The following is a 288,358-nucleotide window of genomic DNA, read 5'->3' on the forward strand; positions in this document are numbered from 1 at the left end:
TCAAAATCAATAAATCAATTTAGGACAATGTCAATATTATCAGTTGGGACAGAATGAAACAATTCATTTTACAGGGGAGAATCAATGAAGACAATGTACCCAGAGACAACCTTCAGCATCAACATCCCACCAAGCTCTCTGTAAACTTGTCTGGGTAGACAGAGGGATCATCCCAAATGGTTTCCTATCCTATTCCCTATTTAGTGTACTACTTTTGTCCAGGGCCCTCGTAAAAAGTAGTGCACTAAATAGGGAACAGGGTGCCATTTGGGACTTCCAGCGTTTGGACTGCCGAGCCGGAGCACTGAGTAAAGACAGACTGGCCCCTAGTGGAGAGAAAGCCTTAAGAAATTATTTATTGACTTAGTTTGCGGTGGCAACATTTGTTAAGGTCATTCAAATTTTCTACTGGTCTTAAAATGCTGTTCTTCATGCTGTGGAGATCAAGCATGCGTTACATCAGAAACAGGAGTCGGTTTCCCGGGTGCAAATCAAGTCTAATCCTGGACTAGAAAGATAGCTCAATAGAAATTCTCCATTGACATAGATTTTTAGTCCAAGACTAGGCTTAATCTGTGTCCAGGAAACTAACAGACTCTGGGAGTTGTTGATATAGCCAGTGTTACAAGTTAGAACAGTTTAGAACAGCCTGTGTAATACTTGAACTTGAATGGAAAAAAAACAACATTGAAACGTGAGATAGTGTGAATCTCTGAAACAACAAAAAGAGCCAACTCGAGCACTGGGTTTTTCATTTTATTTAAGGTTTGTTTTTCCAGACGGGCAGTGGACAGTTCAATTCCTTTAAGCTCCTCAATGTGTTTTATATCTCAGCATCATGTTAAAAACCACAGTAGTATGACTGATTGTTGGTTTCACCTGGATCAGTTCATGTTGCTAGTGAATACTGTTTTAATAGGGGATAGCAGGAGAGAAAGAGAGCGAGTCAGAAAGAGAGAGATAAAGATGTAGATATTATTAAGTTTTAAGTTAAGAGTTAAGACTTCAAAATAAAAGGTTGTGAAGGGAGGTTATTCATTCTCAAGGCCCAGAGAAAGGCAGAGCGCTCCTTGGATTAAATTGCTAGCCGTTGTTTGTGTCGTCTTCTAGCACCTTCCTTTCACACAATCTCCGATATCGCATTGCGTTATTTAAATTCTCACTCTTTTTCCACAGGTGCATATCAGGACATCTAGGAAGCCTTTTCATCAACCCTTTTCATCATTTATCTGTTGGGCCTTCTTGTGACTTTCCTGATAAGGGTTTAGCTACTGTAGTTGCCACACAGTGGCACTGTGTATCAGACCAAACCTTACATCTTAGGATGTCCCATTATTAGACTACATCTTCCCTCCAACAGTCTTTAAAGTAAAATTCCACCCCAAAACATTCAGTCCATTGCTGATATAGTCCCAAACTTTCAAAATACAGAAAAACAGCCGGAATGATGCATTTTGCTTCATATGACGACGCAAAACGTAGCATCTTATGATAAAAAGAGCATCATAACAGCTGTATTTCTGTATTTTGAAAGTTAAACACCTTAACTTGATTGCTGCCATGCAAAACATTTTGGGACTTCAACAATCAACTAATGAAATGATATCAAAATATAATTTTGGGGTGTTCTCCTTTAAATATTGTTCTTCATTTTTTGCCTCCACTCCAGCCATTCTTAGTTTCCCCAGAACTAGCATGTAACGTGCTGAGGTCTGGTATCTTGACACTTGGCCTATTCTTCTTCCAATCTGAGAATAGTCGTGAGACTAATTATTATTCTTCCAACCCCGGCGGTCAGTCCCCCAGTTAGGCAGTGCTCCATCCTCTGATACAGAGGTTGAACTGAATCTTGCCTCTACTACAGGATGGGGCACCATGACCCCTGACCCCAAAGGGAATGTGGGTTTTAATGACCTGTACAAGACAGGCCATTGGGGTACATTCCAGGCAGACTACATTGCATTTGCATGCCAGATCTCACAATGCCTATATCTCACAAGGTGTTGTATCAGCTAACTAGTTAATCAGGTATAGCAAATCAGTTATCCGCATATGATATAGCATACTGACACCGGTCAGCAAAGTCGATGACCATTGGCTGCTGCGAGTGCACCGTGACTGCAATATTGTCAGCCTGGAACGTGACCATTGTGACCCTGCCTAACAGGGAACCCGAAGCAGATTGGCTTGGCTGTGCCTTAAAATCCCACATCCTAACATTATATCCATCTGTCTGCATCATTTTCTGTCATCTGAACCAATTAAAACAAGCCTGAAGTCATTTTTAACCATGGTTTTCTCTAAAGATTTTCAATCCCACCTCTTAATCAGTTAAACTAAGGCATTTGGTATCATTGCCTTAAAGTTACAGTTCGCCTTAAAGCTTCTCTGCACTGAGTGTTAACCGTTTCATTCAGTCTCCTGTTTTATTCAAAGTGGGGAGGATGAGGGCCCTTGGGGCAAAGCTTTAAGAGCAGATTCACTATTCAGTTTGTTGCTTCATTCTCAAAGAGTAATCGTGACTTCACTTTTTTCACACCGATTTACCTATAGGTTTCATATTTAATCATAAATGTACTTCTTAAAAATGACTCAAGCTAGCTAATCTTGATTCCTGTACATTTGGAGTTATCGTCTTGGGTGTCACAAAATGTATCACTGCGCCTATTCTCTGTGCTCATCTAGATCATACGGACAGACTCCACGTGAAGCTCAGAGTAGTCAGCACCGGTCTGATCCCAAACAATTCACCTGGGTCGTGTTCATTATGCACCAAACAAAAGAAAACAGAAAACCGTGAGGGACTTACATGGACTTATCTGCCCAATAAGAAACGCTCCATTTCATTTTCCGTTTGAAAACGTTTGATTACGGTGCATCCTACTGAAGACGACCCTGACTACTGGAGCTCAGTGGGGTCAGTCAGTAGCAGACAAAAAGGGTTAACAGGTCATTCATGTCATGTGCCATGAAAACCGAAACAAACAAATAGGCCTTTAGAATAGAAAAAAAGGAGGAAGGAGAAAGAAAAAGAAAGCCTTGTTATTTTGTTAATCATTTTCATAATCTGATAATCTGCAGATTAGTGTGTGTACTGTATCTGTATTGCATTGGGGATCGGGATTACGACATGGGTTGGGGGTAGTCTGCTGTAATCTGTCTTTAGTTTAGTGGCGGTCCCCGGCGGCGGCGCTCTGTAGCAACTCTGTGGCGCTTTGGCCTGGGGGTCTGAAGGCTGTCTGGAAGCCTGGGGGAGGGCTGTGGAATTGGCTGGGGTTGGGGTGTGTGGGCTGGGTCAGGCCGGGCAGGTAGGGGGCCCAACCAGAGCCTGCTCTGTGGTGGAGGTGTGGGTGTGAGGCAGCCTGGTCTAGGAGGCCATGGTGGTGGCTGTGGTGGAGGGACTGGTGCTGCTGGTTCTGGGGCTGCTGGGGGAGTGATGGCAGTGCAGGGCCGTCCATCTCTGTCAGGGCCTGGAGGGATTTGAGCCAGTGGGGAGGGTTCTGGTCTTCCTGGAGGCAGTCTAAACTGCTGCCTGCTGAGGCTGGGATGCCTGAGGTGAGGAGAGAAAGAAAGAGGTGAATGGAGAGAGTAGATGATCTCACTCCCAACCAGAATCTACAGACAATTTGAATCAGCTGTGCAGTGCTAGGGCAAAAAACTAAACGTGCAACCCTTGGGATCACTAGGATAGAGTTTGGGAAACAGTGCAGTACAATACAGATACATTTGTTTATAATAAACACATTTAAAGTTACTCACTACCTGTGATGATAGCTGGGTCCATCCAGCTGGCCGTACCGTCCCAGCTGAGACTGTGTGAGAGTCCCCCTGGCCCGTTTAGCCCCCCAGGACCCCCCATGTGGTTCATACTGGAGGAAGAGGAGGAAGAGGAAGAGGAGGAGGAGTTGGGGAGACCCCCGAAGTTGATGTTGATGTTGGGGAGGAGAGCTCTCAAACCGTCCTGCCATTCTTTCACATTGAGGCCGTCTATAGAACTGCTGTTTTCTGCAGAGAAAAAATACATTTCATTAGAGATAAGTGAGAACATACAGAGTGCTGCTTTGCTTCTGTAAAAAGATAAACGGTAGATAAGACATTTAATATAGATTTGTAAGTCTTCACAGGCCAAAACACAGAAATGTATCTGCATGTAATGTTTCTCGCAAGGTCAATATGAAATGATCAAAACGATTACATATGTTTTGACATTCAATGCTTGTACGTTCATACTGAACAGATGTGCTAAACCCGACTCAACCAGGGTTAGGGTCAATTCCATTTGACACAGGTCATAACTGACCCCGACACTCCCAGAAAACAGACCCAGGGTATCCTACCTGACATGGGGATCCCTCCCAGCCCTGTATTGTGACTGTGGTGCTGAGGAGGCATGCTCAAGTCCAGGAAGTTGCTATGTCCTCCTCCAGCATTGACCGAGTGGTTCAAGTGTGAGAGGAGGTGGTTATTGCTGCGTGCCGAGGGAGGCATGCCCATCCAGGTATGCCGAGCTGCAGCGGCCTGGGCAGCCTGACTTCCACCATGATGACTGCTCTGACTCTGGGAACCAGGGAAACTAAAGGAGCTAGAAATGTGCCTGTGGTGAAGCTGAGAGAGGCGGGGTGGAGGTCCAATGCTGCTGGGGAAATGGTTGGGGTTGGAGAGGGGCATGTGGAGGCCGTGGTGGGACCCGGGGTGGTGGAGGCCGAAGGGGCTGGGGGACCCCAGAGGACTGTGCTGGTCCTGGACTGACAGCTCCTTCTCAATGAGGTCAGCCAGGGCCTTCCGTGTCACGTCAAAGGGGTCGAAGCCCAGGTCGTCGTCCTGCTGCTGTTTAGTAGAGGAGCCGAAGCCGAAGGCTGCCTGCCAGTCTGTGGAGGAGGAGACCGGTATTGTGTCTGAGGAGAGCAGGATGGAAGAGTTAGCAAGTGGTTATTGGTTTGAAACCTGATGAAGACTCTTTAGCTGAAACGTTAGTCAAATAAATCCACAGCAAGGAGAGACAAGTGTGTAACTTTTGTTTTCATTGGCACACGGTTCAAACAGTGGAGCAGAAACTGCATTGTTAATGGAAGCATTGTCTCTTAACCGTGACGGAGTGTGTGCGCTCGTGCATCTCCGTGATTCTGCCCCACACAACCCACCTGATGCGAAGAGGCTCTGTGGTTCGGGGGTCATGGGCCAGTCGGATCCCCCTCTAGGCGAGCTGGCGAAGGGGGGCAGGCCGGACGGGATGGGGTTGGGGTGTCTGAAGTTACTGTTGTCTGAGAACAGGGACTGGGACTCTGCAGCAGCCCCCTCGAAGGGCGAGCGGGCGGTGAGGTCTGCTACAGTGATGGGAACCACCAGACTGCTGGGGGGCTTAGTCAGCCCCGGGGGAGGGGAAGGGGACTCACGGTTAGGCATCTGGGAGGGGGAAAGAGGAGTAAGGGGACGAAATTAGTGGGGGGGGATACCGTTAATGTCTAACATTTGTAAACAATAATAATTCATAATGAAAACAAATCTTTTAAAGGTCCAACCAATGCAGCTGTTTTTATGTCAATATCAAATAATTTCTTGGTAACAATTAAGTACCTTACTGTGATTGTTTTCAATAAAAATGGTCCAAAATAAATTTTAAAAATGCTTCTTAGCAAAGAGCAATTTCCCAATCACTAATTTTGCTAGGACTGTCTGGGAGTGGTCTGATTGAGGAGCAGAAAACTAGCTGTTATTGGCAGAGGGGTTTGGAACTCTTATTGGTCTATAACTAATTTACCGCCTGGTGATGTCACCAGGCAGGCCAAACCTCCATCCCACCAAAACATGCTGAAATTTCAGCCGGTGTTTTCAAACAGCTCTTACACTAAAATGGCATTATCATAATTTTCACTGTATTATTCCAACCTCGGTGTGGAAATATATATAAAAAGCAGGAAAATCCTATTTTGGACTACACTGGGCCTTTAAAAATGGCTCAGGGAAGAAACAGTCTAGTCTGGATAGATATGAAAATTATTTCTCTAATACCATCCTATGTACTACATGTAATAAAGTCATTATCTATACATTTATAAGAATCTTGAAAAGACATTCAAATGATTAAAACATACTTTACTTCATGTCAAATTACCTAAAGGTAGCAAAAGTCTTCTTACCTGTTGTAAAGTCTCTCCATTCACCATACCTATTGATTCCGGAGGTTTGTCGCTGGGACTAGAGGGAAACAGAAACAGACCAACATCAGACTACGCAGCTGTGTAGTTCATGGCCTGACAAAAGGGACCAAAAAAGGTGGCCAGTTTGGCCTGTGAGTTATACCCTTTTCAGTTCACTCTATTGTTCACATTTCCCTTTTCAGCAACTATAGTGAATGTGTAACCTTGTCTTCTCAGTACAGCTTGGTTTAGCTCGACTCCAGCCAGCCTTTATGTCTGTCGCGGTAATAACGGGATCACTGTCACAATTGGAGTAGAAGGGGGACAGAGCCCATCCCTGTGTCCAGCCCCAAGCCCAGCCTCACTAATATAAGACTAATAGCCTGGCGGGTAGGAGCGTTGGGCCAGTAACCGAAAGGTTGCTAGATCCAATCCCCGAGCTGACAAGGAAAAAAATCTGTCGTTCTGCCCCTGAGCAAGGCATTTAACCCACTGAAGACGTGGACGTCGATTAAGGCAGCCCTCCGCACCGCTCTGATTCAGAAGGGTTGGGTTAAATGCGGAAGACATTTCAGTTGTACAACTGACTAGGTATCCCCATTTCCCACTAATGTACTACTATATATTACCCGTTGCTGTCACAATTAGAAGAGAAGGGGGACAGGGCAGCCCCCTGGCCAGACCCCATCCCTGTGTCCGGCCCCAGGCCAAGTCCTAACCCGTCTGAGGTCATGACCTCTGGGTCCAGACAGCAGTCTAGCAGCGGAGGAGATTTCCTGTCCTCTGACAGCCCATTGGCCAGTTTGCCACCATACCCCGATAGTGTTGGCCACCCTTCCTTGCCGTTGCTGGGTCTGTGTTGAGAAATTGACAAAAACAAGAGGTCAGCATGGAAGAGAGAGATGTTGTGCGGAAGACTTGGAGAGAGAACTGTGGCCTGCGGTGTTCTAGCTGTTAGTGCCACAGCCTTCAGTGCAAATATTTGCTTTTTTGGGTTTGCGCGAGAAGTTTCACTTTTCTTTTGAATATATTTTTTTATTTCACCAGGTAGGCTAGTTGAGAACAAGTTCTCATTTACAAATTGCCACCTGGCCAAGATAAAGCAAAGCAGTTCGACACATAAAACAACAGAGTTACACATGGAGTAAAAACAAACATACAGTCAATAATACAGTAGAAAAATAAGTCTATATACAATGTGAGCAAATGAGGTGAGATAAGGGAGGTAAAGGCAAATCATATCAGGTTTATTTGCCATTCAAATAATGTATTTATTACATGTATCAATGGATCTTACTCACCCAAGGTCTCACAATAAAAGCACACAATAGAAACTGCAAGAAGGAAATATGCAAATACATTGTGTATACCAGGGTTTCCCAACCACGGTCCATGTTTTGTTTTTTTCCCTAGCACTTCACAGCTGATTCAGAGCAGCAACGCTTGATGAGTCGGTTTATTGAATCAGCTGTGTAGTGTGGTAGGTCAAAAACCAAAACGTGCACCCGGGGGGGGGGGACCCAGGACAGAGGTTGGGAAACCCTGGTCCACACAACAACCAGCAATTAAATTAGAAACCTGATCTACCTGACAAATAAGGTCAATGTCGTCAAATCAAGGGATGCTGCGTGGAAGAAAAAGAGAGAGTGGAGAACCAAAACACCAAAATGTACCTTTGTGTAGAATTTGAAGATTTGCTTTTTGACTTCTCCCCTGAACACGTTGGTGTTTGTAGAAAGCTGGGGTTCATTTTGTAGAGGTCCTGGAGTAGTTTCTGCTCGTATTCTTGGTGTTTCCCGGCCTGCGGACACAAACATTACATGAAGTCATTTTAGCAGAGAATAATAACAATGCTCCCGCTGTGCAACCAACTCAATTCAACTGTATGGCAGCGACTATAGGAGTTGGCTATACAACGACTATAGGAGTTGGCTATACAACAAACAGATCTGGGACCAGGCTAGATTCAAGAAACAGTAATGCGGACGTCTGAAGTAAGAATACGAAATTGTGGCAGATACAAAAAAAATCTCTAAAGGGAAGAATATATAAAACAGTCAGGCCTATCCCTTACATCTGAAGGAATTAACTTTATTGATCCAAGAGAAGAAACTGGATTGGTCACCATCATAGGACACATATGCCCTGGCCTACTGACACCCAGGCCAAGTACAATACACGACGTCAAGTTATCTGCCATCTCTATTCGCCCACCAACAAACACACAGACAGGAAGAATAAATGTTTTGTTTACCTGCATCTCCTCTTTCGTAAAGCTAGCCGCCTCATCCCCCAGCTCATGTAGATACATACAGTCTGGTTTGGGACACTGCATGCTTTTGAGGAAGTAACTGCAGTATTTTGTTGTGCCTAAAGAAGCCTGCAATACAAAAACATACAGAAAGCTCAGTGAAAATGTACTTGTGATGACATTCTGTTGAATGTTCTCTTCAGCTGAGGTTCCCTCTAATCTATTGCGTAATATTCTTATCCAAGTCAGCAGTCATATAGTATTTGATAGCATTCCTTACAAAAAGTCAACAAATACTTCTAGGACCAGTTTCCCCAGACACAGATTTAGCCTAGTCCTGGACTAAAATGCACCTTCAGTAGAATTTCTCCATTGAGAATTTTTATCCAGGACCTGGTTTAATCTGTGTCTGGGGAAACTGGCCCTGAATGTCTGTTCCTGTATGTTAAGTCTCACACCTTGAGTGTTCTACCGTCCACCACCACATTGTTCACACATTGTATTGCTCTGAGGGCGTCTTCAGAGCGGATGTAAGTGACATAAGCACTGGCACTGGGACCCTGTTGGATCAGAAAACAGTGAAAATGTAAAATAGGTAGTTCATGTCACATTCTCCATATTTACATTTGACAGGAAATCACCTGCTGTTGAATTCAATCCCACATAGTGTTGTCGCGATAACATCATTTGGACTTCGATACTAGGTTTAGTGTCGCGATAGTCAATACCGAAACGAAACCACGGCATAAAGGTATATTAGCCAAAGCCACAGGATGGCATTTGAACCAGACAGATCGTTTGAGTTCAATATCATTAGAAACGTGGTGGATTTTTCAGAGACAGCCGCGTGTGCATTAACGAATCAATTACACAATCATACGATCAATTTGACTTTGGTAAAAACAAACTACATAACATAATGCTAATCCTTTATTTGAATGGTAAATCTCTATTGATAAACTGGGTAAATAAGAATAGGCCAATGCCTAGGCCTATTCACAATACAGGTGAATACATATTCAATAGGAGTGTGTGTGTGTGTGTGTGTTGCATTTTATTATTATTGTTATTGAGCATGTTTTGGGTGATATCATGGGGCTAAAGATTCCCTTCCATTTGGGAATTATTTTATTGTAGTGATCAACTGCATAGAAGAAACCAATCTCTTTTATAAAAGTGAGTACTAAGATCTAATGACATCATTTACACACAGTGAGAGAGACTGGAGAGATGTGATGCTGAGGAAACAACGAGTTTTGGGCAATGACTATGGTTTTTGGTGAGAATTAGCCTTGAAATCAGCATATTTTGCATTATGTTTATATAATATCTCAAACAAAGTACTAGGGTAGTGAACTGATGTTACCTTCAGCTGTAAGCTAGCAAGGAAAGCTAGCCTACAAAGTTGGAAGCTACCGGTATCTTCATGTATTGTAAAGTGTTCTAGCCTATAATGGACCACGTTTTGTGAACAGTTATTTGCAGTTGCAACATTTCTACATGCCGTGTTGCATTATTCAAATGGGTTCACTTCTGTGCAGCATGAGTGGGGAGCGAACATGATGCAGCCCAGCATCGTGTTAGCTCCCCTCTCTCAATCAGTAGACGACGTGAGACATTTGACAGAAATATCAGAAGTAACAAATTCTAACACCGAACCGTTTTTTCATGTTCCGGTATCGAAAGAGTACCAACGTTTCGGGAAACCGTGTCACAATAATCCCACATCTTATGATGTGCCACTTAGCAGGCACTTTAATCCAAAGCGATTTACAGTAGACAGTGTAAATATTTTTGGTTTGGGATCTCTGCTGGAATTTAACCCACAACCGTGCCTTTAACTCAACTGAGCCACATAGAACCAGCTCTAACCTGTGAACCTGCATATGATGTGCTGTTGTTGATGACCACCTTGTGTATTTTCCCAAACTTCCCAAAATACTCTGGCCTCTTTAGAACCTGTGGAGAAACAGAGACAAATAGAGGGATGATTGTACTATGCTCTAGCATTATGGGAAATTGTTCACAAACAAATTTGTATAAATACAGTTTGGAGGGAAAACAAATATAGCTAGGTCAGTAGACCAGAAATATGATCAAGTAAGAGAATAGTGAGATGAAATGCTATATCGCTCACATTAACTAGGTTATGGTTGAAGCACAGTGGAGGGCTGGGGACTTAGATTTAGCGTGTGTGTGTGTGTGTGTGTGTGTGTGTGTGTGTTAGAACAATGTTCTAAATTATTTTGATCTTCACCCACATCTGTGGACGTCAAGTAATCTACGATAAAACTATGTACTCTATGTGCAACAGCTCATTTAAGCAGCAAAAAAACATTGCCCAGGCAAACAAGCATGCATGGGTTAACTGTAAAGGGAATGGGATAGTAGATCACATGGAATGTATTTCATATAGAACAAGAAACCTATGGCATTTAGCTTAAAACAACACCCAAGTAACACTCAGGTTTTCCAGAAATCCTAGTTGGAGGATTCCCAATTTCTGGAAAACCTGAGAATTTTGGCAAATGTTCTTGGAATTTTGCCACCTTAACTATATATATATATATATATATATTTAAAAAAAAGTATAATAATACATGCCATTTGAGAGACGCTTTTATCAAGAGACTTAAAGTCATGCAATGCATTCACTTCACGTACGGGTGATCCCTGGAATCTAAACCACTATCCTGGCGTTACAAGTGCCATGCTCTACCAAATGAGCTACAGAGGACCACATATTTACCCCTAGGCAAAGAGCCGTGTTTCTCATATCCAGCCGTGGGATAGCCACACAGTCAGCCCATAGCATAGACATAAAATGTATGCCTATGTAAGTGGCAGCAGTCTTGACATTTTAGGTAGGAAATTCACTAAATATCTTCATTTTCGGTATGCCAGCGTTTCCTTTGGGTGTGAGGGGGCCTCAAGATTTGCATAAAAGAAAAACTACAAACCGGTTAGTCATTTTATAAAAGAGAGGGTTAAAAAACAACAACCCCCAATTCACACACACACACGTCTATATTTATGTAGGAGGCTTATATCGTGGAATCGAACACCAGGTTTCTCTGCACCACCCTGACCCTGTGTGTGTGTGTGTGTGTGTGTGTGTGTGTGTGTGTGTGTGTGTGTGTGTGTGTGTGTGTGTGTGTGTGTGTACGCGTCCTGTCTCACCTCTGGGTCTGCGAGCCTTTGAGAGAGCCCGACCACAAACACCAGGTTTCTCTGCACCACCCTGACACTGGCCAGGTGTTTCCGATTCTCTGTCACCTTCTGCTTCTTCTCGTTCTGCTTCTGCTTCTTCTCGTTCTTTATCCTCTGAATCTCCTCCTGTGACAGTGGCTTGTACACCGCAGGGTCCTCCGGGTACGGCTGGATAGTAGGGGGAAGAGATAGAAAGATAGGTAAGCTCACCTGTACGTAGGTACAGTGTATTCGTAAAATTTGCCAACCCATATAATTTCTCACCATTTTCTTTTACAGCCTTACTCTAAAATGTATTCAATTGCTCCCCCCATCAATCTACACACAACACCCCATAATGACAAAGCAAAGACATGTTTAGAAATTTTTACAAATGTATTAAATAAAATGGAAATATCCCATTTATCGAAGTATTCAGACCCTTCACTCAGTACTTTGTTGAAGCACCTTTGGCAGCGATTACAGCGAAGAGTCTCCTTGGGTATGACGCTACAAGCTCGTCACACCTGTATTTGGGGAGTGTCTCCCATTCTTCTCTGCATATCCTCTCAAGCTCTGTCAGGTTGGATGGGGAGAGTCGCTACACAGCCATTTTCAGGTCTCTCCAAAGATGTTAAATCAGGTTCAAGTCTGAGCTCCTGGCTAAGCCACTCAAGGACATTCAGAGACTTGTCCTGAAGCCACTCCTGCGTTGTCTTGGCTGTGTGCTTAGGGTCGTTGTCCTGTTGGAAGTTGAACAGTCGCCCCAGTTTGAGGTCCTGAACACTCTGGAGCAGGTTTTCATCAAGGATCTCTCTATACTTTGTTCTGTTCATCTTTCCCTCGATCCTGACTTGTTTCCCAGTCCCTGAAAAACATCCCCACCACATGATGCTGCCACCACCATGCTTCACCATAGGGATGGTGCCAGCATTCCTCCAGACGTGACACTTGGCATTCAGGTCAAATAGTTCAATCTTGGTTTCATCAGAGCATAAAATCTTGTTTCTCATGGTCCGAGAGTCCTTTAGGTGCCTTTAGGAAAACTCCAAGTGAGATGTCATGTGCCATTTATGGAGGAGTGGATTCCGTCTGGCTACTCTACCGTAAAGGCCTGATTGGTGGTCTAGGACAATTCCTTTGACTTCATGTCTTGGTTTTTTCTCTGACATGCACTGTCAACTTTGGGACCTTACATAGACAGGTGTGTGCCTTTCCAAATCATGCCTAATCAATTGAATTTACCATAGATGGACTCCAATCAAGTTGTAGAAACATCTCAAGGATGACCAACGGAAACAGGATGCACCTGAGCTCAATTTTGAGTCTCATAGCAAAGGGTCTGAATACTTATGTAAATAAGGTGTCGGTTTTTTATTTTTAATATTTGTAAAAAATTCAAAAAAACAGTTTTGCTTTTTCACGATGGGGTATTTTGTGTGTAGATTGATGAGGGGAAAACATATTTGATCAATTTTAGAATAAGGCTGTAAAGTAACAAAATGTGGAAAAAGTCAAGGGTTCTGAATACTTTCCAAATGCACTGTATATCCTTCTGGGGAGAGTTGAGAGCAGAGCAGAATAATAATATTCTACTATATTGTATGTAACATTTGCATAACACCTATGTTTATTGACAGCACCACCCGCCAGCCAGCCTCACTTTTCTGCAGGATGGGCAGAGGCTGTTTTTGTCTGTGTGGAGGCAGTGCCAGCGGAAGGGTAAGGTAAGGGCCAGGGTTAGGGGTAAGATAGGTTATATACCTTTCTGCAGGCAGGGCAGAGGCCATTCTCATCTGTGCGGATGCGGTGCCAACAGAAGCGGCAGATCTGGTAGCCGCAGGTGCAGGGGAAGAAGTTTACGTCGTCAATCTCCAGTGGCTCCATGCACAGAGGGCACTCCATGGAGTCGTCCTTTATCTCGGGGCTGTGGGACATCCTATGGCACGGCGAGGGGGAGCAGTTGTCACGGCTGGTCACGGGCTGGGAGGGAGGAGCGTAGTAAGGGATGAGAGGATAGAAAGTTGAGATGGACACAATTGCTACTCAGAAACTCTATTTGGAGTATTTCTGAAGTATATAAAATTGTGAATAATGGAGAACATGAAGAGTACACACTACTGTCAATGCAAAATGTAGGCCTAAACCGGACCTGCTCACTTAAGTTAGTAGCACTGGTAAAGCGAGATGTCCTATTATCATGTAGCCTAAGCTAAATGGTATGAGGCTCATCAATATCTTCTGCCTGTGTTAGCAGTTGTTACAAAGTAGTGGCTTGTGGAAGTCACAAACAAATGAGGTGGTGTTTTGACAGTAGGAGGGCGTTCTATCTTGTAGCTGTCAACTGTTTTACATCACAGGTTGATCAAATAAACAGGCCTATCGAATCTTGGGGTTTGTTGAGGATGAGTTTGCGCTTGTCTGGGATGTAAATTGCAAATTGGATGTTACTGAAACAGAGCTAGTTATTGATGGCAAGTAGGCTAAATATGTCGTCAAACTAGCTAGCTACATGCCAGCTAACGTTAGTTACATGCCAGCTAACGTTAGCTACAAGGGTAATACGTGTTGGTTGAATTGCAATTCAAAATCCGTTGCTAAACTACAGCCTAAATACGAAGGGCTTCGCGCCCCTATCCGCTCTCTGATGCAGCTGTACAAGCAAGCAGCAAACGTCAGCTGACTGATAGTTACTAGCTATGCCAACCAGCTTGATAGCTAACTAACGTTAGCATGTTGCTAATGGTTTGCAATGATTCTCTAATGTTAGTTCGCGGCATGACATTATGTATTAGCTAGCCAAAGCCGTTCAGGTGCTAAAACAAAATATAAGACTCAAGTCGACGAGTAAAAGGACATGCACTTAATGTTGGGTTGAATAAATAGTTAACCAAAGTTCACAAGACATGAAGTCTTGTGAATACAAAGTGACAGCTTGCTAACCAACGAAAGTGCTCATAGGCTAACATTAGCCTACAAGCTAACTTCAGAATCTAGGCTGGCATTCGCAGTTAGCTAACCTGGCTAGCTAGCCGCTGCGGCCTACTAACGTTAGTTTACTAGCTAACAGACGCCGACACAGTAAACCATTGACAGTTCATTAAATCCACAAATAGACAACGATGCAAAGGATGGCATTGACACAGAAAATGTATCAATTCGTTTATGCAACCATGGAGCTAATGCTGTTTTGCCACGAAATCAGTAGCAGACAGTTACAATAATAGTTTGGGCTAGCTTGCTAGCCACTTACCCTGTCCGTATTACAGGGATTCCACTCCAAATGGACAGTCACACAAAATTGGGCGGGGATTGCTAATGTCTCTGAACTGTCCAGATTTGTATAGATAGACACTTTAGATTATGTTAGGTTTATTATTTCGCTATAATTCAAAAGGCTTGATAGATGTTTTGCCCTTTTCTTTCTTATCTGTAGAGACACTTTACGCTCTAACCACCATCTTAACTAGCGTTAAAATAGGGAGGAGGGAATGGGGCAAGCGCTCAGTACGCACTGAGGCTGCGTGGGAGGCTATCAACAATGCATTGTGTGAAATGTAGTTAATTATACTTTCAGTCTGGATACTTATGACGGGCAAATTTCAAATTGGGTGGTTGGTAAACAAAATCCCGGCAAAAACAAAATCCCGGCTCTCCTGGGAATGGGCCTGGTGGTGTGTTTGAAGTAGAGGGAGTACTTTATTTATTATTTTATTTAACCCTTACTTTACCAGGTAATTTGACTGAGAACACTCATTTACAGAAACAACCTGGCAAATAGTTACATGGGAGAGGAAGCGGGATGAATGAGTCAATTGTAATCTGGGGATGTTTAGGTGGCCATGATGGTATGAGGGCCAGATTGGGAATTTAGCCAGGACATGGGGGTTAACACCCCTACTCCTAGTGACCCGTCTGCAAGACAGGGCTTAGCATGTCTCTCGAGGAGAACAAAAATACATTTTGGCTTGGAAAAGTTGAATATTTTCAGAAGGGGTCGGGTAATTTGTTAAGGGAGGAGGATTGGATGGAAAGAGAGAGGAGGTTGAAAAAACGGAGGGAGGCAGAAGATTGGTTTGAATCTGTTGAAGATTGGTGTCGTTGCATTGATGGACATAGTTATGATAAAGATACATTCGGTCCAGTGGGAGTGAGATTTTTGAAGAGGATGGAACCAGGCCTTTTTGCTGATCCCATGGATGGTTTCAGGTTGGGGGGAAAAGATGGTGGGTGCTGTTGAGTCAAGGAACATAACCCGAAGTGGACTTTCTTCAAATCAGAGGGAGCAAGCGCCTCGTGCAACGCAACTTGGGTGAAGATCAGTTTCTTGCTTTGCTCTTAGGAATAGGGCACCATTGAAAGGAGTGCTTTCTGGGGTAGCTATAAGTATGAAGGGGGAGTAATTGAAGTTTAAGATTCACGGTGTTTGTGACGCCCACCGTTTAGTGCGACGCAGACCCGGTAGTGAGTGTGGTGAAACAGAAGAGTCACTGTCAGTCCTTTTGAGTTTTCAGTCAGAGTCTTTACTCAACAAGGTCAGGTTAGGATATATCAGTTATCCTGTTAGAGCGTTTGTGGCGAATCCACTGCACTGTTTCAGGTGCAACGTTTATGCTCATGTCACAGCAGTGTGTAGGAGGGAGATTCCAAGATATGGGAAGTGTGCAGGAGTGCATGGGGTAGAGGATTGTGTAGATTCGGTGGATAAAGTTTTGTGTGTCAACTGTAGGGGTGCCCATGTTGGTGGGGGTCGGAAGTGTCGGGTGCGAGAGAGGCAGGTTGAGGTGGCCAGAGTCAAAGTAGTGCAGAAGGTATGCTGAGGCAGTGAAGAAAGTAGAGGAGGATGGGTCGAGGGTGAAGGATTCTGAGAGGAACCCTGTGAATACTAGATTGGTGCCAGCACAGAGGGATAGGCCAATGAGTGATTTATGCTTCAGTAAGGTTGGCTTCTTAGCGTTCATAGCAATGGTTATCAACTGTACCGCAGAAATTGAATGTAAATCACAGAAAATAGACGTTGTGGTGAAAGCGTCAGAGAGGTACATTGGGGTACGTGATTTGACTTCAGTAGAGTTACAGGGTATGTTGAGTTGTAGTGTCCCATCTTCTCAGGTCATTGGCATAGGGTAGGATCAGATAGGGTCAAAGTAGTGGAATAAGATGATGGGATTTAATGGGTATAGGGTTAGTTGGTAGGGTAATTATTATAATATTTAAAAATATTATTAAACAAAACAAAAAATATATACAGTTGAAGTCGGAAGTTTACATACACGTTAGCCAAATACATTTAAACTCAGTTTTTCACAATTCCTGACATTTAATCCTAGTAAAAGTTCCCTGTCTTAGGTCAGTTAGGATCACCACTTTATTTTAAGAATGTGAAATGTCAGAATAATAGTAGAGATCATGATTTATTTCAGATTTTATTTCTTTCATCGCATTCCCAGTGGGTCAGAAGTTTACATACACTCAATTAGTATTTGGTAGCATTGCCTTTAAATTGTTTAACTTGTATCAAACGTTTTGGGTAGCCTTCCACAAGCTTCCCACAATAAGTTGGGTGAATTTTGGCCCATTCCTCCTGACAGAGCAGGTGTAACTGAGTCAGGTTTGTAGGCCTCCTTGCTCGCACACGCTTTTTCAGTTCTGCCCACACATTTTCTATGGGATTGAGGTTAGGGCTTTGTGATGGCCACTCCAATACCTTGACTTTGTTGTCCTTAAGCCATTTTGACACAACTTTGGAAGTATACTTGGGGTCATTGTCCATTTGGAAGACCCATTTGCGACCAAGCTTTAACTTCCTGACTGATGTCTTGAGATGTTGCTTCAATATAACCACAGAATTTTCCTTTCTCATGAAGCTATCTATTTTGTGAAGTGCAGCAGTCCCTCCTGCAGCAAAGCACCCCCACAACATGATGCTGCCACCCCCGTCACGATTGGGATGGTGTTCTTCGGCTTGCAAGTCTCCCCCTTGTTCCTCCAAACATAATGATGGTCATTATGGCCAAACAGTTCTATTTTTGTTTCACCAGACCAGAGGACATTTCCCCAAAAAGTACGATCTTTGTCTCCATGTGCAGTTGCAAACCGTAGTCTGGCTTTTTTATGGCGGTTTTGGAGCAGTGGTTTCTTCCTTGCTGAGTGGCCTTTCAGGTTATGTCGATATAGGACTCGTTTTACTGTGGATACAGACACTTTTGAACCTGTTTCCTCCAGCATCTTCACAAGGTCCTTTGCTGTTGTTCTGGGATTGATTAGCACTTTTCGCTCCAAAGTACGTTCATCTCTAGGAGACAGGACGTGTCTCCTTCCTGAGCGGTATGACGGCTGCGTGGGTCCATGGTGTTTATATTTGCGTACTATTGTTTGTACAAATGAACGTGGTACCTTCAGGCATTTGGAAATTGCTCCCAAGGATAAACCAGACTTGTGGAGGTCTACAATTTTTTTTTCTGAGGTCTTGGCTGATTTCTTTTGATTTTCCCATGATGTCAAGCAAAGAGGGACTGAGTTTCAAGGTAGGCCTTGAAATACATCCCCAGGTACACCTCCAATTGACTCAGATTATGTTAATAAGCCTATCAGAAGCTTCTAAAGCCATGGCATCATTTCTGGAATTTTCCAAGCTGTTTAAAGGCACAGTCAACTTAGTGTATGTAAACTTCTGACCCACTGGAATTGTGATACAGTGAATTATATGTGAAATAATCTGTCTGTAAACAATTGTTGCAAAAATTACTTGTGTCATGCAGAAAGTAGATGTCCTAACCGACTTGCCAAAACTATAGTTTGTTAGTAAGTAATTTGTGGAGTGGTTGAAAAACAAGTTTTAATGACTCCAACCTAAGTGTATGTAAACTTCCGACTTCAACTGTATATACAGTACAAGTCAAAAGTTTGGACACACTTACTTATTCTAGGGTTATTCTTTATTTTTTTTAACTATTTTCTATTTTCTACATTGTGGAATAATAGTGAAGACATCAAAACTATGAAATTACACATTAGTAACCAAGAAACTCCCTTGGTCCCCCAGGGTTACCACCACACAGCAGCACTGACATGGCCCCCAGGGTCACCACCACACAGCAGCACTCACATGGCCCCCAGGGTCACCACCACACAGCAGCACTCCCATGGCCCCCAGGGTCACCACCACACAGTAGCACTCCCATGGCCCCAGGGTCACCACCACACAGCAGCACTGCCATGGCCCCCAGGGTCACCACCACACAGCAGCACTGCCATGGCCCCCAGGGTCACCACCACACAGTGCAGGTGGTCCAATAGGGGGCATGTGAGAACCATGGCACAGCTCAGAACCTCCTCCACAGAGCTAGTCAGCACTGCCGCCATAAGACAAGGCCACAATCTCATTCATCATATGCTTATCATATACACACACACACTTAAATGATCTGTATTTCTCAACCCAATCCATGGGGACCCCCAGCCTTTCCACATCTTTGTTAAATTCCAACACTAGAAGACCTGATTCAAATGATCAAGGGCTTGATGATTAGTTGACTGGCTAATAAATCAGATAGTGTTGGAATAGTTGAAATATGTGAAGGGGTTGGTTGTCCCTGAGGATGGTGATGAAAAATATACAGGCATTAGAAATGATCCAAGTACAGCATTTGCTGAAGTGTTGCAACTACCTGAAGGTTTTGGAAGGCCTAATGTCTTATTCATGGTATACAGCTCAGCCAGGTGGCGGGAGGTATAGGCCAGGCCCTTCCAGCTTTCTGACAGGAGATGATTGTATGCCTTGTCAGAATTAGTTGGCTCATACCACACTGCAACACAAGTTTATCAGATCAGGGTCCGTATGTATAAAGCGACTCAGAGATGGAGTGCTGTTGATATAGGATCAGTTTAGCCTTTTAAATCATAGTGAATAAGATAATATGGAGAGGGGGGGACCTGATCCTAGATCAGCACTCCTACTCAGATTTTTTGTGAATGGACCCTGATTAAACAGACATGCACTGATTATCACGGCTCCGGCTAAGACCCAGATGCAGACACAGGAGGCAGATAGTACGAGTCTCAGCGTTTATTATAGTACAAGGGGCAGGCAAAGGGTTGTAATCCAAATCAGAGTCAGGCAGGTACAGGACAGCGGGCAGGATCAGGACAGGCAGAAAGGACAGGGAACACGCTGGTAGGACTTGACGGGACAAGCTAAAGTGGCAACAGACAAACAGAATACGCAGGTATTAATACACAGGGGATAATGAGGGGAGATAGGAGACACCTGGTGGGGGAGACCAGCACAAAGACAGGTGAAACAGATCAGGGTGTGACACTGATGGTGAAAAAAATGGTGATCGATCACTATTGATGAGTGTCGATTGTGGTTGCCATACAGACACACGAGATAAAACCCATGAAAGGTTTTCCTCAAACTGGGACACCTGTTTGTAGAAATATTTAGACATTCCCTCCAATTTGGTCCGGGGCAAAGTTGTTATTATTTCAGTGCTATTCTCAACAACAACAACAGAAAATATATCAACAACAACAACAACAAGGTGATATGTGTAGACTTTGATGTCTCTCGTACCTGCTTCAGAAATACTCACATACTGTTCTGTGATTCGCTGGCGGTTGAGCATGTCGCCCAATCCGAGACTCAGGTCACCGTTCTCAGTCATCACAGCACAATAAGTTGCGTTCCTCTGCTCGTGAAGCCTGGCGACGTCACTGGTGCTCTTAGGTAAAACAAGAAGAAGCAGCAATTTAATGTCACGCCGGAATACTATGGGAGAGGGATTCATTCTGCTTTGCATTTGGTCATAACAAACAGTTGTTACCACTCATTAAGGGTCCGATTTAGAGTTGAAATAAGAGAACACAACACCACTCTTAAACTTCTTTGCATATGTACCATGTGCTGAGAGTAGTTCAGTACAGCATCACTGTGAGAGTCAGTTCCAATGGCTGAGATGAACAGAGGTCTTTGTCCCATTCTGTTCAGAGAGTCTGTTGGGAAAAACATCCCAAGAGAACTCAACATTAAAACTTCCTTAACTCAATGTAATATTTGTACACCATATCCTCATAAACAGTTGAAGTTTTGCAGATCATGAAATTAGAACGAACCAGCAAGGTTCCTTCCTACTCCACCAAAGGCCAACAATTCCAGTATTCGTCTGTCCAAATGTGAAATATAAAAGTAGTTATGTCTGCAATCAAATAAACCCATTACATGAACATAATCTGAATGTTACAGACATAAGCCTACAGTATACAGTACAGTGTGTTTGATGTAAGCCTATGTGAAGCTTGTGTGAGTTTCTGTTTTCCCCACTGCAATAAAATCCACGTTCACACCACCTATGATTAAAAAAAAAAAACTAGTGCTCACAATTTTTTGATAGTCAGAATCTTTCTCTTCCTCTTTCACGTGAAGACCAGTAATAGTCCTCTTCTTCTGCATTCGTTCAGACAGTGCACAGGCTATCTGGCAAAATTATGTATGAGAGCGATATCTTTGGGAATATGAGGTTAAGGGACCTCAATGTAATGATGACACAAAAGTTCAGACGTATAAAGTTAGATGTAGAAATATATATATATCTTTTTTAAGAACAACAATATGTCAGATCATTACCTTTTTTCACAATTTCTAACCTTACACTGAGACTGACTCTTTGATATGATCTCTCTACCTCTCTACCTCTACCACAGTTTCCTGTGTCACGGTATTGATCTGAGAAGGTTACTAGCTAGGACGGACTTTCCTCTGGTCAATTCGTTGACCATTTGAAGGATGAAGGGGGCGTCACATCTTTTCTTCTAATACCTTTAGCACCAGAGGGGAAATTAGAAGGAAACAGAGACATAATCGTGTCACTAAGGTGAAATACTGAAACTTCAATTTTTGTCCTCGTGTTAGTGCAACCACAAAGAGACTCTGATAAAGAGACTTCCTGTGACGTCAGCCATGCAAGCAGCTATCTAGAGATCAGGAAATAACCGTTCAGAAAAACAACATGAGCACAGACAGACCATGAGAACCAAAAGACTAAGTGCTCAGTGAATGGGGCTCTATAGCGATACTGACAAAACACAATATCACTATCAATTACCTAAGTAAGCAAAATACATATCCAAAAACATGGGGATTCAGCTATAGGCAACATGAAAAATCATTTTATGTTCTATTTTGAGTGGAACATCCTTTTAAGCCTAATGCATTCCTTACTTGGCCTCTGCCAGTGCAGTCGGTATAGCGTCCTCAATCTGTTGGCCGGCTGCTGCATGCTCCTCAGGGATGGGCACAGCTAATAGCAGGTCGCTCTGTAGACCCAAGGACAGAGTACCTGCTGTAGGTCAGGAGAAAGAGACAGGTATGATACATTACGAAGCAGTTGCAATACATTGTACAATTGATGACAATGTAAGATTTAAGACTCCTTATAGTGTCTTATTATCAGTTTATAATGATCCTGACTAAATAACAGCCATTTTGAGTCAGTTGACAAAGACAGGGATGCCAGCTCTGTATGCTGCTATTATGGTTCCTGATACAGTGGTGACACCACAGAGACCTTGGAGAACACACACACATGCACACACGCACCAGTGCGGCAAGCAAGGTATTCAAAGTGAAAAATACTAAATTGACTGACTTTTCAGTTGTTTGTCCAAACCTTGACAGGTGGACAGGTGTATCACCTTACTGATGGCATAGGGCAGGTCTCGTCGGGACACTTTCAGCGACGTCTTACTCTGGGCTAGGCAGTCAAGTTCTTCTGAGGACAATCCTACATGTACGCTCCCCCCTTACTATGGCCTCCAACTCTTTGGCTGTGCTGAATGAGGCAAAACTGTGATACTTAGCAACTGCCAATACTAACTATGAATAAACAAAGGATACCAGTAGAAATAACCTCAATGAAATAGTATATAAAATACTGAAAGTGCATTTTTTTTGTGACATAAACAACATGCACAACACGTTTACATCAGGAACTTTGTTAAACAAAATGGTTCTCTTTTGGACATGTTTGTTTGTGTGGCCTCTTGTACTGTACCTCACGCTGTGTGGGTAGGGAATGCCATGGGTAATATTGGTGCTCTCTAGCGCCACCACCGGCCTGTATTCTGCCAACGCCTGGAATACTGACAGGTGGACTCTGAAGAGACCATCTAGGGAAAATAATAAGCATGCATTTTTTCAGAAATCTAGATAATATAAACGTACAACAGCAAATTATGACAATTAAAACAAATTCAATATTTAATTGCAACATGATGCATTAGATGCATAATCTACTATGAAATGTTGAGATGCCATGTCTCAGGAATTGAGCAGAAACTCTCCTCAGCAATCTCAACTCAGAATCTCTTAGGGAAACACTGACAGCAGAATAAAGAAATCAGAATCCAGAATCGGAAAGTATTCAGACCCCTGGACTTTTTTTCTGATTTTCTTGCGTTACAGCCTTATTCTAAGATGTATTAAATAAATGTTTTTCAATTTATACAAAATACCCCATAATGATCAAGCGAAAGCAGGTTTTTAATGGTAGAGTGGCCAAATAGAAGCCACTACTCAGTAAATGGCACGACAGCTTGCTTAGAGTTTGCCAAAAGGCACCTAAAGGACTCTCAGACCATGAGAAGCAAGATTCTCTGGTCTGATGAAATCAAGATTGAACTCTTTGGCCTGAATGCCAAGCGTCATGTCTGGAAAAAACTTGGCACCATCCCTACGGTGAAGCATGTTTGTAGCAGCATCATGCTATGGGGATGTTTTTCAATGGCAGGGACTGGGAGACTAGTCAGGATCGAGGGAAAGATGAATGGAGCAAAGTACAGAGAAACGCTTGATGAAAACCTGCTGCTCCAGAACTCTCAGGACCTCAGATTGAGGCAAAGGTTCACCTTCCAACAAGACAACAACCCTAAGCACACAGCCAAGACAACGCAGGAGTGGCTTCGGGACAAGTCTCTGAATGTCCTTGAGTGGCCCAGCCAGAGCCCGGACTTGAACCCGATCGAACATCTCTGGAGAGACCTAAAAATAGCTCTGCAGCGACGCTCCCCATCCAACCTGACAGAGCTTGAGAGGATCTGCAGAGAAGAATGGGATAAACTCCCCAAATAAAGGTGTGCCAAGCTTGTAGTGTCATACCCAAGAAGAATCAAGGCTGTAATCGCTGCCAAAGCTCCTTCAACAAACCACAGAGTAAAGGGTCTGAATATGTATGTAAGTACAGGCATACTTGTAAAGTACAGGAAGTTGCCTTAATTTCATGTTGCAGAAAACAGATTTGTCAGTCTTGGATTTCCAGCATCAAAAGCAGCAGTGAGTTGCCTACCCCGTCACTGCAAGGCACACATCCAGTTCAACCATTCAGGAGATTTTCCATGCTCCAGTTAGTTGGAACAAATTAACTCCCACCTATTGGGGCACACTCAGCAAGCAACCTACACCCCAATATCAGTGCTGTTTGCAACATTGTGAAATGTGTGGAGTGGTCTATGTTCTTATCGCTTTCTTATCCCACTCTATACAATAACTGATCAAAGACCCTTCTCAATAAGGTATATGTAAAGTTAATGATTTAATTGTTCATGCTTATCGATATAAAGTCACAGTCAACAGTGTAACTTAATGGAACAACTCCTTGAAAAGAAGTGAGGAAAGGGCTCTGTCAAAGATATGATCGCATACTGTATAAAGTTCACACAAAAAAAGGCCTTAGACAATAACAATAACAACAGCAATGATTCAATACCAAGTAACTCACAATGACAACATGCTGCTATGTAACAGACATGATAATGTCTTTCAGGAATGTCTTTCAGGATCTGATTCAATAGTTGACATAACAATTCCTTAAGATTTAAGGCATACTCGTTCATTCATCACTAACATATTAGAAAAATGACACCAGGCATTCCACTTCCCATAATTCACATCAGCTCATTATGAAATAAACCTGGACTCCAAATCCTTACCTTCCCCAGCATGTGAGAAATTAGAAACTGAGGAATGACAGCCGTTTTGCCCAGAAGAGTGAGTGAACTTTGGCCCAGCCATGCTTTTTGTTGACACAGCTTGCCTGACTTTACCATAGAACTCTCTGGCCTCGATCTTTGATGGATTCACCCAGTCTCACTGAGTTTGCACAAGTGGGAATTAACATTTTCATATAAGAATAAGACCAGAAAACTGTACTGTATGTAGAAATATAGATCCATCATTATCAATGCAAAGAGTTGTACAATTCAACTAAGGGCAGAACTTTTCATACCATAAAATTCAATATATGATGACATGGACAGATGAGTAATGAAATACAAAAACAGGAAAAAAGGGTAATGTAATCAAAGTTGAATATGTCTTACATACAGTATAGTTTAGTTCAGGGGTCACCAACCTTTTCTGAGTCAAGTCAAAAAGCAAGCCGAGATCTGCTGCTCAGATTCTTTTTAAACATGACTTAAAAAAATGTAACATTAACCTAAAAAAAAAGTGATGTAAGATTGAGCTTTGTGCAGTAGGCCAAATACATTATCACAGCATATTGGCTATATGCCTGGCCTGCCAATATTGTTCTTCTCAGACAATATTATATTTCAAAACTCGAGCTTTGATTACAAAATAGATCAGTTGGTGTAGCACTTTTAAGGCACAACTGAGCATAAATTAAACTTTATATAACTAGACAAGTCAGTTAAGAACAAATTCTTATTTACAATGACGGCCTAGTTCAGTGTGTAAAATCGGAGGGCCTGTTGTCTGGACCTCTGGCAGTCTCTATGGGGGTACCACAGAGTTCAATTCTCGGGCCGACTCTTTTCTCTGTATATATCAACGATGTCGCTCTTGCTGCGGGTGATTCCCTGATCCACCTCTACGCAGACGACACCATTCTGTATACATCTGGCCCTTCTTTGGACACTGTGTTAACTAACCTCCAAACGAGCTTCAATGCCATACAATACTCCTTCCGTGGCCTCCAACTGCTCTTAAACGCTAGCAAAACGTTCGCTGCCCGCACCCGCCCGCCCAACTAGCATCACTACTCTGGACGGTTCTGACCTATAATACGTGGACAACTACAAATACCTAGGTGTCTGGCTAGACTGTAAACTCTCCTTCCAGACTCATATCAAACATCTCCAATCCAAAATCAAATCTAGAATAGGCTTTTTATTTCGCAACAAAGCCTCCTTCACTCACGCAGCCAAACTTACCCTAGTAAAATTGACTATCCTACCAATCCTTGACTTCGGTGATGTCATCTACAAAATAGCTTCCAATACTCAACTCAGCAAATTGGATGCAGTCTATCACAGTGCCATTGTTACCAAAGCGCCTTATACCACCCACCACTGCGACCTGTATGCTCTAGTTGGCTGGCCCTCGCTACATATTCGTCGCCAGACCCACTGGCTCCAGGTCATCTACAAGTCTATGCTAGGTAAAGCTCTGCCTTGTTTCAGCTCACTGGTCACGATAACAACACCCACCCGTAGCACGCGCTCCAGTAGGTATATCTCACTGGTCATCCCCAAAGCCAACACCCCCTTTGGCCGCCTTTCCTTCCACTTCTCTGCTGCTAGTGACTGGAACGAATTGCAAAAATCGCTGAAGCTGGAGACTTACATTTCCCTCACTAACTTTAAACATCAGCTATCTGAGCAGCTAACCGATCACTGCAGCTGTACATAGTCCATCTGTAAATAGCCCACCCAATCTACCTACCTCATCCCCATATTGTTTTTATTTACTTTGCTGCTCTTTTGCACACCAGTATCACTACTTACACACCATCATCTGCTCATCTATCACTCCAGTGTTAATCTGCTAAATTGTAATTATTTTGCTACTATGGCCTATTTATTGCCATACCTCCTCATACCATTTGCACACACTGTATATAGACTTTCTGTTTTTTCTATTGTGTTGACTGTACGCTTGTATATTCCATGTAACTCTGTGTTGTTGTTTCTGTTGCACTGCTTTGCTTTATCTTGGCCAGGTCGCAGTTGTAAATGAGAACTTGTTCTCAACTAGCTTACCTGGTTAAATAAAGGTGAAATAAAAAAATATAAAAAGTCATTGCCTCTAAAACTTCAAGCTGCATACTGGACCCTATTCCAACTAAACTACTGAAAGAGCCCATTCCTGTGCTTGGCCCTCCTATGTTGAACACAATAAACGGCTCCCTATCCACCGGATGTGTACCAAACTCACTAGAAGTGGCAGTAATAAAGCCTCAATTGAAAAAGCCAACCTTGAGACAGAAAATATAAAAACTATCGGCTATATCGAATCTCCCATTCCTCTCAAAAACTTTTGAAAAAGCTGTTGTGCAGAAACTCACTGCCTCTCTGAAGACAAACAATCTATACGAAACGCTTCAGTCTGGTTTTAGACCCCACTGAGACTGCACTTGTGAAAGTGGTAAATTACCTTTTAATGGCGTCAGATCGAGGCTCTGCATCTGTCCTCGTGCCCCTAGACCTTAGTGCTGCTTTTGGTACCATCAATCGCCACATTCTTTTGGAGAGATTGGAAGCCCAAATTGGTCTACATGGACACGTTCTGGCCTGGTTTAGATCTTATCTGTCGGAAAGATATCGGTTTGTCTCTGTAGATGGTTTGTCCTCTGACAAATCAACTGTAAATTTCAGTGTTCCTCAAGGCTCTGTTTTAGGACTACTATTGTTTTCACTATATATTTTACCTCTTGGTGATGTCATTCGGAAACATAACATTGGGCATATACCACACCCCCTCGTGCCTAATTGCTTAAATATACCACACCTCCTCGGGCCTTATTGCTTAATTAAGTGCGTGTAACATAGTGTACCCTAGATGGTCTTGTCAGGGGGTGCGAGCATCTAGACTGGTCTCATAGACTAGACGTAACATAGTAAATGTAAATCCGGGGACTCTCAAATTAGTATGATATATTACTTTTGGTACGATTACATAAGTTAGAAGGTTACTAAGTCATAAATGAAAGGAGAGTGGATGGGTGAATGTATAACACAAATGTCTAGCAACCCAAACGTTTCGTGTTCAAATCTGGGTTAGGGTTAGGGGTTAGGGTTAACTTAAGGTTTAGGGTTAGGGTTAACTTAAGGGTTAGGGTTAACTTAAGCATTTTAGCAACTTTGCAACAACTTACTACTTTTTAGCTTCTTTGCAACTATACTGAACACAAATATAAACACAACATGTAAAGTGTTGGTCCCATGTTTCATGAGCTTAAATAAAAGATCCCAGAAATGTTCCTTACGCTCCAAAACCTTATTTCTCTCAAATTTTGGCCACAAATTTGTTTACATCCCTGTTAGTGAGCATTTCTCTTTTGCCATGACAATAAAAGGCCACACAACACAATGTCACAGATGTCTAAAGTTTTGAGGGATCGTGCAATTGGCATGTTGACTGCAGGAATGTCCACCAGAGCTGTTGCCAGAGAATTTAATGTTAATTTCTCTACCATAAACCAACATCGTTTTAGAGAATTTGGCAGTATGTCCAACCTGTCTCACAACCGCAGACCACGAGCCAGCCTGACTGAAGTTCGGCGTCGTAACCGACTTCAGTGGGCAAATGCTCACCTTCAATGGCCACTAGCATGCTGGAGAAGTGTGCTCTTCATGGATGAATCCCGGCAGATGGCAGACCGCGTGTATGGCGTCATGTGGGTGAGTGGTTTGCTGATGTCAACGTTGTGAACAGAGTGCCCCATGGTGGTAGTGGGGTTATGGTATGGGTAGGTTTAAACCACGGACAACAAACACAATTGTATTTTATTGATGGCAATTTGAATGCACAGAGATATCGCGAAGAGATCCTGAGGCCCATTGTCGTGCCATTCATCACCTCATGTTTCAGCATGATAATGCACGGCCCCATGTCGCAAGGATCTGTACACAATTCCTGGAAGCTGAATGTCCCAGTTCTTCCAAGGTCTGCATACTCACCAGACATGTCACCCATTGAGCATGTACTACAGTGTGTTTCAGTTCCCACCAATATCCAGCAACTTCACACAGCCATTGAAGAGGTGTGGGACAGCATTTCACAGGCCACAATCAACAGTCTGATCAACTCTATGCGAAGGAGCTGTGCCGCGCTACATGAGGCAAATGGTGGTAACACCAGATACTGACTGGTTTTCTGATCCACACTCCTGCATTTTCTTAGACCAACAGACGCATATCTCTATTCCCAGTCATGTGAAATCCATTGATTAAGGCCTTATTTATTTAAATTGACTGATTTACTTATTTGAAATTGTTGCATGTTGTTTATATTTTGGTTCAGAGTACTTAGTGTGTTAGCTAACCCTATCCCTAATCTTAACCCTTTTAGCTAACCCTAACCTTTACCCTTTTAGCTAACTCCTAACCTTAACCCTAACCATAACCCCTAACCCATAGAGCTAGCGCTATCCACCTAGCCACCTAGCTAGCGTTGCTAGCGTTGAAATTCTTAACATATAAGTTTAGCAAATTCGTAACACATCATACAAATTGTAATTCGTAATATATCATACGAAATGGACATCCACAAATGAACACACACCATACGAAATGTAACATATCACACTAAACGGAGTGTCTTGGATTTACGTACATAATAATATGAAATGCTCTGAGACCTCATTGGAGCATCAGGAGTCAGATGGAATCATGCTGCTATTTATTTACAGGAGCAGAAGGTCAGCTGGATCCATGGATACTGACAAGATGTTGACGAACACTGGCATACAAACACAGAATTTAAAAAGTACAAACAAAATGGCCAATTCACTGAAGCTACAACTGGCTTCTAAGGCAGAGCGCCTATATCTTTGACAGAGTATCCCTAATTCCTCACACAGTTGAGTTTTAGAGAGAGCCCTGGGACATGTCACTCCAGTCTAAGCTCACATGAAATGAGCAACCTGAACAGGGGTGTACTCATTAGTCGGATTCCGTTGCAAAACGTGTTGTCTGTTGCAAAACGTTTCGCAACACACCCTATGTAAAAAGCCCAACCCCTACCACTGAACTTTAACAGGTAGGCTATTTCTCCAATTGCATTATCTTCTTCTATAATCAGTACTCTCAATACATTATACATTTCAACATGTCAAGACATCATATCACAAACATTTAATGAATAAAAATATTAGGAAAACCCTCAGCGGCTGTGAGAATAGAACATTGAAATTACTGAGCACTTGCACAGTGCTGGATAGAAAGGTGACGTGACCGGAGCCCACTCTCCTCCTCATCAGTCCACAAACAATCTGTGGTGGAGAGTAAGCCGACACAGGATGGCTATACAATGTAACGCAACATGAACAAACATAGGAAACATTAGCTCTGTGTTTGGAGCCAAATGAGGGAAATGTGCATTCCACAATCTAAGTGATATATGTCATTCATTTCCTTGATAAACATTTACATTTACATTTACATTTAAACAACTGTTATGTGAATAACACATCGGCCTACCTGTTCTGTGCGGTTCAGGGGTAGCCATTCAAGAATCATGAGAGTTGATGGCAGAGTAAATCCAGAGATAATCAACCGAATACGATAAACACCATTCTTGTAGACTAAGTGCACAGTTAGGATAAAAGACCTGTCGGGAAATGTGTTGAGTGATACACAGCTAAAATCACTCAGCTGAATAAGACAGAAGTTACAGGACGTGCAGGCATGAACAAGGAAATGCCTTCAGGTACAAGTAAAGTCATTTTCTGGTGAATATGTTATAAAACAGTAGCATTAGCAGGAAATGACAAATAAGAGGGTTTCTATTATCAGATTTGTGATCAGGCTTGTAATTATCAGTCACTAGAGGGCAGCAGTAGCTAAACTTCTTTGCCCTAGTCTAGTGAGTATCCTTTACCCACTATTCTATTTTGGTATAGGTAAGTAGGCCTACAGTAAATTGCAATTGCTTACATTTTCTTTCAACTATTTGAAGGGTTTTGTATATTTACATTTTTATTTGGACCATTTGGAAAGTAGCCAACCAATGCCATTCTGATTGTATATAGTCCAATTATTAAACTATATAGACTGCATAAAAACGCATCCATTAACTAAAATTAAAACATGTAAATGTTGATTACTGTACGTATATTAAACTGCAGTCTAGCCCTACTACTCCTATCTAGAGAATATGCCCTTACTCATCAAAGCCAGGTGGGAATGTGTTATAGGAATGTGTTGGAAAATCCCCTAGCCATAACCCTAAAGGATCTGTGTACATTCTCAACCTCATTCAAAGGCTCAGACTGATCCATCAACAAGTTGCACAGGCTTATGACCAATGTTCCGTCAAACTTTTGGGGCACTGAGGAAATTTGAGGTCCTGTGAGCGTAAACTTGAACTTGTGCAACTTCCAGCACGCGTTTACAGTTAACGCTGAGGCTGTACCCTGACGCTGTAGCCAAAAGGCTACTGTGGCTATTTGAGCATAATATAGGCCTACCAACAAAACCATTGGAGCAAATCCCACAGCATTTTTACATGGAAATAGCTTTTGATTTCTATGAATTAGCCTATATGCAGGCCTACATTGCATGAGACTTTTAAAAACGTTTTTACCTTATGAAGGGCTTGATATTCATTAATTGTTTTTTACTTGGTCTGTAACACCATGGGCCAAATAGGTGACTGTAAATTGCATTGTATTGTGTATGATGCAAGAAACCACTTAACAAAATAAAAAGGGTTATTACCATACAGAGAATTAGACAATGGATTATGTGCATATTCATATCTCAAAATACAAAAATTAAGATGTAAACTTTTTACCGGTCTGGCTTTTCAAAGACAGCTTGAAATGCAGCCTACACTTTTATACACGAACATCAACAAATGTGCACAAGCGTGGCTCGGTGCTCAAGAAGCCCCTGACTGCAGTGTGCAGTTTGGGGCCGGGCTCAATGTGTGGCGGAGTCAAGCGCGTTTAACCCGAACCCTTCAAGGTCAGCCGAGTTGACGTAAACATCGAAGGTATCAACGTCAACGAAAGTGAATCTTCATCGAACCTAACCTACATGGATAAAAAATATAAACCATGGAAGTAAGTGAGACTGTCATTATGCATAATGTACTTTGTAATACTGGCTACGTCCCTTCCGTCTTCAAGAGAGCGAGAGTTGCACCCCTTCTGAAAAAACCTACACTCGATCCCTCCGATGTCAACAACTACAGACCAGTATCCCTTCTTTCTTTTCTCTCCAAAACTCTTGAACGTGCCGTCCTTGGCCAGCTCTCCTGCTATCTCTCTCAGAATGACCTTCTTGATCCTAATCAGTCAGGTTTCAAGACTGGGCATTCAACTGAGACTGCTCTTCTCTGTGTCACGGAGGCTCTCCGCACTGCTAAAGCTAACTCTCTCTCCTCTGCTCTCATCCTTCTAGACCTATCTGCTGCCTTTGATACTGTGAACCATCAGATCCTCCTCTCCACCCTCTCCGAGTTGGGCATCTCCGGCGCGGCCCACGCTTGGATTGCGTCCTACCTGACAGGTCGCTCCTACCAGGTGGCGTGGCGAGAATCTGTCTCCGCACCATGCGCTCTCACCACTGGTGTCCCCCAGGGCTCTGTTCTAGGCCCTCTCCTATTCTCGCTATACACCAAGTCACTTGGCTCTGTCATATCCTCACATGGTCTCTCCTATCATTGCTATGCAGACGACACACAATTAATCTTCTCCTTTCCCCCTTCTGATAACCAGGCGGCGAATCGCATCTCTGCATGTCTGTCAGACATATCAGTGTGGATGACGGATCACCAGCTCAAGCTGAACCTCGGCAAGACGGAGCTGCTCTTCCTCCCGGGGAAGGACTGCCCGTTCCATGATCTCGCCATCACGGTTGACAACTCCCTTGTGTCCTCCTCCCAGAGTGCTAAGAACCTTGGCGTGATCCTGGACAACACCCTGTCGTTCTCCACTAACATCAAGGCGGTGACCCGATCCTGTAGGTTCATGCTCTACAACATTCGCAGAGTACGACCCTGCCTCACACAGGAAGCGGCGCAGGTCCTAATCCAGGCACTTGTCATCTCCCGTCTGGATTACTGCAACTCGCTGTTGGCTGGGCTCCCTGCCTGTGCCATTAAACCCCTACAACTCATCCAGAACGCCGCAGCCCGTCTGGTGTTCAACCTTCCCAAGTTCTCTCACGTCACCCCGCTCCTCCGCTCTCTCCACTGGCTTCCAGTTGAAGCTCGCATCCGCTACAAGACCATGGTGATTGCCTACGGAGCTGTGAAGGGAACGGCACCTCCATACCTTCAGGCTCTGATCAGGCCCTACACCCAAACAAGGGCACTGCGTTCATCCACCTCCGGCCTGCTGGCCCCCCTACCTCTGAGGAAGCACAGTTCCCGCTCAGCCCAGTCAAAACTGTTCGCTGCTCTGGCACCCCAATGGTGGAACAAGCTCCCTCACGACGCCAGGACAGCGGAGTCAATCACCACCTTCCGGAGACACCTGAAACCCCACCTCTTTAAGGAATACCTAGGATAGGATAAAGTAATCCTTCTAACACCCCCCCCCCCCCTTAAAAGATTTAGATGCACTATTGTAAAGTGGTTGTTCCACTGGATATCATAAGGTGAATGCACCAATTTGTAAGTCGCTCTGGATAAGAGCGTCTGCTAAATGACTTAAATGTAAATGTAATGTAATGTAATATTCATGTTATTCCAGTGCAGTGGTATATTTTTATATGACCAACTACCTCGCCGATGTTAGCATAGCGTTAATTAGCACACATTTGCACGTGAGCTAGCTAATTGCTCACAATGAGGGAATCTTATTTGGACAAATTTGCCTACTTGAGCAGTAAGCCTAGGTTTACATGTACTGTTATGTAATTTGATTGTTGATTTTCTGTATTTCTTCAATGTATGCCTTGTTGTGTTTTGACTGGCTCTAAATGTGTATTGTTGATGCCATTCCCTTAGTTACACATAGCAAGTCTACACAGTAACGTATACAATAATGAAATCACCTGGTCCCATCATACATGGCAAGTCAAGAAAAGTAATTGTAACTTGCCCACACTGCAAACTGAAGTTAAATAAGAAGAACTTCAACACACATTTACGGAGAAAGCATACACATTGCTTTGAAACAGTGTCCAAGGAAAGATTGGACACTGATGTTCTTCTAAGAGACACCCTAGAGGCAGCAAGGTGGTGCGAACGTCAAACATTTAAAGGCCCCGTTTCCCTCCCTAGTGTAATTGGGATGGACGGGGAAGACCGCATTACAACCCTTAAAGAACTATGGTGGCCTGGATGAAGAGGAAAATATTATCCTCAAGGAACCATTCATGTTCCTGTTACAGAGAGATTATGAGATGTTCTATGTGGAGCCAGTTGACAACAAGAAAATTACTGTCTTTGCCTTTTCTGAGGAGCAGGAGTGAAGCCATTTTTTGAGGAGTGGTCAAACCTTGTTTTTGTCTGTCTTGTTAATTGTTTCAATTATTAATTGTGTTATGTTGTTTAGTAAAGATGACATAGAAGTCACCCGAGTCTGATCTCTTTACTGGAGCTGGTATAATTGAATGTACAAAGCACATTCAGCTTGTCAGTATGTCTTTATGGTATAGTATATGTCTCCATTCTCATGAGGAAAGTAAATAGCATTATAAATCAGAATAGGTAGTGTGTGTGTGTGTGTGTGTGTGTATATATATATATATGCTCAATGAAATCATATAATTACAAAGTTATAACATTTGTCAACACAATTTTAACAGTACATGACATACATAGCAAGTTGGTTGTTCACTGCAACAATATCAGTAGCTTGTCTCAAATATAGCATGAAGCAAAAAGTGTTACAACACATCCGCTGGTACTTTATATCATATTTTTTTCTTGCGATCTTCAAAAATGAAATACGTTTGTATTCAACGTGTGCCTTGAGCAAACGTGTGCGTTTGTGTTCAGTGTGTGACTGTCAAACCTTGGGCCCAAAAAAGGTGGGCGGGGTCAAACATGGGTGGAGTCAAACGTTTGACTCCGCCCACATTGACCCCGGGCTGAATTACACACTGCAGTCAGGGGTACTTGCAGCGCTCTGAACTGATCTGAAAACCTCATTCACTCTGCAGGGCTACCCCCAACACAATCTTGCAAAGTTAGATTTGGTTTGGTTTGTTGCATGGAAAAGAGTCTGATATAATGTTGATTCGATCACAGAAAAACGTTGATCTATATAGTGCTAATGGGGCGAACTCATTGAAGTTCCATCCTTTGCATCTCTGCGCTGCATGGAATTTCTTCTGCGCGGCAGTCCTGGAGGAGGCTCACGCGTGCAGTTTACAGGGAACATTGCTTCTGCGTTTTTCAGCATCGTTATCGGAGCTTAAGTCTTAAAGATGAATCTGTGACCAGGGATTGTGTGTTAATTCTTATGTCTTGTGGGTTTCATAACCACTTCTGTATAACAATTCAATAGAGGGCTTGCGGTTTAGGCACAAATCACCTACCAACCACATCAGGGGCCATGTTGGAAGACCAGTTGAAGTCCTCCATTTGTCCACATGGTTGGCTGTGTTTTGCTACCACCAGAAACTTTGAAGATAACCTATCTTTAAGTTTTTCTAAGGACCCAGAAAACGAAGGCAGTGGGAGAACCTATTCAATGAAGTAAATATGATTTGAAAAATTATCATTATAGATAACTATAGGAACTTATAATGTTCAGGCTAACTCAAATGAGCTGCTAATGTAATGTTCGCTAGCTAGCTAACTTAGCGTTATATACTGTATAGCTAGCTTAGTGAATTAAATATCACCAGCTAGGTAACTTCAAATAGATATTTAGCTAGCAATCTCGATGTATCGTTGTAGCTCGAAAATGCATGTGTAGCTAGGTAGTTAGCTAATAGCCATGGAAGAGGGTGGATTAGCTAGCAGTTCCAGCTGTCAAAGAAGGCAGAGAGCTATGAAACTCTGTCTGCAGATTAATATGTCCCAATGAATGTCGCAAGAGAATAAGGGTACGTCCTTGTATACCATGGGTTCTACATAGTGTATACAAAACACATTTTGCTACACTCACATTAACATCTGCTAACCATGTGTATGTGACAAATACATTTGATTTGAAAACATTAAGGACACCTGCTCTTTCCATGACGTAGACTGACCTGGTGAATCCAGGTGATTGCTATGATCCCTTATTGATGTCACTTGTTAAATCCACTTCAATCTGTGTAGATAAAGGGGAGGAAACAGGTTAAAGAAGGATTTGGTAGTAGGTACCAGGCGCACTGGTTTGTGTCAAGCACTGCAGTGCTGCTGTGTTTTTCACGCTCAACAGTTTTCTGTGTTAATCAAGAATGGTCCACAACCCTAGGAACATCCAGCCAACTTGACACAGCTGTGGGAAGCATTGGAGGGGGGTGCAACTCAATATTAGGAAGTTGTACATAATGTTTGGTATACTCAGTGTATGTGTACTTATGTTAGCAAATTGTGTAAGCAAAGCTACAGTAACACGCAATGTGTAAACCTATTATGACTGGAGCAGACCAGCCCTGCTGGCTTCGTGTGCAGGCTTCGGTTCCAGCCCAGCACTAACACACCTTATTCAATTTATCAAACCTAATTAGTTGATCATTTAAGTGTGCTATTGCTGGGCTGGAATATAAGTCTGCTCACCCAGTAGATCAGTGGAGCAAGGTTGGCCACCGTTGGTATGGACTTTTTTTTTCTTCACCTGAAATGATGCTTTAGTAATAATAGCTAACTTGTTACAAAGATTTCTAACCTTTACATATGAGTTAGCTTACTTGTACACTTTGAAATGATATGAAATGGTGTTGATTCTTTGAAGTGAAGGGTTTAAACTTGTTTTAATTTGTTAACTTAACTATCATGAATCAACATTGACACTAGTTCATCTCCCCATTCAACCTGACAGAGCTTGAGAGGATCTGCGGAAAAGAGTGGGAGAAACACAGATGTACCAAGCTTGTAGCATCATACCCAAGAAGACTCGATGTTGTAATCGCTGCCAAAGGTGCTTTAACAAAGTACTGAGGAAAAGGTCTAAATACTTATTTAAACTTGATATTTCAGTTTTACATTTAATAAATTTGCAAAAAAATCTAAACCTGTTTTGCTCTGTCATTATTGGGCATTGTGTGTAGATTGAGGAGGTGAAAAAAACGATTTAATACTTTTTAGAATCAGGCTGTAACGTCACAATGTTTCCGAAGGCACTGTAAAATGCATTTTTTTGTTTGTTGATAAAACCATCAATAGAGTTGAAATTGCAATGGCGCTTGCATTTTTATTTGGTACATGGGAATTTAACTGCAAAACACATTTTTATGTGCACTACATCATCACTCACAGACTTTTATCCACACAATTTGATGGAAAAGCATCTGGTGCGTATATATTGTTTTTATGCAGCAGGTGCCTCAGATTTCAGTAGTGTTTCCTTGGTTTTCATGAATGCTTCCTCACATTGTTCTGTCCATTTCCGTGTTTGGTCCTGACAAAGCAACTGATGCAGCAGCTTCGGGATAAAGCATCCTTAGTAATTCTTGGCTCACGTTCTGAGGTGATGGGGTGTCCTAGATAGCTTTGACCTTGGACGGAGCCTTGTGACGGTCCATATCGTTGATGACGTGTCCACGGTTTTCAACCGATGATGGGAAGAATGCATATTTGTCCTTACAAACTCGCAGTCCATAGTACTTCAATCTCTGTAAGGTTGCATCCATGTTCCCGGAGACGGTCCTCTTTACCAGTAACGAGAATGTCATCCAGGCAGCATTGTACTCCTGGCAATCCACTTAAGATCTGGTCTATCGCCCTCTGGAACAGAGCTGGCGTGCTTGTAATTCGAAACAGTAGACGACAGTACCTGAAGGTCCCCTTATGTGTCACGACCAGCAGCAGCTCCTCTGACATTTCATCCACCCCCAGCTAAGCCCGCAAAAAGTTTGTCGATCTGTGGTACCAGATACTGGTTAGCGGACAACACAGGGTTAACTGTGACTTTAAAGTCTCCACATATTGTGATTCAACCATCCTTAAGGACTAGTACGATAGGTGTTTGCCCATTCACTCACCCTGACCGACTCCAGTACTTTGTTCTTGACTAAAGTGTCCAAGTCAGCCTCAACTTTTAGACTGATAGCATAAGCTACGAGTCATGCTTTCAGAATCTTTGGTTTCTGGCTTAATGCCAAGCTTCAATGTAATGCCTTTCATGCTACCCAGCTCTCTAATAAAGACTTCTCCATGTTTCTTGAAGATGGCGGATAGGCCTGTGTTTCCATGTGTCATTGTACAAACTGATAGCCAGTCCAGTGTGATTTTCTCCAGACACGAACTTTACAGTAGTGATGGATAGACTCCTTTCCTGAAGTAGAGTGGTAGCTTTTTAGTTGTCTGTTTAACTGAACTGTGACATCAGTGATGCCTCTCACGGCGAAATATTCACCTTTAAGTCTTTAACATGTGTGCTGACAAGTGGAAAGTGTTTCTGTCTTTTTTTTCTTTTTTTTCGGGGTGGATCAGCATAATATTGCGGAAAGATTCTTGCTTTCATCAATGTAATTGTCCGCATCATTTCCAATCCCCTATATCTTTTTTTGGTAAATATATATATCCATATACATACACGTACATACCCATACATATACATATGCATACATAAACATTCATACATATACACATATATACATACACATACCTATATACATAAACATACTTTTTTAAGAATATACCTTTATTATTCCCTGCAAACCCTACCACCCTTCCCCCAATTGGAGTAAACTAATAAACAATAACCCTTAGCCTTCTACCTTCAGTTTATACATCTTATACACATTTTACAGACACAATCTATTTTACAATAGTTATATTTTGTTTGTTTTTAGTCCTTCCTCTATTTCTGATGTCCATCCGGTTTGATTTCTATTTGTAACTGTGCTATTTCACAACATTTCTGAACCTACAGTACTTAAGTATCAAATGTAAAAGTAAAAACCATTTCAAATTCCTTATATGAAGCAAACCAGAAATCATAATTTTTTAGTTTTTTTTTATTGATAGCCAGAGGCATGCTCCAACACTCACATAATTTATAAACAAAGCATTTGTGTTTAGTGAGTCCGCTAGATCAGAGGCCGTAGGGATGACCAGGGATTTCTCGGGGTGATGGACCCGCTAAGAAGGAGTACGGGGGGGAGTGTCATTTTCTTTAGGAATGTAATTAAGTAAAAGTTGGCAAAACTATAAATAGTAAAGTAAAATACAGATACCGCAAAAAACTACTTAAGTACTTTTGCTCTTTTGTATAGCTTCATTCTGTAGCCCACTAGTCTGTCTCTAATGGAGTCATTTAGAACATTGTTAAACTCACAGTGCACTGGTAGTTTGTTTAATGCAGCAGCAAACATTGTCACTGATGTCACTGAACTTTTTAGCAATAACTAGTGTCCATTCAGTATTTCCACAATATCCCCATACATTTTATTACCTGGCCTGTCTGTCTTTAGCATGCTGTGTAGTAAATGAAATGTATTTGGCCATATATACAAAAAAATTTAGCCACAATTTTATCCTCGTCAATGTCATTTGCAAGAACAAAATATTCCAACCATTCTGTATATGAGCTCCGCTGCTCAACACTTTCATCAAACTATCCATTGCTTCCAACAATTTTTCATTTCTCAATAGGCTCCTGATTGTCACTAACTTCAATATTGTCCTCAACCCAGGCAATATTTTCCTCAGTGATGTGATCTTCTTTCACTTCACTCACTGACGTTTCATCCTCAAGTTCGCTCATTTAGCAGTTTTGAATTCCAAAGTTCGTCTTCACAGTTGAATAAATGTCCTTTCCTTTACTCACTCCTCCCTTTTCAATCACGTTGTTTTCCCACTCCGACATCCGTCTCGAATCCTTTTCTGCCATCCATGACAATTCTAACTTTCTCTCTTAGCTAGCTCTACTATGCACTTGCTCCTTCTAGCAATACACTGTGCTAACATTAGCCCAGACCAGGGGTCCCCAATTACATTCAGCCGAGGGCCGATTATTTTTCTTTGACGGATGGTCAGGACTACGGAAAAAAGTTATAAATAATTAGTACACTGTAAATTGACCACAAGAATCCCAAACAGATACTTAGTATTTGACAAAAACAGAAACATTTCAAACCTTGATTATATTGGGAGACGATCACATATGGCTCTCTATTTATGTGCGGGAATACTTGGGAACAGATATCCTAAATTAAAATCACTTTGAGAGGATTTCCTGTAGATTTGTGTAACGCCCTGGCCATAGAGAGGGGTTTTTGTTCTTTATTTTGGTTAGGCCAGGGTGTTACATTGGGTGGGTGTTCTATGTTCATTTTTCTATGTTTTTGTATTTCTTTGTTTTGGGCCGTGTGTGGCTCCCAATCAGGCACAGCTGTAGTTCGTTGTTGCTGATTGGGAGTCACACATAAGTAGCCTGGTTTTCCTTTGGGTTTTTGTGGGTGATTGTTTTCTGTTTAGTGTGTAACCGGACAGAACTGTTGCTGGTCGTTTTGTTTATTTTGTAGTGTTCATGCGTTCCATTAAATATCTTGAAAGATGAACACATCCTCCACTGCACCTTGGTCTCATTTTAACGACGGCCGTTACAATTTGACAGTATTTTATGTCCAACAACTAAAATGTATCACACATGGGATGAATTTTCAGGAACCCTGGCTTAGACTGTACTACGGAAAATAACAGCTTTAAACATGTAAAAACTGACTTATTCCAGACAGCATAGATACTCTAGGTTCAGACTTACTCGTCGACACACTTTTGTTATGTCTCGTGGGTTTCATAACCACGTCTGTATAACAATTAAATACTGATGAGACGAGAATCAGTTCTACCATTTGTATGTGTTGTAGATGAGCACGTTCATATAAATGGTTGAACTGTTCCCCGTCTCATCAGTATTTAGGCGGCACAACCCCAATACACAGCATTATTTCCTGGCTCTTACAGGTGTTTCTGTACTGTTCACTGACAGTGAGCTAAGGAGTATGTCCCACATGGCACCCTATTCCCTACACAGTACACTATTTTTGACCGGGACCCATAGTGACCTATGTAGGGAAGAGAGTTCTACTTGGGACACAGCAAGAGTTGCCAGACTAGTTTGCATAACAATATGCCAGATTGACTAGTCTGGTCCCAGATCTGTTTGTGCAGTCTTGTTACAGTGTGCGTGGCAATGACCATGCGAGTTGACAAGGCATCACATAAAGATCTGGGACCAGGCTACATATTGACTCCTTCCACCTGGCTGCTATTTGAAACCATGACATAGATGAAAGTGTATTTGGTCTCAGTGCCAACAATGTACCAGTGCGTGAGCACGGAGCATTGTGTCAAATCAAATGCACGCTCCAATCCGGTTCAGACAGACAGACACCTTCATGGGGCTTGTTGTTTTTGATCCAAAATCGTTCATGTAAAAAATACACGTTACAGATGTGTTTTGTTACAGCTAGGAACAGTGATGGGGGCGATCTTCATAGCAGAGTGTTTGGACATGAAATACTGTAAAATCACCAGGAAATAAGCTCAAAGTGATTTCAATTTAGGTCATCTGTTCCCAAGTATTCCCACGCATAATAGAGAGTGATATGTGATCATATCTCAAATCGAATCATTATTTGAAATGATTCTGTTTTTGTCAAATAAAACATCTGTTGGGGATTCTTGTGATCAATTTGTGGTCTACAAATTATTAATAACTGTGTTCCGGCCCCCCGACCATCTGCTCAAGGAAAAATCGTCCCACAGCTGAATATAATTGGGGACCTCTGCTCTATGTACTGGTATTTGACAGAACGATTACCTGTGCTGAAAGACATTGCCGTTTGTATATTATTATATTACATTGCATCTCGATTTAACAGTATGATCCAAGCAGTGATTCCTCACCATGTGCCTTAAAATCTATTTTGCTAGAGAAACTGGTATCAAATGATGGTTCCTTGTTTATGGTCTTAGATCAGGTGTTCTTAGATATCAGACCGTTCTGCCAGTTTGTCCAAAGTCAATTAAAAAAAAAAAAGAATCAAAGTATTTTTCAGAAGTAGTTTCATAGCACGGGTGTGTGTGTTTATGCATACGTACTGTGAGTGATTGCGTAACTGTATGCAACGTGCGTAAGTGTGTTGGTAGGTGTGTATGCTAACGCGTGACCTGTGTACACCTTTACCATCTGCATAATCTGGGAATGGGATCCATATAAAATGGATGTGTCACACTGTGGGCTGAGAACAAAGAATGTTGGGATGCATTCTATGAACTGTCAGAAGTAGGAGAGGTGTTGCAGGGGTCTATTCTAGTGAGCCATTTACATGTTTTCAAGACATAAATCTTTCCTTGAAAAATCATTAAATGCTTTTTCCTCTCCCTCTTCGGACACTCCTCTCACTCTCTCTGATTGTCATCACCTTGAAGGTACGTTTGAAACATGAATCAAGTTGTAATGAAGTTATGCAAACATCACTATACTGAGGAATTATCAATTGGAATGAATCAGAAGTTACATTGAGCTGGGTGAATGGAATATGGAATGACAGTCATCCAATATGCTGTAATAGAAATAAGGCCATGCTCATGAAAAAAAAGAATGGTCCTCCCACATCTTAAACGGCACCAACCGCCACTGCTCTCTACCTCTGTTAGCCTTCGGCAGGTGGACTGACAGCCTGTGTTTTGATGCAGGGATTAGTGAAGATTGCATATCAGTGCCATTTAATGAGGAAGGATTATTCTTTTTTTTTTTTATGAGCATGGCCTTATTTCTATTACAACATATTGGATGACTGTCATTCATATTCCATTCACCCAGTTCAATGTAACATCAATAGGTTTAGGCTACTACATGATACAACAATTTCCCCTGTACCCATCATGAGGTTGCTACAATCTAGTCTATGAATGAAAGTTTACAACGTAGGTGCAATGATCAAGAGAATTGAGTAATCAAGGTGACAGACAGTGACACATTCAATATCGCCTTGCACACTCTTGCCTGCATTTAGTTGATCTAGGGTGCAATAATTAGTCCAACAGTTACAAATGTGAGTTTCTATTGGACAAATTCAGGTATGTTTATCTCTGTTTCGTTGTGTTTGCTTCCGTTTAAGAAACGTTTTTCAACAGAATATTCGGAATGAATACATCCCTGATCACACGCAAACACAATTCACTTTCATAGCAGCCACATAGAAACAGCATGATCACTTTTCTCATTGTATATAATTCCTTCTCGCAACTATCTATGCGCTCTCCTCCTCTCACCTTTTCCCTTCGCTTGTGGACTTCAGTGCACAACAAATCAGCTGTCTGTGACTTGGCGAAAAAAAAAACGTTCCAAGCCAAACCTTTCCTATCATGACCGCTAATCGCTAACGCACAGCCTACATCGTTGTCATGTCATACCCCCTGTATATAGCCCCACTATTGTTATTTTACTGCTGCTCTTTAATAATTTGTTATTCTTATCTCTTACTTTTTTAACTCCATTGTTGGTTAAGGGCTTGTAAGTAAGCATTTCACTGTAAGGTCTACACCTGTTGTATTCGGCACATGTGACAAATCCAATTTGATTTGATAGTCAGCATAGCTACTATAACTAATGCTTTAGTAATCCCCCTACAATCATGCAGTACAGTGAACAATCAGAAAGCAGTTCATCAGAACCCTGGTGGGCCCGGTGGCAGTAAACTAATAAAACCAAAAGCCTTACCTTGACTTGGAAGAGCTCCAGTTTTGGATAGCCATAGCCAGCTAACTAACATAGCATCCCTCTCTGTTTGAGTCAGGCGTTTGAGTAGGCTAAACTAGCTAGCTGCATTCGCTAGCTAAGTGAAAGTCTCTCTCTCGCTCTTGCTTCTCCTTAATTTTGGAAGAAATTAATTTGTTCAAAACTGTTCAACTATTGTCTCTCTCTCTCTTTGAGTCAACTACTCACCCAATTCTGTGCACTGCAATGCTATCTAGCTGTAGCTTATGCTTTCAGTACTAGATTAATTCTCTGATTTTTTTGATTGGGTGGACAACATGTCAGTTCATGCTGCAAGAGCTCTGATAGGTTAGAGGACGTCCTACAGAAGTTGTCATAATTACTGTGTAAGTCTATGGAAGGGGGTGAAAACCATTAGCCTCCTAGGTTTTGTATTGAAGTCAATGTACCCAGAAGAGGATAGAAGCTAGCTGTCCTCCGGCTACACCATGGTGCTACCCTACAGCATGCTGCTGAGACTACTAAAGACCATCATTGCAAAACAGTATGTTTTAATCAATTATTTGGGATGTGAATATATTTCGTTTGGATTTATCTATGCATATTAATGTGAAGGACTGTGACATGGATACCACTGCGGCTGCTCTTATTTACATCAGGGAATCTGTGTTACGCAATTGCTTTTGCTGTGTGCGTGTGTGTGTTTCTTAGTCAGAGCAACTGTCCGAATGTGGTCAACAATGCTGTGACTTATTCTGACCCCTCTGGGCCACACAACCTGATCTCATGACTCCAGAACATGGCACTTCAGAAAGGGCAAAATGTAATCTGAAGCTTTTTACACCCACCGTCTGCCAAACATCCAATGGCAGGTAACAACTTGAAAGTAAAGGAGAGCCGCACACTCTAGGAGCTCAGATGCAATAATTTAATAACCTAATAACCAACGTTTCGACAGTCAAGCTGTCTTCATCAGGGTTTCTTTCGCCTCCAGGTAACAACTTGACATATGACCACTTGACCCCTCTTTAGTGGCCAAGAACCTGGGCTCAAACAGGTTGAAGAGTGAGGGGTGAGGAGTGTAAACTAGCAGCCATATGAAGAGAATGGCATCTCTACTACAGGCCATTCCTCATCTGGAATCCTCTTCTTTTACTAGTTCACTAGCTTACACTGTCATTGACAGGTTAAGCTTGAGCTGGACATGTCACATTAAGACAATGCCGTAGGCTGCATTTTGTGCATTCATGTTTCATTAAACATTCATGCAAAGTTACACTTCTTCGGTTGTCTGTCCCCATAGAAAAGTTATCCTATGAGGACAGCCGAAGAACCTTTAAGGTTCTAGATAGCACCTTTTTTCTAAGAGTGTATGGTGCAGAACTTGTGAATCTCATGTGACATTTTAAGATAAGGAAAAATATCAGATGTATGTATATTTCCATCCAAAGCAATGATATTTCGACAACCCCATTTGTCACTGCATCAGCCATGCACTGAAAGGTTCACCTTGCGATATTACAAACACATGCTGCTTAGTGTTGCAGGAAGGCAAATAAAATAGCGTCATAAAATCTATTTCCTATCAGAGGGAAAAGGTTTTGGCAGAACATACACTTTAGAGAGAGAAAGAGAGAGAGATGGATAGATCATCCTGAGTGTTCTGCCAAAACCTTTTTCCTGCCCAGCCTTCTATTCATGGGCCTTTGACTCTTATCATCAAGGCCACAGCTGCTATCTGGCTTCTATCTGGGCCATAGGAAAGCATGGGAGCAATGTTGCCAGACAGGAGCTCCCACACAATCAAAGCCCTTCATAACAAAGGGAATTATTATCCCATGGTGTAAGTAGGACTATTGCGGCAGTCAAATTCCACGTGACCGTTTAGTCACAGTAACTAGGCTTCTTCAAGCTCTGATGCTGCTGATAATAATTAGAAGCCCACCAAACTTGTTAACTGCCTATACTCAGCACTCTATTGTCACTCTAATCACTCTGACATCAATGAAAATGTAATTGAACAATGTAATCAAACACTTCATGAGAGCCCATGAGCTCATGTTGCGCAACATTTCTGTAGGCTATGCAATTAAGCGAGAAAACAGAGTGATGACCTCGACTAAAAAGAGGAGGATCCCATCAGCTTTCTATAGACTAGGGCTACTATATTTATTTCTCACTTTCCTGGCTAACATGAAAATGAACCACAGGAAAAGAGTCCTCCATTCGCTATTTAAGTGCATAGATTACATTTTTTCCTGCTGCCCCTGTTTCGAGACAGGTGCATGATAATGGTCCATTCTAAATCAAAACAAATTTCACACATATTTAGTATATGTAAAGACAAGCTTAAATCAATAATAGTTTGATGGGTGACAATATTAGATTTATATATTATCATAATAAAGCAATAGGGCCCAATGTGGGTGTGATATATGGCCAAATAAAATTTGATTGGTCACATACACATATTTAGCAGATGTTATTGCGGGTGTAGCGAAATGCTTGTGTTCCTAGCTCCAACAGTGCGGTAATGTCTAATAATTCACAACAATACACATAAATCTAAAAGTTAAATATTTCCTTGGTATATTGCCTTGGTATATTGGCCATATACCACAAACCCCTGAGGTGCCTTATTACTATTATAAACTGTTAACCAACCTAATTAGAGCAGTAAAAATACATGTTTTGTCATAGCCATGACATATGGTCTGATATACTACTGTACCATAGCTGTCAGCATTCAGGCTCAAACCACCCTGAATGCTGATTGGCTGACAGCCGTGGTATATCAGACCATATACCACAGGTATGACAAAAAATGTACTTTTACTGCTCTAATTATGTTGGTAACCAGTTTATAATAGCAACAAGGCACCTCAGGGGTTTGTCGTATATTGCCAATACACGGCAAACGGCTGTATCCACTCCGCATTGCGTCTTGCCTAAGAACAGCCTTTAGCCGTGGTATATTGGCCATATACCACACCCCCTTGGGCCTTATTGCTTAAATATATCATCCATATTATGAGTTGGTCATAGAGGCAGAGAATCATCTATAAATATATATTATTTAACAAATTGGCCAATATAGAATTTATAGAATTCTCTATACTTCCTGTTGAACACGGAACGAGCAAGAGCTCGGTTTTATTGTTTTGTTCTTAGTAGCTAGCTAACTTTTAGTTTGGATTCTGTGACGCAGTTGGCATCAGTTACTGAGATTGCTAGTCTCTGTCCAGTGATCCTGCCTACAAAGGACGGGTCTGAGGAGCTATTTGGCATTGCAGCTATTTACATATCAAGCTAGTGGGGTTTTCTTGAGGGCTTGAATGCAGCCCGCGACGCGGTTACCATTTGTGGCTGTGACCGCAGATTGTCCCGGGTTTGTGGCTGTCCAGATCCCTGCTGTTTGTTGTTGTCAATCTCCCTGTGACCTGCCCTGTCTGGAACTGCGAGGAGTAACCTACTTTGCTTGCTATCATGACAAAGACCAAAGCCGGGGGGAGTACCGTTGAGGACAGTGCTGGTGTCTCTCTATTACACGTGAAGAATCTTTTAAACAAACAAAAACAGTTCTACAAGCAGTTGTTACAACAACAAGAAAATAGATTAAAGTTTTTTGTCCAAATACTGGTGGATTCAACTAATAAAATAATGGACAACCTGGCCAGAGAGGTACAGGACCTGAAGAACAGTTTGCAGTTCTCCCAGGGTCAACTCGATGAGTTGAAACAGGAGAACAGCAAGATGACAGTAATCTGTAAGTCATTGAGAGAGCACATCAGTGCTGTGTGTGAATCCATGAGGGACAATCAAGGTGGAACAACATGGTTGTAGATGGAATTGCACATGAGACCTGTACGGAGTCTGAGGACAAAGTGAGGGAATGATCTCTGAGAAATTGTAGATGGACCACAGGAAGATTGAGGTGGAGCACGCCCACAGGACTAGAAAACACACCGCAGGCCCAGGTGACACGTCCAGGCCGATAGTGGTCAAGTTCCTGAGATTCAAGGACAAGATAGCTGTTCTGGAAAGAGCCCAGATCTTGAGAGGAACGTATATCTTCCTCAATGAGGACTATCCAGAAGCTGTGTGCCAGAAGAGGAAAGATACTGATCCCAGCCATGAAAGCTGTCCTTGTTTGCTCTTTTCAGTATTGTAACCAGTGCCTGTAATCTGGTTCAGGTTATTAATCAACCTACCAGGCTGTTTACAAACACTACAGGAGCAATAACATCCACATGCATCGATCACATTTTTACTAATACTGTAGAACTTTGTTCTAAAACTGTATCAATACCCATTGGATGCAGTGATCACAATATAGTGGCTGTATCCAGGAAAGTCAAAGTTCCAACAGCTGGGCCTAAAATAGTATATAAGAGATCATACTAAAGATTTTGCTGTGACTCTTATGTGGATGATGTAAAAAAAAATTGGTCTGATGTGATTAATGAGGAGGATCCAGATGCTGCACTGATGAATTTATGAAATTGCTTATTCCAGGTATTGATAAACAAGGCTCCATGGATTGATGAGGAACTGAAAAACTGTATGGTTAAAAGAGATGGGTTAAAAGGAGTGGCTAATAAATCTGGCTGCACATCTAACTGTCTGACTTACTGCAAATTGAGAAATTATGTGACTAAACTCAACAAAAATAAGAAACTATATTATGAAGCCAAGATCAATGATATAAAGAATGATGTCCTTTCAATGAAATTATGGGCAGAAAGACAAATTCAACTCCATATTTCATCGAATCAGATGGCTTATTCATCACAAAAGCATTTGATATTGCCAATTATTTTTATGATTACTTCATTGGCAAAGTGGGCAAACTTAGGCAGGAAATGCCAACAACGAACAGTGAGCCATCGTATTCATGCATACAAAATGAATAATAAAAGAAAAGCATTCCAAGTTAGAATTTTGTAAAGTTAGTGTTGGAGAGGTGGATAATGTATTGTTATCGATCAATAATGACAAACCTCCTGGCATTGACAACTTAGATGGAAAGCTACTGAGGATGGTGGCTGACTCTATAGCCACTCCTATCTGTCATATCTGAGCCTAGAGGAAAGTCTTTGTCCTCAGGCCTGGAGGGAAGCCAAAGTAATTCCGCTACCCAAGAGTGGTAAAGCAGTCTTTACTGGTTCTAAAAGCAGACATATAAGCTTACTGCCAGCTCTTAGCAAACGGTTGGAAAAAATTGTGTTTGACTAAATACAATGCTATTTCTCTGTAAACAAATTAACAACAGACTTTCAGCATGCTTATATAAAAGGGCACTCAACATGTACTGCACTGACACAAATGACTGATGATTGGTTGAAAGAGATTGATGATAAAAGATTGTGGGAGCTGTACTGTTAGATTTCAGTGCAGCCTTTGATATTATTGACCATAACCTGTTGTTGAAAAAACATACAGTATACAACCTCTGCCATATCGTGGATTCAGAGTTATCTATCTAATAGATCTCAAAGCGTTTTCTTTAATGGAAGTTTCTCTAATGTCAAACATATAAAGTGTGGTGTACCACAGGGAAGCTCTCTAGGCCCTCTACTCTTTTATATTTTTACCAATGACCTGTCACTGGCATTAAACAAAGCATACAGTGGGGGAAAAAAGTATTTGATCCCCTGCTGATTTTGTACGTTTGCCCACTGATAAAGAAAGGATCAGTCTATAATTTTAATGGTAGGTTTATTTGAACAGTAAGAGACAGAATAACAACAAAAATATTTAAAAAAACGCATGTCAAAAATGTTATCAATTGATTTGCATTTTAATGAGGGAAATAAGTATTTGACCCCCTCTCAATCAGAAAGATTTCTGGCTCCCAGGTGTCTTTTATACAGGTAACGAGCTGAGATTAGGAGCACACTGTTAAAGGGAGTGCTCCTAACCACAGCTTGTTACCTGTAAAAAAGGCACCTGTCCACAGAAGCAATCAATCAATCAGATTCCAAACTCTCCACCATGGCCAAGACCAAAGAGCCCTCCAAGGATGTCAGGGACAAGATTGTAGACCTATACAAGGCTGGAATGGGCTACAAGACCATCGCCAAGCAGCTTGGTGAGAAGGTGACAACATTTGGTGCGATTATTCACAAATGGAAGAAACACAAAAGACCTATCAATATCCCTCGGCCTGGGGCTCCATGCAAGATCTCACCTCGTGGGGTTGCAATGATCATGAGAATGGTAAGGAATCAGCCCAGAACTACACGGGAGGATCTTGTCAATGATATCAAGGCAGCTGGGACCATAGTCACCAAGAAAACAATTGGTAACACACTACGCCGTGAAGGACTGAAATCCTGTAGTGCCCGCAAGGCCCCCCTGCTCAAGAATACATATACATGCCCGTCTGAAGTTTGCCAATGAACATCTGAATGATTCAGAGGACAACTGGTGAAAGTGTTGTGGTCAGATGAGACCAAAATGGAGCTCTTTGGCATCAACTCAACTCGCGCTGTTTGGTGGAGGAGGAATGCTGCCTATGACCCCAAGAACACCATCTCCACCGTCAAACATGGAGGTGGAAACATTATGCTTTGGGGGTGTTTTTCTGCTAAGGGGACAGGACAACTTCACCGCATCAAAGGGACGATGGACGGGGCCATGTACCATCAAATCTTGGGTGAGAACATCCTTCCCTCAGCCAGGGCATTGAAAATGGGTCTTGGATGGGTATTCCATCATGACAATGACCCAAAACACACGGCCAAGGCAACAAAGGAGTGGCTCAAGAAGAAGCACATTATGGTCCTGGAGTGGCCTAGCCAGTCTCCAGACCTTAATCACATAGAAAATCTGTGGAGGGAGCTGAAGGTTCGAGTTGCCAAACGTCAGCCTCGAAACCTTAATGACTTGGAGAAGATCTGCAAAGAGGAGTGGGACAAAATCCCTCCTGAGATGTGTGCAAACCTGGTGGCTAACTACAAGAAACATCTGACCTCTGTGATTGCCAACAAGGGTTTTGCCACCAAGTACTAAGTCATGTTTTGCAGAGGGGTCAAATACTTATTTCCCTCATTAAAATGCAAATCATTTTATAACATTTTTGACATGCGTTTTTCTGGATTTTTTTGTTGTTATTCTGTCTCTCACTGTTCAAGTAAACCTACTATTAAAATTATAGACTGATCATTTCTTGTAAGTGGGCAAACGTACAAAATCAGCAGGGGATCAAATACTTTTTTCCCCCACAGTATGTGTCCATGTATGCTGATGAGTTAACTATATATGCATCAGCAACCACAGCTAATGAAGTCACTGAAACCCTTAACAAAGAGTTGCAGTCTGTTTTGGAATGGGTGGCCTTTCCAAAACATTCTGAACATCTCTAAAACTAAGGGCATTGTATTTGGTGCAAATCATTCCCTAAGTTCTAGACCTCAGCTGAATTTGGTAATGAATGGTGTGGCTGTTGAACAAGTTGAGGCGTTACCTTATATTGTAAACTGTCATGGTCAAAACATATAGATTCAATGGTTGTAAAGATAGGGAGAGGTCTGTCTGTAATAAATAGATGCTCTGCTTTTTTGACACCACACTCCAAAAAGAAAGTTCTGCAGTCTCTAGTTTTGTCCAATCTTGATTATTGTCCAGTCGTGTGGTCCAGTGCTGCAAGGAAAGACCTAGTTAAGCTGCAGCTGGCCCAGAACAGAGTGTCACGTCTTGCTCTTCATTGAGAATCAGAGAGCTGATATAAATACTATGCATGCCAGTCTCTCTTGGCTAAGAGTTGAGGAGAGACTGACTGCATCACTTCTTCTTTTTATAAGAAACATTAATGTGTTGAAAATCCCAAATTGTTTGCATAGTCAATTTACACACAGCTCTGACACACACACACACACTTAGACAACCAGACATGCCACTAGGGGTCTTTTCACAGTCCCCAAATCCCCAAATCCAGAACAAATTCAAGAAAGTGTACAGTATTTTATAAAGCCATTATTACATGGAACTTCCATCTCATATTGCTCAAATAAACAGCAAGCCTGGTTTCAAAAAACAGATAAAGCAACACCTCACAGCACAACTCTCCCCTATTTGACCTAGACAGTTTGTGTGTATGCATTGATATGTAGGCTACGTGTGCCTTTAAAACACTTTTTGTATGTAGTTCTGTCCTTGAGCTGTTCTTGTCTATTAATGTTCTGTATTATGTCATGTTTCAGGTTTTGTGTGGACCCCAGGAAGAGTAGCTGCTGCTTTTGCAACAGCTAATGGGGATCCTAATAAAATACCAAATACTCTAGAGAAGTCATTATTTTTGCAATATATAAATGTTTTTAAATAATCTGCTATTTCAACAATACCGTTATCTGTAATTAATGTGTTGTTGGTTCTCCATGTAAAAAAAAGTATGATTGTGTTTTCTACATGATATCATATTCTTGCAGGACCCTTGCAAAGACCAACACCAAAAGATTGGTATTGTAGATGATGAACGATACAACATTGAAATCAAAGTGGGGAAAAACAATATAGAGGTATGCTATGTTATAGTATTCCTTATGTTCACATCACCCAACCACAAACCTGTCCACAATCCTGACAAACCCTACATCATCTATTTTACAGTCATTTTTTATGGTAACATTCCTAGCTCCAGGGCTTTCAGGAAATATTCAGACCCCTTGACTTTTTCCACATTTTGTTATGCTACAGCCTTATTCTAAAATGGATTAAAATATATATATATATATACTCAGCAATCAACACACAAATATCCCATAGTGACAAAGCGAAAAAAGTTTTAGACATTTTTGCAAATGTCTTCTCCATTTTAGGACATCCCTATGACAAAACTCCATACTCTGTACAAAGTTCTAAAGGTTTAGGTATGATACTGGTCCAGAGAAAGGGTTTAGAGGTGATTGTAGCAATAAATGCTACATGTCAACTTGCCACCAACGGGTGGAGTCAGAACCATGAGACAGACTGACAGTGTACCGCCCCAAACGTCCAAGTCCATAAAAGTATTTTATTACAGCACTTACCTGCCTGAATAACATTTAGATGCTATGTGCAACAGTAAACGTCAATGTCAGTGGAAGAGTGACTCGGACAGAGAGCAGTCTATTTTAGTGAGCCATTCACACAGGGGTTATAAACTATAAATCTGAATGATTTTTCCCCTGTCCGCTCTCAGCTACTCTCCCATCCTAAACTCCCTCACTCTCTCCCTCAGCCTTTTCTACACCTTAAAGGTAGGGTATGTCTCAATGGCTACTTTGGCTTAATATTAATAAACGTACGTTTTTAAAATGTAATCTTCTGTGTGGATGAAATGTATTACATTTTAGTTTTGAAATGAATGCAGTGGGAGTTTTGCTGGTTGAGGAGAGCGGTGGAAAACAGTTTGGGAATGTGTAACTTTTCAGCATAGGTCAATTGTATTTATTTCTGGAGGGCTGCTTGAATTCAGAATGGAAATGTATGGTATAAGACGAAGACACATTGGATTAACATTTTGCTGAAGACTGACAGTGAATAGTTAGCGTTAATTAGTTCACATGCCTTCGAATAAGTGGGTTATGGAGTCTTATTGACACCTATGCAGAGACTCTGGTCAGTTATAGAGATGAATGTTAACACCACACATTGTAAAGCTTAGATATTCAACAAGTGTTCCAATGTTTAAATTTCACAATAATTATTTAAATATAACATTTTGGCAAACCTTTGTTTGTTCTCAAATAAACCAGAGCTGCATTTGAAATTGTTAATAACATGTAAATGTGTTGTTTATTTTGTGTGTTAAAAAAACCTCTTAATAAGGATCTGACCTTTTTTTCAATTTTCGTCTAAAATGGCATACCCAAATATAACTGCCTGTAGCTCAGGACCTGAAGCAAGGATATGCATATTCTCGAGACCATTTTTATTTATTATTATTTATTTTTTTAACCTTTATTTAACCATGTAGGCTAGTTGAGAACAAGTTCTCATTTACAACTGCGACCTGGCCAAGATAAAGCAAAGCAGTTCGACGCATACAACAACACAGAGTTACACATGGAATAAACAAACATACAGTCAATAATACAGTAGAAAATGTACAGTGTGTGCAAATGAGGTAGGATAAGGGAGGTAAGGCAATAAATAGGCCAGAGTGACAAAGTAATTACAATATAGCAATTAAACACTGGAATGGTAGATGTGCAGAAGATGACTGTGCAAGTAGAGATACTGGAGTGCAAAGGAGCAAGATAAATAAATAAATACACTATGGGGATGGGGTAATTGGATGGGCTATTTACAGATGGGCTATGTACAGGTGCAGTGATCTGTGAGCTGCTCTGACAGCTGGTGCTTAAAGCTAGTGAGGGAGATATGAGTCTCCCGCTTCAGTGATTTTTGCAGTTCGTTCTAGTCATTGGCAGCAGAGAACTGGAAGGAAAGGCGGCCAAAGGAAGAATTGGCTTTGGGGGTGACCAGTGAGATATACCTGCTGGAGCGCGTTCTACGGGTGGGTGCTGCTATGGTGACCAGTGAGCTGAGATAAGGCGGGGCTTTACCTAGCAGAGACTTGTAGATGGAGCCCGTGGGTTTGGCGACAAGTATGAAGCAAGGGCCAGCCAACGAGAGCATACAGGTCGCAGTGGTGGGTAGTATATGGGGCTTTGGTGACAAAACGGATGGCACTGTGATAGACTGCATTCAATTTGTTGAGTAGCGTGTTGGAGGCTATTTTGTAAATTACATCGCCGAAGTCGAGGATGGGTAGGATGGTCAGTTTTACGAGGGTATGTTTGGCAGCATGAGTGAAGGATGTTTTGTTGCGAAATAGGAAGCCAATTCTAGATTTAATTTTGGATTGGAGATGCTTAATGTGAGTCTGGAAGGAGAGTTTACAGTCTAACCAGACACCTAGGTATTTGTAGTTGTCCACATATTCTAAGTCAGAACCGTCCAGAGTAGTGATGCTGGACGGGCGGGCAGGTGCGGGCAGCAATCGGTTGAAGAGCATGCATTTAGTTTTTCTTGCATTTAAGAGCAGTTGGAGGCCACGGAAGGAGAGTTGCATGGCATTGAAGCTCGTCTGGAGGTTAGTTAACACAGTGTCCAAAGAAGGGCCAGAGGTATACAGAATGGTGTCGTCTGCGTAGAGGTGGATCAGAGAATCACCAGCAGCAAGAGCAACATCATTGATGTATACAGAGAAGAGATTCGGGCCGAGAATTTAACCCTGTGGCACCCCCATAGAGACTGCCAGAGGTCCGGACAACAGGCCTTCCGATTTGACACACTGAACTGTATTAGAGAAGTAGTTGTTGAACCAGGCGAGGCAATAATTTGAGAAACCAAGGCTGTTGACTCTGCCAATAAGAATGTGGTGATTGACAGAGTCAAAAGCCTTGGCCAGGTCAATGAATACGGCTGCACAGTAATGTCTCTTATCGATGGCGGTTATGATATTGTTTAGGACCTTGAGCGTGGCTGAGGTGCACCCATGACCAGCTTCTTTTTTTTGTTGTTGAAAGGAAACACTTTGACATTTGTGGAATTGTGAAATTAATGTAGAAGAATATAAAACATTAGATCTGGTAAAAGATAATATAAAGAAAAAACGTGTTTAAATAAAATAAAATACAAATCCATCTTTGAAATGCAAGAGAAAGACCATTATCTGACTTTGGACACTAGGCGCAATTTAGATTTTGGTCAGATGGCTGCAGTGTATGTGCAAAGTTTTAGACTGATCCGTTGAACTATTATATTTCTGTTCAAAATGTTGCATCAAGTCTGCCCAAATGTGCTTAATTGGTCAATATATACATTTTCAAGTACATAACTGTGCACTCTCCTCAAACAATAGCATGGTATGTTTTTACTGTAATAGCTACTGTAAATTGGGCAGTGCAGTTAGATTAACAATAATTTCTAAGCTTTCTGCCCATATAAGATATGTCTATCTCCTGGGAAATGTTCTTGTTACTTACAACATCATGCTAATCACATTATCGCACATTAGCTCAACTGTCCCGAGGGTGGGACATCAATCTGTAGAGATTAAAGTGCATACCCTCACATTTTCCCCAAAATATGTGTATGTGACACAGTTTAATCGGAAAGTATTCAGACCCCTTGACTTTTTCCACATTGTTTGCGTTACAGCCTTAATCTAAAATGGTTAAATAAAAAAAGGCCTCATCAATCAACACACAATACCCCATAATGAAAGCGAAAACAGGTTTAGATATTTTTGCAAATGTATACATAAAAGAAATGAAATACCTCGAAATTGAGCTCAGATGTACCCTGTTTCCATTGATCATTCTTGAGATGGGCCTTGGTCAGGCAGGTGACCAAGAACCTGTTGGTCACATTGAGAGAGCTGGGAGAACCTTCCAGAAGGACAACCATCTCTGTAGCACTCCACTAATCAGGCCTTTATGGCAGAGTGGCCAGACGGAAGCCACAACTCAGTAAAAGGCACATGATAGCCCGCTTGGAGTTTGTCAAAAGGCACCTAAAGGACTCTCAGACCATGAGAAACAAGATTCTCTGGTCTGATGAATCCAAGATTGAACTCTTTGGCCTGAAAACCAAGCATCACATGTAGAGGAAACCTGGCACCATCCCTACGGTGAAGCATGGTGGTGGCAGCATCATGCTGTGGGGATGTTTTTCAGCGCCAGGGACTAGGAGACTAGTCAGGATCAAGGGAAAGATGAACGGAGCAAAGAGATGCAGGACAACAGGACAATGACCCTAAGTACACAGCCAAGGCAACGCAGGAGTGGCTTCTGGATAAGTCTCTGAATGTCCTTGAGTGGCCACGCTAGAGCCCAGACTTGAACCCAATCGAACATCTCTGGAGAGACCTGAAAATAGCTATACAGCGACGCTCCCCACCAACCTAACAGAGCTTGAGAGGATCTGCAGAGAAGAATGGGAGAAACTCCCCAAGTACAGGAGGTGTGCCAGAGGTGCATCAACAAAGTACTGAGTAAAGTGTCTGGATACTTATGTAAATGTGATATTTTATTTTGTTATTTTTAATACATTTAGTATTTTTTTAAATAAACTGTTTTTGCTTTGTCATTATGGGGTATTGTGTATACATTGATGAGGGGAAAAAACAATTGAATCAATTTTAGAATAAGTCTGTAACGTAACAAAATTTGGAAAAAGTCAAGGGGTCTGAATACTTTCCGAATGCTCTGTAAATACAGTGCATTTGGCAGGGGTTTGGTCGGGGTAGGCCGTCAATGTAAATAAGAATTTGTTCTTAACTGACTTGCCTAGTTGAATAAAGGTTAAATATACAGTATATATAGGAATGACTTCCTAATATTGAGTCCCCCCCCTTTTGCCCTCAGAACAGCCTCAATTCTCAGAACAGCACCAATCACCTGCCACATATGTTTGTTGTTGAACGCTGTCGAACGCCAAAATTGAAAGCTGTTGAATGCTGAAACCTGAACTAAAGACCTAGTTTTTAAAGCTGACATTGTTTTTATATACTTTTATTTTATTTTGAATCCTGCCGCTCTGTTGGGCTAAATTGCTGTGAGAGCTGCTATCTGTCCCGGGATCCTGCCAGATTCCGTAGGGGGAGAGACGCAAAAGCCCAGCTAGCCTAGCTGCCTTGGCTGTAACGGCTGTCGTAGGAGAGAGGCGGGTAAAGGCGGGTTGCATGTTCATCATATTATTTATTGTGAACACGAGAAAAACAAGAAAACAGAGAACGACAAACCAACAGTTTCACAGGCTAAATAATAACAGCAGTGCGAAATACAACTACCCACAAATCCCCAGGTGAAAACAAGCATCTAATATATGACTCCCAATCAGGAACAACGATGTACAGCTGTTCCTGATTGGGAGCCACACAAACCACACAGAAATAGACAGACTAGAAAACCATAGAGAACCAACACTAGAACAATTACTCAAACCCCAGACTACATAAACCAAACACCCCTTAAATAACACACACAACCCGAACCATATGAAACAAATACCCCTCTGCCACGTCCTGACCAAATATAATACAATTACTCCCTCTGCTGGTCAGGACGTGACATTGGCGGTCTCAAATGAAGGCCGCTATTGAACGCTTCCAACATTGCAGGAGTTGCGCTTACTTTGCTTTGTTCCGGGACAATGTGGACCGCGTTGACTTTCAATGTAGTAACTGCTTGCTTGTGGAGGACTACAGGAGCGAAGTAGCAACTCTTAGCAAGCAAGTAGCAAACCTACATAAGCTACTGGGGAAGCCACGCCCACCTACTTTTTATTTTTCTTCCACCCAAGTACCGGGACGCCGCTCTGGTCTGGCGGATGTTTCGCCGCCGTGTCGGCTCTCCACAGCCGACTGGCCAGTGCTAGGCAGGGTTGCATCCCCGAAGGGGTCTCGCCCTTCCCTGGAGAACGGAGCTGATCTCGACCCAATCAACCAGCCATGGAGATACGTCACTCGCCGTGGAAGTTGAAGAAGGCGTCCTCTGGCAACGGGGGTCTCCATGGAGATGTTGAGCCCGGAACTGACACAGACCAGAAACAGCTTTGCCGCCCTGGATCCAGAGGTTCCGGCGCCTTCGTCCGTGGTGGCTTCCCAATCAAGATCGGATCCGGAGGTACCTGCGTCTTCGTCTTCGTCCTCGGCTCTGTCTCCCTCTCCGGTGGCTTCTACATCGGGTTCAGATCCTCGGAGCTATGGTGAGAAACATCTCGGTCCCCAAGGCAAAAACCCTGTGCTACCAAGGAGCACGAGTACAGGACATCACAAGGCTGCTTCCGACTGTTCTACCACAGATGCCGGGAGCTGACACTGTCGTAGTCCATGTGGGGTCAAACAACATCAGGAGGGCTAGCTCAGAACATTTGAAAATTGATTTTAAAGAACTGATTTTAGCATTAAAAGACTCCAAAAAACAGCCAATAATTTCAGGTCCAGAACCATCGTTGGGCCGTGGGTGTGAAAGATTCAGCAGACTGCTGTCATTACTCATCTGACTAAAAGACTACTGTAGCTCTGCTTGAATCACTTTTATTGATAACTTGAATCCATCCAAATTGTTTTGGCTCCTGGACTCCGTTCACGCATTTCAAGCCTGTGATGAAACAATGACTGGTGAATGATCCCAGACCAGCTCAGTTAATCCCTACCATTGTGACAATGAGTTGTCATAATGCTGCATCAAATGTACATGATCTTAGCGGCATTGGCAAACACAATGTAAGTAATTTAATTTATGTACCCCTAATTGCACCGAATACATCTGTTTATCCTACAGCTATTGTAAGCAGTAATCATGAGACTATAAACCAGAGTTACACTGTTAACACTGAGGCTGTGTGCAATAGTAGGAAGACCACTTTATGCAGCTCACCCTGCACTATCAGCTCTAATGTAAATAACATGAGTAAGTCTACCTATGATAAGCTTCCCAGTAAAGCATTAAAAACAATCAAGCAACCCAGAAAAGTGCTACGAAACAAGGTCCACGAAGTCAATAACTTGCTTGTAACGGATGACATTCATATTCTGACTCTGAAACTCAATTAAATAATACCTTTGATGATACTGTGGTAGCAATACATGGTTATAACATCTACCGAAAAGACAGAAATGCTGTGGTCTATAATCAGAAGCACATTCCTGTAAAGCTTAGAGATAATCTAATGTTACATACTGTTGAAGTAATATGGCTACAGGTTCATCTGCCTCACATAAAGCCCATTCTTGTGGGAAGCTGCTAACAGTCAGAATCTGGATAATATGTGTGAAATGCTTGATAATGTATGTGATATCAACAAAGAAGTATATTTTCTGGTTGATTTAAATATTGACTGGCTATCATCAAGCTGCCCACTCAGGAAAAAACATCAAACTGTAACCAGTGCCTGCAACCTGAATCTGTCATGACTTCTGCCGAAGTCGGTTCCTCTCCTTGTTCGGGCGGTCTTCTAGCCATCGCCAATCCATTTTTCATGTTCCATTTGTTTTGTCTTGTTTTCACACTCACCTGGTTTCAATTCCCTAATTACATGTTGTATTTGTTCCCTATGTTTCCCCTATGTCCTTGTCGGGAATTGTTTATTGTAAGTACGTGTGCATTGTGTGACTGGTGCGATACGGGTTTTGTGTCCATGTGTTTGTTGTTTTTTGTATACCGGTAGTTATGTTTATTAAACGGCTCCGGCTATTTACCAAGTTCTGCTCTCCTGCGTTTGACTTCATTGCCACCAGTTACGCATCCCTTACAGAATCAGTTTGTCAGTCAACCTACCAGGGTAGTTACAAACAGCACAGGAATTAAATCATTAACATGTATTGATCACATTTTTACTAACGCTGCAAATATTTGCTTTAAAGCAGTATCCAAATCCATAGGATGTAGTGATCACAATATAATAGCCATATCTAGGAAAACCAAAGTTCCAAAGGCTGGGCCTAATATAGTGTATAAGAGGTCATACAATAAGTTTTGTAGTGATTCATATGTTGATGATGTAAATAATATTTGCTGGTCTGTGGTGTGTAATGAGGAGCAACCAGACGCTGTACTTGATGCATTTCTGAAACTACTTATTCCAGTTACTAATAAGCACTCACCCATTAAGAAAATGACTAAAAACTGTTAAATCCCCTTGGATTGATGAGGAATTGAAAAATGTTATGGTTGAGAGGAATGAGGCAAAAGGTATGGAAATTATGTCTGGCAGCCCAACTGATTGGCAAACGTATTGCAAATTAAGAAATCATGTGATTAAACTAAATAAAAATAAACTACACTATGAAACAAAGATAAATTATATAAAGAATGATAGTAAAACTGCTCTCATCCTTCTAGACCTATCTGCTGCCTTTGATACTGTGAACCATCAGATCCTCCTCTCCACCCTCTCCGAGTTGGGCATCTCCGGCGCGGCCCACGCTTGGATTGCGTCCTACCTGACAGGTCGCTCCTACCAGGTGGCGTGGCGAGAATCTGTCTCCGCACCATGCGCTCTCACCACTGGTGTCCCCCAGGGCTCTGTTCTAGGCCCTCTCCTATTTTCGCTATACACCAAGTCACTTGGCTCTGTCATATCCTCACATGGTCTCTCCTATCATTGCTATGCAGACGACACACAATTCATCTTCTCCTTTCCCCCTTCTGATAACCAGGCGGCGAATCGCATCTCTGCATGTCTGTCAGACATATCAGTGTGGATGACGGATCACCAGCTCAAGCTGAACCTCGGCAAGACGGAGCTGCTCTTCCTCCCGGGGAAGGACTGCCCCTTCCATGATCTCGCCATCACGGTTGACAACTCCCTTGTGTCCTCCTCCCAGAGTGCTAAGAACCTTGGCGTGATCCTGGACAACACCCTGTCGTTCTCCACTAACATCAAGGCGGTGACCCGATCCTGTAGGTTCATGCTCTACAACATTCGCAGAGTACGACCCTGCCTCACACAGGAAGCGGCGCAGGTCCTAATCCAGGCACTTGTCATCTCCCGTCTGGATTACTGCAACTCGCTGTTGGCTGGGCTCCCTGCCTGTGCCATTAAACCCCTACAACTCATCCAGAACGCCGCAGCCCGTCTGGTGTTCAACCTTCCCAAGTTCTCTCACGTCACCCCGCTCCTCCGCTCTCTCCACTGGCTTCCAGTTGAAGCTCGCATCCGCTACAAGACCATGGTGATTGCCTACGGAGCTGTGAAGGGAACGGCACCTCCATACCTTCAGGCTCTGATCAGGCCCTACACCCAAACAAGGGCACTGCGTTCATCCACCTCAGGCCTGCTGGCCCCCCTACCTCTGAGGAAGCACAGTTCCCGCTCAGCCCAGTCAAAACTGTTCGCTGCTCTGGCACCCCAATGGTGGAACAAGCTCCCTCACGACGCCAGGACAGCGGAGTCAATCACCACCTTCCGGAGACACCTGAAACCCCACCTCTTTAAGGAATACCTAGGATAGGATAAAGTAATCCTTCTAACCCCCCCCCCCCCCTTAAAAGATTTAGATGCACTATTGTAAAGTGGTTGTTCCACTGGATATCATAAGGTGAATGCACCAATTTGTAAGTCGCTCTGGATAAGAGCATCTGCTAAATGACTTAAATGTAAATGTAAATGTAATGTAAAATGGTTTGGGGCACCTTAAATGAAATTTTCTGAAAAAAAACCCCAACTCTGCTCCTTCACTTATTGAATCAGATGGCTCATTCATCACAAAGCCCGCAGATATTGCAATCTACTTTAATTACTTTTTCATTGGCAATATAAGCAAACTTAGGGATGACGTGCCAGCAGCAAACGCTGACACTACACATCCAAGTATATCGGACCAAATTATGAAAGCCAAGAATTGTACTTTTGAATTCCGTAAAGTCAGTGTGGAAGACGTGAAAAGATTATTGTTGTCTATCATCAATGACAAGCCACCAGGGTCTGACAATCTAGATGGAAAATTACTGAGGATAATAGCAGATGATATTGCCACTCCTATTTCCCACATTTTCAATTTAAGCCTACTAGAGAGCATGTTAGACTTCATTGCAGCTTTTGACATTATTGATCATAGCCTGCTGCTGGAAAAACATATGTTATGGATTTACACCCCCTGCTATAATGTGGATAAAGAGTTATTTGTCTAACAGAACACAAAGGGTGTTCTTTAATGGAAGCCTATCAAATATAATCCAGTTAGAATCAGGAATTCCCCAGGGTAGCTGTTTAGGCCCCTTTTACTAACGACATGCCACTGACTTTGAGTAAAGCCAGAGTTTCTATGTATGTGGAAGACTCAACAATATACACATCAGCTACTACAGCGACTGAAATGACTGCAACAATCAACAAAGAGCAGTTAGTTTCAGAGTGGGTGGCAAGGAATAGGTTAGCCCTAAATATTCTAAAACTAAAAGTATTGTATTTGGAACAAAACACTCACTAAACCCTAAACCTCAACTAAATCTTGTAATAAATAATGTGGAAATTGAGCAATTCGAGATGACTAAACTGCTTGGAGTAACACTAGATTGTAACCTGTCATGGTCAAAACATATTGATGCAGTAGTAGCTAAGATGGGGAGAAGTCTGTCTATAGTAAAGCATACACATGGATTTAGTACTGTAGATATGTGGTAGTGGTGGAGTAGGGGCCTGAGGGTACACAGTGTGTTGTGAAATCTGTGAATATATTGTAATGTTTTAAAATTTTATAAACTTCCTTAATTTTGCTGGACCCCAGGAAGAGTAGCTGCTGCTTTGGCAGCAGCTAATGGGGATCCATAATAAATACAAATACAAATTCGTCGGGGCATGGACTCTACAAGGTGTCGAAAGTGCTCCACAGGGATGCTGGCCCGTGTTGACTCCAATGCTTTCCACAGTTGTGTCAAGTTGGCTGGATGTCTTTTGGGTGGTGGACTATTCTTGATTCAGACGGGAAACTGTTGAGCCTGAAAAACCCAGTAGCGTTGCAGTTCTTGACACAAACCACTGCACCTGGCACCTACTGTACTACCGTACCCCTTTCAAAGGCACTTACATTTTTTGTCTTACTCATTCACCCTCACATCTGGTGAGCTTCAAATAACAAGAGCCCTCTTCGGCCTTACATACTGAACACATTTCAAATACTTTACAATAAATACCTCCCTTCCTCAAGTATGGACACAGGCCTCTATTGGACTTGGACACAGGCTTAACCAGCAGTGCACATTAAATTATCTAAAAGAGGTTCAATGACGCAACATGTGCACTGGGTGTGTGACATAGCTGATGCAAATGAGGGTTTGAACCAAATACATAAAAAAAATAAGATTATTACAAAATGTATATATATTTTTTAGCACCAATTGATAAAAAGGCCAACTTGGATGCTCATGAACGGTATATAAGCCTGAATGTTCTGTTAAGTTCTTTTGTTTGTGTGGAGGGTGAAAATGCTAACTTCTTCTACCTCCAAATTTCAGGTCTAAGACAATAAGGGAAACATGGCGGACGCGTAAGTATTGATGTTTACGTGTGCATTGGAAAGGTTAACCACATCATATAACAGAACAGCACATCTCTATGTTCTCTATTTCTCCCCCTCTGTCATTTAATGCTGACACAGACCCAAACCAAAAGAAAAGTCCAAGATCTCCTCAGCCCGACGATTGGGGTTGAAGGTGAGCGTTGGCATCCATGGTCAACACAAGAAAAAAACATGTAGTCTTACAATGTCGGAGCTAGAAGCACAAGCATTTCGCTACACACGCAATAACATCTGCTAATCACGTGTATGTGACCAATAAGATTTGATTTGACTTGAGATATGAACAGTATATAAACCAGTGGAGACTGCTGAGGGGTGACCGACTCATAATAATGGCTGGAATGGAGTAAATGGAATGGCATCAACCATATGGAAACCACATGTTTAATGTGTTTGATACCATTCCATTGACTCCATTCCAGCCATTATTATGAGCCGTCATCCCCTCAGCAGTCTCCACTGATATAAAGAGAACGCATGTCATAACGCGTAGCTCATGAACCCTGACCTCTTGTGACCTTTTGAACCTACGTTTACATTCCTTTGGATGTTTGTGCTCCTATAGATCAGATTGCTGACTGCAGCTTTATGCTTCCTATAGATCAGATTGCTGACTGTAGCTTTATGCTTCCTATAGATCAGATTGCTGACTGTAGCTTTATGCTTCCTATAGATCAGATTGCTGACTGTAGCTTTATGCTTCCTATAGATCAGATTGCTGACTGTAGCTTTATGCTTCCTATAGATTAGATTGCTGACTGTAGCTTTATGCTTCCTATAGATCAGATTGCTGACTGTAGCTGTATACTTCCTACAGATTGATCACTGCAGTTTTCAGTGGAAACTGCTGAGGGGAGGACAGATCATAATAAATGGCTGGAATGAGCGAATGGAATCGCATCAAACACGTTTGATACAATTCCACTCATTCCGCTCCAGCCATTATCACGAGCCGTCCTCTCCAATTAAGGTGCCACCAACCTCATGTGGTAGCTTTATGCTTCCTTCCTATAGATCAGATTGCTGACTGCAGCTTTATGTTTCCTTCCTATAGATCAGATTGCTGACTGCAGCTTTATGTTTCCTTCCTATAGATCAGATTGCTGACTGCAGCTTTATGTTTCCTTCCTATAGATCAGATTGCTGACTGCAGCTTTATGTTTCCTTCCTATAGATCAGATTGCTCACAGTAGCTGGCCAGATGCTAGAGGTTGAGACGGAGGAGAAGAAGAGAGAAAGAGAAGAAGCTCTGGCTGAGAGAGTCCCTCCTCTCAAGCTTTCTGGCTTGTCTGTGGATGAGCTCATGGTATTATTTATTTAAACTTCAGTCTGCCAGCAGCATACCACCCTGCATCCCACTACTGGCTTTCCTCTGAATTTAAGCAGGGTTGGTCCTGGTCTGTCCCTGGATGGGAGACCAGATACTGCTAAATGTGGTCTTGGAGGGCCAGTAGGAGGCACTTTTCTCTGGTCTAAAAAAAATATCTGCCCTATGTAGGGTGCTGCCTTTCAGTTGGGATGTTAAAATAGGTATCCTGTGGTCATTAAAGATCCCATGGCACTTATTGTAAGAGTAGGGGTGTTAACCCTGGTGTCCTGGCTAAATTCCCAATATGATCACCCCCAGCTTCCAATTAGCTCATTCCTGTAACTATTGCTGTAGATGAAAACATTTTCTCAGTAAAATAAGGGATGAAAATATATGAAGTTTGTTTAACTAGGTGGGTTTCGTTGAGATAAAAATCTATTTTTCGAGAGAGACTTGGATATAGACCTAGGTATACACACTGATACTCACATTGACATTGTATACAATACTGTTATGAGTGCATTTATGTCACCATGTGCTGGTGTGCATAATGCATTATAATACACGACAGTTGAAATTATTTACAGAAAGTGTAACAAAAGAAAATAGGATAAACTAGCTGTCTTTTGTTCTCTTGCCAGGATTTGTGCAAAGATCTGCACCGTAAGATTGACGTGGTAGATGAGGAGCGATACGACGTGGGACTGAAAGTTACCAAAAATGACAAGGAGGTAGGATACTCAAAAATAATTTGGAGAAAACAAATAATTGCAGAGGGAAATAACAAAAGATTAGGGGTGTAAAGTATTAAGTAAAAATAATTTTAAGTACTACATTGTTGTTTTTTGGGGTTTCTTTTATTTTTACTTCACTACATTCCTAAAGAAAATGTACTTTTTACTCCATACATTTTCCCTGTCACCCAAAAGTATTTGTTACATTTTGAATACTTAGTAGGACAAGAAATTGGTACAATTCACACACTTATCAAGATAACATCCCTGGTCATCCCTACTGCCTCTGATCTGGCGGACTGACTAAACAAAAATGCTTCATTTGTAAATGATGTCTGAGTGTTGGAGAGTGCCCCTGGCTATCTGTAGATAAAGAAAACGTAATGTAAGCAATTTGAAATGATTTATACTTTTACTTTAACTTTTGATACTTAAGTATATTTTGGAAGTTACATTTACTTTTGACACTTAAAAATATTTAAAACCAAATACTTAATTATTTTTTGTAAAAAAAAGAAAAACATTTTAAAAAGGCCGGGGTTTGGGGTTTGAGAAGTCAATGAGAAGTGAAAAATTCTTCCTCAGTTCTTAATTTTCTCGAAATCTAAAGGCACAACATAGATTCAAGCCAATGTCTTACGTAGCTGAACATGTCATTACTCCAACCTCATGAAAGTGACAAACAGCTTCATATCAAAGGAGTGCCTTTGATTTGACGGCCTGCACATGTGCAGTTCAGCGAGAGTTGACCGTTAGACCCGATGACGTGTTTCTGTGTATGAACTTAGCTATTCAACATCGCCATGACATCGCTACAAGCGTGATCAGGGATTTCTATTTCCGTCTTCATTCTGTACAGTCTTTGATATTACAAAACACTGCCTCTCAGCGGCTATGAGTTCACGACATGAATTAAGAGGGAACGTCAGCCACACTACATACTAGTTGCTGTACAACTGGGAGGACTACGCAGCTGTCCCAAATAGCACTCCATTCCCTATATAATGCACTACTTTTAACCAAAGCCCTATAGGGCCTGGTCAAAATTAGTGCACTATAAAGGGAATAGGGTGCCATTTGGGACATTGACAATTGTCACAGTAAATGTGAAAGCCTGTATTGTGACTGAAAGTTATTATGTCCTCTGTGCTCTGCCAGTGCCATGAGTTGGGGCTGAAGATCATTGAGCTGCAGAGCAAGTTCAAGAAGCCAAGCCTGAAGAGGGTGAAGATCTCAGCGGAGATGATGCTCAGTGTTCTGCTGGGCTCCAAGCACAAAGAGACAATCGACTTCAAGTCCAACCTCAAGACAGTCAAGAAAGCAGAGGAGAAGGTAAGACTGGTCCATGCTCAGTCCGTTGTACTTTGTCAAGATGTCTACTTGCTTTTACTTATTATATTGAGGTATTATCACAGACAGTAGAAATCTAAGAAGCTCTTCATCTCAAATCCAAATTATGAACTTGTTGTTTATTCTCACGCTAGTTTGTTTGTCAATGACTGATTGAGTGTCAATGATACATTTCTGGTCCCCACAGAAAGAGGAGGTTACCGACTGGCGTCAAAATGTGGATGCCATGTCAGGCATGGAGGGCAGAAAGAAGATGTTTGATGCTTGATAAGGTACACAAAGCATCGCATGTACTGAGAAGATCAATTCCTGTAGTCAACATATTGCTACACCACAGAACTATAATTACATCTGTTTACTTTGGTATATGAAATGTTTTGCAGATTAGTGATGATTATCAAGGAAGGCTTTTCTGATTGGAGATAAAAGAAGATGCAAAAGAAAAGGAGAGGACAACTGAAGGTATCAATAATAACTGTAAGAGATAACTGAGTGAACACATGGAGAAGAAAGAAAAAGTTATTACATATATTTGTTATTTTTTGTACATGAAGTCAAATTTTTTATTTAAATGACTATATGAGACTGAAGCAAATATAAATAGTTAAAATACGTTTTTATTAAGTATTAATACAATATGTATTGTATTTGAGCAAATGCATTTCTTTATTTGCAACACCTGTATGCAGAAGTTACAAGACAATAAAAAAATGGTTTGAGTATTTCAAGTGCAGTTTCTTGTTTAATGTACAATCCTCCACTACCGCCTGATATCGGTGTTACATTTAGGTCAGAGAAAATTGTCTTGGTTCTCTTGGCTAGGTTGGATGGGGAGCGTCTCTGCACTGCTATTTTCAGGTCACTCCAGAGATGTTCGATTGGGTTCAAGTCTGGGGTCTGGCTGGGCCACTCAATGACATTCAGAGACTTGTCCCAAAGCCACTCCTGCGTTGTTTTGGCTGTGTAGGGTCATTGTCCTGCTGGAAGGTAAACCTTCGCCCTAGTCTGAGGTCCTGAGTGCTCTGGATCAGGTTTTCATCAAGGATCTCTCTGTACTTTGCTCTATTCATCTTTCCCTCTATCCTGACTAGTCTCCCAGTCCCTGCCGCATGCCACCACCATGCTTCACCGTAGGGATGGTGCCAGGTTTCCTCCAGATGTGACGCTTGGTATTCAGGCCAAAGAGTTCAATCTTGGTTTCATCAGACCAGGGAATCTTGTTTCTCAAGGTCTGAGAGTCTTTAGGTGACTTTTGGCAAACTCCAAGCAGGCTGTCATGTTCCTTTTATTGAGGAGTGGCCTCCGTCTGGCCACTCTACCATAAAGGCCTGATTGGAGGAGTTCTGCAGATATGGCTGGAAGGTTCTCCCATCTCGACAGAGGAACTCTCGAGTTCTTGGTCCCCTCCCTGACCAAGGCCCTTCTCTCCCGATTGCTCAGTTTGTCCAGTCAGCCAGCTCTAGGAAGAGTTTTGGTAGTTCCAAACTTCTTCCATTTAAGAATGATGGAGGTCACTGTGTTCTTGGGGACCTTCAATGCTGCATAAATGTTTTGGTACCCTTCCCCAGATCTGTGCCTCGACACAATCCTCTCTCGGAGCTCTACGGACAATTCCTTGGACCTCATGGTTTGGTTTTTGCTCTGACATGCACTGTCAACTGTGGGACCTTATATAGACAGGTGTGTGCCTTTTCAAATCATGTCCAATCATTTAAATTTACCACAGGTGGACTCCAATCAAGTTGTAGAAACATCTCAAGGATGATCAATGGAAACAGGATGCACCTGAGCTCAATTCCGAGTCGCTTAGCTATGGGTCTGAATACTTATGTAAATAAGGTATTTCTATTTTTTATTTTGTCTAAATTTGCAAAAAATATTTTTTACCCTGTTTTCACTTTGTCGTTATGGGGTACTGTGTGTAGATTGATGAGGGGAAAAAGTATCTAATCCACTTTGGAATAAGGCTGTAATGTAACAAAATGTAGAAAAAGTCAAGGGGTCTGAATACTTTACGAATGCACTGCATACTAATGTAATTCTGCATCTGCATATCCCCCATCAAGAGTTGCAAGTGTTTCAACATGTACAGTATGACCTATTAATTAATAAATCAATACACTTTTGAACTCAAGTGCAAATTTAACTGCTTGTCAAATGATTATGGGGGCCTTATGGATTGCTGTGGTCGAGATTCAAGAAATGTTCATTTTGTGGACAACAGAATAATACTTTTAATACACTCAATATACAGGATAGAAATACGTCCAGAATCCCTTACTTACTAAAACATGTTCAAACATTTTTTTTCTAATTTGTACAATTTAGAATATTGTTGACAGAGGTACACATGACTTATTTTAGTGCCAGTCACTGCCAGGTATACAAAACAAAAAATTAAAGTCCTTGGGAACATTCAACTATTATAATACAGATAAGGTTAACTACAATCTGTGTGGTCATTATTATTTTTCAAATTACATGGCTTTGTACAGTTATGTGACATAGACCAAATTCTCTGAAATGCTCTTAGTTGTGTACACCACATATAATGTATCACTTAAATAAACTTTATTACACTCTCACATGTACTACAACCACTTAAACTGAAATCAAGTCGCTTCATCAAGTTTGTCCCCCTTCGGTCACTGTGTATGAACAGACAACCAGACAGGCGAAAAAAAACACACAAAATTAACATCCACAGACCAGAGATTGGGATCTGCAGCATTTTACAGCAAGAATGGTGAGGACAGTGAGTCTATTTTAATGAACACCTCACATGTGTTCGAGAATCTATATATCTACTCGCTTTCCATCCCTCCAGTCTCACATAGACAACTAGTAACGTTACAGTAGGTTTTCTTCAAATGAAAGGTACGTTTCCAGTATTAATGTTTTGAAAGTGGCTTGCTGTCAGTATGAGTAGTCACCCCAACAAAGAGAGGTCAAGTTGAAGTAGTTAATAGGAAGTTTGTCCACTTGATTTACTTGAGGATTGTTTTAGTTTGCCAACTATTTCTATTGCAATCAGTTTTTTTTTTACAATTGGATATTTTATGAATTATCGAAATACCAGAAAATGGTTATGTTATTTGTGTTACCTATCCTATTTTTGTGAGATGTTACAAAAGATAGCTAACCAATTAAGCTATTTCTAAGTACAATTTATGCAATCTAAAGTCTACAATAATTAAAAGGAGATGTCTTGGGAGAATACCTTCATAAACGAAATGATAAACCTACATAAAAGCATTATTTAATCAATGCCCCAAATACTAAATTCTAGTGAGATATGTTTCTAAATACTAATAATATTGAATAAAAACTACATTAAATAAAGACTAAATACTAGGCAGACAGATTCATTGTGTTAACAGTACTGACTTTAATTTATTATTTAATGGTTCCTAGATCATCTCATTTTCTGTAGTTGTATCATATGTTTTATAACAGTCAATTGTTGTAGTTCTGAACGGCAGGTAGCCTAGTGGTTAGAGTGTTGGGCCCTTAACCAAAAGGTTGCAAGATCAAATACCTGAGCTGACAAGGTAAAAATCTGTCATTCTGCTCCTGAACAAGGCAGTTAACCCACTGTTCCTAGGCTGTCATTGTAAATACAAATGTGTTCTTAACTGACTTGCCTAGTTAAATAAAGATTAAAAAAACAAGCCAAAATGTAAATTGATAACCAGGCAGAATTAATAATCTAATCTAATCTTTTTAGAAAGATGAAATACATTTTTGCATGCTCATCACTTGTATTGTCCATAATATAGTGACATAGTTGAGAAAAACAACATTTTAGTCCATTTTAGTCTTTTTCATTGACAGGGGACACAGAACCGCAGCCATGTCTGAAGCGTAAGAATCCATGTCTTACCACATTTTCTTACATTGCTGTCAACATAGTAGCTATAATAACAATATAAATATGATCATCTTCCTCTTTGTCTATTTTTCATCTTTATCTCAAATGTACTGTCTGTCCAGGCCGGTATGTTCATTTTCATATTCAAACCAGAACAAATGAACTCTGCTCCTGTAGTTGACTATTGTGACAGGTCTAATGTCACTCACGATCATTTATGCCTCATTGCCCTAGGCTAGAAGTAGCTGGTGGAACAGAACACAAATCATGTCATGTCAGGATCTTATGCTGTGGATTTGTTTGGGACTATACAGACAACTAATTTGAGGCAGCGATAAAAAATGTAATGTATACTGTCCTGAAAACATAATTAATACTTAAATGAGAACATATTGATCATTTATATTATTGTTTATTCCATGTTCAACAATGTGCTCAAGACACCTTTTCTGCCCTGATTTCAGCCAAAACCAAAGTCAAAGATCTCTCTGCATATCACAGACTCTTGTTGAAGGTAGCTTTTGTGTGTTATTTAACTGGCAGCTGTACAAGAAGCTTATCCATAATGTGTGTGTGTTGTAATTGTGGTTAATATGTTGTACCGGTACATGGATATACTGTATATAAAACATAATGCAAGTTATGCTACTATTATACTCAGGGTTGGACAGATTACTTGAAAAATGTAATCAGTTATTGTAGTTAGTAAGGCAATCAATTGGTTTACTCGAAATTACATTACATTACTAATTACTTTTGGATTCCTTCCTTGGTTACCCAGCATCTGCCTCGTCAGTTTATGCTGCAGACCGATCAGTTCCCTTTTTTACTGTACCCACCCAACCCCCAAGAATCCTTGGTCAAGTGATGGCTCAACTTCCTGCTGCGTCTCTGGATGAAATGACCTCACTGGTCAGCTTCACTGTCAAGTTTCAGGGAAAGCTTTCCCAACCCTCGTTTTTTAATTGTGAAATTATAGGCCTATAGACAAATCAAATCAAAGTGTATTGGTTGCGTACACAGTTTAGCAGACGTTATAGTGGGTGTTACTAGCCCCAAACAATGCAGTAAAATGTCAAACAAGCACACACAAAAAAAAAAAATACAACAAGAAATCAAGAAATGTTGGAACGAATCCAATTAACAACTCAAATAGCACTGCAACAGTAATCCAAATGCAATCTATAGGTACAGTGCATTTGGAAATTATTCAGACCCCTTCACTTTTTCCACATTGTTACGTTACAGCCTTGTTCTAAAATGTATTATTAAAAAAAAATCTTCATCAATCTATACACAATACCCCATAATAACAAAACAGCAATACCTTTAAAAATAAAAAACAGCAATACCTGATTTACATAAGTATTCAGACCCTTCGCTATGCGACTCGAAATTGAGCTCAGGTGCATCCCGCCCCCATTCTCATCGACGGGGCTGTAGTGGAGCAGGTTGAGAGCTTCAAGTTCCTCGGTGTCCACATCAACAACAAACTAGAATGGTCCAAACACACCAAGACAGTCGTGAAGAGGGCACGACAAAGCCTATTTCCCCTCAGGAAACTAAAAAGATTTGGCATCGGTCCTGAGATCCTCAAAAGGTTCTACAGCTGCAACATCGAGAGCATACTGACTGGTTGCATCACTGCCTGGTACGGCAATTGCTCGGCCTCTGACCGCAAGGCACTACAGAGGGTAGTGTGTACGGCCCAGTACATCACTGGGGCTAAGCTTCCTGCCATCCAGGACCTCTACACCTGGCGGTGTCAGAGGAAGGCCCTAAAAATTGTCAAAGACCCCAGCCACCCCAGTCATAGACTGTTCTCTCTACTACTGCATGGCAAGCGGTACCGTAGTGCCAAGTCTAGGACAAAAAAGCTTCTCAACAGTTTTTACCCCCAAGCCATAAGACTCCTGAACAGGTAATCAAATGGCTACCCCGACTATTTGCATTGTGTGCCCCCCCCCCCCCCCAAGCACCCCCAAACCCTCTTTTTAAGCTGCTGCTACTCTCTGTTTATCATATATGCATAGTCACTTTAACTATACATTAATGTACATACTACCTCAATTGGGCCGATGTCACGAGAATCTTTATTAAAGAATACAATGCCCTAGTTATAATTCTAACCAAGCTACACACATCATCAGATTATATTCTTATGATTCTAACACATTTCACACAGTTATACAGTTTCAGGGTGGAATACTTTAGTCATTATCTTAAACATACAAATTATTCTATCAGCCAACCAACCAGTGCTCCCGCACATTGGCTAACCGGGCTATCTGCATTGTGTCCCGCCACCCACCACCCGCCGACCCCTCTTTTACGCTACTGCTACTCTCTGTTCATCATATATGCATAGCCACTTTAACCATATCTACATGTACATACTACCTCAATCAGCCTGACTAACCGGTGTCTGTATGTAGCCTCACTACTTTTATAGCTTGTCTTTTTACTGTTGTTTTATTTCTTTACTTACCTATTGTTCACCTAACACATTTTTTTTGCACTATTGGTAAGAGCCTGTAAGTAAGCATTTCACTGTAAGGTCTACACCTGTTGTATTCGGCGCACGTGACAAATAAACTTTGATTTGATCATCCTTGAGATGTTTCTACAACTTGGAGTCCACCTGTGGTAAATTCAATTGATTGGCCATTATTTGGAAAGGCACACACCTGTCTATATAAGGTCCCACAGTTGACAGTGTATGTCAGAGCAAAAACCAAGCCATGCAGTCCAAGGAATTGTCCGTAGAGCTCCGAGACAGGATTGTGTCGAGGCACAGAACTGGGCAAGAGTACCAAAACATTTCTGCAGCATTGAAGGTCCCCAAGAACAAAGTGTCCTCCATTGCTGTTAAATGGAAGAAGTTTGGAACCACCAAGACTCTTCCTAGAGCTGGCCGCCTGGCCAAACTGAGCAATTGGGTGAGAAGGGCCTTGGTCAGGGAGGTGACCAAGAACCCGATGGTCACTCTGACAGAGCTCCAGAGTTCATCTGTGGAGATGGGAGAACCTTCCAGAAGATAAAAAAAAACATGAGCTGGTGCACACCCAGAATAATAGCTTGTGTGGAGGTGCTGATTAACGGTGAATAAACTATAAACTATCAAAACAAAGAAAGTCGCACACTCCATGTATAATCTCGCAGAAATGTAATGGGTATTTACCAACGTTTCGGCATCACTGTGCCTTCTTCAGGATGCTGCACAGTGATGCCAAAACGTTGGTAAATAGGTAAATTAAATTGCTGGGAGATTACACATGGAGTGTGCGACTTTCTTTATTTTGATAGTTTATAGAACCTTCCAGAAGGACAACATCTCTGCAGCACTCCACCAATCAGGGCTTTATGGTAGAGTGGCCAGACGGAAGCTATTCCTCAGTAAAGGCACATGACAGCCCGCTTGGAGATTGCTAAAAGGCACCTAAAGGACTCTCAGACCATGAGAAACAAGATTATCTGGTCTGATGAAACCAATATTGAACTCTTTGGCCTGAATGCCAAGCATCACGTCTGGAGGAAACCTGGCACCATCCTTACGGTGAAGCATGGTGGTGGCAGCATCGTGCTGTGGGGATGTTTTTCAGCTGCAGGGACTGGGAGACTAGTCAGGACCGCAGGAAAGATGAACGGAGCAAAGTATAGAGAGATCCTTGATGAAAACCTGCTCCAAAGCGCTCAGGACCTGAGACTGGGGTGAAGGTTCACCTTCCAACAGGACAAGGACCCTAAGCACACAGCTGTCACGTCCTGGCCAGTATAAGGTTAATTGTTTTTGTAGTTTGGTCAGGACGTGGCAGAGGACATTTGTTTTATGTGGTTCGGGGTGGTGTGTTTGTGTAAAGGGTGTTTGATTTAGTATTTCCGGGTTTTTGGTTGATGGTCTATGTGTTTGTATTCTATGGTTAGTCTGGTGTGTGTGTTTCTATGTTTGGTTAATTTCGGTTGGGACTCTCAGTTGAAGGCAGGTGTTGTCTATCTGCCTTTGATTGAGAGTCCCATATATTAGGGTGTGTTTGTGTGATTTGTGGGTGATTGTTCTGTGTGTAGCCTTGGGCCTTACCAGACTGTTTTTGTCGATCATAATTATGTTTGTTATTTTGGGTGTTCATTTTGATAGTTAATAAAAGTCAAGATGAGCCTGCACATACCTGCTGCGTTTTGGTCCTCATTCACCGACGACAACTGTGATAGAATCACCCACCACTCAAGGACCAAGCAGCAGAAGAAGGAGCAGAGGGAATTCGAGTTGGACTGGCGGGAGAAGTGGACCTGGGAGGAAGTTCTGGACGGGGCCGGACCTTGGCAACAGGCTGAGGATTATCGCCGCCCGCAGTGGGAAATTGAGGCAGCCAAGGCAGAGAGGCGGAGGTACGAGGCCAAGTACGCGCTGAGGGAGAAGCACGAGAGGCACCCCCAATATTTTTTTTTTGGGGGGGGCACACGGGTAGGTTGGCTAGGCGTAAGAAGAGCCGGAAGCCAGCTACTCGTGGTTATATGGAGGAGCGTATGGGGTGGAGAGCGCTATGTTTCGCTGAGGAGCGCACTATTTCACCCATACGCACGCACAGTCCGGTGCGCGTTATTCCAGCCCCTCGCAGGTGCCGTGCTAGAGCGGGCATCCAGCCTGGTAGGAGGATGCCTGCGCAGCGCATCTGGTCGCCGGTACGCCTCCGAGGACCAGGCTACCCAACTCCCGCTCTACGCACGGCTACCATCAGGCCCCTGCACAGCCCAGTCTGCCCTGTACGAGCACCCCGCTCGTACAGGGCTACTAGTTCCATCCAGCCAAGACGGGTTGTGCAGGAGGTAAGATCGAGACCGACTGTGCGCCTCCATAGCCCTGGGTTTCCAGCTCCTGTCTCTCGTGCGGACCCGGAAGTGCGTCAACCCAGTCCGACTCGTCCTGTTCCCGCTCCCCGCATTAGCCTGGAGGTGCGTGTACATAATCTGGTAAGCCCAGTACCAGCACCACGCACCAGGCTACAAGTGCGTCAACCCAGCCACGCCAGTCAACAGTCACCAGAGCTGCCCGCCAGTCAACAGTCGTCCCCAGAGCTGTGCGCCAGTCAACAGTCGTCACCAGAGCTGCCCGCCAGTCAACAGTCGTCACCAGAGCTGCCCGCCAGTCAACAGTCGTCACCAGAGCTGCCCGCCAGTCAACAGTCGTCACCAGAGCTGCCCGCCAGTCAACAGTCGTCACCAGAGCTGCCCGCCAGTCAACAGTCGTCAGAGCTGCCCGCCAGTCAACAGTCGCCAGAGAGGTCAGACTGCGCTGAACTGCCGGAGTGGCCAGACTGCGCTGAACTGCCGGAGTGGCCAGACTGCGCTGAACTGCCGGAGTGGCCAGACTGCCCTGAACTGCCGGAGTGGCCAGACTGCCCAGACTGCCCGAGTGGCCAGACTGCCCTGAACTGCCGGAGTGGCCAGACTGCCCAGACTGTCCCGAGTTGCCAGACTGTCCCGAGTTGCCAGACTGCCCAGACTGTCCCGAGTTGCCAGACTGCCCAGACTGTCCCGAGTTGCCAGACTGCCCAGACTGCCCCGAGTTGCCAGACTGCCCCGAGTTGCCAGACTGCCCCGAGTTGCCAGACTGCCCCGAGCTGCCAGACTGCCCAGACTGTCCCGAGCTGCCAGACTGCCCCGACAGCCTGGAACGGCCTGAGCCGGAGCCACCTCCAGAAATGGGTGGGTTGGGGAGGGGGGGTGTAGCACAGTGCCGTCGTTGACGGCAGCCACCCTCCCTTCCCTCCCTTTAGAAAAGGGGAATTTTTTTTGGTGTTGCTTGGGGTTATTTTTTGTTAAGGTGCTTCTGGGGTAGCACCTTTAAGGGGGGGGTACTGTCACGTCCTGGCCAGTATAAGGTTAATTGTTTTTGTAGTTTGGTCAGGACGTGGCAGAGGGTATTTGTTTTATGTGGTTCGGGGTGGTGTGTTTGTGTAAAGGGTGTTTGATTTAGTATTTCCGGGTTTTTGGTTGATGGTCTATGTGTTTGTATTCTATGGTTAGTCTGGGTGTGTGTTTCTATGTTTGGTTAATTGGGGTTCGGACTCTCAGTTGAAGGCAGGTGTTGTCTATCTGCCTTTGATTGAGAGTCCCATATATTAGGGTGTGTTTGTGTGATTTGTGTGTGATTGTTCTGTGTGTAGCCTTGGGCCTTACCAGACTGTTTTTGTCGATCATAATTATGTTTGTTATTTTGGGTGTTCATTTTGATAGTTAATAAAAGTCAAGATGAGCCTGCACATACCTGCTGCGTTTTGGTCCTCCATTCTCCGACGACAAGCGTGACAACAGCCAAGACAACGCAGGAGTGGCTTTGGGGTAAGTCTCTGAATGTCCTTGAGTGGGCCGGCCAGAACCCGGACTTGAACCCGATCGAACATCTCTGGAGAGACCTGAAAATAGCTGTGCAGTGACGCTCCCTGTCCAACCTGATAGAGCTTGAGAGGATCTGCAGAGAAGAATGGGAGAAACTCCCCAAATACAGGTATGCCCAGCTTGCCAAAGGTGCTACAACAAAGTACTGAGTAAAGGGCCTGAATATTTACAGTATGTAAATGTGATATTTCAGCTGTTGTTTTTTTATACATTTGCTACAATATCTAAAAAACAGTTTTTTCTTTCTCATTATGAGGTATTGTGTGTAGATTGGTGAGGGGTAAAAACAATTTAATCAATTTTATAATAAGGCTGTAATGTAGCAAAATGTGGACAAAGTCAAGGGGTCTGAATACTTTCCAAACGCACTGTACATACACTGGATGAAAGATATACTATGAATGACATGTACAGTAGTACATATATTACAGTGAGCTATATCAAGAATCCAGTATATAAATAAATATATGGTGTGTATAAATAGTGTAACTAAAATGCAATGTACAATAGTAGAAACATTAGAATGAGCTATTGTCACGTCCTGACCAGTAATAGGGGTTATTTGTTATTGCAGTTTGGTCAGGACGTGGCAGGGGGTATTTGTTTTATGTGGTTCGGGGGTTATGTGTATGTAGAGGGGTGTTTTATTTATGTGTTTTGGTGTATGTTCTTGTTTTGGTATTCTAGGTTTTTCTAGTTTGTATATTTCTTTGTTGGTCTGTGTGGCTCTCGATCAGGAACAGCTGTACATCGTTGTTCCTGATTGAGAGTCATATATAGGGAGCTTGTTTTCACCTGGTTGATTGTGGGTAGTTGTATTTTGCCCTGCTGTTATTATTAGCCTGTGAAACTGTCGGTCTGGCGTTCTTTGTTTATTGTTTTCGTGTTCACTTTAATTCAATAAATTAAAGTATGAGTATTCACGTACCCGCTGCGCCTTGGTCCCCTTCTCTCTTCAACGACGACCGTTACAGCTATGTTGAGAATATATTTAAATACACAGTACATGGCAAAATGGATAGAATTGCAGGAACTTAGCTTCAAGACCAAAGTTTGGAATATAAATATATATGCAGGTTAATGGTGTTTATAGACAGTATGCTAATAGAAAAGGTGTGTTTAGCTGTAGTTATATAGGATGAGCCATGACTAGAATACAGTATGTACATATAAAGTCTGTAAAACAGTATAGAAACATTAAAGTGACCAGTGTTCAATGACTATGTACATGGGGCAGCAGTCTCAAAGGTAGAGCACAGAGTGGTAGCTTGCTAGAGACAGTGTCTACAGATTCTGGCCAGTAGAAGAGGAAATGGTCATTTGAATGTCTGACTCAACTTTAACATAACAGTCAGGTATAATGAACTTTTTAATAGACAGATGTAACAGATCCAAGTGAAATAAGATCATTTCCTGAGTTGGATGATTAATTGTGCAAATACTCTGAATGTAGATCGGTTTTCAAAGACAGACAGGTAGATTTTAGTGTACTCGTTTGCACTTAAATTAAAGATTTAGCTGACTAAGCAGCTGATTTGTCATGTGTGTCATCCCGGTGCGTGAACAGGATGGGGATGTGTTGACTAATTAAAAATGTCCTTTTGACACAGGGATCCTGATTAAATGTGGGATGATTTAGTTCTCAGTAAGTGGGGGTCTGACTTTTTTGGTTAAAAAAGTTTCTGTGGAAAGCAACCAAGGAGAGGAAATTCTGAAGTTTTTGAGATTTTAAATAGATTACAACAGAAGGAAAATCCTAAATCCCCACTGAAAGGTGACTTCCGAGCTGTGTGGCTCAGCACATCTTTCAAAAATGTTTTAAAGTAATCTGGTCTGATTACAGTTACTTCATTTTTCGAATCTGATTACATAATCCTTGTTACATGTCTTCTGTTACTACCCAACCCTGATTATACTACTAATACATAATAATAGTATTATACTACTAAGTAATTAATAATAGTAGTATAATAGTATTCTAATTGTAGTGTATGTTGTATCTATAATATTGTATCCCAGGCCAAACTGGTGAAGAAGGCCACATCTCTGCTGGTGGCTGAAAAAGAGCAGAAGGTGGTTGACAGAGATACCACACTGAGTGAATGAGTCCCATCACTCAAACTCTCTGGGCTGTCTGTACAGGACCTGCAGGTACTATAAGTATGAGTATATTCAGACATATTACGATGCATTCAGGAACAGTACTATGAGTATGAGTATATTCAGGTATATTTAGGTACTTTGATTACGAGTACGGTATATTCAGGTATGAATTTGCTTTCTTTTCACAGAATATTTGTAAAGTACTGCAAATTGAGGTCGTTGTTGAAGAGCGGTACAATGTCGCAAATTCAAGTTTCCAAAAGTGACATAGAGGAACCAGACCAACAGATTCTCAAATTAAAATATTACAAACCGTTAACTTCACAGTGTGATCTTTCAATGCACACTCTATCCAAGTATGGGATATATTATTATGCGAATGTATAGCTACAAGCTCTCTGAAGATAATAAACCTTTGTTCTGGTCGATATTCTAAAAAAGAATGTGCTACCATAAAAGCAACACAGATTTTTTTTGACAATAACATTTGAATCAAATCAATGTTCAGACAGTACATATTCGTGTTGGTATATGAGACTTTATTTTGAAACCTTGCTATGTGGCAATATAGATTGGAAATCTGACCATGAAGATCATTGAGCTGAAAGGCAAAAAGTGACCTCAGTTGAAGAGGGTAAGAGTATCAGCTGAAGCAATGTTGGGGGCTCTGCTGGGAGCCAAGGTCAAAGTCTGTTGACTTCAAGGCCAACCTCAAGACTGTCAAAAAGGAGGAGAAGGAAAGGGAAGTAGTAGTTTTACATAGTAAGAGTCTCTTGCATTGTTATATGTTTTCTATGGATGAAAATCAAATTTACGTCATACGATAGATAATTCTAGTCATTCAATAGAAAATGATGTCTTATTTTTAATGGAAAGTAATGTATTATTTTCATGTAATTTATTATGAAATGTTATTTATATGACGTAGTATGTACACAAACAATGTTGGATAGTTAGAAGTTATTCATAAAATTGTGTTACTGTCAATAAAGCACTTATTAACATTGCATTATCATTGTCACTTGTATGGTCAACAGTCAGCTGCACAGTTCATCCCACAAAGTTAATACTGCGTTTGCGTGTGTGAGTGCGCGCGTGTGTGAGCGCGTGCGAGCTTGCGCATGTTCTTTGCATTGTGTATCAATCATAGTATATACTGTCGTTTTTTTAACAAAAAAACTACAGTATTTCCCACCTTGCAGGCAAAACATTGACATAGCAGATACTTAATAATGTCCACATTCAGTGACTTTTAAAATGTAGCCGTCTAAATATGTCATGCCACGCCTTCTTCCTCCATGACGACGGCTCCAGACAGCGCGAGCCGTTCCTTTCATCCGTCCATATATGGGCAGCACACGTTACACAAATCCCGCCCAAATGTGAGACTCACTGCTTCGATTGGACCACAAGCTGTCAGTCGTGGACTTCTTTTGAACGCTCTCGATGGCGTTACAAAATATCTGTCATCAGTCACGACTGCACGACAATTGGTCTAAACTTGTAACTCACGCAGGGTAAGGTGGTATCCATGCTATTATTGTAATACATTTTCAGTTTTAATTGTTATTGACCCGCATTTTGTTGCTTGCCGTCTTACACTCGTAAAAACGCATGCACGTTATCTGGATTCTGGACAGAGTAGGCTACCAATGTATGAGATGACAAGTGCAAGGCATCCCAGCTAACGTTAGCTGCTTTTATTGTCTGTTGATATGATGTAATAATATGGTATTCCGTATTCATTACGACACAGGGAATGTGTCATAGCCACATTTCGTTGTTTAGATTCAGCGTTACCCTGTTCAATTATGTTTAACTCGGGTTAACATAACCGTGTGTTGGTTTGTAGTATGCCACTTGAAATTATTGACCTACCAGACCCACCCCTTAAACCTCTCAGCCATGTTGATGATGGCTACTGCTTCTGCTTCTGATATGACTCTCATTAACAATAGAGTTGCATAGTAACACAAGTAACATATTAGGCATTAGCAAGCGGAGTTGTGTACATGTAACTAATAACAGTGCTTAATTAATTGTGTGTGCCGTGACAAAACGTCTGCGCGGGTGGAGGGTGACCTCAGTGGATCTGGAAGGGGAAAAAACACCTTTTATAATAAAGCATTGCATGCATATCATCGCAATTGCTAGTGCCCTAGAGCAGTAGAGTAGAAGCACTTACAGAAGTTGCAAACATGGGGAACATTTTTAGTAGTTTATGGTCCTGGAAAAATGGGGCCTTTTATGAACGCATTTCATGCATTTCTAAAATGACTGGAGATGGCAGATGCCACACAAATGATCGAAATGACAGTTTACTTTGACACAGACAAACTGAGAATCTGAGATCAATAAAAACAACCTTGTCTTGAATCCATCAATGGCCTAGGCCTCAACCTGGTCTCAGAGCATTTTGTATTATTCTGTACGTGTATCTGATATGCTCCATTTAGTGTGATAAGTTATGTTTGGTATGGTTACGTAAGACCGATGGTTACTTAAGTGGGGTGTTTGATTGGGGTGGATGGGTGGGTGTATAACCCAAAGGTTGCGAGTTCAAATATCATCACAGACAATTCTAGACTCAGCAAAAAAAGAAACTTCCTCTCACTATCAACTGCGTTTATTTTGAGCAAACTTAACATGTGTAAATATTTGTATGAACATAAGATTCAACAACTGAAACATAAACTGAACAAGTTCCACAGACATGTGACTAACAGAAATTGAATAATGTGTCCCTGAAAAAGGTATGTCAAAATCAAAGGTAACAGTCAGTATCTGGTGTGGCCACTAGCTGCATTAAGTACTGCAGTGCATCTCTTCATGGACTGCACCAGATTGGCAGTTCTTGCTGTGAGATGTTACCCTGCTCTTCCACCAAAGCACCTGCAAGTTCCTGGGCATTTCTGGGGGGAATGGCCCTAGCCCTCCATCCCCGATCCAACAGGTCCCAGACGTGCTCAATGGGATTGAGATCTGGGCTCTTCGCTAGCCATGGCAGAACACTGACATTCCTGTCTTGCAGGAAATCACGCACAGAACGAGCAGTATGGTTGGTGGCATTGTCATGCTGGAGGGTCATGTCAGGATGAGCCTGCAGGAAGGGTACCACATGAGGGTGGAAGATGTCTTCCCTGTAACGTACAGCATTGAGATTGCCTGCAATGACAACAAGCTCAGTCCGATGATGCTGTGACACACCACCCCAGACCATGACGGACCCTCCACCTCCAAATCGATCCCGCTCCAGAGTACAGGCCTCGGTGTAACGCTCATTCCTTCAACGATAAACATGAATCCGACCATCACCCCTGGTGAGACAAAACTGCGACTCGTCAGTGAAGAGCGCTTTTTGCCAGTCCTGTCTGGTCCAGCGACAGTGGGTTTGTGCCCATAGGCGAAGTTGTTGCCGGTGAGGTCCTGCCTTACAGCAGCACAACAAGCGCTCAGTCCAGCCTCTCTCAGCCTATTGCGGACAGTCTGAGCACTGATGGAGAGATTGTGCGTTCCTGGTGTAACTCGGGCAGTTGTTGCCATCCTGTACCTGTCCCGCTGGTGTGATGTTCGGATGTACCGATCCTGTGCAGGTGTTGTTACATGTGGTTTGCCACTGCGAGGATGATCAGCTGTCAGTCCTGTCTCCCTGTAGCACTGTCTTAGGCGTGTCACAGTACGGACATTGCAATTTATTGCCCTGGCCACATCTGTAGTCCTCATGCCTCCTTGCAGCATGCCTAAGGCATGTTCAAGCAGATGAGCAGGGACCCTGCTCAAATGTCTAGCAACCCAAGGTTGCAAGTTCGAATCTCATCACAGACCTTAGCATTTTAGCTAATTATCAACTTTTCAACTACTTACTACTTTTTAGTTGCTTTGCAATTACTAAGCCTAACCTTTTTAGCTAACCCTTCCCATAACCTTTACCCTTTTAGCTAACCCTAACCTTAAACCTTTAATCTAACTTCTAAACTTAACCCTAACCTATATCCCTTAGCCTAGCTAACGTTAGCAAGCTAGAATTTGTAACATTTGTTTTGCAAATTTGTAACATATTGTACGTTTTGCAAATTCATAACATATAAGACATTTTTGCGAATTCGTAACATAATGTACGTTTTGCAAATTTGTGACCTATAATCAGAATTGTAATTTTTAACATATCATACGAAATGGGTGATGGACATCCACAAATGAATACATACTATACGAAACGTAACATATCATACTGAATTCATTGTTCACATATTTACGTACAGAATAATACGAAATGCTCTTGAGGCCAGGTTGTAGGCCTAGGTGTGTGGAGACACATTGTAGGCTACAATATGAGGAAATTATAGTCCGAAAAATGCTTTCCAATTTCACTGAATCACCCAATGATGCGCAGCTCAGACGTTGCTCATGGCCAACTCGTTTCTGCCAAAAGCCTATCTCTCTCTTGTTTAACTTCCCAATATTGTTTTACAAAGTAAATCAAGTATTTTTTTTTTGCCTAAAGCAGACAGCTTTGAGTCTTCTCTTTTCATCAGGAGCCATTTGCTTTCTAACCTGTGTTTTCCCGCGACAGCAGAACTTCTATAACTTTGGCAAATCTATTTCAATTGGCATGGCTATGATTCTGTAAGGAAATACATGATGGTGCAACACTGGAGAGATGAGAGTTTTCATGTCTATCAGAGTAGCGGGAGAGAGATCATGTCAAGTTGATCTCATTCTAGTTCTGTGAGAGATATAGGCGTGCTTCTCATACAGCCATGGCCACGCGTTGGTTTCAAACAGAGGTTACTATGTTGGGCAAACCGTAAGCCCAGGCCGGCACAACTCGAATCATAAGCCCGGGCTGGCCCAACCTGCGGGGGTTGAACTTTCACCGCTTTTATTATAATTTTTACATTGCAAAAGGTGAAAATAATTTTTCATGCCACGAAAGGTACCGGATTCAATCAAATAGGTTCTGGAACAAAGCAGTCCAAAACTGAGAGGTTCCGGCTCAAATTAAGCACTGGTAATAATACAAAGCACCTGCTGCTGTACATTTAGGTTGTTGAAACTCATCAAGTAGCCTATTTGAGACTTGTTGAATAATTCTTATTTAAGTTGTGTGCTAAGTGACTGATGATGTTAGCTGGCCACAGTAACAGTCCAGTGCATTATGTAACTGAACCTGCACCCTTAGCTTCTATAATTCCACATTGTTTGTTTGTGTACAGTACAGGCTCCTGCTGCCAGCCAGTCTTTCCGGATGTCCAAGTACAAAGTCTTTGTGATGAGGCATGGAGAAGGGGCCTGGACCAAAGAGAACCGCTTCTGCAGCTGGGTGGACCAGAGGCTGAGTGAGGATGGGGTCAAGGAGGCTCTAGCGTGCGGTCACCTCCTAAGAGAGGCAGGCTACCACCTGGATGTGGTCTTCACATCCCTGCTCAGTCGCTCCATCCACACAGCCTGGCTGCTGCTAGAGGCCATGGGGCAGGAGTGGGTCCCAGTGGTGAAATCGTGGCGGCTGAATGAGCGCCACTATGGTGCTCTGATCGGGCTCAACCGCGCCGAGATGGCCCTAAACCACGGCGAGGAGCAGGTGAAACAGTGGAGGAGGAGTTACGACCTCACGCCACCGCCTATCGACAAATCACACCCTTACTTTCTGGAGATCTACAACGACCGGCGGTATTCTACTTGCGATGTTTCTAAAGAGGATCTCCCTAAGTCGGAGAGCCTGAAGGATGTCTTAGAGAGGCTCCAGCCATACTGGGATGGCACCATTGTGCCGGAGATCAAACAGGGGAAGTCGGTGCTCATCTCTGGCCATGGGAATAGCTGCAGGGCACTGCTGAAACACTTACAAGGTATAACGTGTGTGTGTGTGTGTGTGTGTGTGTGTGTGTGTGTGTGTGCAACCCCACTACGCTCGACTGCATCAGCTCCACCATTATTACCATTGACATTTGCTGCACTGCTATTGTCCTTTTTAGTTCTCTTTTGTTATTGCAGATTTGAGTAAGAGCTGCATGGCCACTTTCTCTTTCACTTCCGTTTGAATCTACAAAGGGAGTTCGCTAGGCCCTCTATGCTTTAGGCCTAGTTCGTAACTATCATTCACTCCCATTTGGTTTCTAGCAATATATATGAGTTCCAGAAATGGCACATGGTTGAACTTGTACAAAAAGGGCACTAGGTTTATGTTACATCAGGCTACTGCCATGAGATCCACATTGACCTTTTAGCTCCTCCACTGGTCACCCTGTAACTTTATAGACAGTTATGTAATGGGGATATTATAAATCATCTATGCTATATAGCAGGAATTTTTGTCTTGCTCATTTGTTGTTAAAGATGACCTACGTTATAGTCCTACAGTAAAGTCTGTTGCACATAAGAAAGTTTATTCCCTTATCTGTTTGTTTTGATTTGGTTTTAATTGGTTATTGAGCACTCGGATAAAGCTTACTTCAGATAGCCCGTGTACAGAAATCAGAAAAGTTGGTAGCGCTTTACATAACAATATGGGATAAAGCTGTACTAACATAATGATTATATTATCTTCATGGTGATAGTATAATAGTATGCCACGGGTTGTTGGTTTACTGTGGTTCACAGCAGCACAACACTACAAATCAAACATTATCTCTATTATTTCAACAGGTATCTCAGATGCTGATATCGTCAACGTGACGTTACCCACAGGAACGCCCATTCTGATTGAGCTGGATGAAAACTTCCGGCCCACCAAACCCATGCAGCTCCTAGGAGACCAGGAAGCAATCCAGGCAGCCATCAGGAAGGTGGAGGATCAGGGGAAGGTCAAACAAACAGCCTGATTGGCCTGAATCTAGTCAACTGAAAACTAGTCATTCTAGATTCAAAAATCTTGTCAACTGAATTATATTCATTGTAGATACTAGTGATTGTAGAATCTAATCAACTGTATTCTAGTCATTCTGGAGTGGATTCTAGAATCTAGTCAACTAAGACTAATATATGAATTTGCCCAGGCCTGGGCTAGCACTTATTTGGTTGCCTGTTATGCACCATTAATCAGATTCACTCAAAGCTGAATTCTTGATTTAATTAAATCAATATTAAGTACACGCTATTGTAGTCAGTAAGTCTCACAGTGAATTGACTATACATAATCGTGGTATGGACTTAACCCAGACTACCCTATTGGGTGCAACAAGGAAACAAAATAATATTGTTCGTACAGAAATAAGTTGTGTGCTGAAGGGAGTTACATTAACAGGCATATTTATCGTTAACAAGCATATTTGGTAATAGGCTGACTAAGCGTGTATTGAGGCATTAAAGGAATAGCAGAAAGTGAAACCATGAAATGTTCCTTTAAAAAAAAAAAAAAACATTTTCAAACCTCTGTCACTGCCATTATTCTCAATTTCTGTAGGACTTTGCGATGCAATTTTGTTAGTTCTTACAAGTGAATTATGACTGACAGAATCTAGCAGTAGAATATGAGCCAGCACTAACATGTACAAATTATGTTATTTATCAAGAAACTTTAAAAGCACTTCATAACAAGTATTACCTCATTGAGACTGACAGCCAGGCTATTCATTCCAAGACAGGTCGGTGATTGTGTGATCAAAGCTTCTTTTAGTACAGTAATGCTGTAAATGTGTTGTTGAAAAAGATAGGTCAAACTTGATAAGAACATGTCCGCTCATATGCTACATGCTAGTTTAAGAGAAGTTCATATGAAATAACTGTAGTGCTCATGCGGTTAATCATAAAATACCTACGTTGACATGCTGATTTATGACTTGCGGTATAATTTGACACAAAAGCTTCTCTTGTTTCAATTTGTGACCCGCCACCAGGATTCGGTCCTATGTAGCAAAATTTGAAATTGTATTTTTTACATTGGATGAAAGTAGAGACTCAGAGCTAGAAAATGGTAATTGATACACTGCAGCTGAGGAACAATGGAAAATTAATTCTGCTTTGAATGTTGATAAACTTGTAACCCCATTTTTGAGAAAGTTGCTATTAATGTTTTGGTACACCTACTGGAGAGCTCTTCTTTGTCTACACCCATTCAAGATTGTTCACACCCTCTTAAGCCTCACCCATCTCTTTAAGGATTCATATGTGAGCCCATGTGCTAAACAGAGGGAGTAGTGTAGTAAACAACTAAAGATTTCTAGGCTAAAAGGGGTAAAAGTGGTAGCCTACAATAAGGGAAAAACTCTAGGTAAAAATATACTTTATCTAGTCCTATATCCTAATCTGACTTTGGTGCAGGTCATGTTGTTCAACACATTACTAGCTCTGGTAAACACACACTATATCAAATCAAATCTATGTTTATTTAAGGTGTAAACGGTACAGTGAAATGGTTACTTGCGTAGTAGTAATATAAAAACAGAAAGAGTCCAGATAAAATTTTTGTATAGTTATTAGATGACGCTTACCCTGACAAACCTGTCTAAATTGATGGGTCATGTGTAACCACCCCACGGCCACATCTAGCTAAGTGGATGGGTCACTATTGTCTAGACATGTACACTTGTTCATGAAATACAATAGATGTCTGTAATCAACCCGTCACACCTGGCGAACTCGATGTAATCATCTGGCGAAGTTAAGTCTTTTGTTTAGACCTGCAGCTAGCTAAACAATGAACCGGCATAATCCCAACTCAATCTACAACCAATAGAAACATTTTCATAGCTGTAGTATGAATCTGCAGGTAGCTGTGGTGGTAAAGCTAACCAACTAGGTTCAACGTTAGCTAGGTAACATTAGGCTATAACTAGCATGGCAAATGGATTTCTGATTTCAATACATTTTATTTTTTAATTGCAACAATAGTAACAATATTACACATCAATACAGGGACATTCCTGTGAATACAATAAAAACAATGAAATAATAAAACACCAGGCAACCCCCCCCCCCCCCAAATAGAATAATTCAGGACATTATTAATGTGACAAGGCAATGAGACATTAACAGCCATTCAGAGACATGACTTTTTCAGAGACATGAATTTTTCCAACTTTTTAAGTTTCACAAGTTTGACAGATTTATAAAATTGTAACAGTTCAATGAAAAAAAAAAAATACAAAATAAGACATTTTTCCACCCCATTTACATTTGTGAATATAATATTTGGCCAAGAGAATAATAATGTTAATAAAATAGTTATGATCGGAATTACAAGGACAAGCAAAATGTAATTTAACTTCATCAAAGGTAAACATAGGTAATTCTGGAGATTTTATACACAACCATTCATGAATTTCAATCCATAGTTTACTAGAATGGCGGCATGAAAAAAATAAATGCTCTATAGATTCTGAATCAGAGGAACAAAAAACACAAGGCATTTTGTCAAAATTGAATCTTTTGTACAAGAAATCATTAACAGGGATGACTAGACAAGTAAGGTAAAAGGTAGTCGCTTTTGACCATAGCATGGGTTGGTCACTTCCATAGCAATATATCGAATTATAATCACCAAAAATTACTTCATTAACAGCCAATCGTATCCACTTATTGTTGCATTTTTTTATCCAAAAGATTCACGTCATTAATTTGCAAACTTGGAAAAGAGGGAACAACCTCATAATATAACAAACTGTTCTTAATAAGTCAAAGTAAAGGAAGTGAAATTGCTTTGCAAATCTTCATATGTTCTCTCTGAGTAATATTAACCTGAAATTTACCAATGAACTCATCAAATGGCAAAAACTCCCCAGTGTTGTCTACCAAATCGCATACAAAATGAATACCCTTGTCAAACCAAAGGCCTTTGAAAATGGAATTCCTATTAATTTTAATAACTCTATTATTCCAAATCAATGTTTTGTGTGTGTGTGGGGGGGGGGGATTGTGTTTGAATATCATTTTCCAGAAAAATAACATTTGCTGGTGAAACTTAGACAATTTCACAGGTACTTTTGGAGGGTCAAAATCACATTTCATTAGGAATTCAAGTCCACCAAGTTTATTAAACAGACTGTTAGGGATGTGATACCACATAGAGGTAAGATTAGACAGACACAATTTCAACCATTTAATTCTAAAAGCACCCATTAGACTCAAAATCAATAGCCTGTAAACCTCCACGATCATAGTCTCACTAATTGTGATTTCTGAATTTGTGTTTTATTCCTCCAAACAAATCTAAATATAACAGAATTTAAAAAAATGTATGTTATTAGAAGAAAGAAAAAGGGACTGATTTGGTTTATCTAGAATCATTTACCCATCTGTCTTGGACAAAAGAATATGACCCAAAATTGAGATATATCACATTGCAGCCACTGACTTTATTAAACTCTCATGGAATTAATCCTATTATCGATGTTTAAAGATTCTCGATCTGAAACATTTTTTGTGATAACAATTCCTAAATATTTAACTTCCTTTTTAACAGGTATGGAGGCAATGTTGATAGTCACAGCAAAGAATTGGCATGAGATCACATTTGTTAAGGATGAGAGTCAACCCAGAGGCCATAGAATATTTCTTGATTCTCTCAATAGCCAAGGGAATAGACACTCTATCCTTTAGGAAAAGGGCAGTATCATCTGCAAATTGACTGATATTTATATCTTTACCAAAAAAACAGGTCCATTTTAAATTCTCAGATTTGTTAAGAAATATGGCTAGTAAATCTGTGGCTAAAATAAATAAGAGGGGAGATGGGACAACCCTGTATAATTCCTCTAGCAATAGAGAAACGAGGGGATGTACCATTACTAATAGCCACTGAACTGCTAATATTATACAGTACATTATCCTTATCACTTAACAGAAATCCTACCAAAACCCAAAAGTAGAGTTCTAAATTAAAAGTTGTTCAGGCATCCCTGTAGCTCAGTTGGTAGAGCATGGTGTTTGCAACGCCAGGGTTGTGGGTTCGATTCCCACGGGGGGCCAGCACAGAAAAAATAAAAATGTATGAAATGTATGCATTCACTACTGTAAGTCGCTCTGGATAAGAGCGTCTGCTAAATGACTAAAATGTAAATGTAAAATGTCTAAAGTGTCAAAAGCCTTAAAAAAAAAAATCTAAAACCAATATAAATTCATCATCTTCTATGAACACTGTAATCTAAAATATCTAAAACCAATCGTTTATGGTTATGGATACTCCTTCCTTTAATGAAGGCTGATTGAGTTTCACTGATTATATCATTAAAGCCTTTTTTTCAGCCTATTGGCATAGACATGGCTAGTAACTTATAGTCAGTTGCCAACAATCTGATTGGTCTCCAATTGTCCAGGTAAATAGAGTCTTTATTTGGTTTGGGTATAAGAACCAATACCCTCTTTGTAGACCGAAAGCAATAACTCTCTAATATCAGGCCAAAAATGTTGATAGAATTCAGGAGTCATGCCATCCGGTCCAGGAGATTTACCTATAGGCATTTGTTTAATGGCTTAGTCCAACTAAGTAATATCTATATCAGAATCACAGAGTTTCTTAAACGTTTCTTCTATAGGGTTAACAGAGTTATTAACTGAATCAAAAAAGGAATTCAAGTCACATTCTGAAAGATGAGATTGATATAGTGAACTGTAGAAAGAGTATTTTCTTATTAATCACTTCAAGATCATCAGATATAGTGTCATTTACATAGATGGATGTAATACTATTCCTAGTCTGCCTACTCTTCTCCAAATGAAAGAATTAAGATGTGTTTTTTTTCTCACCTTTTTCCATCCATTTGGCCTTTCAACGGATGAAGGCACCCTGTTCCTTTTTCATCTTCATTTAAATCAAGTTTATTGCTCAGCCTGTTAATATCAACTTGGAGGATCTTTTCTGAGCTAGCATTTTACCAGTAGTGATGGCAAGACATTGAATTCTGAATTTAATAATTTCCCATTTGTTATTAGAAGAAAGAGCAGGATCGAGACGGGTCTCTTTGATAAGAGCTTTAGACTGAGTCATTTTGTTTACATTCTTTAAAAGAAAAGAGTTACATTTCCAGTATGCTTTAGAAAATCTCTTGTCATTATCAAAAGGAAAGAATAATGGAACAATGGTCTGTCAGAGGAGCTGAGGAAATACTACATTCACTGACAAGATTGATAAGATTGGATGATACCAACCAATTATCAATTCTAGATTTTAATTGTCTGTCGCTAGTTGTAGAGTTGAACCAAGAAAATTGTTTTAAAGTTGGATTCTGTGAACGCCAAATGTCGGAAAGTTGAAAGTTGGAGCAGAAATGTAGAATGAAGTTATTAAAACAATGGGCTGAATGCCTGATGGGATACCTATCCATCCAGTAATCAGGAGCAACATTATAATCACCTCCAGCAATAATGTTATCTGTAGAATATTTGTTTTTCAATTAAGACTTCACTAATAGATGTTAGAAGAATATTGTTTTTTGACTGTATGTTATAACCATAAATATTTACCAATATGTAACATGACCCTTTATATTCGAAAACAATAGTTATCAAGTGACCCTCAGCATCACACCTGCTTTCTAAAACTGTACCTGGAAACCGTCTGAAAAGTATTCCCACACCAGCAGAATGAGATGAGCCATGGCTAAAAATGATCTTGTCACCCCATTGTGAAGTCCAAAATTTGAAGTCAGCATCTGAGGAACGTGTCTCTTAAAATAAAAAAACAATTGCACTTTAATGAATCTTTACAAAAACTAAAAATTGCCTTGCGTTTTAAATTGTTACGTAAACCCCTGGTGTTCAGGGATAAAAAGCAAAGAGAAATGTTGAAGAGAAGAGTATCCGAGATAGAGTTGTCTAGAATAAACAGGGACCCTGAATATAAAGGTAGCATACGCTCTTCAAAAATGTACTTGACGAACAGTAACGACCGTAGGCGAACAGTAACGACCGTAAAAGGAAAATAAATGGAAAGCCCGTGTAATAACACATATTATATTAATAGTTTAGATCTTCAATTGAACTCTCAAACTTAAAATAAAAACATCTCTGACAGCTAATCAAGCCATATGAAAGATAAATGGAGATTTACTTACATAATATCAATCTTGAAATGAAATGAATAAAAGCTAACTGATATCTTAGTATGCCATCAAATGAGAATCAAAAATCAGTGTGCTTACGTTGGTTAATGTTCACATTCAAAACTCGCCACTACGGACAGTATGGCCCTATGCAATATCACCTATATGTGGTGTTCAGATAAACGATTGCATGAATAAACTCACCAGTTGAAACGGTATATGGCTTCATTAGCCTACTACTGTATAAGCAGGCCAACTCATGAAGCATAAATCAGTCAGTCATGTGGCTCCACCCTGCGGCCATCAGTGACAGCAAACCCCTCGCGAAAGGAGGCTTTTTTTCTCCCTGCGTCTTGCCTCATCGACTTGTGGCCACAGCTTCGCATGGGCATCCCTGTCGCGCTTGCTCAAATCTTCTGCAAAGCAAATGCCTTTCTCCCTGTAGATCGGCGCAAGTTTGGCAGCTCTCCACACCTCGTCTCTCACGTTCCTCAACGCAAACATCATGATGACCTGTCTGTGTCTGTTCATCTCCTTTCTCTTATCTCTGAGACAGTGTACAACATTTACAGCGATGTTCATAGCAGGGGGATATGGAACAACCTTCCCAATAATGTCAATCACAATCCCTCTGATATTCTCACCATCAGTGGATGGGCTGGACGTTCAGTCTCAGCCCCCATCGGCGCTTGTATCGGTCCTGTTCATCACTGGCTGTGCGCAGCTTGTTTTCTTTTGTCAGGGCATCAACTTTATTTTTCAACAGTTTCACATCAGTGGTAATATCCTTAATGCCTGCTGCATTAAACTCTGTAGTTTTGTGGGGTTTCCAAGGTGTCATTTGGACACCTGTACCGAAGACTAATTCCTCCGACCTCGGTACCGTTACTTCTGGGAGAGTGTCAAAATCTTCCATATAGTTGACAGTATCTACCTCGGTTACGACAGTTACCTCTACATTTTTGCTAGCTTCCATCTCAGCTAATGTTACTAGCTAGCTAGTCTTGGCTGAACTTGCTTGAAGTATAACAAAGTGGAAAAGTGTTGTTCATTAAACCAAAAAAAGACTGCAAAAATTCAGAGCATCAATGTTGTTGAGAAATGTAGCAAAACGTTTGTAGTTCTCGATTGATAATGTTGTCTTACACTGCGGTAGAAAGGACTATCAAGACATAGTGAGCAGCTCACGTTATAGACAGAAGCATGCTACATGGCAGACCAATCCAAACTCATCTCCCGGCATGTCCAGCCCATCCATTATCTCAGCCAATGTTACCTTAAAAGTATTCTTAACATAGTTTAGGTTATGTGAACACCACTGCATTTTCAATTGAATACAATGCTACTAAAGATGTTTTAGATTTGTACATTATTGGGGTACTAGTATTCAGGGCTGGTCCTGGCCGTTCTGCCGCCCTAAGCGAAACAAAAAATGGCCGCCACTACAAGAATAATCCCAGTAAGCAAAATTAAGTTGAAAAAACGTCTAGAATAAGTATTTTTCCAGACGTTGAGGTTGGGTTCAATTTAAGCTCTAAATGAAAGTTTAAAATAGGTATTTTCTTGTCGTTGAAAATAGGTATTTTATGGATGTTTAAATCAGGTACATTTTTGGTTCTGAATGAAAGTTGAAAATATATGTCCAGACCGGAAAAAATCGAAGAAAAAAAAAAGTCGACTTTGACATTATGCGGCATTGTGTGTAGGCCAGTGACAGAAAAATCTAAATTCAATACATTTCAAATTCAGGCTGTAACTCAACAAAATATGGAAAAATTCAAGGGGTATGAATACTTTCTGAAGGCACATTGTTTGTGGGGCATTACTGTGATGTTTTTATTTTTTTTATTTTATTTTTTTTATTTGTTTTTACACAGGGAAGATACATGTATGTTTGTGTGTCTCATTTTGTATTGTACGCCTGTCTGTCGGTCTAATATTATTTTTTGCGCTCTGTCCATCTGTGTCATAATAACCATTATATTTGGTGTTGTGGTCTTCAGGTCATTAGGGAAATGATGACTAATATTATTACTTAATCCCTAAAACCGTAAATGTGTAAATATATTGCTACTACAAAATACTGTAGTCATGTCCTGTAATATTTTCTGTAATGTGTTATCCCCCCGGTTATACTAAATGTTCAGTGATGACATTAAGTATTAAACTTAGTTTGAAAACTTGACTTTTCCATTTGATGGTTTGCATGGTGGAAATACAATTAAAGGGAAATGGCTCACTCTGTAACTGTAACGAATGCGCTGAGAGTACAGGGAGTGAGTGTTTTAATAAAGAAACAATACAATAAACTCAAACAACACACCGACATGAAAACAGAGTCAATAACACCTGAGGAAAGAACCAAGGGGAGTGACAGATATAAGGAAGATAATCAAGGAGGTGATGGAGTCCAGGTGAGTGTCATGAAGGGCAGGTGTGCAAGACGATGGTGACAGGTGTGCGGGATAATCAGCAGCCTGATGACCTATAGGCTGGAGAGCGGAGTATAAGTGACAGTAATGATATGACTGTCTCAGAAGTTTTCTTTGGGGTAAAAATGCCAAAGATGTTTCAAGGATGTAAAAGTATGTCAGTGTAGTTGCTAGTGTATTATGATGAAAATGTTCCTTGAAGAAAATGTCTGTGCCTACCAGTTGAAGCTGCAGTTTTCCTGAATCATGATACAGTCAGGTGAACTGCAATGAGCAAAGCCCATAGATAATGAACCTTTTCGTCAGGGTGACCACAGGCAGATACAGGGGGGAGTGGCTGTTTTAGTTATTTGGCATGAAGGAGAAGACTGGGACTGTGCCAAAAACCATCAGTTCTGGGATCAGGCTAACAAGAATGAGGAGTATGGTGTACAATATGATTCTTATTCCCCCTTCTGCTTAAATTGAGCTTGCATGTTGCAAAGGAACCAATAGAAAATTCAAAAAAAGTGTAAACCTCACCCACCTTACTTGGGTAGTTGGTCCTTCCTTTGCTGCTATAACAACCTTCACTCTTCTGGGAAGGCTTTCCACTAGATGTTGGAACATTGCTGCGGGGACTTGCTTCCATTCAGCCACAAGAGCATTTGTGATTAGGCCTGGCTTGCAGTTAGCGTTCCAATTCATCCCAAAGTGTTTGATGGGGTTGAGGTCAGGGCTCTGCTGGCCAGCCAAATTCTTCCCCACTGATCTTGACAAAGCATTTCTGTATGGACCTCACTTTGTGCACAGGGGCATTATAATGCTGAAACAGGAAAGGGCCTTCCCCAAACTGTTGCAACAAAGTTGGAAGCACAGAATCGTCTACAATGTCATTGTATGCTGTAGCGTTAAGATATCCCTTCACTGGACCAAACCATGAAAAACAGTCCCAGACCATTATTCCTCCTCCACCAAACTTTACAGCTGGCACTATGCAGTCGAGCAGCTAGCGTTCTCCTGACATCCGCCAAACCCAGATTCGTCCGTCGGACTGCCAAATGGTGAAGCGCGATTCATCACTCCAGAGAACGCATTACCACTGCTCCAGAGTCCAATGGCGGTGAGCTTTACACCACTCCAGCCGACGCTTGGCATTACGCATAGTGATCTTAAGCTTGTGGGTGGCTGCTCGGCCATGGTAACAGATTTCATGAAGCTCCCGACAAACAGTGGAACTCAGTAGTGAGTGTTACAACCGAGGACAGCACTCTGCGGTCCCTTTCTGTGAGCTTGTGTGGCCTACCACTTCGCAGCTGAGCCGTTGTTGCTCCAAGACGTTTCTACTTCACAATAACAGCACTTACAGTTGACTCGGGCAGCTCTAGCAGGGCAGAAATTTGACGAACTGACTTGTTGGAAAGGTGGCATCCTATGACTTTGCAACGTTGAAAGTCACTGAGCTCTTCAGTAAGGCCATTCTACTGCCAATGTTTTTTTTATGGAGATTGCATGGCTGTGAGCTCAACTTTATACACCTGTCAGCAACGGCTGTGGCTGAAATAGCTGAATCCACTCATTTGAACAGGTTCCACATATTATTGTACATATACTGTATCCTTTGAATATGATTGCTCTTTTATTTAGGTGGACAGAGGAGTTTCAATTAGCTGCTGACTGGAGTAGTAACATATCCTTGTTTGGTGGGAGGCTACTGCAGCTCTTGTGTTCTGGCAGGAGAGAGAGATGTCAGCTGTTGGAAAGGACTTTTATAGTCTCTTTTATTTACTTATACATTTCAGCGTGGTTCAGATTCTTTTTAGATTACTGCATTGACTTCCCATCTCACTTAATATAACTCAATTTAAACTGAATATATTGCCAGTTTGCAAGCACAGTATAAGTAAGCTACACTGTATATTTATTTGTTGGTACATTTTCTGCCAAGCACATTAGTTATTGGTCTCGCAGCACTCGCCACTCTACTTAGTTTGTATATTCTGACCTGAAATAGCTGCATCCAATAGCTGCCAGTATGGTTAGTAATTAACTATGTAATTATTAGCCTACAGCTTTATTGAAAGCAGTAATGGTTTCCCCAATACCCTTTGAATTAGGTATTAGCCCTTAAGGATGGTCTCCCACCTATAGTCTGCCTATCCGTTTCTAAAGTATGAATCAGACAACATTCCCACCTGGACCATGTCATGGTGCCCCTCCCTTGTTCTCTTTGCCCTGCCACATTTTTGTACATTTCACATCTGTCACATACCAAAGCTGCTATATGGCCAGCTATAGCATAGTGCAGAGTTTCATCACATTATTTGGAAGTATTTGTTGAGAGAACAGCCAAAGTCTTTCAATATTGTTTTCTATTTATTTCTTCAAAAACATGATGTCATTTTTTTTGGTGAAGTTTAATTGTGGAGATAAGGTGGCAGGTAGCCTACCGGTTAAGAGCGTTAGAACAGTAACAGAAAGCAATATGTGGATGTTCCCTTAAGCAAGGCAGTTAACCCACTGTTCCCCGGCCGTCATTGTAAATAAGAATTTATTCTTAACTGACTTGCCTAGTTAAATAACGGTTAAATAAAAAATATATATTAATTGCTCTGGATAAAAGCACCTGCTAAATGACTGAAACATATATAAGGATGCTTCATCATATTAGAAAGCAATACTTACTTTTTATTTGTTGAAGAAAAATACATTACAACTCTTTAGTATTGCTTTTATCGTGATTATTTATTATTACGGAAAGCCAACCGTCTCCGATACACATAGACGACTACAAGTACAGAGAGAAATAGCCAATGTAGCCTAAACATTTTAGAAATGTGAGCGAGACAGGAGGAGCCACAACTGCACCATAGCCAATGGATAAAAGCTCAATTGTTTCAACTCTCTCCGAAGCTTCTGACATCGAACATAAAGAAACAACTGAACTTGGCTTTCTGCAGGACAGGTACGTTTGAATTAAATATAAACTTTACATGTATTAATTTCACACGCGAGAATATGTGCCACAACTCACCGCGGAGCATCAGTTGCCATGATTTTGTGCGCATCCCATTTTCCAAAGGAAATCGAGGCTTATTGCAGGCTAGGCTGCGGGTATAGTTCAAAAATAGTACGTTATTCCTCATAGTATGAAATGAAACGATTTCACATAAAATGTTTCCCATGTTTGCTGTACGTTCTTTAAATTGATAATTGCAACACAGTTCACTAGTTTATTGACTCAGTAGGGTAACGTTGGATAACTAGTACCCCTTAAGAACAATTTCCAATTGCTGCGACAAAAAGCAAGATTTGGTAAGAAAAGACATAATAAAAAAAGTAGATATCAAACAAACTATGAAGAAAAATAAGAGGGCCCCAACACACTCACCTTACATTTGACTGTTTTTATTAAAAACGGATTACATTTTATATCTCTAAGCAAGTGGATTATTTATCTTTCGGCTCCCCTAATTGTATACAGGGCCTTCAGAAAGTATTCATACCCGTTGACTTATTCCACATTTTGTTCCACAGCCTGAATTCAAAATGGATTGAATATATTTTTGTTGTTGATATTTTTGCAAATTTATTGAAAATGGAATACATAAATATCTAATTTACATTAGTATTCACAACCCATGTTAAAATCACCTTTTTGCAGCGATAACAGTCTGGATGGTACAATATTTGCACATTATTACTTTTTAATTCTTCAAGCTCTGTCAAGTGGTTATTGATCATAGCTAGAAAGCCATTTTCGAGTCTTGCAATAGATGTTCAAGCCAATTTAACTCAAAACTGTAACTAGGCCACTCAGGAACATTCAGTATCGTCTTGATAAGCAACTCCAGTGTATATTTGTTTAAGTTATTGTCCTGATGTCTCCCAGTGTCTGTTGGAAAGCAGACTGAACCAGGTTTTCCTTTAGGATTTTGCCTCTGCTTAGTTCTATTCTTAGTAATAATGGACTGTTTCTTTTTATCCTAAAAAACTCCCTAGTCCTTGCCAATGACAAGCATACCCACAACATGATGCAGCCACCACCATGCCTGAAAGTATGAAGAGTGGTACTCAGTTACGTTTTGCCCCAAACATAACACTTTGTAATGGGGACATAAAGTTAATTTCTTTGCCACATTTTTGGCAGTTGTACTTTAGTGCCTTATTGCAAACAGTATGCATGTTTGGAATATTTTGATTCTGTTCATGCTTCCTTCTTTTCACTCTGTCATCTAGGTTAGTATTGTGGAGTAACTACAATGTTGTTGATCCATCCTCAGTTTTCTCCTATATGGTGGATCACTTTCACTCTCCGGATCAGAGTTCACCCTCTCCATTCACCAGCGCATGTTGAGAATAGTGTCAATATCTTTAGTTCATAACAGCAATCAAAACAATCAATCCCTAATACATGAATTGCTTCACTCATATAGTTATTAACATACTAAACTCAAATCAATCCTTCGTTTTAAAAAGTCATTCAGTTTCCAAATCATAATCAAAAACTCAATTAATTATCCAATCAAAATTTAGAATGACGTTGCTCAGTGATTCAAATTGGTCCTATCACTCAAAGTAAAAAAAAACTCAATTTAACACACATCAACATTGGCAGAATGTACATTTATATTAACATCCAGTATAATTATCCCATAATTCTACTATTAACTTTTTTTTATCACGATTATAATACAGAAATTAACCACCACACCTATCACAGCCATTAACCTCTGGGACTGTTTTAAAGTTACCATTGGCCTCAGGTGAAATCCTGAGCAGTTTCCTTCCTCTCTGGCAACTGAGTTAGGAAGGACGCCTGTATCCTTGTACTAACCGGGTGTATACACCACCCCAAGAGTAAGAAATAACTTCACCATGCTCAAAGGGATATTCAAGTTTTTACCTATCCACCAATAGGTGCCCTTCTTTGCGAGGCATTGGAAAACCTCCCTGGTCTTTGTGGTTGAATCTGTGTTTGAAATTCACTGCTCGGCTGAGAGACCTTACAGATAATTGTATGTGTGGGCTAGTCATTCAAAAATCATATTAAACACATGCAACTTGTTATGTGACTTGTTAAGCAAATTTTTTGCAATTTTAAATTCGGGCTGTAACAACAAAAAGTGGAATAAGTCAAGGGGTGTCAATACTTTCTGAAGGCACTGTAATATACAACATTTCAAGATCTGACATAATTAGATATACCTTTTTATAAAATACTAAATATTAAACCAACTTACTTCAGAATCGTTTTATTAGATGAGACAGAATTTTATTAGCAAGTGTAGTGGCAGCCAGGGAAGGTTTGACACCGCTATATTGATTGTTATTACTAAACAATGCTTAATAATGATATGATGCAAGGGAAATTATATAAATAGGGGAGGAGAGTTTTTGGTAGCAAGTTAAGAAACAATGAAGAAACGTTTATTTTCATAATCTTTAGATTCTCAAGATTTATTTGTCCCTTATTCAATCTGAATATAATTAGAGAAAGAATAAATGTACATCTTTTACAACATCCATTTACCAAAGATGTGAACTGCATTCTGCATTCCCTTCGAAGGGAAGAAAGACTTAGGGCTGGATTCAAATAGTAGTGCCGAAGATCTGCATTGTAGCGCGGTTGAAATTTAAGTCGTTTTCAATTGAGCCGACATATGCAGCGTTTCCTGTGAATGCAGTCTCAGCGAACGCGGAAACATTTCCTTTAAATTTAAATCACGCTATAACGCTGATCTTCAGCGCTACTGATTGATTCCAGGCCTTAGGCTATTTTAGCCTTGTAACAGCGCCATGGTCTCAACTGCTAAACTAGAACACATGCCTCAGACACCTTGTGAATCATCAGAGACTCTTTGTTTTTGAAGCTTGGTTAGTAAGAACTCTTATTCCAGACATGATGATGAGCATGAAGCCAGTCTGGTGATATGAAAGCAGCCACAGACAGTCTCAACTTGTTTGAAGTATTTTCTTGGGCTTTAAAGGCGTGTCATTGAAGGCCACTCTGCATTCATCACCCCAGTTATAGTCACATGCACGTGCACACAGGCACACATTCGCTCGCACCCACACACACACACACACACAACCATGTGGAGCCCATTGGAAATATGTGACCTGCAGAACAAAACGGGATGGTGAAAAGAAAGAAATGGTAAATTGAGCATTCCTCAATCATGAAGTAAGAGTAAGCTGAAACCCATGGATTTTGTTGATTTAAGTAGCCTAGCTTGCAGATGTTTCGCCAGCCAGTAACATAAAATAAAAAATTCCTAGGAATTACACCACACAGTACCAGTCAAAAGTTTGGATACACCTACTCATTCAAGGGTTTTTCTTTATTTGTACTATTTTCTACATTGTAGAATAATAGTGGACATCAACACTATGAAATACCACATATGGAATCATGTAGTAACCCCCCAAAAATGTCATTCTTCAAAGTAGCCACCCTCTGCCTTGATGACAACTTTGCACACTCTTGGCATTTTCTCAACCAGCTTCACCTGGAATGCTTTTCCAACAGTCTTGAAGGAGTTCCCACATATGCTGAGCACTTGTTGGCTGCTTTTCCTTCACTCTGCGGTCCAACTCATCCCAAACCATCTCAATTGGGTTGAGGTCGGGGGATTGTTGAGGCCAGGTCATCTGATGCAGCACTCCATCACTCTCCTTCTTGGTCAAATAGCCCTAACACAGCCTGGAGGTGTTTTGGGTCATTGTCCTGTTGAAAAATAAATGATAGTCCCACTAAGCGCAAACCAGATGGGATGGCGGATCGCCGCAGAATGCCGTGGTAGCCATGCTGGTTAAGTGTGCCTTGAATTCTATATAAATCACAGACAGTGTCACCAGCAAAGCACCCCCACACCATCACACCTCCTCTTCCGGAGATCATCCGTTCACATACTCTGCGTCTCACTAAGACACGGCGGTTGAAACCAAAAATCTAAAATTTGGCCACATCAGACCAAAGGACAGATTTCCACCGGTCTAATGCCTATTGCTCATGTTTCTTGGCCCAAGCAAGTCTCTTCTTATTATTGGTGTCCTTTAGTAGTGGTTTCTTTGCAGCAATTCGACCATGAAGGCCTGATTCACACAGTCTCATCTGAACAGTTGATGTTGAGATGTGTCTGTTACTTGAACTCTGTGAAGCATTTATTTGGGCTGCAATTTCTGAGGCTGTTAACTCTAATGAACTTGTCCTCTGCAGCAGAGGTAACTCTGGGTCTTCCTTTCCTGTGGCGGTTCTCATTAGAGCCAGTTTCATCATAGCACTTGATGTTTTTTGCGACTGCAGTTGAAGAAACGTTCAAAGTTCTTGAAATGTTCCATATTGACTGACCTTCATGTCTTAAAGTAATAATGGACTGTCGTTTATCTTTGCTTATTTGAACTGTTCTTGCCATAATACAGTATGGACTTGGTATTTTACCAAATAGGGCTATCTTCTGTATACCACGCCTCCATGATTGGCTCAAACACATTAAGAAGGGAAGAAATTCCACCAATTAACTTTTAACAAGGCACGCATGTTAATTGAAATGCTTTCCAGGTGACTACTTCATGAAGCTGGTTGAGAGAATGTCAAGAGTGTGGATTAGACGTTCTCACATCTGCTTTACCCAGGCCAGGGGGGTGTGTGTGTGTGTGTGTGTGTGTGTGTGTGTGCTGCGCACTCTCTCTACCCTGACCCAGGCAGTGAATACTATAATTTGACTTAACACTCTGTTTGTCATACATTAAGCAGACGTCCTGCAGTGGAAAAGCTGTGTGCCGCAGAGTACATGCCAAGTCAGGCTCCTATTCCTTAGATGGTAGTGGTTATGGAGACCAAAGCCAGAGCCTCATTGTGTATGTGTGTGAGCCATTGAGCCACCGTCTCCTGATGAGCAATGAGCTTGTCTCCTGGGGACCAGGAATGGTTTCTGGCTGCAACTATCTCTCTCTCCTATAGAAGATCATCCACTTTTCTAGTTAGCCAGTGACTGTGAGAATGGGATTTGTGAATCTCATTGGAGAAAAAAGAGCACAAGGCTGTCTCTTTCTGATACACGTGTGTCTAGGTCTGTGTTTTTGTGTCTTAGTATTCAAACCTGTGTCAATGTTAAAACGCTTGTCTCCTGTGTGCCATGACTGTGTAAAACCACTGAGCTTAAGCCAAGGCAGTTGCTCCAGGAGCTAAACCAAGACTTCAGGTCTCAGTTAAGGTTATCATGCGAGTGTGTTTCACCTCTGTGAAACTCTGAAGCTTCTCTCCTCAGAGTGCACCAGTATTGGGAAAGGGGGATACCTAGTAAGTTGCAGAACTGAATGCATTAAACCAAAATGAGTCTTCCGTGTTTAACCCAATCACTCTGAATAACAGAGGTGCGGGAGGCTGCCTTAATCGACATCATCGGTGCCCAGGGGGCAGTTGTTGTTGGGGGTTAAATGCCTTGCTCAAGAGCAGAACAGCAGAGTTTTACAACCTTGCGGCTCGGAGATTTGAATCTGCGACCTTAACCTCTAGGTTACCTGCTACCCGCTGTCTCATTGTCTCACTGCCATAAAGGCAGCTTAGAAATGTGAATTGAATGACATGTTTAGTTAAGGATGAGATGCTGGCACCCTTCTTCCGTACGGAAAGCTGTACACATTATGTTGATTGAAACAGTTGCGTCTGCTTAATACTGTTTCTTGTCACCAGAGAAATGAAGATCCATCCCGTTGTTTTATGGGAAAAAGTGCATTTAAGTTAAGCGTTAAGTCAAGTAAAATCAAGTTGAGCATGCATACAAACACAGCTGAAGTCTAACTAGACTGTGTCATTCAATTAAAACTCCAAACTTGAGTCATGTATAGAGAGCAACATTGTATATTGCCAGTAGTATCCTGTTTCCTTGGTCAAAATCTGTAAATCCCTTTTGCACAAAAAAGTTTATGATATTCTAGCAACTGGCGCCCCTGAAGTCTATGGTAACTGATAACATGCTAGTAGATACCATAGACATTTTAACATTTCAGTCATTTAGCAGACGCTCTTATCCAGAGCGACTTACAGTAGTGAATGCATACATTTAATTTCACGCATTTCTTCAATTTTTTTTTATTTTTTGTACTGGCCCCCCGTGGGAATCGAACCCACAACCCTGGCGTTGCAAACACCATGCTCTACCAACTGAGCCACAGGGAAGGACTAACAGTCATCGCTAGTTAGCATGGGTTCACGAAACTACCTCTAACTTCCTTCATACACAAAAAATGGTATCGAAGAGTTCATCTGGGGAAGTAGATAAATGGCATCATTGCCAAAATCCTTTAACCCACTTGTTGGGAATTGTAACGTGTCTCATATAGCGAGCGTCACTACACTGCCCTCTCCGAGCGGGAAGGCACGACCCCGTGCTTCGACTACTCAGCCCCCTCACATGTTTGGGCCATGTGTTCCGAGGGCCTAATAGCCGCCATCCCACTTCTGACACCAATGTAGCAAACAGCAAAGCAGGGAAGTGAACCCAGGTCGCGGAATGAAAGGCAAACACCCTACACATCGCACCAATAGGGTTAACCCACTTGGTGGGAATTGTAACATCCCACTTCGCTACAATAACATCGCTACAATATTATCATCTTTAGAAATGTAATAAGGATGCTGTCCTATAATACACAATGTACAGTATGCTAAATACATTGGGCTCCCGAGTGGCGCAGCGGTCTAAGGCACTGCATCTCAGTGCTAGAGGTGTCATTACAGATGCTGGTTCAATTCCAGGCTGTATCACACCCAGCTGTGATTGGGAGTCCCATCGGGTGGTGCACAATTGGCCCAGCGTCGTCCTGGTTAGGGTTTGGCCGGGGTAGGGCGTCATTGAAAATAAGAATTTGTTCTTAACTGACTTGCCTAGTTAAATAAAGGATATATAAATAAAAAAACATTGGTGACCCTTTACTATTTAAAGCATGAATGAAAATATAATGAAAAAATTTAGCCACATAGTCAGCTATTGACGACTATATAATGACAACATCTATAAACAGTAATGTGTTGTCTGATCATGTCTGGTGCATGAACCTGTCAGAGAACAGTGGTGGGCTGTCAGTAGAATAGAAAGTTGTCTATAATTCTATTAAGCAATGGCATAGGTGTGACATTGAATGGGAAAGGAAATCGTTATCCACAGGGGAAAATTACGGGGGGGGGGGGGGGTAGTCTAATCTGAGGGACGTTAGAGTGAGTCGCATTTACATTTTATTTCACCTTTATTTAACCAGGTAGGCCAGTTGAGAACAAGTTCTCATTTACAACTGCGACCTGGCCGAGATAAAGCAAAGCAGTGCGACACAAACAACACAGTTACACATCGGATAAACAAACGCACGGGCAATAACACAATAGATAAATCTATATACAGTGTGTGCAAATGTAGTTAGATTAGGGAGACAAGGCAATAAATAGGCCATAGTGGCGAAATAATTACAATTTAGCATTAACACTGGAGTGATAGATGTGCAGAAGATGAATGTGCAAGTAGAGATACTGGGGTGCAAAGGAGCAAAAAAATAAATAACAATATGGGGAGGAGGTAGTTGGGTGGGCTATTTACAGATGGGCTGTGTACAGGTGCAATGATCGGTAAGCTGCTCTGACAGCTGATGCTTAAAGTTAGTGAGGGAGATATAAGACTCCAGCTTCAGTGATTTTTGCAATTCATTCCAGTCATTGGCAGCAGAGAACTGGAAGGAAAGGCAGCCAAAAGAGGAGTTGGCTTTGGGGATGACCAGTGAAATATACCTGCTGGAGCGCGTGCTACGGGTGGGTGCTGCTATGATGAACAGTGAGCTGAGATAAGGCGGGGCTTTACCTCGCAAAGACTTATAGATGACCTGGAGCCAGTGGGTTTGGCGACGAATATGAAGCGAGGGCCAGCCAACGAGACAATACAGGTAGCAGTGGTGGGTAGTATATGGGGCTTTGGTGACAAAATGGATGGCACTGTGATAGACTACATTCAGTTTGCTGAGTAGAGTGTTGGAGGCTATTTTGTAAATGACATCGCCGAAGTCAAGGATGGGTAGGATAGTCAGTTTTACGAGGGTATGTTTGGCAGCATGAGTGAAGGATGCTTTGTTGCAAAATAAGAAGTTGATTCTAGATTTTGGATTGGAGATGCTTAATGTGAGTCTGGAAGGAGAGTTTACAGTCTAACTAGACACCTAGGTATTTGTAGTTGTCCACATATTCTAAGTCAGAATCGCCCAGAGTAGTGATGCTAGACGGGCGGGTGGGTGCGGGCAGCGATTGGTTGAAGAGCACGCATTTAGTTTTACTTGCATTTAAGAGCACTTGGAGGCCATGGAAGGAGTGTTGTATGGCATTGAAGCTCGTCTGGAGGTTTGTTAACACAGTGTCCAAAGAAGGGCCAGAAGTATACAGAATGGTGTCGTCTGCGTAGAGGTGGATCAGAGAATCACCAGCAGCAAGATCGAAAGCCTTGGCCAGGTCAATGAAGACGGCTGCACAGTATTGTCTTTTATCGATGGCGGTTATGATATCGTTTAGGACCTTGAGCGTAGCTGAGGTGCACTCATGACCAGCTCGGAAACCAGATTGCATAGCGGAGAAGGTAAGGTGTGATTCGAAATGGTCGGGGATCTGTTTGTTAACTTGGCTTTCGAAGACCTTAGGAAGGCAGGGTAGGATAGATATAGGTCTGTAACAGTTTGGGTCTAGAGTGTCTCCCACTTTGAAGAGCGGGATGATCGCGGCAGCTTTCCAATCTTTAGGGATCTCAGACGATACGAAAGAGAGGTTGAATAGGCTAGTAATAGGGGCTGCAACAATTGCAGCGGATTATTTTAGAAAGAGAGCGTCCAGATTGTCTAGCCCAGCTGATTTGTAGGGGTCCAGATTGTTGACCGGGGTAGGGGTAGCCAGGTGGAAGCATGCCAGCCGTAGAAAAATGTTTATTGAAATTCTCGAATATCGTAGATTTATCGATGGTGACATTGTTTCCTAGCCTCAGTGCAGTAGGAAGCTGGGAGGAGGTGCTCTTATTCTCCATGGACTTTACAATGTCCCAGAACTTTTTGGAGTTTGTGCTACAGGATGCAAATGTATGTTTTAAAAAGCTAGCCTTTTCTTTCCTAACTGCCTGTGTATATTGTTTCCTAACTTCCCTGAAAAGTTGCATATCGCGGGGGCTATTCGATGCTAATGCAGTACGCCACAGGATGTTTTTGTGCTGCTCAAGGGCAGTCAAGTCTGGAGTGAACCAAGGGCTATATCTGTTCTTAGTTCTACATTTTTTGAATGGGGTATGCTTATTTAAGATGGTGAGGAAAGCACTTTTAAAGAATAACCAGGCATCCTCTACTGACAGAATGAGGTCAATATCCTTCCAGGATACCCGTGCTAGGTCGATTAGAAAGACCTGCTCGCTGAAAGGTTTTAGGGAGTATTTGACAGTGATGAGAGATGGTTGTTTGACCGCGGACGCATTGCGGACAGAGGCAATGAGGCAGTGATCGCTGAGATCCTGGTTGAAGACAGCAGAGGTGTATTTAGAGGGCAGGTTGGTCAGGATGATATCCATGAGGGTGCCCGTGTTTATGGATTTAGGGTTGTACCTGGTAGGTTCATTGATAATTTGTGTGAAATTGAGGGCATCTTGCTTAGATTGTAGGACGGCCGGGGTGTTAAGCATATCCCAGTTTAGGTCACCTAACAGTACAAACTCTGAAGATAAATGGGGGGCAATTAATTCACATATGGTGTCCAGGGCACAGCTGGGGGCTGAGGGGGGTCTATAACAAGCAGCAACAGTGAGAGACTTATTTCTGGAAAGGTGGATTTTTAAAAGTAGAAGCTCAAATTATTTGGGTATAGACCTGGATAGTATGACAGAACTCTGCAGGCAATCTCTGCAGTAGATTGCAACTCCACCCCCTTTGGCAGTTCTATCTTGGCGGAAAATGTTGTTGTTGGGGATGGAAATTTCAGAATTTTTGGTGGCCTTCTTAAGCCAGGATTCGGCACGGCTAGGACATCAGGGTTGGTGGAGTGTGCTAAAGCAGTGAATGAAACAAAATTAGGGAGGAGGCTTCTGATGTTAACGTGCAGGAAACCAAGGCTTTTACGGTTACAGAAGTCAACAAATGATAGCGCCTGGGGAATAGGAGTGGAACTGGGGGCTGCAGGGCCTGGATTCCCCTCTACATCGCCAGAGGAACAGAAGAGGAGTAGGATAAGGGTCTGAGGGCTCTACAGTGAAATAAAATAAAAGAACTAGCCAAGACAGCAGTAGACAAAGCATATTGACATTAGAGAGAGGCATAAAGCAATCACAGGTGTTGATCAGAAGAGCTAAGACAACAACGGGTAAATGGTGATGAATGGGCAGAGCGGGTCAGTTAGGTACATACAGGACCTGAGTTCAAGACAGGTAAACGAAATGAGGTACCGTGTTATTGAAACAGTCCAGGGGGCATCAGCTGTGTAGCCGAGTGATCATAGGGTCAAAAGAGCAGCAATAGGTGAGTCAGGGTGCCGTTCGGTAGTCACTACTACGCTAGGCGAGCAGGGGACACAGCGTTCAGAAAAGCTAGCGGGCCGGGGCTAGTATATTGTTCTTCACGACATTGTTACAGAATAGCCTGTTGAGACCACATCGGGCGATCACGTCGGCAGTCCAGTCGTGATGGATCGGCGGGGCTCCGTGTCGACAATAAAGGGTCCAGGCCAGTTGGCAAAGGAGGAGTTGTAGCCCTAGAATTAGCTGGTATATGGGATTAGCTGGAAAATGGTGTCATTCATCAGCCATAATTTTACCATCAGTGCACTTATACCACATATAAATAGAATAACTGTCTTCTAGTTATATTATGTTAGAGACATAGAAAGGCCACCATGTCCCAGACAGATGTCTATTAGTAGACATTACTAAATCACTAGGATACTAGAATCAACTGAATGTCCTGGCATGAAAAGAAGCTCTGCATTCTATGATTTCTCTCTTCCCCCTTGGGTGACATCACAGTAAGACTCAGAACAGATTATGTGATGGATAGGGATACAGAAATAGATACAGGAGCCCCTAAGGTGCCTTTGGAGCAGAAGAGGACGTCGTAGATACTGTAGATGTTTCATTTGCACAGTCAGATATGTCATCCATTACTTATTACCTAATTAGGCCTACTTTCATTTATTTACTCTACCTTCTTTCCTCTCCTTCAGCTTGCAGACACACAATGGCTATTAGCATTATGGAAAACTGATTCTTTAATCATCACGGAAATAAAAGTTGTTCCTGGATCCCATCTTGTCTCTGGGTAGCTGGGCTAGTGTCCCAAATGTCACCCTATTCCCTACATAGTGCATTCGTTTTGACCAGAGGTCAATGGGAATAGAGTGCCATTCGGGACACACAGCCCTTGTCTCTGGATAGCAGCAGCAAGCAGGTATTTGTTAGGGTAAACCATGGTTTCTGTATTCCGTTCCTGTTCATTCCCAGCTACGCTAGCTGCTACGACACAACTACCGTCAACTAACATCGCCTCCTGTGTCTGTGTGCTTCCTTAAAAGGAGGAATAGTACCGACGCCTTCTCAGTTGACGGGATGTGGTCAGAACAGGGAGTGCACACTTAGCTTCATCTATTTTTATTAGTTTAGACTTGATGGTGACGCTAAGGGAAACTCCAAGGAAAGTATTTGAATGGAGCCTCAGCCTGCTATCTGGACACCAATGTCACAAGACTCATTATGGGAGGGAGAGCTCCGTTTTGTGTTCCGTTCCAGCAAATGTGTGTGTGTGTGTGTGTGTGTGTGTGTGTGTGTGTGTGTGTGTGTGTGTGTGTGTGTGTGTGTGTGTGTGTGTGTGTGTGTGTTTGAGTGTGTGCCAGATGTAAAGGTCAATCATAGCAACCCGACATCATCGTCACAGACAACACAGGCTAATGGCTGATATACAAACTATTTCACCAGCTCAGCTGCAGCTGGTCTTTAAGGGTAGACTTTTTTTGTTGAGAGGAATATTTGTCCGTTTTGAGTGAGTGATCACTGATTACTTCAAGAGATCTCAACAAAGATGGACAGAGTTCCCTTCAGAGCATTGTCCGATGAGGGTCTGTTTAGACCGAAACAACAAACTATGTTTAATCTTAATGTCAATTGAATTGTTTGTATAATGGAGAGGGCCACACCTCACCTTCTTATGCAGTTCCCTGCATGGAACCATTCCCACTCCAGGGCACATGGACCTTTAAAGTTGGCTGTATCACAAGATTTTTATCAACTACTGTACTGTACACAAACCCGCTCAAACTGAGTCCCTGAAGGTCATCCCTACACTACACTGCATCTCAACCTTTTTGGAGTTTGTGTCCTGGATAAAGGACAGTACCATATTTGGTCACGTGGGACAACACTTGTAAGCAGCTGCGCTTTCTTGATCGATTGCACACGCCTCTTTGACATGTTTATCTGGTATCTATTGAAGTCTCTAGCCTCTTCTTTATTAATAAGGGTTTGAATGATCGAAATGAGTTCAATGTAAATTGTTATTCTTTATCGTTTAACTAAGGGGGGGGGCTCTGCTCTCTGATTCTGTGATAGTGAAGGGAACTCCTCTTGTCTGAACGTTCTAAGGAGTTCTTTTTGAAGGCAATGTTGTAGTTTACTGTGTAGGAGAGACAACCCACTCGCAGTGTCGCTGAACGTCTGCCAACAGCATCCAGCTGCCTCCTCTGTCTCTACAGCCTCTACTTCTTCCCCTGGATATTTCCTGATGTGATTTGTGAGTTTCGTCCTTTAATTGCCACCGCTAATGCAAACTATGCATTTAAAAAGGAAAAAGGCACATCATGTTTTACTGTCTCTCTTTGATGTCGCTGATTAATAAAGTTGTAGACATGCCTGTAGTCATGCTGTGGACCAGCGATTATTTTATCTAGTTGAGTCATTACATGTCCAGACAGTATCTAAATAGCACATGGGGCATACATCAAAAAGGAATGTATGAAGACAGACATAAGGAAGTGCTATGTGTTGATCTAATTATGCATCTTGTAATGGGACATCCAGACTGCCTTCAACGTCTAAGAAGCTAGTCTATAGCTATGATTGTGACCTACAAACGTAATCTAGAAACTTAATTTTCACTTGTTGGCTTTTGTAATGTACAGAGTATTAACTAACTATGTGATTTAATTCTGTCTCTTTATTTATTGATTTTGCTCCCCAACTTCGTGATATCCAATTGGTAGTTACAGTCTTGTCCCATTGCGGCAACTCCCGTACGGACTTGGGAGAGGTGAAGGTCGAGAGCCACGCGTCTATTACGTCTCTTTGTAATATAACGAGACTTTGAAATCAGATGAAGACCTTTGGGTCAAAATGTTGCACTCAATAAAACTGTGGGAGCATTCCAGTGTGCTGGTATCTATCTTTCTTTTGAGACTTTTGAAACAGAGCATTGCCCATCAATCGCACTAAGCCCAGGTAACATCATTCAGGATTTGATTATGACTCAGCAAGCTATGCCAGGAATATGCACCATTGTCTGGGAATGCAGAATTCTTCCTTTTCATCTTCTTTGACATAAACACAATAAACACATAATATATCCAGTAACTCATTCTTAAATTGCTCAGAAACCTGCATGCAATTGGTTCACAGATGGACCTGATAAACTCCAGGAGTATTTTTCTATTCCTTTGTTGCAGTGGCTTGTATTACTGGTTGTGTTATTGTTGTTGAATGTTTTCCCAGTGCGATGTTGATGTAAGGTAACTAAATATTTCTCGAACAATTCATTTAGATGACGAGCAGGTAAACTGTCAGTGGGTTGAGACGGGGCAGATGTTTTTTTTTTTTTATCGACTCAAGCTCCGATAGCACACGATTCATGACACTTCTGTATACACATACCTAACAGGTCAACACACCAACTCAAAACCAGAAGCATTTCCAACGTTTTGTCTTGGATTTATTTGTTGTCATCTGTTCTTACTCAGCAACAAACTGACTTGCACCCCGTTTTCCCTGTCACTTTGTATTTTATTTTATAGAAGATTTAAAAACATACACATACAAACATCAATTACATCACACCGGCCCAGACCCACTAGCCATCACCTCTGTTTTTCTACTTTTGACAGCATCGTGAGGTGTATTTATATTAATTGCATTTCAATATTCATGAATGCTGCATGGTCAGTGTCATGGCTGTGAATGTTTGACGGATAGCCAGTGACATGAGAGCAGCCAGAGCGAGCCCATGAAGGTCAGAGAGAGAGAGAGAGAGAGAGAGATGGAGAGAGAAATAGAGAGGAAGATGTTGTCGATACAGTTAAAAGAAAGAGAGAGAGAGAGAGAGAGAGAGAGAGAGAGAGCGAGAGAGAGAGAGCGAGAGAGTGAGATTCAGCGAGAGAGAGTCCAGCTCCAACTCTCGTCCAGGTCCAGTTTTCTTTTTCATGACTTGCAGCAGGCCACAGAAAGAAGGGAGAGAGTGATGAAGAGAGGGATAGAGAGTCTAAGGAGAGAGAGAGAGAGAGAGAGAGAGAGAGAGAGAGAGAGAGACTCATGCCCGCAAACTGAACGCGCTCCAGATGTGTAAATTTCAATGTGTCCCCAGCCCCCATCATGTGGAAGTGATTTGTGGATTTGATTCAAGTGGTACGAAGGACTGGACATAACATGGGAAATCTATTAGATGATGTTCCCAGTCCCACGCATAAATGAAGAGATTATTATGGGACTCAATAACAGGTGTATATGAACTTTTTTTGGAGGTTCCTAGGAGACGGAAAGGTGGACAATGTGTAAAGACATCTGTCTGTACTGTATGTGATTGAGAACAGATGATTAACATAGCTCTGTTTCCATAGCATTGGGTTTTGCATGATGTGCCAGTACTGTATATGAATGCCTTGTTAGAGAGAAACTACCAGTTTAACTGTGAATCAGAGTGAGTTCCATTCTCACTTCAGAGTGTGCCAAGAGGCAGACCGACACTCCTGACCGCCAAAGCAGGAGTTGAGAGTCTTCGACTCTTCATATGTAGAGTAGCCTCTCCCCTTCCATCACTCCATCCATCCTAGCCTGGTATTTAAACCCTTGCTGGAGCCAGGCCAACCCAAACAGGCCTGCAGCTCCAGTAAAAGTAGCAGTGGTGTCAGGCTCCCTGACATGTATGAGTGCTGGTTACCCCGACATATATGAGTTACCCTGCCGGTGGGTCAGTGTGTGGTCGCATCCCAAATGGAACCCTGTTCTTATATGGTCATTTCCATGTAAAAGGACCCAGGTTTCTTTAGGAGCATATCACATTTGGTGTCAAATGAAAGATAAGTCTATATTTTTGAAGGCATAAATATGTTTTTAAACCATTTTCCATCGTAAGAATTAGGAAAAAGCAAAGGCTTTAATTTCTGGTCACACAAATGGGGAAGGGTTCTTAAAAAACATCTACTAGAAAAAGTCTTAAAAGGTATTAGAAATATATCAAAACACAATAATGTTGAAGGGCCCCTGTCAATTAATATCAACATTTCTATTTAGTTTTGCAGAAATGATTTGCCTTCTGTAAGTTTAAAAAATATTGCGTAGAGTCTTGGCATTCTGTTACCAAAACCCCACATACAGTATCTTTAAGATATTTACTAATGCCTCTCCCTCATGAAGGATGATGAAAGTTCACAGAAGTAACAAGGTAGACCTACCAATTAGTTGTAGTGTTTTTACTGATAACAATTTGGTTTAGGAATTATGAAGTGATTAAAACATGTCACTCTGTTACCAAAAAAATCTGTAACAAAATGACTGCAATTGAATTGGCCACAATGGGAAGTCATAGTAGTCACAAACCACAGTTGGAGTAGAGCACAGTACAGTACAGTAGAGAACAGCACAGTACAGTAGAGAACAGAAAAATGGAGTATAGTTCAGTAGAGTACATTAGAGCACATACGAGTAAAGTACAATATAATGTAATATATTCTACTCTACTGTGTCACGGTTGTCGTAGGGTAGAGTGGACCAAAACGCAGCAGGAATATGTGCACTCATCTTCTTTTTATTAAGGACAAAGAAGGTAAACCAAAACAAACACAAAAAAACACGACGACTCATAACAGGCCGGTAAGGCACAAAGCTATACACAGCACAATCTCTCACCAAAAAAAACTCATGAAAACAAACTCCTAATTATAGGACCTTCAATCAGAAGCAACGATAACCAGCTGCTTCCAGTTGAAGGTCCAACCCCAATAAACTAAACATAGAAATAGACTAGACTAGACAGAACATAGAAATACACTAACATAGAACAGTGCCCAGAAACCCCGGAATTCATCAATCAAACACCCCTCTACATAGACACACACCCCGAACCACATAAACCAAATACCCCCTGCCACGTTATGACAAAACTACAATAACAATTAACCCCTATACTGGTCAGGACGTGACATACTGGAGTGTTCTGTACTGAACTATACTCTATTTTGCTTTACTGTACTCTACTGTGTGCTACTGTACTGTACTGTACTCTACTGAACACTCTACTTTTCTTTACTGTGCTGTACTGTGATGTCAAAACTTGTGAAACATAGACGTCTATGATTGATATAGATTTGATCCGGTCCGGACCAACCAAATTTGGTCTTGTTTGGGTGCAGAGCTCATTAGAATAATACCCAAACATGCAAAAGAGGATATTACATTTTTCTACCTTTGTGTACCTATTCAGGATACATCACCATGAAGAGAATAACATTCATAATTATGCATTTCTGCATAGTACAGATCAAGGTCCCATGATGTCATTCTGTTACCGTCATTATGTTACCGGGTGTTGACCCACTTCGCTTACTGTAGTTCAATAACCAAAAGAGATCTTTTCAAGCTCAAGGTGTCATGTCATAGCTGACACCCCATTCTTTCTGCAGACATCTTTGAATTTTAAGTAGAATTAGAGTAGAGATTTAACAGTTTTGCTAAAACCTTTGGAAAATGTGGTCACATACATTTTTTTTTTAAATGATGATAAATTGCATCTGCCCTGTTCCTCAAGTAAATGTATATTAGTAAAAATGTCAGTGGCAATTGTTAAAAGTTAACTTCTGCATATACTGTAGGTGTATGATTTGTTAAACTTTGCAATCAATGGTATTTGCTTGGCATACATTTTAACCGGTCTTCTCCCCTTCATCTACACTGATTGAAGTGGATTTAACAGGTTACACCAATAGGGGATCATGGCTTTCACCTGGATTCACCTGGTCATTCTATGTCATGGAAAGAGCAGGTGTTCCTAATGTTTGTATACTCAGTGTATATGGTGCATTCTGAAAATATTCAGACCCCTTGACTTTTTTCACATTGTTACGTTACAGCCTTATTCTGAAATAGATGATTTTTTCCCCCCTCATCAATCTACACATAATACCCCAAAATAAGAAAGCTAAGAGATTTTTAGAAGTTTTTGCAAATGTACAGTGTACATAACAAAAAATATATGAAATATCACATTTACATAAGTATTCAGACCATTTACTCAGTACTTTGTTGAAGCACCTTTGGCAGTGATTACAGCCTCGAGTCTCCTTGGGTATGATGCTACAAGCTTGGCAAACCTGTATTTGGGGAGTTTCTCCCATTCTTCTCTGCAGAAGAGATGTTTGATTGGGTTCAAGTCCGGGCTCTGGCTGGGCCAATCAAGGACATTCAGAGACTTGTCCCGAAGCCATTCCTGCATTTTCTTGGCTGTGTGCTTAGGCTCGTTGTCCTGTGCTCTAGAGCAGGTTTTCATCAAGGATCTCTCTGTACTTTGCTCCTTTCATCTTTCCATTGATCCTGACTAGTCTCCCATTCCCTGCCGCTGAAAAACATCCCCACAGCAAGATGCTGCCACCACCATGCTTCACCGTATGGATGGTGCCAGGTTTCCTCCAGACGTGACGCTTGGCATTCAGGCCAAAGAGTTCAATCTTGGTTTCATCAGACTAAAGAATGTTGTTTCTCATGGTCTGAGAGTCCTTTAGGTCCCTTTTGGCAAACTCCAAACGGGCTGTCATGTGCCTTTTACCGAGGAATGGCTTCCATCTGGCCACTCTACCATAAAGGCCTGATTGGTGGAGTGCTGCAGAGATGGGAGAACCTTCCAGAAGGACAACCATCTCCACAGAGGAACTCTGGAGCTGTCAGAGTGAGCATCGGGTTCTTGGTTACCTCCCTGACCAAGGCACTTCTCCCCCGATTGCTCAGTTTGGCCGGGTGGCCAGCTCTAGGAAGAGTCTTGGTGGTTCCAAACTTCTTCCATTTAAGAATGATGGAGGCCACTGTGTTCTTGGGAACCTTCAATGCTGCATATATTTTGTTGGTACCCTTCCCCAGATCTGTGCCTCGACACAATCCTGTCTCAGAGCTCTACGGACAATTCCTTTGACCTCATGTCTTGGTTTTTGCTCTGACATGCATTGTCAACTGTAGGACCTTTATATAGACAGGTGTGTGCCTTTCCAAATCATGTGCAATCAATTGAATTAACCACAGGTGGACTCCAATCAAGTTGTAGAAACATCTAAAGGATGATCAATGGAAACAGGATGCACCTGAGCTCAATTTCAGGTCTCACAGCAAAGGGTCTGAATACTTATGTAAATGTGATATTTCAGTTTTTTATGTTTCATGCATTTGCTAAAATTTCTAAAAACCTGTTTTCACTTTGTCGTTATGGGGTATTGTGTGTAGATTGATGAGCTTTTTGATTTATTTAATCCATTTTAGAACAAGGCTGTAATGTAACAAAATGTGGTAAAAGTCCAGGGGTCTGAATACTTTCTCGAATGCACTGTATATATCACAAGCGACCCATTATAAGACTATACAATTAGCCTATTAAAATGTTATCTGGCTCGATAAAGATAATTCAAGTATGCAAGCTAGCATTAGGCATTGAGTTGACATTGACCACCCAACATTAGGCAATGAGTTGACATTGACTACCCGACCAGCTTACCCGACACCCTAGACCCACTGCAATTTGCATACCAATTTGCAATAGATCCACAGATGATGCAATCACACTGCACACTACCCTATCCCATCTGGACAAGAGGAATGCCTATGTAAGAATGACATAGACTACAGCTCATCCTTCAACACCATTGTACCCTCCAAGCTCATCGTTAAGCTTGGGGCCCTGGGTCTGTTCCCTGCCCTGTACACCTGGGTCCTGGACTTCCTGACCTGACGCTGCCAGGTGGTGAAGGTAGGCAGCAACACCTCCACTACGCTGATCCTTAAGACAGGGGCCCTACAAGGGTGCGTGCTCAGCCCCCTCCTGTACTCTCTGTTTACCCATGACTGCGTGGCCACGCACGTCTCCAACTCAATCATCAAGTTTGCAGACGACACAGGGGGAGGTGAGGGCCCTCTCCCTCAGCATCAACAAAACAAAGGAGCTGATCGTGGACTCAGGAGACAGCAGAGGGAGAACGCCCCCGTCCGCATCGACGGGGCCACAGTGGAGAAGTTCAAAAACTTCAAGTTCCTCGGTGTACACATCACTGATAATCTGAAATGGTCCACCCACACAGAGAGTGTCATGAAGAAGTTGCAACAGCCCCTCTTCAACCTCAGCAGGCTGAAAAAATTCAGCGTGGCCCCTAAGACCCTCAAACTTTTACAAATGCACCATTGAGAGCATCCAGTCAGGCTGTATCACTGCCTGGTACGGCAACAGCACCATCCTCAACCACAGGGCATCACCGGGGGCACACTGCCTGCCCTCCAGGACATCTACAGCACCCAATGTCACAGGAAGGCCAAAAAGATAATCAAGGACCCGAGCCACGGCCTGTTCACCCCGCTACCATCCAGAAGGTGAGGTCAGTACAGGTGCATCAAAGCTGAGACCAACAGACTGAAAAACAGCTTATATCTCAAGGCTATCAGAATGTTACATTTACATTTACATTTAAGTCATTTAGCAGACGCTCTTATCCAGAGCGACTTACAAATTGGTGCATTCACCTTATGATATCCAGTGGAACAGCCACTTTATGTTAAATAGTCACCACTAGCCGGCCTCCTCCCAGTACCCTGCCATGAACTTTAGTCACTGTCACTAGCCAACTTCCACCTGGTTACTCAACCCCGCACCTTAGAGGCTGCTGCCTATGTACATAGACATGTAACACTGGTCTTTTTTAATAATGTTTACATACTGTTTTACCCACTTCATATGTATATACTGGATTCTAGTCAGGGCCTATCCTATTTAACTACTGCTGTACATACTGTATACTTTTCTATCCTACGTATTCTTCAGATATACAGTCTTCCCTGTGGCTCAGTTGGTAGAGCATGGTGTTTGCAACACCAGGGTTGTGGGTTCAATTCCCACGGGGGGCCAGTACAAAAGAAAATGCATGCAATGTATGCATGCACTACTGTAAGTTGCTCTGGATAAGAGCGTCTGCTAAATGACGTAAATGTCTATGCATCATAATACACTACTGTTCAAAAGTTTGGGGTCACTTAGAAATGTCCTTGTTTTTGAAAGAAAAGCATATTTTATGTCCATTAAAATAACATCAAATTGATTAGAAATACAGTGTAGACATTGTTAATGTTGTAAATGACTATTGTAGCTGAAATGGAATATCTACATAAGTACACAGAGGCCCATTATCAGCAACCATCACTCCTGTGTTCTGATGGCACGTTGTGTTAGCTAATCCAAGTTTATCATTTTAAAAGGCTAATTGATCATTAGAAAACCCTTTTTCAATTATGTTAGCACAGCTGAAAACGGTTTTTCTGATTAAAGAAGCAATAAAACTGGCCATCTTTAGACTAGTTGAGTATCTGGAGCGTCAGCATTTGTGGGTTCAATTACAGGCTCAAAATGGACAGAAACAAAGAACTTTCTTCTGAAACTCGTCAATCTATTTTCGTACAATGCTGTGTACTACTCCCTTCACAGAACAGCGCAAACTGTCTCTAACCAGAATAGAAAGAGGAGTGGGAGGCCCCGGTGCACAACTGAGCAAGAGGACAAGTACATTAGTGTCTAGTTTGAGAAACAGACGTCTCACAAGTCCTCAACTGGCAGCTTCATTAAATAGTACCCGCAAAACACCAGTCTCAACGTCAACAGTGAAGAGGCGATTCCGGGATGCTGGCCTTCTAGGCAGAGTTGCAAAGAAAAAGCCATATCTCCGACTGGCCAATAAAAAGAAAATATTAAGATGGGCAAAAGAACACATACACTGGACAGAGGAAGATTGGAAAAAGTGTTATGGACAGACAAATCTAAGTTTGAGGTGTTCAGATCACAAAGAAGAACATTCGTGAGATGCAGATAAAATGAAAAGATGCTGGAGGAGTGTTTGACGCCATCTGTAAAGCATGTTGGAGGCAATGTGATGGTTTGGGGGTGCTTTGGTGGTGGTAAAGTGGGAGATTTGTACAGGGTAAAAGGGGTCTTGAAGAAGGAAGGCTATCACTCCATTTTGCAACGCCATGCTATACCCTGTGGACGGAGCTTAATTGGAGCCAATTTCCTCCTACAACAGGACAATGACCCAAAGCACAGTTCCAAACTATGCAATAATTATTTAGGGAAGAAGCAGTCAGCTGGTATTCTGTCTATAATAGAGTGGCCTGCACAGTTACCGGATCTCAACCCTATTGAACTGTTCTGGGAGCAGCTTGACCATATGGTACGTAAGAAGTGCCCATCAAGCCAATCCAACTTGTGGGAGGTGCTTCAGGAAGCATGGGGTGAAATCCCTTCAGATTACTTCAACAAATTGACAACTAGAATGCCAAAGGTCTTTAAGGCTGTAATTGCTGCAAATGGAGGATTCTTTGACGAAAGCAAAGTTTGAAGGACACAATTATTATTTAGATTAAAAATCATTATTTATAACCTTGTCAATGTCTTGACTATATTTCCTATTCATTTTGCAACTCATTTCATGTATGTTTTCATGGAAAACAAGGACATTTCTAAGTGGCCCCAAACCTTTGAACGGTAGTGTATATTATTACTCCGGACTCTGACATTGCTCGTCCTAATATTTCTATATTTTTTAATTCCATTCTTTTACTTTTTTAGATTTGTTGATATTGTTGTCTATTATTAGATATTACTGCACTGTTGGAGCTAGGAACACAAACATTTCGCTACACCCGCAATACCATCTTCTAAATACTGTATGTGTATGAGACCAATAAAAATGTATTTGATTTTAATTATTTGATTTTGACTAGGAAGAATTGGTCTGAGTGGAATACTAAAAGCAGATATTTTATGACATTGTAAAATGAATTAAATCACATACAAGGCATGAAGCTTAAGTTACAAAGCATTAACAAGCATTACCAGCCATTATTCTAGGCAAATAGACCAGAAGGTTAACTTATAAGACAAATCATGAATAAAGAGATGCCTAGAAGCATAGGAAATGAGAATTGATCACACCACCTTCCTCCAATGACAGGATACAGGATATGAGATAGAACAAAGGGATTTAATTCCATTTATAACATCTGAAGGTGTAACTTTTTCCAACCAAAACCAACCACCATTGACCAATAGCAAGTTTAAAGTCACCTGATCACCCAAGCCCAATCTCCATAGGATGTCATAGCATCTAAAGCAGCGTTTCCCAAACTCGGTCCTGGGGACTCAAGGGGTACACATTTTGGTTTTTGCCCTAGCACTACACAGCTGATACAAATCATCAACGCTTGATGATGAGTTGATTATTTGAATCAGCTGTGTAGTGCTAGGGCAAAAAAACAAATTGTGTACCCCTTGAGGTCCCCAGGACTGAGTTTGTTAAACTCTGATCTAAAGGCTTGTGTGGGGGATGAGACCAATATAAATAAGAAATAATTACTGAGGAGACAATAAAATCTCTCTGCATAGAGTAATTCAGAGTTCACCCTGTACAGATACATGTAGCCACAGAGGTCATACATCCATATACAGTGCTTCAGAAAGTATTGACGCCCCTTGACTTATTCCACATTTTGTTGTGTTACAGCCTGAATTTGATTAAATATATTTTTTCTCACCCATCTACACACAATACCCCATAATGACAAAGTGAAAACAGTGACTCAACATCTCAATTTAATATATTTTAAATTCAGGCTGTAACACAACAAAATGTGTAAAAAGTCCAAATGTGTGTATAGTTTCTGAAGGCATTGTAGATGGCATAACATTTCTTCTCAGAGGACAGGTTTTAGATGGACACCAGACATGGCTGCTGTAGGGTTATTCTATCACACAGTAATCAGTCCTCTGGATACTGTAGAGAGAGAGAGAGAGATACATTTTGGCCACTCCGAGGAGGGAAGGGCTTCTCTCTGAGCCGTTTGCCATGCGGCCGGAGGTTACAGAGGGCACATAAATTGGGGGCGAGCCTACAGATTCAACGTCATCACATCGATTTTTTTGGGGGGTTGAAATGACTTGGAAACAACGTGGAATTTGAACATTTTTTGCCCAGTGGGAGATGAAAAAAGATCCAGAGACAATTCAGGGGTTAGACATGCAGTTGATAAAGAAAAGCTCAGAGCAATACATACAGTATCATGAAGACACTCCTGGGGAAATGTTGTATTTTTCTTTATCCTCAAAAATATAGTATGGCATCTCTATACTTGGAATAGGACAGTGATCACTGATGTCATTAGCAAAGACACCACTCACTAAGAACTTTGACCTCATTTTGACAAATAGCCCCATCAGTAAGGAGTTTGGTGCGTTTCTTACATTATTCCGTGTAGGTTTGGAGATGAATTGAGTCAGGTTAAAGACAAGACAAATATTCTTCAAATGATCAGAAGCCGGGGTAAATCAATCCAGGTTAAAATCTCCTAAAACAACTCATTCAGATGACATAAAAGATTTCAAACATTCAGAAATAGTATCAACAGCATCAACCAGTGCAGCAGGGGGGCGGTGAATCCCAGCTACAAACAAATGCATAATTTGGCATGAGCCCACATCTATAACCAAACACTCAAACTTTTTGTGGATAGTGACACTTAGAGAACATGATGCCACAAGAGTCGATTTTCCATATATAGACTGAACAAGGGGATGAGGTGGCTATCACACTTGAAAATGTAAAAAAAATGTTGTAGTCAGCAATTTCAATGTCCTTATGCATGATTGAACCCTTGAGCCAGGTCTCCGTGAGAACCAGAATATCAGGCCTCGTATCATGCCCCCAGACATCAAGAAGGTCCATCTTTGACATCAAGCTTTGCACGTTTACGTGTATTGAAAATGAAATACAGAAATATCTCATTTACTTAAGTATTCATATTTTTGAGTCAATACATGTTCAAATCATCTTTAGCAGTGATTACAGCTGTGAGTCTTTCTGGGTAAGTCTCTAAGAGCATTGCACACCTGCTGTTAGGGCACCCTGCTGTTAGGGTGAACCCCTTCTCTTTTATAAAGCGCTGGTTGCTCCCATAGCAAATCAAATTTGTCACAAAAGGAAACAATCTTTTTATTGCAAAGTTCCTTGAGGTACTCGTTTAGGGCATCGTGGGGGCTGAAATGTTCCAAACCCCTTCGATAGCGTGGGAGATGCACAGAGATAATTATTCTCTTCCCTGTGCTAACAAGGGTTTTTAAAAGAGTCGTGTAATCCTCCCTCAGTTCCAAGTATCGCCTAAAGTGAATGTCGTTAAACCCAACGTGAGTGACGATGGTGCCAATATTAGAGTAATTGGCCAGAACTGTTGGCAGGAGGGAGTTGATGTCTCAGACACGGGCGTCTGGGTGACAGTGAACCTTAGCCGGTCCACAGACTGTAGGCAGGCCAAAATCTTACACCATCGAGCTGCCCACAGTGAAATTGGTCATGATGGAATCCAATGGGAAGGAAGGGGGGAATGGGACTGACTAAGGCAGGTAGGGAGTGGGCTTCGAGCCAGGCTAGCCTGACACCCCACGCCAGTAGCACTGGATGGCGTCGGGAGGTGCGGTAGGCTGGTGGTATGGACAGGGGTTACAGCCCTACGCCTGGGTAGTGACCAGTCTCCCAGGGGCAGCGGAGTTGAGCTTACCATCTGTGCAGTGGACCAACTATGTCCAGGGTTTGACTAATAATTTGCTGTGCTTCTGTGAGGTGAGGCGGCGCAACCCTGCAGACACAACTTGAATCCCAAATGACACCCTATTCCCTATGTAGTTCACTACTTTTGACCAGGGTCTTTTGACCAATTCCACAGTAACAGAGTGACTCACTTTTTCACTTTAAAGAAGGATTGTGTTTGTGTGCCATTGAGGTTTAATGGTAAAACAAAATATTTAAGTGCCTTTGAATGGGGTATGGTAGTAGGTGCCAGGCGCACCAGTTTAAGTGTGTCAAGAACTGTAACGCTGCTGGGGTTTTCACACTCAACACTTTCCTGTTTCTATCAAGAGTGGTCCACCACCCGAAGGACATCCAGCCAACTAAACTGTGGGAAACATTGGAGTCAACATGGGCCAGCATCACTGTGGAACGCTTGACGCCTTGTAGAGTCCATGTCCCGATGAATTTAGGCTGTTTTGATGGCAAAATGGGGTGCAACTCAATATTAGGAAGGTGTAATATTACACATCTCCCAGCCTCCAGTTGACTCAATGGAAGATCAGTTAACTTCTAGTGAATCTTTGTTTTCATTTCAACAACTTTCAACATGATGTGTTGGATGCCTTGCTTAAGATTGATGTAAGTCAGATTTGAGTCAGTAGCCATGTTTCCATTCAATTGGCAACAGATTTTCTGCATAAAAACATTTTCCCATTAGAGAAGTATTTCCATCAAATTGAGGCTGTGCATGCTGACGTAGTGCACATAAAAATTACTTTTGGCGTTAAATTGCCATGTGCCAAGTAAAAAATACAAGTCATCCCACTGGTTTAGACATTGGCAATACTCTCAAACATTGGATTTATATTCAGTTATTGTTATTTTGAGAGATAATGTATCGACAGACTGAGCACTAAGTATATCTTCGATGTTGCTTTCTGTAGGGGAGTCAAAAACACTGTCAGAACTATCACCTTGTTAAACTAACATTTGGTTTAAAAAGGTTACGCTCTGGCAAATATACACTTGAGTTTGATATGTTGAAGTGGTTACAGGCCTCTTCCGGACTGCTCTGGTTTTAAGCCTCTGTTACTGTATATGGTGTTGGTCATTGTGAAATCTAAACCAGAATACACTAGTGCCCTGCTGTAATGCATTGTGCTGTCCTTGCAGCCCCCTCTTTAGATCAGATATCATAGATAAAACATGTAATGGGACTGCAGCACTGAAGTAGACCACCTATAACTGGGTAGACATCCTACATTACCATATAAGGCTAAGTTTAAAGGCCCACTCCTTCAAAAACAACAAAATGGCAGTGCCACTGCTTGGTTTGCGATAAGGCTGATCGCTATGGATGCTGAGATTGGTTTGATTTCATAAACCTTCGCTGTTCAGTCCTGTCACTCCTCTCTGAACACATATTTCACCACTGGAATTCAAAGTTGTTGCTTGTCAACGTGAGTAGGGACAGCAAACAAGGGGGCGGAATGGGCGGTCATATGAAGAGCGATGATAAGTCACATGACCCACACATGACCCAGAACTCACACAGGGGTGATTTTAGTATGTAAATCTTGAGGGGCAAACAAAACAAACAAAAATGCAGACGAATGCCAGCAAAGCCACTACACAACACAACACTACACATTTCAATGAAATGACATTGAACCAATGTGGAATAGACGTTGAATTGAAGTCTGTGCCCAGTGGGTTCTCTGATTCTGCTGCGACTGTCTCTGTCTCCAGTACTAGAATCTTACAGATCTCTTGGGTACATTAAACATTCATGTGGATCTATTTGTTTATAAATTGCTCTCAGATATACTCAAACTGCAGCACTTGATTCACTGATATGCTTAAATTGTCTGGAAAGAAATCCCAGCGTGATATCTTCCAGAGCTTTGTGTTCTAATTGAACAGATGCGAGTAGCACCTCCCCATTTGACTCTGTTTCAAAAACTATTCTTCATACTAAACACTACCCAGGCCACACTAGCGGGACAGCCGGGAAAGGAAGTGCCCCCCAGTGAAACAGTGAAAGAAGGCTTGCTCGCTCTGTTGGCTTTGCTTTTGTCACACCCTGATCTGTTTCACCTGTTTTTGTGATTGTCTCCACCCCCCCCTCCAGGTGTCACCCATCTTCCCCATTATCCCCTGTGTATTTATACCTGTGTTGTCTGTCTGTCTGTGACAGTTTGTCTTGTATGTTCAAGTCAACTGAGCGGGTTGTGTCTCAGCGCCCACTTTTTCCAGTCTCTCTTTTCTCGCACCCTCCTGGTTTTGACCCTTGCCTGTTCTGACTCTGAGCCCGCCTGCCTCCCGACTGGTACCTCTGCCCCCTCTGGATTACCAATCTCTACCAGAGCCTGCCTGCCATCTGGTACCGATGCCCCACCTCTGGTTTTCTGACCCCTGGATGCCTTGACCTGTCTATTGCCTGCCACTGTTTGGAACATTAAACTATTGTTTATTCGACGTGGTCTGCATCTGGGTCTTCCCTTTACACCTGATAGCTTTGCCATGTAACAAGCTGTAACTGCAGTAACTGTACTATTGTGATGTAAGTTGAGTATGTACTATGCTTATTGGTCATAGTATGAATGGTTAGTATGCCTAAAGATCCTGGATGTCGTACTAAATTCCCCAAAATACGAAGTATACAAACAGTGGACACTATTTCTGTGCTTTTAAGGCCCATAATGGCATTTTCAGAAAATGGGCGTGGCTTTGCCAAGTTTTCAGATTTGAAGAAAATGGCAGAAAATATGCAGCCGAAGTCCGACGAGTGCGGATACAAATTCATTGCTTTAACTAATTCTAACAAATGTTAATGTTATGCAGTGTAATAAAGTAATGGGTTTCAAATAAAAAATTATTTGTCACACATACACATGGTTAGCAGATGTTAATGTGAGTGTAGCGAAATGCTTGTGCTTCTAGTTCCAACTGTGCATAAATATCTAACAAGTAATCTAACAATTTCACAACAACTACCTTATACACACAAGTGTAAAGGAATGAATAAGAATATGTACATAAAAATAAATGAATGGGTGATGGCTGAACAGCATAGGCAAGATGCAGTAGATGGTATAGAGTACAGTATATACATATGATATGAGTAATGTAGGGTATGTAAACATTATATAAAGTGGCATTGTTTAAGTGGCTAGTGATACATTTATTACATACATTTTTCATTATTAAAGTGGCTAGAGATGAGTCAGTATGTTGGCAGCAGCCACTCAAAGTTAGTGATGGCTGTTTAACAGTCTGATGGCCTTGAGATAGAAGCTGTTTTTCAGTCTCTCGGTCTCCGCTTTGATGCACCTGTACTGACCTCGCCTTCTGGATGATAGCGGGGTGAATAGGCAGTGGCTCGGGTGGTTGTTGTCCTTGATGATCGTTTTGGCCTTCCTGTGACATCGGGTGGTGTAGGTGTCCTGGAGGGCAGGTAGTTTGCCCCCTTAATCCACACATAAAACGGTCAACGGAATCATTTCTAGTCATCTCTTCTCCTTCTAGGCTTTTTCTTCTCTTGACTTTATATTGTGATTGGCAACTTTCATAAATTAGGTGCATTACCACCACCAACCTTGTTCGTCTTTCAGTCACCCACGTGGGTATAACCAATGAAGAGATGGCACATGGCTACCTGCTTCTATAAACCAATGAGGAGATGGGAGAGGCAGGACTTGCAGCGTGATCTGCGTCAGAAATAGAATTGACTTCTATTTTAGCCCTTGGCGCAATAATTGAATAATATAGATTTCTACATTTATTTTGCGACGTGAGCGGTGTAGTCAGCATGTTACGAACCGCATATCATTACAGCAGTGTGTACCGCCGGTATGTTAGTTGGCTACTAATACATTGAATTTGCCAGTATATTAACTATATGCTATCTAACTAATTACCCAATGTTTGACTTGATTATTCATGTCATTCTTATTTTAGCTAATCTGTATAGTCGTTGTGCATTCTCAATGGATATTGTTAAATCTGGCTATCTACTCCGATTTCAGAGCACTCTCGTCTGAGTGTGCCAGAGCACATATATAACTGATGCTTTTTTGAATGCTCAACACTCATTGAGTGTCAGTAAATGTTGGCAAAAAGGCGTAATTAAATTGTTGCCTGTAGCACACATAAAAACAACCTAACAAGCTCTGCTAGAGATTAACATGGTCGGAGTGAGGTGTTCTTTCATTTGTCTGGAAGTAGCTAGCAAGTTAGCCAGTTAGCTTGGGTGCTTGACTGCCGTTGTGTGGTCAGAATGCTCGGATCAACCCTACTCCTCGGCCAGAGAGTCCAGCGTGCGCTCTGAGGGCGAAACGCTCTGAATTTACAATCTGACAATATGACAACGCTCTTAATATACGAACGCCCAGTGCACATTCTGGCACTCCAGAATGAATTTACGAACACACACAACTTCCAGTAGACAGGTGAAGTGCTAGTACGCTCAACTGAAAGGATACCATTCGTTTACAGTATACTAAAGTTAACTAATAGTATGTAGTATACAGTATGGGTATTCGAACACAGCTACAGTCTCTGCAAGGGAGAAAAGGCACAAAGCAGTGAAATATACAGGTAATGGCCAAAATAATGGAAGCACTTGAGTAATGCAGGCTGTATCACAACCGGCTGTGATTGGTAGTCCCATAGGGCGGCGCACAATTGGCCCAGTGTCGCTCGGGTTTGGCCTGTGTAGGCCATCATTGTAAATACGAATTTGTTCTTAAGTGACTTGCCTAGTGAAATAAACATAAAATAAAATACTCAATTATAATGCTCCCATCCAATGTTCCTGCTAAACTGCTCGCGTGCACGAAAGCGCACCTCCATGTCACAACTTCGGTGGAAGTCGGTTCCTCTCCTTGTTCCGGCGGCGTTCGGCGGTCGATGTCACCGATCCACCTTTCATTTTCCATTTGTTTTGTCTTGTTTTCCCACACACCTGGTTTACATTTCCATCATTACTTGTCGTGTATTTAACCCTCTGTTCCCCCCCATGTCGGTGTGTGAAATTGTTTGTTGTAAGTGCTTGTGCACATTTTGACTGGTGCGCGACCCATATTTTGTATGCCGATGGTTTTGATAATTAAACTGCTCCGGTTATTACCCAGTTCTGCTCTCCTGCGTCTGACTTCCCTGCCACCAGTTACGCACCCATTACACTCCAAGACTGTGGTGCAGAAGAAATTTCACGCTACGCAGAGATGCAAGAGATTGAACTTCACTGAATTCGCCCGATTAGTTTGCACTATATAGATCGTTTTTCCTGTGATCGAATCAAAATATCAGCCCCTTATCAATGCAACAAACCAAAACAAATATAATATTGCGTCTGTGGTTTTGTTGTAGGCAGAGCTAGATCGCAACGGAGCAGAATTATATTGGCGGGTGTTGTCCACGAGAAGTCTTTCAATCACCCTCGAGTTTATGCGCTTTTCACATCAGTTCAAGATCAGAACGTGGAGCCGCGCGTGTGCACATTTGTTGATATTCTTTTCTAGTTAGGGAGTTATTAGCCCAGTTATAGATAAGTATATGTCAGCAATGAGTTACTGCTTCCTACAAGGGCATGAAAGGTGTAGGCTATATTTGAAGCTGTCTTTGAAAAAGCCAGTCAGGTAAAAAGCTTAGGTCTTAATTAAAGGGGCAGTGTTGTATTTTGAGACAGGTTTGAATATGCAAATAAGCCAATCGGCAGAGGGGTAGCCCACATTGTCTCATTCTCTGTATGGTAATAATAATTAAAAGTCTCATGCAATCTAGGCCTGCGTTGAACACTTCATGTGGACTACTGAAGGCTATATCATAGAAATCAAAAGCTATTTCCATGTGAAAATGTAATGGAATTTGCTCCATTGGGTTGGTTGGCAGGCCTACATTATGCTCAAATAGCTACAAAAGCCTATTGGTTACTGTCTAAGTCTGTAAGGGTACAGCCTCAGTCTTCATTGTAAACACGCGTCGGAAGTTGCACAAAATTCTCACAGCATTCAAGATTCCGCTCCCAAGACCTAAACTTTGCTCAGTGCCCCCAAAAATTTGAGGAAACATTTCCCCCATCCACAGGACACGAGTGGTCACTGAATGGTTTCTTGACCATGAAATTGGCACATGAGAACACCATCAACAAAACACCAAATGATGGAATTTATTATGGAACAATGGTGTGGCATCCCTCCCATAGAGTTCCACACACCTGTAGAATCTATGCCAAGGTGCATTGAAGCTGTTCTGGCTCGTGGTGCCCCAACGCCCTATTAAAACACTATATGTTGATGTTTATTTCATTTAGGCAATTAGCCTACTTGTACACACTCCACTATTCCAACTTATTGAGTTTTGATGTATCCTTCCAGAAATATCAATTGGTATTACTGTATTATCATTATTATTTTATGTACTAGGGTTTGTCATACATCTAAGAACTAATTGAAATTGATCGCAGCCTCTCCCTTCTTAAACGCATATATTCTAGGATGTAAAAAAAATCCACAGGGTACTGAAGCCGCAAACAAAAATGTGCAGTTTTTATTTATTTTTATTAGCTGTTCTATGCCAACATTTCTGGAAGTGAATTGCTTGCTTCGTGACTGCTCTTTTCTCCCACACCCTTACTCTGTTCTTCTCACAGTACACATTATTGGCAGTGAGCAGAGCGACTGTCAAACTTAATGTGAATTTACAGTAGAGGGAGCTGTCAATGACATGCCAAGTCAGTATCAGGGTTATGTCAAAATAGAATTCAAGTAGTTATGAACATACACAGGTACTTTACAAAACCATAACAGGTTGTGATTACCTTATTTGTCTATGCTATTAAAACTCTTTGAAGGTAACGGATGGAATTTGATAAATTAGCTACTACTACGGACAACACAGCTTTGAAGATACAATACCACTAAGGAATAAGTGTCCATTTATTTCCAGTGTTGTGGTTCTGGCATTACCAAAGCATGGCTGGTCTATTCATGTCAGAAGTACACACGTACTCCAGCTGATTAATTCAATGAAAGGCTGAAGGCCCTAGCCTATAAATCATTTCTTTCAGCATCTGTTTATTCCTCGTCGACTACTCTATTATTGTATCTGCCAATCAAGTCTCTTCACAGTGGAAGCAGACTCTCTCTGAACATCACAACCTCCAATGAACAGCCTAAGTCAGTCAGTCACTTATGAACGTAGAATCATCAAATTTGTACGTCAAATCATGTTCAGCTATTATTGTGATGTATAATTTAAGAAATGGGGCTGCTCTGACAGATCTCAGTTGAAATCAAATCAAGTCAAACTGTATTAGTCACTTGCGCCGAATACAACAGGTGTAGACCGTACAGTGAAAAGCTTACTTACATAAACAACAATGCAGTTATAAAAAATATGGAGAAGAAGAAGAAAGAAAAAAAGTAACATGTTATTAAAGAGCAGCAGTAAAATAACAATAGCGAGACTATATACAGGGGGTACCGGTACAGAGTCAATGTGCGGAGGCACCGGTTAGTTGAGGTAATATGTACATGTAGGTAGAGTTAAAGTGACTATGCATAGATGATAACAACACAGAGTAGCAGCGGTGTAAAAAGGGGGTGGGGGGCAATGCAAATATTCTGAGTAGCCATTTGATTAGGTGTTCAGGAGTCTTATGCCTTGGGGGTAGAAGGTGTTTAGAAGCCTCTTGGACCTAGACTTGGCGCTCCGGTACCGCTTGCCATGCGGTAGCAGAGAGAACAGTCTATGACTAGGGTGGCTGGAGTCTTTGACAATTTTTAGGGCCTTCCTCTGACACCGCCTGGTATAGAGGTCCTGGATGGCAGGAAGCTTGGCCCCAGTGATGTACTGGGCCGTTCGCATTACCCTCTGTAGTGCCTTGCAGTCGGAGGCCGAGCAGTTGCCATACCAGGCAATGATGCAACCAGTCAGGATGCTCGAGATGGTGCAGCTATACAACCTTTTGAGGATCTGAGGACCCATGCAAAATCTTTTCAGTCTCCTGAGGGGGAATAGGTTTTGTCATGCCCTCTTCACAACTGTCTTGGAGTGCTTGGACCATGTTAGTTTGTTGGTGATGTGGACACCAAGGAACTTGAATCTCTCAACCTGCTCCACTGCAGCCCTGTCGATGAGAACGGGGGCGTGCTCGGACCTCTTTTTCCTGTATTCCACAATCATCTCCTTTGTCTTGATCACGTTGAGGGAGAGGTTGTTGCCCTGGTACCACACGGCAAGGTCTCTGACCTCCCTATAGGCTGTCTCGTCGTTGTCGGTGATCAGGCCTACCACTGTTGTGTCATCTGCAAACTTAATGATGGTGTTGGAGTCGTGCCTGGAGCTCTATCAGCCAGCCAGTAAGAGTTTTGTCATTTGTAAGTTGTAAGGTTTTTACAGGCTTACAGTGTTACATAATAGACTGCACTTCACTAAATGACCCCTGGCCTGCCTGGCTATACCATCCTAAATACAGATTTATTATCACGAACTAACACAGTGTTTTATAGATATTTAGTAAATGTGTTTTGGCAGAGATACCCACTGTAATATTATCTCTTTAATATCGTTTGTTATTTACTTTTACGATATGTAATGCATTTTCAGATGTTCTTTTTTTCCCCCTTTCTGGCAAGATAAGTGTGTTCATGATGAGAAAAATAGATACCCACACACTTTTGAAAAGTTGAAAAAGTCCGAAACCAAGGCTGTAAATGCTAAAATATTTCAGTTTGTTTTTCTTTCTCAAAGTGACATTATGGCATTATGTGAATGCCATAGACAATGGCTTCTGCAGCACAGAGGGAGAGGGAGAGGGAGAGGGAAGGAAGTGGATCGAGGGAATACCATCTGCAACACTGCATAGTACTGTCCTGGGGCCGTACAGTATCTTCTTGGCATGTTTGTGTCTTTCCTGTCTCTGCCCCTACCCTGGTCCACTCTGTGGGCTGGAAAATAAGTTGCCGGGTAGTTTTGGCCACTCAGAGGAAGTGAAGGCCTCTGGTTTAATGCAAGAAACAATCTAGGAGACTGCCTGCCTGCTTGCCTGCCTGCTTGCCTGCTTGGCTGCCTGCCTGCCTGCTTGGCTGCTTGGCTGCCTGCTTGCCTGCTGCCTGCCTGCCTGCCTGCCTGCCTGCCTGCCTGCCTGCCTGCCTGCCTGCCTGCCTGCCTGCTTGGCTGCCTGCCTGCTTGCCTGCTGCCTCCCTGCCTGCCTGCTTGCCTGCTGCCTGCCTGCCTGCCTGCTTGGCTGCCTGCTTGCCTGCTGCCTGCCTGCCTGCCTGCCTGCTTGGCTGCCTGCTTGCCTGCCTGCCTGTCTGCCTGCCTGCCTGCCTGCCTGCCTGCTTGCCTGCTGCCTGCCTGCCTGCCTGCCTGCCTGCCTGCCTGCCTGCCTGCTGCCTGCCTGCCTTTAACACCATATTCCAACCAGCGCTGCTGAGTTTAGCTAACCAGTGACAGCTCTGTAAACACAAGCGGGCTAAAAAGAAAATGTAGATACTGTAGGAGGGAGGTAGAGAATGGTGAGAGAGGGAGAGAAGGAGAGAGAGAGAGAAAGGTGGAGGGAAAGAGGGGTTGAGAGAGGCAGAGATGGAAACAAAAAACAGAAAAAAGAGGGGGATAGACAGAGCTAGAGGGAGAGAGGGCAAGAGACATCAGGAGCGTGTGAAAAGAAGGAGAAGGCAAAACAAGAGAAAATAGTTTGAGGAAGATAGTCTGCGCAAGAAGGAGAGAGGAGGAGAGAGTGAGAAAGAGAGAGAGGGAGGGAGCAATCAAGAGAGTAAGGAGGGAGGGAGGCTGAGCAAGAGGGAGAGAGGGAAGAGACAGGCTTTGCCTTTTCTGGTAGTTATAGTTGCTGAAAGAGCAAGCAGGAATTCTTTGTGCTGTAGCAGAGAGAGCTGAGATATAAACCAGACTGTAGAGTTGATATACTGAGAGAGGAGGGAGTGCTGCCCATGGACTAAACCTAAGCGTCGCTACTCACTACAGCTAAGGTATTGTATAGCTATGGGTTTTTTCCTACTATTCAGTAGCCCATAGAGAGCCAGGGAATGTCATAACGCTGAGTGTTGAATGTTTCTTGGGTGGTCCTACTTCGAGTCATGTCCAGTGAATGTTAGTGTGTTTCTGTGTTGACTGGGGAGCTTATCTTGTGTTTTTTTTCTTTACTTTGTGCTTGTTTTGTTTGGTAGAGTTTCCATCCCAGTTAGCCTAGTTCGTCCCAGAGAATTGTGATTGGAATGATGATGATGATAATGATTATGATATTTCATCGTATTTATATTATTTATTGATATTTTATTGATTTATATTTATATATCTTTATTTCTGATATTTCTTGTGGCTTTAGGGGTGACAACTAAGAGGTCTGATTTAAGAAAAGCAGGGGTTGGTTATGCCGCAGCAGTTTTAAGTACCCAAATGTTTGTGCAGGTCTTTACGGTGTCATGCTACTTAATGTGAATGAGTTACAAGCACTTAATCACCAATGATGTCACTGTCAGGGTTCTTCTGATGTAAGGTCAAAGGTTATGTCATTTGACTTCAAAAGAAATACAAGAGTTAAACATACTGAAAGTGTTGAGGCTAGATTTGGCATACACACACTACAGACAGGGCATTTTCCCTCACGGCCTCAATGAAAACCTTTTTGCACGTCCTCATTTCAGCATACTGAACAGAGTCTTACGGCATAGAAGTTGTGTAAGTTGTGTAATGATGGTAAACTCACCGGTCTATGTTGGTTTCTTTCAGTCTGAACACAGAAGAAACGCTCCCAGGCCACCATGGATGACGACTTTGACCAGCGCATGGAGTTGAGGAGGCAGAGGCGTGAGCAAATGCGTCTAGAGGCAGAGAAGTGAGTGACCTGTCTGTCTAACGCGCACACACACACACACACACACACACACACACACACACACACACACACACACACACACACACACACACACACACACACACACACACACACCTGCTTAGTTCAGTGAGGCCATGATCATTCTGTACATTCTACAGATGTGTGTGTGATCATATTAAGGTAGGATGGATGTATGCATACTTGTTACTATGCCATATGTTCAGTCAATCATTATTCAATCAATCAAGTGCTTTACAGTAACCCGACCTAAAACCCCACAAAGCAATGACATCAGAATAAATGTGTTCGGGCCTCCCGAGTGGTGCAGTGGTCTAAGGCACTGCATCGCAGTGTTAGCTGTACCACTAGAGATCCTGGTTTCAAGTCCAGGCTCTGTCACAGCCGATCGTGACCGGGAGACCCATGGGGCGGTGCACAACTGGCACCGGCATCGTCCGGGTTAGGGGAGGGTTTGGCCGGCAGGGATGTCCTTGTTCCATCGTGCTCTAGCGACTCCTGTGGCGGGCCGGGCGCAGTGCACGCTGACATGGTCGCCAGGTGTACGGTGTTTCCTCCGACACATTGGTGCGGCTGGCTTCCGGGTTAAGTGGGCATTGTGTCAAGAAGCAGTGCGGCTTGGTTGGGTTGTGTTTCGGAGGACATACGGCTCTTGACCTTCGCCATCCGTACGGCAGTTGCAGCAATGAGACAAGACTGTAACTACCAATTGGATACCACGAAATTGGGGAAATAAAGGGGTAAAAAAAGAAAAAAGAATAGATGTGTTCCTGTGGATAGAACTCGGATGATCTGACATGGATTTTCGGTACTGATACCCCGTGTATATAGCAAATGTATTATGTATTTATTCCTTGTGTTATTATTTCTCTTTTTTTCTCTCTGCATGGTCGGGAAGGGCCCATAAGTAAGCATTTCACTGATGGTCTACACCTGTTGTTTACGAAGTATTTGACAAATAAAATGTGATTTGATCTAATATGGTGGAGGAGTGGATGAGCTTTAAGCCCAAATGTGTGCTCTCCTCCAGTTAAGCCCATTGCCTCATCTGAACCCAGTAAGAGTTCTCTGATCTCTTTGCCAAATTCATCCTTCTCACTGGGCATTTTTACCTGTAAACCTCAGTCAGTATTTATTGTATCTTTTGTCATGCAGGTACACTTGTATGCACACACAGGATAACATGAGAAGTCATTCCAGACAGCCTATCCCCTGACATCAAACTGATTGGTTATTTTCAGTGGTGTCCAATTCTAATCGAAACCTGACTGTTTGACTGACTGACTTACTGCACACAAACAAACAAACTCTATAAATGTTCTATTTTGGCAGTGGATTTGTTTTTGGCTCCTAGATGCTTCCATTCTTCAGATTTTAGGGTTGCTCATCTCTCCTTGCTTGCTATAGGGTACTGTTGTTTGTTTTTTGTATGGGCAACCATCACTCTACATCAGCTTCTAAGTCATTCTAACTTGAACAAATGCAGGCTTGCCTAGATGTCCATTTTGTTCTGTGTCGCCATTGGCAGGCAATTAATCGATTCTGCTTATGATTAAACCTTACGTATTCCGTTACACTTTCCGTTGTTTAGGAAATCTGGTTTTACTGTGAATATTTACGTTTGCTATAATCTAACATTCAGAAACATGAGTGGTTTTGTCATGCTCATGAATGCAGTATTATGGATGTTTTATAGAGAATATATTAACAGCATTAGAGGTTTGTTTGAATGAGACTGTCGAGGCCGTGGTATGCAGAGTGTTTACATTGTGCGGAGTCATGAGGCACTTTCCCTTCCTCCTGTACCTCCCATAGTCCAGCAGCCATATATGGGCTTGTAGACAGATAATGACCAGTTGCGCTTGTACAATTTGAGTGTGTGTGTGTGTGTGTGTGTGTGTTCTTCGGCTGACCCCATAGGAGAACCCTTTGAAGAACCCCTTTTGGTTCCAGGTAGAACCCATTTGAGTTCCATGTAGAACCCTTTACACAGAGGGTTCTACATGGAACCCAAAATAGTTCTATCTGGAACAAAAAGGGTTCTAAACTGGAACCAAAAAGGGTTCTCCTATGGAGACAGCCAAAGAATCCTTTCTGGAACCATTGTTTCGAAAAATGGATCCAAGCATGTGTGTGAGTGTATGTGTGAAAGCACAGTATATGTACTGTAATTGTGTCTGTCTTTGTCTGAGCATATCCATGTGTTGGCTCAGCAGGCCCTGTGTAGTAGACAGACACAGACAGAAGACTTGGATGTAGCGGCAGGCTGAAGTGATGACTGCTTAATGAGCTCTATTGCTTTGCTCATTCATTAGTGAACAGATTGGCTGGGCTGTTTGGAGAGCTCAGGCCTCCGTCGTGTGTGTGTGTGTGTGTGTGTGTGTGTGTGTGTGTGTGTGTGTGTGTGTGTGTGTGTGTGTGTGTGTGTGTGTGTGTGTGTGTGTGTGTGTGTGTGTGTGTGTGTGCGTCTCCAGTCTGCAGTTTAGCTCTGCCCCCTGTCAGAGCTCACTCCTGTGGGTCTGGGATGCAGCCGCCCAGCTCCTCTCCTGCTGACTGTACAGGACAATGCTGACAGAGACCAGATGATACCCAGCTCACCTCGGGGGCGGCAGGTATCCTAGTGGTTAGAGCGTTGGGCCAATAACTGAAAGGTTGCTGGATCGAATCTCCGAGCTGACAAGGTAGAAATCAGTCGACAGTTCCCCGGTAGGCCACCATTGTAAGTAAGAATTTGTTCTTAACTGACTTGCCTCGTTAAATAAAGTAAAAAAATTATTTAAAAAAACTTTTCTTATATTGAAACTGATTGTAATGTCCTATGTACAACAGTGCATGTTGGCGTAGTCTGCTGGATTGTTAGCTTCTTTCCTGTATAGTCGTGCCCAGGACATCAAACTGATTGGTTAACTTAAGGCTCTAGAGTCAGATATTAGGCCTCTCTGGCAAATGCTACTATGTTTGTTGTTCAGTTAGTTCATGATGATGACCACATGTAGAGTAGATTCTTTGGCCCAAATGCATTTTAAATACTACAAAATGCACCATCTCTTTAGCTCTGTTGCCCCTATTACCCGTGGACGAAGTTCAACAGACAGAAAGGGGATGGTGGAAAAATCTGGCACTCAGGCCAAAGTATGCTGTAGAAAAAGGGGTATGAGTTAGAGATCTAGGGGATAAGTTTACTGTTAGCAGACATTGCCCAGGCACCACAGCCAGCAACTAGCCTGTGTGTGTGTGTGTGTGTGTGTGTGTGGAATTGAAGGGTGAGTGCAATCGTTCCCAGACAAAGTCACGAATTACTGCAATGCATCATCTAAGCTGCCACTGTGACCACGCCTAAATGTCAGTTTGGATCTAGAGGCTTTCGTCCAGCGAAGAGGAATGGTTCTATTGCTCAGCAGGAAGCACCGCCAGTGTGTGTGTGAGAGAGAGAGGGAGAGAGAAAGAATAGAACGGGTGCAAAGAAAGAGAGAAAGAGAGCGATTCAGTAGTTTAGCTGTGAGTTTGGCCACCATAATGCAGTGGTGTTCTGCAATCGCAGTGTGTGAAAACGTCTGTAGTGCTGCGCGTGTGCTGGACTGATCAAACGGAAAAGTTCATTGGAGTTGATGTCTTCAAAATCCCAGCGTCTCTGCAGAATAAAGAACAGATTTGTCACATTTCAGTCTGTCTTTATACTGTAGACTTGGCATAAAACATGTCCAGAAGAGACCAAGTATTCCCAATTGGAGCGTGAGTATCAATCTAAAAGTGTCACATCTCCCTCAACAGTCGAATAGAATAAATAGGCTGTAAATGACAGCATCTGTATTGTTGGGTACAGGAGACTGTGAGAAGGGATCACTTTATAGGGCACTCTCTGTTCTATGAAGAAGATAACGATCAGCGCATTGTTTGTTTGCTCATGGATGAAACTACAGCCCATTAGATGTGCTGTATCTTCAGTATTAACTGAAGTCCCATCAGCCCCTGCTCTGACTGTGGTCTGAAGGGCGGGCCTGCAGTTCTCTCACAATCTGGCTCCTGCCCTGCATTTCCTGTGCAGCCTCACACACACAGAGCCTCGCTGCAGCACGGCCTGGGCCCGAGGACACGTTGTAGACGCTGGAATGTTTTGACTGCTGTTTTTATTTCAGAGCTGACAACTTGAGTCTCTCTCTCTTTCTCTCTCCCCCCCAATTGTTATAATCTGTAACATATCAACATGAGTATGTACAGTATGATTGTGTTCTTGAAGAGAAATACTGATGGTTCTCTCATCTCTGAGCAACCTTTGTCATTCGGAAAACCTGCGCACTTCCTCTCCTCCCCAGCATCTGTAAATCATTGAGTGTGTGTGTATACACACACAACATGACCAAAGGTATGTGGACACCTGCTCGTCGAACATCTCATTCCAAAATCGTGGGCGTTAATGTGGAGTTTCACTCATGCTGCCAAACATACCCTCGTAAAACTGACTATTCTACCCATCCTTGACTTCGGCGATGTCATTTACAAAATAGCCTGCAACACTCTACTCAGCAAACTGGATGTAGTCTATCACAGTGCCATTCATTTTGTCACCAAAGCCCCGTATACTACCCACCACTGCGACCTGTATGCTCTCGTTGGCTGGCCCTCACTACATATTCATCGCCAAACCCACTGGCTCCAGGTCATCTATAAGTCTTTGCGAGGTAAAGCCCCGCCTTATCTCAGCTCACTCAGGTCACCATAGCAACACCCACCCATAGCACACACTCCAGCAGGTATATTTCACTGGTCATCCCCAAAGCCAACACTTTCTTTGGCCGCCTTTCCTTCCAGTTCTTTGCTGCCAATGACTGGAACGAATTGCAAAAATCACTGAAGATGGAGGCTTATATCTCCCTCTCTAACTTTAAGCATCAGCTGTCAGAGCAGCTTACCGATAACTATCTGTACACAGCCAATCTGTAAATAGCACACCCAACTACCTCATCCCCATATTATTACTTACCCTCTTGCTCTTTTGCACCCCAGTATCTCTACTTGCACTTCATCATCTGCACATCTATCACTCCAGTGTTAATGCTAAATTGTAATTATTTAGCCTCCATGGCTTATTTATTGCCTTACCTCTTTACTATTCTACATTTGCACACACTGTACATAGATATTTCTATTGTGTTATTGACTGTACGTTTGTTTATGTGTAACTCTGTGTTGTTGTTTTTGTCTCACTGCTTTGCTTTATCTCGGCCAGGTCGCAGTTGTAAATGAGAACTTGTTCTCAACTGGCCTACCTGGTTAAATAAAGGTGAAATAAAATGTTTAAAATAAAATTGGTCCCCCCTTTGCTGCTATAACAGCCTCCGCTCTTCTGGGAAGACTTTCCACTAGATATTGAAACATTGCTGCAGGGACTTCCTTCCATTCAGCCAAAAGAGCATTAGTGAGGTCGGGCACGGATGTTGGGTGATTAGGCCTGGCTCACAGTCGGCGTTCCAATTCATCCCAAAAGTGTTCGATGTGGTTGAGGTCAGGGCTCTGTGCAGACCAGTCAAGTTCTTCCACAACGATCTTGACAAAACATTTCTGTATGGATCTCGCTTTGTGCATGGGGTCATTGTCATGCTCAAAGAAGAAAGGGCCATCCCTAAACTGTTGCCACAAAGTTGGAAGCACAGAATCGTCTAGAATGTCATTGTGTGCTCAAGTGTTAACATTTCCCTTCACTGGAACTAAGGGGCCTAGCCCGAACCATGAAAAACAGCCCCAGACCATTATTCCTCCTCTACCAAAATGTATAGTTGGCACTATGCATTGGGGCAGGTAGCGTACTCCTGGCATCCGCCAAACCCTGATGCTTCCGTTGGACTGCCAGATAGTGAAGCGTGCTTCATCACTCCAGAGAACGCGTTTCCACTGCTCCAGAGTCCAATGGCAGCTCTACATCACTCCAGCCGACGCTTGGCATTGCGCATGGTGATTTTAGGCTTGTGTGAGGCTGCTCGGCCATGGTCACCCATTTCATGAAGCTCCCGACGAACAGTTCTTGTGCTGAAGTTGCTTCCAGAGGCAGTTTGGAATTCGGTAGTGAGGAAAGACGATTTTTCGCAGCTGAGCCGTTGTTGCTCCTAGACATTTCCACTTCAAAATAACAGCGCTTACTGTTGACCGGGGCAGCTCTAGCAGGGCAGAAATTTGACAAACTGACATGTTGGAAAGGTGGCATGCTATGTCGGTGCCACGTTGAAAGTCACTGAGCTCTTCAGTAAGGCCATTCTACTGCTGATGCTTGTCTATGGAGATTTCATGGCTGTGTGCTCGATTTTATACACCTGTTAGCAACGGGTGTGGCTGAAATAGCCAAATCCACTCATTTGAAGAGGTGTCCACATACTTTCGGTGATGTAGTGTACAGTATATATACACTGAGTGTACAAAACATGCTCTTTCCATGACATAGACTGACCAGGTAAATCCAGGTGAAAGCTGTTAAATCCACTTTAATCGGTGTATAGGAAGGGGAGGAGACAGGTTAAAGAAAGATTTTTAAGCCTTGAGACAATTGAGACAAAGATTGTGTATGTGTGCTATTCAGAGGGTGAATGGGTAATACAAAAGATTTCAGAGCCTTTGAACGGTGTATGGTAGTAGGTGCCAGGTGCACCATTTTGAGTTTTCTGAGGGCAACTCAAGATTAGGAAGGTGTTCCTAATGTTTTTTCCACTCAGTGTATATACAGTGCATTCGGAAAGTATTCAGACCCATTGACTTTTTCCACATTTTGTTACGTTACAGCCTTATTCTAAAATGTATTAAATTAAAAAAAATCCTCATCAATCTACACACAATACAGCATAATGACAAAGTGAAAACATGTTTTTAGAAATTTTTCCTAATTTATTACAAATAAAAACAGAAATAACTTTCTAAAACTTGATTGCAGTCCACCTGTGGTAAATTTAATTGATTGGACATGATTTGGAAAGGCACACACCTGTCTATATAAGGTCCCACAGTTGACAGTGCATGTCAGAGCAAAAACAAAGCCATGAGGTTGAAGGAATTGTCTGTAGAGCTCAGAGACAGGATTGTGTCAAGGCACAGATCTGGGGAAGGGTACCAAAATATTTCTACAGTATTGAAGGTCCCCAAGAACAGTGTGGCCTCCATCATTCTTAAATGGAATAAGTTTGGGACCACCGAGACTCTTCCTAGAGCTGGCCGCCCGTTCAAACTGAGCAATCGGTGGAGAAGGACTATAGTCAGGAAGGTGACCAAGAACCCGATGGTGACTCCAGAGTTCATCTGTGGACATGGGAGAACCTTCCAGAAGGACAACCATCTCTGCAACACTCCACCAATCAGGCCTTTATGGTAGAGTGGCCAGATGGAAGCCATTCCTCAGTAAAAGGCACATGACAGCCCGCTTGGAGTTTGCCAAAAGGCACCTAAAGGACTCTCAGACCATGAGAAACAAGATTCTCTAGTCGGATGAAACTGAGATTGAACTCGTTGGTCTGAATGCCAAGCGTCATGTCTGGAGGAAACCTGGCACCATCCCTACGGTGAAGCATGGGGGTGGTAGCATCATGCTGTGGGGATGTTTTTCAGTGGCAGGGACTGAGAGACTAGTCAGGATTGAGGGAAAGATGAATGGAGCAATGTACAGAGAAATCCTTGATGAAACTGCTCCAGAGCACTCAGGACCTCAGACTGGGGCAAAGGTTCACCTTCCAACAGGACGATGACCCTAAGCACACAGCCAAGACAACACAGGAGTGGCTTCGGGACAAGATTCCTTGAGTGTCCCAGCCAGACCCCGGACTTGAACCCAATCGAACATCAATCAAATGTATTTAGAAAGCCCTTTTTACATCAGCCGATGTCACAAAGTTCTATACAGAAACCCAGCTTAAAACCCCAAACAGCAAGCAATGCAGATGTAGAAGCACGGTGGCATGGACAAACTCCCTAGAAAGGCAGGAACTTAGGAAGAAACCTAGAGAGGAACCAGGCTATGAGGGGTGTCCAGTCCTCTTCTGGCTGTGCCTTTTTGAGATTATAACAGTACATGGCCAAGATGTTCAAATGTTCAGAGATGACCAGCAGGGTCAAATAATAATAATAATCACAGTGGTTGTAGAGGGTGCAACAGGTCCGGACCTCAGGAGTAAATGTCAGTTGGCTTTTCATAGCCGAACATCTCTGGAGAGACCTGAAAATATCTGTGCAGCGACACTCCCCATCCAACCTGACAGAGCTTGAGAGGATCTACAGAGAAGAATGGGAGAAACTCCCCAAATACAGGTGTCCTAAGCTTGTAGCGTCATACCCAAGAAGACTCGAGGCTGTAATCGCTGCAAAAGGTGCTTCAACAAAGTACTGAGTAAAGGGTCTGAATACTTACGTAAATGTGACATTTCCGTAAAAAAAATAACAATAATAATAAAAATTAATCTAAAAACCTGTTTTTACTTTGTCATTATGTGTGTGTGGCCTTACTTCAGCCTTCCCAGTGTGTTTTTGTTTGTGTGAGAGAGAGCAGGGGGAAATAATACCCATTCTCTATCAATGGGCCATTTCAAGCTCTCTGCTCACCTCATAAACAAGGCAAGGGATGGCATGGCATGCTCTGCAGCCACGGATCCTCTCCACACACACACACACACACACACACACACACACACACACACACACACACACACACACACACACACACACACACACACACACACACACACACACACACACACACACACACACACATGATGAATACGGAAGGAGAGAAGGGAATTGATTTCTCAATTTCTTGCTCCTCCTATCTCCGTATTCCACTTTCTAGAGCTGGGACGATAAACCAAAAGTTATCGACTCCGAACAAACCAACCAGTTATCGTGGATATTTTCTTGATATGGTTGGTTACGATAAATAATCTATAACCCTACCATAGAAATGTGAAGTTTGAAATGAAACAAGTTTGCTAATATGGGTGATTGTTAATTGACCAATTGATAGCTACAACATTCAAAGTTGTAGTAGTAGTTTTAAGGTTAATATAATTTTTTTTTTATAAATGTGTTATTCATTGTATCGCTATCATGATAATTCAGTCAAGTTATCGCGATATGGATTTTGGTTTCTCTTTATCTTGGCTGGGAGACCAGTTGATGAGCATTGTGTTCCCTCTCGGGCTCTCCCTATTCTCTCTCTCTTTCACCTCAGTGACGTTTTGATTCGCAACACATACATACCTGTGTGTGTTATCAGCCTGACCTTCCTCCACCACGACATCATGCATCCATCCATCCGCCGTATCTGTAATTGCTCTGGAGGTCAGCTCACTGGGAGACAACATGGTGGATCAGTACAGGGTCAAGTGTTTGACTGACAAGACCTGATAATTCATCTTTGAATAGTTTGTGAGACCGTCTGCACTATTGTGCAGTGTAAGGTCTATGGCTGGATCATCATCTCTCAAAGCAGTACGAGACTGTTGGTTAGACGGATGAGCAGTCTGAACTTTAGCGTTTTCGTGTTAGCCTGAACCTGTGTGTAACTCCATTTAGCATGTTCTTTGTGAACGCTTGCATAGGGTCTGTAGTGTAAACCCATCCACAAATGAATCAGTTTAAGACAGCTCTTTTAAAAGTTGTGGCTGTATATACAGTAAGGTGTCTTAAAGACTTTATGTACTGTATATAATCACACTTTGGGACATAAGGATTAGGCCATGACTACATGGCAGATTTAGTGTTGTATAAAGAACGGAGATGGAATTAAACTTTTCTCAGTCCAACATACTGTATGTTTGTATCTGCCTATATACACACAATTTACATTCACCTCCCATGTAGCTAACTGTAACAGAGACCTAGTCCAGTACACAACGTCTCTCTGCTTCCCTAACTCCACGTTTGGTTAAAGACCAAGATTGCATCCCAAATGGGACCCTATTCCCTATAGAGTGCACCACTTTTGACCAGGGCCCATAGGGCTCTGGTCAAAAGTAGTGTAATTAGTAGGGAATAGGGTGCCATTTGGGACACAATGTAAGAAACTCCTCGGGGTGGAAAGAAATGAAGCTTAGGCCCCAATAAATGTCCCTCTGTAAAACACTTGATGAAACAAGAACTTGATTTCTTACAATTGTTATGTAAACCACTATAGGTGAAAATAATTGTAGTGATGGTTTGGTATGTATGGGAATCATAATGATATGCAATAGGCATTGGGATAATATCAGTCATTTGTATGGCAGTAATAATTGTACACAAAAGGCTAACATCTCCCATTCATTTATGTGTATGTCTTGGCTTGTTTCAGGGGCTTCAGCACCACTGATGATGATGAGGAGGTGGCTCGCGAGCGTAGGAGGAACGCTCGTGAGGAACGAATGAAAAAGGCGGAGATGGAGGAGTCTAGCAGCGGCACCGTGACAACAGAGGTCAACAACACTCACAGGTAGAGAACACACAGAGCGTGAACAAATCCTTGAAAACCAAAATGTCTTCTACAAATTTAGATAGAACCACCCCATTCTCCCTACTGAACAAGACCTAGATCTATAGAAAGATCCCATCTGGTAACAATAATATAAGTTCCAGTGTTAACCAATAGCTTGTCTACAACTAATTCATTCTGTTTTCCCCTCCCCTCCACTCCACAGTGTGACAGAGACAGAGTCCTACTCCACCGGTGCAGAGGTGAGCTCCTCAGCAGGTGATGGGGATGACGTGGTACTCCTGGACCGCCTGGCCAAGCGGGAGGAACGCAGACAGAAGAGGTTGAAAGAGGCACTGGATAGACAGAAGGAGTTCGACCCTACCATCACCGATGGTAATGAGAACAGCCAAGAGGAGACCTTCTCTAGCGGCCGCCACCGGGGCACAGAGGAGGAGAAGGAGGAGAAACCAGCCCAGGAGGAAGTAACCACCAACTCCTGGAGTAGAGAGGAGGAGAAGGAGGTGAAAGAAGAGGAGGCGACGCCAAAGGAGGAAGAGCCTGAATGCGTCACAGAGCCTGAGAAAGCTGAGGAGGTGGAGGAAGAGAAGAAAGAGGTAAAGTATGACTTCCTAGATTAATGTTAAAGGGCATAAATGTTGGATGGGAGGTATTGTATTTACAGGAAGTTATATTGACACAAAATGTACTTTATCTCATAGGAAGAGGTTGAAGAAACACAAATAGTACCAGAAAAATTTATTGAATTTGTTGTACCCGCTGCACCACTACAAGAGTGCGGGTTTGAAATATCCTTTACGCCCAAGATGGCAGTAGAGGAGAAATCTGTTGAAGAGATATCTAAGAAAGAAGAGGAAGAAAAACAGAAAAAAGAGTTGGAAGAAAAAGAGGCTGCAGCAAAACTCAAGAAAGAGGCTGAGGAAAAGTCTGAAAAAGAAAGGAAAGAAGCAGAAGAAAAAGCTGCAAAACTTAAAAAAGAAGAGGAAGAAAAAGCTGCAAAACTTAAAAAAGAAGAAGAAAAAGCTGCAAAACTTAAAAAAGAAGAAGAAGAAAAAGTTGCAAAATTGAAGAAAGAAGAAGAAAAAAATGCACAACTCAAGAAAGAGGCTGAAGAAAAAGAAAAAGCTGCAAAACTCAACAAAGAAAAAGAAGAAAAAGCTGCAAAACTCAAGAAAGAAGCTGAAGAGAAAGCTAAAAAATCTAAGCAAGCAGAGGAAAAAAAGAAAGCTGAGGTATCAGTGTGACTTTTAGGGTGATTGCCTCCATTCAAATCCTGGATAACTCCAATGTTCCTCATATAGCTACTGTAACATAATGCAGTATGCTCAATAATACATTTATATTCAAGATATTTTAAATTACACATAGAGGATATATTTGGGTTATCCAGGTTTACATCTTCGCTGTTTGGGCCACTTCCATATCCACATTCTCCCATGCTTTAAGGTGTGGTCACAGATCACAGAGTGGTCACAATGTGTTGCTTTGCATCATTGAGAACTTGGGCAGTTGTGTCCTAGTCTGGCCCCAGATCTGTTTGTTCTGTCCCGCCAATTCCTATGATCATTGTCATGCCAAACTGAGCCATAGAAGTTGGCACAAACAGATCAGCAATCAGGCTAGTTATGTCACAGTGTTGTCACAGTGTGTGTATGTGTGTTTGAGTGTGTGTGGTCAGCATCAACGTACATCTGCATTGCTCTCACCTTGCAGGCTGCAGTCGAACACCGTTGTATGGCAATTTGCCTGGCTTCTACAGTTCGCATATGTAGATAGATGCCACAGTTATCTGACCTCTCTTGTTGTATTTCCCTTTGTTCCTGCCCACCAAGGAGGAAAAGTCAAAAAAGCGGGTGAGATCAAGTTGAAATGTCGATTCACATAGAAATAATATGTCAATCATAGATTGTAAATCATAGATTGTATCTAAATCATAGATTGTAAAAATGTCCATATTATGCTGGATACCATTTGTTTATATTCTATAACTTTGTTTTTGTTTCAACATTGTTGGACTTTGATGCAGGAGGCTGAGAAGGTGGAGTTGGAGAAACCGAAGTTAAGATCAGTGAAGAAAGACGAGGTGAGTATCATTTTCTGTCCACCCGACAAACAGTTGCCTTGTTATACTACCACTGTTTGTTGCATTCATTAACTATTCTATCTATCTCTGCTTTTTATTGGTGTATAACTCATCCACTGGTCCATCGCTCATCAATTGGTTTCCACTGGTGAATTGATAGAAATAGATGAAGCATGTTGGATGGGGTATTGTAATCTCATTCCAATGATATGGGTCTATCACTAATCCATTGGTCTATCTATCTGTGCTCTCTATTGAACAGAAGGAGTCCTCCCTCTCCAAGCAGCAGAATGGAGGTGTGGCGCGCTCCACCGAGGCCGAGGACCAGGAGCGCCTGGAGGCGGAGCGTAAGCTGGAGGAGCTGAAGCGGCGTCGTGACGAGGCGGACAGTGAGGAGTTTGAGAAGATGAAGCAGAAACAGCAGGAGTCTGAGGCCGAGCTGGAGGAGCTGAAGAAGAAGAGGGAGGGGAGGAAGAAGATAATTGAGGAGGAAGAGAAGCAGAAGAAGGCAGAGATGGCAGAAAAGAAGGCCAAGGAGCAGGTGGGTGGGGACGTAGAGACAGACAGACAGGTGGGGGCTAAGATTTTTTTTTTTTTATGGACAGACAGACAGGTGGGAACTGGGGACGGACAAACAGACAGACGTGGAATGGCGCTGCAGTGGATAGCAGCTGTTGTACGGGCTCCTGACCAATTCTGCTATGTTGTGTGTTTTTTTTTTTTTACGCTGATCTTAAAACTTCTTATGGCCAGGTGGGACGGTAGCGTCCTACTTGGCCAACATCCGGTGAAATTGCAGAGCACTAAATTCAAACTACAGAATTATAAATATTTAACTTTCAGAAAACCACAAGTGTAATACATCAAAATAAAGCTTAACTTCTTGTTAATCCAGACGCAGTGTCAGATTTCAAAAAGGCTTTACGGTGAAAGCACACCATGCGATTATCTGAGGACAGCGCCCCGCATACAAAAGCATGAAAAACATACTTCAACCAGGCAGGGTGCGCCACAAAAGTCAGAAATAGCGATATAATAAATGCCTTATCTTTGATGATCTTCTTCTGTTGGCACCCCAAAAGGTCACAGATACATCACAAATGGTCCTTTTGTTCGATAATGTCCTTCTTTATATCCATAAAAACTAAGTTTAGCTGGCGCGCTTCAGTCAATAATCCACCCAGTTTCCCTCCATCAAAATGCATACAAAATGAATCCCAAATAATACTAATAAACCTTTCCAAACAAGTCAAACAACGTTTATAATCAAACCTTAGGTACCCTAATACGTAAATAAATGATAAAATTTAAGACGGAGAATCGTTATTGTCTTTACCGAAGAAAAATACCAAAGAACGCGCTCTCTTCCACGTGCTTGGAAACACTACAGCCAAAATAGGAGCCACCTAGAAAAACTACAATTTCTGGCTCATTTTTCCAAAGACCAGCATGAAACTCTTTCTAAAGACTGTTGACATCTAGTGGAAGCCCTAGGAACTGCAATCTGGGAGGATTTCGCCTTATTATAAAAGTGACAGCCATTGAAAACAGTGATAGGGTGAAATTGTTTTTTTTTTGATGGTTTGATCTCGGGGTTTTGCCTGCCATATTAGTGCTGTTATATTCACAGACATAATGTTAACCTCTCTAGGGTCGGCGGGACGAAATCGTCCCACCTACGTAACAGCCAGTGGAATCCTGTGGCGCGTTATTCAAATACCTTAGAAATGCTATAACTTCAATTTCTCAAACATATGACTATTTTACACCATTTTAAAGACAAGACTCTCGTTAATCTAACCACACTGTCCGATTTCCAAAAGGCTTTACAACGAAAGCAAAACATTAGATTATGTCAGCAGAGTACCCAGCCAGAAATAATCAGACACCCATTTTTCAAGCTAGCATATAATGTCACATAAACCCAAACCACAGCTAAATGCAGCACTAACCTTTGATGATCTTCATCAGATGACACACCTAGGACATTATGTTATACAATACATGCATGTTTTGTTCAATCAAGTTCATATTTATATCAAAAACCAGCTTTTTACATTAGCATGTGACATTCAGAACTAGCATACCCCCCGCAAACTTCCGGTGAATTTACTAAACATTTACTAAATTACTCACGATAAACGTTCACAAAAAGCATAACAATTATTTTAAGAATTATAGATACAGAACTCCTCTATGCACTCGATATGTCCGATTTTAAAATAGCGTTTCGGTGAAAGCACATTTTGCAATATTCTAAGTAGATAGCCCGGCATCACAGGGCTAGCTATTTAGACACCCAGTAAGTTTAGCACTCACCAAAGTTTAAAATCAATTTTTATGCCATTTTTAATAATATTCCGACCGGGAATCTGTGTTTAGGTTCAAAGACGATAGAAAATAAAAACATGGGGTCGACTCGTGCACGCGCCTCAGCCCATTGTCCTCTGATAGAGCACTTGCCAAAAGCGCTAATGTGTTTCAGCCTGGGGCTGGAATTACATCATTCAGCTTTTTCCCGCCTTCTGAGAGCCTATGGGAGCTGTAGGAAGTGTCACGTTACAGCAAAGATCCTCAGTCTTCAATAAACAGAGTCAAGAAGCTCAAGGAATGGTCAAACAGGCCACTTCCTGTAAGGAATCTTCTCAGGTTTTTGCCTGCCATATGAGTTCTGTTATACTCACAGACACCATTCAAACAGTTTTAGAAACTTTAGGGTGTTTTCTATCCAAAGCCAATAATTATATGCATATTCTAGTTACTGGGCAGGAGTAGTAACCAGATTAAATCGGGTACGTTTTTTATCCAGCCGTGCAAATACTGCCCCCTATCCCCAACAGGTTAACAGTTTAAGAAACATTATAGTGTTTTCTATCCAAATCTACCAATTATATGCATATCCTAGCTTCTGGGCCTGAGTAACAGGCAGTTTACTTTGGGCACGCTTTTCATCCGGACGTGAAAATACTGCCCCCTACCCAAGAGAGGTTTACTTCTTTTGTACATAATGTCTCAGAAAAAAGCTTCTGGAGATCAGAACAGCTATCACTAATCTCGATTTGGATGACAATTTCTACTTCAACTAGTCTACAGCTCTGGATGTTCTGTTTACTGGATCAGGCCCTAATTCCCCGGAAAAGTGGCAGACGAGCCAGCATCCTTACGAGACTACGTTGGCGACCAAATAAACTGCCTTTACCCTCCATTCTGTTTGGGAACGTACAGTCCCCAGAGACCAAACTGTACAAGCTCCATTTGAGACTATCCTATCAACGGGACCTGGAGAACTGTAATATTCTATGATTCTTAGAGACGTGGCTGAACAAGGACATGGATAATATACATCTAGCTGGCTTTTCTATGCATCGTCAAGACCAGTCTGCAGCCTTGAGGAAGATGAGGGGGAGGTGTGTGTCTCTTTGTTAACAACAGCTGGTGTGCAATGAGACCATACTGTTTACTAAGAGAGTTTTTATCTACATTTTTCATAGCTGTTTATTTACCACGACAAACCGATGTTAGCACTAAGACCGCACTCAACAAGCTGCATAGGGCCATAAGCAAACAAGAAAATGCACACCCAGAGGCAACGCTTCCTGTGGCCGGTGATTTTAATGCAGTGAAACTGAAATCCCTTTTACCTCATTTTTATCAGCATGTCACCTGTAGAGGCGACAAGTAGAGGCGACAAAATTCTAGATCACCTTTACTCGACACAGAAAAGTATTAGAAGGCTTCCCGAGTGGTGCAGTGGTCTAAGGCACTGCATCACAGTGCTAGCTGTGCCACTAGAGATTCTGGGTTCGAGTTCAGGCTCTGTTGCGACCGGGAGACCCATGGGGCAGCGCACAATTGGCCCAGCGTCTTCCGGGTTAGGGGAAAATTTGACCGGCAGGGATGTCCTTGTCCTATTGTGCACTAGCAACTGTGGCGGGCCGGGCGCAGTGCACACTGACACGGTCGCCAGGTGTACGGTGTTTCCTCCGAGACATTGGTGCGGCTGGCTTCTGAGTTATGTGTCAAGAAGCAGTGCGGCTTGGTTGGGTTGTGTTTCGGAGGACGCACAGCTCTCGTACTTCGCCTCTCCCGAGTCCGTACGGGAATTGCAGCGATGAGACAAGACTGTAACTACCAATTGGACACCACGAAAAAGGGGTACAAAAATGTATTAGAGTTTCTCTCTCGCCCTCCCTTTTTTGCAAATCTGGCTATAACTCTCTCCTCCTGTTCCTGCTTACAAGTAAAAACTCAAACAGAAAGTACTAGTGATGTGCTCGATATGGAAGTGGTCCAGAGAGATGGATGCTAAGCTACAGGACTGTTTCGCTAGCACAGACTGGAATATGTTCCGGGATTCATCCGATAACATTGAGGAGTTTACCACATCAGTCACCGTATGTACAGTACATATCCCAACCAGAAGCCATGGATTACAGGCAACATCCGCAGTGAGCTAAAGGCTAGAGTTGCCACTTTCAAGGAGCGGGACATTAATCCGGACACTTATAAGAAATCCCGCTACGACTATGAAGTGGTGAGGGTAGGCAACAACACATCTGCCATGCTGACCCTCAACATGGGGGCCCATCAGGGGTGTGTGCTTAGTCCCCTCCTGTACTCCCTGTTCATCCACGACTGCGTGGTCGCACACGACTCCAACACCATCATTAAGTTTGCTGACAACACAACGTTGGTAGGCCTGATCACCAACAACCATGAGACAGCCTATAGGGAGGAGATCAGCGACCTGGCAGTGTGGTGCCAGGACAGCAACCTCTCCCTCAGCAAGACAAAGGAGCTGATTCTGGACTGCAGGAAACGGAGGGCCGAGCACGCCCCCATCCACATCGACATGGCTGTAGTGGAGGGGATTGAGAGCTTCAAATTCCTCAGTGTCCGCATAACTAAAGAATTAACATGGTCAATACACACCAACACATTCAGGAAGAAGGCACAACAATGAGTCTTCCCACTAAGGAGGCTGAAAAGATTTGGTATGGGCCCTCAGATCCTCAAAAAGGCATCTGACCGCAAGGCGCTGCAGAGGGTAGTGCGAACGGCCCAGTCCATCACTGGGGCCAAGCTCCCTATCATCCAGGACCTCTATACCAGGCGATATCAGAGGAAGGCCCTAAAAATTGTCAAAGACTCTAGCCTCCCAAGTCATAGACTGTTCTCTCTGCTACCGCATAGCAAGCGGTACCGATGCATCAACAGGACCCAACAGGACCCTGAACAGCTTCTACCACCAAGCCACAAGATTGCTAAATAGTTAACCAAACAGCTACCCGGACTACCTGCATGGACTCTTTTTGCACTAACTCTTTTGAATCACATACGTTGCCCCTACTGTTTATTATCTATCCTGTTCTCTAGTGCCTTTACCCCTAACTATACGTACTTATCTACCTCAATTACCCTGCACATCGACTTCAGCACTGTTACCCTGTGTATAAGTTATAGTAAATCATTGTGTATTTATTCCATGTGTTATTATCTTTCTATTATTTTTCTATTTTTCTCTCTGCATTGTTGAGAAAGTTCCATAAGTAAGCATTTCACTGTTAGCCTACACCTGTTGTTTACAAAGCATGTGACAAAAAAAACATTTGACAGACAGGTGGAGACTGGGGACAGACAGACAGACAGACAGACAGACAGACAGACAGACAGACAGACAGACAGACAGACAGACAGACAGACAGACAGACAGACAGACAGACAGACAGACAGACAGACAGACAGACAGACAGACAGACAGACAGACAGACAGACAGACAGACAGACAGACAGACAGACAGACAGACAGACAGACAGACAGACAGACAGGTGGGGACTGATAGGGATCCAGTTGAAACAGAAGCGAAAAGCTTTATTGAACAGCTAAATTATTTTAAAAAAAACATGTTTCACCCCATTTCAGACCTAGTGAAAAACCCTAACCCTAGCTTCATGTCTTCATCCCGGTTTAACCTTAACCCTAACGATAACAATGATGGTTAAATGGGCCATTGCTCTGGTTCTAACAGGAGGAGAGGAAGAGGTTGAAGGAAGAGATAGAGCAAAGAAGAAAAGACGCTGCAGAGAAGAAGAAACAGATGATCGAGGAATCGGGTGACGGAGACAAGAAACCCTTCACATTGGGTGTCACGCCCAAGGGCAAGGTGAGGCCCTATAGGCTTCAACTACAGATGATATCATTACAGGAACTCAGAAAGATCTGTTGCCGATTAACAAAAGCTATCGCCTATAGATATTGTGTCCATATTGATGTGCAATGTCTTCCCATAAAGCAATACAATGCAACACCTTGAGTAAAGATCCATAGAATTATTCTCATACAAACATGGCAAACTGTTATGTGTTTCCAAGTTTGAAACATGCTGCTGTCTCTTTAATTGTTAAGTCTGTTTCTATTTCCTCTGAATGATAGACAGCTTTTCATAAAAACAGAAATTCTCTATGGCGAGTGCAAAACAGTGATTTTGCTGCTGGTATCACAACTGTGCTCAAATATGGGTGTTTAGAGGAGGTCTAGGACTGAGAGGAATTTATTGTGACACGTATTTTAGGAGCATCCACAGCTAGCAGTATGACGAGTGTGTGTGTGAATGCTTTTGTGTGTTTGTGTACGTGTGTACCTGCCTGAGTGTATGGCTTGCATGCGTTTGTGTGCGCACACTCGTTATGGACTTGTCATTTATCGTAAACAGCAGTCCTGGGTTCCCAGCCAGCTCAGGAGCTGACAGGACCCTGCTTATACTGGCTCTGTGACAGACTGTCTCCTCAACACAACACTGAGTCATCACCATTGAGTTCAACTTTGTTCAGATCACACAGAACTAACTGCCCAAGAATGGTAAGAATTGTAGTCTAAAGGGAGAAAGGAAGAAATGGAAAGAGAGGGACAGAGGAGGAGAGAGAGAGAGCAGCAGACATTTGCATCAGCTGTGTGTTGCATGTCAATAATGTGTTTACAAGTGTAATCAAGTCAGTCTATTCTCTGTGTTTTTAGATTGGGGAGAGAGCGGAATTCTTGAACCAGAGAGCCCAGAAAGGGTGAGCATTCCTTGCTTTTTACCTCTACTGTGGTATTCATGTAAACCTTCAGTCTAGAATGTAATGCATTGTACTCACGGTTTGTGTGTTCTTGCTCCTACAGCTGTAAGACATCACATGCTCCTATTGTCTCCAAGATAGGCAACAGACTGGAACTATACACTGCTGCAGTTCAGGTAAGGCACAGACACATCCTGCATAGTGTTCCAGGGCATCTTGAGGCATACTCATCATGTCATAAGATGACAGAATGAGTACAAAAATTCAATAAAAAGCTAGGAGGCAGAAATTAGGTGATTGTATCTTGTTGAGGACCTTTTTGTCCATTTGTAGTCATCATTGTAAATGAGAATTGGTTCTCAACTGACTTTTATGGTTAATTAAAGGTTAAATAACTACATAAATGGAATACAAATACAATCACTTGCCTCCCAGTTTCTCTATTTATTTATTTTTAAGTGACATTATCTTGATGTCTGACTGTAAGTCGCTCTGGATAAGCGTGTCTGCTAAATTACCAAAATGTAAAAATGAAACGTCTCCTTTCCCTCTCCATAGACCAACCGGGACGTGAGGTCTCCTAAGTCTCCAGTCTCAGACCTGCCAGAGACACCAAGCATCCGCAACATCAAGAGCATGTGGGAGAAAGGGAACGTTGGGGGGGCCACTGAGAGCCCCAAGCCTATGAATAAGGTGAGGGAGGAGAGGGAGTCAGGAGAGGGACAGGGAGAGATGGATGAAGGAGAGAGAGAGTGTGGGAGAGAGAGAGAGAGAGAGGGGAGGGAGAGGGAAGGATGTAGCCTAGCGGTTAAGAGAGTTGGGCCAGTAAGTGGAATGTCGCTCATTTGAATCCCCGAGCTGACTAGGTGAAAAACCTGTTGATGTGCCCTTGAGCGCTTAACCCTAATTGCTCCTGTAAGGTTCTCTGGATGAGAGCATCTGCTAAATGACTAAAAATGTTAAAATAAGAAGAGATTGGGAGACAGGAGGAGACAGAAGGAGAGAGCGAGAGAGCAATCGCTGACTGTAAGTCATTAATGACAGCCTACTTCTCCATCTTCTTCCCAGGATGCTGCTGATATTAAAGTGGGTGTGGCTGGACTGACTAAAGGCTGGGGCAAGAGCCCAGCAGACACTGGCAAGGCAGCTGCAGCCGCAGCTGAGAAGGCTGACGTAAGGACAAACACACACGGTTGAGCTCTTTAACTTGAAAATATGGCTAGCTGTAGTCTAATGACCCCAAATGGCCGACCTGGTGAGTGCACATCTATATGATCATCCATTCGTCTTGACCTACGCTAGTGGAAACACGCTGAAATAGGATTTTTACAAATGGTCTGGGAGCACTGCAAACGTGCAGCCTGGTTGGAGGTGTGATTGCAGGGCACAGCGAAAATCATTGGCTCCTAGCTCCAACATGCAGGACTAAGTGAAATAAAACAAATAGTATTATATGCATAATAACAACTGTGGCAGTGATGAATAAATACACATCTATTGGGGTGGAGGCAGAGTTAAGACTGTTGGGGAGGTGGGGGGCAGGTAGCTGACTAATGGTGGCTATTCAGCAGCATGATAGTCTTTGGTTAGAAACTATTGGCCAGTTTTCCAGTTTTCGCCATGATGCTCCTGTACTGCCCGTGTCTGAGTGATGGAAGCGGGTAGAACAGGGCATGGATGGGTGGCTGGGGTCCCTGATGATCTTCTTGGCCTTCCTGCGACACCTGGTGCTGTACGTATCCTGGAGGGCAGGCAGTGGGCACTCAATGGTGCGTTCGGCTGTGCGTATCACCCTCTGAAGTACCTTGCGGTATGCGGCGGTGGAGTTGCCGTACCAGGCTGTGATGCAGCCCGACAGTATGCTCTCGATGGTTCACCTGTAGAACACCGAGAGGCCTCGAGGACAGGCCGAATTTCTTCAGCATCCTGAGGTTGAAGAGTTGCTGTCGGGCATTTTTCACCACGGTGTCCATGTGGTTTTACCATTTCAGCTTCTCTGAGATGTGTACAGCAAGGAATTTGAAGTTATCGACCGTCTCCACAGCGGCTGCGTTGATGAGGATGGGGGTAGTCATTCAGTTCAGTTACCTTTCCTTTCTTGGGCACTGGGATGATGTTTGGTATCTTGAGTGGCCACCTTAACTACAGAGAGATTGAAAATGTCAGAGAACACAACAGCCAGCTGGTCTGCACATTGCCTTGCGAGGGTTAACACGTTTGAATGACTTACATACGTCCTCATTGAATACCATGAGTATGTAGCCCATGTCATCAGGGTCTCTCCTTAGGAGCTCAGGGTCATTATGCTCGAATCGTGAGAAAAAAGTGTTTAGCTTGTCCGGTAGGGTGGTGTTGGTGACCGCGATGCGGCTGGCTTTCTTTTCGTAATCCGTGATCGTTAGGAGCCACTGCCACATACGCTTTGTGTCTGACCCGCTGAATTTTGACCGATCTGCGTAGGTTGTATTTGTACTGATTACCAAACTATTGTTTCCAGTCACCTGTTTATAAGCAGCATCTCTCTCTTTCAATTTCAGGCGAGAAAAAGACCAAACAAACAACAGAAGTACGATAGTTGTGTGCAAGGTGGCAGGATGCCAACATACACTACATGACCAAAAGTATGTGGACACTTGCTTGTCGTACATCTGATTCAAAAATCATGGGCATTAATATGGAGTTGGTCCCCTTTTTTCTGCTGTAACAGCCTCCATTCTTATGGGAAGGCTTTCCACTAGATGTTGGAACATTGCTGTGGGGATTTGCTTCCATTCAGCCACAAGAGCATTAGTGAGGTCAGACACTGATGTTGGGCGATTAGGCCTGGCTCGCAGTCGGCATTCCAATTAATCCCAAAGGTGTTTGATGGGGTTGAGGTCAGGGCTCTGTGCAGGACAATCAAGTTCTTCCACACAGATCTCAACAAACCACTTCTGTATGGACCTTGCCTTGTGCACAGAGTCATTGTTATGCTGAAACAGGAAACTGTTGCCACAAAATTGGAAGCACAGAATTGTCTAGAATGTCATTGTATGCTGTAGCGTTAAGATTTCCCTTCACTGGAACTAAGGGACCTAGCCCGAACCATGAAAAACATCCCCAGACCATTATTCCTCCCCCACCAAACTTTACAGTTGCCACTATGTATTGGGGAAGGTAGAGTTCTCCTGCCATCCACCAAACCCAGATTCATCCGTCGGACTGCCAGATGGTGAAGTGTGATTCATCACTCCAGAGAACACTTTTCCACTGCTCCAGAGTCCAATGGCGGCGAGCTTTACACCACTCCAGCCGACACTTGGCATTGCGCATGGTGATCTTAGGCTTGAGTGTGGCTGCTCGGCCATGGAAACCCATTTCATGAAGCTCCCAACGAACAGTTACTGTGCTGACATTGTTTGCAGAGGCAGTTTAGAGCTTGGTAGTGAGTGTTGCAACCAAGGACACACAATTTTTACGCACTTTAGCACTTGGCGGTCCCGTTCTGTGAGCTTGTGTGGCCTACCACTTCGCTGCTGAGATGTTTTTGCTCCTAGATGTTTCCACTTCACAATAACAGCACTTACATTTGACCGGGCCAGCTATAGCAGGGTAGAAATTTGACGAACTGACTTGTTGGAAAGGTGGCATCCTATGACGGTGCCACGTTAAATGTCATTGCAATAAGTACATTCTACTGTCAATGTTTGTCTATGGAGATTGCATGGCTGTGTGCTGTCAGCAACAGGTGTGGCTGAAATAGCCAAATCCACTAATTTGAAGGGGTGTCCACATACATTTGTATATATAGTGTATCTCCCTGGTTATGCCCTCCGCATCAGCCACTGTCAGAGGCAATATTTCATCTTGCTTGGGCTGGATAGTTACTTTAACGTTATCTTACTGCTGACAGAGTACGATAAGAGTACATTCAAGTTTGCGTACACCACGCCATGGCATATGAGTGTGTTGCTTATGGAAGTGTGTAAACAGTGTCTTGAGGGGACGTTTTAGATCTTGGTGACAATGTGACTGTCTGTATATGACCAATCAAAAAAGGTAAAGTCTCTCAAATGTTTTCAGTTGATGACCAGTTTCATAAAAAACGACTTTTGCTTTCTCGTAACAGTTGATTTGTTTTCATTTCTAATTTAGTTTAAAACTAGAGCGTTAAACTAGGTCATTTCTGTGTTTAACCGATGTGTAGGATACAGGTATCCTAAATTGGATGTATATCTAAAATAAATGCCATATCCAGGGTGATGGTGAGACCATTTGAGATAGTCAGCGCATCCTATTCTTTATAGCTTGCTAGCAGGCTAATCTGACCAGTTCTATTAGAGACAGGCAGAACAGTATGTGAGACAGTATGTGAGTATGTACTGTTGATTGGCAAGCCACTTTGTTCGAACCTGACATTTATGAGGGGATATCTTTAGTCCCATTCCTTCTGGCCACAAGTACTTGTAAGAGCCAAGTTGCTTTTACAGGAACGCTACAAGGTTTCCCTCTCATGGAGAGAAGTTGTAAAGGACTCCTATGTTATATGAAATGTTTAGGTTAGGCTATTTGTCTTGAGAAAATGTCTGTCTATCAATTACTGTTGTTTAACAACTTTTCCTCTCTTCTACTTGACTAGCTCTGCAGTTTCCTTCCTCCGGAACTTTCCTTCCTTCTGTACTTTTCTGTTCTGTCTTCTGCTTGATTTTAACTGTGGGAAAGGTACTGTATGATCCAGTTTGTCATGTTAGCAATATGCATCTGATATCTTTAAAAAGTACTTTCTTGAATGCGCCATTTGATGGAAACATATACATTTTAGTTAATCAATAAATGATTAGCAATTTAGTCGTGATCATTCACCAACCATTGACGCACTTCTTAGCATCCAGCGTAGTTCCATCCGTGCTTTTGTTCCGATGAAATGCACTCTAGCCTCACTATGGCTTCTTCCCCACCTTACGCTCTGCTCTGTGTTCTCTTGCAGGACCTGAAACCTGTTGATGTGGGCAACAAGCGCAGCCTATGGGAAACAAAGGGCTCCTCCCCTGCTAAGGTGAGCTAGTAGATCAGATGATGGCCCTGTCCCGAAACAACCTCTAGCCCCTACCCCCCAGACACGTGGAGAACGGAGAGGATTTGATGGGTGTAAACAGTATCTTGATAGTTCCACCTTGCCCTCTTATAGGCTAGGTGGATTTTGTGCCATATTGCGAACACCTGTCCAATCTCTCAGATCTCCACAAGTGTTGGGTTTAGGGTCTAGGGATACATGTGTGATTAGACAACAGTACTGGAGTATCTACAGTGTGCCAAAGATGAAACCTTTCTTAGGATGTACAGTAACACAGGATTGTGTGATTCTACTCTTCCCCATTTGAAGCAGTCAACTTAATTGATTGCACCTTTAAACCTCGATGAGCAGAAGAGGTAATGGTACACCACCAGGCACTTAGTCTTTAGCCTGATCCCAGATCTGTTTGTCACACCAAACAATGACCATGGGAGATGGCAAAACAGCAGGCTACTGAGTTATCTTAACCTGCTGTGATTATCTACCTATGTATTCTATGTCACCAACACCATGACACATTATGGGTCAGCTGCACCTTTACAGGAAACCCAGCTAGCACATAACGTTCTGAGAACCATTTGTTTCTTAGAGCTTGGTGAGAGCGTGGTTGTCCTATGATTGTTTTGCATACAACCTTCCCACAACTTCCTTCAAATGGTGCAGGATAGTTTCTTGGCTTTGGAGCAGTGTCAACACATTTAAGGAACTTGACCGAAAAACTTTAACAGAATGTTTCCTAAAAGTTCAAACATGGTTACATTTCATTTCAATTTTGGTAATGTTCCAGGAATGTTCTCCAACTGGTTTGACATTGGGAATGTTCTCAAATAGTTCCAAGAATGTTTAGAAAGGATGTTCTTCTGTGGGCATTTCAGTACTTTAGCATAACGTTTCCTAGTCATGTTCAATTCTGGTTTGCTGATACATAGTTGTCACCCTTTCTTCACTCCTTGTGAGTCAGTTTAGCATATTAAAATGCATGACCCTGAACTATATGAAATCTGAATAAGTAATAATGATTGCCCCTTGGTAAGACATGATTCACCAAGAAATACAGTCATTTCACTGGTAAAGATTAGATGGCTTAGTAACTTTGTTAACTTCTGTTAACAGGTGACAGTTGGAGGCAAGAACAAATCTGTCACAAATGGTAAGTGAGTTTTCTCACTATGATGTGCCAAAGATGTGTGCGTGCGTGCTTTTCCCGAACCTGTTGTGAGTGACATCGTTACAGAACGAAAAAAGCTGAGGCTAAGGACATTTTTTCTCTTCTGAAGGACACACACCCACACGTGCCTTGAATTGATTTACAACCCCCAATGGCGCCGTGTCCATAACTCCTACGTCTGTCCTCCACTCTGTGCCCGAGTTCGCTGGCCACCGTAAATCAAATCCTTTGGACGGACATATTGGGCATGTTCCATTGCCTCATTGCATTATTGTTCTATATATAAAGGGCCCGTTCCCACTGACCTTATTTCTCTGTGCAAGGAACCTGTCATGTCCTGTGTCCCAAATGGTCTAGGTGGCGTGGGGTTAAACAACGCAGGGCAGTGGAGCCATCCCAAATGGCATCCTATTCCCTATATAGTGGGATGCCTCCGCTGTCCTGCGTAGGTCACCCCACGCCACCTGGACCTGACGAATACTGTGCAGACCGTCGGCATGATGCCACGCATGCCACAGTGCAGCTGCTATTGTCACATTACTGTTGCATTATGCCCGTAGGGCTGTGGAGGAATCCCAGCCGTTTAAGTAGCAAAGTAGCCTCACTAGGCTTTTACATTCAACCGTAATATTGTCAAGGCTTATGCTCTTACTGGGTCAATTGTAGTTGCTTACTGTATAATCTCAGTGGCTGTTGAGTGAGACTAGTAACAGTAGATACTGACAGGTGAAAGAGATATGATTCCTATGGGTATCAAGTTATGTTGATTATACAGTACACATTTCTGCCCAAGTACCTATCTCACTACAGTGCTACTTTTATAATTCCCCAATTCGGTATATACTGTATCATTAGTAGCACCCTCAGCTCAGTCTATCCCAAACTGGGATATCCCTCACACCCACTGTCTGAGTCAGACCCTGGGGGAAGGAAAAGCTGTCGCACTTGCTTGGGTGTCACCCTATCACCCTTGCAACCTTCCCAGTTCTTCAGCTGAACTAGACCCCTGGGAATGAACTGAAGGGCAAATTACATTGTTAGAGCTATCAATCACTCAAACTAGTGTCACTGCAGGGGCCTCAGAATATGTGTCAACAAAAGGTAGTGCTTACTGGGTCTGATATACACAGCTGCACACAGCTGCACACACACAGCTGCACACACACACAGCTGCACACACACACACACACACACACACACACACACACACACACACACACACACACACACGCACACTAACTCACTTGCACGCACATACACACACACATGCTTGTACACAAACACACACACACACACACATGCTTGTACACAAACACACACACACACACACAACACACACACACACACACACACACACACACACACACACACACACACACACACACACACACACACACACACACACACACACACACACACACACACACACACACACACACACACACACTAACTCACTTGCACGCACATACACACACACGCGTGCTTGTACACAAACACACACACACTTCACTGTACTTGAACACACTCATGCAGGCATGTTTGTACGTGCATGCGCGCGCACACACACACACACACACATACATTTTTTTGATGAACAGCTCTAAAATTAGATGACTTATTAATCAGTCAGTGTCTCCATTAACACCTAATAACGTTTGATAAGCTACGCCATATTCTGAACGAGCGGATACATATTTCTCTCTGGGAGTTAGAATTGAATAACTATGACTCACTTAGAAGTAGAATTATACTTGACTACTTTATTTTAAAGTGATTCTTACTTTTTTAAGAGTTTGGCTGTACTGGTTGTTCTCTGTTTCCTTGCACCGTTTTGCCACTTTTTGAGACTTTTTGTTTGTGACTTTTTGCAACTTTTCCTCAGGACTAATGATCTTTTCCTCCCTATCTCTCTCAGCAGGTGTGGGACGCTAATGATCCAAAGTAAAAACCCCGAGGAAGAAGCCCAAACTGATGAAATACAAGATTCTACTATGTGTATTCATAAGCAAAAATATCTCCATAACAGCCTTGCAGGGGTTGGAACCCAACTTATTTTCCAATCATTTAGTTCTGAACAGAAACATCATTTCTTTTTGCTCCGTTCCACTGTTCTGACCAGCAAAATAAAGTTCTGAACCTGTTCGAAACCCCCAAAAAGAAATATAGCGTATCTTTCTGTTCCTTCTTAAACCACTGAAATCAATTTTTCTACATGACTTCACCAATCATTGCAGATAGAGCAGCATGCTATGGAGTGGGCAAGCTATAGTTGTTGACATGCATTGGACAGACAAGTGTAGGTCGCGAGATGCGACTAACATTTTGCGGGTGGGGAGAGAGCGAGAGAGGGCGGAGGAGGAGGCTTGGCTTGAAGTGCTGGGCATCTTGTTATGACATGCATTTTTTTAATTAGACCCACAGAATTATAGCTACGGAGGAGCGGCTTCTATGAAGGAAGTTTGAATGTCTTTGAACTTCCGAAAGTTGGCTTAACGTTGGACCAGAACTATTTAGCTAGATAACAAGCTTGTGTGTGCTATAGTATCCTTAACTAGCAATAAAAAATCTCTCTCCTTAATGTCTGAATCACGCTTGTAACATCAGTAGGCTACACTAGCCTATGCTTCAGAGGGGGAGGGGCATGTAGCCTACACACGCATAAACACTGGCGAAGATTTTCAGCTGGCAGGCACACACTGGAATACGTTTTTTGAGTGTGGGCTTTGCATAGGTGCTTTGTTGCGTTTTTTGTGGGACTGGGAAAAAAATCGCCAGAATGTAAAATAACGTTATTAAACAGTTCCCATGCTTTTACAATGATGGTTCTGTTCCAGAACAGTATACTGTAGATCACTTTAATTCCTGGTTCTGATTCTGTTCATCAAAAGATGTCATTATTTTCGCGTCTGTTCTCTGAAACGGTTCCAACCCCTTCAGCCTTCGCACAATCCCTTGTACATCCTCATAGAATTTATGCTGTGAAAATGAAATTTGGAAATAATTTATGTTAGTGTAATGAAAAATATTGTATCCCCCCCACCCTTTTGGGCTCGACTTAATTTCTTTGATAAACAAAAGAAATTCAAAGAATAGATAAGAAACCTTAAAAAATGTTTTCAAAGTTATCCAAAATGTAATGCATCTTCTGAAGAGATACACTAAGAATTTAATAAGGTATCTATCCAAATAGCCATACTGAACTGAATGTTGTTGTACTTTTATTTTTTCTATTTTTCAAGAAAAGCTTCCAGTTGCAGAAGGTTGACATTAGCTGGCAGTCTGATCATATACATGTACTACCAATATGTCAGGATAGATGTTTGTCACATTCATCGCTTCGATATCTTTGCTCACAGTGTAATGGTGATGTGATGGTGTCATTGCAGTGCATATTCACATTATTCAGTCGTACAGTATGTATGGGGTATTTTAGTTTTTAGTTATGAATTAGCAGTATACACTATCACAGCTTTTTTGAGATGTGTTCACATTTTGTATTCCATTTGTGGAAATGTCAAAATGAGTATTATTGCATCACAGCTGTTTTTTCCTCCCAAATATACTTTTCGTTGACTGATACTTTGGTCCCGCTTAGCTGGGTTTGGGCTGGTAAGCCTCTAAATACTTGACTTATTTTATGTTTACGGATGTCAATATTCGGACTGCCACATGGTCACGAGGAGGCTGTCCTAATATGGACACCGTACACATGTATATTGAATGGCTCTGCTCTCCGGGTGACATAAACCATGAACTATAACTTATTTCCCAATAAGCACTGGTTGCTAAACTAACCCCCTCAAAATCATTGGATAAATAATGCCCAGGACGATTATCAGAGGGTTAATCACTCCTTGGTTGGGTTTAAAGGTCTCAATGTATACTAAGGCTATTGGAATTAAGAACTATCCAGGAAAGGTGTGACCGTTTGACTAAAGTTAATAATCATCCAAAGAGACAGGAGTCATATCACATTGTTCCATGAAGATTTTCACAACTAAACCAAAGAGACTAGGTTTTTTAGACCAAAGTTTTAAACAATGAGGAGGCATAGATGCAGTAAAGAGGTCAATGGAACATAGACCATGGGGGATAGAAGGAGGACACCGGATTGGCGCACGTTCAACAAATCTCAAATCAAATTGGACTGGTCACGTACACGTGTTTAGCAGATGTTATTGCAGGAGTAGCGAAATGCTTGCAAGAGCTAGAAGCGAGGCAGCCCTCTCTGTCGGCGCCATTTCCTCCCCTATCTGATCTAACAAAGTCAAATCTGTCATGATTTATGTATTGTAACAGGTCCACAATGTCGTTACTAAAGTTCGATTTGGATATATTTGGCTGTTTACACTGCATAACATTTAGAAGTAGTCCATTTTCAGGTTTAGAAGAAGTGACTGCTAAATGCTAACCCCCGTTCGTAAAAGCTGGTAGCATAGCTAGCATAGAAAAATCGGTGGTGGTAGTCAAAGTCGTTTTTAACTGTAATGCAGTTGATTGATGATGATGACATAAACATGTATTGGGGTTGACATCAATACAAGCATTATACTCTGATTTCTTACCTCAACATAGTTTCAAAGACACATAAACAATAGCCTAAATGTAGGCACATTTTGCTGGGGGCAATAAGGAGATTCGGGATCTTTCCTCCATGGCATCTTTCCCCCATGCGTTTCCATGGCATTTCCATTGTTTTGGTCGACCTCTATTGACCTCGTTACCGCATCTATCATTTCAAAACCAAATATGTAAAATGTTCTGGGGATTCTTAAGAATGTCCTCTTTTGTTTACACATTTTCAAATAATTCGTTGTATTTTATTTTTAAAGGATTCTTTGCATCATTTTGAAACACCATGGGAAATGTTCCCACAGAGTAACATTAGCTGAGATTTGCACCGTATTGCAAGTTAAGGGAAAAAGTAAAGACCCATCTGTCTATATACAGTTGACTTTACTGATGTATACCAAAATACAATACTGTACTAGGCGTCTAATTAAAATACAGTTCTTTACTCACTGATGTTTCACTTTGGCATTCTGAGTATGAGGTGGCATCGAACTCTGTGAATGCTCCTTTTTGTTTGAAACTTGAGGTAAAGGAGAGTATTGTAAGTAAAGTAAGTCCTAATGTTTATTGTAATGAACTGCCTTGTTCAAAGGTTTTTGATTCAAGATTTTCTTTGTCCCTGCTACATCAATAAAACAAATATAAAAAGCTAAGAATATGTCATAGTTTTGTTTTTAGATGATGTGTTTTTATTCAATAGCTTGTGAATGTTTTAATGGATGAATGATGTTCTCAAAAGGCGAATGGTGGACAAAGAGATCTGCAACGTTTTTCATGTAAAGGAATGTGGTCAATGAAACCCTGTGTGTCTGTACGTGCACGTATGCGTGTGCATGCCTTCAGATATGTTGGGTTTCCATTGTCTAAGGTTCTAACAATATCTGAACAGCCATAGGGCAGTGCAGTCACATGAGTAGGAAGGGCCACACTACATAGCCTTTTTTGGCCAAACAAACCTGTTAGGATTCTGAACCACCAAGGAATTGCAGCCTCTGTATCTGTCTCTCCCTCTCTGCCTTGGGCTCAGGTAAGGGCTATTACTTCATACTGACATGTCTTTACATCCAGACATACCTTTACGTTGCCTTGGAATTCATCATAAATCAATGTGACACAGCTAGAGCAGATATCAATTTGGATGGTTCTTAGCTTGCTCATTATCTTGACCATTTAGTCTCTCTGGGATTGAGAGGAGGCAGTGGGGGAGTGGAGCGCCCTCATACATTTCAGTAACACTTTATTTGAAGGTTACCTACATAAGGAGTGTATAACAAATTCACAATGATATGCTAATGTACTGCTTGTGAATGATTTAGCCACCCTAGTCATAGACTGTTCTCTCTGCTACCGGGACAGCAAGCAGTACCAGAGCATCAAGTCTAGGTTCAAAGAGGCTTCTAAACAGCTTCTACCCGAAAGCCATAACACTCCTGAACACCTAATCAAATGGATACTCAGACTATTTGCACCCCCACCCCCCACCCCTTCTACGCTGCTGCTACTCTCTGTTATCATTTATGCATAGTCACTTTAATAACTCTACCTACATGTATAACTCTGTACCGGTACCCCTCCTGTGTATAGTCTCGCTATTGTTATTTTGCTGCTGCTCTTTAATTATTAGCTTTTTTTTTAAATTATCTGTATTTTTTTTTAAACTGCATTGTTGGTTAAGGGCTCGTAAGTAATCATTTCACTGTAAGGTCTACACCTGTTGTATTCGGCGCGTGTGACTAATACAATTTGATTTGATTTGATTTGATTCGTGTATGGGTTATGGATGTTATATGCGTCATATATAGTTGTTATGTGCTGTAGGTACCCTGATGCAGGTGCCTTTCAAATAAAGCATTACTCACATTTCTAAAGCCACTGACAGGGCTCTGGCAGGCAGTTGGACATCACCATAGGATAGGCATGACATGAGGTTCAATTTCATGAGTGGTAAAGGGTCTGCGACTCCCCACCTGTCCTGAAGTACGTAACTGACAGTCCTGTTTAGCGCCCAAAGCAGACAGTGTACTTGGCCGCTATCCCAGTTTAGACTCAGTATGAGGTTTATTTCCTTTTCTACTGGTCACACGAGACCATGACATGTGGACTCCTTGTATCTATAGAAGGGAGTATGGATGAGTGCAATGTTGTGTGGATCAAGCCCTCATTAAATACAATTTAGTTATATACAGTACCAGTCGAAAGTTTGGACACAACTACTTATTCAAGGGTTTTTCTTTATTTTCACTATTTTCTACGTTGTAGAATAATAGTGAAGACATCAAAACGATGAGATAACACATATGGAATCATCTAGTAACTAAAAAAGTGTTAAATAAATCTAAATATATTTTATACTTTAGATTCTTCAAAGTAGCCACCCTTTGCCTTGATGACAGTTTTGCACAATCTTGGCATTCTCTCAACCAGCTTCAAGAGGTAGTCACCTGGAATGCATTTCCAACCGTCTTGAAGGAGTTCCCACATATGCTGAGCACTTGTTGGCTGTTTTTCCTTCACTCTACGGTCCAACTTATCCCAAACCATCTCAATTGGGTTGAGGTCAGGTGATTGTGTAGGCCACGTCATCTGATGCTATCCTTCTTGATCAAATAGCCCTTACACAGCCTGGAGGTCATTGTCCTGTTGAAAAACAAAGGATAGTCCCACTAAGCGCAAACCAGGTGGGATGGCGTATCGCTGCAGAATGCTGTGGTAGCCATGCTGGTTAAGTGTGCCTTGAATTCTAAATAAATCACAGACAGTGTCACCAGCAAAGCACCCCCACACCATCACACATCCTCCTCCATGCTTCACGGTGGGAACCACACATGCGGAGATCATCCGTTCACCTACTCTGCGTCTCACTAAGACACGGCGGTTGGAATAAAAAATCTCAAATTTGGACTCATCAGACCAAAGGACCGATTTCCACCGGTCTAATGCCTATTGCTCATGTTTCTTGGCCCAAGCAAGTCTCTTCTTCTTATTGGTGTCCTTTAGTAGTAGTTTCTTTGCAGCAATTCAACCATAAAGGCCTGATTCACACAGTCTCCTCTGAACAGTTGATGTTGAAATGTGTGTGTTCCTTGAAGTCTGTGAAGCATTTATTTGGGCTGCAATTTCTGAGGCTGGTAACTCTAATGAACTTATCCTCTGGAGCAGAGGTAACTCTGGGTCTTTCTTTTCCTGTGGCGGTTCTCATTAGAGCCAGTTTCATCATAGCACTTGATGGTTTTTGCGACTGCACTTGAAGAAACTTTAAAAGTTCTTGACATTGTCCAGACTGACTGACCTTCATGTGTTAAAGTAATGGACTGACGTTTCTCTTTCCTTATTTGAGCTGTTCTTGCATTAAAATGGACTTGGTCTTTTACCAAATAGGGTTATCTTCTGTATACCACCCCTACCTTGTCACAACACAACTGATTGTCTCAAACGCATTAAGAAGGAAAGAAATTCCACAAATGAACTTTTAAGGCACACCTGTTCATTGAAATGCATTTCAGGTGACAACCTCGTGAGGTTGGTTCAGAGAATGCCAAGAGCGTGCAAAGCTGTCATCAAGGCAAAGGGTGACAACTTTGATGAATCTCAAATATGAAACATATTTTGATTTGTTTAACACTATTTTGGTTACTACATGATTCCATGTGTCATTTCATAGTTTTGATGTCTTCACTATTATTCTTGTAATGAGTGTGCTGAGAGTCGGAAAGCAAGTACAGGAAGTGAGTGTTTTAATAAATAAACAAAACAATTAACACGAAACACAAACAACGCACCGACATGAAAACAGACTCAATAACACTTGAGGAAAGAACCAAGGGGAGTGACATATCTAGGGAAGATAATCAAGGAGATGATGGAGTCCAGGTGAGTGTCAGGTGGTGACAGGTGTGCGGGATAATCAGCAGCCTGATGACCTAGAGGCCTGAATGGGAGTATACGTGACAATTCTGCAATGTATAAAATTGTAAAAATAAATAAAAAGAGTAAGTGTGCCCAAAATGTTGACTGGTAGTGTTCTTCTAAGAGCAGCTAAGTAATTGATCAGACTGACAATGTCCTCTGAGCAAGTGAACAAGCCAGAGCAAATACTTCCTATGTCGAGAGGAAGATTGAGTGCTGTGATAGTGGGAGGTGATGATGGTAGCTTAGACTATAATAGCTTGTTATTCCATGTGTTTGAATCTGGTATGGGTTACTCTCAGGGATGGAATTTAAGGGTTTTAGGCACTGGCCAGCCGGGCTAGTAGACCAACATTTGTGACACGAGATATTTGAAAAGACAAAATCTCACTAGCCGGCAGCCTAGTTTGGCACATTTTCTACTAGCCACGTCTGAAAAGTACATCCCTGATTACTCTTAGAGCCATATTACGTACTCAAGTGAAGGTGTATTTTGTATTTTAGGGTTCTAATAAAACAAAATGTCAGACACAGAAGAAGTGGAGGAAGTGCAGTGAGTATCATATGTTTTTTTTTTTATTATTTAAAAAAAATGATCTTCTGCTATATCAAACTAATGAAATGTTTATTTTGTTTTCATGCCAATACTTTTCTGAAGGGAGGAAGAAGGTAAGATTTATTTTGGCTTTGTCTGAAAGTCTGTCGATAAATTTAGGTTTTCCTAAAATTATTGTAATGAATTAGACTAGTACAAAAATGTTTTTTTTTTTAAGACTGACTGCTGGTGTATACACTGAGTGTTCAAAACATTAAGGACACATGCTTTTTCCATTACATAGCTTTCACCTGGTCAGTCTATGATCTCTTATTGATGTCACTTATTAAATCCACTTCAATCAGTGTAAAGGAAGGGGAGGAGACAAGTTAAATAAGTATTTTTAAGGCTTAAGACAACTGAGACATGGATTGTGTACTGTATGTGTGCCATTCAGATGGTGAATGGGCAAGAGAAAAGATTGAAGTGCCTTTGAACAGGGTATGGTAGTAGGTGCCAGGCGCACCGGATTTGTGTCAAGAACTGCAACACAGCTGGGTTTTTCACACTCAATAGGTTCCCTTGTGTCAAGCATGGTCTACCACCCTAAGGACATCCAGCCAACTTGACACAACTGTGGGAAGTATTGCCGTCAACACGGTCCAGCATGCCTGTGGAACGCTTTCGACACCTTGTACAGTCCATCATGCCCCCAACGAATTGAGACTGTTCCGAGGGCACTCAGGGTATGTTGCCCTTATCATGACTTAAATTGCATTGCATTGGGTCATTCCACATACTGTTTAATTTTCCGGGGGAAAATGCACCGACGCTGCCCAAATGCTCTTTCTAAACGTTAATACACCTCGCTTGCAATACGGTTTCGGAAATATTTGGAACTTAACCTTCATATATATTTTAATAAAATACAAAATATACACTTACTGTACGCATTTTAGCGAAGTTGCACCTGGGTGTGTTTTGAGTAACACCTGCTTCAGGGCAGAAATGTGGAATAGAATGGTCCAATGGAAATGCAAGCGCAAGGTGAGAGGACATGTTGTAGCCTGCTTCGGCTGGATGGTGTGAGAAAACACAGCCATGTGCAACTTTGCAAAACTGAGTACAGGAAGTGTATTTTAGTATTTGAAAGATTATTTCTTGCGGATATGAACGTTACAAAGGTTTGCATAACTGTATAGCAAGCAAGCATTATTAACATTTCTAAACGTTAGAACAGCGGGTCGTGGATTGTAGTTCACATGTAGCCAGCTGTGCTTCATACCTTCAGTTGATAACCCTAGGGCTGGGTAGGCTCCCCTTGGCTTCTTGAGAGCTAGTGTATATGCAAATGCGACTCTATATAATGGATATTTTATTACTTAATTATACTTTTATGACCCCATGCAGTAAAACTAAAGGACTTTTCTATCCCAGTTAACATTGTCACGTCCTGACCAGTATAGGGGTTATTTGTATTTGTAGGTTGGTCAGGACGTGGCAGAGGGTATTTGTTTTATGTGGTTCGGGGGTTATGAGTATTGTAGAGGGGTGTTTTATTTATGTATTACGAGGTTTTGGTGTATGTTCTGGGTTTTGTATTCTAGGTTTTCTAGTTTGTTTATTTCTGTGGTCTGTGTGGCTCCCGATCAGGAACAGCTGTAAGTCGTTGTTCCTGATTGGGAGTCATATATTTGTTGCGTGTTTTCACCTGGGGATTTGTGGGTAGTTGATTTTGCACTGTTTGTTATTATAGCCTGTAAAATGGTTCCTGTCGTTTCTTTGTTTATTGTTTTGCCGTGTTCACATTTTAATAAATAATAATAATAATAATGATGAGCACGCAACCCGCTGCGCCTTGGCCCTCTCTACATAACGACATCTGTGACAAACATACAAAATGTTCTAAGCATTATTATAATTTTTTATGATATCATCAAGCTAAGAGTCACTGAGAGTCAAGCTAAGAGAGTCCAGATGGATCTAAGCCTAAACCAAAGTAAGTTTTTAATTTACCACAAAATCATGAGATTCGATTTGACATATTATGACTTACTTGATTAAAGTCTTAAGACCTTGGCTCCTATAAGGAGCATAGGTTGTTGAAGGTCCTCCATCTCACTCTGTTCAGGGCAAGTTTTTCCAGGTCACACCAGTTGAGGTCATGCTTCGTCATTTCTTCCCGAACATCTGTTTCTTGGTTGCCCACTCTTTTCCCCTGACAGATGACAAATTATATGTGATTAAGGATCACATTTGAAGTTTACTGAAATGTGCATATTGAGATTATATTCCATATATTTTTCATTTCTATAGGTTCATGCAAAACCTCTCTGCACCAAAGATGGCTGATGGTGACAACGTGGATTTTGATGTGAGTTGAACCATCCAACACACACACACAGACACACACCATGGTAAGAAAACTCACAGTTTTGTGACAGATTTGCTCTTGCCTCCAGCTGTCATCTCTCATATATAGCAAGAGGTACCGAAAGTCAATAAAAATACTTTATTGTTTTTGGCTTCTGTCTATCTAGTGATATGGTGTAATATATCATGTCTTACCAAAGCAATTCTTATTACGAAATCTGGTTCTTCTTTCTGGTGGTCAGGACATCCACAGGAAGCGTCAGGAGACCTGTCTGAGCTCCAGTCTCTGAGTCTCACTTCATCCCGGAGGAAGAAGGAGTAAGAGGAGCTCATCTCCCTCGTAAACAGGATTGTGAGTCGGCTGTTTTCGCACGTGACTGTGCTTTCCATAGAAATATAATTAAATAATAATATTTATATTTCTACAGTGTTAAAAAAAACATTACAACTAACAAGCAAACACCTAACTACTGTGTGTGTTTGTGTACATAGGTGTAGGAGAAACGCTTTGCGGAGAGGGCAGAGCAGCGGCGGGTTCGTGCGGAGAGGGAGAAGGAATGGCAGCTCAGGGTTGCTGTAAGTTCCTTCTCTCTTCTATCAAACATTTTAGGGGGTCAAACATATTGTGGATGTAGTTTCTTTGAAAGATCTCTTGATTGGTCTTTATTCCCTAGTGCTCTGCAGGAGGAGAAAGAGAGGAAGGAGGCAGAGCAATGTAGGAAGAACGATGATGATGCTAAAAAAAAGGCTCTCACTAACATGACCCACCAGTATGGAGGCATTCAGCAGAAGTCAGTCAGTTTGATATTGTACAAAAACTTCTAAAATATACTGTGTATCCTTTACTATAAATATATGGATAATAGTTTAACAGAGGCCTCCCAAGTAATGTGGGGCAATTAAGAATTGCCTCCCCAAAAAATTCTCAAAATGTTCTTAATTTCTTTGAGAGTAATCGTATTTCTGATCTTTCAATGCCCAGAATGAAAACCGTAAAGGAGCCAAAAATCAGAGGGAGAAGATTCTTGCTGACCGCAGGAAATCTCTCAGCATCGACAATCTGAATGAGGACACACTCAAGTATGATGCCGTTTGTTTTTTCGATAGATGACTGAACATGACTATCTGAATGGTTCGAGTGATATAGATTCTTCAATGAGACAACAACAGTTCTTTAGAGCAAGACAGCAAGTGTTCTGATTGGCCTTCTCCCTGCAGGGCAACAGCCAATGAGATGTGACAGTGGATGATGGAGCTGGAGGCTGAGAAGTTTGACCTCAGTGAGAAACTCAAGTACGATGTAAGTCACCTTTACCTAGCACACACACAATATTCACAAAAATGTTCTCATAACAAAAAACTGTCCAGTCATGCTGATGATTATACAATGTTTGTATAAAACATTCACCTAATGTTACAAGAATGTTCCCAGACCACATTTGGTCTGTTCTGTCAAGAAATGTGTTAGGAACTTTTAAAGAACATAACACATTTGTTCTGGGAACAGTCTGGTGGGAACATTGTTGGGAAAAGATATGTTCCCAAAACACAAACACTGTCTGGTTGTACGGATGATTATACAATGTTTCTTTTAGGGTGCAAAAAACATTAACCTGATGTTACAGGAACGTTCCCAGAAAACATTTTTTTTTGTTCTTTAAAAGTTTCTAACACGTCTTTAGGTTGTGGTAACATTGTGGGGATATGACAAGAGGTAGCTTCCCAAAACTCTCCAGTAGTGCTGACATTCAGATCATGTTTGTATTCGGCTGAATAAAGCATTTGTTTGATGTTGCAAGAACATTGAGTTCTTTAAAGGTTCCCATTCAATTAAGTTGTGGGATACATCACACAACAGATGCTCATTTATTTATTTAACGAGGTAAGTCAGTTAAGAACAAATTCTTATTTTCAATGACAGCCTAGTAACAGTGGGTTAACTGCCTTGTTGAGGGGCAGAACAACAGATTTTTACCTTGTCAGTTCAGGGATTTGATCTTACAACCTTTACGGTTACTAGTCCAACGCTCTAACCACTAAGCTACCTGGGGCCCCAGTTGTGTTGACATTCAGACAATGTTGAAGTTAGATTACACAGGACATTCCCTTAATGTGCAAGAATATTGTAGTGATATTCACAAAAGTTGCACAGAACATTCCTACATTGCACAATATTCCACAATTTCCAAATAAGTATTTTTATCATCATATTGGTTTTATATAGGTTTAACAAAATATTCCAATGATGTTCACGCAATATACATTTGACCTTGTCTTGGAGGTCCTCACAACATTTCAAGAACATTTAGAAAAATTGTATATTTAAGTTTAACCTAATTACATTTACATTTAAGTCATTTAGCAGACGCTCTTATCCAGAGCGACTTACAAAATGGTGCATTCACCTTATGATATCCAGTGGAACAACCACTTTACAATAATGCATCTAAATCTTTTAAGGGGGGGGGGGGGGGTTAGAAGGATTACTTTATCCTATCCTAGGTATTCCTTAAAGAGGTGGGGTTTCAGGTGTCTCCGGAAGGTGGTGATTGACTCCGCTGTCCTGGCGTCGTGAGGGAGCTTGTTCCACCTTTGGGGTGCCAGAGCAGCGAACAGTTTTGACTGGGCTGAGCGGGAACTGTGCTTCCTCAGAGGTAGGGGGGCCAGCAGGCCAGAGGTGGATGAACGCAGTGCCCTTGTTTGGGTGTAGGGCCTGATCAGAGCCTGAAGGTATGGAGGTGCCGTTCCCTTCACAGCTCCGTAGGCAATCACCATGGTCTTGTAGCGGATGCGAGCTTCAACTGGAAGCCAGTGGAGAGAGCGGAGGAGCGGGGTGACGTGAGAGAACTTGGGAAGGTTGAACACCAGACGGGCTGCGGCGTTCTGGATGAGTTGTAGGGGTTTAATGGCACAGGCAGGGAGCCCAGCCAACAGCGAGTTGCAGTAATCCAGACGGGAGATGACAAGTGCCTGGATTAGGACCTGCGCCGCTTCCTGTGTGAGGCAGGGTCGTACTCTGCGAATGTTGTAGAGCATGAACCTACAGGATCGGGTCACCGCCTTGATGTTAGTGGAGAACGACAGGGTGTTGTCCAGGATCACGCCAAGGTTCTTAGCACTCTGGGAGGAGGACACAAGGGAGTTGTCAACCGTGATGGCGAGATCATGGAACGGGCAGTCCTTCCCCGGGAGGAAGAGCAGCTCCGTCTTGCCGAGGTTCAGCTTGAGCTGGTGATCCGTCATCCACACTGATGTGTCTGACAGACATGCAGAGATGCGATTCGCCGCCTGGTTATCAGAAGGGGGAAAGGAGAAGATTAATTGTGTGTCGTCTGCATAGCAATGATAGGAGAGACCATGTGAGGATATGACAGAGCCAAGTGACTTGGTGTATAGCGAGAATAGGAGAGGGCCTAGAACAGAGCCCTGGGGGACACCAGTGGTGAGAGTGCATGGTGCGGAGACAGATTCTCGCCACGCCACCTGGTAGGAGCGACCTGTCAGGTAGGACGCAATCCAAGCGTGGGCCGCGCCGGAGATGCCCAACTCGGAGAGGGTGGAGAGGAGGATCTGATGGTTCACAGTATCAAAGGCAGCAGATAGGTCTAGAAGGATGAGAGCAGAGGAGAGAGAGTTAGCTTTAGCAGTGCGGAGAGCCTCCGTGACACAGAGAAGAGCAGTCTCAGTTGAATGCCCAGTCTTGAAACCTGACTGATTAGGATCAAGAAGGTCATTCTGAGAGAGATAGCAGGAGAGCTGGCCAAGGACGGCACGTTCAAGAGTTTTGGAGAGAAAAGAAAGAAGGGATACTGGTCTGTAGTTGTTGACATCGGAGGGATCGAGTGTAGGTTTTTTCAGAAGGGGTGCAACTCTCGCTCTCTTGAAGACGGAAGGGACGTAGCCAGCGGTCAAGGATGAGTTGATGAGCGAGGTGAGGAAGGGGAGAAGGTCTCCGGAAATGGTCTGGAGAAGAGAGGAGGGGATAGGGTCAAGTGGGCAGGTTGTTGGGCGGCCGGCCGCCACAAGACGCGAGATTTCATCTGGAGAGAGAGGGGAGAAAGAGGTCAAAGCACAGGGTAGGGCAGTGTGAGCAGGACCAGCGGTGTCGTTTGACTTAGCAAACGAGGATCGGATATCGTCAACCTTCTTTTCAAAATGGTTGACGAAGTCAACCGCAGAGAGGGAGGGGGGGGGGGGGGAGGGGGAGGAGGATTCAGGAGGGAGGAGAAGATAGCAAAGAGCTTCCTAGGGTGAGAGGCAGATGCTTGGAATTTAGAGTGGTAGAAAGTGGCTTTAGCAGCAGAGACAGAAGAGGAGAATGTAGAGAGGAGTGAGTGAAAGGATGCCAGGTCCGCAGGGAGGCGAGTTTTCCTCCATTTCCGCTCGGCTGCCCGGAGCCTTGTTCTGTGAGCTCGTAGTGAGTCGTCGAGCCACGGAGCAGGAGGGGAGGACCGAGCCGGCCTGGAGGATAGGGGACAGAGAAAATCAAAGGATGCAGAAAGGGAGGAGAGGAGGGTTGAGGAGGCAGAATCAGGAGATAGGTTGGAGAAGGTTTGAGCAGAGGGAAGAGATGATAGGATGGAAGAGGAGAGAGTAGCGGGAGAGAGAGAGCGAAGGTTGGGACGGCGCAATACCATCCGAGTAGGGGCAGAGTGAGAAGTGTTGGATGAGAGCAAGAGGGAAAAGGATACAAGGTAGTGGTCGGAGATTTGGAGGGGAGTTGCAATGAGATTAGTGGAAGAACAGCATCTAGTAAAGATGAGGTCAAGCGTATTGCCTGCCTTGTGAGTAGGGGGGGAAGGTGAGAGGGTGAGGTCAAAAGAGGAGAGGAGTGGAAAGAAGGAGGCAGAGAGGAATGAGTCAAAGGTAGACGTGGGGAGGTTAAAGTCACCCAGAACTGTGAGAGGTGAGCCATCCTCAGGAAAGGAACTTATCAAGGCGTCAAGCTCATTGATGAACTCTCCAAGGGAACCTGGAGGGCGATAAATGATAAGGATGTTAAGCTTGAAAGGGCTGGTAACTGTGACAGCATGGAATTCAAATGAGGAGATAGACAGATGGGTCAGGGGAGAAAGAGAGAATGTCCACTTGGGAGAGATGAGGATTCCAGTGCCACCACCCCGCTGGCTCGATGCTCTAGGGGTATGCGAGAACACGTGGGCAGACGAAGAGAGAGCAGTAGGAGTAGCAGTGTTATCTGTGGTAATCCATGTTTCCGTCAGCGCCAGGAAGTCTAGGGACTGGAGGGTAGCATAGGCTGAGATGAACTCAGCCTTGTTGGCTGCAGACCGGCAGTTCCAGAGGCTGCCGGAGACCTGGAACTCCACGTGGGTCGTGCGCGCTGGGACCACCAGGTTAGAGTGGCAGCGGCCACGCGGTGTGAAGCGTTTGTATGGCCTGTGCAGAGAGGAGAGAACAGGGATAGACAGACACATAGTTGACAAGCTACAGAAGTGTTGTTTCTTGTATTATTGTCTCCTGTGTCTTTAGAGAACTGTTTCACTTTGATATCCTTTTTCTTCTGTCCTGATTTTCTCTTTCTTTTCTTCTGTTAACTAGATATTCTTTGTTGTTCTTCGTTAGCTAGCTAGCTTCTTCCAAAAGAGTCCCTAGCAACTAATATTACAACAACATGCAAATGTGTAGTTCCTTACAGCATAAGAAAACAAACGTAAGATTTTTTTGTTACACTTTATATGTTGACAATCTGCACATAGAGGGTTTAAAACTGCAATGTTTGGTTCCCAAGCCAAGACTTTTAACCTCAGCGCCACCGGGAAAGGTCTATTACAGCTTATTGTTTCAGTAGCTAGCCGTGGCAGTATTTTTGCTTTCTTAGACATAACTAACCTATGGATATACTGGGAACTGGGTTTTCACCATCACTTCGCCCCTCTTTATATGGTGCATACTTCTGGGTCGATATTTACAAGGTATCCAAGACTATGAGTGCTGATCCAGGATTACTTTTGATTTTCAGATCATGAAAAATAAGACGGGGGGCACCAGACCAAGCATCTCTAAGTAGAAATTTGGACTGTCAATTTTTACACAATGTGAGAGGTCCCAGGCAGTGGGTACATCAGAGGTGACCTACAGTACTACTGAACAGGTGAACAACAGGTGAATTCTTCTATAGTATCACCAGGTTCCTGGGTTCTTCTCCATCTCTCCGATGGACTCCACTTGTACAGGTTTCCTTTACAGTAACTAAAAGTTGTTTTAAATGCTTATAGCCAGACTTACAGTATGTGTGTCCTTACAGATTAACCAGCTTCTCACTCGGGTCCAGGATCACCAAAGGTAAGTAACACTGAGGTTCGGGATTTTGGACTTTGAGAGACATAATAATTCATGTTTATTAGGGTACAAAACGGAAAACAAGCAGGAAACAGGAGACAAACATTTCTTATTTCAGAACAGTTTCTTCAACTTCGTGCCCAATGAACAAGACCTATAATTGTGGTTTTCATCTTAATAAGGCAGTCACTGGTTCCTATTCCATTAACAACTATTTTTCTCATCATTCCTTCCAAACCCTCAACCAGGGATGGTCATGGTCATAATCAGTCCTTTAACAGTGGAACAATCATTTATTTGAACAGGTCTTTCATTATCCATTGATACCCAATTATACAATAATGCAGAAAACCTGCCTGAAACAGCACTGAAAATAATGACATTTTTAGAGGAACAGAATCAGAACTATGAACGAAAGTAATTTATCCTGTTCCGGAACAGAACCGTTATTTTAAAAGCATTACAAAAAGGTAAGACGTGTTTTTATTTTAATTCTGGTGCTGCTCTCCACACGCAAGCTTGTTAGCTAGCTAACATTTGCTCTGGTCCAATGTTAAGCCAACTCTTGGAAGCCGCTACTCCATAGGTATAATTCTGCGGGCTTAATTCAGATAACGCATTTCATAGCAAGATGCCCAGTGCTTCAAGCCAAGCCTCCTCCTCCATCTCTCCCCACCCACAAAATTTCAGTTGCATCTCCCGCCCTACACTTCTCTGTCCGAAGCATGTAGCTAAACAACTATAGCTTCCCAACCCCTGATAATTTCACCATTCATATCCATTGTTTACACAGCATCTGTGTCCAGATCTGTGTATCTGCACTGTATGTAGCATCTATGCACTAGCTCCGATTCATTTTAAAAGGAGAAAACCTGACATGGTGTGGTCTGAAATTGCAGAATGAAACCATTCCCCATTATTACAACAACAAAAACAAGCCTAAAAACCCTATATTACACCGGATTGATTGCACTGAACTTGACATCTGACTGAAACCATTCAACTCATTCACACTTGAGTTGTAAGTGGACCACATCTGCAGTCCCAAAGTGTGCACTCAAACACTCCACCTCACAGAGTCAAAAGGAATGGACTGGCCATGATTGCACCAATCCAATGATTTTACATGAGGGAGGGAGAGTGAACAAATGTACACTTGAGTGAAGAGTAGATAATTAGAATGAACAAAACCGCTGTAATTGAAAGACATCCACTGGCAACACAGGGCTGGCTTACTACCTGGCGAGCATGGCAGGTTTGAGATAAAGCTTAACTCTTTCCTGCCCCTTTCAGCATCAAAGGTCGCGGCAAGAAGATGGGCCGGGTGAGGTAAAGGAGCAATCGCTACAGTCGGGCGAACGACCACGACGCCAGGGATCGGCCCATGATGTGTGTTCATCTGTGTATCAACGTGTCAATAAATGAGTCCAACACTGGCACCCCTTTTTGAACATACTGTATAAAGCAGTCACTGCAATTTAAGTGGTCACACAATTTAGCTCTGTTCTGACATTTAGTTTTAAAGACATGCTCCTGTTCTTTGAAAGTATTTTTTTAAACCTCCAGCATTGGGCTGGATGTGTCAATGTGCAGTTCATACATGCATAATATATGAGCAGAATTACTGTCTTACCTTAATTAGCCACGAAATCCCTGGCACAGCTTTTCTTAACGCTGTGCCACGCCATTTCCCCCCCACGTGGGCCGAACCTATAGCAATTCAAGTTCTAACCAATGAGCTTCAGCTCCTCACATGAATGACAGCTAGCAATAGGCCAGCCTAGTGTTATCTAATGAGGTTGCAGGTTGGGCCCAACAGCTCAGTGGACACGAGCGAGAGCGAACTGATATGGTGACGTATGAAATATATTGCTAATGTGTTATTGTTAATGGGACAATTGATTGCGACAACAAACTAGTAGTAATTTAAGGGATACACTTTTTAATTTTTTATAAACTTGTGTTAAAGGATTTTTAAGCCTTGAGACAGATTGTGTTTCATTCAGAGGGTGAATGGGCAAGACAAAATATTTAAGTGCCTTTGAACCGAGTATGGTAGGTGCCAGGCGTACACCGGTTTGAGTGTTAAGAACTGCAACGTTGCTGGGTTTTTCGCGCTTAAGTTTCCCCGTGTGTATCAGCCATGGTCCACCACCCTAAGGACATCCAGCCAACTGTGGGAAGCGTTGGAGTCAACATGGGCCGGCATACCTGTGGAAGGAACGCTTTCGACACCTTGTAGAGTCCATGCCCTGACAAATTGAGGCTGTTCTGAGGGCAAGAGGGGAGTAACTCCATATTAGGACGGTGTCCCTGTTTTGTGCACTCAGTGCATATTGACATTGTGGGTGTTTCCTAAATTCACATACTACTATCCAAATTTTCATTCGCCAGTGAGATACACCAATATATATATAGTTGTAAACACTGTGTTTAGGCATGGTCAGGAGTAAACTAAACATATGAGACTGGGTGTAGCATGGTTAGGTGTATGATACATTTACATGTTAGGTGAAAAACAAATCAAATCACACACAAAAAAATGACTCAAAAACAATTATATGTGAAAGAGTGGTATTTCTCTCTCTGGGAAAATCAACGCAAATGAGAGATAGTTACCATGTAATGACATGGTCAACAGCAGCATAGACAGCGACACTACATGTAGATAGGCAACCATAATCAAAACACAGCATCCAGTCAGAGACTACAGTAAACATCTATAAGGTTTGCCATCTAGCTTTATTTTAACTCTACATTTAGGGACAAACATTCTTCATTAGGTATGCCTCACACCTTACATGGTATTTACTGTACTCACATATGAAAGATAATTTGGACAGGAGCGCTCCTGTGTGTGTGTTTGTGGTACAGGCAAAGATATGTACTGCCCTTCGTGTAGCTCAAGACTACATAATACATCATAAAACTATATTCAAAACATACCTCCCGATTCTCCACTCATCTCCAGAAGTGTGCACTTCTACACTCCCTGTCATGGAATTAACAATGGAGGAAGATCCCTCCTGCCAATGCTTACACTAATCGAACGCTTTAAATCCAAGACAGGGAGTGTGCAAGTGCACACTTCAGGAGAAGGATGGAGAATTGAGACGCTTTAAACAAATTGACACCAGTGCATTTTCCAAGTTGGCCATCTCTGCAGTCCAGGTAGGTTTGAGAGAACAGGGCTTAGGGGAAGAGCATAGGGCATAGTGTCCATGTGGGAGGGAGAGCGTATGGAGGTAGAGGCCATCACCACAGGTGTGTTTCTCTGATCTCAGCAATCACCTGACTGGCTTTCTGCAAGGCCTGTGGACATAGGATGGAGACGGGGTCAAAACTTTCATATAAACTCAGCAAGAAAAGAAACGTCCTCTCACTGTAAACTGTGTTTATTTACAGCAAACTTAACATGTGTAAATATTTGTATGAACATAAGATTCAACAACTGAGACATAAGCTGAACAAGTTCCACAGACGTGACTAACAGAAATTGAATAATGCGTCCCTGAACAAAGGGGGGGGGGGGGTCAAAATCAAAAGTAACAGTCAGTATCTGGTGTGGCCACCAGCTGCATTAAGTACTGCAGTGCATCTCCTGCTCATGGACTGCACCAGATTTGTCAGTTCTTGCTGTGAGATGTTACCCCACTCTTCCACCAAGGCACCTGCAAGTTCCCGGACATTTCTGGGGGGAATGGCCCTAGCCCTCACCCTCTGATCCAACAGGTCCCAGACGTGCTCAATGGGATTGAGATCCGGGCTCTTGCAGGAAACCACGCACAGAACGAGCAGTGTGGCTGGTGGCATTGTCATGCTGGAGGGTCATGTCAGGATGAGCCTGCAGGAAGGGTACCACATGAGGGAGGAGGATGTCTTCCCTGTAACGTACAGCGTTGAGATTGCCTGCTGTGACACACCGCCCCAGACCATGACGGACCGTCCACCTCCAAATCGATCCCGCTCCAGAGTACAGGCCTCGGTGTGACGCTCATTCCTTCAACGATAAACGCGAATCCGACCATCACCCCTGGTGAGACAAAACCGTGACTCGTCAGTGAAGACCACTTTTTGCCAGTCCTGTCTGGTCCAGCGACATGGGGTTTGTGCCCATAGGCGACGTTGTTGCCGGTGATGTCTGGTGAGGTCCTGCCTTACAACAGGCCTACAAGCCCTCAGTCCAGCCTCTCTCAGCCTATTGTGAACAGTCTGAGCACTGATGGAGGGATTGTGCATTCCTGGTGTAACTCGGGCAGTTGTTGCCATCCTGTACCTGTCCCGCTGGTGTGATGTTCGGATGTACCGCTCCTGTACAGGTGTTGTTACACGTGGTCTGCCACTGAGAGGACGATCAGCTGTCTGTTCTGTCTCCCTGTAGCGCTGTCTTAGGTGTCTCATAGTACGTACATTGCAATTTATTGCCCTGGCCACATCTGCAGTCCTCATACCTCCTTGCAGCATGCCTAAGGCACGTTCACACAGATGAGCAGGGACCCTGGGCATCTTTCTTTTGGCGTCAGTAGAAAGGCCTCTTTAGTGTGCTAAGTTTTCATAACTGTGACCTTAATTGCCTACCATCTGTAAGCTGTTAGTATCTGAACGACCGTTCCACAGGTACATGTTCATTAATTGTTTACAGTTCATTGAACAAGCATGGGAAACAGTGTTTAAACCCTTTACAATGAAGATCTGTGAAGTTACTTGGATTTTTACGAATTATCTTTGAAAGACAGGGTCCTGAAAAAGGGACGTTTCTTTTTTTGTTGAGTTTAGATACAAATAGTATGCGCACACACACACTACCTTGAGCATGTCTGCAGCCTCATTGCGTCTCTGGGCCATGTCTTCAGACTCAGTGAGCAGGTCATCTAACAGACCTGCCTTATACAGCTGACCCACCAGCTCACTCTGCAGGCTGTCTTTCACATGGTTCACTAAGAAGTGCATCACCGCCTTGGGCACGCTGCAGGGAGGAGCGCAAAGGGAGAGAGAAGTATAGAAAGGGTGGATGAGAGAAAAAGTGTGAGATTGAGGGGGAAAACAATTTGACTCTTAAGTACAGGAAACAACAGATCTTTAAGCAATCGAGATGGCGCCAAGTAGAAAAGAGAATGAAAAACTATTTCAACATCGAACAGAAACTGCAGGAGAGGGAGTCTAACAGCAAGTAAAGCAGAGCAGCACCATACCTGTCCTGGATGTTTTTCCTGACGATGAGGAAGTAGGACTTGATGAGTCTCTCGATGACCTCACAGTCCCTCTGCTCTCGAGAAGACAGCTTCCTGGAAACGGGAACAGGCTGGGGGATATACAGAGTCAAACAGGCCAATCACTGACGTGCTACTTCTCAGAGGTCATTAACATTGTGGTGCTATGAAACGTGTTTGGACTTCGAGCAGTAGCTAGTCCCATTCCATTCGTACCCTTCCTTGGCCCTAACCCTTCAATGTCTGCAGATCTGAAGGCGCTGGATAGGCATAAGCAGAGTAGTGAGAAGTTTCCACCATATTAATGGCTTACACTTCAAAGTTCTGCTCATCTCTTGTGGACAGATCTACATCAACATAACCGGTACTCTAGAATCTGTCAGGGAGGAATGGGGTAATGAGCAGCAGTAGTTTCAGTGTTTTTTGTCACTGGTTATTTGTAGAAGTTAAGATTTCGCAGGTTGTCATCTTTTGATTTTCGGACGGGGAGGAGACATTCGGCCCATAACTTGCAGAGAGGGTGGAGCGCCTCGCCTCGTCTACCATCTCTTATCACGTGTTGGACCCAGAACTTAACCTGTTAGGGCTAGGGGGCAGCATTTGCACGTCTGGATAAAAAAAATGTACCCGATTTAATCTGGTTACTAATCCTACCCAGTAACTAGAATATGCATATACTTATTATATATGGATAGAAAACACTCTAAAGTTTCTAAAACTGTTTGAATGGTGTCTGTGAGTATAACAGAACTCATTTGGCAGGCAAAACCCTGAGACATTTTCTGACAGGAAGTGGATACCTGATGTGTTGTATTACCTTTAAACCTATCCCATTGAAAAACACAGGGGCTGAGGAATATTTTGGCACTTCCTATTGCTTCCACTAGATGTCACCAGCCTTTACAAAGTGTTTTGAGTCTTCTGGAGGGAGATCTGACCGAACAAGAGCCATGGAACGATGATGTCCCATTAGACACCTGGCGCGCGAGTTCATGTTGGGTACCCTCGTTCCAATACGTTATAAAAGAGTATGCATTCGTCCACCTTGAATATTATTCATGTTCTGGTTAAAAAAGGCCCTAATGATTTATGCTATACAACGTTTGACATGTTTGAACGAACGGAAATATATTTTTTCCCCTCGTTCATGACGAGAAGTCCGGCTGGCTTAGATCATGTGCTAACAAGACGGAGATTTTTGGACATAAATGAGCTTTTTTGAACAAAACTACATTCGTTATGGACCTGTGATACCTGGAAGTGACATCTGATGAAGAGAATCAAAGGTAATGGATTATTTACATAGTATTTTCGATTTTAGATCTCCCCAACATGACGTCTAGTCTGTATCGCAACGCGTATTTTTCTGGGCGCAGTGCTCAGATTATTGCAAAGTGTGATTTCCCAGTAAGGTTATTTTTAAATCTGGCAAGTTGATTGCGTTCAAGAGATGTAAATCTATAATTCTTTAAATGACAATATAATATTTTACCAATGTTTTCAAATTTTAATTATTTAATTTGTGACGCTGACTTGACTGCCGGTTATTGGAGGGAAACGATTTCCTCAACATCAATGCCATAGTAAAACGCTGTTTTTGGATATAAATATGAACTTGATAGAACTAAAAATGCATGCATTGTCTAACATAATGTCCTAGGAGTGTCATCTGATGGAGATTGTAAAAGGTTAGTGCATCATTTTAGCTGGTTTTATGGTTTTGGTGACCCTGTCTTTGACTTGACAAAACATTACACACAACTCTTGTAAATGTACTGTCCTAACATACTCTAAATTTATGCTTTCGCCGTAAAACCTTTTTGAAATCGTAAAACGTGGTTAGATTAAGGAGATGTTTATCTTTCAAAGGGTGTAAAATAGTTGTATGTTTGAAAAATTTGAATTTTGACATTTATTTGGATTCAAATTTGCCGCTCTTGAAATGCACCTGCTGTTGATGGAGTGCACCACGGGTGGCACGCTAGCGTCCCACCTAGCCCATAGAGGTTAATCGAGCAGCTGACTAATTACGTGAGACTTTAGTTTTGGGTTAACCAAGATCACAGTTCTGCAAACATCAAAAGGTATAGTGATAGAATTGGGACTATCTGAGTATCCAACTAGAAGAGATTACCCACCACATCCAGCAGGTTGACAGCGTGGCCCCTCTGAGGGCTGGCAGGGTTGGAGGTCTGGAGCATGGATCTATCTCCACCCATCCCCTCATCTCCCTTCTTCAGCATGCCCCTCCAGTTCCCTGTCCCTCCATCCTGGTCCCCCTGGGGACCCCCACCTGCAGCCTAGAGACAAGGTTATAGACAGACAGACTGGTTAGAGATCTTGTCAAGTGGTTTATTCACTGTTATTGATTCATCCTTTACTTACACAGTTGTCTCCTTGAGATTAAAAATCTATTTTACAAGAGAGAACTGTTCCAAGACAGCAACAATCATTATGCTCGTTAGAATTTATTCCCAAAGATGCTTCTGTCAGGGCTATTACATCACCTAGGCTTGTATGATGTAACATCTACAGACTACACAGTCATGTTTGTAGATACATACACTGACTTTTTGGATTAAAAACGGCATTCTGACAGTGGCACGGCCATATTGTACAAAGAGATCACTCCAGGACCCTTCCTCCGTATAGAAGCACACATGCCGGAAAGAGGTGTAAGATGGGGTATGTAATGACAGAATCAAAGTTCAAGGGGTGGAGTTAGTTAGGGTGGGGGCTCATCAATTTATTAAAACATATCTGTGGGACATTGAAGGGGAACAGATAAGGGGAATTCAGAATTGTGCCCTACACAAAGTAGGATCGTCTACAGGGTTGCAGAGGGGAGTATGAGGGTGGGTCAGTGGAAAGTCCATTGCAAGTCAGTCAATTCAGGAAATTAACTGACATTTTAAGGAACTAATGAAAACCGGATTTTCAGTTAACTTCCTGAAATGAAATGGAATTGGCCCCAATCTTGGTTGAGGTAGGATGCAGGCAGGGCCATGCAGGCATTGGGTGGGTGAGTGGCACACAGTGACACACCTTGGGTCCCTCTCCCTCGGGCGGAGGAAGCTCAGTGGGGGAGAGAGACTGACCACCTGGGCCCTTAAAGGACTAGAGAGAGGGAGAGAGAGAGAGGAGGAAGAGCGGACAGAGAAATAGGACCTAAAAAGCCAGCAACGGAAGAAAAACCTTTACTGAATGAGCTGCGATAGTCTGGTGTGGGAAAAAAAAAACAGCATATGGCTTATATCTCTGCTGTAAAATGTAGAAATCTTCACTTGGCGCAGTAAAGAAACAATTTAACAAATCAAAAGCACAATGAAAGAGGGAGAGTCTTGAGTGTGTTCTGTTACCTTTTCCCTGGGAACTGAGGACGGAAGCTCTCTCATTCTGTTGCGTCTCTGTTCCTAGGAGACAACAATTACTACTAATTAACAACACAACTACAACACTTCTTGTACTTTATAAAAAAAGGTAGAAAACACAGAATAAAGCCATTTCTAAAGCTGTGAATGTTTCTTACCTCGATGTTGTTGTTCATGAGGCCACAGGCATCAGCAAAGTCAGGGTGCTTGGTGTTAATATAGGCCAACTCTATGGCCACCAGGTTGTGAACCTGAGGAGGAGTTGGAATTAGTACACTAAATATAAGCAAACACACTACAAGTGGAGCAGATAACATTCAAGAATAATCCATTTGAAATGCAGTGTAACCGAAAAATGGCTCACCATCTCATTGGTGACCGGTAACCGTTTCCTGAGGAGGGACGTGACCACTTCTACTATGGCATCGTGGAGCTTTGGAAACCTCAACAGCTCCTGGAGAGAGAGAGAGAGATACAACACTCATCAGTGACTTTGGCCAGATGTCAAGAGTCAAAGCAAGTGTTGTTGATGTGAATGTGTGTATGAACAGGCTACCTGGGTGCTGCAGTTGCTGTGTGTGTGTGTGTGTGTGTGTGTGTGTGTGTGTGTGTGTGTGTGTGTGTCTCTCTAGTCTACCTGTGTGCTGTAGTTGGAGCAGTGCTGGATGATCCTCTGCATCTCCTCGTGGACAAGCTCTACACAGCGCAGACTGGGATCCTCCAGTCTCTTTACCTGTCTCTTCACAAGCAGCTCAAACGACACCTCAGGCACAAACAGGGCAGGCCGCGGGCCCTACACACACACACACAGACAGAGACTACATTACCCAACAGCCTCTCTGGCTAACAACACGCAACTGATCTCAACGCACAATAAATCACAGAGCCGATAAAGTTATCCTTATCCAATCTCAAAGAAACGAAAACACCTATTAAACTGATTATCAAAACACTCAACATTCCATCATTCTACTCTGCAAACGAACATTTTTATTTATTTAACTAGGCAAGTGAGTTAAGAACAAATTCTTACTTACAATGACAGCCTAGGAACAGTATGTTAACTGCCTCGTTCAGGGGCAGAACGACAGATTTTTACCTTGTCAGCTCGGGGATTCGATCTAGCAACCTTTCGGTTACTGGCCATACGCCCTAACCACTAAGCTACCTGCCATCCCATACAGCTAAATATGAGAGTCTGTATAGATCAACATACTGAACAAAAATATAAAACACAACAAGTAACAATTTCAATGATTTTACTGAGTTACAGTTCATAAAAAGGAAATAAATACGTGTTAGGCTCTAATCTATGGATTCACGACTGGGCAGGGGCGCAGCCATGGGTGGGCCAGACCCACCCACTGGGGAACCAGGCACAGGCGATAAGAATTTGTTTTTCCCCCACAAAAGGGATTTATTACAGACAGAAAAACTCCTCGGTTTCATCAGCTGTCCGGGTGTCTGGTCTCAGACAATCCCGCAGGTGAAGAAGCCAGATGTGGCAGTCCTGGACAAGCGTGGTTACACGTGGTCTGTGGTTGTGAGGCCAATTCTCTAAAATTACGTTGGAGGCGGCTTATGGTCGAGAAATTAACATGAAATTATCTGGCAACAGCTCTGGTGGACATTCTAGCAGTCAGCATGCCAATTACCTACTCCCTCAAAACGTAAGGCATCTGTGGCATTGTGTTGTGTGACAAAACTGCACATTTTAGAGTGGCTTTTTATTGTCCCCAGCACAAGGTGCACCTGTGTAATGATCATGCTGTTTAATCAGCTTCTTGATACGCCACACCTGTCAGTTGGATGGATTATTTTGGCAGAGGAGAAACGCTCACTAACAGGGATTTGTGTGGATAGAACATTTCTGGGATGTTTTATTTCGGCTCATGAAACATGGGACCAACACTTTACATGTTGCGTTTATATTTTTGTTCAGTTTAGTAGCGCACAATACAGTATATAGCATTGCACACTCACCGTAGCATTCCTAATAGCTGTTAGCACGTCTATGGTGGTCAGACCTCCTAGTGGGTCCACAGACTCCAGCGTCCGACCAAAGGTCTCATGGAAAATATAACAGATTCGCGCTCCACCACACCTGAAAGAGAATGGTCCACTGTTACATATACATGCAACAAAATGTTGAACATTTGTGATCAATGTATTAGCCTAGTTAATTTAGCCCATGTAATCGACCCACTACATTGGACTGCAAAAGCTTCAAATTGGTTGACTTGTGATGCTATACTTGTATGCCCCCTTCTGGTAACTAGAGGTACAAGGATGTTTGAAAAAGGTTCTCCATATCTTCAAATAAATGAAGAAAAAAATGTTTGTATATATATATATATATATATATATATATATATATATATATATATATATATATATATATATATATATATATATATATATATATATATATATATATATATATATATATATATGAAATTACGACTTTTAGTGTAAGAGCTGTTTGACAAGACCGTCTGAAATGTCAGCTTGTTCGGTGGGATGCAGTTCAGGTCTTCCATGGTGACATCGCCAGGTGGTAAATTAGTTAATAGACCAATAAGACAGAATTCCATACCCCTCTGCCAATATCAGCCAATTTTCCCCTTCCTACTCAGACCACTCCCAGACAGTCCTAGCAAAATTCTTGCTTGAGAAATTGCCCTCTGCTACGAAGCTATTTTTGTTTATTTTTGACCATTTTAATTGAAAACAATAACTGAAAGGTACATAATTGTTACCCAGAAATGATTTGATAGAGAAAAACAGCTGCATTGGACCTTCAAGAGAAAAAATAAGTTACTCACAGCTCGGTTGTCTCTATGTACTTGGCGGTGCCCTCGATGGTGTGGCAGTACTCTGCAGCAAACTTGGTGATGAGCTGGAGCAGTGTGGAGCTCTGGTCCTCTACAGGTTCACCATAGCTGCTCAGCAGGGACTGGTACTGGGCCGCCAGCACGTTGATACGAGTCTTTAGCTCCGGGAGACAGTCTCTGATGTGGTGCATCAACAATCTGGCAACAAGGAGAAGAATGAGAAAGTAGAAAAGGCAACAGACAACATGATAGTTGTTAGTTTCTAGTGACATTACACTCTAAAATCATAGTTGGCCAGATGTTTTCAAACCTCAAAAGTACTCTTCTGTTGAGGCCTTGTATGCCTAATATATTATTTCTTTCTCATTCCCAATGTTCCTTTCAGTTATTGTAGCCCCAAGACTGCCGCACAGAGATTTTTTATTATTATTATTATTTTTTTAAATCAGCCCACGGAGAAAAGCACGAGATTGAACTTAACTCTAGAAAGTTTTCCCCTGTTAGTTAACACCATCAACATTTCCCTGTACTGTGGCAATTGTGATCAAATCAATGCAAAATTAGCCACTTTCAATGCAACATACCGAAACAAAACCAACTATGCAGAAGATTTTGCTGTAGGCAGAACACTTCGAAGTAGGATTCAATTGCAGCACGACTCGTACTCTACACAGACCGGTGCGGCATAACCAATCAGAGCTGCAGTAGGTCTATATGCAAATAGACCATTGCCATATCTGGATCTGTGCCATTTACTTTGAACTGGACTGTGTTTACAGGATGAGCGGTCGTGAGCAGATGTGCTTGTTTTGAGATCAAAGTGAGAGCTGCATGTAGCCACGTGTGCACATTTTGTTAATTTCCTTTGCTAGTTGGTGAGTTATTAGCCCAGTTATAGAACATTTGTAGTCAGCAATATGGGCGTGATTGCTTCCTACAAGAGCACAAAACATGTACATTTCTGGACATCTTTGAAAAGCGAGTCAGGTAAAGGCCTTTATTGTCTTAAAGGAGCATTGTATTTTGAGACAGGCTTGAATAAGCTAAGTAGCATAATTTGTCTGATTCTCTGTAATAATGGTATGGGAATAATAATGCATTTTATTTTGTTAAGTGGTTTCTTGCGTCAAAAAACATGTTCAGTCACCTCCTTGTCTGAAGGACAAGTGGAGAAACAGATTAATGTCAAGCCCTGCATGTGTTTTTGAAAGGTTTCATGGAATGTAGGCTGACATTGAACCCCACACATTGGCTGCTACTGTAGGCTGATTGATAGAACAGCTATTTCTATGTTAAAATGTTATGGGATGCATTTTCTCCATTGTTTGTGATGGTAGGTCACTTTGATAGGCCTACATTATGATCAAATAGCTACAGTAGCCTACTTGGCCACTTAAAACTAACTTAATGCAGGTACAGACTCAGAGTTGACAGTAAACGATCACTGGAAGTCACACAGAATATTCACAAAATTCCAGTTTGTGCTAAGCAGACCTGAAATTTGCTAAGTGCCCAATTTTTCAGGGAGGGAACATTGCTCATACCTGTTCAATGTTCTAGCCAGGTATTTGGTTCCGTTTCTGTTGGCGAGGGAGGGATACTTCTTCTGTAGGAAGGCATATTCATCACGGATGGCGTCGGCCACTGTCTTCTTATTGTTGATGTCGAGCTGACTCCTGAAGAAAGTCATGAAGGATAGGACTGCGAGTTATTTTACTACCAGCTCCTCAATCAGTCAGCCTATTGAGTCCACTGGTCGGTCTCTCTCTGTCTCTCTCTGTGTCTCACTCTCTGTGTGTGTGTGCGTCTCTCTCTCTGTGTGTGTGTGTGTGTGTCTCACTCTGTGTGTGTGTGTGTGTGTGTCTCTCTCTCTCTGTCTGTGTGTGTGTGTGTGTCTCTCTCTGTGTGTGTGTTTCTCTCTCTGTGTGTGTGTGTGTGTCTCACTCTGTGTGTGTGTGTGTGTGTGTGTCTCTCTCTGTGTGTGTGCCTCTCTCTCTGTGTGTGTGTGTCTCTCTCTCTGTGTGTGTGTGCGTGTGTGTGTCTCTCTGTGTGTGTGTGTGTCTCTCTCTCTGTGTGTGTGCGTGTCTCTCTCTCTCTCTCTCTCTCTCTCTCTCTCTCTCTCTCTCTCTCTCTCTCTCTCTCTCTCTCTCTCTCTCTCTCTCTCTCTCTCTCTCTCTCTCTCTCTCTCTCTCTCTCTCTCTCTCTCTCTCTCTCTCTCTCTCTCTCTCTCTCTCCTCTCTCTCTCTCTCTCTCTCTCTCTCTCTCTCTCTCTCTCTCTCTCTCTCTCTCTCTCTCTCTCTCTCTCTCTCTCTCTCTGTGTGTGTGTGTGTCTCTCTCTGTGTGTGTGTGTGTCTCTCTCTGTGTGTGTGTCTCTCTCTGTGTGTGTGTCTCTCTCCTCTCTGTGTGTGTGTCTCTCTCTGTCTCTGTGTGTGGTCTCTCTCTCTCTCTGTGTGTGTCTCTCTCTCTCTCTCTGTGTGTCTCTCTCTCTGTGTGTGTGTCTCTCTCTCTGTGTGTGTGTGTCTCTCTCTCTGTGTGTGTGTGTGTGTGTCTCTCTCTCTCTGTGTGTGTGTGTGTGTGCGTGCGTCTCTCTCTGTGTGTGTGTCTCTCTCTCTGTGTGTGTGTGTCTCTCTCTCTGTGTGTGTGTCTCGCTCGCTGTGTGTGTGTGTGTGTGTGTGTGTCTCTCTCTCTCTGTGTGTGTGTGTGTGTGTCTCTGTGTCTCTCTGTGTCTGTGTGTGTCTGGCTCTGTGTGTCTCTGTGTCTGTCTGGCTCTGTGTGTGTCTGTGCGTGCGTGTGTGTGTGTGTGTGTGTGTGTGTCACTCTCTGTGTGTTGTCATTCTCTGTGTGTGTGTCACTCTCACTCTCTGTGTGTGTGTCACTCTCACTCTCTGTGTGTGTGTGTGTGTCACTCTCACTCTCTGTGTGTGTGTCACTCTCACTCTGTGACTAGTGATGACCAGCCACTCGGCAAGCTGCCCGCTCAACGCCATCCCTGCCTCCCTTCTCCAGACCATCTTTCCCATTCCTCATCCCTGACCACCGGTTTTCACTGGCAACTCATCCTCCTCGGACTTCAAAATGGCCAGAGTTGCTCCCTTCCTCAAGAAACCAACATTTTTTTTTTTTATAAATACAGACCGGTATCCCTTATTTTCTTTCCAAAAAAGCTTAAGCATGCCATCTCTCCAACTCCCTCGCAGAACGAGCTTCTTGACCCTAACCACTCAGGCTTCAAGACGGGTCCCTCAACCGAGACTGTTCTTCTCCGTGTCATGGAGACTCTCTGCACTGCCAAAGCTGACTTTCGCTCCTTTGTTCTCATCCTCCTAAAATCTATTCACTGCCTTCGACACAGTGAACCATCAGATCCTCCTCTCCACCCTCTCAGGGCTGGGTGTCTCAGGCACTGCACACTCTTGGATTGCATCCTACCTGGCAAGCCGCTCCTACCAGATGACGTGGATAGGATCTTTGTCTGCACCACATGCTCCCACTACTGGTCTCCCCCAAGGCTCGGTTCTCCATATAGACACTCTACTCCGTCATATCCTCACATGGTCTCTCCCATCACTGCTATGCAGATGACACTCAACAACTTCTCCCCCCCCCCCTTCTGACACCCAGGTGGCGACACGCATCTCTGCGTGCCTGGCAGAGATGCGTGTCTAGCTCAACCTCGACAAGATGGAGCTACTTTTCCTCTCGTGGAAGACCTGGCCGCTCCAAGTCTTTTCCATCACGGCGATTGCAAATAACTTTGCCGTGAGCACGGACAACACCATGTCGTTCTCTGCCAACATCAAAGCAGTGACTCTCTCCTGCATGTTTATCCTCTACAACATCCGTAGACTACTACCCTACCTCACACAGGACGTGGCGCAGGTCCTAATCCAGGCACTTGCCATCTCCCATCTGGACTACTGCAACTCACTGTTGGCTCGGCTCTCCGCTAGTGCCATCAAACCCCTGCAACTTATCCAGAACTTTGAGGAAAAATGTACTTACTATGACAGATAATTATGTGGTTGTCCCACATAGCCATCTTAAGATGAATGCACTAAGTCGCTCTGGATAAGAGTCTGCTAAGTGACTCAAAAGTAAATGTACATAGTACGGTAAAAGAAACTCCTAACAAAACTTAAGGAATGCTGGCCCTTTTCCCATTTTGATCCTAAGTGACTGTTGGCTTCTAACACCCTTTTACATACTGGACCCTTGCTATATTCAACATGTTAGAGACTGAATATTATTGTGTCATGGTGCAGACCTGTTGACCACGCCAATGAGGCCAAGTTTAACAGGGATGACCCGGCCCATCAGAACGTCCATGGCATCTGTCCCAGCATCCATCAGGTCCAGTTTGGTCACCACTGCTAACGTCCTCCTGCCTACACAGTGACACAAACCCCAGAACCCACAGTCAAAAAGCATATCAGAGTAGGAGTGTTAATCTAGGATCAGGTCCCCCCCCCCGTCCATAAAATCTTATTCATTATGATCTGAAAGGCAGATCCTAGGTCGTCTACCTTACTCTGAGATGCTTTATGAATACGGGACCAGATCCACAGCCATGATAACTAAACCTTTCCGCAGTTACCTCCAAATAGGGCCAGGAGTTTAGCCTATAACTAGAGGCTAGAGTTTTCCTGGTCAAGTGAGATAGTCAGGAAAAACTCCTGGGCCTACATCCAGGTAATCAAGAGTTTTTGTAAGGCGGTGTACGACATGGCGTGTCTGATAAGGATTAGAGGAACCAGTAGGTGACAGACTAAGGTTAACAGAGAGAGCAAGAGTGGTGGAGAGAGGAGAGAGATGCAGAGACCGGCAGAGAGAGAGACAGACACACAAAAAGAAGAGGCATAGACAAACAAAAAAAGAGAAAGAGACTGAGTGAAGAAGCGATTGAGGTGTTTACCGTCGGGGTCGACCTCGCGGGCAACTTTGAGGGCCTCTGAGGTGGCCATGTCTGTGTTGGCCGCAGTCACAGCCAGGATGATAGAGTTGGGGTTAGAGATGTGCTTCACGATCAAGTCTTTGATCTGCACCTCTATGTCTTTGGGCTGGTCTCCCACTGGGACCTGGGTAGAACATGCCATACACAATTCATTCCTGCCCATATCATTAGTTCAAACCATAGTTGGAGTTCTATCTCCCTCAATAAACTTGGAAAGAGAGGTGGTTCAGTGCATGAAAGATAGGATCCCAGGCACTGAGATCACCTAAGACTTGCGTTAGCTCCCAGAGCTAATGCCAAGGTGTTAGCGCAGACAGCTAAATAAGTATTGTGGCGGGTTCAAACCAACTCGATCACACTTGAGCAACTCAATTTGCTTTTATATTTGAAATAAAAACACCTTGCTTTGTGTGTACCTTTGTGATACCTGGCAGATCCACTAGTGTGAGGTTGACTACGTGAGGGGAGAAGATCTTCAGGTGAATGGGCTCATCAGTGATTCCCTGGAAGAAAACAAAGAAATGTCAATTCAGCAGTTGGCAATGATAACATCTGTTTGACATTGCTTAGGACTACCTTTGCATCAACTCATTTTTTATTGTTGACATACCTTGTTATTGCCAGAAACTCTTTCTGTTTCAGCTTCGATCTCGAGCCTGATTTCATCGAAGTCTGTGTAGATCTAAAAACAAATACATGTTTATGGGTACTGCGCAGCGTAAGAAATTATTAAATTATGGTTTATATAGCTGCATATGACAAATGTAAATGTGATTTACTATGATCTGGACCCAACAGCAAAAGATCACTACAGAAATCTAAATATAATCAAATCTTACAAATGTAAACATAAAGAAAAAAGCATCCTCCATCACCCACTGCATCAATGCCGTTTACAGTATAGCACATCACAAGGGTTTCTCTGTTCACGCATGAAGGACCTAAAGCACCAGAGCAAATGACTGTGTTTGCACACATCTCGACCGCGCGTTCTGCCCCATTCCCTCAGCACGACCGCGCGTTCTGCCCTATTCCCTCAGCACGACCGCGCGTTCTGCCCTATTCCCTCAGCACGACCGCGCGTTCTGCCCTATTCCCTCAGCACGACCGCGCGTTCTGCCCTATTCCCTCAGCACGACCGCGCGTTCTGCCCCATTCCCTCAGCACGACCGCGCGTTCTGCCCTATTCCCTCAGCACGACCGCGCGTTCTGCCCCATTCCCTCAGCACGACCGCGCGTTCTGCCCCATTCCCTCAGCACGACCGCGCGTTCTGCCCTATTCCCTCAGCACGACCGCGCGTTCTGCCCTATTCCCTCAGCACGACCGCGCGTTCTGCCCTATTCCCTCAGCTCGACCGCGCGTTCTGCCCCATTCCCTCAGCTCGACCGCGCGTTCTGCCCCATTCCCTCAGCTCGACCGCGCGTTCTGCCCTATTCCCTCAGCTCGACCGCGCGTTCTGCCCTATTCCCTCAGCTCGACCGCGCGTTCTGCCCTATTCCCTCAGCTCGACCGCGCGTTCTGCCCCATTCCCTCAGCTCGACCGCGCGTTCTGCCCCATTCCCTCAGCTCGACCGCGCGTTCTGCCCCATTCCCTCATCTTGACTGTATATCACGCCCTATTCCCTCATCTTGACTGTATATCACGCCCTATTCCCTCATCTTGACTATATATCACGCCCTATTCCCTCATCTTGACTGTATATCACGCCCTATTCCCTCATCTTGACTGTATATCACGCCCTATTCCCTCATCTCTACTTTATTCTCTGGGCCATTCCCTCTAGAAGACAGTACTACTGTACATCCTCCTGTGTCTTCTTTGCCTGCGACTGTGAAAGGGTGTGCGCCTGAGGTGATTAAAATAGGATTCCTGTCAAACAAACTCTCCAGACAAAGCTACAAAACTCATATAGCATTTCCAGTGATCTTCAGTCAGTAAACCAATACAATGCTTTGCACGCATGCCTATATCAGGTCAATCAAGTATTTCAGCTGCATGTCTATTTGTAGCAGTGAAAGGGCAGGGAACTCCACTGAGATGAACAGATAGTTGGAGGAGGTGCTTCGCTTTGTCAGCAACCTGCAGGCTTTGAACCAACACAGAAACTAGCTCTGAGGAATGGTTATGGAGATATACCTTGCTTTTGGTGTGTAGAAACTTGCCCCATTCCTCTCCATCGACACCTACGGGAACATAAACACAAGACAGTGTCATTCCCATTCCCCAGCCTGTCTGGCAGATGTCATTTGGAGTAGTACTTTAATGACCAGTGTTGTGATTATAGAGCAGGTCCCAATTCACTCCCTTTCCCTTGGCCCTAACCCATGTTTGCATATCTGAAGGGTCTGGATAGACATACAAAGTGCAGTGGTGGAGCATCCACCAGATCAAGCACATCTTACAGAGCTGTAAAGAAAGGTTAGGGCCAGGGGAGTGAATTGGGACCGGCTGATACTGTCATTGGGTTGGGTTGAGTTGTTCAGCTGGGATGGGAATACATCCTGCAGGCCAATAACCCAGAGGCTTGAACAAACAATACAGTGAGAAATGTTGTTTGTCAGAAAAAAAATGCCTGTGAGACAAGCCAAAGCATGGTTGGTGCGCTATGGGGAGCACAGCATACGCTACTACCTAGCTACCAAACACTTTTGATAAACAACAAAGTTATTCTTTCAACTAATAAATCAATGTATTAGTTGGATTATTTAAACAAAGAATTACCTACCAAACTAAGAAAGCAAAATCAGCTGTTTGAGGACATTTTAAATGAACATGAATTGGAACAGAACATTTAAATTTGCCCTTAAAAAGGCCATACTTACCATGATTTCTGACAAAGTTGACACCGGTCATGCACTCCGGAATAGTTTTTATTTTATACAGGATGTCCTTATACAGACAATCAAGTGTTTTGTCTGAAACACGAGACTGACCTTGTTGGGCTTGATTCGCTGAATCAAGCTAAGCCAAAGTCTGGCAGCTTAAATCAAGGCTACAAAAACAATAGGCAGGATGGAAGGGGGGCAAAATGAAAGGGATAGGCCTAGAGTAAGAAGCTGATGATCGAACACTAACAAAAGGCAAGGAGAAACAATGAAAAGGAGACCTTTGTAATAGCGCCCGTTTTTCCAGGCATTGGGGTCTGTGGTTCAGGAGAGATCAGATGACAGGTGAAAATGGTTAGCCGTTAGCCTAGCTGCAGCTCCTGCACCATGGCCATCTGCAGCAATGCAGTACTTTTTGACATGATCCATCCGGTGTGTGACTATTCCCAACAGCAGGGCACAGGCTTGGTTTTGTGTTCAAATGTCTTGGGATGACATTGAGGATTGAGTAGCATGACATTGCACGCTGTTGTGACTTAATGGCTCAGTAATAATATTCAGGAGCCTCTAAATATAACGTGAGTAGAATCTGAGGGAAATACTATTTTTTTGTCAATACCTTGCCATATTTACTGCAGTATATTAGCTAGCTTTTATGGACACTAGCTGGATATTAGCTAGTACTCAGACGGAGTGCTACAGACTTGAATATATGCCGAGTTATCAACACACAGTGACAAAAAGAAAACAACAGACAGTCACAAAAGGACAGTCTGAACTAGAGGAATTTAAACAGTCATCTAATGACTGTAGACATGAGGGACAGGACGGGGAAGGGGGGGGGGTCAACAACAACATGTGCCCTGCAGAGACACCGTGCAGCACAGCTCCCTGGGACTGACATGGAGAAGAAATGTCAGCCCACAGAGAAACACAAGGTTGAACTTCACTCAACTTCTAGAGTTTTCCCTGTTAACACTATCAACGTTTCCTTTTACTGTGGCGAATCAATGCAATAGCCACTTTCAATGCAACATACCCAAACAAAATTAACTATACACGACTTAGTATGCAAAACTAACTATGCAAAACTAACTATGCAAGAGATTTTGTTGTAGGCAGAACGCATCGGAGTAGGATTCTATTGTATCGACACGCACGACTCAGCCCGTACTCTACACAGACCGGTGCGGCATAACCAAGCACAGCTGCAGTAGGTCTATATGCAAATTGACCATTGCCATATCTGGATCTGTGCCATTTACTTTGAACAGGACTGTGTTTACAGCATGAGTGGTCGTGAGCTGATGTGCTTGTTTTGAGATCAAAGCAAGAGCTGCATGTAGCCATGTGTGCACATTTTGTTCGTATCCTTTGCAATTCAATGAATTATTAGCCCAGTTAGAGATCATTTGTAGTCAGCAATGGGGGCGTGATTGCTTCCTACAAGAGCACAAAGTGTACATTTCTGGACATCTTTGAAAAGCGAGTCTGGTAAAGAGCTTTTTTTTGTCTTAAATGGGCAGTGTTGTATTTTGAGACAGACTTGAATAAGCTACGTAGCCAATAGGCAGAGGGTAGAAAAATGTGTCTGATTCTCTGTAATAATGGTATGGGAATAATAATGCATTTTATTTTGTAAAGTGGTTTCTTGCATCAAACACCACAAAAACATTTTCAGTTACGTGGATAAACAGGTTAATGTTAAGCCCTGCATGTGTTTTTCAAAAGTTTCATGGAATCTAGACCTACAATGAACACCAGACATTGGTTGCTACTGTAGGCTGATTGATAGCTGTTCTACTTCTATGTTAAAATGTTATGGGATGGATTTTCTCAATTGCCTACATTATGATCAAACAGCTACAGTAGCCTACATGGACACTGTTAAAACTAACTTAAAGTGGGTACAGCTTCAGTGTTCACAGTAAACGCACGCTGGAAGTTGCACAGAATTTTCCCAACGTTCAAGTTTGCGCTCAGCAGAGGTACAGAGGAATCTTTTTCAAAAACCTTGGTTGGAGGATTCCCTTGCAGAATTAGAAGGGAATAGCTTAAGCAGAGGAGGGCTCCTCCAACCAGGGTTTCTGAAAACCTGGGAACTTTGGGGAAATTCACAGAATTTTACAACCCTAAAGCAGTGATAGTGTTGTGTTCACAGTACCATTCTCCTCGCTGGTCTTCCTGCGGTCCTCTGGGTCCACGTGGACCAGCTGGAGGATGAGGGGCCGACGGGTGACAACACCAGTACCACGGGGCAGAAGGTCTCTGCCCACCAGAGCCTCTAGCACCGAACTCTTCCCACTGCTCTGGAGACAGAAACACATAACATGCTCACCTACAGAGTGAAAGTAGAAGTGAGCAAGTAGTAAACATCGCCTACAAAATTAAAGTCCAACTGAGGCTACGACAGCCATTACTCATCACAAGTCAAATCTTTCCACAACATTTGAACCTACCTGATGTCACCTCAGCTGCACCTGGATGCAGTTGACCTAATTTAGCTTGGGCTCGATTCATGTGTGGCAATTATAGAACTGACAGGGTCAAGGATTTTTCAAAAGATCCCCTCTGTGTGCATCTGTCCTTTTGAAAAGCACTAATGAATAACGAGACAAGAGCAGACATACACTTGGAGCATCCAAGGGGTTGCCTTCTTGTCGCCATGGCACCTTCAGTTCAGACGGTTGCCAAAGGGCTGAGACAGTGACAAAGAAGGTGACAGACCAGTGAAGGTGTCAGAGAGGATGCCATGCTACTGTAAACCTATTAGGTAACACCTAGGCCAACAAGAGCTGTGTGTGGAGAGAAGAGTACAGGTGTAGCCTATATGATGATAATAATTCATTGGATTTATATAGAGCTTTCTACCAACTGAGGAACTCAAAGCACTTTAGACAGTAGGGGGAACCTTCACTGCACTGGGGCATTGGGATCTCTATCCTTAGACCAGGTGGAAGCGTGCCGTGAAGATAATTTGGCACCAGACAACGTGATGGGCAACATTTAAAATGACCAGACATCCCCTTGCATTGGGTGTGTAACACATTACACGGAACCCATTACACGCATCGTGTGCTATCGTGTATACATTTATTTTGTCCCCCTACACCAAACGCGATCACGACACGCAGGTTAAAAAATCAAAACAAACTCTGAACCAATGACATTAATTTGGGGACAGGTCAAAAAGCATTAAACATGTATGGCAATTTAGCTAGTTAGCTTGCACTTGCTAGCTAATTTGTCCTATTTAGCTAGCTAATTTGTCCTGGGATATAAACATTGAGTTATTTTACCTGAAATGCACAAGGTCCTCTACTCTGACAATTAATCCACAAATAAAACGGCCAACCGAATCATTTCTAGTCCTCTCCTCCTTCCAGGCTTTTTCATCTTTGAACTTATATGGTGATCGGCATCTAAACTTTCATAGTATTACCACGACGACCGGCAAAACAGTTCGTCTTTCCATCACCCACGTGGGTATAACCAATGAGGAGATGGCACGTGGGTACCTGCTTCTATAAACCAATGAGGAGATGGGAGAGGCAGGACTTTCAGCGCGATCTGCGTCAGAAATAGAAAGGAGTTCTATTTTAGCCCTTGGCATCGCAGACGCTCGTTGACGAGTGCGAGCAGCATGGGTGCAATAATCGAATAACATGGATTTCTACATTTATTTTGCGATGCTCGCGCACGCGACGTGTCCGGTCTGGTCAGCATGTTAGGACATCCACCAAAGGTAATCAAAACTCACATTTAGATTATTGTAATTCATTTTAACAGAACAGAAATATGCCTGTAACGTAGCAATAATAAATAAAGTATAACAATGTTCTTATACCAACATGACAGGTATAAAAAAAAAATTTAAATAAACATTGCACATTGTGTTTTAATCCCTGGTATAAATCATAAATTAATATATAATTTAAGAAAAGACATTTAGCCTAGAAGACCAAGACCCCTACACAGTAATACAACTTCAAAATATAATATTAGTATAATATAATTTGCGAACAACCTGTCCTATAGAAAATTTGTATGAAATGTTTTATTAATAAATAACAGCCGTTTTCAAATACAATCTAGGCCTCTAGAATTTAAAATGTAGCACAGCCATGAACATTTTAAATTAGGTGTAATAACTAAACACGGCTGTCTACGAACACCAGGGCCAGAATGGATCCAGCTTGTCAAATTAACGTTAGATTTGACTTTTCTTAGCAGGTCAGGAGAATTAACGTTTGGAAAAAGGGTTAGCTAAAATGCCCCCCTGCCCCCCCCAAAAACAAAGAAATTGACGAATTTCCCTTCTATCCATGACTGGGCCAGCCCGCCCCACTCCCACTGCAATCCAGCAGTGGAAAGAGGACACTCTAGGCAGCCACAAAATTAAGAAATTATAAAACAGACCCCAGCGCAACAGGGCTGTCAACTGAATGGGGACTAGAGAAAGAAACATTTGATTAAAAACCCACATTGTTCCAAGAAATATAATTCAATCTGTAAATAAACTACATTTGTTAAGGCTGGTTCATTGAGAGAAAGCTTATTTTACAACGCTCCTGTGAAACGAGGCCTGCGCCATGCATTCATGAAACCACTTGTTTCCAAAACTCAAATTAAGGAGGCTATAATTTGCCTCTAATTTACTTCGGTTTGCGGCAGACCTTGGCCTGCTCAAAGTGAGCCGCTGATGTTGGGAAGTAAAAACTGTCCAACTACTTGGAGCAGCTTGCGATGCGCTCCTTGGAGCCTCGTTACTTTGCCCTCAAGAAGGTACGATCTTGAGGCAATCTTTACTCTGTTGGCGGGCACACTGGAAACGGGGTACACTTGGCTGAAGTCCCTTACATGCTGAGCAGACCGCTCGTCCTCCTGCGCATGTTGATTTTGTCCACCCACATGTGATCAGGACACGCAGGTTGAAATATAAAAACGAACTCTGAACGAACTATATTAATTGGGGGACGGGTTGTAAAAGCATTAAACATTGAAAGATGAATCACCCACGTGGGTATATGCTCCTAAAAACCAATGAGATGGGAGAGGCGGGACTTGCAGCGCATCAAGCGTCACAAATAGAACCAAGTCCTATTTTAGCACTGCAGGCACTTGTTGATACGCATGAACAGTGTTTGTGCAATGATTGAATAACATGTGTAAATGTATTTTGCAACGCTTGCTCAGGCAGTGTGGTCAGCATGGTACATTCAATCATAGCACCCACACTGCTAGTGAGTCTGTGTAGCCAGTTGGTAAAATATAACTTGGTTTTATTGGCATGATGCGCTGCAAATCTCCTCATTGGTTTTTAGTTGCATATACCCACGTGGGTGAATGAAAGATAAACTGAGGTCCACACTCCTGTCCAGTTGGTAGTGGTAATGCACCAGTTGGTTGCCAACTGACATATAATGAATGATAATTCAAGCAATAAGAAAAGGTAGCGATGTCTTGGAAGAATTAATTGATGTTTTCATTCATCAAAACCACAAGTCTTCAAAGGCTAGAGGGGGATACCAGTGTAAACAAGTCAGTAAATGTGTAATACGTACATTTAGAGACACGTGATGACATTTACATTTCAATGGCGCCTTCTGCTGAGCACAGCTGTTTTAACATTACACAGGGCTAACGTTAACCAGGTTCCACTGCCTGTCAAATTCGCTATAACCAACTAGTTAGCAGCTCATGATTCATAGCCACTAGCCAGCTAACTATCTAGCTAGCTAGCTAACTAACTAAGTTGCTACAGCTAAGGTAACTATAGTAACGTTAGCTAACCTTTCCTCGAAAACACAGTACACGTAAATGTTCAGGTACTATGAAATATCTCGAAGTGGAACTGCGCGATACAGACAACAGTACTATAGCTAACGTTAAGGGAATGCAACTAGCTGAGGGGATGCTAGTTAGCTGGACAGCGATTCTTACCTGCGTTCCAACAACAGCAATCTGCGGCAGCTGGATAATGTCGGCGCCAACTGTATTAAACACATCTTGTAATTTATTTATGACAGGGATAAGGGCCTCCATGGCTCTGAAAATGTAGTACCTGTCAAATAAACGACCTAACTAGCCTGCTAAACACAGGCACAAAGTCATCCAACGTCCCTCACACTGCCACCTTTTACCCGGCCCAGAAAACTGCGCACAAAATAATTCAGCGTTGCATTATGGGACTTGGAGTTTTTATATATATATTTTACTTTAATTTAACTAGGCAGGTCAGTTAAGAACAAATTCTTATTTACAATGACGGCCTACCAAAGGGAAAAAAGGCCTCCTGCGAGGACGGGGGCTGGGATAAAAAAAATATATATATATATATTAAAATAGGACAGAACACACATCACGACAAGAGATACAACACTACATAAAGAGAGACCTAAGACAACAACATAGAGTAATGACCTGCCTAGATCATAAAGGAACATTGTCCAGACAGAGGATTGAGTTAACGAATTGACGGTTTATTAACCCAACTTAACACAGGCTACTGTTTGGCCGAAGCCCACGCCAAATAAATGAAAGGTACCCTACAAACCAACCGTGACCTTCTCTTGTGAAGGCCAGACGTAAGAGGGAGAATAATGGCTAAACCTGGTCTTAACCTCCAATGCTCCATCCCCACTGCCCAACCCCCCTCCACGCCACACCGCCAACCACCAGGATGCCCGGCATCAGAACATTCCCGTGATTGGCAGATAGCAGGTTGATTGGCATGTCGGCCCCCGCGAACACCGGGTACTGGTAAGTACAACACCACCAACTAATAGTCTAACACATAACACACAGCTGTCTGTGCGGGTCACTACAATAGCATGGTAGTGACACAACAACAACATGGTAGCAGCACAAAACATGGTACAAACATTATTGGGCACAGACTACAGCACAAGGGGCTGAAGGTAGAGGCAACAATACATCGCACAAATCAGCCACAACTGTCAGTAAGAGTGTCCATGATTGAGTCTTTGAATTAAGAGATTGAGATAAAACTGTCCACCTTGAGTGTTTGTTGCAGTTTGTTCCAGTTGCTAGCTGCAGCGAACTGAAAAGACGCACGACCCAGGGATGGGTGTGCTTTCGGGACCTTTAACAGAATGTGACTGGTAGAACGGGTGTTGTATATGGAGGATGAGGGCTGCAGTAGATATCTCAGATCAGGGGGGAGTGAGGCCTAAGAGGGTTTTATAAATAAGTATCAATCAGTGGGTCTTGCGACAGGTATACAGAGATGACCAGTTTACAGAAGAGTATAGAGTGCAGTGATGTGTCCTGTAAGGAGCATTGGTGGAAAATCTGATGGCCGAATGGTAAAGAACATCTAGCCGCTCGAGAGCACCCTTACCTGCCGATATATACATTATGTCTCCGTAATCTAGCATGGGTAGGATGACCATCCTACCGATCCTCGACTTCAGTGATGTCATCTATAAAATAGCCTCCAACACTCTACTCAACAAACTGGATGCAGTCTATCACGGTGTCATCCGTTTTGTCACCAAAGCCCCATACACTACCCACCATTGCGACCTGTACGCTCTCATTGGTTGGCCCTCGCTTCATATTCGTCGCCAAACCCACTGGCTACAAGTCATCTACAAGTCTCTGCTAGGTAAAGCCCCGCCTTATCTCAGCTCACTGGTCACCATAGCAGCACCCACTCGTAGCAAGCGCTCCAGCAGGTATATCTCACTGGTCACCCCCAAAGCCAATTCTTCCTTTGGTCGTCTTTCCATCCAGTTCTCTGCTGCCAATGACTGGAACGAACTGCACAAATCACTGAAGCTGGAGACTCATATCTCCCTCACTAGCTTTAAGCACCAGCTGTCAGAGCAGCTCACAGATCACTGCACCTGTACATAGCCCATCTGTAAACAGCCCATCTATCTACCTACCTCATCCCCATACCGCATTTATTTATTTATCTTGCTCCTTTGCACCCCAGTATCTCTACTTGCACATTCATCTTCTGCACATCTACCATTCCAGTGTTTAATTGCTATATTGTAATTACTTCGCCACCATGGCCTATTTATTGCCGGATGTGGAGGTCCTGGGCTGGCATGGTCTGCGGTTGTGAGGCCGGATGGACGTACTGCTAAATTCTCTAAAATAACATTGGAGGTGGCTTATGGTAGAGAAATTAATATTAAATTCTCTGGCAACAGCTCTGGTGGACATTAGCAGTCAGCATGCCAATTGCACGATCCCTCAACTTGAGACATCTGTGGCATTGTGTGACAAAACGGCACATTTTAGAGTGGCCTTTTATTGTCCTCAGCACAAGGTGCACCTGTGTAATGACCATGTTGTTTAATCAGCTTCATGATATGCCACGTCTGTCAGATAGATGGATTATCTTGGCAGAGGAGAAATGCTCACTAACAGGGATGTAAACAAATTTGTGCACAACATTTTGGAGAAATAAGCTTTTGGTGCGTATGGAAATATTATTTTAGCTCATGTAACATTGGACCAACAATTTACATGTTACTTTTATATTTTTATTCAGTATACATTTACCAGCGTTGACATGATTCATGCTGCACCAATGTAGAGCAAAATGTATTTTCCAAGACAACAGTCATTTAACAAAATATTTAGGCACTGATTCATGTATTGAGAAAATCAGGGTTGGGAATTTCCTTGGCATTACCAAAAACAAAATGTCTACTAGGAGGTTGCATACATACCTGCCAAAATTCAGCACAATGCCAAAAGAAAGCAAATAAAGTTTCTTTTCTGATATTTTATTTCCTGAACACTTATTTACAGGGACAATACACCATTTTTCTGTCAAAGTAACACATTTTATCCAAAGGATTCAAATAATGAAAGTGCTTATATGGGTCAAGGTATGACAACGATAAAGCCAGCAAACAGTGGCAAAAAAAGACGAAAAAAGGAGTGCTGGCTTTACACATGACATAACAAAACTGGATAACATACATTTCTAGTCTACAGTCTAGGGAAACAGGTTACGGATGTTTATGAGGTGTTGGATGAACAACACTGGATTGTATTTACACCAACGTGAGCTTATGAATTCAAGTGGTCCATGCAGACAGGAAGAAAGATGTTGACAAAGAAGCAATGGCAAGCACACAGCAGCAACAAAAACAGCTGGCTACGTGAACTGCAAGTAGTTTCCAATGTGATCCCTTGGCCATACGAGTCCTTGTAGAGCTGAATAGTTTGACCTAATTTCAACTACAAGTGGTGAGCATCCCTTTACAAAACAGTACATCAAAATGCTGCATTATAGTTTCACTAAATGTTCAAACCGAGGGGATATATTTCTGACATTTTTCTCCATTTATCAACCAAAAGTAAACCTGTCCCAGCGTCATTGTCCACACCGTTTTGTTCCAACTAAAGGTTGCTGGATTCACACAATGGAGTCGTGTAGGCTATACAAACTACTAAATGCACACAGAAAATGTCTAGGTCTGGGAGTGGTAGTAGTTACTAAACACTTTTGGCTAACGAGTAAGAGCCTTTGTAAATATTCAAGAGGGGTACTAAATATACTGTACATAGAATGATAGTCTAATGCAGGGTTTCCCAAACTTGGTCCTCGGGACCCCAAGGGGTGCATGGTTTGGTTTTTGCCCTACCACTACACAGCTGATTCAAATGATCAACTAATCATCAAGCTTTGATCATTTGAATTAGCTGTGAAGTGTTAGGGCAAAAACCAAAACGTGCACCGAGTTTGTGAAACGTTGGTCAAATGGATATATAAAACAATTTCTTAACACTATTCCCAAAAATATTCTCCTCTACCACGTTCAAATTCTTAGCTATACTTGATGTAAACTGTGTGCAATATGCTTCAAAAGCTGTTCAGTGCATGAATTATTATTATTATTGATTGTTTTACAAACAGTGTCTGCTCAAAAGTGTTTTCATTAGCTACTTACTTTAACTCAACAGAGTAGCATTGACCAGCACTTAGGTCACAGCATCAACAAAAACACCTAGCTCCCACCACAGGTGCCTACCCAGTTGCAAGCTGTTGCAGGGTAATGTTCATTAGGGCACACCATAGAGAAACATTTCAAAATGTTGTGCAACAGAAAACAAAAACGACCTTTTCTTATTGGACAAGTTCAGATCAGTGGAGGCTGGTGGGGGGAGCTATAGGAGGACGGGCTGATTGTAATGGCTCCCGAGTGGTACAGCGATCTAAAGCACTGCATCTCAGTGCTAGAGGCGTCACTGCTGACCCTGGTTCGATCCCGGGCTGTATCACAACCGGCCGTAATCGGGAGTACCATAGGGCGGCGCACAATTGTCCCAGCGTCTTCTGGGTAAAGGGAGGCCAGGGTAGGCAGTCATTGTAAATAAGAATTTATTCTTAACAGACTTGCCTAGTTAAATAATAGGTTAAATAAATAAAAATATATATTTTTTTTTAAATGGCTGGAATGGAATGAAGGAACGGAGTCAAACGTGGTTTCCATGTGTTTGATACCATTCCATTAATTCCATTCCAGCCATTACAATGAGCCAATCCTCCAATAGCTCCTCCCATCAGCCACAACTGGTTCAGATAGTACCTCCCCATTTCAAATCGCTTTCTTCCATTTCATGCCTGATGAACACAACCCAAGGGATGTGGATACGGACTTTGCCCGTCCTCAGGAGCCAGTGCAGTCAGTGTACGTGTTGACCATGTTCCCCCTGCGTTGTGTCACTGTTCTGCAGTGTTGCTTCGCTGTAGTACTCTGAAACCTGCTCTCAGTCTGCTTAGTAGTGTCCCTGTGAAAAGTAAACTTCTTCATGTCGTTAAACATGCCGTCAAAGCCACCACCACCTGCTGCTCCAAAAGCCCCTTGGGAGTGTCTCTTGTGTCTGCTGTGATGGGCCTCCTGGTGGGCCCGGAAGTGATCCTCGAAGTGCCTCTTGTGACGGGCGTGCCAGTTCTGGCTGTAAATATCAAAGTCCTTGAACATGTCGCCAAAGTTGAAGGGCGGGTGGACATTTGGACTGTTTCTGCCTTTGGTTCCATCATTATGGAATGTTCCATGTCCAAACTGGTCATACTCTTGTCTCCTCTTCTCATCTGACAATGTTTCATATGCTGTAGATGAGAGAGTTGCAAAAAAGCGTTTCAGATCATACCAATGATTCTATTAGCAGTAGTGTAAAAAAACAACAGTGATGTAATTTGGCTATAACACAATAATAAGAAAGAAAGCGCTGGAACGTGAGTAGACATTTTTACATAAATAAAGACACTACAGTAAAGTATCAACCTGTAATAGGAATATTTAAGATGACTAAACTTCATATTTAATTTAGCATGATCAACACAATTATTTAGCATATTTTGAGTTTCTGTAATACAAATCCTTTGCAGAGTTACACTCAAGGTGTGGGTTGATGGTTGCTAGACTGGAAGCCAAATGTTATGGATTCTCATATCTGTTGATAGCGATTGACTCCAGACTGGAGATACAAGGACACACTGTTTATTCACGGTTGTATTGTATTGATGACATTCTGTGAACAATGTGCGATTCTGTAGCAGCTGACAAAGTCACTGCCTTTTCGTTTTGACTTCCTACAGAACATTTGCCGCTTTTTGATTAGGATATAGAGGCCTGCTCAGATAAGGCCAGTTAGATATTTTCTCTGCTTGTGCTGGACTTGCAACTTATAATAAACCAGATTTGACTCTTGATTTACTTTATCTGGGACTGCTCTTCTCCTTTGTTCACCTGGAAATTCCTATTACACTTACCCTCAGCAATGTCTCTAAACTCTGTCTCAGCATCTGGGCTCTTGTTCTTGTCTGGGTGATACTTCATAGCCAGCTTGTGAAAAGCCTTCTTTATCTGACGCTCGTTGGCATCTTTCGGAACTCCCAATATGTCATAGTAGTTCTTTTTGGCCAGTATTAACTCTATTATCAGGATACAAACTGCAAATGCGAAGGCTGACTGTGAAGTTCCCATGGTGCTGGTGGCTTCTGTAAAGTAAATACGGGAGGAGTAGAAGAAAAGTTGCGCTACACTACAGCATACACATGTAAAAAAAAAAAAAAAAACGTACAATGCATCAACTGAGACCACAGTACCCTGTATTATTTATGCAAAGGAGTGAGCAGAAAAGGTATACTACCCGTATTGATATAATCTCCAACCTAAATATCCCACATCATGTAGTAGAGTAGTTTTAGCTAATCGTGTGACATATTTCACTATCAACAGTTTCTTGAGTTGAGAAAAGTGATATCACACTTACTCTGATCAGCTGCATCTTGACGAAACTATTTACAGTATTGATGGAGACAGGCAGGCAGATTGAGCCTGGTTGAGCTAGCTAACGTTAGCTATTTTGCAGTCTATTAACTGCATATTAGCTCGCTAAGAAAACCCAGTTAATCTGAACTGACACGACATTAGCGATATTTTGTATGTTTTTTTTTTTCATTCATCCAAAGATACCGGCACAACAAACTACACATTGCTGGTGATGATGTTGTCAATCTTATATAACGTTAGCTAACGTTAGCTAACTAATGTTAGCTGATGGTTAGTTCACAATTTAACGCTAGCAAGCTTGATTGCCCAGTAAAGCCAAAAAAACAATGATTGAATGTCCCTAATCATGGTGAGAGTCATAACTGCAACAATACAGTTTCACTTACATTTTTGCTGAATTGCGAAGGATAACTTCAGTTAATAAGTCGCTTTATCGCGCACCTTCTTCTTCCTTGGTGGTGTTTAGGGTGGACTACACCGGAAAAGGTTTATTGCTGCCAACTACTGGATGCAAATGGGAAAAGGAGGGAAAATAGAAAACGGAAAGGGAAATAAACTGAAACCAAAGACAGTAGCTACAGTATGAAGAACACTAGATGCATCCTAATTAAGAAAAAAACATGATTTTACAATGAGTGGATGGAGAAAGGTATCTAGTCTTTTCTGGGGAAAGGGCTCTACATGGAACCCAATAGGGTTTTACCTGGAACCAAAAAGGGTTCTTCAAAGTGTTCTCCCATGGGGACAACCAAATAACCCTTTTAGGTTCTAGATAGCGCCTTTCTTTGTAAGTGCAGTCATCCAAGAAATAACACCATATATATACTCTAGTGCTACATCAAAACATCTGAAGCTGGAAACTCTTACCTCCCTCACTAGTTTTAAGCACCAGCTGTCAGAGCAGCTCACAGATCATTGCACCTGTACATAGCTTATCTGTAAATAGCCCATCCAATCTACCTCATCTCCATACTGTATTTATTTATTTATCTTGCTCCTTTGCACCCCAGTATCTCTACTTGCACATTCATCTTCTACACATCCTACCATTCAAGTGTTTAATTGCTTTATTGTAATTACTTCGCCACCATGGCCTATTTATTGCCTTACCTCTCTTATCCTACCTCATTTGCGCACACTGTATATAGACTTTTGCTACTGTATTGACTGTATGTTTGTTTATTCCATGTGTAACTCTGTGTTGTTGTATGTGTCGAACTGCTTTGCTTTATCTTGGCCAGGTCGCAGTTGCAAATGAGAACTTGTTCTCAACTAGCCTACCTGGTTAAATAAAGGTGAAATAAAATTTAAAAAATAAAACAAAATCAATAGGGTCTGTAAAATATTTTGTTTTTTACATTAATTTAAATACTGAACAAAAATATAAACACAACATGGAACAATTTCAATGATTTTACTGAGTTACAGTCCATATAAGGAAATCAGTCAATTGAAATAAATTCATTAGGCCCTAATCTATGGATTTCACATGACAGGGTAAGGGCACAGCCATGGGAGGGCATAGGCCCGCCCACTTGGGAGCCAGTCCCCCCCACTGGGGAGTCAGGCCCAGCTAATCAGAATACGTTTTTCCCCACAAAAGAGCTTTATTACAAACAGAAATACTTGTCAGTTTCATCAGCTGTCCAGATCTCAGACAGTCCCACAAGTGAAGAAGCCGGATGTGGAGGTCCTGGGCTGGCGTGGTTACACGTGGTCTGCGGTTGTGAGGCCAGTTGGACGTACTGCCAAATTCTCTAAAACGACGTTGGAGGTGGCTTATGGTAGAGAAATGAACATTCAATTATCTGGCAACAGCTCTGGTGGACATTCATGCAGCCAGCATGCCAATTGCACGCTCCCTCAAAACTTGAGACATCTGTGGCATTGTGCTGTTTAATCAGCTTCTTGATATGCCACACCTGGCAGGAGGACGGACTGTGGAACATTTCTGGGATCTTTTATTTCAGCTCATGAAACCTGGGACCAACACTTTACATGTTGCGTTTATATTTTTGTTCAGTGTACTTAAGCTAGAAGCATTTATCAACATGCTCCACCTTATAATATGATTTATCTTGTGTAAAGTAATAATTCTCTTTAGTTTCCATTTTTTGTAACATTATTTTAACATTATGCAAAGCTGCAAAAATTCTTGATTTCGTATCATACACATAGCGTCTTAACGCATTTTATTTTGAACACTAAATCAGAAAACTGGAAGTCTTAATGTTGCTGCCATGATGCTAATGAAAGTAGGCCTAACCCGAAGTGGAATTGTGATGTTTGTTTGTGTTTCTTCCACCCAGAGGGAGCGGGTGCTCTGAGCCACGCATTCTCGGGTCAAGATCTATTTATTGCTTTGCTCTTAGGAACAGGGCACCATTGAAAGGAGGGATTTCTGGGTTAGCGTTAAGGGTGGAGATGGAGCAATTGAAATGGAAGATTCCTGGTGTTTGTGACGCCCGTCATTTGGTGCAACGCAGACCCGGTGCGGAGCGTGGTGAAACAGAGGTGTCAGAGTCTGTCCTTTTGAGTTGCGAATTAGAGTCTTTACCGACAAAGTCATGTTAGGACATATCAGTTACAGAGGAGGCTGGTGGGAGGAGCTATAGGAGGACGAGCTATTTGTAATGGTTGGAATGGAATGATTGGAATGGAGTCAAACATGTGGTTTCCATATGTTTGATGCGTTTGAAAATGTTCCATTTAATCCATTCCAGCCATTTCAATGAGCCCATCCTTCTATAGCTCCTCCCACCAGCCTCCACTGATCAGTTATCCTGTTAGAGCTTTTGTGCCGAATCCACAACAGTGTTTCATGCAGTGTGTCCAATCTGTCCATCCTGATCATGTCCTCTAGCCCTAAATCCTTCATTTTGACACCACCTCACATCAGAGCAGTATGCAGTACAGCATTGTTTTTTGCCTTCATAATCATGTTGTATCTGGTGAGATTCTGGGGCAGCTGATTTGCTTGTGTTGTTTTTCTATGCTGAGTCTAGAATGGCACCCTACACCCTATAGTGCACTACTTTTGAACAGGGCCGAGTGCCCATTGGGCTCTGGTCAAAAGTAGTGCACTATTTAATAGGGTGCCATTTGGGACACAACCTTAAGCTCTCTGATGCCTTCCTAAATGTCAAGTTTTGCTATGGCAACAGCATAGCCTACATAATGTTATATAAGATAAGTCAGTCAATGAGAGAACTGTCTTACTATGTAGTAGGGATGCCAAACGTTCAGCCTGCTGCACAGACCTTATGGATGCTCTAGTCTAGAGTGCCTGGTTAAACTGTGCATTTTTACTCTCATGATTAAATTAGGAAGAAAAAAAATGTAATTGTTGTAAAAATGTGTCTGTGCTTTATTTACTATCATCATATATAAAAATATTGAATTACTTTGACATATTTAATTATGTTATATTACTCACATTTCCTTATGGGTGAGAAAACGTGTTACTACATTACAGAAGCTTGCTTTTTTACCACATTACATATCCTTTTTGCTTCAGATTGGTGATCTTTAGTTTACAGTCATCACAAATACATTAAAATCAATTGCTTTAAACAGATTCATATATTTGGTTTGGTACTGTTGATTTTGTTATACTCGCCTGTCCGTCGCAGGACTTAATGTGGTTATTGATTTGGACATGCTAAAACTGTGTTTTGACATTGGGCTATTTATCAAAATGTCTTGTCAACAGGAAGTAGAGACAGAATCATTATCAACTGTCACGACTTCCGCCGAAGTCGGTCCCTCTCCTTGTTCGGGCGGCGTACAGCGGTCGACGTCACCGGCCTTCTAGCCATCGCCGATCCACTTTTCATTTTCCATTTGTTTTGTCTTTGTATTACGCACCTGTTTTCAATCCCCCAATTACTTGTTCATTATTTAACCCTCTGTTCCCCCATGTTTGTTTGTGAGTAATTGTTTATTGTATTGCGCGCCGTATTTGTGGCCTGGTAATTTTACTACGTGTATTGTTATACTGTTAAGTAAAATTGCTTTCATTACTCGTATCTGCTGTTCTGCACCTGACTCATCTCACCAGCTACACACAGACGCATTACATCAACTTAAGTTTTAGGGATATAAACATAACATTAATTTCCAATGATATAGTTCTTAATCAGGTAAAAACTGCAGAATGAGTACAAAAACGTGATGTGATTTATTTTGATGATTTACCAGAAATCACCAAAACGAGTTTGCACTGCCCTGTTTGTTCCCTTATCATATAGGCTATTTATATTACAGATAGCCTTATCTGTCGGGACTTTCCGATTGGACACTCAACCCATTTTAACCCAGGGCCTTTGTTTCTGGCCTTGCATAAAAACTAGCACTGTAGAACTGAATAAATTAGTGTATGTTCACCATGTAGTATTACCGTGTCTACTTTGTCTCTGACAGGCTGAGAACCCGTCTCTGAAAGCAGAGGTCAGGGAGGCCCTCACTCTGGTGGGTTACAACAACGGCCTGGGCATCAGGGTTCGACGGAGGGCGAACCAGGTACAGTAATATGTGTCTGTGTGATTGTTTTTTTGTGTCTGTGGTTTGTCAAACGGTCACTGCGTTTCAGTTTATCCAATGTTCTCCATTGACTGTGTGTGTGGCACTGGCGGATGTGTGTGTGGCACTGGCGGATGTTATTACCAGTCTCTGTGCCAGACTGTGCCAGACTGACTGACTCCGCTACCTAATATGGGATTTATGGCTGGTGGTGACATGGTGAGAGCTCCACCTTACCCTCTGAAAGGCTTGGTGGAATGTCTTGCTTACACCTGTCCAATCCTCTCAGATCTCCATAAGTGTCTATGAATAGCGGCTAGGGGTGGCTTCTGGGCAGGACCCCACAACCCTCCGGGTGTGTGGTGGACCTACTACTGTACAGCACGACTTGAGGCATTGGTTGGTTGTTTCATTCCATTGCTATACACACATGGATTTGCACAGGTGTAAGCTGGACACACCCACGGCATTTACATGTCTACTATTCACACCCTTGATTCATTCCAGCTAGTTAGATGTGCAACCACTGACTAAATATAGCCAGGGCATATCTCTAGTCTAGCAATAGATACTGTTGTTTCGGCTGTATGGCATCATTGAATAAGATTGCCAATGGTTAGTTAGGTAACTAAAATATATGAGCCAGCTAACTATTTACAGTAACAGTAGTTCATTAAGAAGTCAATACACACTAAATCTTATGCAGATGTTTAGAAATCTTACTTTATCTTGGCACAGTGGCATGGTATGGGCAGCTATTAATTGATGAATGAATAGATAAAAGATTTATATAATGGCATTAGAAGGGTGAACTACTTTGTAAGTACAGGAAGTGTTGGCTGTGCACTTAACCAATGACAGGCATTCCACATTTAACCCCACCCGCATGTGAAAATCGAAATATCAATCTGTGTGTTTTGATTTAATATGCAGTTATATTTAAAAAAGGAATAAACAAACAGTTCCCGATTGCTCCATTTTAAGTCGGAAAATAAATGATCAAAACGTATACGGACCGTAATCTTACCTCAGGAATATGTTGTCCAAGACATAGGTTAATTATCTTCACCGACTTAACAACATAGACACCAAAATGTCGGTCAATTCTCCAGATCAACATTAATTACCACACTTTGGCTGTTGTTCAATCACGTGCATTATCACACCAGCTCTTTATCACTTGTCTGTCATTCAGGAAAACCTTTCCTGTCAGACGATTGCTAGGAGTGGTGGTAGGAGTCAGGCGCAGAGAGCAGAGGTACGGAACTGTGTGTTTATTTAAATCCAAAACACAACACGAACAACGCCAACACAAACGGCGTGGAAAAAATGCCAAGTGCCCAAAACAGGTGCACAGCCAGCCTACAATATCACAGTCGTAAATCGCCAGCACATCGAATGAAAAAAACACAACCTGACGCTAAAATAATCCCGCACAACACTGGGCGGGCTAACCAGGCTTAAATAACCAAAATCAAAAGACAAATGAGGAACAGGTGCAAACAATAAGACAAACCAAACGAAAAGGAAAAAAGGATCAGCGGCGGCTAGTAGGTCGGTGACGACGACCGCCAAGCGCCGCCCGAGCAGGCAGGGGAGCCACCTTCGGTGGGATTCGTGACAGTACCCCCCTCCTGACGCGCGGCTCCCGCAGCGCGCCGCCACCGACCTCGAGGGCGACCCGGAGGACGAGGCGCAGGGCGATCCCCATGAAGGCGGTGGAACTCCCTCAGTAGTGGGGGGTCCAAAATGTCCCTCCTGGGTACCCAGCACCTCTCCTCCGCGCCGTACCCCTCCCAGTCGACGAGGTACTGTAGGCCCCCCCCCCCCCCCCCCCCCCCCGAAGTCTGGAGTCCAGAATGGCGCGGGGAATACGCCGGGGACCCCCCAATGTCCAGCGGCACCTCACCTTCCTGCATGGGACCAGCCACCACCGGCCTGAGGAGAGACACATGAAACGAGGGGTTAATACGGTAGTAAGATGGAAGTTGTAACCGGTAACACACCTCGTTTATCCTCCTCAGGACTTTAAACGGCCCTACACACTGCGGGCCCAGCTTCCGGCAGGGCAAGCGGAGGGGCAGGTTTCTAGCCGAGAGCCAGACTCGATCCCCTGGTGCAAACACAGGGGTCTCACTGCGGTGCTGGTCAGCGCTCTTCTTCTGCCGTCCACTCGCCTTTGTAAGTGCGTCTTGGACGGCTCTCCAGGTGTCCTTCGAGCGCTGCACCCAATCCTCCACCGCAAGAGCCTCGGTCTGGCTCTGGTGCCATGGAGCCAGGACCGGCTGGTAGCCCAACACGCACTGGAACGGTGACATGTTGGTTGATGAGTGTCGTAGAGAATTTTGGGCTATTTCTGCCCATGGCACGTATCTCGCCCATTCTCTGGGCCTGTCCTGGCAATACGTCCTTAGAAACCTACCCACCTCTTGGTTCACCCTCTCCACCTGCCCATTACTCTCGGGGTGGAAACCCGAGGTCAGGCTGACCGAGACCCCCAAACGTTCCATGAACGCCCTCCAAACTCTGGACGTGAACTGGGGACCCCGATCAGAAACGATGTCCTCGGGCACCCCATAGTGCCGGAAGACATGGGTAAACAGGGCCTCCGCAGTCTGCAGAGCCGTAGGGAGACCGGGCAACGGGATGAGACGACAGGACTTCGAGAACCGATCCACAACGACCAGGATAGTGGTGTTCCCCTGCGATACGGGAAGGTCAGTGAGGAAGTCCACTGACAAGTCTGACCACGGCCGCTGTGGAACGGGAAGGGGGTGTAATTTCCCTCTAGGCAGGTGTCGAGGAGCCTTGCTCTGAGCGCACACCGAGCAGGAGGAAACATAAAACCGCACGTCCTTACCCAAGGTGGGCCACCAGTACTTCCCCCTCAGGTTCCGCACTGTCCTCTCGATCCCAGGGTGACCCGAAGAGGGGAGATTATGGGCCCATCGAATCAATCGATCACGGAGACCAAGCCGTATGTACTGAACACCTCCCGGACACTGCGATGGTGCAGGTTCCGACCGTAACGCCCGCTCGATCTCCGCGTCCAACTCCCATACCACCGGAGCTACCAAACACGACGCCGGAAGAATGGGAGCCGGATCGATGGCCCTCTCCTCGGTGTCATATAGGCGGGACAGTGCGTCGGCCTTCGTGTTCAGTGAACCTGGCCGATAAGAGATCGTGAACCGGAAACGGGTAAAGAACATGGCCCACCTGGCCTGACGCGGATTCAGTCTCCTAGCTGCCTCCATGTACTCGAGATTACGGTGGTCAGTCCAGATGAGGAAAGGGTGCTTTGCCCCCTCAAGCCAATGTCTCCACACCTTCAGAGCCTTGACCACAGCTAACAACTCCCTGTCCCCCACATCATAGTTCTGCTCCGCCGGCCCTAGCTTCCTAGAGAAGAAAGCGCACAGGCGGAGTTTGGGTGGCGTGCCCGAGTGCTGTGATAGCACGGCCCCCACCCCAGTCTCGGACGCGTCCACCTCCACTACGAATGCCAAAGAGGGATCCGGATGAGCCAGCAGTGGAGCGACGGTAAACAGCTCCTTCAGGCGACTGAACGCTCTGTTCGCCTCTGCTGACCAGCGCAAGCGCGCCGGACCCCCCTTCAGCAGTGAGGTAATGGGAGCAGCAACTTGACCAAAGCCCCGGATAAACCTCCGGTAGTAATTGGCAAACCCTAAAAACCGCTGCACCTCCTTTACCGTGGTCGGAGTCGGCCAATTACGCAAGGCTTTAACGCGGTCATCCTCCATCACCACCCCCGAGGTGGAAATGCGATACCCCAGGAAGGAAACGGCTCGTTTGAAAAACTCACATTTCTCAGCCTTGACGTACAGGTCATTCTCCAGCAGTCGCCCAAGCACCTTGCGCACCAGGGAGACATGCGCGGCGCGGGTGGCGGAATAAATCAGGATGTCGTCAATATACACCACCACCCCCTGTCCGTGCAGGTCCCTGAGAATCTCGTCAACAAAGGATTGAAAGACGGCTGGAGCATTCTTTAACCCGTACGGCATGACGAGGTACTCATAGTGGCCCGATGTGGTACTGAATGCGGTTTTCCACTCGTCTCCTCCCCGGATACGCACCAGATTGTACGCGCTCCTGAGGTCCAGTTTCGTGAAAAAACGCGCGCCGTGAAATGATTCCACCGCCGTAGCGATGAGAGGTAGTGGGTAACTGAACCCTACTGTGATGGAATTTAGACCTCGATAATCAATGCACGGACGCAACCCTCCATCCTTTTTCTTCACGAAAAAGAAACTCGAGGAGACGGGTGACATGGAGGGCCGAATATACCCCTGTCTCAGAGATTCCGTGACATATGTCTCCATAGCCAACGTCTCCTCCTGTGACAATGGGTACACGTGACTCCTGGGAAGTGCAGCGTTTACCTGGAGATTTATCACGCAATCCCCTCGTCGATGAGGTGGTAATCGGGTCGCCCTCTTTTTACAGAAGGCGATAGCCAAATCGGCATATTCTGAGGGAATGCGCACAGTGGAAACCTGGTCTGGACTCTCCACCGTCGTCGCACCGATGGAAACTCCCTTACACCTGCCTGAGCACTCCTCTGACCACCCTCTGAGAGCCCCCTGTCTCCACGAAATATTGGGATTGTGACTGGCCAGCCAGGGAATCCCCAGCACCACCGGAAACGCAGGAGAATCAATGAGGAAGAGACTAATCCGTTCCCCATGATCCCCCTGCGTTACCATGTCCAGTGGCACCGTGGCCTCCCTGACCAGTCCTGACCCTAATGGTCTGCTATCTAAGGAGTGCACGGGGAAAGGTTGGTCCAACGACACCAGGGGAATCCCTAGCCTTAATGCGAGCCCACGATCCATAAAGTTTCCAGCTGCGCCTGAATCGACTAGCGCCTTATGCTGGAAAGAGGGAGAAAACAAGGGGAAAGTTACTAAAACGAACATGTGACCAACAGGGAGCTCTGGGTGAGGTTGGTGCTTACTCACCTGAGATGGACGAGGAGTGCTCCGCCTGCCATCCCGATTCCCAGAGGAGCTCCCCCAGCACCGGTCGGTAGTGTGTCCTCTCCGACCACACTGGATACAAGGGGAGCCTCCTCCTCCGGTTCCCCTGGACGCGGCCCCCCCTAGCTCCATAGGTATGGGAGCTGGAGGACCTGGAGGTGGAACCAACAGGGCCCCGTCTGGACGCCCGCGCGCAGCCAGCAGATTGTCAAGACGAATGGACATGTCGATTAGTTCGTCTAGCGACAGGGTAGTGTCCCGACAGGCTAGCTCACGGCGGACGTCCTCCCGGAGGCTACACCGATAGTGGTCCATCAGGGCCCTGTCGTTCCACCCCGCTCCAGCAGCCAAGGTCCGGAACTCCAGAGCAAAGTCCTGTGCGCTCCTCGTCTCCTGACGCAGGTGGAACAGCCGTTCACCCGCCGCCCGGCCTTCTGCTGGGTGGTCGAACACGGCCTGGAACCGGCGGGTGAACTCAGGGTAGTGATCCCTTGCCGAGTCTGGGCCGTACCACACTGCGTTGGCCCACTCCAGGGCACGTCCCGTTAAGCAGGAGACGAGGACGCTTACGCTCTCCTCTCCCGAGGGAGCTGGATGAACGGTAGCCAGGTACAAATCCAACTGTAGCAGGAACCCCTGGCACCCAGCCGCCGCTCCATCGTACTCCCTGGGGAGAGCCAGGCGTAGGGCTCCGGGTCCGGACGTCGGTGGAGGGGTAGATGGTGGAAGGGGAGTTGGTGCTGGGGATGCGGTAGGGAGGCCACTCCTCTCCCATCGGTCCATCCTCTCCATCATCTGCTCCATCGCTGAGCCGATTCGGTGGAGGATGGTGGTATGGTGAAGGACCCGTTCCTCCATCGATGGGAGAGGAGGGGAGGCTGCTCCTGCTGACTCCATAGCTGGTGCGGGATTCTGTCAGACGATTGCTAGGAGTGGTGGTAGGAGTCAGGCGCAGAGAGCAGAGGTACGGAACTGTGTGTTTATTTAAATCCAAAACACAACACGAACAACGCCAACACAAACGGCGTGGAAAAAATGCCAAGTGCCCAAAACAGGTGCACAGCCAGCCTACAATATCACAGTCGTATATCGCCAGCACATCCAATGAAAAAAACACAACCTGACGCTAAGATAATCCCGCACAACACTGGGCGGGCTAACCAGGCTTAAATAACCAAAATCAAAAGACAAATGAGGAACAGGTGCAAACAATAAGACAAACCAAACGAAAAGGAAAAAAGGATCAGCGGCGGCTAGTAGGTCGGTGACGACGACCGCCGAGCGCCGCCCGAGCAGGCAAGGGAGCCACCTTCGGTGGGATTCGTGACATTTCCTGAATCAGCTGATGTTGCACTATAATTTCCCCACATAACTAAACAGCTAAACATCAAATGCGCATTAATCAACTGTTATGCATAATTATTGAAGAACTCCATTAATGACTGTATCGATTTTTGGTTTGATTTCATCTTGTTAAAGTTACTCTTTCTGTTAACATTCCATTTTGCAATCCATACATTATTTTGGATATGTGTGCCCATGAAAACTGTTTTCACAATATAACATAGGGAGATACCAAATATTATGAGGTTACAGTGCACTTCCGAGATCTCCATACAATGTGTAATTCAATTGTTAAATGCTTAGTATATGATATAATGACAAACAGCAGTATCATTTACATTGACAATTTAGTCATTTAGCAGATGCTCTTATCCAGAGCGACTTACATAAATGTATGGAAAGAAAGGTAGTGTTATGTCACATGATTTTTGCCAAATCTGTGAAGACTCCAAGCCTGAGAAAGTGTCACGTCTTGACCAGTTAAGGGGTTATTTGTTATTATAGTTTGGTCAGGACGTGGCAGGGGGTATTTGTTTTATATGGTTCGGGGTGTGTGTGTATGTAGAGGGGTGTTTGGTTTATGTATTCCGGGGTTTTTGTCATTGTTCTATTTTAGTGTATTTCTATGTTCTGTCTAGTCATTGCTATTTCTATGTTTAGGTAATTGGGGTTGGGGCCTTCAATTGGAGACAGCTGTCTATCGTTGCCTCTGATTGAAGGTCCTATAAATAGGAATGTGTTTGTCATGGGATTTGTGGGAGGTTGTTCTTTGCATAGCTGTGTGTTGCCTGCAAGACTGGTGTTCGGCGGTCTTGTTTTGTTGATAAGTGGTCTAATAAAGTTAATATGAGCACTCAACCCGCTGCACCTTGGTCCATCCACTACGACAACCGTTACAGAAAGGGTTTAAACACAGGCTTTGATTCAACTCATGAATTATATTGAATGTATCTGTTTTGTATAGCTTAATGTTTTCACATGAAAAAAAGGCAAATTATTATTAATGACTTTTGTAACAGCTTCAAACAGTTGTTCATTACAATAAATGCTCACGGGTACCCTAGTTTATAGAAAGACCCATGTACACACACACACACACAGGACAGAGGACCCTGCAGCCCACTTACTGTAGTGTGGAGCAGCAACAGTTGAGACGGTGCAAAAATAGGTGTAATTTATTTAACAGTACAAATCAAATCAAAGGTATTTATAAAGCCTTTTTTACATCAGCATATGTCACAAAGTGCTATACTGAAACCCAGCCTAAAACCCCAAACAGCAAGTAATGCAGATGTAGAAGCACGATGGCTAGGAAAAACTCCCTAGAAAGGCAGTAACCTAGGAAGAATCCTAGAGAGGAACCAGGCTCTGAGGGGTGGCCAGTCCTCTTCTGGCTGTGCCAGGTGGAGATTATAAGAGTACGTGGCCGTTAAGGCCAGATTGTTCTTCAAGATGTTCAAACGTTCGTAGATGACCAGCAGGGTCAAATAATAATCAGTGGTTGTAGAGGTTGCAACAGGTCAGCACCTCAGGAGTAAATGTCAGTTGACAAAGTAGCACGTCCGGTGAACAGGTCAGGGTTCCATAGCTGCAGGCAGAACAGTTGAAACTGATCAGGTGGACTGGGGACAGCCAGGAGTCATCAGGCCAGGTAGTACTGAGGCATGGTCCTAGGGCTCAGGTCCTCCTGGACGGGAGGGAGAGCGGGAAGGGATGAGAAGACTGTGATCAGAGAAGACTGGATCCAGAGGTTGTATTTACAAAATATACAAGCAATGAAAAATTATAAAAAATAATTGTCAAATATATTTCAAAACTACAAACATTAAATGGTCTTTAGCAGAACAACCTCCACACGAGGGCAAAATGCCTCAAAGGGCAAAATGTCCATAAACTCACACATCTGAGATGAATATGGCAGAGTTATAGAAACAGCATGTTGTCTGACAAGCAGCCCTCCATGAATGAGGAGAACGAGGATCCTAAATGGACCTGCCCTAACCTGGCATAAACCATTCTCACCTTTAAACAGATTAATTCTCAATGACAGCGGCTGATCGTTAACTCATTAATGAAAACAAAGACATTATATGCACAAACGTTCATGTTTTAGCTTAACAATTAAAACACCCCTTAAACGGGATAAACCAAGTACAAATAGTGGTGAGTAGAACAAGTTGGCGATAGAACAGAAGAATTACAAATGCTAAATATTTCTAAATAAATGACATTATTACCAGACATTGGCATTTGTGTTCTTTACATGATACAATGCACCGTTTGAGGCAATTAGCGAAATCATAGTCTATTTAGCAAGCAAATGTTTGTACCATACGATCAGTCCGTTTGTGTAGGGAGAAATGGAGGGAAATTTCCAGACTTGGCAATGGCTCAAAGGCATATCGTCACACACACTCTATTACCCAGATATAAAGTAGGACCTGACCCCACAGATGTAATCAAACAGTTGGTAGATGGGTTTGCCTGTCAGGGCTTCCAGATTCTGCAGAGTCTGAAGAGCAATCAGTCCCCTGGAGAGTAGAAAACACACACACACACACACACACACACACACACACACACACACACACACACACACACACACACACACACGGGTCGTAGGGCCAGGACAATATCAGTATTGTGATATTTTTTCCTTGGCAAAAATCAAAACACGAAGCAAGACCAAACTCTTTGGTCCTTTAACACTAGAACCGCCATAGACCAATTGCCACTGAAGTTTGATTTTGTAAATAAATAAAAATCAGCCCGAAACAAGTATGTCCTGCTCCTTCCCGGACTTTTTAAATGTTTATATTTTACACTGCTCATTTGTCAGAATTTTGAAATCAGACACTGAAAAGTCTTTTTTTCACATCTACAGTATTCCCAACTTAACCACCAAGCAGTGTGCTGTAAAACGTTGGTACCCAGTGTCACGTCCTGACCAGTAAAGGGGTCATTTTGTTATTGTAGTTGGTCAGGACGTGGCAGGGGTGTGTTTGTTTTGTGTGTTTCGGGGTTTTGGTTTATGTTCTATGTTTTCTATTTCTATGTGGGTTTTCTAGTTGCTTTATTTCTATGTTCAGGGTTTTGGTTTGGCCTTCAATTGGAGGCAGCTGTTCTTCGTTGCTTCTAATTGGAGGCCATATTTAAGTAGGGGTTTGTCTTCATGGGTTTTGTGGGTAGTTGTTTTTTTGTATAGTCCTTGTGTCCTTACGGAACTGTTGGTTGACGGCGATTTATTTTGTTTAAGCGTTCACTTATATATAAATAAAAGCAGATGAGCACGATACCCGCTGCGCCTTGGTCCACTTTCTACGACGCACCTGACACCCAGCCAGGCGCTAATGCATCTCTCTCTCCTCACTGAATTAATGACAAATGGATGAATGGGCGATAGTTGTGCACTGTACTTCACAATGTAATTTAAATGAGGCCTAACTGAATGATAAGGAGGTTGAAGAGGTTGATTTAATTTAGAAAGACAATAGTGTAATAAAGAGTTTGTGTTATGCCTATTTATCAGTAGCAAATAATTTGACCCTGCTTTTGGGCTTGATACCATTCTCTTTTATGTTTAACTTTGTAAAAAGAAGATGTTATGGGACTGTGTTATTTACTGTAACTACTACTAATCACATGTATTGTGCAAAACATATCCTTGACTCTATCCAGCGAAGCAAATGATGCCAGCCCACTGAATGAATGACAAATGGATGGAATGGACAGTAATTATGCACCTTACTTCACAATCAAATTTAAATTAGGCCTAACTGAATGATGAGGGTGATGAGGTTGATTTAGTTTAGAACAACAATAGTGTAATAATGAGGTTGTGTTATGCCTATTATTAGCGTTGGTGCTCATGTTAATAATTTGACCACGCGCCTTGCAGATTGATAGCATTCTCTTTTACGTTTTACTTTGTCAAAAGAAGCTGCAACAGGACTGTTTTATTTACTGTAACTACTACTAATCACATGTATTGTAAGGGAAATGAAAACATGCTATGTGTTGCAGTAGGCCTTCAGAATGATGCAAAACATATCCTTGACTATATCCAAGTTGATGAGCGGGAAACAAACGATGCCAGTCAGCCTACACAGCCAGCCTATCGAAACTAGACCTAAACTATACCCACATATTTTTGTTACACATAATAAGAGTTAGCCTATAGACAAGATTAAATGAACAATAATCTGATGAGTGACAATATTGGGCCTATCAGTTGGGTGCGTCTTGTAATTTACAGATTCAGGGAAAGGAGCATCACTTTATCAAATCCTCCTTCAGAGTCACAAGCAGGTGAGACATTTGGATTACACTTACCTTTGTCAAATAACTCTCGTAATTCAAGAGGTGCAGCTCTATTTCCAAATATTCCAAGAATATCCATGCTGTCCATGCATTCAGCACATGGCCACTTGTGCGGCAGCATTGCTCTGGCTACTAAGCAAAAACTAGTAACATAATAAACATATAATTAAAATATACTATCAATAGAAACCAGATAGAAACTGATAATGGTGCATGTGACTTCAGTGACATGAATGATGGGGAGGGTGAAGAGGGTGATTGAATTTGATTGATCTGAATAATGAGGGCGAAGAGAATGATTGAATTTAGAACAATAGTGTAATTTCGATGAAGAATTGTGGGTATTGTGGGCAGTCAAATTATTTTATTATGAAAGGCTGGAAATTGTAAATATTGCATATCATTTCCCCTTGGAGCCTCTCCGCAAAACCCCCCAGAACAGAGCCAACTGAGATGGTGATCCCAACTGCCACGGTGAGAGAGGAGTCTGGGAAGGATGACACGGTTTGGATAGAAAAGAGTGATGAGTTTATGTGATATGCCGATGTTGCAGCACACCAGAGATTAGACTGTTGCTCATGCGCACAGAAAATGAAACAGTTATTGCACTCTTGTATGTCTGTGGGACATTCGGCAGAAAGAGCATGGATGTGGAGTCATTTTGGTTTGATAGGTATGGGGTGGCCTTTTTCTGAGAGACCATGCCACGCAACCGCTTCAGGGAGATTACACGACACCTGCGACAGGTGCACACGGAATAAGGCGCATGAAAACTTTCTGCAGTGCAACCGATTTGTTTGTAGGGCTTGCTCACTCAAAGCCCCGAAGCTGAGTGCTGACTGTGGACCCAAAGCATAAAGAGAAGACAAGATTGATTAATGCAGTGCAGTGTCCGATACAATCAACAAATGACTGTGTTTATATCTTGTCATGAATATACTGTATCAGCCAATCAGAGCTGTGTATTTAAATATATTCAGATTTGTTTCCTAACACCCACACAATCGGACTGAGCATTTCAAGGCTCAGGGAAATAAAGGATAACATTTCTATTTTGGAGTTATTTTAACACACACAGTGATTTATCAAAAATACAGAGATTATTTAAATACAATTACCAAAACTGCATTGGGGCTTTAATAGTTGTCAAATACTTGCTTCCTCTGTGCTTGGGAGAATCTCAATTTAATTTCCTTGATTTGTCACATCCTCTCTCCTCGTCTCCTTCTCAAAACCCATTGGATGAGAAGGTCATAGGTCCTTCCTTTTCATGGATTTTTGTCTCCATTATTTCAATCTGGCTATGAACACATTGAACAATAGTGCAATATTGCATACAGCATTTTTAAGGAGACATACAAAACAGGTCTGCTGAAACTCTTGAGGCCTACTTAGATATACCTGGGCACCCTATTCTGCACTTGGGTATTTTCTGAGCAGACAATTGCCCACTGCTGCTTTCATCCTTCCACTTGACATTTTGCCTTGGATGTTTTTGGGCTACTGTCAAACTTGAACTCCACTTGGATGTACTCTGCGGCCCGGGGTTAGAAGGATTACTTAATCCTATCCCAGGTATTCAGGTTTCAGGTGTCTCCGGAAGGTGGTGATTGACTCCGCTGTCCTGGCGTCGTGAGGGAGCTTGTTCCACCATTGGGGTGCCAGAGCAGCGAACAGTTTTGACTGGGCTGAGCGGGAACTGTGCTTCCGCAGAGGTAGGGAGGCGAGCGGGCCAGAGGTGGATGAACGCAGTGCCCTTCTTTGGGTGTAGGGACTGATCAGAGCCTGAAGGTACGGAGGTGCCGTTCCCCTCACAGCTCCGTAGGCAAGCACCATGGTCTTGTAGCAGATGCGAGCTTCAACTGGAAGCCAGTGGAGAGAGCGGAGGAGCGGGGTGACGTGAGAGAACTTGGGAAGGTTGAACACCAGACGGGCTGTGGCGTTCTGGATGAGTTGTAGGGGTTTGATGGCACAGGCAGGGAGCCCCGCCAACAGCGAGTTGCAGTAATCCAGACGGGAGATGACAAGTGCCTGGATTAGGACCTGCGCCGCTTCTTGATTATGTTCTTGATTATGGTGATTGTACTAATCAAAGTGCAACTGCTGCTACTTGTAAACCTTTGAATGCCATCTACCATAGTCACCTTCGTGTTGTTACTGGTGACAGCTTTGATACTCATCACTGTATCCTGTATCAAAAGGTTGGCTGGACTTCGCTAAAGACCCGTAGAGCTCTACAGTACTCCCATTTTTGTTTACAAGACCCTACTTCATAAACTTCCATGTTCTCTAACTTTGCTATTGAATTATAAACACCTAAGTCTTAAGGTTCCTAGGGTCTCCACCGAGTTAGGTAAATCTGGTTTTAGTTTTAATGCACCGTATTGATGGAACAAAATTAATCTTGATGTTCTGGTACCGTTCGGGCAAAGTGCAGACTTTCAGCTTTAATTTGAGGGTATTTACATCCAAATCGGGTAAACAGTGTAGGAATTACAGCACTTTTTTATATGTGGTCCCCCCAATTTTAGGGTCTCAAAAGTAATTGGACAAACTAACATAATCATAAATTAAATTGTGAGTTGTAATACTTGGTTGCAAATCCTTTGCAGTCAATGACTGGAACCCATAGACATCACCAGATGCTGGGTTTCTTTCATGGTGATGCTCTGCCAGGCCTTTACTGCAGCTGTCTTCAGTTCCTGCTTGTTCTTGTGGCGTTTTGCCTAGAGTTTTGCCTTCAGCAAGTGAAATGCATGCTCAATTGGATTCAGGTCAGATGATTGACAAGGCCATTGCAGAACATTCCACTTCTTTGCCAAAAAAAAGTATTGGGTTGCTTTCGCAGTATGCTTCGGGTCATTGTCCATCTGCGCTGTGAAGCACCGTCCAATGAGTTTTGAAGCATTTGGCTGAATCTGAGCAGATAATATAGCCCTAAACACTTCAAGATTCATCCTGCTGCTTTTGTCAGCAGTCACATCATCAATAAATACAAGGGAACCAGTTCCATTGGCAGCCATACATGCCCACGCCATAACAGCAACTCCACCATGATTCACAGATGAGGTGGTATGCTTCGGATCATGAGCAGCTCCTCCCCTTCTCCATACTCTTCTCTTCCCCTCATTCTGGTACAAGTTGATCTTTGTCTCATCTGTCAATAGGATGTTGTACCAGAACTGTACAGGCTTTTTTAGATGTTATTTGGCTAACTAATCTGGTCTTCCTGTTTATGAGGCTTACCAATAGTTAACATCTTGTGGTAAACCGTCAGTATTTACTCTGGTGAAGTCTTCTCTTGAATGTTGACTTTCACACAGATACGCCTACCTCCTAGAGGATGTTCTTGATCTGGCCAACTGTTGTGAAGGGGTTTTTCTTCACCAGGGAAAGAATTCTTCTGTCATCCACCACAGTTGTTTTCCGTGGTCTTCCGTGCCTTTTGGTGTTCCTGAGCTCACCAGTGTGTTCTTTCTTTTTAAGAATGTACCAAATAGTTGATTTGGCCACACCTAATGTTTTTGCTATCGCTCTGATGGGTTTGATTTGATTTTTCAGCCTAATGATGGTTTGCTTCACTGGCAGTGACAGCTCTTTGGACTTCATATTGAGAGTTAACAGTAACAGATTCCAAATGCAAATGCCACACTTGACATCAACTCTACACCTTTTATCTGCTTACCTGTAAATGAACTAATGAGGGAATAACACACACCTGGCCATGGAACAGCTGAGCAGCCAATTGTCCAATTACTTTTGGTCCCTTAAAAAGGGGGGGACCACAAATAATAAGTGCTGTAATTCCTACACCGTTCACCCGATGTGGATGTAAATACCCTCAAATTAAAGCTGAAAGTTCTTTCAGCTCATATTCATTCATTAATTTCCACAATATGCTGTGGTAGATGGCTAAAAACAATAATAACTTGGTCAATGTCCAAATATTTATTGACCTGACAGTACCAGTCAAAAGTTTGGACACACCACCTACTCATTCAAGGGTTTTTCTTTATTTGGACTATTTTCTACATTGCATAATAATAGTGAAGACATCAACACTATGAAATAACACATGTAGAATCATGTATTAACCAAAAAAGTGTTATATATTTTATATGAGATTCTTCAAAGTAGCCACCCTTTGCCTTGATGAAGCTTTGCACACTCTTGGCATTCTCTCAACCAGCTTAATAAGGTAGTCATCTGGAATGCATTTCAATTAACAGGTGTGCCTTGTTAAAAGTTAATTTGTTGAATTTCTTTCCTTCTTAATGCGTTTGAGCCAATCAGTTGTGTAGTGACAAGGTAGGAGTGGTATACAGAAGATAGCCCTAAGTCCATATTATGGCAAGAACAGCTCAAATAAGCAAAGAGAAACGACAGTCCATCATTACTTTAAGACATGAAGGTCAGTCAGTTATTATTATTGTTATTATTGTCTATTATTTGGTTGTCAGAAATCATTGTATTCTATTATTGTGTTATATTATATTATTATATGAACTATTAAAATTTATAGAAATGCTGTTGCTTATCTTTTTCATTCTTTAGGAACGTTTAGCATGGCTGTAAATGATAGAGAAGGACAAAAAGACCTGGCAACTAGCCATGACAAAGAAACATGCAGTGTCTATGCTTCTCGTGACATTTTCAATAACATGTGCACTAGATGTTTTGTTGTTGCTAGGTGGAGTTATATTCTCGTTGTGCTTACCTATACTTTTATTCCTGTAACTACACGTGTTAATCTGCAAGAAAATCAAATTTAAATGTGTATCAAACCCTTTTGAAAATGTGACCCTTATGTCACACATTGGCCTCTCTATTTATAGAAAGACCTACATGCCTGTTTGTGTGAGGGCAGCTTGGCCTGCAGTAAGGGAGGGTGGATTAACCTATACAGAGCAGAGTGTTCACCGCTCCTCTCAGTCAGTACAGTACTTGACTGAACCCATTTCACACCCATGGGTGACCCAGTTCCTGGCAGTGATGTAAAGTACTTAAGTAAAAATACTTTAAAGTACTAGTTAAGTCGGCTTATATTTATATATTTATATTTTTGACAAGTTTTACTTCGCTACATTCCTAAAGAAAATAATGTACTTTTTACTGCATACATTATCCCTTACACCTAAAAGTACTCGTTACATTTTGAATGCTTAGAAGGACAGGAAAATGGTTGAATTCTGTCACGGATCCCTCCAGAACTTTCATTATGCACACCTGTCCCCTATTCCCACTGCTTAGTACTTGTATAAGTGTTCCCTTTGGTTTCCATTGGGCTGTTGATTATTGTTACAATGTCCGTTGTTGCGTGTGAGTACCTGTGCTGTGTGTTTTGGCTTTCGTGCCCTTGTGGATTGCGCAGATGATTACAGGTCTCGTCCCGTGTGTTAATCATTGTGCGCTTGTATTATTTATTCTAGGTACTCCTTGCTCTTTTGTTTGGGTTTCTACCCTGTGTTTTGTTACGTGTTTGTTTGGTCTTCGTCCCTGTGCCTTTACACGGCACACCGTAATTTAGGCTTAATAAAAAAATAACTATTACGCATTCCTGCGCCTGTCTCCCGAATCGTTCATGCCAATGTTACAAATTCAAGCACTTATCAAGAGAACATCCCTGGTCATCCATAATGCTTCTGATCTGGCGGACTCACTAAACACACGCTTCATTTGTAAATTATGTCTGAGTGTGCCCCTGGCTATCCATAAACAAAAACATCTAGAAAATGGTGCCATCTGGTTTGCTTAATATAAGGAATTTGCAATGATTTTGACTTTTGATACTTAAGTATAAGTTGTATTTGACTGGGTGACTCACTTTTACTTGAGTCATTTTCTATTAAGGAATCGTTACTTTTAATAACAATTGGGTACTTTTTCTACCACTGGTTCCTGCGCTGGCCTCGGCCCTTAACCCGGCTCTCTAATCTGTACCCTGCATTGCACGCCAGGCCACAGGTTATAATGGAACATTATGGAGCCTGTAGGGCAAATGGATGTCAAATCTTTGGTCTATTTATCCTTTCCTTTTGTACTGTTTTGGGCATGTTCTCAATTCAACACATCTCTTTTCTTATTTGAGACTTGATTACGATCGTCTCCAGTTTATACTAGAGTTTTCAAGTAAAAGCCAGAGATTCCAGAGAAAAGGAAATCCCTATAAAGCCAACTACATGCAGACTCTAGGCTATCATGTCGTGTTTTGTCTGTCGGTATTTTGTATAATATTCTAGGATCTTAGGCTAAACCACCACATTGTGGTGCTGTTTACCATAACTCCCTGCCTCTCTTCTCTCCTCAATATCCTGGCCATGTCTCTTATCACAGTCGAAAGAAAACAAATGCTTTCCCCACCAGCGACTCGCAAAGAAGCTGCCGCCGTACTTCCACATCTGCCCCAGCCATGCTCTCTCTCTGTCTGTCTGCCCCTCTCCCCCTATTCCCCTCTTTCGTATCCATTTCCCTTAAACCTCTCCGGTGTGTGTGTGTGTGTGTGTGTGTGTGTGTGTGTGTGTGTGTGTGTGTGTGTGTGTGTGTGTGTGTGTGTGTGTGTGTGTGTGTGTGTGTGTGTGTGTGTGTGTGTGTGTGTGTGTGTCTGAGACAGCTGGCAAGTGTGTGTTACAGTCAATGGACAGGGTAATCCCCTTCCACCAGATAGGCTAAGTGAAGTGCACACATTAACATTAAGGACAGACACATCTGGACCACCACATCTGGTGTCGGCTGCCCACTTTGGCCACGCTGGTCTGGGTACACCCTGCCATGCCAGCTTCGGGACAAGGGTCTCTCTTCTGGGATGGTGGCTGGCAGCAGCTGCCCCAACCCAGGGGGAGGTGAGAGGAGACATCCTCTCTCCTCTCCCAAAGAAGGGATTGGTCCCCAGAGGGAGTGGACCAGGAAGGCAGGAACAGATTTGGGGAATTCCAGCTGGTTTTAGAATTGGGTTGTGTGTTGGATTAGGAAGGAGCTGCTTGGAGTAGATAGGTTGGTATTTTAGAGAAGTTAGTAATAGGGGTCTGACAACTGGTGAGAAATGGAGGAAATGCTACTGGAGAATCAGAGTAACATTTTGTCTCAGGGCAAGATGATGCAGACGTGTCATATACGGTACCTTCAGAAAGTATTCATACCCCTTGACGTATTTCACATTTTATTGTGTTACAGTTCAAAATGGATACACCAAAAATGTATCTCATCTATCTACACACAATAACCCATAATAACAAAGTGAGAATATGTTGATAGACATTTTTGCAAATGTATTGAACATTAAATACAGTAATATCTAATTTACATAAGTATTCACCCCCTGAGTCAATACATGTTAGAATCACCTTTGGCAGCGATTACAGCCGGGTCTTTCTGGGTCTTTATGAGCTTTGCACACCTGGATTGTACAATATTTGCACATTATTCTTTTTAAAATTCTGCAAGTTCTGTCAAGTTGTTGTTGATCATTGCTAGACAGCCATTTTCAAGTCTTGCCATAGATTTTCAAGACAATTTAAGTCAAAACTGTAACTAGGCCACTCGGGAACATTCAATATCATCTTGGTAAGCAACTCCAGTTTAGATTTACCTTGTTTTTTAGGTTATTGTCCTGCTGAAAGGTGCATTTGTCTCCCAGTGTCTGTTGGAAAGCCGACTGAACCAGGTTTTCGCCTGTGCTTAGCTCAATTCCATTTATGTTTTTATCCTGAAAAACTTCCCAGTCCTTAACAATTACAAGGACACCCATACAAATGATGCAGCCACCACTATGCTTGAAAATATAGAGAGTGGTACTCAGTAATGTGTTGTATTGGATTTGCCCTAAACATGACACTTTGTATACAGGAGAAAATGAATACACCATCTAAGGTGTAATTAATAACTTCACCATGCTGAAAGGGATATTCAATGTCTGCTATCTACCAACAGGTGCCCTTCTTTGTGAGGCATTAGAAAACCTCCCAGGTCTTTGTGGTTGAATCTGTGTTTGAAATTCACTGCTCAACTGACGGACCTTACAAATAATTGTTTGTGTGAGGTACAGAGATGAGGTAGTCATTCATGAATCATGTTAAACACTATTATTGCATACAGAGTGAGTCCATACAACTTTTTCTGTGACTTGTTATGCACATTTTTAGTCCTGAACTTATTTAGGCTTGCCATAACAAAGAGGTTGAATGCTTATTGACTCAAGACATTTCAGCTTTTCATTTGTAATTCATTTGTAAACATTTCTAAATGTTGTGTGTAGGCCTTGAGACAAAATTCAGGCTGTAACACAACAAAACGTGGAAAAAGTTAAGGGTTGTGAATACTTTCTCAATGCACTGTATATTCCATGTGGTCAGGTGATGCTGGTGCTGGAGAAAGCTAGCAGTGATCTGTGCCTCTCACTGTGGTTGATTCATTAGTGGCCATTTTAATCCCAGTCAATGGCTGTGGATGGATCATCCCTGAGTAATGATGCCCATAACGGATTATCCTGCCGGCAATTAGTCTCCCATCCAGCCGCTCGCTTCTCTAAGCCTCAGACCTGGGTTCACTTCAAAGACTATTTGAAATCGTTCACTTAATTTATTTTGAGCATTTGCTCTAGGCTGCCTGGAGTGACAGATATGCAGGGTTATCCATTTTGGGACTATTCTATTGGACAATTAAGCCAGGCAAGCTCAATTAATTACAGATCAAGTATTTTCAATGATTTCAAATAGTATTTGAACCCAGGTCTGGTAAGCCCCAGACCCAAGCTGGTCCATGGGGGACTCGAAGAATGAGATTTACATTGTGGTTCCATTATTAGATAGCATCTTGGATTCCTTGTGGAGAGAGTGTCAAGGAAGGCTGTAGCGCTTATAGTGTATTTTTACAAGGGTGTGTGTTTATATATGTTTCTCCTCTAAAAATCTGTTGGTCTTAATAGCCTAACAAAGACGCATTTGTTAAATATACTTCCTTCGTCCTCCACGTGTGGCTGAATATCTTTCTCCTCTTCTCCTCCTTCTCAGGTGCCATCCTGGGCTTCATGCTGGGTGTGCTCCAGATCGCTCTAAATGATTGTGAGGAGCTTTACAGGAGCTGGGTTCTGACATCTTCAAGAAGAACGTCATCGTTGGCACCATCAAGATGGGCTGGAGCCATTTCTTCTACGACTCGCAGACCTTGGAGCAAATCCTCAAGTGAGTATGGAATAGAACAGGATAGCTTCATAAATTCAGAACAGCACAGCACGTTAATTTGGAGGAGATTGGAGGAGATTATCAAAGGTCCCTTCCTCGGTATGGATGAAACAAGGACAGAGGAAGCAAGGATTTGAAGACTAAGTAACATTATCAGACACAGCCTCCTAGTAACAAAACTCATTTTTCCTTCTCTCCCGCAGAGAGAAAATGGGCTCTGATCTGATGGTGGAAACATCGAGAAACCCCAAATGCCCAAAGTTAAGCTTTGTCACATGGCATGACTCATTACACTGTCTGGAGTGTGGAGCTGGTGATCACACACACACACACACACACACACACACACACACACACACACACACCCTCTCATGGATGGCAAGGTGGACAGTGAGAAAGAAGGCCCTCACGATCTCTTAAAGGTCCTAGTAGTTGTTTTTATTTCAACATCAAATCATTTCCGGGTAACAATTGAGTACCTTACTGTGATTGTTTTCAATTATAGTCAAAGGGAAATTTCACCAGCAAGAATTTTGCTAGGACTGTCTGGGAGTGGGCTGAGCGGGGAGGGGAAAACTGAAAATTAGCTTTTATTGGCAGAGAGATTTGGAACTCCCTTTCTTAGAGTGTTTTCACACGTAGTCCCTTTCAGCAAATGTTTGTGAACTCAGTGCAGTTTGCAGAATTTTTTGTGCAGTGTGAACACCCCAAAGGAACTCATACTAACTGAACTGAGAGCCATCTCGAGAGGTGGTCTGAGTTTGGTTTTGGTTCGAGAGGTGGTCTGAGTTTGGTTTTGGTTCGAGAGGTGGTCTGAGTTTGGGTTCCCTTTAATAGGGCAATGTGGACATAAAGCTCCCCAGGTTCCCTTGTCATTATTCCCGCTCCACACCTAGATTACCGCAACGTCGTTCCCCCTGGCATAAGCCCTCACATTGGTGCCACAAGAGAGAGAAAATGATGATGTGCAGGTTCAAGCAAAAAACATGTGCTGTTTTTGGATATTGATTAGCGATTGTCAAGGATGCTCAGAAATTCCAAAATATGTGTGGTTTTTAGTTCAAATGATTTGTTTTCAATATGTGATCTGTAGGCTAAGAGAGCTTCATAAGCTGTTTAGTCGATTGTGGGGTTTGAATAGTGTAAGAAGACAACAACATATTTGGTGAGAATCACAACATAAGGTACAAAATCTATTTTAGCTCTTAAAGGGGCAGTAGCCTACATTGTGTGTGCAAGTATAACATTATTTAATCTGCAGTTATTCTTCTCCTATTTATTCTGTTACCAATAATATTTGCATGTTAACAGTATCCTCGGATTACAATTATTGTCTTATCTTTTAACTAAATGCTATCTATTAGCTTCCAAAATATAAATAGGTGTATCTAGCTGTCTGATAACACATTCTGATGGAATGGCTTGTCCAGCACAATGTAAAAACCCAGAGTGCATTGAGTGAAAAAATATTGTTTCCTTTCTAAACATATCAATGTGAATTCAAAGAGGACTCGGATCACAAAATAGGTGAAGTGAACTGACAAAAGAGTTGAGTCCTCATTCAAGGGAAGGGTGCATTGAGAATACAAAGGTACAGTACCTGAGTTATTTAGCTATTTTTTTTTACTCCAGAGTTCACTTTAAAAGAGGCCTGAGATCAGTTCTTTTAAAGAGGATTATATGTGAAAACACCCTTGGTTTAACTTATTTTCCGCATGGTGATAACACCACGGAAGGCCTAAACTCCATCCTACCAAAACAGCCTGAAATTTCAAGCAGTCTTTTCAAACAGCTCTTACGCATAAAGGGCATTGTCAATCAAATCAAATCAAATGAAATTGTACTTGTCACATGCGCCGAATACAATAGGTGGAGACCTTACAGTGAAATGACTACTTACAAGCCCTTAATTAACCAACAATGCAGTTTTAAGAAAAATACCTAAAAAAAGAAAATAAATAAAAGTTACAAATAATTAAAGAGCAACAGTAAAATAACAATAGTGAGGCTATATACAGGGGATACCGGTACAGAGTCGTTCATTTTCATATTATCATAATTCTCAAAATTGAACAGTATTATTCCAAACTCAGTGTGGAAATGTATATATAAAACAGAAAAATCACATTTTTGACTGCACTGGGCTTTTAAAGGCCCCATGCAGTCTTTGAATTTAATTTTTCAATCATCACTGTATGTATCAATATATTTAATGTTTATTTAATGAAAATAACTTCAATCTGTATGTTTAATAGTTTATCACCCTGAACTTCCTTTGGCCTTTGAAATGCTCAGTCTGATCGTGTGAGCGATAGGAAACAAATGTGAAAATATTTACATACACAGCTCTAAATGGCTGGTGGTCTATTATAATCAGATCACATTGTGACATCATGATGTGGTTCACCTGAACAGGTCTTCCACAAAAAGGGCATTGTCATAATTGTACAATTTCAGACCGTTATTCCACCTCATAGTGTGGAAATATCATAATGAAAACAGGAAAATCACGTATTTAACTGCATTGCCCCTTTAATAATGAGATCACTCAAAAAGCTTCTGGCCGGTGGCTAGCTGGCTGGCACGCACGCACACACACGTTTCGTTCTTCTATCCTCGTGGGGACCTAAAATTGATTTCCATTCAAAATCCTATTTTCCCTAACCCATATCCCTAACCTTGACACCTAAACCTAACTCCTAAGTTCCAATGGCGGTTGTAGCTTGTATGGCTCCCTGGGCGACCCCCCCCCCCCCCAAAAAAAGCACCATTCGGCACTAACTGTAATTTGGAACAACACAAATTAAAAATCATAACATTTAAAACTCTATAAATATAAAAAATATATACAAAATAAGAGTCATAAATATCAAAAAGAAGTAACAAAGACAAATAGAAACAAATGTGTGTTGATTTGGCACACAAGCATCAATACATTACCCATCCCCCAACACTGTCAACCAAGGGTTAAGACTAAACCAATTCACCTTTGTGGTGTACAGACTAGTTTTATATTATTCTGAACGATTTTGCACAAACCAGCAAAAAAATGCAACAATATGTCTGTGAAACTATATATTCACAGTATTATGAATGAATTGTGGTTTATTTGGTAGCATTTCGTAGTGTGACTGATTATAAATAATTGCATTAGTATTGTACAAAGTTAGAGGTGCACTTTTTTATAGATTCCACCGCTCCCCCTACCTCGGGCTTCCAGTGGGGAGACCTGAGGTCAACCTACCCCACCCCCTCACCATCTCGTACTTCTGAGTGGGAGACCTTCCCAGGCAGTAGCCTGCCTAGCTCACAAGTGAGGACTTTGATCGATTTTAGATCCCCACAAGGGGACTTGTCATTGTCATATTATTGCTAAATCATGCATATGCCGTCCCTCCTATATCTGCTATGTGGATGGCGTGGATATAGCAACACATTCTATTAATATCACTCTTATTCAATACATGGTTATGTACATTTACATAACCAACATCACCAGCAGCTTATTGAATGGGGCCAAATGGAAAAACAACAAATATCATGTCATACCCTACTCCTACCTCCAGGTAGCATCATTGAGCACTCCTCTGAAGGCCTATGTGTTCAGGGAACCTCCAGCCAACCGAGCCAGGGGTGCACTCCCACTACCTCGGGTGCTATGAACACAAAATGTGGCAGGCAGTCAGAGCCTCCACCGCTGCCATGGGACCCGACCTCCATCAGGTAAGACCAGGACCGGGTTGGCTCACCAGAGAGCATTGGGGTCAACTGGGCTCTGATTTCTTGTAATTATTATTTTGTAAGGGTGAGGACCCTCTCTCATGCACTCTGTTTTTTTTCCTCACCCGTTCTCGTGCTCTCTGTTTTTTTCCTCATCCAGTCCCTGTACCCACTTTTCTATAATGAGCAGGGTGGGAACAGGCATTATAATTTATAGTAGAATACTTGAGGTTTAATCCTACTTCACTCAGCAGCAGCCTGTATTTAAAGGACTGAGTGACATTTATGGCCTCCCTCCAGTGTGTAGCCTAGTTCATATAATCCTGCAAAATCCCACTTCCCCTTCCCCATCCCTGTAATACACTTCCAGAGTTTTGGATTCATGTGAAAACCATCAGCGTAATGGTCTGGGTGTAGCTGGTGCAGAGGAGACAGGCGCAGGACAGCAGAGATGAGTAATAAAAGTAACTTTACTCAAAAATCACCAAATACATGTAGATATACCAAGCCCACACAAACGGACCGAAATACAAGAAACAACACGCACAAAACCATGGGGAAAACAGAGGGTTAAATAAATAACATGTAATAGGGGAATTGAAACCAGGTGTGTAAAACAAAGACAAAACAAATGGAAAATGAAAAGTGGATTGGCGATAGCTAGAAGGCCGGTGACGTCGACCGCCGAAGGCCGCCCGAACAAGGAGAGGGACCGACTTCGGCGGAAGTCGTGACAATCAGCATTTGTTTCCAGGCAGTTACATTTGGACAGAGAACAGGAAGAGTCAGACAGACTTGTACGGCCCGTATGGTGCCATATTCCTTACATAGTGCACTACCTTTTACCAAAATTAATGCACTATATAGGGAATAGGATGCCGTTTGAGATGCAATCTGCCTGAGAGATGGTTAACTCTATCCATTCTAAACAGGCATCTAAAGAGACAAGCCATTAGACAGGACAAGAACTCAGCAACCACAAATACCTACAGTGCCTTCAGAAAGTATTCATACCTCTTGACTTATTCCACATTTTATTGTGTTAAAGCCTGAATTCAAAATAGGTTAAATATTTTTTCTCACCCATCTACACACAATACCCCATAATGACAAAGTGTAAACATGTTTTTAGAATTTTTTGCTAATTTATTGAGAAAAAAAACTTTCTATAAGGACCTTTGGTAGCGATTACAGCTGTGAGTCTTTCTGGGTAAGTCTCTAAGAGCTTTCCTCACCTGGATTGTGCAATATTTGTCCATTATTGTTTTCAAAATTCTTCAGTCTCTGTCAAATTGGTTGTTGATCATTGCTAGACAACCATTTTCAGGTCTTGCCATAGATTTTCAAATAGATTTAAGTAAAAACTGTAACTCTGACGGCTCTCACTCCAGTGTGGATTTGGCCTTGTGTTTTAGGTTATTGTCCTGCTGAAATGTGAATTCATCTCCCAGTGTCTGGTGGAAAGCAAACTGAACCAGGTTTTTCACTGCTCGACTGAGGAAACTTACAGATATGTGTGGGGTACAGAGATGAGGTAGTCATTAATAAATCATGTAAAACACTATTATTGCACACAGAGTAAGTCCATGACACTTATAATATCATCATTTTTATTCCTGAACTTATTTAGGCTTGCCATAACAAAGGGGTTGAATACGTATTGACTCAAGAAATTTCAGCTTTTCATTTTTTATTAATTTGTACAAATTTAGAGAAAAAAAGAATAATTCCACTTTGACATTATGGGGAATTGTGTGTAGGCCAGTGACAAAACATCTAAATTTAACCTATTTTAAATTCAGGCTGTAACACAAGAAAATTTGGAAAAAGTCAAGGGTTGTGAATACTTTCTGTACATCCTGAATCCTCTCGACTCAGCTATTTTACTCATCAATAATATAAACCCTTCTTCTGCCCCTGAATACCTTCCTAATTGAGTTGCACCCCCCCCCCCCCCCCCCCCCTTTGCCCTAGGATCAGCCTCAATTTGTCAGAGCATGGACTCTGCAAGGTGTCGAAAGCGTTCCACAGGGATGCATGCCCATGTTGACTCCAATGCTTCCCAGAGTTGTGTCAAGTTGGCTGGATGTCCTTTGGGTGGTGGACCATTCTTGACACTCACGGGAAATTGTGTTAAAAACCCAGCAGTGTTACAGTTCTTGTAACAAACCAATGTGCCTGGCACCTATTACCATACCCCATTCAAAGGCACTAAATATGTTGTCTTGCCCATTCACTCTATGAATGGCACACATACATAATCTTGTCTCCTCCTCTTCATCTACACCGATTGAAGCGGTTTTAACAAGTTATAGTGCATTCGGAAAGTATTCAGACCCTTGACAATTAAATCGTTTTTTCCCCCCTCATCAATCTACACACAATACCCCATAATGATGAAGCAAAAACAGGTTATTAGACATATTTGAAAATGTATTAAAAATTCAAAAATTCAAAAGTCTTCAGACCCTTTACTCGGTACTTTGTTGAAGCACCTTTGGCAGCGGTTACAGCCTCGAGTCTTCTTGGGTATGACACTACAAGCTTGGCACACCTGTATTTGTGGAGTTTCTCACATTCTTCTCTGCAGATCCTCTCAAGCTCTGTCAGGTTGGATGGGGAGCGTCGCTGCACAGCTATTTTCAGGTCTCTCAAGACATGTTCGATCGGGTTCAAGTCAGGGCTCTGGCTGGGCCACTCAAGGACATTCAGAGACTTGTCCCGAAGCCACTCCCACATTGTCTTGGCTGTGTCCTTAGGATTGTTGACCTGTTGGAAAGTGAATCTACTCTCCATTCTGAGGTCCTGACCACTCTGGAGCAGGTTTTCATCAAGGATCTCTCTGTACTTTGCTCAGTTCATCTTTCACTCGATCCTGACTAGTCTCCCAGTCCCTGCCGCTGAAAAACATCTTCTTGGTTACTTCCCTGACCAAGGCACTTCTCCCCCAATTGCTCAGTTTGGCCGGGCAGACAGTTCTAGGAAGAGTCTTGGTAGTTCCAAACTTCTTCCATTTAAGAATGATGGAGGCCACTGTGTTCTTGGGGACCTTCAATGCTGCATAAATGTTTTGGTGCCCTACCCCAGATCTGTGCCTCGACACAATCCTGTCTCGGAACTCTACGGACAATTCCTTTGACCTTGTGGTTTGGTTTTTGCTCTGACATGCACTCTCAACTGTGGGATCTTTATAAACAGGTGTGTGCCTTTCCAAATCCTGTCCAATCATTTTAATTTACCACAGGTGGACTCCAATCAAGATGTAGAAACATTTCAAGTATGATCAATGGAAACAGGATGCACTTGAGCTCAATTTCGAGTCTCATAGCAAAGGGTCTGAATACTTATTTAAACAAGGTATTTCTGTTTCTTATTTGTTATACTGTAAATGTGCATGCATTTCTAAAAACCTGTTTATGGGGTGGTGTGTGTAGAGTTATGAGGAAAACATTTACTTTAATCCATTTTAGAATAAGGCTGTAACGTAACAAAATGTGGAAAAAGTCAAGGGTCTGAATACTTTCAAAATGCACTGTATATCGACAAGGTCAGTCTATGTCATGGAAAGAGCATTCAAAATCCTATTTTCCTTAAACCCTAACCCTAAAAGGTACCCTAAACCTAACCACTAAACCTTTAACATAACCCTAATTCCACTTTTAATTGTAACCCAATGCTAAACCTAACCCCCAAGCTTAAAATAGCCTTTGTCCTCATGGGGACGTAGGAAATATCCCCATGAGGAAGAATTGTCCTTGTTTTACTATCCTTGTGGGACTGGGGGATTTTTAGGTCCCCACAAGGATAGAAGAACCCCCCCCCCCCCCCCCCCCTCCACAAAGACCCTCCTCCACAAACATACACACACACCTTTTGAAATCTACATCCGTCTCGTTAAAACAGAGAAGCATGTGCTTGTTAAATCTCTCTTATCCCACTAAGTGCTAGCTAACTAGCACTACCTCTCACTGGGAAGGTGTGACACCTTAGGTAGTTAAACATATTTAAAATGACAACAGAGGTATACAATGTTCTTGTCATTGAGGGAGGAATTTTTGATTTTTTTTAATATTGTATAGTTGAGAAGGAAAAAGGAAAATAATGAAAGACAAGCATAGTAATTTTGAATTCTGTAAAGTAAGTGTGGAAGAGGTGAAAAAAAGTATTGCTGTTTATCATTAATGCCAAACCACCTGGTACTGACAATTTGGATGGAAAATTACTGAGGATGGTAACGAACTATACTACCGGTCAGAAGTTTTAGAACACCTACTCATTCAAGGGTTTTTCTATATTTTTACTATTTTCTACATTGTAGAATAATAGTGAAGACATCAAAACTATGAAATAACACATATGGAATAATGCAGAATAATGCAGAAAGCAAAAAAGTGTTAAATCAAAAAATGTTATTCAAATAGCCACCTTTTGCCTTGATGACAGCTTTGCACACTCTTAGCATTTGTTTAACACTTTTTGGATTCCATATGTGTTATTTCATAGTTTTGATGTTTCACTATTATTATTATACAGTGTAGAAAATAGTAGAAATAAAGAAGAATACTTGAATGAGTAGATGTTCTAAAACTTTTGACTGTTAGTGTATATTGCCACTGTTATTTGCCATAATTTCTATCTAAGCCTAGAGGAAAGTGTTTCCCCTCAGACCTGGAGGGAAGCAAAAGTAATTCCGCTATCCAAGAGTGTCAAATCACCCTTTCCAGCCAACCAATCAGCCTGCTACTGGCCCTTAGTAAACCTTTGGAAAAAATTGTGTTTGACCAGATACAATGTTATTTCACTGTAAACAGATTAACAACATACTTTAATCATGCTTATAGGGAAGGGCAATTAACATTTACTGCACTGACATGAATGACTGATGATTGGCTGAAATAAATTGATAATAAGAAGGTTGTGGAAGCTGTATTGTTAGACTTCAGTGCAGATTTTTACATTGTTGATCATAATCTATTGCTGAAAAAACATGTGTTATGGCTTTACATCCTATGCCATATTGTGGATTGAGAGCTACCTATCTAATAGAACACAGAGGGATTTCTTTAATGGAAGCCTCTAATGTAAACCAGGTATAGTGTGGTATACCTCAAGGCAGCTGTCTTGGCCCTCTACTGTTCTCTATTTTTACTAATGACCTACCACTAGCCTTGAATAAAGCCTGTGTGTCTATGTACACTGATGATTCAATATTATACACGTCAGCTACCACAGCAAGTGAAATGACAGCAACCCTTAACAAAGAGCTATAGTCAGTTTTAGAATGGGTGGCTAGCAATAAGTTAGTCCTAAATATATAAAAAACTAAAAGCATTGTATTTGGGACAAATCATTCACTAAACCCTAAACCTCATCTAAATCTAGTAATGAATAATGTGGCGATTGAGCAAGTTGAGGAGACAACTGCTTGGTTTAAGCCTAGATTGTAAGCTGACATGGTCAAGACATATTGATTCAATGGTTGCTAAAATGGGGCGAGATCTGTCCGTGATAAAGCTTTGCTCTGCTTTCTTGACATCCCAATCGACCAAACAAGTCCTATAGGGCCCTAGTTTTATCATACCTGGACTACTGCCCAGTTATATGGTCAAGTGCTGCAAAGAAGGACATATAGGCAAATTACTGTTGGCCTAGAACAGAGAAGACGGTCTGACCCTTAAATGTACACGGATGGCTAATATCAATAACATACACATCAATCTCTCCTGGTTCAAAGTAGAGGAGAGATTGACTGCATCTCTACTGGTCTTTGTGAGAGGTAATGACATGTTAAAAGTACCAAACTGTCTGTTCAATCGGTTAACACACAGCTCAGACACTCATACATACCCCACAATACATGCCACGGCCACCAGATGTCTCTATACAGTCCCCAAGTCCAGGACAGAGGCTACGAAATACTATATAGAGCAGGGCAGATTGACTCCCCCTCTTCACAGTACTGCACGCATTGTTAGCAGAAAACAGGGTCCCCCTTATAGAGAATTGCAAAAATGGCAATCTTCATGGTCAATCTTTGTGTAAATAAAACATTTTTTAGAAGACAATCATGGTACCAATAATTGCTTCTAATGCACCAAATACTTTTCCTTGAACTGATTATTTTGAAATCGCACACAGAAGACGTTATAAGGATAATTTAGTTGCTAATGACAGCCTGCAGTACTCCGGTCGACCTTCAACTTGGGTTACTCAATGAGAGGGGTCAGCACTGAGCTAGCCTGCAACGTCACTTCCTGGAGTAGCTCAAACTGCGCATGTTATTTCTCCATGAGACACCATCTTAACTGACTTCATTTGACTTCAATGCGCTATTGAGTCTTCACATAGTAATGAATGGTGTCACATGATCGATGGCTTTGTCATTGATATAGAGCCATGACTACATGGAACTCTTTTCCACCTCAGATAAGTCAAGCTAGCAGTGAAATCTGATTTAAAACATCACCTCACAACGCAGACTGTGAAGAGACAAACACACAGTGGTGATTTTAGCATGTAAATCTTGGTGGGAAAACAACATTTGTTGGGGGGCGATGCATGCCAGCAAAGCCACTACATAACACAACACTAAACAATACATTAATTGCACTATAACGGTGACAAACAGTGCCCACAAACTGTTAGGGCCTAAAAAAAGCTGTCACAACAGCAGGGTCCCAACAGCAGTCCCAACACCTTTCCACTGCTACACCAGGCTACCAGCAGAGCCTTGTCCGGCAGTGAAACAGTTCATTCAGCCTCATTACCTGCCTTTTAAAAAAACATAGCTGATATGGCTGACTTGTTTAAACAAATTTGGTTTCTACTAACAATTGAGATGTACAAACTATGGCATAAGGGGACAACAAGCGGATAAGAGGCAATCCATCATTTCGATTAAGACGTTAATGAGCGAGTTAGGACGGACGTAGTCAATATAAGTATTTGTTCAGCACTTTTGAAATGTACAGCAACAGGATTCAGAACATGGGCTGTTCTTACAGTATTCTCCCTGTATACCAAATCGGAACCTTTGGGAAAGTAAAGGGGGCATATAAGCAGACGATGAAATTACAATATTATATGATTACATTTCTCTAAAACAGGTTATAGGCTACATGTGCATCACCAAGTCAGAACAATAGGCAAAATTAAGAGGTGACAATAGACCAAATTCTTAGGGTGAGGCACATGGACTACTAACAGCTTACTACACAACATACGCTTCGTATTACTTTCTTAGCTACAGTATACATATCTCCTTGGCATATTACATAATTTATGCAGCAGCATGCAAGACATTTTTGGACTCACCTTGTTGTGCTCTGCTCACTTGAACAGGAAGGCAGTCCTTTGTGGGCAAATTTACTCATCAGACTTTGACATCAAATTCTGGCATTCTCTGGATTTATGGTGCTTTCAAGACAACTGGGAACTCTGAAAAAAACAAGGTCAAATCATGATATCGTCAGTGATCTTCAGGTCGTAGCTCTAGAATGAGACCTGAGCTCCCAACTTACAATTCCGAGTTGGATGATCGTTCAAAAGGTATTTTCCCAGTCGGAGCAATTTTTTTCCCGTGTTCCCAATTGTCTTGAACTCACTGAAATCAGATTTCCCAGTTCCGAGTTTCCAGTTGTTTTGAGCGTGGCAGAATTCATGCTGGATTGACAGCAAGGCCAATGTTAAAAGTTTATCATTTTAAGCTTGTAAAAGAGACCCTTAAACCCAGACTTGGGACCACACACCCACTCCACTGAATAGCAGGCTAGTGATTCCTTTGCAATGCTTGCAGTTAGCCACTGATTCTTCCAAACCACTCATTGTTGAATTTGCAATTTCCAACTTGTTGTGTAATGTTTATGTCCAATGGCCGATGAACACCAATATGTTTTATCTGTAAATGCTCTTCATATGACAAGAGTTAAAAAGCATTTGCCAGTAGATTGTTGACTTGATTCATGATGATGACTGCTAGCAAAGATTTTTAAAGTATGATATTGACGTGATCAGTCCAATCAAAGCCTCTGTAGATATAACGTGATTTGACCACATTTTATCTGTGGCCAATGACCTTGAGCCTTCTTGGATGGGCACATCTAACGTAACTTTATGGCAGCACCCAAGGGGCTTGAATTTTTGAGCTCTACCCATAGACTTGGAGGTGACGTAGTGTCCCCATGAGTGACAGAACACTGAGCCAATCACGGCGCAACTAGAGAACATTACCAACCCCTACGCTCTGTATTTTCTGCTGGCTGCCCCACCACCACAGAAAGCACTGAGCTAGGTTGAAACACCTGCATTTTGGAGCAAAAGAGAAGCAAGAAAGCAAAAATATATTATTTAAGCTAAAAAGGTGGGGCTCGAAACACACGCTCTAAAACAGCCACATATTATTCTTAGTAATGCAATGTAGTATTGCTACATTGTAACGTAATAATGGAATAATGTACATTTGTAAAATACACAATGTTTTGTTTGATGTAATGTTTTATCTCTGTTTGGACCCCTGGGAGAGTATCTGCTGCCTTGGTAACAGCTAATGGGGATCCTAATAAAATGGTACATACTAAATTGTCATCCACTACTGCTGTCAAAAAAAGATCTAAGATAAGTGAAACTGAAATGTTACGTACATTTAAATTCAAGCTGTGAATATATGAACTTTCCATCGTATGTAGGATGTTTTTCAGTAAGGGTAATATACAGTTGAAGTCGGAAGTTACATACACTTAGGTTAGAGTCACTGAAACTCGTTTTTGAACCACTCCACAAATTTCTTGTTAACAAACTATAGTTTTAGCAAGTCGGTTAGGACATCTACTTTGTGCATGACACAAGTCATTTTTCCAACAATTGTTTACAGACAGATTATTTCACTTATAATTCACTGCATCACAATTCCAGTGGGTCCGAAATGTACATACACTAAGTTGACTGTGCCTTTAAACAGCTTAGAAAATTCCAGAAAATTATGTCATGGCTTTAGAAGCTTTCTTATAGGCTATTTGACATAATTTGTGGATGTATTTCAAGGCCTACCTTCAAACTCAGTGCCTGTTTGCTTGACATCATGGGAAAATTAAAAGAAATCAGCCAAGGCCTCAAAAAAAATTTGTAGACCTCCACAAGTCTGGTTCATCCTTGGGAGCAATTTCCAAACGCCTGAAGGTACCACGTTCATCTGTACAAACAATAGTACGCAGGTATAAATACCATGGGACCACGCAGCCATCATTCCGCTCAGGAAGGAGACACGTTCTGTTTCCAAGAGATGAACATACTTTGGTACGAAAAGTGCAAATCAATCCCAGAACAACAGCAAAGGACCTTGTGAAGACGCTGGAGGAAAGAGGTACAAATGTATCTATATCCATAGCAAAACGAGTCCTATATCAACATAACCTGAAAGGCCGCTCAGCAAGGAAGAAGCCACTGCTCCAAAACCGCCATAAAAAAGCCAAACTACGGTTTGCAACTGCACATGGGGACAAAGATCGTACTTTTTGGAGAAATGTCCTTTGGTCTGATGAAACAAAATAGAACTGTTTGGCCATAATGACCATCGTTATATTTGGAGGAAATAGGGGGAGGCTTGCAAGCCGAAGAACACCATCCCAACCGTGAAGCACGGGGGTGGCAGCATCATGTTGTGTTCACAAAATAGATGGCATCATAAGAAGAAAAATGATGTGGATATATTGAAGCAACATCTCAAGATATCAGTCAGGAAGTTAAAGCTTGGTCACAAATGGGTCTTCCAAATGGACAATGACCCCATGCATACTTCCAAAGTTGTGGCAAAATGGCTTAAGGATAACAAAGTCAAGGTATTGGAGTGGCCATCAGAAAGCCCTGACCTCAATCCTATAGGAAATGTTTGGGCAGAACTGAAAAAGCGTGTGCGAGAAAGGAGGCCTACAAACCTGACTCAGTTACACCAGCCCTGTCAGGAGGAATGGGCCAAAATTCACCCAACTTATTGTGGAAAGCTTGTGGAAGGCTACCCGAAATGTTTGACCCCAGTTAAACAATTTAAAGGCAATGCTACCAAATACTAATTGAGTGTATGTAAACTTCTGACCCACTGGAAATGTGATGAAAGAAATAAAAGCTGAAATACATCATTCTCTCTACTATTATTCTGACATTTCACATTCTTAAAATAAAGTGGTGATCCTAACTGACCTAAAACAGGGTATTTTTACTAGGATTAAATGTCAGGAATTGTGAAAAACTGAGTTTAAATGTATTTGGCTAAGGTGTATGTAAACTTACGACTTCAACTGTATGTATTTCCCAGGAGGTTGGTGGCACCTTAATTGGGGAGGATGGGCTCGTGGTAATGGCAAGAGCGGAGTGAGTGGAAAGGCATTAAATACATCAAACACACATGGTTTCCATGTGTTTGATGCCATTCCATTTGCTCCGTTATGAGCCGTCCTCCCCTCACCAACCTCCACTGATGTATTTAAGTAGTTAGGCTAGATTGGAGTTAGCATGGAGCAATAAAATCATGACAAATTTCGCATTTCCATAAAGTCTTTCACAATTTCATCATTTCTCAAGTCCATTAAGCAATATTTAAAAGCCCCACCAGCTGTCAACACCCTTCTTTTGGTTGAGTGGGTGTTTTTCTGAAAGGGGCACTGGTCCAAATAAAGCGTCAGTGGAGCATAAGGTGGCGTCTTTGTGTGTGATCTCAGGATTCCCCAGGGAGGGAGTCATCTCGCCCTTTTCCATAAGTCGCCCTACCCACAGAGTATTCCATTGACTCCCAACTCCGCAACAATCACCTTTCTGTTTCGGAAGTGCCAGAACACGGTCATGTCCGTGTGCTGAACGAACGCTGGAATTGTGGAATTATCAAGCAGCTGTTTGAAGAATGTTTTGATTGTCCCTTATAATGTATTTCCAGTTTCTGATTCAAATGGCCTGGAATGGCGGAAATTGTAAACTCTAATTGTAAACTGGGGCAGAATTCTGATTCTAGAATTGTGGTAAACAACATAGGAGAAATACTGTGACTGGGAGCAATACCTTTGAAGCAGAGTAGCTATAACTCTATCACAGCACACCACTTGTCACCACAACCATGGAGAAAATGCCTCTGAGACAGAGAAAGAAAGAAAGAAAGAAAGAAAGAAAGAAAGAAAGAAAGAAAGAAAGAAAGAAAGAAAGAAAGAAAGAAAGAAAGAAAGAAAGAAAGAAAGAAAGAAAGAAAGAAAGGAGAGAAAGAAAGGAGAGAAGAGGAGAAGGAGTGAGGAGCCTTTTCCACATTAAATCCTGTGTTATCTCTGCTCTGAAGACCACATAAAAATAAGTCTTCAGAAGTTGACAAAGGATGCCAGGGATGCCAGCCAGGGAATGCCATGCATGGAGAAGGCCCTATGATTCTCCTTGCGTTGGTTGCCATGGCGTCTCCCTTGGCGGTGGGCAGGAATGGGGCATGTTTGTGTGTGCCCATCTCCTCCCTCAGTCTTTGACAGATGCCTCAGAACCCTGGGATCACAGCACACACACACAGCCACATGTTTGTGCCCACCTCCTCCAGTCTTTGACAGAGAAAGACCTCAGAGCCCAGGGATCAAAGCAAGGGGCTGAGAGCCTCCCACATGGCGCCATCCCAAACAGAAAGATCCCTCACAGGAATGGAGGCTGTCACCTCTGTACTTCGAGTACACACCATCACTGTCACTCACATGGATAGGGGAGGAGAGGCTTGTTCCTATACAGAGAACTCATAACTCAGAGAGAGAGGGTTTGTTGGTGTGAGTAATCAAAATCTTCCATAAAATTCCGTTAAACAAGATATTTGAGCTATGTGTTTTCACCTCTCTTCAAGTACCAGTGTACTAACCAAATATCGAAAATGTGGGCTATTGTCAAGTATTGCTAGTAAACTTGGTGGAGTTGTCTTCTTCACCTTTCCGTGATGTTCTCATTGGAAAGAAAGGGTGCTGTTATTGGTGCTTTCAGCTCAGTCTGCCTCATCTCCTCTCCTCCTCAGGGCCAGCTCTCCTCCTGTGTTAAAGGCCCAGTGCAGTCCAAAATATGATTTTCTTGTGTTTTATATATATTTCCACACTATGAGGTTGGAATAATACTGTGAAATTGTGAAAATAATTTTAGTGTAAGAGCTGTTTGAAAAGACCACCTGAAATTTCAGCCTGTTTTGGTGGGATGGAGTTTTGGCCATCCACGGTGACATCACCATGCAGTAAATTAGTTAATATACTGATAAGAGAATTATCTAATAAAGGTAAATGAATCAATAATCCATTATGAATTAGTAGTTATGTAGCATGGATAATGAATAATCAATGTACTAAACGTTAGTCCCATAAAGTCTCGAGAAATGTGTGTGAGATACCGGGAGTAGCCTTCAAGGTTCTCCTAATCTATGGGGAAAGGAACAGGCGGTGCTGGAACAGTGCTGGAACAGAGGTGGGAGGTCAAGGAAGAGATACTGTTCACCTACTGTTTGTGCGTATGTGTGTGCATAGGTTATCTACGGTTGGCGTGGAGGTGTGTGTGTAAGCGGAGAGAGAGGATTAAATGAACATCTTTTTGCATGTTGGGCAGAACGTTCTCTGAATAAAGCCGTATGAACCTTTTGCAGAAAGCTGAGTCCTTGCCTAACTATTAACCCAGTGTCTTACAAACCCTGGGGATTAGTCAAGGCTTATTGATTGTTAATTATTATCATTAGGATATCATTTTATTTTTACATATACCAATAAGAAAGATAGTTCCAAACCTCTCTCTGTTTTCTCCTCCCCACTCAGACCACTCCCAGACAGTCCTAGCAAAATTCTTGCTTTAGAAATTCCCCTTTGCTAAGAACATAAGATTTTTTTGTTTTTGACCATTTTAATTGAAAACAATCACAGTAAGGTACTTAATTGTTACCCCGAAATCAAATAAAATACAATTGTATTGGTCACATACACATGGTTAGCAGATGTTAATGCGAGTGTAGCGAAATGCTTGTGCTTCTCATTCCGACAATGCAGTAATATCTAACAAGTAATCAAACAAATTCACAACAACTACCTCATACACACAATGTAAAGGGATGAATAAGAATATGTACATATGGGTGAGCGATGACAGAGCGGCGTAGGCGAGATGCAGTAGATGGTATAGAATACAGTATATACATATGAGATGAGAAATATAATATGTAAACATTATTAAAGTGGCATTATTTAAAGTGACTAGTGATACCTTTATTAAGGTCCCATCTGTAAATAGCCCACCCAACTACCTCATCCCCATATTGTTATTTATTTTCCTATTTTGCACCCCAGTATCTCTACTTGCACATCATCATCTGCACATCTATCACTCCAGTGTTAATGCTAAATTGTAATTATTTCGCCACTATGGCCTATTTATTGCCTACCTCCCTAATGTTACTACATTTGCACACACTGTACACAGAGTTTTCTATTGTGTTATTGACTGTATGTTTGTTTATTCCATGTGTAACTCTGTGTTGTTGTGTTTGTCGCACTGCTTTGCTTTATCTTGGCCAGGTTGCAATTGTAAATGAGAACTTCTTCTCAACTGGCCTACCTGGTTAAATAATGGGGAAATAAAAAATAATTATATTTAAATAAAATAAAGTCAATTTTATTAAAGTGGCCAGAGATTTGAGTCTGTATGTTGGCAGCAGCCTCTCTAAGTTAGTGATGGCTGTTTTACAGTCTGATGGCCTTGAGATAGAAGCTGTTTTTCAGTCTCTCAGTCCCAGCTTTGATGCACCTGTGCTGACCTCTCCTTCTGGATGATAGCGGGGTGAACAGGCAGTGGCTCGGGTGGTTGTTGTCCTTGATCTTTTTGGCCTTCCTGTGACATCGGGTGATGTAGGTGTCCTGGAGGGCAGGTAGTTTGCCCCCGGTGATGCGTTGTGCAGACCTCACTACCCTCTGGAGAGACTTGCAGTTGAGGGCGGTGCAGTTGCCATACCAGGTGGGATACAGCCCGACAGAGTGATTGTGCATGTGTAAAAGTTTGTGAGTGTTTTAGGTGACAAGCCAAATTTCTTCAGCCTCCTGAGCCTTCTTCACCACACTGTCTGTGTGGGTGGACCATTTCAGTTTGTCCATGATGTGTACGCCGAGGAACTTAAAACTTTCCACCTTCTCCACTACTGTCCCGTCGATGTTGATGGGGTGGGTGCTCCCTCTGCTGTTTCCTGAAGTCCACGATCATCTCCTTTGTTTTGTTGACGTATGCTGAGCTGTAGTCAATAAACAGCATTCTTACATAGGTATTCCTCTTGTCCAGACGGAATCGGGCAGTGTGCAGTATGATGGCGATTGCATCGTCAGTGGACCTATTGTGGCGGAAAGCAAATTGGATTGGGTCTAGGGTATCAAGTCGGGTGGAGGTGATATGATCTTTGACTAGTCTCTCAAAGCACTTCATGATGACAGAAGTGATTGCTACGGGGCAATAGTCATTTAGTTCAGTTACTTTAGCTTTCTTGGGTACAGGAACAATTGTGGCCATCTTGAAGCATGTGGGAACAGCAGACTGGGATAGGGATTGATTGAATACGTCCGTAAACACACCAGCCAGCTGGTCTGCGCATGCAATGAGGACGCGCCTAGGGATGCCGTCTGGGCCGGCAGCCTTGCGAGGGTTAACACATTTAAATGTTTTACCCACATTGGCCACGGAGAAGGAGAGCCCACAGGCTTTGGTAGCGGGCCGTGTCAGTGGCACTGTATTGTCCTCAAAGCAAGCAAAGAAGTTGTTAATTTGTCTGGGAGCAAGACATTGATGTCCGCGAAGGGGCTGGTTCTCTTTTTGTAATCTGTGATTGACTGTAGACTGTAGATATGATATTGAGATAAAAACGGCTGCATTGGACCTTTAAGCATTTAGTGCTGCGCCTGGAGGAAGAGGGAACTTTTCAAGCTGGCTACTATCCATCTACTGTATCCTCTTGTTCTCATATAGACGGTGTTGCGCTGTCCCCTGGTACACACATTCACTTGGTTATTGTCCACATTCACACACACATTTTCTCCCTCTTTCTTTCTCCTCTCGTATACACACACACACACACACACACACACACACACACACACACACACACACACACACACACACACACACACACACACACACACACACACACACACACGCACACGCACACACACTTCTTGATTGCGCTGACACACTTCTTTAGGGATTAGGCCAGTCCACTGATTACATTGACTGACTGACTACTGTGTGAAAGACTGCCTCCCTCAATCCCTCTCTTTATCCCTCCATCCCTCCTTCCCTATCCCCCTTACCCCTCACAGTACTGCCTCTGCACCTAACAGCACTCTCTCTGTGGTGGCTCAAATGAGATTTCCTCAAAGAAATCTCTGCATTAAGTCTGCTGTTTTAAAGACGGGCCATCAATCTTACGCTTGTATTAATGCATTCATATGCGCACGCACGTTCAGCCACTTAAGCCCATACTTCCACTGGTCTCACCTGGGAAATTATCGATATATTGCTCTGGTAAATCTATTCACTTTTCTTATTATGATAGACGGTGAAAATCTACCATTGGAATATGAGGTAGCCAATTGACCTATTCATGACATGGTGGGTAGAGACCAATCAGATATTATAGGGAGAAGCCACGCCCATTTAGAATTTCAACTGCTGCCACACGCTCCAATCTCAGGGGTCTCAGCAGGAGTGCTTTAATATTCAGTGTGCGTGTGAGAGAGAAAAAGAGAAAGAGGAAGAGGGAATCAAGGCATGTGTGAGAGAGAAGGGGGGAAGGTGGCTCTCAATGGCAATAGCTCTCAATTGCTTTTCCTGGCCTGAGGGCATAGTTGGCTCTCTCTATCTTTCTCTCCCATACAGAGTCCCTGATCCCTCTCCATTTGCCGCCTGGGATGACAACTTGAACCTCATTCGTACCCCTCTGTCCTCTTGGGTCAAAGGTCAAAGAGAAAAACCGGGCTGTGCAATTACATAATGTGGCATGGAGACCTCTATCCTGACCTGGGCACTCCGAGACCGTGACAGTCATCGTGACAGACATCACACTAACACCATTGTCTGTCTATCTCATCCTTATTGGTGACAGGGACTATATAGATGATATGTTATCCGGACAATTAATTCATTGAACGGACAGATTTATTCACTTGATCGGATGGATGGACATTATTTACTAAGGAAGGTTGTATATCTTCTTGAACAAACACCCTTGATTGGCAAACCTTGTTCGATATACATGTGATTACGTAGCTGAGATACAATTTTATCTGGACAATTGATGAGTTGAACAGACAGATGAATTCACCTGATTGCATAGTGAACGTGATTTATATCTGTTGGAGCATAACAACCTGGGTTGAAGGGGAAGACTCACGCTAAACCTCATTCAATATACACGTGACAGCGTCGCTGAATATGACAACGGAGGCTGAATGATCAGCTCATTATAACAGAGCTGCTGTTGTGACACACTGGGTAGCATCCATCAGATAGTCCACGACTTATGTAACCTTTCCCCAATTAAACCTTATTCAGAGGGAAATAATCCTCACTGCCAAAGGCTCCAGCTCGGCCAAAAGCCCCTTTAGCCCCTTGGCTGGCCAAGCCCTGTCTGAGATGGACGCTCTGATAGGAACTTCTAATGACCAGAGCTGCCTCCCAAATGGCAACCTATTACCTATGTAGCGCTACTTTGACCTGGGCCCAGAGTGCTTGAGTCAAAAGTAGTGCACTATATCAGGAATAGGGTGCCCTTTGGGATATAGACAAGAGCAGCTGACCTGGAGCTGAAGCTGAGAAGGAGAGTGAATGCCCTGTTGAACACATGTACTGGACCAGGCTCTTTGGACCAGAGTGTCCCCTGCGTGCCCCTCTGTTGGGACCGCTCAACTTGGCCCTCACACAAGGCTACTATTGGAGCATAGCCGAGAGAAAGGGAAAGAAAGATGAAGAGGGAGAGACGGGGATAACTCAGAGGCACACATTTAGATTGAGGAGGAAGTTGCTAATAGGAGCTAACAAACACTGATGCGTGAAATGACTTTTGCTGATCACAACGATAGATAGCATAACACCCCTTTCCCATTTAAAGCCCCCTCTAAAAATGGCTTAGTGGAACAATGAAGATAAGCCAATAACACTTGGCAGTGACGGTAGCAGAATGAATTGTACTGTATGTAGGAACTAACCATCCTTTAAATTGTACCTTCTTGTTTTAATTCTATCCTTTCATCATCTTACTGGTACTGGAACTTATATTCCGCAACTTGTTTACACATACATAAATCATTCAGTTTAAATTCCTGGGGTTTTAGCAGTGAAACATGCTCCCCGGGGTGCAGTGTAGAGCCCAATTAGCTAGTAGGAATCTCATTTTAGTCAGGCCATAGCAAAAGGAAAGAAGCAGATTTGTGAATCAGCCATTAATGCCTGAAGGAGAGAGCACAACACCCAAGGAGGGATTAGCCCCAGGAGGTATATGAGTATGAAGGCACTCGTTTAGCAGCAGACCAAAGTATACACTGAGTCAGTGGAGGCTCTTTAGAGGAGGACGGGGAGGACCATCTTTCTCAGTGAATTTCATACAAATAAAAATGGTAAAACATTAAAAAAGGATATCTCTTTTAGATAAAATTATACTAAATATACTCACCAGATAATTTATTAAAACACACTGTTTTGCAGTAGCCTCAACAGCACTCTGTAGGGTAGCGCCATGGAGTAGCCGGAGGACAGCTATCTTCCGCCCTCCTCTGTATACATTGACTTCAATAAAAAACCTAGTAGGCTCATAGTGCTCACCCCCTTCCATTGACATACAGTGTAATTATGACAACTCCCAGAGGACGTCCTCCAACCTATCAGAGTTGCAGCATGAACTGACATGTTGTCCACCCAATCAAAGTATCAGATAATTCATCTAGAACTGAAAGCTACAGCTAGATAGCATTGCAGTGCATAAAATGTGGTGAGTTGTTGACTCAAAGAGGGAGAAAGACAATAGTTAACCAGTTTTTACTTTCAGTTTCACTTACTTAGCTAGCAGATGCAGCTAGCTAGTTTAGCCTACTCAAACAACCTGCTTAAACAGAGGGCTGCTATGTTAGCAAGCTGGCTAGGACTATCCAACACCACACTGGAACTCTTCCAAGTCAAGGTAAGCTATTGGTTTTACACATTGAAGTCCACAAGCAAAGGGAAAAGGTGAGAGAAGGAGAGAGCATAGATGCCAGAAATAATACAACATGGCTGCTATAAAAGTGAACCGTGTTTACGTGTGATCAGGGATGTGTTCATTCCGCCAATTCTGTTAAAAATGTTTCTTAAACGGAAGCACATGGGAAACTGTTGAGTGTAAAAAAAACAGCAGCTTTGTAGTTCTTCACACACTCAAACCGGTGCCCCTGGCACTTAAATATTTTGTCTTGCCCATTGTCATAGCGTTTGCTGTCATTAAATGTGAAGACTGTTATATTATCAAACCAATTCTCAATGTGTAGTTATTCCTTACGTGATTAAACTAATCATGCAACTTTAATTAACTAGGAAGTTGGGGCACCAAGGGAAAATGTTTATAGTCTCTATTTCCCGAATTAACTTGTAAGATATTTTCATATCTTATCGACCTTCTATTAATGTATTATTACCTCATCAATCTCATTCCTGAATGTCGCAAACCCTTGGATATCTGCCTGAACTCTAGCATCATAAATCATGAATCAGCGATATACAAATTGTCTTAATTATTTATTTACTAATCAATAACAGAATTACATAAATACACACACAATAGTTATACATTGGTTACTGACATAATACACTGAAAAGTCCCTAGTGGGCTAAGCCAAAATGACGGCTTGGTAGACAAAGGAAAGGGGTGAAGCCAGCTCAAGAGCGGGAAACTCAGAGTGGACCCCCGTACATACACTACACTCATAAAAATGCTTATACTTTGAACACGAACACCCGCTCATTCCAAAAGAAATGGCAATTTACATTTTTACGAGTGTATGGCTTTGTTGTCCCTCTCTGCGATCGCCGGTCCGTCTGCTGGATACATTGTCGATGGAAAGTATCTGGTTTGTCCACCAGAGATCAAAGTCTTTCGGAGTTGTAGCATACGTCAGAATAACATTCGGTCGTTCGTCCGGTTGTGTTTACCAGATTAAAGTATTTAAACAGCCGCAGCCTGAATAATTGTTCTTTAGTTTGTAGATTTCTTAACCATTTCAACGTGGGAATGATCTCCATGTTCTCTGGTCTTGTCCTTTGGTAGAGTTGCCAACCATTTCAACATGTAGCGACAGCTTCCATGTTCTCTGGTCTTGTCCTTTGGTAGAGTTGCCAACCATTTCAACATGTAGCGACAGCTTCCATGTTCTCTGGTCTAATGTAAATTCCGTCAGAAGTGGTTTTTATACTGGAGTAGAAAAGGGGGCGTTCCTTGACACTGATGTAAATGTCTGTGTTCACGGGGTGTGGTCACTGACTAGTTATACGAAAAACCATTCTCTCATTGAGAAGGCTAACATCACATTTAATCTTCTCACAAATAGTTTCATATTTGATCATATACGTTTCACAACATGTAGATGTAAATCTGGTAACTGGGAAATATACACATTCAGAGAAATATTTATGTTGTTCTACTGTGGTAGTTACCTTACAAATAAGTAAGGAATTCGACTTGATTGTTCTTTAAGTACCCACGGACAATTTCAACTGGTTGGAATACAGAAATATTGTTACATTATTCAACCTTTTGAGGTTACCGTACTGCAAAGTCTTTCTTTGTGGTAACAAAGGGATTCTCAACTTTCATTATGGCAGAGTGGGGAAAGGAGTTTTGATATTTACGACCATCATAAACCTGTGGTGGGAGAGAGAGAGAGAGAGCGAGAGAGAGAGAGAGAAAGAGAGAGAGAAAGAGGGGTCTATGATCCTCACCCAAAAGGGGCACGTCATGACACCATTCACCCTCTGAATGGCACACACACAATCCATGTCTCAATTGCCTCAAGGCTTAAAAATCCTTCTTTAACCTGTCTCCTCCCCTTCAGCTACACTTATTGAAATGGATTTAACAGGTGACATCAATAAGGGATCACAGTGTCTTTTTGTTATACACTCAGTGCACATAATACGTATGTTTAGGCTTGCAGTAGTGCTCTCACCCACTACTGCCAATACTGAGGAAATATTTTTGACTTGATTTTAAAAAGGTAGTTCTACATCAGTGGCAGTCAGGGCCATTTAAGATGAGGGAGGACACGTATTTTTTTTAATTACCATGGCCTTATTTCTATGACAGCATATTGGATGACTATCATTCATATTCCATTCACCCAGTTCAATGTAACATCAATGGGTTTAGGCTACTACATGATACTCACATTTTCCCTATACCCATCATGAGGTTGCTACAACCTAGCCTATGAAAGCACCGTTTTCAACGTAGGTGCACACAGGTCGAGATAAAAAATTTGCGGTGACTAAGCTGTAGTTTACGCATTCAGTACTAGATTCATTCTCTGATCATTTGATTGGGTGGACAACATGTCAGTTCATGCTGCAAGAGCTCTGATAGGTTGGAGGACATCCTCCTGAAGTTGTCATAATTACTGTGTAAGTCTATGGAAGGGGGTGAGAACCATGAGCCTCGTAGGTTTTGAAGTCAATGTACACAGAGGAGGACCGGAGCTATCTGTCCTCTGGCAACACCATGGTGCTGCCCTACAGAATGCTGCTGAGGCTACTGTAGACATTCATTGCCTTTGGCTCTGGGGGTTATAATTTGCAGGGGTGCTAAGTTGCCGTCCTGAATCTTTCTTCAATACTTCAATTACAGTTTTGCCTTTGGCTCTGGGTTTAAACTCTGTCAAGTCACCTCAATAAAGAGGGTTTGTACCTTTTCATTCAAAGGAGGACATTTTAACTTGTGGTAAGAGCACTTTCTATACAGGCATTGGCCATGGGATAGAGGCATTAGAGTGAGAGTAGCATTAGCTCTAAATCCCTATGAAGGGAAGCAAACCCTGACCTGTGTCATGCTGAGTTTGACAGGCAGCTTGTGTGGCAGGTTTCTGTGTGCCCAGCTCATTTGCCACAGTTTGGCCCCTAAATAGATCATTGTTTCTAACTTTAACCTTCCTGTCCAAATGGCTCTAGCGGCCTGAAGAGATGCTTTCTGTGAGAACATGGCAATGGTCCAAGTATATACTGTAAGCTTTCCAAGTATGGATCTCAGATGAAAGTGCCCCCAAAGACCTTAAGCAGCGCTTCGGTGTGGCAATGGCATCAGCTGGGAAAGAAAAGTGGACTGAGAGTGTTTGTGTGTGCATGTGTGTGTGTGTGTGTGTGTGCTTGTATGTGCGCCCCAAAAGACCGCAAGCAGCGCTGCAGAGCCTACGATCGCAGTTGGTGTCAGAAGTCTGCCAACTGGTTTCTATTGGTGTGGGGCCCGGCTCCATCTCCCTCATGGAGGCTTATTTGTCTCTGACAGCTGTAGATAGATAGAGAGATGACGGATCTATGCAAATGAGATTCTGAATTATGTATTATGCCAAAAGTTCCACAGTGAACAAAACCAGTCTTTGGAACCCAGTCTTCCGTCCAAATCCAATAGCACCATGGAGCCTCTTCATAGTCGTCAGACTGTGGATGCATCCCAAATGGCACCCTATCCATTTTTCAAATGTTTTACCATATGTTTTTATCCAGATCGACTTACAGTAGTGAGCGCATACATTTTCTTACCGGTCCGCAGTGGGAATCAAACCAACATCCATGGCATTGTAAGCACCATGCTCTACCAACTGATCTTCACAGGACACTGGACAGTTCCTTTCATAGTGAACTACTCATAGCGCTCTGGTCAAAAGTAGTGCACTATGTATGGAATAGGGTGTCCCTTGTCACAGAATGCGCTCCAAGGCGTCGCCTCTCTTCTCCATTGACTATTAAATCCCCCTAACAGGTGCAGAGTCATTGAGACAAGTTGTATCATTCTACTCCCGGTTTGGTGGGAGAATGTGCTTGCTTGCTTGCCACACTGGTTATGAGTGGAAGGCTTTGTGCTCATTGAGAACTGACAACAGGCCCCTAGCTATCAAGTTAAAGAAGCGCCACAGCTACTAGCTCCGGACCGTAAAATGGAGTCACTCCCAGTGGTGTAAGTGGTAAGAAGTTACAGAGCTGTTTTGTTCCAGCTGGGGTCGGCCAAACGTTATCTATTGCTGCTGGCTGCAGCATTATCTCCTCCCACTAATTATCCGTTTACAGGAAATCAAGCACACACACGCACATCAAACATACGCGCGCGCACACACACACACACACACACACACACACACACACACACACTTCTTCTGTGATTCATTTCAGGAACTGCCAGACCAGACGACGGCCCCTCTGGCGCTGAATGACGTGGCCTTGCCAACTCAGCACTCAGCACTTTTTTGTGGAAGGGGACAGTGAGATGGCGATGGTTTTTTGTTCTTTCTGTGTGACACTTTGGTCTTGGATGCTGACTAGACCGGGCGCAAGCGTGCGTCCGCGTGCATCTTCGCGCGCATGTTGATTTTGTCCACCCACACCAGACCCGATCAGGACACGCAGGTTGAAATATCAAAACGAATTCTGAACCAACTATATTAATTTGAGGATAGGTCGAAATGCATTAAACATTCATGGAAATTTAGCTAGCTTGCTGTTGCTAGCTAATTTGTCCTGGGATATAAACAAGGTCCTCTAGTAATCTCTCCTCCTTCAGTCTTCTTCTTTGGACTTTATATGGCGGTTAGCAACCAACTTTAAGATGCTTTACCACCACCAACTGGACTGGAGTGTGGACCTCAGTTCATCTTTCAATCACCCACGTGGGTATATAGAACAGGGCTCCGGGCAGCCGAGCGGAAATGGAGGAAAACTCGCCTCCCTGCGGACCTGGCATCCTTTCACTCCCTCCTCTCTACATTCTCCTCTTCTGTCTCTGCTGCTAAAGCCACTTTCTACCACTCTAAATTCCAAGCATCTGCCTCTAACCCTAGGAAGCTCTTTGCTACCTTCTCCTCCCTCCTGAATCCTCCTCCCCCTCCCCCCCCCCCCTCCTCCCTCTCTGCGGATGACTTCGTCAACCATTTTGAAAAGAAGGTTGACGATATCCGATCCTCGTTTGCTAAGTCAAACGACACCGCTGGTCCTGCTCACACTGCCCTACCCTGTGCTTTGACCTCTTTCTCCCCTCTCTCTCCAGATGAAATCTCGCGTCTTGTGACGGCCGGCCGCCCAACAACCTGCCCACTTGACCCTATCCCCTCCTCTCTTCTCCAGACCATTTCCGGAGACCTTCTCCCCTTCCTCACCTCGCTCATCAACTCATCCTTGACCGCTGGCTACGTCCCTTCCGTCTTCAAGAGAGCGAGAGTTGCACCCCTTCTGAAAAAACCTACACTCGATCCCTCCGATGTCAACAACTACAGACCAGTATCCCTTCTTTCTTTTCTCTCCAAAACTCTTGAACGTGCCGTCCTTGGCCAGCTCTCCTGCTATCTCTCTCAGAATGACCTTCTTGATCCTAATCAGTCAGGTTTCAAGACTGGGCATTCAACTGAGGCTGCTCTTCTCTGTGTCACGGAGGCTCTCCGCACTGCTAAAGCTAACTCTCTCTCCTCTGCTCTCATCCTTCTAGACCTATCTGCTGCCTTTGATACTGTGAACCATCAGATCCTCCTCTCCACCCTCTCCAAGTTGGGCATCTCCGGCGCGGCCCACGCTTGGATTGCGTCCTACCTGACAGGTCGCTCCTACCAGGTGGCGTGGCGAGAATCTGTCTCCGCACCATGCGCTCTCACCACTGGTGTCCCCCAGGGCTCTGTTCTAGGCCCTCTCCTATTCTCGCTATACACCAAGTCACTTGGCTCTGTCATATCCTCACATGGTCTCTCCTATCATTGCTATGCAGACGACACACAATTAATCTTCTCCTTTCCCCCTTCTGATAACCAGGCGGCGAATCGCATCTCTGCATGTCTGTCAGACATATCAGTGTGGATGACGGATCACCAGCTCAAGCTGAACCTCGGCAAGACGGAGCTGCTCTTCCTCCCGGGGAAGGACTGCCCGTTCCATGATCTCGCCATCACGGTTGACAACTCCCTTGTGTCCTCCTCCCAGAGTGCTAAGAACCTTGGCGTGATCCTGGACAACACCCTGTCGTTCTCCACTAACATCAAGGCGGTGACCCGATCCTGTAGGTTCATGCTCTACAACATTCGCAGAGTACGACCCTGCCTCACACAGGAAGCGGCGCAGGTCCTAATCCAGGCACTTGTCATCTCCCGTCTGGATTACTGCAACTCGCTGTTAGCTGCGCTCCCTGCCTGTGCCATTAAACCCCTACAACTCATCCAGAACGCCGCAGCCCGTCTGGTGTTCAACCTTCCCAAGTTCTCTCACGTCACCCCGCTCCTCCGCTCTCTCCACTGGCTTCCAGTTGAAGCTCGCATCCGCTACAAGACCATGGTGATTGCCTACGGAGCTGTGAAGGGAACGGCACCTCCATACCTTCAGGCTCTGATCAGGCCCTACACCCAAACAAGGGCACTGCGTTCATCCACCTCTGGCCTGCTGGCCCCCCTACCTCTGAGGAAGCACAGTTCCCGCTCAGCCCAGTCAAAACTGTTCGCTGCTCTGGCACCCCAATGGTGGAACAAGCTCCCTCACGACGCCAGGACAGCGGAGTCAATCACCACCTTCCGGAGACACCTGAAACCCCACCTCTTTAAGGAATACCTAGGATAGGATAAAGTAATCCTTCTAACCCCCCCCTCCCCCCTTAAAAGATTTAGATGCACTATTGTAAAGTGGTTGTTCCACTGGATATCATAAGGTGAATGCACCAATTTGTAAGTCGCTCTGGATAAGAGCGTCTGCTAAATGACTTAAATGTAAATGTAAATGTAATGTATATGCTCCTAAAAACCGATGGGGAAATGGGAGAGGTGGAACATGCAGCGCGTCACGCGTCAAAAATAGAAGCAAGTTCTATCTTAGCACCTGGCTACGCAGACGCTCATTGACGCACGCGAGCAGTTTGGATTAAATGATTTAATAAAATGTATGTGTACATTTATTTTGCAATGCTCGCGCATGTAACCCAAGCGGTTTAGTCAGCATGTAAGTCACCAAGATGAGATGAGAGCTCGCTATTTGTATTGCAGACCTGGGTTCAAATACTGTTTGAAATCACTTCAAATACTTTAAATTTGCTTTATTGAGCTTGCATGTCGCAATGAACCAATAGAAATGTCCCAAAACTGTCATGAATCCCGCTTCCTGAGTCTGTTTTCTGCCTGAGTTGCCTGTTTTCTGTCTTGGAGTCTGTTTCCTGAGGTTCCTGAATGCACCCTGTCTGGTTGCCGGGCGACGAAGCTAGGCGGGAGATCTCTCGATTACCCGCACCTGCATCTCATCAGCTATCTGCACACCTGGTCCTGATCATCACCTCTTCTCTTCATAAGCTCTGACCTGACATCCATTCCCTGCCGGATCGTTAGCAATGAACAGTATGTTGTGTCAGCCTCAAGTTTACTAGAGTTAGTTTTGTTGTTCTGTACTTTTTGCTTGCCGTGTACTCACCTCCGTTTACTCTGTCTACAGTCATTCTCCCGGAACATTCACCCCACCCCAGCCTGGTCGTCGGTGGCTTCTGTGACATTGGATCTGCCTATTCACTCTCACCAACTCACCTCCGCTGCCCGCTCCGTCTCCTGGATTATTCTGCTTTCACATTTGAGTCTGTAAATAAATACTCATCTTCGTTCAACTCACCTTGTCCTGGTCTGCTTCTGGGTTCTGCTTTAGAGAATCGTGACAAAAACGGCAAACCCCGTCGACCTGGCACTCCAGCCTGGGGGAAAAGAATGCTCAAAGTAGGCCGTAGGCCACGTGACATTTTTTAAATAGTATTTGAAACCAGGTCTGGGTCTACCAAGTTTTTATTTTACTTTTATTTAACTAGGCAAGACAGTTAAGAACAAATTCTAATTTACAATGACTGACTACCCCAGCCAACCCCTATGGGACTCCCAATCACAGCCAGTTGTGATACAGCTTGGAATCAAACCAGTGTCTGTAGTGACACCTCAAGAATTGAGATGCTGTGCCTTAGACTGCTGCGCCACTCGGGAGTACATGATTCCATATGTGTTATTTCATAGTTTTGATATCATCACTATTATTCTACAATGTAGAAAATAGTAAAAATAAAAAAAAGCCCTTGAATGAGTAGGTGTGTCCAAACTTTTGACTGGTACTGCATGTGGACACCTCTTCAAGTTAGTGGATTAGTCTTTTTCAGCCACACCCGTTGCTGACAGGTGTATAAAATTGAGCACACAGCCATGCCATCTCAATAGACAAACATTAGCAGTAGAATGGCCCTTACTGAAGAGCTCAGTGACTTTCAACATGCTTTCCAACAAGTCAGTTTGTCACATTTTTACCCTGCTAGAGCTGCCCCGGTCAACTGTAAGCGCTTTTATTGTGACATAGAAACGTTTAGGAGCAACAATGGCTCAGCCGCGAAGTGGTAGGCCACACAAGCTTACAGAACGGGACCGGCGAGTGCTGAAGTGTGTAAAAATCGTCTGTCCTCGGTTGCAACACTCACTACCGAGTTCCAAACTGCCTCTGGAAGCAACGTCAGCACAAGAACTGTTCAGCGGGAGCTTCATGAAATGGCTTTCCATGGCCGAGCAGCTGCACACAAGCCAAAGATCACCATGCGCAATGCCAAGCATTGGCTAGAGTGGTATAAAGCTCGCCGCTATTGGACTCTTGAGCAGTGGAAATGCGTTCTCTGGAGTGATGAATCACGTTTCACTATCTGGCAGTCTGACGGACAAATCTGGGTTTGGTGGATGCCAGGAGACCAATGCATAGTGCCAACTGTAAAGTTTGGTGGAGGAGGAATAATGGTTTGGGGCTGTTTTTCATGGTTTGGGCTAGATTCAAACTGGAAACCCTACAGTTGCTGGGTCGCCTCTCTAACCACTAGGCTACGTGCCAACCCATGAGAGATTGTCTTCTCTCCAACCTCGAGAATAGCTCTTTATGAGACGACATGAACTAACATGACCCCGAAACGTCACCTTTGTCAAAATCGAAGACCATTTTTTTATTCAAAGTTCTACTGTTTTCCATTTTGAACCAGTAACCCATGCAACCATATTAGCTAATGCTACATATTTTTCCCTTGGTAGTTAAGCTTTTTTCACCTGTCTTGCAAGTCCTCCAAACCCTCAATGTCATTTACACTTTACTTTCCATTTGAGAGGGCTGTGATATTAAGAGCCAAAGATCACACTTGGTGTCCGCACTGTCGATGTGCCTCTAATAATTCCATCCACAGGGCTCTTCTATCTCTCTTTCGCTCAGCCGCCAGGGTCCCAATCATGATCCCACATCCAATTCCCTCTTTCTTTCTTTTCTTCGTACTTTCTTTGGGGGAAACCTTGAGGCAATGATACAATTCCTCAGTTCAGCTCCCTGGATGATTAACAGACCTGGCTTGGTGGTTGGTAGGCTAGGATGCAGCCCTCCCTGATATTCCCCATCATGGCAGGCTCTCTGACATTGTTACATTAAACAGGGACCCTCTTTCTCATTATCCTATATGGGTACTTGAGTGGTATGGAGAGATATAGGTCTAAGGATTGGCAATGGGGACAGAGCGGGAGAAGGCCCCTCTACCCCTGACTTTCCCTCCCACACTCACACACATAATTGCATACATACACGCACACTGCACACCCAAGTGTATCACACATATACACACAGAGAAATGCATGCTCACCCACAGGTGTCTCTCTCACACACACACACAGCGAAACATATACCTACATTTACAGACACGCAAAGAGACACACACACACCACCCACTCCCCCGAGAGTCCCTAGACACCCCTGGCCCTAGAACTCCCACCCCCCAGCCTGGCTGCCCTAATGAGGACTGGCCCTCAGTGTTTGATCCTGTAGCCAGCAACCCCTCCAGTCCCCCTCGGGCCCCCCAGGCTCATGCCTATTCAACACCCACCTCCCCTCCTTCAGCCTTCTTCCCTACTTACTCCCCATTGCCCTGGGTAGTCTATGGATCTTCACCAAATTGCTCCTGGGTGGCTTCTTGATATCAAAGCCAGTCAGACACAATGAATAGGCAAGGGGGAAAAGCAACTACAGTGTAGCTGGAGCTGGAGCTGTATCCTACAAGCTGTACAACAACTACAGTAGTGATCTGTTCCATTTTGTTCATTTTGGCAGATGTTCTTGAACCTTTTTAAGTTTTGATCTTTTGCCTTTCTTACTTTCCAAACAATTTTTTGGGGTTGACATTTAATTACATCAATTTCGAATAAATGCTAAATGCCGCTGGTCGCTGCAACATAACTGTAGCCATAACATCTCTCTGACTCCACCACTCTCTCTCTCAATTCAATTCAAGGGCTTTATTGGCATGGAACAAACATATGTTTACACTGCCAAAGCAAGTGAAGTAGATAATAAGCAAAAGTGAAATAAACAATAACAATTAACAGTAAACATTACACTCACAGAAGTTCCAAACGAATAAAGACATTTCAAATGTCATATTATGTGTATATACAGTGTTGTAACGATGTGCAAATAGTGAATGTACAAAAGGGAAAATAAATAAACATACATATGGGTTGTATTTACAATGGTGTTTGTTCTTCACTGGTTGCCCTTTTCTGCTGTGATGGCACACTGTGGTATTCCACCCAGTAGATATGGGAGTTTATCAAAATTGGGATTGTTTTCGAATCCTTTGTGGATCTGTGTAATCTGAGGGAAATATGTGTCTCTGATATTGTCATACATTCGGCAGGAGGTTAGAAAGTGCAGCTCAGTTTCCGCCTCATTTTGTGGGCAGTGTGCACATAGCCTGTCTTCTCTTGAGAGCCAGGTCTGCCTACGGCAGCCTTTTTCAATAGCAAGGCTATGCTCACTGAGTCTGTACATAGGCAAAGCTTTCCTTAAATTTGGGTAAGTCACAGCGGTCAGGTATTCTGCCACTGTGTAGTCTCTGTTTAGGGCCAAGTAGCATTCTAGTTTGCTCTGTTTTTTTGTTAATTAACTTTTTGTTTTGTCATGATTTGTTTGGGTCTAATTGTGTTGCTGTCGTGGGGCTCTGTGGGGTCTGTTTGTGTTTGTGAACAGAGCCCCAGGACCAGCTTGCTTAGGGGACTCTTCTCCAGGTTCATCTCTCTGTAGGTGATGGCTTTGTTATGGAAAGTTTGGGAATCGCTTCCTTTTAGGTGGTTGTAGAATTTAACCACTCTTTTCTGGATTTGGATAATTAGTGGGTATCGGCCTAATTCTGCTCTGCATGCATTATTTGGTGTTTTACGTTGTACACAGAAGATATTTTTGCAGAATTCTGCATGCAGTCTCAATTTGGTATTTATCACATTTTGTGAATTCTTGGTTGGTGAGCAGACCACAGACCTCATAACCATAAAGGGCAATGGATTCTATAACTATTTCAAGTATTTTTTAGCCAGATCCTAATTGGTATGTCGAATTTGATGCTCTCTCTCTCTCTCTCTCTCTCTCTCTCTCTCGCTCTCTCTCGCTCTCTCTCGCTCTCTCTCGCTCTCTCTTCCCTCCCCTTGTTTCTTCCTCCTCATCAACAACCCCACAGCTTTAGCTATCCATGAATGTAAGTGCCTGTGGCCCAACACGCCTGTGCAGTGTGTGGTATCCCTGGGTACGGGTCGCGTGGAGACGGCCGACAAGAACAGCACCACCTACACCAGCCTCAAGACCAAGCTCCCCAATGTCATCACCTCTGCCACAGACACAGAGGGTAACTTGTGTCTGGGCCGTTGAACTTTTTGGTCCAGTTTCCTAGACACAGATTAAGCCTAGTCCTGAACTAAAAAGCATGTTAGATTTCTGAGAGCATCCTATGTTTGGATGCGTCACGTGAAAATTAGACTGTTTCTCAAACGTCAAATTTCAAAGTTGTTCCAAATGACACATTTCAAAGTGTTTAAGGTTAAGTTTAGGCATTAACTCGGCATTTTAAGGTTAGGGGTGAAGTTTAGGCATTATCTACAAATTCCTAAGGTTAGGCATTAACTCAGAATAGTTAAGGCAAGGGTTAAGGATAGGCTTAAAACATCTGGATTCAAACATGCAACCTTTCCAACCAGATGTTTACGCCCATCCGCCATCACCGTCCACAACGCCATAGCAAAACCGAAACCTACTTGAAGGTAAAAAGGCTCGTTGTTGCCCCTAGTGGCCGGTTTCCACGTCATCTCCCGACGTCCTCAGACGTGGATGGACGTCGAATACTGACATTTCGACATCACCTCAGCAATACACCCCCAGTGTAAGTATGGTCTAATGATCACTTTGATTCGCACCACATTTGCTCCAGGATGGAATGAAGTCGGCGATTAGAGTGAAACATGCATACACACAGCCCCTTGGATGTCTTCAGATCTACTTGGCAGTCGTTGTAAACCAACCGGCTGCACGACACAGTAAACAAACACTCGAAACCTTCCTTGTCTGCGTGCACATCAACACAGACCGAAAGCTACACCATCTGACATGCTGAGAGCGGATGAGGAGGTCGCAGCGAGTGCTGTGGTGGCAGCAGCGTTTTTGAGAAGGAAAATAGGAAATCTGGGTTTTAAGCATGTTAATCTGGTGGGTATAAATAACCTGTCTGATTAGAGAGGGACGGGAGGAGGGGAGAAGAGATGAATCCAAACTACAGGAGCATCATGCAGAGAGCAGCAGCGGTAGCACTGCAGCAGCACAGCAGACCTAATCTCAAATGTAAATGTCTAATAATAAATGTTGTTTGCAGTGCAGTAGGAGCACGCCATAATGTGCATGCTGGAATTGATCACGTATCGCTAGGGTGGAGTGTGTATTGTAATGAGGTCACTGAAAAACGAAATACCTAAAAAAACACTCCCTCTTCCGTCATCTTAGCAAGCTTGTGGTGATAATTATATTATACCGAGCAGCTAACCACTAGGCAGGTAGACGAGTGGTTAGAGTCTTGGGCCAGTAACCAAAAGGTTGCTGGTTCGAATCCCCGAGCTGACAAGTTAAGAATCTGTTGTTCTACCCCTGAGCAAGGCACTTAACCCACTGTTTCCTGGGCGCTGAAGATGTGGATGTTGATTAAGGCAGCCCCCCCGCACCTCTCTGCAGAAGACACATTTCATTTCAAGGCATTCAGTTGTACAACTTACTAGGTATCCCCCTTTCCCATTGGTTGAACCCTGAATACACAGCATCTAGATGTGTTATCTTAAAAGTGTGTGGAACAGAGTCAAACTCAATCATGCAGTTATAACATACTATAACGGAACATGTTTCAGCTCCTGATCGAAGACTCACCTCATTCACTTCTCTGTGGTAACTTAAAGGTGACACAAACAGCTGTTGAAGTATTTACTGGGCTGTTGCCCTCCGTCAGGCTTGTTTAAACTGCAACCACTCACTTCATCTGTTCACATCTTAGTGAGAACTAATGTGACCGTTAGATATAGTGATAATAGCAGCCTCCAGACGTGTAGTTTGAGAATCGTGTGGTAGCTATAATGGAACCCGTGTCTTAGCTCCTGAACTAAGATTCACCTCAACCTCTCTCACATTTCTCTGGGACATTGACACAAACAGCTGCTGTTACTTATTGGACCAGCTCCTTCAGGCACATCTAGCCTATTATTACGGTGTGTGTGTGTGTGTGTGTCGTGCTGTTTCTACCGCTACAGACACGCCATTTCAACACATCCATGACTGAATATACTCTGAGAAACAACCCTCCCCTAACACGCAGACACACACGCATGTACACACGCACACACACACACACACACACACACGCACACACACACACGCACGCACACACACACACACACACCATTGAGAAACAACACTCTCCCAGACGTCTGCACCCTGAATAACCCTGCTTCTGACACTGTTAGAGCTCACAGGTCCTTGCCGCTAAATGTTAGCCCATCTGAAATCACGCGATCCTGTCAATGTTGCTGACAGAATGGGTTTGAACAGCTTGATCTCTTGACTCTCTCAAGCTCTTTTGACTTCAGACTGTTTACACGTGACTATTAGGCTTATTTGCTATGTGGGGTTGAATGTTTATACTGTATGTCAACCAATGTCCAATGTGGTGTGTTTGTATGTGCGTCCATGTGTGTGTTCGTGTGCCTGTAAATACACATCCACATACATACGCGTGCCCTCACTCTCACCCCCCCTTCCCCTCCCCTTCTATGTCTCCAGTAGTCCACCATGACGTCTTCTCCCACAACTCATTTTTCCACTTACAATAATTAATACTTAACTAGATGCACCAATAACTTGATTATACTTCCCCTCACTCCTTCGCTCCCTCCCAGAGGTCCACGTCATAACACTTCCTTCACCTAAAACTGGACTCACCTATACACTGAAGCACGCACCCCTATAAGGCTACGACAGCCAGTATATCCTCACGCTATATTTATTTATATTTTCATTGAAAAATAACTGGGATGTTTTTCGAATTGAAATTGGTTTATCTTTCTACTTGAACCCAATCTACCACCAATCAATAACTCAATTTCAACAGGCGCGTAAACAAACATTGTAAATAACAAGAATGTAATGTAAACAAATGTTGAAAATTACTAGCTTGTCATGTCCAATGGTTGGTATCAAGGTTTTACTTGAACGAACGGCTCAGAGAAAGAATGCAATTGACTCAAAAATCACTTGAGTTATTATAATGGCGGGTCACTTGACATTTCTGTATCTTGCACGTTTTAACACCAATGCAGCTAGTGATCCTTGATTTGATCGTTTCATCGTTGGCGGTGATATTGGTACATACAGTTGAAGTCGGAAGTTTACATACACCTTAGCCAAATACATTTAATCTCAGTTTTCGCAATTCCTGACATTTAATCCTAGTAAAAATTACCTGTTTTAGGTCAGTTGGGATCACCACTTTATTTTAAGAATGTGAAATGTCAGAATAATAGTAGAGGGAATTATGTATTTCAGCTTTTATTTCTTTCATCACATTCCCAGTGGGTCAGACGTTTACATACACTCAATTAGTATTTGGTAGCATTGCCTTTAAATTGTTTAACTTGGGTCAAACGTTTTGGGTAGCCTTCCACAAGCTTCCCACAGAAGTTGGGTGAATTTGGCTCATTCTTCCTGACAGAGCTGGTGTAACTGAGTCAGGTTTGTAGGCCTCCTTGCTCGCACACGCTTTTTCAGTTCTGCCCACACATTTTCTATAGGACTGAGGTCAGGGCTTTGTGATGGTCACTCCAATACCTTGACTTTGTTCTCCTTAAGCCATTTTGCCACAACTTTGGAAGTATGCAAGAGGTCATTGACCAAACTGTAACTTCCTGACTGATATCTTGAGATGTTGCTTCAATATATCCACATAATTTTCCTTCTCATGATGCCATCTATTTTGTGAAGTGCACCAGTCCCTCCTGCAGCAAAGCATCCCCACAACATGATGCTGCCACCCCCATGCTTCACGGTTGGGATGGTGTTCTTCGGCTTGCAAGCCTTCCCCTTTTTCCTCCAAACATAATGATGGTCATTATTGCCAAACAGTTCTATTTTTGTTTCATCAGACCAGAGGACATTTCTCCAAAAAGTACGATCTTTGTCTCAATGTGCAGTTGCAAACTGTAGTCTGGCTTTTTTTATGGCGGTTTTGGAGCAGTGGCTTCTTCCTTGCTGAGCGGCCTTTCAGGTTATGTCGATATAGGACTCGTTTTACTGTGGGTATAGATACTTTTGTACCTGTTTCCTCCAGCATCTTCACAAGTTCCTTTGCCGTTGTTCTGGGATTGATTTGCACTTTTCGCTCCAAAGTACGTTCATCTCTAGGAGACAGAACGCGTCACCTTCCTGAGCGGTATGACGGCTGCGTGGTCCCATGGTGTTTATACCTGCGTACTATTGTTTGTACAGATGAACGTGGTACCTTCAGGCGTTTGGAAATTGCTCCCAAGGATGAACCAAACTTGTGGAGGTCTACAATTTTTTTTTCTGAGATCTTGGCTGATTTCTTTTGATTTTCCCATGATGTCAAGCAAAGAGGCACTGAATTTGAAGGTATGCTTTGAAATACATTCACAGGTACACCTCCAATTAACTCAAATGATGTCAATTAGCCTATCAGAAGCTTCTAAAGCCATGACATCATGTTCTTGAAATTTCTGAGCTGTTATTAAGCACAGTCAACTTAGTGTATGTAAACTTCTGACCCACTGTAATTGTGATACTGTGAATTATAATTGAAAAAATCTGACTGTAAACAATTGTTGGAAAAATGACTTGTGTCATGCACACAGTAGATGTCCTAACCGACTTGCCAAAACTATAGTTTGATAACAAGAAATTTGTGGAGTGGTTGAAAAACGAGATTTAATGACTAAGTGTATGTAAACTTCCGACTTCAACTGTACATCAGGGTGTAATTTTGGACATATACTGTAGAAATAATTTATATTTTGAGAAACATTTTTGTCACAGACCTGGCTAGCTTGTACAAACTGCTGCTTTAAAGCCCAGAAGTCTAATCAGGATGGATAGCTTATGCATTGTATATGGAGGTATAAGCTGCAAAATGTTCACTCCTCTGTGTGATTTTAAGAATGCCTCATTAGAATAATGACTTGACTATGTGTATTACTATTTTAAAATTTTAATTATACACTGAAAAATCTATATAAACGCATCATGCAACAATGTCAAATAGTTACAGTTCATATAAGGAAATAAATCAATTGAAACAAATTAATTAGGTCCTAATCTATGGATTTCACATGACTGGGAATATAGATATGCATCTGTTGGTCACAGATATCTTTAAAAGAAAAGTAGGTATGTGGATCAGATAACCAGTCATTGTCTGGTGTGACCACCATTTGCCTCATGCTCCTTTGCATAGAGTTGTTCAGGCTGTTAATTGTGGCCTGTGGAATGTTGTCCCACTCCTCTTCAATGGCTGTGCGTAGTTGCTGGATATTAGCGGGAACTGGAACACGCTGTCATAGACGTCAATCCAGAGCATCCCAAACATGGTCAATGGATGACATGTCTGGTGAGTATGCAGGACAACTGGGACATTTTCAACTTCCAGGAATTACAGATCCAGGAATTACAGTACAGATACTTGTGACATGGTGCCATTCATTGTCATGCTGAAACATAAGGTGATGGAGGCAGATGAATGGCACAACAATGGGCCTCAGTATCTCATCACGTTATCTTTGTGCATTCAAACTAGATTGCTCTACACACCAACAGCTCTGCTACAGTTGCTGTAGTCATTACTTTTCCTCTAGGACCGTAATTGGGTTTAGAAATAATTACTCACGAAGATAACAGCTACAGACATGTCAGACAGGAACGGCAGGTGGTGCTTTCATTGAAATGGAATTACTGTATCATATCAATGGTACTCGCCATTTTTCTATTGGTTTTGAGAACACATTTTGCTCTGTATTTAGATTTGGATTTTGACAGACGCGGTGTTCTCACTCCTTTCCATCTGAACACTTATGTAATGTTGTTTTTACGCTTGGGGTGTCACTGGCACTCAATTATCCCTGGGATTCAGCCGAAGTAAATATCCTTGCTCATTAGCTCTTAATTGGTTTTGAAGTGAATAGTGGATCGGGGGGATGAGTGGTTAAGATAGAGGATGGCGCTTATACAAGCATTTCGCTACACCCGCAATAAAATCTGCTAAAATGCAATTGTGTTTGTTGTCCTTAGCTTATGCTTTCCGTCCCGAGTGGCACAGCGGTCTAAGACACTGCATCTCAGTGCAAGAGGTGTCACTACAGTCCCTGGTTCGAATCTGGGCTGTATCACATCTGACCGTGATTGGGAGTCCCATAGGGCGGCAGACAATTGTCCGGGTTTGGCCGGGGAGGACTGTCATTGTATATAAGAATTTGTTCATAACTGACTCGCCTAATTAAATAACAGACAGTTTGTGCAGAATTTCTTCTGCAAACCTACAGTTTCATTAGCTGTCCGGGTGGCTGGTCTCAGATGATCCCGCAGATGAAGATGCCGGATGTGGAAGTCCTGGGTTGGTGTGGTTACACGTGGTTTGCGGTTGTGAGGACGTACTAATAAATTCTCTAAAACAATGTTGGAGGCGGCTTAAGGTAGAGAAATTAACATTCAGTTCTCTGGCAATAGCTCTGGTTGACATTCCTGCAGTCAGCATGCCGATTGCATGCTCCCTCAAAACTTGAGACATCTGTGGTGTTGTGTAAAATAAATGTGTATTGTCCCCAGCACAAGGTGCACCTATGGAAGGATCATGCTGTTTAATCAGTTTCTTGATATGCCACACCTGTCAGATGGATGAATTATCTTGGCAAAAGAGAAATACTCACTAACAGGGATGTAAAACTATTTGTGCACAACATCTGAACGCTAATATGCTTTTTTTGCATGTAGAAGATTTCTGGGAACTTTTATTTCAGCTCATAAAACATGGGACCAACACTTTACATGTTGCGTTTATATTTTTGTTGGGTATAGTTTGAAAATGCATTAAGATTGAAAATGCATGAATGAAGTCTTTCAATTCTGTATTATTTTACCTTTAGAGGAGATTTTAATCCATGCTGTTTTTGTTTTTATTTGTTTTATTTTTTTTGCTCAGAGTAATTTAGATTCTTTCATCCTTTATCTGCATGAGCAATGTTTTAGATGTTATAGATGTTATAGAGCCACTAATAACAGGTTATCATGAGCACTTTCCCATCTGCAATGTGCCATTTTCCAACTGACCTGGGTTCAAACACTACCGCATACTTTAGCTGTGCTTGATTGAGCTCGCCTGATGCAATGGAACCAAAAGAATAGTTCGACAAACACCGCCCAACTGGCACTCCAGGCAAGCTAAAGCAAACGCTTAAAGTATTTGAATGATTTCAGGTCTGGAGTGTGTGTGTGTGTGTGTGTGTGTTGTGTAATTAAAATGCGTCACTGAAACACTGTCACTTCTTGCCTCGTTATTATGATCGTTATCTTTTGAGTGCTGCTGTTTTTTCAATTCACAGACAACTTGTTCATCAAGAAGGAAGGGTATGTCCTGGTTGTGTTTCTGTTAGTGTTTCTTTAACAATGTTTTCACATGGGTGACACGGCACGTGCACACACGCACATTCACAGCCACTTGTAAATTCCACTGCAATGTAAATACACTGTAAATGCAGATGCCTAAGCTTTCACCCTGGGTCTTCAATTTACTGGGATTCTACTGAGCTTATGGAGGATTCATATTTATATATTCATACTTATATAACTATCGACACACATGAGAAGCCGCCAGCTGTTGCCTGTGTGTGTGTGTGTGTGTGTGTGTGCGTGCGTATGTGTGTGAAGGTGTTTTCCTGAGCCAGCTGTGTCAAGCATGCAACCAAAAGTAGAAGGTGAGATGAGATGACTATGCAAGTCTCTGTTCAGACGCTCAAGACACCTGGATAACCAAGACAGAGGTACCTGCTACCCTGTGATGGATCACATTCCCCCCATCCCTAGAGCATAAACACTGGGCGGCCACAGCTCTCCTCTCCAGCACCTGCTTACACGCATGGAGGCACAGCAAAGTCCGTATTTGTGTCAGAACACACACCCTCACCCCATAATGTATTAACATGAATCATTACATATGATGAGAAATCTCATATCTAGGCTCCTAAAAGATACAACTAGATTGCTCTATGTACCAACAGCTCTGCTAATGTTGCTGTAGTCATTACCTTTCCTCTAGGACCGTACGATAATTGGGTTTAGAAATAATCAGTCACGAAGATAACAGCTACAGACATGCCAGACAGGAACGGCAGGTGGTGCTTTCATTGAAATGGAATTACTGTATCATATCAATGGTACTCGCCATATTTCTATTGGTTTTGAGAACACGTCTTCGATGTGTATTTAGATTTGGATTTTGACAGACGCGGTGTTCTCACTCCCTTCCATCTGAACACTTATGTAATGTTGTTTTTACGCTTGGGGTGTCACTGGCGCTCAATTATCCCTGGGATTCAGCCGAAGTGAATATCCTTGCTCATTAGCTCTTAATTGGTTTTGAAGTGAATAGTGGATCGGCGGGATGAGTGGTTTAGGTAGAGGATGTCGCTTATACAGTAGGCTATTTCAGCCTTCTCTCTCAGCCTAGTCCCATACATAGACATTGACATTTATATACTCCATCATTGGCCCCACAGGAATCTGTATACTGTATATTGTACGGCTTGACAATGACGGAACAATTGGCAACACTAAGTATGTGGGACTATAGGCCCTTCTATACCTTGTCAGAAGCCTAAAGAAGGGACTTATCTGACTACAGTTTCAACATTAAGCAGTAGGGTGGCGTATCCACCCGCCTTCCTGTCGAGGTCAATGTCAAAACTCTAAAGTTAACACCGGTGAGTATACAGTATAATGTCAGCGCACCGACATTAGAGACTGACGTTATACTTGTGTTTTGATGTGTGTTTGGCCTTCAGTTCAGCCCTGTGATCTGTGGTTTTGATGTAGTTATATAATCATCCTTTCAGATAGGATCACGTTCATTAGAATCCCAGCCAGGTTATTTCATGGTCGGCTTCCTTGGCAACGATGGTTCTGTGTGTGTGCGTCTCGCTTCTCTGTGCTCATCTCTCCCTAGCTTGTTGTTGTGATAAGGCAGGTAAACACTGACTCATCCAGAAAACAGACCTGGCTCCTGGCCTGTGATGAAGCCTGCACTCTCTTCAGCTCGCATGCACCAGGTTCATGATACATGTTGAATTTAGCCGTCATCAAACAAATGATGAGTAAGGTACCTGTCTGTTTTCGGGGCTTTTCTGAGTCTGTGTTATAGATGGTGCTTGAATATGACGTGTTGTTCTTCAGAGGGTCCTCTGGTTGGAGCCCAGGGCCAGACATTAACAGGACCAACATTGTTACACCTGTCTTTATATCTCAACAATGAGGTCAGGTAGGCTCATGCTAGAGGGCCATTCATCCCTATAGCTACCCATACTCTATACATGAACTCCCACAGTAATAGTCCTTTGAGTGTTTTCCAGATAACTTGCATCCAGGAGGAAATGAACTGAATATTTTACTCGGACTGAGATGATCCACAGACGAATCTGCAGGCAGTCTGAGAGGAGAGGAGGGGAGGATAATTACAGTACTTTCTAATGTGGTACTGGGCAGAGTCCCTTACAACTGATAATGAGCGGGGCTGTCGGGTATAGGAGCAGTACTGAAGACAGAAATAGAATTACTAGAATGGGCATCCCCATTTAAGTCAATAGAAATATAATGATAGTAATTGTGGTAATTACATTTCTATGGAAAACATAGTATGGATACCATGGTCCATTACAACTGATAATAAGTAGGGCTGCAGATGTAGGACTGAAGAAATAGAAAAATAATTACTACAATGGGCATCCCCATTCAAGTCAATAGAAATTATATTTTTATGAGACGCATACAGTAGCAGGAGTCCCCAGGTCTCTTACTACTCATTAAGAGCATAAGGGCTGCAGTGTATAGGAGGATATAGGAGGACAGGACTGAAGACATAGAAATATAATTACTAGATCGACCATCCCATTCTAGTCCATAGAAAGAATATGACTTAATTCGGTAATAACAAAAGGCCTTTATTATAGGCCAGTCATTTCCCTGGTCCCTTACAACTGAACAGGACTGCAGGGTACCGGAGAGGAGGACTGGATACACTGACTGCTACACTTTATGAGTAGTATATGGTATGTATTCATTCTGAAATTCCGGTTATTGTGCTTTTTATTGATTATCTGTGTTTTTGTATTTTTTTTTCATACAATAGCAAATCAGATTGCCCTATGTTGGGCCCATAATGCTTTTCTGTATCCAAATCTGAATAGCAGTGGGAAGGTTCGAAGAGAAGTGGCGCATAGAGATCATTTCCCATGTATTCTGACATTAATCCGGCCCTATTTCTCAAATGTTGGATCACTTTCTTCTGTTCCTTTTCCAAATGATAATATCTGTTCAATTGAAAGTCTGACTCAGAGCCAATGACTTGGAGATCGAGAAAGTGGAAATGGCACTATTGTTCTAATTTCGTCATCCTTATTTTATTATTACATGCTCCAGTTGTCTAAATTACAGCAAGACAGCTTGTATGTGGTGGATGCAACCCAAAATTAAAGGGAAGTGTTGTCTTTTTGCCACTTTTTGTTATAAGTAATTATTTCTTTATTATTACATGCTCCAGTTCTCAACATAACCAAAAATCTAAATTTGGCTAACTCACAGTAAGGCAGCTTGCGGGTTTGCCCAGTGTGTGATAGTTAGAAGCAAAATTAAGGGTGTTGTCTTTTTGCAAAATCAGGCTTATTTAAGCCTCTTAAGGATCAGACCGTTCTTTACAATTTCTGCCTAAATTGACATACCCAAATCTAACTGCCTGTAGCTTAGGACCTGAAGCAAGGATATGCATATTTTTGATATTATTTGAAAGGAAACACTTTGAAGTTGTCTAAATGTGAAATGAATGTAGGATAACATAACACAATAGATCTGGTAAAAGATAAAACAAATAAAAAAACACATTATCTATTTTTATTTTTGTTGCATCAACTTTGACATGAAAAATAAAAGCCATACATTCAGATAGGATGCTGGAGGTAATTTAGATTGTGTCCACAAGAGGGCAACAGTGTATGTGCAAAGTTTCAGACTGACAACTTCAAGAATGAGCGAGCTACATGACATTTGGTATGAAGTTACCCAGATGTCCCTCACGAGTTGCCCAAATGTACCCAAGTGGCCTCCAAGTGGCCGAATTGGTAAATTGATACATTTTCAAGAACGTAACTATAGAGAACATACAAAAATGCTAATAAAAATACAAGTTTACACACTCCCAGGAATGTCATACATGATGGATCATTAGCTTCCCTACATGAAAGGTACTAACAGAAGACCCGACAAGAATGCTGATCCAATGTCTCCAAACACAGAAGTGAAATATTTAATCTCTCCCAAACAGTGACCATTTCCAGTAGAGTGCCTGTCTAGCATGATGTGGTTGGTTCCATCCAAAGAATTAGAATGAATCCTTCTAATTCTTTGGTTCCGCCATGGCAGGCTGCCAATGGCTTCTTGTGCTAAACCAGAGATAATGCATGTGTTGGAACATCAACATGCACTGAGAGGCTGTGCCTCTCAGTGATTTACTGACTTGCTCAGGATTGAATTGAGAGGAAATGTCCTTCTTTCAAGAGTCACATGACCAGATCATCAGAGCCGCCTTAGATGTGAAAGGGATCATCCATAGGATACTGCTTCATCATGATTATTGGTGCAATCACTGGTGTCACACCCTGATCTGTTTCATCTGTCTTTGTGCTCGTCTCCACCCCCCTCCAGGTGTCACCCATCTTCCTCATTATCCCCAGTGAATTTATACCTGTGTTCTCTGTTTGTCTTTTACCTTTGACCTGTCTTTTACCTGCCCCCTGTTTGGGTCAATAAACATCTGTGACTGTAGCTGTCTGCATCTGGGTCTTATCCTGAGTTCTGAAAACTGGAGTACCGGGCAGCCCCCGCAGTAACCCTCCAAAAAGTCATTCATCATTTTTTTCTCTCCATGTACTAGGAAGCTAAGTGTTTGTTTCTTGGGCTTCATGAATCTGACTGAAAGACCTTGAAAAATAAAAAATGCAACTGATTGAAAGTATAAGGGGTTATCGGTGAACAAATGCTATGGTCAAGGCAATGACGGTGCCAGTGCAATGAGTGGAGCTTACTCAGCACATTTTAGACCGAGAGCCTAATGCTCCTAGTTCCTTATGAGTTTTAGTTCAGAAAACGACCTCTCCGCAGAAGCGACAGTTACAGGGATGCTAAAAACAGCTTGATCACTGTCGAAATCAGGGAAACTGGGCAGAATGGAGTGGTGCTTCAAATACAGCTGTTCTGCAATATCTTTAATTGAGCCTCTCATTCTCCTTAGTTGCCGGCCTCAACACGTTAAGGAAACAGATGAACCGTATGGAAATCTCTAGGGACAGGTCATCTGGATATTGGACAGATAATATGGCAGATGCAAACAGATTATTTTCATCTTTAGCGGACAACAGTTCTTGAGGGCTTGAACAAAAAAAAGTGGTTTGTGATTTTGGTCATACTGGTGAACCGGCATTCAAGATTGTTATTTTTTTAACTAGGCAAGTCAGTTAAGAACAAATCCTTATTTACAATGACGGCCTACTCCGGCCAAAACCAGACGACGCTGGGCCAATTGTGCGCCACCCTATTGGACTCCCAATCACGGCCGGTTGTGATACAGCCTGGAATCGAACCAGGGTGTCTGTAGGGACACCTCTGGCACTGAGATGCAGTACCTCAGACTGCTGCATCACTCGGGAGCCCGATGTATGGTTGCAATATGAACAGCCTTTTATCTCTGGTATATCCCCAGTAACATGCGGTGAACAGCTGCGGTGATTGCTTTCTATCCAATAGCATAGACAGTGAGACAGACCTGCCCAGCAGTTCCGACTTTGTTTTACTTAAGACAACATGTTGTGTATTTTTTAAATTGAGAAATACTGCAAATAGAGGCACTAATGTATAGTCCTACTGTTTATGCCTGAAGGGTGACGGATAATAGGCAAACATTGCATACTGTAAATATGTTGTTTTTGTTTATGCACCTCCATTATAATTCATCATTACACATACAAAAAAGTAATTGCTTTGTTGGATTATAAATTGTTTATAAATGGTTAAAATTGTAAATAACCTTTCACTCACCCCTCTCATTTCAAGAAGATGAGTTTGTATTTATTTATTTTTTAAATTAGGGGTGGAACAGCTTAATATTGAGGAAAGAATATTGCTTCCATCAATGTAATTGTCTGCATCATTTCCAATCCCCCATATATTTTTGGGGTAAATATATATATCCATACACGCATGCATACATATACACATATATACATACACATACCTATATAGACATACATACTTTTTTAAAGAATATACCTTTATTATTTTTCCCTGCAAACCCTACCACCGATCGCCCAATTGGAGTAAACTAATAAACACTTCGGCTTTTACCTTCAATTTATTCATCTTATACACATTTTACAGACACAGTGTATTTTACAATAGTTCTTTTTTGTTTGTTTTTAGTCCTTCCTCTTTTTCTGATGTCCATCCAGTTTGATTTCTATTTGTAAGTGTGCTATTTCACAAAAGTTCTGAACCTATATACATTTTACAGACCCCCTATGTTTTACATTGTTTATCTTGTTATTAGTCCCACCCTTCAGCTCCATTCAACCCCTCCCATCTGTCTCTCAACATCATCCAACATCATCCATTTCGGATTTCTATTTGCCATATATTTTCAACTGTGCTGTGATGCTTCACAAAACAATTGAACCTTTCTATTCTCATAGCTTCTACAGATTGTAAATTAAAAATAAACATTTTTGCTAAAATAATTATTATATTATTGATTGATTGACTATGGCTTTTCAAATCACCCAGTATTGCTATCTGCAGTGTTAGTTCTAGGCAAATGTTGTAATTCTTCAGCCATTCCTGGACCTGTGACCAAAAACGAGCTACATATGGACAATACCAAAATAAATGATCTAATGACTCTGCCTCCTCACAGCAGAATCTGCAGAGCTGGGAAGATTGTATCCCCCATATATATAACATGCTATTAGTTGCAAGAATTCTGTATAGTAATTTAAATTGAAAAATTTGAAGTTTTGAATCCGGCGTTGTTTTGCGTATCAATTCATAAACCATGTGCCATGGAATTGGTACATCGAAAATCTCTTCCCAACTATTTTGCAATTTATATGGCAAAAAATATTCTATCAGTTTTTTGGTCCTTAAATGAAATTGGTATATGTTTTTATTTATCACACTTTTCTTTAACCATTTATGTTCTTTAATACAGGGCCGACATACAAGTTCCTTACTTTTTTCCCCTTCTACTTGCTTCTTCCATTTTTGCGGTAATGCTGCATTTAATTGGTTGTAATTTTGGGTAGAGTGTTAGCTGCATGTGTGACATCACTCCACCAGTCCTATTTATAATATCATTCAATTTTTCCGTGGTATTTCACGAAGACGTTTATTGTTAAACATAATGTGACTGTTTTGCGCGTTTTGCACTTTTGCCTCAATAAAGTGTGTGTCTGTTCACAAATCTCTGCTCTCCTGCACCTGACTTCGCTAACAGTACACACACACATGACAGAATCTTTCACCAACCATGGAGTCAGCAGGAGCAGGTACCGAGGAGTCGAGGAGCGCGTCCAGGAACACGCTTCCAGGAGAGAGTGTCCGCCCTCGTCTCATGCCTCTCAGGGAGAGCTCTGGAGTTGACAAACGTCTCAGGGGAGGAAGGACCACTTCGAGCAGTTCACCTGCCTTTTCCGGGCCTTCTTTGACCATCCGCCCGAAGGTAGAGCGGCGGGGCAACGACTCTTCCATTTGAGGCAGGGGACGAGGAGCGCACAGGATTTCGCGCTGGAGTTCCGGACCTTGGCTGCCGGAGCAGGATGGAACGACAGGGCCCTCATCGACCACTATCGATGCAGCCTGCGTGAGGACGTCTGACGGGAGTTGGCCTGCAGGGATGCCACCATCACCTTTGACCAACTGGTGGATCTGTCCATCCGGTTGGATAACCTGCTGGTCATCCATGGACGTCCTGAGGGGGCTCTGTTGGTTCCATCTCCCAGCACTCCCGCTCCGGTGCCCATGGAGTTGGGATGGGCTGCGCATAGGGAGGCTGCGTGCCCTCCCGCAGAGGGCACACTGCCGGTCGGTGCCGGGTTGGTCCCTCTGGGAGTCGAGGCAGCAGGCAAGGCACTCTGGCGTCACCCCAGGTGAGTCTGCACCACTCTCATCCAGTCCTCTGTTGTCCACCTGTTTGTACCTGTGTGTTTCCCTGAGTTCTCCCCGCATTCCCAACATAAGGCGCTCGTCGATTCAGGCGCATCTGGGAATTTTATCGACAGAGCGTTAGCTATTAGTTTAGGGATCCCCATTATTCCTGTAGATAGACCTTTCCCTGTTCACTCTCTGGATAGTCAGGAAGTCACCATCTCCCTGGCCATGGAGACACAGGGGGGTTACGAGAAGAGAATCAGTCTCTTTCTCATTGACTCTTCTGCGTTTCCCGTGGTACTAGGCCTTCCCTGGTTGGCTTGTCATGTCCCCACCATCTCCTGGCAACAGAGGGCTCTCACGGGGTGGTCGCGAGAGTGCTCGGGGAGGTGTGTAGGGGTTTCCGTTGGTGCTACCACGGTGGAAAGTCCAGACCATGTCTCCACCATGCGCATTCCCCCCAGAATATGCCGATTTGGCTCTCGCCTTCTGTAAAAAGAAGGCGACTTAATGACCACCCCATCGACGGGGGGATTGTGCAATAAATCTCCTGGTAGAAGCTGCACTTCCCAGGAGTCACGTGTATCCTCTGTCGCAAGCGGAGACAGTGGCTATGGAGACATATGTCTCCGAATCCCTGCATCAAGGGTACATTTGGTCCTCCACTTCACCCGCCTCCTCGAGTTTCTTTTTTGTGAAGAAGAAGGATGGAGGTCTGCGCCCGTGCATTGACTATAGAGGTCTCAATCAAATCACGGTGAGGTACAGTTACCCACTACGTCTTATCGCCACGGCGATTGAGTCAATGCACGGGCGCGCTTCTTCACTAAACTGGATCTCAGGAGTGCGTACAATCTGGTGCGCATCCGGGAGGGAGACAAGTGGAAGACGGCGTTTAGTACCACCTCAGGGCATTATGAGTACCTCGTCATGCCGTACAGGTTGATGAATGCTCCATCAGTCTTCCAATCCTTCGTAAATGAGATTTTCAGGGACCTGCACGGGCAGGGTGTAGTGGTGTATATCATTCTGACATTCTGATATACTCCGCTACATGCGCCGAGCATGTGCCCTTGGTGCGCAAGGTACTTGGATGACTGTTGGCGCATGACCTGTACGTCAAGGCTGAGAAATGCCTGTTCTTTCAACAGACCGTCTCCATCCTAGGGTATCGCATTTCCACATCAGGGGTGGAGATGGAGAGTGACCACATAGCAGCCGTGTGTAATTGGCCGACTGCCACCACAGTAAAGGAGGTGCAGCGATTTTTAGGGTTTGCCAATTACTACCGGAGATTTATCCGGGGTTTTGGCCAGGTGGCTGCTCCCATTACCTCACTGCTGAAGGGGGGTCCTGTACGTCTGCAGTGGTCGGTTGAGGCGGACAGGGCTTTTGGGCACCTAAGAGCTCTGTTTACCTCGGCTCCAGTGCTGGCTCATCCGGATCCCTCTTTGGCGTTGATAGTGGAGGTGGACGCGTCCGAGGCTGGGATAGGAGCTGTGCTCTCGCAGCGCTCGGGCACGCCACCGAAGCTCCACCCCTGTGCTTTTTTCTCGAAGAAGCTCAACCCGGCGGAGCGAAACTATAATGTGGGGGACTGGGAGCTGTTGGCTGTGGTTAAGGCTTTGAAGGCATGTAGACATTGGCTTGAGGGGGCTAAACACCCTTTCCTCATCTGGACTGAGCACCGCAACCTGGAGTACATCCGGACTGCTAGGAGACTGAATCCTCGTCAGGCAAGGTGGGCCATGTTCTTTACCCGTTTTGTGTTTACCCTGTCTTACAGACCAGGTTCCCAGAATGTGAAGGCAGACGCACTGTCCCGGCTGTATGACACAGAGGAGCGGCCCATGGATCAGACTCCCATTCTCCCGGCCTCCTGTCTGGTAGCGCCGGTCGTGTGGGAGCTGGACGCGGACATTGAGCAGGCGTTGCGTACAGAGTCCAGTGTCCCATCGGGCCTCGGTACGTTCCGTCTGCTGTCCATGACCAGTTGATCTAGTGGGCCCACACATCACCCTCCTCTGGTCATCCGGGGATCGGTCGGACGGTGCACTGTCTGACTGGGAAGTACTGGTGGCCCACCTTGGCTCGGGATGTGAGGGTTTATGTTTCCTCCTGCCCGGTGTGAGCCCAGTGTAAGGCTCCTAGACACCTGCCCAGAGGTAAGCTACATCCCTTACCCGTTCCACAACGGCCTTGGTCACACCTATCGGTGGATTTTCTAACGGATCTTCCTCCCTCACAGGGAAACACCACGATCCTGGTCGTTGTAGATCATTTCTCTAAGTCCTGTCGTCTCCTCCCTCTGCCCGGTCTCCCTACGGCCCTTCAAACTGAGGAGGCCCTGTTTACACACGTCTTCCGGCACTATGGGGTGCCTGAGGATATAATGTCTGATCGAGGTCCCCAGTTCACTTCGAGAGTCTGGAGGGCATTCATGGAACGTTTGGGGGTCTCGATCAGCCTCACCTTGGGTTTCCAACCCGAGAGTAATGGGCACGTGGAGAGAGTGAACCAGGATGTGGGCAGGTTTCTGCGGTCCTTTTGCCAGGAGGGGGCGGCGTTCGTGCCCTGGGCAGAGATGGCGCAGAACTCGCTCCGCCACTCCTCCACTAACCTCTACCCATTTCACAGCATGTACAATTATTTTAGCCTGCATGATTGTCACGACTTCCGCCGATGTCGGCTCCTCTCCTTGTTCAAGTGGCTTTCAGCGGTTGACGTCACCTGCTTTCTAGCAATCGCCGCTCCATTTTTCATGTATCCATTTGTTTTGTCTTGTTCCCTGCACACCTGGTTTTCATTCCCCAATCAATCTACATGTATTTATTCCTCTGTTCCCCATCATGTCTTTGTGAAAGATTGTTTGTGTTACGTATTATTTGTTGATGCGCCAGACTGGTTTGTTTTTTCCGTGTTATTTCACGAAGCCTTCCCTGTGGCTCAGTTGGTAGAGCATGGTGTGTGCAACGCCAGGGTTGTGGGTTCGATTCCCACAGGGGGCCAGTACAAAAAAATGCATGAAATGAAATGTATGTGTTCATTACTCTAAATCGCTCTGGATTAGAGTGTCGACTAAAATGTAAGAAGTTAATCGTATTTCTTGTGACTGTTTTGCACTTTTGCCTCAATAAAGTGTGCGCCTGTGACAATGATCCTTTACCCCTTACAGCTGTTCTCCATCTGTGATGTTGAAAGAAACTGGGGACAGATTTGGAATTTGGAAACCTATTTTGTCAAATTGGTCCAGCGCTCGAGGCCACCCCCCTTCCGCAGCGGCGCTGCAGTGTGCGCGCTTGAAGAGTACCGCGGCTCGCGCGCTATCTTGTGAACCGGTGAGAGAGAGAGCGAGAGGAGGAGAGGACCAGTCAAGCAGCAGAGGCAAGTGGAAGCTCAAAGGACGGACGCGGTTCCAACTAAAAATACGCACCAGGGGAAAATAGCACTCTACTGCAAGAACCTGGAAGAGAGATCGCGCGCATCCATTGTATTGCGCACCATACACTGCAGGTTAGTTAATTAAATAATGTTTTTATGCCATAACATCACAAAGGCAGAATGAGAGTCGTATGACGCTGTCGTCCATTCAGTAGTTTATGCGTGCGAACGTTGGATAGATGTTGTCTTTAGACTATCAAAAAACAAATCATTGTGTTCATTAAATTGCCGGAGCCAATTAAATTGCATGTTGTATAGCCTACATATGGAACCAGTACCAGTATTTAGGTTACTTCTTATGTGATACAGAAATGTGGTATATTACTCAGAACAGGTGTAGCCCATAGCTAGCTTTGGGACACAACATCGGGAGTGTGTGTATTGGTCCTACAGCCCTGTACATCAGTCTGTGCATCAGTGTGGTTGGTCAGGTGGACAGTTGTCAACAATGCTAGACTTGCGATGGCATCAATTGTTCATTTGTAGGTTATGGCTGTTTATCAAATGATAGTCAACCCAAGGCGCACTCTACAGCACCCCAAATGTTTGTGCCGCTATGCGCGTGACAATCATTTTGTTTTTTAACTTAACTGAAGGATTTCCACAAATTCTTGTATTCGTTGTAACGGGAGAGAGAGAGAGAGAGAGAGAGAGAGAGAGAGAGAGAGAGAGAGAGAGAGAGAGAGAGAGAGAGAGAGAGAGAGAGAGAGAGAGAGAGAGAGAGAGAGGGAGCTGAGCAGAGCAGAGCGTTAGACAATATGTAATGCAGTTGTGTAAAGAGCCTACGCACATAACTCAAGTTTGGTATTCGAGTAGATTTGGTCAGTTGATCGAAATCAAATAATGTGTTTGCTGTTATTTCACATGAGAAATGTCACGCTTGATACGATTTCTCGTTAGGGTGCAAATCAAATTTGTATTTCGTTTAATGTGTTGACACCAATATCTAGCATACTCCATTTTCTCTAAATTATAATTATTATAATTATAATATTCCCTGGAGATTTTCTTGTTGCATCTGTCATGTATTTGAGACGTTAATAATCAAGCCAAACAATTGCATTACTGCAAAAACATTCCCACCCATGTCTTACCCCACTTCCCCCCACTCTGTCCCCTTGTCAGACAAGCTTAATTCATTCATAGTGTACCCAGTGCCCCCCTTCAACACAAACAAACTCACACAACCAAACACTCAGCCACGTCCACTTTCCAGACACACACAAACACCCAAACGCACACACCCAAACACACACACACAGACAGAAACACACACACACACAGACAGAAACACACACACACCCAAACACACACAAAAACACGCGGCACTTTTACTTCTCAGTCCAATGAATACAATGCTAACGGCTAACAATGAATGACTAATGCTTTTATTGTCTGTGTAGTGGTGCTGTTCTGGCTGTGACACACTTTCTAGGTATGTTTATTCAGTCTGAGCAGACTATTGTTCATCTCCTCAAGTAGATAACAACTCCCTGACCTACCCTATGGCATCTGCATTCATTCTGAGAGAGCGCCCCAAAAATGTGTGTGTGTGTGTGTGTGTGTGTGTGTGTGTGTGTGTGTGTGTGTGTGTGTGTGTGTGTGTGTGTGTGTATCTCCTATTGTGGATTTTTGTTTGTGTACCCTGCCCTGGTGTTCCTTATTGTTTTTATTTAACCGTGGATTCTATTTGATCTAATTGTAAGATCAGTTTGTCACCATTGCTTTACAGATTTGTGACCCAGAGAGACCCCCTCTGGCAGTTGTCTTAAAGGGACACTACGGTGAAAACGGAGGAAAAACAACCGGTTATGTTGTTGTCCTTTGATGTTCAGGTCATTTTTCAACCTTTCTGTACTTCCTTCTATCATCTCAGTGACTTTTACGGTTTAGTTGACAGCTGTCGTCTGGCAGACCATTGTTGCTCACTTGACCGGTCATTGTTGAAAATGGGACAAGATAATACACAGTGACCTACCAGGCTGGTGACCTAGATATCTGGCCCTTACTTTCACTGCTTTCACCCAGCTCCAGTGCCACATGGAGATTTGCATAACTGTAAGGGATCACCATAATTACCATTTAGTGGTTGTGGTATCTGTGGTGTTGTGCGTGTGTCTGTGTGTGTATCTGTGAACATGTGTGTGTCTCTGTGTGTGTGTGTGTTTTGTTTTCATGCATGCGTTTATGTGTATGTCCCAGGCATTATGAGAGTCCCAGTTTCCCAGTAGATGATAACGTAGAACTGGCCAGTCCTTAGAGCGATGGGAAAGGCTGGGGTGTAGAAGAGGAAAATGCCACTTATTCAACACTGTGGGCTGGTGAAGCATGCAGACTATTCTGTGAGAAGTGACTTGTTCTCTATCTCCGGTCGTCTGCCAGGCAGTTGCTAGCTTATGTTCTAACTCCCCCCCCCAAGGCAGCAGGACAATGTTTTTCAGTCATACAACCAACGCACTCAGTCTGGTCTACTCATGATGATGTCATAACGGTTCCTCGGAAGAATTGAATATCAACTTTTATGACACATTCATATTTGAATGTTCTTTTTGGGAAGACTGCGTGCGTCAAATCAACCGTTATTTGTCCAGAACGGAAGTGTTGAAAGACATTAGAGCCAAGACGGTTCATTTGGAGCTATTGAATCACATCATGGAATCACACTTGTGGAGTTGTGTCCGTTTAGTAAAGGCAGATCTCAGTCTGAATAGTTTACTTTTGATCATGCAGTTCTCGATGCTTTCTTTAGATTTTTTTTTTTTTTACAAAAACAACACAGACCTACGGTATTGATTATTCTGTGTGTCTCAGAGGTTGTTACTTGTAAGACACATGTTTGTACCCTGGGGGTTACCATTTTTAGTTGTACACTACAGTGAAGGAAAAAAGTATTTGATCGATCCCCTGCTGATTTTGTACGTTTGCCCACTGACAAAGAAATTATCAGTCTATAATTTTAATCGTAGGTTTATTTGAACAGTGAGAGACAGAATAACAACAAAACAATCCAGAAAAACGCATGTCAAAAATGTTATAAATTGATTTGCATTTTAATGAGGGAAATAAGTATTTGACCCCCTCTGCAAAACATGACTTAGTACTTGGTGACAAAACCCTTGTTGGCAATCGTAGAGGTCAGACGTTTCTTGAGGTTGGGCACCATGTTTGCACACATCTCAGGAGGGATTTTGTCCCACTCCTCTTTGCAGATCTTCTCCAAGTCATTACGATTTCGAGGCTGACGTTTGGCAACTCGAACCTTCAGCTCCCTCCAC

At 42.8% G+C, this 288,358-nt stretch overlaps 7 protein-coding genes and 1 long non-coding RNA gene across 43 annotated transcripts in view; 5 read left to right on the forward strand and 3 right to left on the reverse strand.

Moving 5' to 3' along the window:
- Positions 1-743: 743 nt before the first annotated feature.
- LOC145861074 (CCR4-NOT transcription complex subunit 4) lies at positions 744-30,309 on the reverse strand. 14 transcript variants are annotated; one of them, XM_082962473.1, is made up of 21 exons: positions 24,565-24,639; positions 22,632-22,746; positions 22,278-22,409; positions 21,800-21,920; positions 21,318-21,397; positions 20,960-21,083; positions 20,695-20,744; positions 20,480-20,574; positions 20,175-20,303; positions 13,342-13,560; positions 11,569-11,766; positions 10,261-10,347; positions 8,847-8,948; positions 8,392-8,517; positions 7,811-7,938; positions 6,767-6,991; positions 6,138-6,195; positions 5,142-5,403; positions 4,338-4,895; positions 3,760-4,005; positions 744-3,550 (listed from the first exon to the last, which is right to left on the reverse strand). In XM_082962473.1, the coding sequence occupies exons 8-21, from the start codon at positions 20,558-20,560 to the stop codon at positions 3,168-3,170; spliced, it is 2,802 nt and encodes a 933-aa protein (XP_082818599.1). In that variant the 5' UTR covers positions 20,561-20,574; positions 20,695-20,744; positions 20,960-21,083; positions 21,318-21,397; positions 21,800-21,920; positions 22,278-22,409; positions 22,632-22,746; positions 24,565-24,639; the 3' UTR covers positions 744-3,167. The 14 variants fall into 14 exon arrangements, with proteins under 14 accessions (XP_082818599.1, XP_082818590.1, XP_082818600.1 ...); XM_082962464.1 differs by lacking the exon at positions 24,565-24,639 and adding an exon at positions 30,076-30,309 and having other exon boundaries at positions 20,695-21,083; XM_082962474.1 differs by lacking the exon at positions 20,695-20,744.
- Positions 30,310-52,423: 22,114 nt separating this feature from the next.
- LOC106573150 (troponin I, slow skeletal muscle-like) lies at positions 52,424-67,514 on the forward strand. Of its 2 annotated transcripts, XM_014147863.3 has the most exons (8): positions 52,424-52,621; positions 63,335-63,366; positions 63,478-63,532; positions 64,574-64,705; positions 65,350-65,439; positions 66,601-66,774; positions 66,980-67,064; positions 67,176-67,514. In XM_014147863.3, the coding sequence occupies exons 2-7, from the start codon at positions 63,356-63,358 to the stop codon at positions 67,058-67,060; spliced, it is 543 nt and encodes a 180-aa protein (XP_014003338.1). In that variant the 5' UTR covers positions 52,424-52,621; positions 63,335-63,355; the 3' UTR covers positions 67,061-67,064; positions 67,176-67,514. The 2 variants fall into 2 exon arrangements, with proteins under 2 accessions (XP_014003338.1, XP_014003339.1); XM_014147864.3 differs by lacking the exon at positions 63,478-63,532 and having other exon boundaries at positions 52,430-52,621.
- A 13,069-nt stretch (positions 67,515-80,583) lies between these two features.
- Positions 80,584-94,324, forward strand: pmge (Bisphosphoglycerate mutase). 2 transcript variants are annotated; one of them, XM_014147618.3, is made up of 3 exons: positions 80,584-80,679; positions 84,384-85,011; positions 85,808-94,324. In XM_014147618.3, exons 2-3 carry the CDS (start codon positions 84,411-84,413, stop codon positions 85,981-85,983), a joined length of 777 nt encoding a protein of 258 aa, XP_014003093.1. In that variant the 5' UTR covers positions 80,584-80,679; positions 84,384-84,410; the 3' UTR covers positions 85,984-94,324.
- Positions 94,325-97,372: 3,048 nt separating this feature from the next.
- On the forward strand, positions 97,373-164,563 carry LOC106573078 (non-muscle caldesmon). 6 transcript variants are annotated; one of them, XM_082962477.1, is made up of 16 exons: positions 97,373-97,515; positions 133,414-133,519; positions 143,835-143,972; positions 144,178-144,568; positions 144,674-145,204; positions 145,805-145,825; positions 145,999-146,055; positions 146,318-146,596; positions 152,085-152,219; positions 153,071-153,114; positions 153,218-153,290; positions 153,673-153,807; positions 154,183-154,287; positions 158,081-158,149; positions 159,281-159,317; positions 161,251-164,563. In XM_082962477.1, exons 2-16 carry the CDS (start codon positions 133,446-133,448, stop codon positions 161,265-161,267), a joined length of 2,106 nt encoding a protein of 701 aa, XP_082818603.1. In that variant the 5' UTR covers positions 97,373-97,515; positions 133,414-133,445; the 3' UTR covers positions 161,268-164,563. The 6 variants fall into 6 exon arrangements, with proteins under 6 accessions (XP_082818603.1, XP_082818602.1, XP_082818604.1 ...); XM_082962476.1 differs by lacking the exon at positions 97,373-97,515 and adding an exon at positions 132,375-132,653; XM_082962478.1 differs by lacking the exon at positions 97,373-97,515 and adding an exon at positions 132,375-132,653 and having other exon boundaries at positions 161,254-164,563.
- A 313-nt stretch (positions 164,564-164,876) lies between these two features.
- LOC106573079 (uncharacterized) lies at positions 164,877-178,460 on the forward strand. 2 transcript variants are annotated; one of them, XR_001321259.3, is made up of 10 exons: positions 164,877-164,934; positions 170,665-170,722; positions 170,964-171,073; positions 171,214-171,297; positions 171,396-171,512; positions 171,704-171,801; positions 171,940-172,021; positions 176,702-176,844; positions 176,987-177,024; positions 178,315-178,460. It is a non-coding gene; the product is annotated as an uncharacterized LOC106573079 (long non-coding RNA). The 2 variants fall into 2 exon arrangements; XR_001321260.3 differs by having other exon boundaries at positions 176,702-176,833.
- A 1,284-nt stretch (positions 178,461-179,744) lies between these two features.
- On the reverse strand, positions 179,745-202,375 carry LOC106573080 (dynamin-1-like protein). 2 transcript variants are annotated; one of them, XM_014147754.3, is made up of 19 exons: positions 202,158-202,375; positions 198,379-198,523; positions 195,526-195,572; positions 193,998-194,069; positions 193,804-193,890; positions 193,349-193,511; positions 192,701-192,821; positions 189,981-190,112; positions 188,428-188,634; positions 187,586-187,706; positions 186,240-186,395; positions 185,967-186,056; positions 185,761-185,853; positions 185,591-185,644; positions 185,277-185,348; positions 184,370-184,531; positions 182,214-182,323; positions 181,828-181,987; positions 179,745-180,333 (listed from the first exon to the last, which is right to left on the reverse strand). In XM_014147754.3, exons 1-19 carry the CDS (start codon positions 202,257-202,259, stop codon positions 180,277-180,279), a joined length of 2,151 nt encoding a protein of 716 aa, XP_014003229.1. In that variant the 5' UTR covers positions 202,260-202,375; the 3' UTR covers positions 179,745-180,276. The 2 variants fall into 2 exon arrangements, with proteins under 2 accessions (XP_014003229.1, XP_014003230.1); XM_014147755.3 differs by lacking the exon at positions 185,277-185,348.
- A 2,339-nt stretch (positions 202,376-204,714) lies between these two features.
- Positions 204,715-209,008, reverse strand: LOC106573082 (dnaJ homolog subfamily B member 9). The gene is made up of 3 exons (XM_014147756.3): positions 208,891-209,008; positions 207,982-208,209; positions 204,715-207,318 (listed from the first exon to the last, which is right to left on the reverse strand). Exons 2-3 carry the CDS (start codon positions 208,193-208,195, stop codon positions 206,876-206,878), a joined length of 657 nt encoding a protein of 218 aa, XP_014003231.1. The 5' UTR covers positions 208,196-208,209; positions 208,891-209,008; the 3' UTR covers positions 204,715-206,875.
- Positions 209,009-284,984: 75,976 nt separating this feature from the next.
- Positions 284,985-288,358, forward strand: part of LOC106573083 (neuronal cell adhesion molecule) — a 123,837-nt gene continuing 120,463 nt past the window's right edge. For all 14 annotated transcript variants that reach the window (XM_014147757.3, XM_082962483.1, XM_082962486.1 and 11 more), the window contains exon 1: positions 284,985-285,155. The gene's annotated coding sequence lies outside the window, so the exon portion shown is untranslated. The remainder of the gene's footprint in view (positions 285,156-288,358) is intronic.

This window comes from Salmo salar, chromosome 16, assembly GCF_965601325.2.
Source record: "Salmo salar chromosome 16, fSalSal1, whole genome shotgun sequence".
In the NCBI taxonomy this organism is placed as follows: domain Eukaryota; kingdom Metazoa; phylum Chordata; class Actinopteri; order Salmoniformes; family Salmonidae; genus Salmo; species Salmo salar.

Coding starts and splice junctions, on each gene's coding strand:
- pmge (XM_014147618.3), top strand. CDS start 84,411: ATGTCCAAGTACAAAGTCTTTGTGATGAGGCATGGAGAAGGGGCCTGG. Junction 85,012..85,807: donor ACTGCTGAAACACTTACAAG/GTATAACGTGTG, acceptor TTATTTCAACAG/GTATCTCAGATGCTGATATC.
- LOC145861074 (XM_082962464.1), bottom strand. CDS start 20,797: ATGGGTTTATTTGATTGCAGACATAACTACTTTTATATTTCACATTTG. Junction 6,992..7,810: donor TCTTCAAATTCTACACAAAG/GTACATTTTGGT, acceptor TTCTCAACACAG/ACCCAGCAACGGCAAGGAAG. Junction 5,404..6,137: donor ATGGAGAGACTTTACAACAG/GTAAGAAGACTT, acceptor TCCCCCTCCCAG/ATGCCTAACCGTGAGTCCCC.
- LOC106573080 (XM_014147754.3), bottom strand. CDS start 202,259: ATGGAGGCCCTTATCCCTGTCATAAATAAATTACAAGATGTGTTTAAT. Junction 193,512..193,803: donor ATCTGCCAGGTATCACAAAG/GTACACACAAAG, acceptor TGTTCTACCCAG/GTCCCAGTGGGAGACCAGCC. Junction 181,988..182,213: donor AGGAAAAACATCCAGGACAG/GTATGGTGCTGC, acceptor TCCTCCCTGCAG/CGTGCCCAAGGCGGTGATGC.
- LOC106573078 (XM_082962477.1), top strand. CDS start 133,446: ATGGATGACGACTTTGACCAGCGCATGGAGTTGAGGAGGCAGAGGCGT. Junction 145,205..145,804: donor AGGAAAAAAAGAAAGCTGAG/GTATCAGTGTGA, acceptor CTGCCCACCAAG/GAGGAAAAGTCAAAAAAGCG. Junction 153,115..153,217: donor AACCAGAGAGCCCAGAAAGG/GTGAGCATTCCT, acceptor TTGCTCCTACAG/CTGTAAGACATCACATGCTC.
- LOC106573150 (XM_014147863.3), top strand. Junction 64,706..65,349: donor TGTCTGTGGATGAGCTCATG/GTATTATTTATT, acceptor TTCTCTTGCCAG/GATTTGTGCAAAGATCTGCA. Junction 65,440..66,600: donor TTACCAAAAATGACAAGGAG/GTAGGATACTCA, acceptor GTGCTCTGCCAG/TGCCATGAGTTGGGGCTGAA.
- LOC106573082 (XM_014147756.3), bottom strand. CDS start 208,195: ATGGGAACTTCACAGTCAGCCTTCGCATTTGCAGTTTGTATCCTGATA. Junction 207,319..207,981: donor GTTTAGAGACATTGCTGAGG/GTAAGTGTAATA, acceptor TCTCATCTACAG/CATATGAAACATTGTCAGAT.